Source organism: Periophthalmus magnuspinnatus, chromosome 8 (assembly GCF_009829125.3).
Source record: "Periophthalmus magnuspinnatus isolate fPerMag1 chromosome 8, fPerMag1.2.pri, whole genome shotgun sequence".
In the NCBI taxonomy this organism is placed as follows: Eukaryota; Metazoa; Chordata; class Actinopteri; order Gobiiformes; family Gobiidae; genus Periophthalmus; species Periophthalmus magnuspinnatus.
In genome coordinates, this window is record NC_047133.1 from 700973 (window position 1) to 989330 (window position 288358).

The following is a 288358-nucleotide window of genomic DNA, read 5'->3' on the forward strand; positions in this document are numbered from 1 at the left end:
GTCTTTCTGTGCAGAGGTTATTATCGTCCTCTGTGCTCCTTTAATCACCCCGAGCCAACGTGATCACAGGGTCTACGCCTCCGCCAGCGCCGCCTTTTGACCTCTACGGGCCAAATCAGAGGGATCAGTTCCAATAGACCACCTCAAATCCTCAAAAGGGTCTGGAAAAGGACAATAGAGCAGGAAAAACGTCCAACCGTGTCTCTGAAACGCAGATGTCTCCTTTCAGAAATTCTCGTATAATTCAGAACAATAACTTCTTTTACCTTAGATTAATAACAGTTTGGTGCATCGATTGTTGATTCTGTAGAAATCTGCGTTGTTTCTCAATCTCAACGTTGTTTTTTCCCCCTTTTTTCATCGTGAGCTGCCGTGTTTGTGACAGCGTGGAGTGCGACAAAAACATTGATTAAATTGTCTCTGTCGAACAAAATTCAGCACCAATATTTATCAAAATCACTACATTTGCAGCTTTATAAACCCTCAAAAACTACACAAAACACTTTCACTTGTTACTCTTCAAGTGCATTTTTAAACAGGTACTTCATTAGATTTATATGTGATACTTTTACTTGAGCATTTTTTTCTCCCTGGGATCTGTACTTTTACTTAAGTAACAAAACATGAGTACTTCTTCCAACACTGATCATGAAAAAGCTTTGTAATTTGCAAACTGTGACCGTTGAAAGTAAGATTTTTGTGTTATCGTGTTATATTATCAATATTCCAAAGGTGAGGGACATTGTGTGGGCCCTGTCCCAAAACAATATGGACAGGATAGTATAGTAGTAGTAGTAGTATAGTAGTACAGATAGTAGTAATGACAGTAAAGCTAACAACAACCAGCCATAAAAGCTTTCTAATCAGATCTACACAGCACGGAATGGACTTTTTTGGTTCAGATAAGAAACAAAATAAGAAAACTGGGGAAAAATCAGGTACAGGTCCTGTAAATCGTGCATCTAATCAAGTATCGGACGTTAAAAGTGCCCGATCCCGTCTGACCTCGGACCCCACAAACCAGGAAGCCATAAACAAAGTAACGTGTCTACTCCATTCAGTGAAGAGCGAGCGTTAAACTGGAGAAACTAAACAGACACTTCATAAGAGAATGAAACAACGCGAGAGAGAGAGCAGCTCAGGACACAGTCTGCTGTTCATCTGCATCTCAAAGACACAAAAAACACAAAAGAAGAAGAGAGTGAGGTTCAGATCTGAGTCAGAGAAAAGAAACGGTTTGAGAGGAGAGTCCAGCAGTAATCTGACAAATGAAGAAGCGTCTTGTCCGCTCGTCCAAGCCGCGGCTTGGACGAGCGGACAAACGTCTTCACTCCAACAACGATTCGTCCAGTAACAGATTTAACTTTGCTTTTTACTAACCAGATCCAGTCCTGGTTAGCATTTTGACGGGAGACCATGGGGAGTACAGGTCCCACAGTCGTCTGGTCTGACGGTGGCGTCTGAGTGACGGCGGGTGGAGGTTCATGATGCTTCCCCCGTCAATCTGCTGTCAGACAAAATGAGAAATAAATGACCTGACAAATGTGCGCGGAACCAAATTTCCTTCCCGGGACAATAAATAAAACTCTACCCATTTATTTACTTTTATTTATTATGAACGTTTATGACGACAGTGACGTAAAAACGAACCAACATCCACTTAAATCGTCGCGTTGAGCAGATTTATTTGTAAACGCAGTGAACGCTTAAACACACAAATGTTTAACTTTTGTTTTATGGGGGTCTGTTCTCGTTATTTACTGCATCCTCAATGTGGGAGACCTGTAATCATAAGAAAATAACAGGGATGTCAGGGCTTCATAAAAACACACATATTTCTTTTTCATAATGTCACATATTAGAGAGCCCGTGGCATCATGGGAAACACCTGCTTGAGCCCGTGCAGGTGGTTTTAGACGGGGGAGGACGCGGAGGGGGAGGGGGCAACGTGTAATTTGGAAGGTTTTAACAGCCAACCATGAACAGGAATGTGCACAAAAGAGTGTCATTATTATGTTTAGGGGATTCGCTTTGGAGTTACAAAACTGCAGACTTAACCATTACTGCAGTTATTTAAATTCTACGACTTCTGTACGGCGACGAAATCAAATATTCGACATGAACTACACGTTTAAAAAAGGCGATAGAAGTGAATTCAGCATCAGTCGCCAAGTAAGGAACTTAATGTGCAGTGGTCCCTCGTTTATCGCAGAGGTTTTGGTCTAAAAATATCCCACAACAGGTGAAATCTGTGAAGTATCATCTTTATTTTTTACTTTATTCTCTCTGTTTTTGTCTGTAAAACCCCTCACCACACACTTTATACACTTTTCTCACACAGGTGTTAACATTTTCTCACATTTCTCTCTCGTTTAAACTCTCTCAAAGTTCAAACCTTCGTAGGCGTCTTTGTCGGTGCAGAACGTTTCATCGACATTGTGGGTTTTGTCGGGGAGAAAACAAATTGCAAACGTACAGCACTTCAGAGTCACACTGAGATCCAACGTTTATGTAAATTTGTCTGAACACATTCTGTACTGGACAGGAGACACGGCACGGAGGAGACTGATGGACAATGGTCTACAGTCCAACAGCCAATCAGGACGCACGACACAATGGTCTACAGTCCAACAGCCAATCAGGACGCACGACACAATGGTCTACAGTCCAACAGCCAATCAGGACGCACGACACAATGGACGTTCAATTTCGCTGGAAAAATCTGCGACACAGTGAGACCGTGAAAGTTGAATAGAGTGAGAGACGACTGTGTTTATTTATTTAAAAAAGGACAAACAGATTAACCCAGATGCCCAAACATTTTTCACCGAGCTGCAAATCTGAACTTATTCAGAGGACGTTAGGACAGACACAAGTCACAGTCCAGTGTGATGGAGTTTAAAGTGGTAGAATTACTTACATTTGTGCAAAAAGTTCTGTTTATAATCAATTTATCAGCAAGAGGACCCACAACATTTGCTGTGAGGGCCACATTTAGCCCCTGGGCCACAGTTTGGACACTCCTGAGTTACACTGGTCTCACAGATAAAGATCCTGCGCATTTGTCCAAACGTTAACCGCTGTTGGGCGACATGATGATGTTGTTTTCTGGCCAAGACGACTTGAATTGGACTCAGACCTTTGTACATTTAAGCAGAAAGTGGCAGGGTCTGGTTTGCCAGGCTATGATTTTATTTGGTTTAATGGAGGAACCTGAAGAATCTGCAGGAAAAAATCATCTAAAACAGACAAACTGCAGATCAGAGACGATGGATTATCTCGACGATTTGTCTTTTTTATTCTTGTTACTTCGACTTCTCAATCACATTTGTTAATTTTGACTGGAATTATTCACTTTTGCCTGAGAAACGATAAGAAAGAGGTTCAAGTTTCAGATCTGAGAGTTTTTCCACATGTGCACAGACCAGGAGCAGAACCACAGGGACAAACCAGGCCAAAAGACAAACCAAAGACAAACGAGACGAGTAAAACACGACGTAGACACACTCAAAACTCCACAGTGTTGCTTTACTTTAGTTTAGCTCTTCTCGTCCTCGTCTCTGATTATAATATTCACCTACAGAGTTTTGGACGAGGGAGTGGAGAGAGAAACCAGAGCAGAGACACACGGACACGTTAACTGTTTGTCTTCCATCGCCAACGGGACAATAAAAGTCACGTTTAAGTGTTTTACCTGGAATTTGATGCATTTAAACGTAAATAAAATGAAATGAGTATAAAAAATGCTGCATATGAGCAGCTGAGAGGGTGAAAGGGAAAACAGGACGAGCAGGAGGGACTTTTCTCCAGTGTGTCGCCCCCTAGTGTTTTATTCAAGAAACAAACGCTTCATTTTTTAAGTTTTTTGAGCTGGAGTCGTTAAAACGTGCGGTTTTATGACTCTGAATATTCTTTAAAATGCTCGACATAAAGGCTCATGTTTTTATTCCATGAGTTAAAGGCTGAACTCCACAGATTTAAAATAAATAAAACCATAATAATAATAATAATAATAATAATAATAATAATAATAATAATAATAATAATAATAATAATAATAATAATAATTCCTCTTGTTAAACTTGGATAAATATTCACTCGTCCAGTCGCTCGCTGCAGCGGGTCAAGATCCTCTGAGGTTGAGCTCAATGGAAAAGAATGTGGCTCCCACAGACTCCGCCCCCTCAGCCCTCGCACACAATGATTATATTAGACTGCCACGAGGATGGAGGGAGGAGAAGAGAGGAGAGGAGGGGAGGAAGAGGGGAGAGGGGAGGGGAGGGAGGGAGGGAAGAGGGGAGGAGGAGAGGGAGGGAGGAGGGGAGGAAGAGGGGAGGAGGAGAGGAGATGGAGGGAGGGAAGAGGGGAGGAGGAGAGGGGAGGGAGGAGGGGAGGGGAGGGGAGGAGAGGGAAGAGGAGAGGGAGGGAGGGAAGAGGGGAGGAGGAGAGAGGAGGAGATGGAGGGAGGAGGAGAGGAGGAGAGGAGGGGAGAGGGAAGAGGGGAGAGGGAGGGAGGGAAGAGGGGAGGAGAGGGGAGGGAGAGAGAGGGGAGGAAGAGGGGAGGAGGAGAGAGGAGAGGGAGGGAAGAGGGGAGGAGGAGAGAGGAGAGGTGAGGGAAAAGGGAGGGAAGAGGGGAGGAGAGGGAGGGAGGAGGAGAGAGGAGGAGAGGGAGAGAGGAGCAGAGAGGAGATGGACAGAAGAGGGAGAGAGGAGGAGAGGGAGAGGAGGAGAAGGAGAGAGGAGGAGAGGGAGAGAGGAGCAGAGAGGAGATGGACAGAAGAGGGAGAGAGGAGGAGAGGGAGAGGAGGAGAAGGAGAGAGGAGGAGAGAGGGAGGGGAGGAGAGGGAGGGAGATTGAGATGAGAGAGAGAGAGGGAGGGACAGGGAGAGGAGGGGAGGAGGAGAGAGGAAGAGAGAGAGAGGAAGAGAGAGAAGGAGATGGAGAGAGAAAGGGAAAGGAGGAGAGGGAGAGAGGAAGAGGGGAGGGGGAGGGAGAGATGGGAGAGAGGGGAAGGAGGGGAAGAGGAAGAGAGGGAGAGTGGAGAGAGAGGGAGGAAGAGAAAGAGAGGAGGGGAGGGAGGGAGAGGGAGAGGAGGTGAGGGATCTCTCTCTCTGTCGTTTTAAAGAGTCTTCTTCATAATCTCCACATGTCACTGAGTTTGTGCCTCTGGTCAAAAGAAACAAAAAACTGAAAAGCACAGAAGGATTTTAGAAGAAAAAAAAACATTTTGAAAAAAATAAAGGCAATGCATTTTAATAGAACCAACTTTTAATTTATTTATTTATTTATTTTTTTCCTCAGGTCTTTAAAAAATTACAATTATTTATGAATCAGTGCAGCATTTACATTGATTTTCATATAAGAGGAGACGTATGAACATGTCTGTGCAATGTTCACTTTTTCTTCTCTTTTCTTTTCTCTTTTCTCTCTCTTTTCTTTCTGGTCTGAGGAGCTGAACACGTTTGTTTAAATTCTCTTTACTGGACTTGAGTTTGCTCTTTACCTTGTGGCTTTAAATCCTTAATTGAATCAATGGTTAAAAGTGGCACAGAGACGACTCCACGGAGGAGAAAATAGAGCCTCCTCCTCTTCCTCCTCCCCCTCCCCCTGCTCCTCCTCCTCCTCCTCCTCCTCCTCCTCCTCCTCCTCCTCCTCCTCTCGTCGGGTCCAGATCTGCTGCTGCGTCACTCTGCCACGTCTTCTGTCTTCTGTGTTCTGCTCCGTCTCTGACACAGACGTGGGGAGGTCACCAGAGGTAATGATCTGAGAGAAGAGCTCTGAGCCGCTCCGTGTGGCTCCGAGTGGCTCCGAGTGGCTCCGAGTGGCTCCGTGTGGCTCCGTGTGGCTCTGAGCGGCTCCGTCCTTCATCAGGAGCATAATGCAGACATGTTATCATTAAAACAACCACAGGAGCCCCACACTCACCTGTACCTGTCAGACGCTCTTAAGTGGCACCAGGACACATGAGTTATGGACGATGAAAGAGAAATGAAAGTAAAGTTTATGTCTCCAGGGCAGAGGGAAGACAGAAGACGACAAGTACAAACCGAGGAAGAACATTAAAGTTTAAACGCTCCTCTGATGTTTCTCTGCAGGTTCAATCCAAGACAAAAACACTGAAGACCACACTGTCCAGCTGCTCTCAAAACAAGGCATTTTTACATTTTGAGCTTCTGTTTTTCACTTACAAAAAATAAACAACAACAGTTTAATGCAACGGAAAAATGCAGCTAAAGTTTGTCATGAATGTCATGGTTTATCTCGGGTTTTAAAAATAACCCATAACAGGTGAAATCCGCGAAGTATCATCTTTATTTTTTACATTATTCTCTCTGTTTTTGTCTGTAAAACCCCTCACCACACACTTTATACACTTTTCTCACACAGGCGTTAACATTTTCTCACATTTCTCTCTCGTTTAAACTCTCTCAAAGTTCAAACCTTCGTAGGCGTCTTTGTCGGTGCAGAACGTTTCATCGACATTGTGGGTTTTGTCGGGGAGAAAACAAATTGCAAACGTACAGCACTTCAGAGTCACACTGAGATCCAACGTTTATGTAAATTTGTCTGAACACATTCTGTACTGGACAGGAGACACGGCACGGAGGAGACTGATGGACAATGGTCTACAGTCCAACAGCCAATCAGGACGCACAACACAATGGTCTACAGTCCAACAGCCAATCAGGACGCACGACACAATGGTCTACAGTCCAACAGCCAATCAGGACGCACGACACAATGGTCTACAGTCCAACAGCCAATCAGGACGCACGACACAATGGTCTACAGTCCAACAGCCAATCAGGACGCACGACACAATGCACGATCATACGCAGTAAAAAAACAACAGTGAAGCTGCAAAAGGTGTAAAAAATGTGAGCAGCTCTGACACTCGCTCAATGAGACGGATAAGAAGAGAATAATCGTCCATTTCATCCATTTTTCATCGTTTTGTGGATAATCTACAAACAAACAGACTCTACATGCATCAAGTATCATGTTCAACTGCAGCTGCACAGATCACACTCAAATTTACCCCCTAATAAGTACACAATAAACACAAAATAAATACAACGTAAACATATAGATATAATACAAAGTAATAATAATAATAATAATAGTAAATAATATTATAAATACTATAAAAAGTAAAATAATAAAAATAATCCTGTCCATATTTGAATTCCTTCCACACAATAATTGCAAATTTCCTCCATCAAAGACGTCAGCAGAAATGACATTAAACATATTTATTATTATTATTATTATTATTATTATTATTTTTATTATAAATGTGTGTGTGTCTCATCCATGTGCAGTTTGACAGAAGCATCCACAAAAAAAGAAAATGAAATAAATAAACAGATACATAACCTACACACTGCTCACGTTTGTCCAGTGGACGTTTGCATCAGCACAGGTCAAAGGTCACAGCTCTGGACATAAAGTGACAGGATGAATGAAAAGACCCTAAACACACAGAGCTGCTTTTATGGTGTGTATTTGTAACTTTCTGATGATGTGTCTCAAATTAAAGACTCTCCACGTTTCAGTGTCGCACTGAGGGTTTCTGGGTAATGGAGTTCTCCTGTTAAAGGCGACGCTCTCGGCCGTTTGCTCAGGCCTCAGGGGTCAGTGACCTCTGAGGCTCCAGTGACGAGTTTAACACATGGACAGACAACGATTTATACAATATCCTGAGAACTTCATTTAAAACACAAATTTGTGATTGTGCATTTTACATCATGTTATAAATGTGATTAAATTGAACCTTCTGTTTCTAAAGTGCGACTGTGTTCAGGGGGCACATTCTGAACACACCAGCAGTGTTAATATGTGACAGACTGAAATATGTTTTTGTTTGGACATTCACATCTAAAAAACTGCAGCCTTTGCAAATTGAAATGTTTTCAGTTTTTATTTGATTGAATATTGTGCAGACGCATTTTCCATTCACTTGAACTGAACTGACAATATTCAGCACAAGTCCCTTTTTCTATCGTAAAATAAAAGAAAAAAAGAGAAAAGCTCCTGAAAAAGTCTGTATCAGTGAGTCGTTTACAGGCTCCACCCGTGTCATAATTGTGGTGATAAAAACGACCTAAAAGAATAAAACAAGGAGCCTTGAGCAACTGGTAAAGTCTTTATGGAGTCTGAGGAACGGCCCCCACCGAGACTTTATAACCTTTGACCTTCGACCTCTGCTCCTGAGGATGAGCACCAGCCTCTGTGTGGGATTTATAATAAACAGATGAACTCAGAGTTTTTAATTCAGAGACATCAGCACATGAGTCCAAAGTGGAGTCTCAAAGACGCTGAAAATGGATCAACTGAAGGGATGAATAAATAAATAAATAAATAAATAAATAAATAAATAAATAAATAAATAAATAAATATCAGCTCTGACCTGAGCCCAGGTCTGACCTCAGTTGGACACTGCTCCATGAAACACAGAGGACTAAACATCACAGACATATCTCTGAAACAGCACAGACCTGTGGTATGGTTAGAAATAGTCCTCCAAATAAACTGTCCCATCATGCCTTTCACCTCCACATGGAGCAGGGGCCGATTTACAGCGTCCGAGCTGTGACCACAGAGACACATCTGAGAAGTAAAGTTTCACAAAACACAAACCTCCTGCTGTGGATTGAGATCAGAAGAAGCAAAAATATAAATATTCTGTAACATTTAATGTTTTCACAAAGAAGAGTGAGCTGTTACATCAGCAGCTCAGAGGAAACAGCTCAGAGGAAACAGCTCAGAGGAAACAGCTCAGAGGAAACAGCTCAGAGGAAACAGCTCAGAGGAAACAGCTCAGAGGAAACAGCTCAGAGGAAACAGCTCAGAGGAAACAGCTCAGAGGAAACAGCTCAGAGGAAACATCTCAGAGGTGACACGAGTGGAGAAAAGCTACGATAGCACTTAGCTAACAGCGCTAACAGAACGCTGCATTGAGCTAATGCTGCCGCCCCCATTCCATTCACACAAAACAGCCCAGAGTGAGAGAATCTGCACTGACCTGCAGCTCAGGACCCACATCTGCAGGAAGTCCCCATTTTCTCAACAATCAGCCACAAACTCAAACATCACCTCAGAAAACATGATGAGGTTTTGGCCGTGTGCAGTTTGTCTTGTGTCATGTCCAAGTCATTTCCTTCAAGGATCAATAGATCTGTCGTTTCAGTAATAAATGTGTCACTTTTTTACTTAATAAAATCCTCATTGGTGCAAAATCTTTTAGGGCTGAAAACATTTGGATTGACAAAGTTTCAACTGCAGCAACATTCCTGTTTGTTACGACTCGTTAACGATCTCTTTAAACAAACATGTTCTGAACTACAATAAACACAGAGGAGTTTCTTACCCTGGTGAGTTCGAGCCGGTGGTTTAGTCAAATCCAGTTTGAGCTTAATCGGCGTCTCCAGTCTCCACACAGCAGGCCGCCTGTTTTTAAAATGCAAATGGCGCCACAACCCACCGTGACATCAGGTGGGTCCGGCGCAGGTGGAGGCTGCAGGCACCGGGTTTACTGCTCAGGAAGTGCAGGACACACCGGCAGGTTATGACACACACTTAACACACACACACGGCCTCACAGCGTCTGAGGGACAGGGCCTCGTGTGCGTTTCCACCTACTGCATAAGTACAAGTTACTGTTAAACCTGAAATAAATGCAGTTCATGTGGACTTAAAACATCGTCTGCTCTTCAAGGACGTGTTTTTGGACTCGATGTCTGGACCCTCAGGAGATTCTTATGTTCACAAAATCACAATAGATTTACTGCTCTTTACAAACTGCCTCTTCAGTTGAAAAAATGTAGCATCTCCAGAGTTTTCTTGTTTAAATGTCGACGGAACATTTGAGTGTCATTAACACCCGTATGTTCTTCAGTGCATGTCTGCTGCGGGGAAGAGCATCATGGTCAAACGTTCTTATGGGAGACGATGGGACACATTTACTCCACTGGTTTTATTCCTAAAGAAGACGACTAGTATTAGAGTATAGTATAGACTAGTACTTTATGTCCATTCAATCATCTGTATCTGTTAACACCGTGTAACCTGAGCCCTGATAACGTCTTAGACTAAAACTCTTTGACTGCAGCAGTGCAGTCTTTCTGTGTGTTGATCATTTCTCTGGGAGCTGTCTGGCTCAGAGCACTGCTCATAGTTTCCGTCCTCAGCGTGTCTGCCTGAGTCCAGGCGGGGGATGGGCCTGATATTCTTCACATGTTGGAAACAGAGTAAGTCAAGAGAAATACACTGTGTTCATTCCCCTCTGAAGGCTCCAGAGTCAGGCCCAGTTTTTCTGAGCGTTTCCTCTCACAAACAGCAGAGACATCACAGTCATGGACAAACACAGATCATGTTCTTCTTCTTCTATAAAACACTTTCAAATACCCTGTGTACAAATTGTGCTGTACAAATAAACTTGTGTTGCCTTTGCATTATTCAGGGGTGAAAAAAATGGGAGTGGATAAAGGCAACAGTAAACAGAGTCTAACACGTCATTTAAACGCCACATTTGAATCGTCCATCGAGCAATTTAGTTGAAAAACAGCTCTGACGAGAAAGGACGTCCTTATTGTGAACTATTCTGAGGCGTCTTTGAGCAAACTGTTGGGCTGCGTGTTAAAGAGCGTGTGTTTGTATGTACTCGGTGAACTTTCACACATAAAACATAAACCCCGTGATTTTGCGGTGATTGTTTCTCGTGTTCTCTTGACTCGCTGATAAAGATTCTCGTCTCTGTGCAGTGTGTCATTTTCTCCAGACACCCACCTCTCGTCTGAGTTTATCTTGGCAAACACATCAAACCGGTGTCTGCTAAAGTCTGCCTCACGTCTAATTCCACTAAAGGAAGTCATGGCCCCGCTCAGGAGCTCCTAAAAACCCTCACGGATCGAGGCTAATGCTGCTAATGCTGCTAATGCTAGTGCTGCAGCTGGGTTCAGTCTGACCTCCCTGACAGAGAGAGAGAGAGCGAGAGCTGAGACTTAAGGAGCCGAGAGAAGAGCCGTGACTCACATGTGGACGTGGCCTCTCTCTCCGACATCTCCCAACGCTTCCCAAGTCAGAGCGAAGCCTTCAATTATGGTCCTTGGCAGCGAAAGAGGAGGAGGGACGCAGCTCTGTGTTCTAACCCAAAAATCATCTCGCTGCTGCAAGTTGGAAGTCACTTTCTCATATACAGACCCTAAGAAATCTGGAGTCTAAGCCACAGTGAAAATGTTTGGATGATGTTTGAAGCGGGACAGTAAGATCACGAGCTGAACGGAAATAAAACAGGTCTTTTCAACCACGTTTTAATCTCAACGTGGTTTATATCGCGTTATTTTAAGACACTGTGCAAAAAAGTTTGAAGAACTCGCAGTCGTGTGATAATCAACTCACCAAACATTTTATTTTGACTGATCCTCGCATCTTTTAGTCATTTTTGTCAAACCTACAAATGTCCATCCCCCTTTTCCGATACTTACTTTGTTCCTTATTAATCTGTTCAACAATTTCCTCACAGGATCTTCCTCAAGAAAGAAAGAAATCTTAAGGTTCTTCTTAAAATAAAGACCAAACAGAAACATTCTCTGGGGACGTAGAGCTTTATCGTGATGACGTTTATGGGCGTGAGCGTAAAGACAGAAATCCACTTTGCAGTTTTGAACAAAAAGTCAGATGGACCTGTTTATTCACGTTTCCTGTTTCTTCTACTTATTTTAGATCAATTTAAAAGGAAAACAAAAGTAAAACAATGATGTGTGTGCGTCGGGACAAAAGGATAATCGCATAATCCCGTCCGCTCATAAATCATCCAGTTGATTAATGTGTCGACACAAAGACACAAAGCAGCTCCATCTATCGTCTCTATTGTAAAAGACTTTACTTTAGGCCGTTTAAGGGGGATCCTGACACCTCCAGACTCTGCAGATACGCCATGTCGGGGTTTCTCTAAAAGTCTATTGAATCTAATTGTTGCCATGCTCATATATAAAATCTTCTAAGAGGCGGAACTGTTTTTATTGGCTCAGACGTTCTGCTTTCACCATCAGGACCTTGGCTGTAAATGATATTAATGAGGTGGCCCTTGACACAAACACACTTATACATCGACACACGTATAAAATAAAATAGACTTCTCCTCGTTTTTTGTGTTTTTGCCAGTAGCGTTAAGTTCAAACAAGCGAGCGTTTCCGTTCATAAAGGACTTGTTTTACGCACAGATCTCCACACACTGGCGCAGTAGCTCGGCCATTAGCGTCGGTCCCAGAGGTGGTAATGAGAAAGCAGCAGGTGACCGAGGCTTGTCATCCCCGCACACACTCGGGGCTCCTGGCTGCGCATGATGACACACAGCTGTGCATCTCGGGTTTTACAACACGGGAGGAAGTGCAAACGTGCCGGGACTGCGACTTCAAAGAGGCCGCTACTGTAGCTCCATCCTGCGTTCCTGGGAGGTTCCGACGGACTTTGGAGGAGGTTTGAACCGGGTCTTAACGTGTTTGCATCGAACACAGATCTGGAGTTGTGTTTTGTTTCATTCATCGGGGCTGAATCCTCCTCACGAGCTGAAACATCTACAGCACGTGCCCCAGACTTTAAACCCTGATGTTATTTCTCTGAACGAAAGGCACTCGTCGCTGAAGGTGATGACGAACAGAAAAAGACACACACAAGACGGAAACAGTGGGGTGACCGTTCATTTTCTGTGGCTGGTCCCAGACTTTGGAACTGTCTGCCCCTAGAGTTAGGCTCAGTCACTACTTTGTCTGTTTAAAGCCAAAGCTAAAGCCTCATTTGTCCACGTTTGCCTTCAGCTAATGACCGTTTTTACTGTTTGTTGTTTTGTATATCGGATTTTTGTTGTTGTTTTTACATTTTTATGCACTTGAAAATCACTTTGGTTCAGTTCCTGCTGTTGTAAAGTGCTGTACAAATAAAGTTTAATTGATTGATTGATACACATTCACCAAAAGGATCAGGTGGCGTTGGACTTTTAGTTAAAGAAACACGTCATTTAAAATCAGCGTGAGGGTTCGGTCAGTGGATGGTGTCGCAGTTTGAACATCGATACACAAACTAAAGTACAGGTTTGGGCTATTTTCCTGCTGTTTATCCCCAGAAGAAACGTAAACTCTTCTTCTGTTCAATGAAATTATCAACATGAACTTTGATGAACTGTAAAATTACAATTAGTGTTTTTGTGTTTCGGTTTAGACAAAAGAGACGATGTTCTACTGCAGTACATGTTCCATTCCTTCGCTTTTTTCGTGGCTTGCTGTATTTAATATAATTGCATTTGTGTCCATAGTTTGATGTTTTTGAAGTGCCCAGCTCTTCTCGCTGTAAACAGGTGGATGGAGCGACAGGCTGGCAGAAGGTCAGGCCTCGTGATGTGTAATGACGACTTCTATTTCAGAAAACGCACTGGTCTCAGCCAAAGTGCACGACACTTTGGTCTAGGCACGATTCTTTGTGTAAAATGTGTTTCTTTAATGTTATCAGTATCTCCAAGATGATTTAAAATGTGTGAGAAGACTGTAGTGTCCTGTGTGATTGACAGATGGATGAACCAATCAAAGAGCTGCAGGGTCATGTCTAAACAAACTCAGCAGCTTCTGAGTAAAAAAAGGAAAATAAAACAACACAGAGGACTGGAGCACATCTGTTCATATTCAACAGACGAAGCAGCGAGCTCGAGTTTATCTCAGGTAAAAGAAGTTATATCTCCATTCTCCATTTGAGAGATTTGACACAAACTTGATACTGTGTTTGGATGTGGTTGGGTTTTTCGTCTCGTTGGTAAACGCCGACCTAAACCCCGCGGTCTAAACGTGGCGGCCTCTTCAAGTGAATTAAAGCGAGGCCACGAATCAAACTCCAGACGACTCTAAGCAGCAAAACTCTCCAGTTATTTGAATAGATCCATGTGGCGTAGGGAGGAAGGGCTGAACACCTTAACAACGTCTCTCCTGATTGGTTCTTTGGTTGCCATGAAATGCACAATATTCCAAATGTAGAACTCGACTCCACATTAGCCACAATAACACAATAATAACACAATAATAACACAACAATAACACAATACCTGCAGGCGTCGCTGGGCTTCCGTTGGCTGCAGTTGAACTTCTTGGTCTCATACCAAATATAATCTAACACTACTTTCAGAAAATAACTTTTTGCTTTTGAGAGCAGATGTTTGAAACACGTTGACGAGCTGCAAATTTCACTGAAGATTTTCTTTTCAGATTTTGTAACTGTAGTGTCAAACACACTTTGGGAACACACAAAACACACCGGGTCAAACTGTTGAGACTTTGCACATGGAGTGTGTGAAGGTCTGAACACACAGGACACAAATGACACTTTTTAGTCACCAGGTTCATGTTTGTTTTTGATTCTGCTGAGGTGCAGTTCAGACGCAGCGTTTCAGTCGTGCTAAAATCCCATGTTTTGACTCTGTCTTTAAACTGTCGCCCTCCACAGTCTCAGTCCGATCTGCGCTCCACAGACCCGGCTCTTTCATTACCCTGAAGAACACGTTTGCACCAGAAAAAGACCAGAACGTTTCCTCTCAATCCAAAAGGACCCAGTGCCAAGAGAACTCATTTGAGGGCGTTCATTTTACTTAAAGATCTGCTAAAACTGTCCAGTCCTCAGTTTAGTCCAGTTTGATGATCATGTTTTATAAAAACCACAAAACTCCAGCACCAATGTCAGATTTGTGTCAACTGTTACGACAAAGACCCATAAACCCCGTCATGATCCCGGACAATGTGGCGTCATTTTGTCAAATAATTGCACAGGAAAAACAATTACACCACCGTCCGAGTTTCTAAACGGTGTCACAGGTTCTTCTGCTCTGTTTCGCTTATTTAGAAATGTTTTTTGATTAATAATGTCCCTCCACCTTCTCAACTTGTCCAGATCTTTGAACGACCTCCGTCTGCTACACCTGGATAATCCAAAAGCACGTTGTAGTTTAGGTGGATGTGAAATTTAATCATCACATGAAGCTTCTGTTGGACTCGCGCTGGACAAAACGTTGTAGGAGTGAAGACGTTTGTCCGCTCGTCCAAGCCGCGGCTTGGACGAGCGGACAAACGTCTTCACTCCTACAAGACGCTTCTTCAGTTCTGGTCAGATTCCTGCTGGACGCTGCCTCATATCTGTCTGAAGGGGGCGCTAACGACACTGAAACTGAAGCAGCTTTTAGTCTGAATGGCTCTACTTGTTCTCTTTATTTTCTTTGTTTGCTTTGGGTCTGAGGATGGAGTCATAGATGAACTTTACACTTGTCCTTCAGCGTCTCTTTAAACAAAAGGACTTGAGCTCCTCTGTTTTTACTGTTTTTACGCTCAACGTCTGTTCAAAGCAGAAAACGGGTCATTTGTCAGTTTTTTTTCCAGAAATAGCGAGAGGCTGTTATATATTTCAAAAACGTTAAGTACAACAACAGTATACTATATTATATTTGCATATTGTCTGTGAAGTTGTTGGTTGCACTGCATGAAGTTCAACGAGAGGGAGAAACGGCAGAAAGGGTAAAAAGGGCAGGAAGGTATTTGTAAATGTACATATTTTTAATTATGTCCACATTATATTGTCTTTCAATATGTTTAATTCTTATCTTTGAATGTTTTTGATATAAATGTTTTCTTAATTGTACGTTGCCTTGTTCCATCTGGTCCAGGGATAACTGATGAAAATTAGCTCTAGTCGGCTAACTCAGGCACATTTACAGTTTTTTTTTTTTGTAATGTTGATTAATGTGCACTGTCCCTTTTTTAAATAAATAAATAAAAAATAAATAAAGGGTAAAAAGGGCAGAAAGGGCCATTTTTTCTGCTTGTACTTATTTCGTGCAGCCTTGAGGTAGTATATTAGTACTTTGAGGTAGTATATTACAACTTTGAGGTAGTATATTAGTACTTTGAGGTAGTATATTAGTACTTTGAGGTAGTATATTAGTACTTTGAGGTAGTATATTACAACTTTGAGGTAGTATATTAGTACTTTGAGGTAGTATATTAGTACTTTGAGGTAGTATATTAGTACTTTGAGGTAGTATATTAGTACTTTGAGGTAGTATATTAGTACTTTGAGGTAGTATATTAGTACCTCGATGGAGTATATTGGAGTATAAAGCCATAGTATGTGACTTTTCCTTTGGTTATAAACGTCTTCAGTCTGAAACACTGAATAATTTGACCAAATCCTCGAATGAGACAGAACAGAGTCTCATGTGTCTCTGTCCAAAAGTGTTAAAGGAGAAGACAAATACTTTACATCCACATGTCCCTCCCTGCGGTCGGTTCATCTGGTCATTTTAACCTCCACCTGCCTCGCTCTGTCTCGTTGTAACCTCCACCTGCCTCACTCTGTCTCGTTGTAACCTCCACCTGCCTCGCTCTGTCTCGTTGTAACCTCCACCTGCCTCGCTCCGTCTCGTTGTAACCTCCACCTGCCTCGCTCCGTCTCGTTGTAACCTCCACCTGCCTCCACCCACCTCCTCTTCACACTAAACTCCAGTGTGTGCAGTTTATTATAATCACATGTTCTTAAAATGGTCAAATTCACTTGAGACTCTGTGGAAATGAAAAACGACACATTCACATTCTTCTGGTTTACATTTGGCTGTTTGGTCTGAAATCTACAGCACAGATATAAATAAATAAATGAGCTTCAACAGGCACAGATTTCATTTATTTTTGTCTCAAAAACGACATGTTTTACATTTAAACTTTTATATCATTTTTTTTCTAGCACAAACCTGTGTTTTTCCTGCGTCTCCTTTTCTTCACTTTGACGCATTTAAAGCCAAGAATCTGAAACATCTGTTTGTTGGACAGAAATTATATTTTATTTGTTTTACTAATCACAGCGTTTTTACGGCACGAGCTGTAATTATCCTGTAGTGATATAAGAACATGAAGCATGTGCCCGGGTCAAACGCTCCGGGTCAAACGCTCCGGGTCAAACGCTCCGGGTCAAACGCTCCGGGTCAAACGCTCCGGGTCAAACGCTCCAGGTCAAACGCTCCGGGTCAAACGCTCCGGGTCAAACGCTCCAGGTCAAACGCTCCGGGTCAAACGCTCCCATCTGAACAACTCATTTACTCAGAATAAACCTCCCAACACTAAATGAACCTGAGACAGGGGCAGGTTCACACAGAACAGATGCACTGAAAAGGAAAATTATGGATCAAATTAAAAAAACAGAGAAAACAGAGTAAAGAGTAAAAACAAGATTAAAATCTAAAATACAAGTCCAACAAAAAACATGATATAAAATAAATACAAGGGCAAAATTATCTAACTTAGGCCAATAAATAAGATAAAAATAGTTTAAATAAAGAAAAGTCCAAACATCAAAGACTCAGAGCAACACAACTGCACCTGACACACAACTGCACCTGACACACAACCGCACCTGACACACAACTGCACCTGACACACAACCGCACCTGACACACAACCGCACCTGACACACAACTGCACCTGACACACAACTGCACCTGACACACAACTGCACCTGACACACAACTGCACCTGACACACAACTGCACCTGACACACAACTGCACCTGACACACAACCGCACCTAACACACAACCGCACCTGACACACAACCGCACCTGACACACAACTGCACCTGACACACAACCGCACCTGACACACAACTGCAGTGTGTGTGTTGTCAGGTGCAGTTGTGTGTCAGGTGCGGTTGTGTGTCAGGTGCAGTTGTGTGTCAGGTGCAGTTGTGTTGCTCTGAGTCTTTGATGTTTGGACTTTTCTTTATTTAAATTATTTTTCACATGTCCCCACATGTCCTCACATGTGTTTGTCTCTCGTTCACCTTCTCCATCCTCGTACTGCCACGACCCCGGCCCACTCCTCCCGTTACCCCGGCCCACTCCTCCCGTTACTCCGGCCCACTCCTCCCGTTACCCCGGCCCACACCTCCTCTTCCTTCTCTCTCCTCCTCCCCAGTTCTTCCTCATATATTCCCGCCTCACACGTGTCCTGCTCCGGGGACGTGTTTGGAGCGAAGAGTCACATGATCAGAGCTGCTCATGACGAGGTTCAGTCAGATAAAAACACAATAAAACACAGGACATGATCTCCTGCTCCATGACATCCACCTCCAGTCCACAGCTTCACCTCCATCAGTCCTTTGGAGCGTCTGAACCTTGTCTGAGTTGAAATGAAGTGAATCAAAACCAAGTCCCTCTGTCCAAACATCTCCAGCTTCTACTTTAAAGTCGGTGCGTTTGTGGATGAAGTAGATCTAGATCCTTCATTAATCAGGTCCACAGAGGAGCCACGAAAAGGCAACAATTAGCGAATAAGACTGAGGTTGAAGAGCTGAAAACATCTCACCTCTGATCCAAGACGTGTACAGCTCCAAATCTTCAAAAACAGACTTAATTTTAAAGCAAAATGTGCAGCTGAGAGCGTCAACTGTGGCCTGACCTGTGAGTGAAGCTCAGTCTCAGGTGCTTGTGTCACTTTGTTGGTTTACATGGGTCACTGGGACATATGGGCTGTTCACAAACAATGGGCTAATTTCTGTTTAGCGTCTCCTGAAAATCTCATTTAGAGCAAATAAAGACGGACCTAGAGCAGAACGATTACTGTAAGAACGTGTGAGTGAGAAGAACGTGTGAGTGAGCCTGGGGTTGTGTGTTGAACAGTGCGACGATCCGAGGTGAGCGAGAGAGTGATGAGCTGGCGGTTCCCTCTCTCTTTCCCTCCGCTCTGTTCTCTTGTTCTCAGAGGCAGAGCATTCCGTGATGTGTGCTCGCTGGAAAAGGCTCATGGGTAATGTGGAGGTGTCTGCAGAGCGAGCGCAGAGAGAGGAGGAGATTAAAGGCCGCGCACTGCTACGTGTCTGCTCCTCTGGATCAGATGGCACAGGCTCGTCTCCCTCGGCTCATCTGCTTCTTTAATGTGCGCTTTGGCCTTAATTACAGCCCACCGGCAGTCGCCCCGGCGCGCTCACACCCTCCGAGGGGGGAGGCGGGGGACGGGCCGTAGAAAAACCTTTATTTGGACTGGGGGCTTTTATTATTGACTGCCAATAACAATCATAATGTCTGCAGACCCCATAATTGTGCAGGTATTTTCAACGGGGGCAAGTCGAGCTGCTCAGAGCCACTGGTGTAAAAATGCAACATCTGGTCCCTTCATAAGAAACAGGACAGTTAAGCTTTGGCAGAAACTTTAGCAGGTCGATTGTTCAACCCCGACCGCTGCAGTTCGCCGTGTTAAATGAAGGTTTTTGTGCTTTTAGTAAAACAATAATCCAATTTTCAGACAACGTAATCGTCAAACTACAACATCTGATCATCCCCTTGACATTCAGCTGAGATTATGTCTGTTATTAACGGTCAAAATTAGCAACATTAGCACCGATCAGTGATCTCGCTGAGGGATGTTTTCAAACGAATCATGTGACCTGATTTCGTCCAATGTTATTCCAGAAATGTGCCACATGCCATAATGACGGACTGGACACACACGATGTAAAAACGACTCATAATTGAAGTTTTGCTCCAGTTTTTGTTTTGTAATTAAGTTTATTCAATCAAATCACACGACACGTCCAATATGTGAGGATTATACAGAGAATGACAATAATGAAGCTTTTTCTGACAACAATATAGACAATATAGAACTGCCCTGTGTCATGTTCTTCAGACTGGAATCAATTACTGCACATCTAGGCCAAGTGCTGATGAGCAAAGTCAAATGTGGTGCACGAGAACAATGGAAGTTTCAGGTCAAACCGAATCAGCGTGAGACAAAGTCAAAGTAAGCTAAACACATCAAACAGCAGAGCCGTGTTCAGCACATGTTCACAGCTTGACAGCAGCGCCATAAAAGCCCCTCGGAAAGAACAACAGCCAAACAAAACGTGCAGGAAAACTGTAGACATTTATGGAGGAAAATCAGCAGAAAGTAGAAGGATTAAGACTAAACAGAACATAAAACAACAAGGAAGTGGAGGAAAAGTGTTGGAAGTCCTGGTTGATGCTGCGTGGATCGGGTTTCTTCTGACTCTGGCCTTACAGAAGGAGGGATTTGCTTCTTTTACCACTTCACTTCTTGTCTTTTTTTCTGCTTGGAAGAAGGAGGGGTCCATTCTTGTCTTCCCTAAACGTGAGCAGGCAGAGGGCTAATGAGGGTGCGTCGCGGTACCTCCCAGTCCTCCACGCTCCACATATAAAAGCCCCTGTGGACGCAGAGGGTAGGCAGTAGGGAGTTTTCTGCAGGGGTCAGGAACACCGGCGATCGGACAAGCGGACCCTGCCCCAGACCCCGGTGTATGAGTGGAGTGTAGGAGACGCAGAAGACCCCTCCAGCTCCCTCCTTTTGAACTTCCTTTCTTGCCCCAAAGAGTCTACATGTCTGGTGGCATCTAGACATGTTCAGCTTTGTGGATATGCGGCTGGCGCTGCTGCTCGGCGCGGCGGTGCTCCTGGTCAATGCCCAGGGAGAGGATGACCGTAAGTTTCACCCAGGAGGTTCTGACAGCAACTTGTGTTTTTGTTTTTGTTTTTTTTGTACCTGCTGCTTTCTTTGGATTTGCCATCGGGCTTGGGACGCTGCAGAGAACTAGAGGCAGAAGAGAGTGAGGAGAGCGGAGTCGGGCCTGATGATGCTCAACCTTGAAAATTGTAGCTTTAGTTGTGAAAAGGACACGGATAGATCCAACTGGGAACAGGGTGTTTTACAAGACCAGTCTCTTGAGTTTTCCTGGGTGTTCCTCACATTTTGGGAGTGTAGGGCGAGTTTTTGCAGGTTTTCCTCCAGGCGAGGCTTTTCTTTTAAACGCAAACACGCAGGCTTCAGATGGTCATAAATATCTTCAGTAGGTTTAAACACCTGAGGACAGATGCTACGTTAAATCCAAGTTCAAGATGTTTCCAGGCAAGGTTTGAAATTTGAGTTTGGGGAATTTTAAAGTGGTAGATTTAGGGCCTGACGTGAGGAGCTGAGTCTGACCACGAGTATCTCCAGTGTGACGTGATGTGGCAGGGAAACGCACAGCCTCAGGCCTGAGTGGAGCGGGGCAGGTGAGAGATCGAGGCGAGCAGGCTTAGTCTTGTCTGCACGAGCGGAGAATGCTTTTTTTCAACTTTTCTGCCTGCGCTGGATGACAGTGAGTGAAACCTGGGAAGACAAAAGAAGAAGGAGGCCCTGGAAAAAACCAAGAACAAACCCAAGTCACTTTTTCCAGATGTGGCTCTTGTGTCTGGAGGAGTTCAGCAGCTGTGGTTTTGGGGGGGCAGGCCTGCGCGAAGGGTACGGACTCACAGCGCCACCTACAGGGACTCAGGCTTACGGTCATCAACATCTGGTAGCCACGTCCCCCGCTCGCTCCCCCTCCCTCCTCTGTCTTTGGGGTTTTTTTTCTTCTGTTCCTAATGGCAAACACATGCGGAGGGTTTCCAGGCCCCGCTGCCAAACTGACTGCACTCTCTGAGCTCAGCGCGAAGGCACGTCGAGTTAGGATGTAGAAGGAGGCCCAGAGAAGCCCGGGTTTGAGTAATACTGCAGCTGATGTAGGAAAATCTGACAGAGCAGGTCTCTTAGGTGCTCGGCATAGAAGCGTCAATGGAAGTTTTAGAGAAGTCTCGAAACGATGTCCACTTTGGTGCTCATGAAAATGTCCAAACATGTTCCTTTGTGGAGGCGACTTCTGTCACTTTTGTCACCTAAAAGAGCAGAAATACAACAAAAACAGGTCATCAACAGTGTTATACTCAATTTATCAAGCAAACCATATGTATAATTGGTCAAAAACGCAAACGCTCAAAATCACAAATATTTCACCAAAGTTAAGTTAAGTTTAAGTTGGTTATTCCATGCACTTCCTCTCAAAACAAACCCTCTCCTTAGATCCACACGTTTCATGATGTTTTAGCTACACCAGCTCCAGCTCCTCTTATTTTCTGTATCTTCCTGTTTCCACTGGTCTAGGCCTCAGTTGTTTTATGGTCCCAGATGTCTGACCTCTGCCTCTCCCCTCTCTATGGCGCCCCCCTCAGGCACAAGCGGGAGCTGCACCATGGACGGCCAGGTGTTTGCCGACCGGGACGTATGGAAACCAGAGCCGTGCCAGATCTGTGTGTGTGACAGCGGGTCGGTGTTGTGCGATGCTGTGATTTGCGAGGACGTGGACTGCCCCAACCCCATCATCCCCCACGACGAGTGCTGCCCCATCTGCCCCGACGACGGTACGGCCGGACGCACGCGCACGGGTTTAACATTTACACGTGTGACGCCACATTTCAGCGATCATCTGTGAACATTTATCCAGCTGGTTTTCCTGCACTTTGAACTGTAGAGGAACAAACTGAGCATTTGAGAGCCGCATTTTAGAAGAAAAAAACTGCTCTTTTTATTTATCTTTCTTATTAAGTAACAAAGTACAAAAGTAAAAGTACTGTAGGCCAAGTTCAGTCATTTTTTGTCACTTTTAAGCTTTAAAAATGGCTGCTTTTCACCTTTAACTGACCACACTAGAGCAGGTTCTGTACGTTCTTCTCCGATGCCACATGGAGCTTTCATGGAGTTATTTTACCACGTTTAGGGCGACCTCCTGCCGGAAGGTTTTGAGTTCAAGTCCCAGCTTTGAGCAAACAAAAATATAAAACTATATAAAACCACAAACAATAATCAGGCCTGTCGCTTCTGACGACTCGAAATCAGAACAATCATCAAAACCACTCCCTTAAATCTCAAAACAGTGTTTTTTTAACTGGAAGCTTCATGAATGAAGGTTTTACTTTTACTCAAGTATTATTTATACTTTTGAGGCTGTATTTGTACTTTTATGAAATGGTTTTGCTCAAGTGTCCATGGGTTTAACTCTCAACTTTAATAACTTTGACATGTGTTATACATGTGTTATGCCTGTATAATACATGTATTATACGTGTATTGTACCTGTATTATAAGTGTATTATACACGTATCATAGACTTATAATACATGTATTACACATGTATTATACATGTATAACACATGTTTACTGCAGTGCAGTTTGTGTTTTGACTCAACACAACGTCAAAGGAATTAAAGTTCTTAAAGTTGAGAGTTAAACCCATGGACACTTGGTGTTGTGTCGTCTCCCAAAACAAATGTGTCATTTTAATGAGTTTATGATCCTGTTTAATTCCAGGTTTTGTGCTTTTTCATAAACTGTTTTTCTTGTAAATCCTCAAACTCAAACTCACAGTGTTGGTGTTTTCTCTGTGTTTTCTCTGTGTTTTCAGGCTTCGTAGACGCTCAGGTGGAGGTGAGTGTTCACTTTGTAACTTTCAGATAAACATAATATGTTTTATGTTTGTGGATGTTTTTTTTATATTAAGTTTACACACATTTACACTTATTTAGTCCCAGAGAGAAGCTCAAATAAAACTCTGATCTCAACATGAACAGTTTAATCGGCTCTTCACACAAACCACTCACATTATTTTGTACAAATAGTTTTGTTTTGAAGCAAATTGAATAAATGTGATTATTTCCATGTAGGGCCCCAGAGGAGAGCGTGGACCCAAGGGAGACAGGGTAAGACACATTTTAGAGACTTTCTCTGTGTTTTCTGTGTTTTATTTGGTTTCCAGTTTGTGGTTAAATGTAAAACGTTAAACTGTCGACATGAAACGTGATGTTGAAAAAAGGAAACGGACTGAAACTGTTTTAGCAAAACCACTTTATGACTGAAAAGTGTTTATTATAATGACGGGACGTTATTCTTGTATAAATCCTGCTTTGTCTCTGTGGACGAGTCTTTAAGTGTATTAAGTCTTATTTTGGTCTGGGAGAGTCTGATGAGTGAGAGCAGCTCCTGAGGTCAGACTCAGACTCAGACTCAGGTGGATTTACCTGGTTCAGTTTCATTTAAGGCTGAATGTGGAGCAGATGTGACTCTACAGCCTGAGCTCTGGGTTAAACCTGAGCCTCATTAAGAGTCTGAGGTTTGACACATTTACACTTAGTTAGGCTCATTAATGATCACATGACCCACACACTGTTTACTTCCTGTTGGGTCACATGATCTGCCACTTAAGGAAACTGACGTGTATTAAACATTAAGCAGGTGTAGCTGTTGTTGTTGTTGTTTTGTTGTTGTTGTTGTTGTTGTTGTTGTTCTGATTCTTTGTGTGATTCATATATCTGTATTATTTCCACAGGGTCCTGCTGGCCCCCCTGGCAGAGATGGTATCCCAGGACAGCCTGGCCTTCCTGGACCTCCCGGCCCTCCTGGACCTCCTGGCCTCGGTGGTGTAAGTTTTGGGATAAATTATTTTCCTCTTTTTTCCCAGTTTGTCCTTTTTTGTCTGAGTCTGAGGCGACGTTTGCTGCAGATAAAAGTTTAGTCCTGATTCAGTGTGAGGTTAAGAGTCTGAGAGTTTTCTCAGGCCTGGGATCATGTTTTGTTTGTTTTGAATAATATGACTGCACTTTCAGTCAGTCTGGGGTCAGGGAAAGGTCACGGGGTCAAACAGACACAGAGATGTTGTGGTTTACAGTGTCTGTGAGTGTAAGAGCGAAATGAATGAAAACAGCTCATTTTTAAACATATATCAGCTTATTCAAATAATAATTGTTGTGATTGAATTGTTTTTTTTGTTGTTTTTGTTTTTTTAATCTTTTTTTTCCTCCTCAGAACTTCTCCCCTCAAATGTCTGGTGGCTACGATGACAAATCCCCCGCCATGCCCGTGCCCGGACCTATGGTGTGTTTGATGAAACAGACACGACAAATCTCCCTTTAAAAACACAGAACTGACCTGTTTTTGTGTGATGTTTAGGGCCCTATGGGACCCCGAGGACCCCCCGGACCTCCAGGCTCCAGCGTGAGTAAAACCTGCAAAACAAAACACAAAACAAACAGCAAAGTTGATACAAGATTTAAAATGTAAACAATTTGAAACAAAAATGATTTGTATCTGTACAGTCGTGTTATTCAGAAACATGGACAGTGACATAAGAATAAACTAAACTCTGGTGTTGAACTCGTGTAAAACTCAGATTTTCTGTGGTTCATGTTTCTGTAGAGAAACACTGAACACAGAACATGCCTCATAAAACTGTTTAATCTCGTCTGATACTGTATGTGCTCAGTGTGTGATTTTGTCCTCCTTCTCTTCCCTCCTCTTCTCATTTCTTCATCCTGGACCTCAGTCATAATGCTCTTTGTCTCCCCCTACAGGGACCTCAAGGATTTACTGGCCCCCCTGGTGAGCCCGGTGAGGCTGGAGCTGCTGTGAGTATCAGAGATAAAAACATACTCCTGCTGCGCTCGTCTTGTCCCCTGACAGTCTCTATGTCCTCAGGGTCCCATGGGTCCTCGAGGCCCAGCTGGTCCTCCTGGAAAGAACGGAGAGGATGTAAGATCAGATCAGAAGTAAAGTTATGTCATCAGTTCTTTTTGCATGTGTGAAGTTCACTGTGTCTGTTTTTAGGGTGAGTCTGGTAAACCTGGCCGTGCTGGTGAGCGTGGACCTGCTGGACCTCAGGTAAAGTCCACCACTCACATGTGACGACACACACGTGACGACGCACACGTGACAACGCACACATGACAACGCACACGTGACAACGCACAAAACCACCACAGTGGACAAAGCTCACTTATGTCATGTGTTTAGGGAGCTCGTGGATTCCCTGGAACTCCTGGACTGCCCGGAATCAAAGGACACAGAGTGAGTGTCCCCTGTGTCAGGGACACATTTGTCTTCACTGTGGGACATGTGCTGATGGTTTTGTGTGTGTGTGTGTGTGTGTGTATAGGGCTTCAGTGGTGCAGATGGAGCTAAAGGAGACAGTGGCCCTGCTGGACCCAAGGTACGACTGATTTTTATGTCATGACCCACAGATTTGCAGAGCTCTGGAGTAAAACTACAGCCAAAATACAACAAGTACCACTCAGAAGTAAAAGAGACGTAATGTGTCTCCAAAAAGGCCCAAAGCTGCGAGAGCGTCACCCGACAGAGACTGAGTCTGACATGGATTATGAGCTGAATGTTTGTTGTTTTTGTGTAAGTTTACTGCAGCAGTTTTGCAAGTAACAAAAGTCCTAACTGTCACTTTTAAAGTGAAACACTGGATTTACTGCATTTAAAGACACAAGACACTTTGAAAGATGAAACTTTTATTCATAAATGTACCGTACTAATACTTTAATTTAAGTCAGAATAAAAAAACAAAAGGAAAATAAAATATTTCACATGAAGAGTAAAAACTTTTACACTTCAGCTTTACTTTATCACTTTATCATTTCCAGCATTAAACTAAACTCATGTGTCTCAGGGCGAGGCTGGATCTCCCGGTGAGAATGGAACCCCTGGCGCGATGGTAAGTGGGCGCAGTGTGACATGTGACACTCTCCTCCTCCTGGAGTCTGACTGTTTTTCTTCTGCAGGGACCTCGAGGTCTCCCTGGTGAGAGAGGACGCACTGGAGCCAATGGAGCCGCTGTGAGTCACACAGACGCACAACACACAAATAAACACACAACACACAGACACACAACACATGAACACACAACACACAGACGCACAACACACAGACACACACAACACACAAACAAATAAACACACAACGCACAAAGATACAAACACACAGAGGACGCACTGGAGCTGCTGTGAGTAAAACAGATACACACACAGAGATACACAAACACAAAGACACACAGATACACAAACACACAGACACACACTATACGAACTTAAAGATTTGCTCATCAGAATCACAGATACACAAACACACAAACACACAGATACACAAACACCCCGATACACAGATACACAAACACACAGATACACAAACACACACTGAACTGCAGCTCAGGACAAAGTTTAACAGCAACAAACAAAGAATAAAACATAAAATAAGAGATGTGCATGAAATAAGAAATATAATATTTATCATATGTATAACTCATCAGTATTTATGTATAATATATATCATATTTATATCATATTTATAATATATATAATATTTATCATATGTATCATCTCCTAACCTCTTCTTCTTCTTCTTCTTCTTCTTCTTCTTCTTCTTCTTCTTCTTCTTCTTCTTCTTCTTCTTCTTCTTCTTCTTCTTCTTCTTCTTCTTCTTCTTCTTCTTCTTCTTCTTCTTCTTCTTCTTCTTCTTCTTCTTCTTCTTCTTCTTCTTCTTTCCCTCCTCAGGGCGCTCGTGGTAACGATGGAGCTGCTGGAGCTGCTGGGCCTCCTGTGAGTCTCCACGACTTTTCACAAATGTGGAAACACAAAAATGATGTGATTTGTACTCACTGTTTGTGTGTCATGTTTTAGGGCCCCACTGGCCCCGCTGGACCCCCTGGATTCCCTGGTGGCCCTGGAAGCAAGGTACTTTTAGAGACAATGTGTCGCTCTCCATCCTGTTGTGTGTTTTCTTCATGGACAGTTGTGTGACTTTTGTCTGGATTTGTCCCAGTTTCTGTTTAAACTGATCACATGTTGTGCAGTTGTTTGTGATGCTCTGTGTGTTTGATGATCTTTGTTCTTTTCTTTCAGGGTGATGTTGGAGCTCAGGGAGCTCGTGGACCCGAGGGCCCCGCTGGTGCCCGTGGAGAGCCCGGTAACCCCGGACCCGCTGGCCCCGCCGGCCCCTCTGTAAGTGACAGGAGTCGTCAGTGTGTCGACAAAATATGAACATCAACAGGTCATAAAGACTCAGGTTTAAAAATGTTCTTCTTTTAGGGAAACCCTGGAGCTGATGGAGCCGCTGGACCTAAAGGAACAGCTGTAAGTGACTCACTGAAGAACAGACTCACTGAAGAACAGACTCACTGAAGAACAGACTCACTGAAGAACAGACTCACTGAAGAACAGACTCACTGAAGAACAGACTCACTGAAGAACAGACTCATAAATTCAAACAGTTTGACTGTGGACAGTTGCACTGAAACAGAATCAATGATGCACAAAGTTGAGATCATGTTGTTGTCTGCTGCCCTCTGCAGGGCGCCCCTGGAATTGCTGGAGCTCCTGGTTTCCCTGGACCTCGTGGGCCTCCTGGACCTCAGGGTGCTGTCGGTGCCCCCGGAGCCAAGGGTAACACTGTGAGTGATACTTTTACACTCTCTGTGGAACGTCTCTGCTGCACACTCGTGTCTGATGATGCTCTTTTATCCTCAGGGTGACGTCGGGGCCCCTGGAGCCAAGGGAGAGCCTGGTGCTAAAGGAGAGGCTGTAAGTGCAGCTCAACCTGCCCTGAGCTAACAGAATGTTCCATGTACAATCACATAGTGACATCACTCTGTGCACTTCCAGGGCGTCGCTGGAGTTCAGGGACCCCCAGGACCCCCTGGTGAGGAAGGCAAAAGAGGTGCCAGAGGTGAGCCTGGTGCCGCTGGAGCCCGTGGAGCCCCCGGAGAGAGAGTACGTGTCTGATATACTGTCATTTTATTTTAATTAGCCAGAGCCATCAGTCAAGTGGGACGGGCTCTTTAGCGCCGCCCTAGAGGAGTAAAGGAGAAATAAATGTACTTTTTTAATGAAGCGAGTCCTGGTCAAGACGATGGCACAGATCAGTCCAAACATCACGATCATCAAACATTTAGACACATTTAACAAGAATTTAACACTGAACCAGGGCTTTTAGTTTCCAGTCCCTTTGTAAATTATTCCAGGTTGTTCATATTTTTAGAAGAGAAATGATAAGAATAATTCAGTATGTCCACTTTGTGCTGACCCATGGCTGTGTGTCCGTTAGGGTGCCCCTGGTGGTCGTGGTTTCCCTGGTGCTGATGGCCCTGCTGGACCCAAGGTCAGTTACAGAACCTCCATTTACACAGAGTTATTATTTAATTCTTTCCTCCTTATTTATTTGCACATTGTCTTCACAGGGTGTCACTGGTGAGCGTGGGGCCCCTGGTCTGGTTGGACCCAAAGGTTCCACTGGTGAGCCCGGTCGCACTGGTGAGCCCGGTTTGCCCGGAGCTAAGGGTATGACCGGTAGCCCCGGAAGCCCAGGACCTGACGGCAAGACAGGACCTTCTGTGAGTTTATCTTCACAAACATCAGACCATCACACTGTGATTTATGTCAGACTGAAGTTAACACTGATGTTTGTCACAGGGAGCCCCTGGACAAGATGGCCGCCCTGGACCCCCAGGACCCGTTGGAGCCAGAGGCCAGCCTGGAGTTATGGGATTCCCCGGACCCAAGGGAGCTGCTGTGAGTAGGACATGTGACGCTGAAGTGATCAGAAATCTTGACTAAATCAAGCAGCATTAAATGAACTTCGTGTTGGTTCCAGGGTGAGGCCGGAAAGCCCGGTGAGAGAGGAGTGATGGGACCTACCGGACCTGCTGTAAGTTTCAGCATTTCTTCATTAGAATGAAGTCAGTTTAGTAAAAATGAAAGTATAACAGATCATTTATACTAAAATGTGCCTTTTCTCTGTAGGGTGCTGCTGGAAAAGACGGTGAAGTTGGTGCTCAGGGACCTTCTGGCCCTGCTGTAAGTGAATTAAACCATGGATCAAAACAAGCTATTAAAGCATGTGCAGTTACTGATGGTTCTTATTGTTTTACACTTAGGGCCCTGCTGGTGAGAGAGGAGAGCAGGGACCTGCTGGACCTCCTGGATTCCAGGGACTTCCAGGACCTCAGGGTGCTGTTGGTGAGAGTGGCAAGCCTGGAGAGCAGGTATTTACCTTTATTTTTATTCACTTAGCAAATATACAAATGAGAGTTTTTGAAAATCGTATCAATTCCCCTTTGCACCTTTGTAGGGTCTGCCCGGAGAAGCTGGTGCCCCAGGACCTGCTGGATCCAGAGTGAGTAGCATCTGTCTCAGCTTAATCTTTGGTTCAGTTTGGGAAACCACAGTTGCAATGGGAAAATGGCCTTTTCCTGAACTTTCTTAACAGTTTGATGTCTTCTCAGGGTGACAGAGGATTCCCAGGTGAGCGTGGTGCTCCTGGTCCTTCTGGACCCGCTGGTGCTCGTGGAGCTCCTGGAGCTGCTGGAAATGATGGTACTAAGGTAAGATTTCAGTTTATAGTTTGATTTTTCATTTTGATTTATTCAAATTGATGAGTAACATCCTTGTTTCTTTCTACTCTAGGGAGATGCTGGTGCCCCTGGTACTCCCGGAGCCCAAGGACCCCCTGGACTGCAGGGAATGCCTGGTGAGCGTGGTGCTGCTGGACTTCCAGGACTGAAGGGAGACAGAGTAAGGACCCAGTGTTTTCCTTCACAAACACCTCATTATATCAATGAAATTATCTGAATTAATTGATCAACACATGAAATTATTCCATTAGGGAGATCAAGGAGTCAAGGGCGCTGATGGTGCTCCTGGTAAGGATGGTCCTCGTGGTATGACCGGACCCATTGGACTTCCTGGACCTGCTGGTTCCACCGGAGACAAGGGAGAGCCTGGCCCTGCTGGACCTGTCGGACCCGCTGGAGCTCGTGGTGCCCCTGTATGTTCAGATCTGTTCAAAGTTTACACAAAGTTCACGCTGCAGGTTCTCTGATCCTTCTTTATTTGATTTAGGGTGAGCGTGGAGAGGCCGGACCACCTGGACCTGCTGGATTCGCTGGACCTCCTGTTAGTGAATTTTCATTAATATTCTTCCATTTTTACCTTGACTCAAGTCAAAATTTGGCTCACTTTGACTTTTCTTCTTTAGGGTGCTGATGGACAGCCTGGTGCCAAGGGAGAGTCTGGAGACAATGGTGCTAAGGGAGACTCTGGTCCTCCTGGACCCGCTGGACCCACTGGTGCTCCTGGACCTCAGGTTTGTGAGCTGCGACAGATCCACTACAAAGGCTCCCATACATATAACATTAGACTTAACATACAATTGCTCTTTTAGGGTCCTGTTGGAAGCACTGGCCCTAAAGGAGCTCGTGGACCTGCTGGACCTCCTGTAAGTCACTTATTTCAATTCTCCTATTAGAGTTTTAGTTGGATGTGTGTCTACTACATAGACTCTGTCATATTGTTTTATAAGTCATAAACATCTCTAATATTTTCCTTTAGGGAGCCACTGGTTTCCCTGGTGCTGCTGGTCGAGTTGGACCTCCTGGCCCCTCTGTAAGTTCTGCTGTTTAAATGTGGATTTGTTGAAGCTACTTACTTTTTGTGGCAGCATTTTAAACTGAATTGGTCAATTTTCCTGTTAAATAGGGCAACTCTGGACCTCCCGGACCCGCTGGACCTGCTGGCAAAGAAGGACCCAAAGGAAACCGTGGTGAGACTGGACCTGCTGGTCGCGCAGGTGAAGTCGGTCCCGCTGGACCTCCTGGAGCCCCAGGAGAGAAGGGTAGTCCTGGTGCTGAGGGTTCTCCTGTAAGTTATTTAAGAATATTTCAAATGGTCCTTTAATTATGTCGTGAAAATGGGCAGGTTTAGGTTCTTATGTCTCTCTCTCTTTCCTCCAGGGTAGTGCCGGTCTGCCTGGACCTCAGGGTATTGCTGGACAGCGTGGTATTGTTGGTCTTCCTGGACAGAGAGGAGAGAGAGGTTTCCCTGGAATGCCTGGACCCTCTGTAAGTTACTTGCACTATTGGATATTTAAGTCACCAAGAGGCGGAAGTATTCATCCTGGTATTTATCGTTCTCCATAGGGAGAGGTTGGAAAGCAAGGACCTGCTGGCCCCGGTGGTGAGCGTGGACCTCCTGGACCCATGGGACCCCCCGGACTTGCTGGTGCTCCCGGTGAGGCTGGACGTGAGGTATAAACACTTTTCCAAACTTTGAATATGTTTGTTTTATTTACTCTGCCTTTGACATTATTGTTAACCAGCCTCGTCTCTGTTTCTAGGGATCCCCAGGTAACGAGGGTGCAGCTGGACGTGATGGCGCTCCTGGACCCAAGGTAAGTCCAATATAGCGCACAGTGAGTGAGCAGAGAGTTTAAGATTGTTGATTTAAACATAATTGTTCTGGTCTCAGGGAGACCGTGGTGAGGGCGGCGCTGCTGGTGCCCCTGGTGCTCCTGGACCTCCTGGTGCCCCTGGACCCGTCGGACCCGCTGGAAAGTCCGGAGACCGTGGAGAGACTGTATGTGTCAAAGCAATTTATACCTTAATGTGTCTCTGAAGCTGATAACTAATATACATTTTTATGGTGACAGGGACCTGCTGGCCCTGCTGGAGCTGCTGGCCCTGCTGGACCTCGTGGCCCTGCTGTAAGAAACTTGACAAAAACATGTCCACTACTGAGGACCAAAAAACATGAAATCAAACTCTTTATAATCCAAATAGGGCCCTGCTGGAGCCCGTGGAGACAAGGGAGAGACCGGAGAGGCTGGTGAGAGGGGCATGAAGGGACACAGAGGATTCACTGGCATGCAGGGACCTCCTGGACCCTCTGTGAGTTATAAAGTCCAAATACAAACCACACACCACATTAAGCAATCTCTGAAATTCTCTTTGTATTAAGGGATCTAACGGAGAGCAAGGACCCGCTGGACCTGCTGGACCTGCCGGACCTAGAGTAAGTTTAGGAAATGAGCTAAAACTCATTCTCTTCTTATCCAGAAGCCCTGATAAGAGTGTTGTTTTTTGTTTTTTTACTGTCATCTTTAGGGCCCTTCTGGATCTGCTGGTGCTCCTGGTAAAGATGGTATGAGTGGTCTCCCTGGACCTACTGGACCTCCCGGACCTCGTGGTCGTTCTGGCGAGATGGGACCCGCTGTGAGTTAAAGTTGCAAAGACCAGTGCAGTCATTAAAAGACATTATAGTTTATACTTAATACTCTTCTTGTCTCCTTTCCCAGGGTCCTCCTGGACCTCCTGGACCCCCCGGAGCCCCAGGTGCTCCTGGTGGTGGATTCGACCTCGGTTTCATTGCCCAGCCACAGGAGAAGGCCCCTGATCCCTTCCGTATGTTCCGTGCTGATGATGCTAATGTTCTGCGTGACCGTGATCTGGAGGTGGACAGCACCCTCAAGAGTCTGAGCCAGCAAATCGAGCAGATCCGCAGCCCAGATGGAACCCGTAAGAACCCTGCCAGAACCTGCCGTGACCTGAAGATGTGCCATCCAGACTGGAAGAGCGGTGAGTATTTCAAATGTTTAAGATTTTGTCAGGATGTAGCGGACAGTATAGCCATTATTGACGTTTGCCATTATTTTAGATTTCTACTGGATCGACCCTGACCAGGGCTGCACTCAGGACGCCATCAAAGTTTACTGCAACATGGAGACAGGCGAGACATGTGTATCACCATCTCAGCCTGAGGTGGCCCAGAAGAACTGGTACCTGAGCAAGAACATCAAGGAGAAGAAGCACGTCTGGTTCGGCGAGACCATGAACGATGGCTCCCAGGTACTACTGCTTTTTATTATTTTCATCACAATCTTCTTTTTAAACTTTTAACTGACCAATGGCGTCACTGCGCTCGTGTCCACAGTTCGAGTACGGCAGCGAGGGCTCTCAGCCAGAGGATGTCAACATTCAGCTGACTTTCCTGCGTCTCATGTCCACTGAGGCATCTCAGAACATCACCTACCACTGCAAGAACAGCGTGGCCTACATGGACGCTGCTGCCGGAAACCTCAAGAAGGCCCTGCTCCTCCAGGGCTCCAACGAGATCGAGATCAGAGCCGAGGGCAACAGCCGCTTCACCTACAGTGTTCTGGAGGACGGATGCACGGTAAGCAGCAGCACGGGTCTCAATATGTGCTACAATGTGATGCCAGTAAAATGTGCAAAAGAATATATTTTTAAATGTATCAGTCAAACGCGCTCATCTCGTAAAAACATTTCCGCTGGATCAGATCAATATCACATTTTTTAGAGGCTCGATCAGTCACAATTCATGTAGTTAGTGTTTTATTTGCCATTAAGGAGTAATTCCATCTTCTGCTTTTGAAAGTTCATACTTAAATGTACCAGTCACTCAGGCATGACAGAGGCTGACCACCAGGGGGCGTAAACGTGTCTGTGTTTGAGGACAGAGCCACATTGAACAGGAAAGGACGATGTAATCAAAACTGCATTTACATTTTTATCACCACGTTGCTGTAGTTCAACCCAATTTAATCGTTTTAAGTGGGATTTACTTTTCACCGTCTAAAAAGAAAAGGCACTTCTGAACTCCACTATTAGATCGAACTATAAAATGGAAATATTATGTGGAAATGGAGATGTTAGATCACCTTATATCAACCTAATGTCTCTCTTTTTCTTTCAGTCACACACTGGAACATGGGGCAAGACAGTCATCGACTACAAGACAACGAAAACATCTCGCCTGCCCATCATTGATATCGCTCCTATGGACGTTGGTGCTCCAGACCAAGAGTTTGGCATTGAAGTGGGACCTGTCTGTTTCTTGTAAAAAGAGCAATCTGGACTTGAAATTGTTGATGTGTGTGTGTGCGTGAGTGAGTTTTGTTTTTTTCTAGCAGTCATCTCTCTACAAAAATACCCATCATAACATTAAGAAATTTGCAAGCCCTCCATCCTAAAAACCTGCACTTCAACAAAATGGCGCTGATGCAGAAATATTGGCATCATCGTATTTGGGACCACTACTTTCTTCTTGATTTTTGAGTTCGTTTTTTACAACACCACGGATCCTGTAAAGACGTTTTGTTTCACTGGCAACAAGAAAATAATATATGCTTCTGTAAAGTGTAAAAAAAAAAAGTGTACTTCCCCCTACATCCCACCAAGCCCCAATAGGCCTCTCTGGAGTTTACAAAGTGACTTATTTTTCTACACCACTGCAATGAGAGGAATGAAAGGACAGTCCCACCAGACAGAACCAAATGCTATGTACCACGTTCAGGTGTTGATGAATAAACGGTGAAACTGACAGCCATGTTTGTTTTTGCCCATCCTTTGACTTGGCATGGACGTATTCTTGTTGTTCCTTCCTGTCCTGTTTCATTAAAACCACCAGCAGAGAACACATGGGTCGAAACCTCTTTTTTAAAGTGCAAAATGTCTTACGGCTACCTCCGGCTTTCAAAAAGGGGCCCATATGTGAAGGGAAGTCTGTTGTGGCAGTCAGCGGGGTAGTCCAGATCGCTTTCAGCAGCAAAAATAGCTAAATCTAAAGGTGCTATTGTTTCTTAAGGGTCGACCGACGTCCAACATGGTGATATTGTTTCGTCGAGGTCATGTTGGAACGTCGGGACCTTTTTGGTGCTAAAAATCCATCTTGAAATTTTCTGATGTCTAGATTGAGACGGTCAAGCTTTTGTAAAGTGGATCCCGTTCCCCCAGAAACTCCTCCTCACTTCTGAATCTATCCCCAAATCTTTAATGTACAGAAAGAGAGCCAACAGTTTGTGAGCAGACAGACAACAGCACATGGATCTGTACCTATTTTGTATGTGTATAATAATTGAGATGTGTTTAATTATTTTTGAATGCTGAAATAAAGCATGTTAAGTGGTCTAAATGTTGAATGCCGCCTATTCCCTGACTGACTCACTGACCGCCCCCTGATGTCCACTTCTTCCTGTTTTTTAGTGTTTTTAAATCAGAAAAAAAACAATGTACTTGATTGAATTCCAAGCGTAGCCATCGTTCTTTAACTGTTCTTAGAAACACAGTGGCTAATTTGCTGCTATGCTAACATTAGCCATGATTAGCTGTTAGCACATCCGCTCCCGCAACCACTAAACAACAAACCGTGGCCTACCTTTTCACCTTTTCTCTTTGGACGTCACGGTGGACGCTGGTACCTCCAGACCTCAGGTGTTCTCTGCAAATGTAATCCACTGTCCAGATCCCATATTCCACCGTTCGTCCTGAAGCTAATCCGTGGAGGAATCTTGTGAATCCCAGTCTCGCGTCGGTCTCCATTCTCCATCATTTTCATCCACACTGAAGCGACGCTCTCGTCCCTCTGCCTCTCCACTCAATGTCTCACTGTGGGACACGCTGAGGCTGTGGGCATTGGCCCGGCTGCACAAAGACGCCGCTGTCCACCTTGAAGCGGATAGACTTTCACTCCCTGTGGGACCCGGGATTATTTCTTCAACTATTTGGGGCTGTATTTGAAGGTAGGGGTGAGGAATGCCGCCCTCTCTGGTTTCACACACAGAGGAGGCTCTGTGTGGAGCTCAGGGGCAAACACCGGGGCAAAGACACAAAGACTCACTGATCACACCCTTCAGAATGTGCTGAGTCTGTCTCTTTAATTAATGTTAGGGTCAGTAAATATGTTTATCTAGGGGCCTCACACTGTAGATTCAAATAAAACTCATTATGTCGACGTAAACATTGAGAGCGTCACCACAGACTCTGAAAAGTCCTGATCTTTACTGCTCCATTAAGTCAGTTCTTCTTTGAACTTCATCTGTGTTTCCAGGTTATTCTTTGTCGTAGCAGAAACTAAATGACCACGAGAGTAAAGGGCTGTTTTCCTCCACAGTCACATCACCTGGACCAGGGGTCACCTGTTTAACCTGAGAGTTACTTTATGTCACTGAGTCGTACGAGGGCGAGAGTTTGAGACGCTCGTCTGAAATAAAACATTTACTCAGTTTGCCTTTAGTTTTACATTATTAATAATGATAAATGATAATCATCTGTGTGACAATGATCACATTAATGATTTATCAAAATAATTAACAATGAGCGAGGAGGGAAACAGATCAGTATTTAGCACTTTAACTTTACTGATCTTAGTAATTGTTAAATGTCCAGATGACACATCACTACATCTCAGAGGAAAAGTCACATTTTCACTATGACAAACCTTTTTAACAAAACATAAATAATACACATTGCACCATGTTTCATAAAGTTATCAATTATGTAAAAATAATCTTACATATTTTTAAATAAATCTCAGTTGTGTTGTGTGACTTTTTCACTGGTGTCTTGAAAAAAGTCTGTTGTTTCCCCAAAGTCTTAAATCGTGGTCAAACTGATTCTCTTTATTAAAGTGATTCTCTTTATTAAAGTGATTCTCTTTATTAAAGTGATTCTCTTTATTAAAGTGATTCTCTTTATTAAAGTGATTCTCTTTATTAAAGTGATTCTCTTTATTTTCTTCCATGTTCTGGAGTCAAACTGCTTCATCCTCACAGAGGGGACACTGGTTTTGTCACGTGCACAATACTGACCTTTGAAGTGAGGTCAAAGTTCATCTTAACTTATCTAAACTTCACGTATAATGAACAAATGTTTAAGATAGTCATTTTTAAATTTATATAAACTCAAGGGTGATAAAAAAAAATAGCAACAGAATAAAATTACATTTTAGATGCAGCTCATTAGTGAGTTGTGCTGTTTTTAGGACCGTCTGGGGGCGACTCCTGTGGGGCCCGGGGGTGACATGGGGCCCACGGGCACAGGGTTGGGGGCCCCTGCTCTAGACTCTTTGTTGGGGGCCCCTGCTCTAGACTCTGGTGTTGGGGGCCCCTGCTCTAGACTCTTTGTTGGGGGCCCCTGCTCTAGACTCTGGTGTTGGGGGCCCCTGCTCTAGACTCTGGTGTTGGGGGCCCCTGCTCTAGACTCTTTGTTGGGGGCCCCTGCTCTAGACTCTGGTGTTGGGGGCCCCTGCTCTAGACTCTGGTGTTGGGGGCCCCTGCTCTAGACTCTGGTGTTGGGGGCCCCTGCTCTAGACTCTTTGTTGGGGGCCCCTGCTCTAGACTCTTCATTCTTCATTTATTCTTCTTTAGATCTGCACTGATCCAGAGTTTAAATCTTTTCAAACTCTTCCTCACACTGAGTGAAACATTAGCTCAAAAAATCTTGTTGTAACTGAAGTTTTGTTTGTGAAACATTTTTTTGCAGCCGGTGTAAAAACTTTGAAGTCAAAAATCCACATTTGATAGAAACAGTTAAAGACTCTGTGCCTGAAAAAACAGTTCATTTTAAGGGTTTTGTCCTGATGTCTGTTTGTTCCTGTCCTCCTGTGCTCTGCCCCTCCCCTACCTGTCTGTCTGGAGCTGGGCGGAGTTCCTGACTCCTCCCACACGCACCTGGAGCGCATCAGCGCCATCACCGTCACCTGCTGCTGAGTATTTGAGGGCTCGGCAGAAAACACTCGGAGCCAGACCGTCTGTGTGTAAACGTGATGCTCCAGCTCAGTTTTGTATCTTTGTTCCTCGTCTGCTCTTACTGGACTTTACCTCCTTCCAGATCCCTGTCCTCACTCGTTCCTGCTCCTGTCTCTGTGCTCCGGCTCCAGTACAGTCGTCCCTCTGTCCCGTCCACCTGTCCTGTCCTGTCCTGTCTTGGTCTCCGGCTGCTTCTCGCCTCCTGCCCTGGCTCCCGCTCTCTGGACTACGCCGGCCCTGCCTGTCCCGGTCTCGTCCCGTTCCTGTCTTCGCTCCAGTCCTGTCTTTCCCGTCCCCGTCCTGCCCTCCGCCCGCCTGTCTCCCGCTCCCTGGTTCCTCGTGTGTTTGAATGAACTGATAAAGACTGAAATTCACTGTTCTGTAAATAAACACTGTCAACTTGCCCTGAGTCTGCACCTGCACCTGCCCTGTTACGACAGGTTTTCAGGGTTGAGTTGATTTTCATTTGTGTCTTTTCACTCCAGAGTTTCACCACGTCTGCAATGCTAACAACAGCATGCTAATGTGCACTTCCTGATGATTGGACAGTAAAGTGTTTTTAATTGGAGCCGGTGCAGACTGACCCAGAGACGTCACAATCTGTGTGGACGAGACACATTTCAAATAAAGAGCAGGACATTTAATATTTTATGGCACAATTACACAATAAGACTGTCCTCTGTCCTCTGTCCTCTGTCCTCTGCCCTCTGTCCTCTGTCCTCTGTCCTTTACTTTTCAGTTTGTTTTATTAATTGTAGTAAATACCCACAGACGACAGGGGGCAGTGCTCTGGACACACAGGAGACAGACTGTTGGACACAGAGGACACAGACTGTTGGACACACAGGACACAGACTGTTGGACACACAGGAGACGGACTGTTGGACACAGAGGACACAGACTGTTGGACACACAGGACACAGACTGTTGGACACAGGACGATAATAAAAGCCTGAGTTGCCAGAGTCTGGAGCTTTAACAGAACATTTGGTGGAGGATTAGAGGATTATCTCTCTCTGCACTTTCTCTCCATCTTTACATCAGTCTGTCCATCACTGAAACGGACGACCAGAGTCAAACACGGACGACCAGAGTCAAACACGGACGACCAGAGTCAAACACGAACGACCTGAGTCTGTTTAACACGGAGGAAATGGAACTTTCTTCTACTAAACAGGTGAGTTTTTAAAGGGGGCGTGGCTTAATGACACAGTTTATGTCTGAGGTTCAATTTTAGTTAAAGTCAAACTGTGAAAGTAAAAGACAAAGTTTAAATCTGTCACTGGACAAATAGTCGAGACAAACGTCTTCACTCCAACCACAGATTTAAACTTTGTCTTTGTCTCTGGGTCAGACTTGGACCTGAGGGACACAAACGTCTTCTATAGATATGAAATGTATTTTTTATAAAAGCTGTGAACAAAGACTCGACATAAGATGAATTTGGTTTGATTTTACAGAGATTATGTTTAGTGTAAAAGTGTGTGATCCTGTCCAGCTGCTGCTAAAGACACATTACATAAAACAAGAGATTATGTCTTTGTCCACACGAGACTCCACTCTATTTATTTGTATTTATTTATCTATGTATTTATTTTAACCCTGTTCCTTTTTATCCTCGTGCTGTAAACACAAGTTCACATTGTTCAACTTTAAACTTTAAACATGTGCATTTTTCAGACGTGTGAATAAGAAAAGAAAAGTCGTCTCACCTCGTCCTCGACCTTCACATCCTCGACCTTCACGTCCTCGACCTTCACGTCCTCGACCTTCACGTCCTCGACCTTCACGTCTGCGTCTCCGTCCTCCAGATGAAAATGTCTCGTCTTTGTCTCGTCGTCCTCCTGACTCTTCGTTTCCCTTCGTCCCTCAGTTCTCGTGCGTGTCCTGTGAGTTGTGTGTGTTATGAACACGCCAACCTGGTGGACTGTCAGGACCAGGGCTTCGTGCAGGTTCCCAGGGGCCTCCCCCACGGGACCTGGCTCCTCAAACTGGGAGGAAACAACCTGACGGAGGTGAGGACCCGAGCCTTCACCGGCCTGTGGTCCCTGAGGGTACTCGACCTCGGGGTGAGCAGGATCCAAACCATACGGCCCAAGGTACGACACGAAACACACACAACACACACGACACACAACACACACGACACACAAAACACACAAAACACACACAACACACACGACACACAACACACACGACACACAAAACACACAAAACACACACAACACACACGACACACAACACACACGACACACAAAACACACAAAACACACACAACACACACGACACAAAACACACACGACACACAACACACACGACACAAAACACACGACACAAAACACACGACACACACGACACACGACCCAAGGTACGACACAAAACACACACAACACACAACACACACGACACACAACACACACAACACACACGACACAAAACACACACAACACACACGACACAAAACACACACGACACACAACACACACGACACACAACACACACGACACAAAACACACGACACAAAACACACGACACACACGACACACGACCCAAGGTACGACACAAAACACACACAACACACAACACACACGACACAAAACACACGACACACACGACACACGACCCAAGGTACGACACAAAACACATGACACAAAACACACAACACACACGACACAAAACACACACGACACAAAACACACGACACAAAACACACGGCCCAAGGTACGACACAAAACACACACAACACACACGACACACAACACACACGACACAAAACACACAACACACACAAAACACACAACACACAACACACGACACACGACACAAAACACACACAACATGACACAAAACACACGACACACAACAAACGGCCCGAGGTTGGACACTGAGGCGTCTGTGGGAAAGACGCTGGAGAAAATGTGACAATAAAACTGAATGTTTGACACAGACAGAACCTCCATTTTATCATAATTTTAGGCACAAAAGTGAGACTCACGAGGCTCTGGGGTCAAAACATCAAATATAAGATGAATCACTGCAGTAACTGCAGTACAGATGTACAAGTACAGAGTACACAGAGCAGACTGATATAAGATATATAAGTACAGAGTACACGGAGCAGACTGATATAAGATACAAGTACAGAGTACACGGAGCAGACTGATATAAGATATATAAGTACAGAGTACACGGAGCAGACTGATATAAGATATATAAGTACAGAGTACACGGAGCAGACTGATATAAGATATATAAGTACAGAGTACACGGAGCAGACTGATATAAGATATACAAGTACAGAGTACACGGCTCTGCCCTGTGTGAGCTGGAAAAAAAAACAACATCCTGGGGTCAGATGGGGGTTTGTGGTGATGTGGGGTCAGAGGCGTCAGTTTCATAAATACAGGATCAGAAGGATTAAAGTGGCATTAGCATTAGCATTAGCATTAGCATTAGCGTGCTGACTGTCAGGGTTTGGCGCTCGTCCAGGTCGTGACGTCGCTCGTTCTGTGCAGGCGTTTTTCTCTCTGTCCTTCCTGGAGAAGTTGGACCTGAGCTGGAACCTTCTGACCACAGTCCCAGAGGATTTCTCCTGGAGCATGAGCGGACTGAAGGAACTGAGGCTGGAACACAACAACCTGCGCAGGATCCCACAAAACAGGTACTGAACACACAACTGAACACACAACTACACACAACTACACACAACTGAACACACAACTGAACACACAACTACACACAACTGAACACACAACTGAACACACGACTGAACACACAACTGAACACACAACTACACACAACTGAACACACAACTACACACATGTGAGTGTTTGTGTTGATTTGTCCTGTGTGTAAACTCAGACCTGATCAGACGATTGTCGTTGTGTGAGTTTTATTTATTCGTCTTGTTTATTTATTCGTCTTGTTTATTTATTCGTCTTGTTTATTTATTCGTCTTGTCTCCTGTAGTTTTCAGAGTCTGGACAGTCTGGAGAAGCTGGACCTCAGTTATAATGAGCTGGAGGCCGTGGGCCCCGGGGTCCTCAGGGGCCTCTCCAGACTCAGACAGCTCTACCTCCAGAACAACAGACTGAGTGTGGTCCAGAGGGGCAGTATGGACATGCTGCCAGGACTGGAGGTGTGCAGTACTCACTACTGCAAAATACACGGAATATACACGGAATATACACCAAATATACACGGAATATACACGGAATATACACCAAATATACACGGAATATACACGGAATACACACGGAATATACACGGAATATACACGGAATATACACGGAATATACACGGAATATACACGGAATATACACCAAATATACACGGAATATACACCAAATATACACGGAATATACACGGAATACACACGGAATATACACGGAATACACACGGAATATACACGGAATATACACGGAATATACACGGAATACACACGGAATACACACGGAATACACACGGAATATACACGGAATATACACGGAATATACACGGAATATACACCAAATATACACGGAATATACACGGAATACACACGGAATATACACGGAATATACACGGAATATACACGGAATATACACCAAATATACACGGAATATACACCAAATATACACGGAATATACACGGAATACACACGGAATATACACCAAATATACACGGAATATACACCAAATATACACGGAATATACACGGAATACACACGGAATATACACGGAATACACACGGAATATACACGGAATATACACGGAATACACACGGAATATACACGGAATATACACGGAATATACACCAAATATACACGGAATATACACGGAATATACACCAAATATACACGGAATATACACGGAATATACACGGAATATACACGGAATATACACACTGTGTGCATGATATACATACATACACATACTGTACTGTGTACACAGTATCCTCTGTACTGTGTCCTCTGACCTCTGTACCCGTCTCTCTCTCTCGTTCCCGTCTCTCTGCAGGTTCTGGACCTCAGTAATAATAACGTGTCTCACATCGACACTGAGGCCCTGGCTCCTCTTTACAGTTTGGCCGTTTTAGCTTTGGACGGAAACAAACTCCACAATCTGAAGTTTAAGACGTTTATCAGCCTCCACACGACGGCCACACACATACAGCTCTCAGGTGTGTGTGTGTGTGTGTGTGTGTGACAGGTGTGTGTCAGGTGTGTGTCAGGGGTGTGAGGTGTGTGTCAGGAGTGTGACAGGTGTGTGTCGGGTGTGTGACGGGTGTGTGTCAGGAGTGTGTCAGGAGTGTGAGGTGTGTGTCAGGTGTGTGTCAGGTGTGTGACAGGTGTGTGACAGGTGTGTGTCAGGTGTGTGTCAGGTGTGTGACAGGTGTGTGTCAGGTGTGTGACAGGTGTGTGTCAGGTGTGTGTCAGGTGTGTGACGGGTGTCATGTGTTTAGACGGAATAATTCATTAAACCTGTAAATAATACACACTGTACATAAACACACTGTGTATCACACACACTGTCTCACACACACTGTCTCACACACTGTCTCACACACACTGTCTCACACACTGTCTCACACACACAGTGTGTCTCACACACACAGTGTGTCTCACACACACTGTGTATAACACACACACACTGTGTTTCTCCAGGTAACCCGTGGAGTTGTGACTGTGAGCTTCATCGTGACTTCAGTAAGATCTTGTTTGTGCGTTATCTTCACATCGACGATTATCGTAACGTGACGTGTCATGAGCCCCCCCTGCTGGCCGGGTACTCTTTGGCCTGGGTGGACAGTCGTCTGTGCGTGGCCGAGACGGCGACCGTCCTCGTCATTACGGTCACGGTGCTCGTGACGGTGGTGGGCGCCTTGGTGATGGCGGAGAGGAACAGGAAGAGGAAAGAGAGGAGTTCACCATCAAGCCACGCCCCCTGGTCCAAGGGTTAAATACAAACAAAATGAGGTCGTTCGTAAATGTGAGATTCCTCCTAAAGCGTCGCGTTCACTCGTCTGAATCTGAACACGTCAAAACTCCTCTGAAGTTTCAAACTGGGGCCAAACACTTAAACTCCTCCCACAGCCGGACTGGGGAGGAGTCAGAGGAGCGAGGGGAGTGAGACGTCTGTGCGCTTAAGGATTTTTACATTTTGCTGTAGCACGTGCAGAGTGAGTCCTCTTTTGTTGAAATTGGAAACTAGAAACCTGTGGGGTCCCCCAGGGGTCAGTCCTGGGACCCCTGTTGTTCAGTCTCTACATGCTGCTGTTAGGACAGTTAATACACAACAATAATGTGTCACACACAACTCTGCAGACGAGTCAGATCTATGTTAGACCAGTAGATTAGACGACTGTAACGTCCTGCTCACTGGCCTCTCCAAACGAGCCACAGAACAGAACATCCAGAACATCCAGAACATCCTGAACATCCAGAACATCCAGAACATCCAGAACATCCAGAACATCCAGAACACTGCTGCTCGGGTCAGGACTAGAACCAGGAAGTACTTCACACATGTGTCCTGTGGCTCCTGTGGCTCCTGTGGCTCAGAGACTTTAAAGCAGCTCAGTGTGAACAAGTCTCTCCATGGACCAGCACCAAAGAACATCTCCCACATGAGCCACATGAACATCTCACATGAGGACGACTTCAGGGAACCCGTCTCCAGGTTTAGTCCTGGTTTAGTCCTGGTTTAGTCCTGGTTTAGACCTGGTTTAGTCCTGGTTTAGTCCTGGTTTAGTCCTGGTTTAGTCCTGGTTTAGACCTGGTTTAGACCTGGTTTAGTCCTGGTCTAGTCCTGGTTTAGACCTGGTTTAGTCCTGGTTTAGTCCCGGTTTAGTCCTGCTTCTTCTCTTTTAATGTTACTTTTATTATGATAATTTAGTTTTGTTTGTCTTGTGATTTTAATGTGTCTTATTCTGTAAAGCTCTCACCAAATCATTTTGTGTATGAACTAAATATTGTGCTATACAAATAAACTTCTTTTGTGTCTAGATTTATTTTCTTTTTCACCTTGTGCAGCTTCATTTAAGAAACTGACCTGGATCTGCAGGTTTGATGTTTGAAGACACAGTGTTTCATTCACAAACTGATTTAAAAAAAACAAAGTTGTGCTCCTGGTGTCACTCCGCAGACTCACATCTTACTGTTTAAGAGGCTCATACCTGGAGCAGACCCTCAGTGACCCCCTGGTGACCCTGAACTTCAGAGCAGCCATCAGTCAAATGCAGGTGTACGTCTCCCTCTGGTGGCCGTTAGGGCGAAGTGCAAACACAGAAATAAACGTGACTCAGCGTCATTTTTATGGAAATAAAACACAAAGATATTTCGTTATTTTTACATTTCACAAAATATCCGAGGCAATATTAAAAATGACGGAGGCAAATATAAATTTTTAAGAAAAACAAAACAGACGAACCGCGTGACGTCATTTAAACGTCACGCTGGATTCAGGAAGTAGCGACGGAAGCCGCGCGGGACTCTGTGTTTATTTATTTTACGAGTTTAATTTGTGAGTTTGTGAAAATGGCGTTTAGTTCAGTGTGTTTTGTGTTTGGACAAAGAGAAAACGACACGAAAACCTCCAGACTCTCAGTCGTATCGCAGCTGTTTGTTTAGAGCTAACGCGTTAGCCTCAGGTGAGATAAACAGGTGAGAACACTGTGAACTTTTACCTGATTGAGCCTTTTTTAAGATTAATGTCATCTGCTTTTATCAGTGTTTGCAAGATTCGTTCTATAAAACTCTGAAAAGCTACAAACAGACGTGTCTTTATTAAACTACATTATGTAACAGCCACATGAATCCTGCTCTGGCTAAATGCATCATTCTGTTTACACTTTGATGATGAAAATAACCCACATTTCTCTGTGTCCCTGTACTTTATACTTTAGTGTGAACCATGGCAGAGGCAGGGGCACATCTGACCAGCCGTGCGGCCCAGGAGCAGCCCTCCATCTTTGAGGTTCTGGCCCAGGAGTCTCTGATGGAGGCAGTGAAACCTGCTCTGAGACATGCAGTCAAGGTCCAGCTCCTCTTATGGCTCTTATGGCTCTTCTACATTGGTGTTTATAGTGATTTAAATGTCTTATCTCCTGCTGCTCCTCAGGTCCTGGCAGAATCCAACCCCTCTCGATACGGCGTCCTGTGGCGGTGCTTCGATGAGCTCTACCTGCTCCTGGACATCCTGCTGCAGAAACACTTCCTGTCCCACTGCAGCGCTTCCTTCTCAGAGAACTTCTACGGCCTGAAGAGGGTGTGTGGAGGCCAGCGGGGGCGGCTCGCTTTAAGCAGCAGGTCGTACTGGCGCTCCCTCCTCTTGCTGTGCCTCGTGCCGTACCTCCGAGCCAAACTGGAGGCCCTGTTGGCCAAGCAGCGAGATGAGGAGGACTTCTCTATTCGCCTGAGCCAGAGCCGTTTTCAGAGGATGTACCGGGCCTTGGTGGCTGCGTATCCCTACGTCAGCTCGGCCTGGCAGGCTCTGGTCTTCTGTCAGCAGCTGCTCTTTGTGTTTGGGGTGGCCAAGACGCACAGTCCTCTGCTGTGGTTGGCCCGGGTCAGACTGGCCAGGCTCAGCACACAGGACATCAGGGACATGGAGCTGAGAGAGGAGAAACCGAGAGAACCGGCGGGAGGGAGGTAAGACTTTATGGAACCTGTGATAACTGTGAAATACAACGACAATGGGCCAAAAAGCTACGATTATAGGTTTGTCTGCAGGAAAAAGCAGCAGATATGAAAGAACATAGATTCTTTACTATGACATAAATGATTTTTCACACATATTTGTCTGTTTATGTCAAATATCGCTTGTGTTTATTGTCCTACTTGCTTTAAGATGAAACTCTGACCCTAACTGCTGTGACTGTCCTTCATGTGTCCTCAGTCCTCTGCACAGAACGTGGCACTTGCTCTCCCAGGCCACCAGGGGGCTCGCCGTGTCCCTGTCCACCACCCTGTCCCTCGGCGTCTTTTTCCTGCAGTTTCTCGAGTGGTGGTACTCCTCAGAGAACCAGAGCACGGTGAAGACGCTGACGACTCTGCCCGCGCCTCCTCCCCCGCTCCACCTACAGCCGGCCAATCAGAGCGCGGCAGAGTCTGACCGCTTCCTCCAAACGTGTCCACTGTGCCACCGACCACGCACCAACGCCACAGTCCTGTCCACGTCCGGCTTCGTGTTCTGTTACCCCTGTGTGTACGCCTACGTGAAGGCCCACCGCCGCTGTCCTGTGACGGGGTATCCCAGCGAACTGCAGCAGCTCGTCAAGATCTACTGCCCCGAGACCTAACGCCACAGGATTTATAATAAACTAGAATTATGAGCAATTCTTCACTCAGCGGATGCACTTCAGAACATTTAATTGTCTTTAAATTTGTATGACTGAAAATTACACATTTGGTGAACAAACTTATGTGCCAGATAGAATGTTTTTCCAATTTTCTACAGAAATAAACTTTAAAGCATCAGTTTATGCAGTTTGAATGGAGAGTTGTCATCCCTTTAATAATAAGACATTGTTTTTCCTATTTTTTTACTGAAATATACTAAAATATCAGTTTAATAAAGCTTTCTAATGCAGTTTAGGGGATTAGAGATTCCATCCACAGCTGTCCCCTCAATGAGACATTGTTTTTCCAATTTTTTTTTACAGAAATATACTTTAAAATATCAGTTTAGTAATACTTTTTAATGCAGTTTGAAGGGACAGCTGTGGATGGAATCTCTCATCCCTGTGATAAGACATTGTTTTTCAGAAATATACTTTAAAATATCAGTTTAGTAATACTTTTTAATGCAGTTTGAAGGGACAGCTGTGGAATCTCTCATCTTAAATCACTGTTTTTCCAAAATGTCTGTACAAAATGAGCGACTCGCGGGTCACGTCTCGTCAGTGAATTGCTTTATTGAGTTTTCAGACAAATTTAACAACAGGCCCACTTAAAAAAAGAAACTGATACTGAGGATCAACGTCACAACAATACAGTGAGTAATAAAAAGGGTTTCTTTAATGTCCACAAAACCCTGTAATGAGTGAACAATCAGCTTCCCTTTGACTCCTGACTTCAACAGAAAAGACAGAGAAAAGGGGCGGGGCTTCATTGCCAGTAATAGTCACAGTAATAAGATTGCTCTGATAGTGTATTGCACATGTGAACACAATGATGCACTTTCTATTTACATGTGAACTACACACATGTCGAATTGTTGCAACAGGAAAGCCTCCAGATTAAAAACAAGAAAAAAAAAGAAAGAAAACACGGCACGGACAGAAGAAATAGTCAGGAATGTGCTTGTGATTGGCGCCAGGTTTTAGCCACAAACTATAGACGACACAGAAAGGGCCCCCCTCAGAAACAAAAGGAGGAGGTATGTCCCACCCCCAAATACAGCCCCCGGATTAGAGCAGGACACTACAGTTACACCACAGTATCAAACATATCAAGAAATATACAGTATTTGCTCATGTAGCAAAAGAGCCCAAATGGTGAGAGAAAAGTAGTGTGCGCTTTGTCGTAGTGTGTGGCTGGAAGTGAATAAAACAGCAAGGCGTTAACTGAGGACGTCATTTTAAACACCTCAAATGTTTAGCAATAGACGATGATCAGACGTGTATAAAAACAGCATCGTTGAACTGGTTAAATCTGCAATTTTAGTGTTTGAGGTGATAAAAACCGAATTAAATTATTGATACGATAAACTTGCCATGTTATTTTTCTTAAGTAACTGTAATATTTGTTAAAGAAACTGTATGTAACCTGCACTTTTAGGTTCAAAACAGTTGGATTTGAGCTTTAAAACTGGCAAATGAGACCCACGTGAGGCTCATTCTGCGTTTTGATTGGATAATCGTCTGAGGAGCCAAAAGACTAAATTATAACATGCACAACTTTGCCATTATGTCAAAAGTTTTTATAATAAAATATAAATTAGCACTGCAATTGTTATCAGTAAAAGCAAATTTGATTTAAACATCAAATTAGCGTCGTATCTGGGGACACAGTGAGGTCTTGTTTATGTCATTTAAAATCAAAACAGTTCCTTTAACACTTGGAAAACCTACATTCTGTTTGATATTTTAAACTAAAGTCCTGGATAAACGTCTGTGGTCTATTGTTAAACATAAATACACATGAAAAACCTGAGCAGCCCCAGTTGACGCCTTGTATTTACCGACTACCAAAGGACAAATGGACTTAGTTTAACAATAGTACAAATACACCACTTAAGTTTCTGAAAATGAGGCTCAATTATTCACTGCGTAGTGACTTTCCACTCGTAAGACACAAATTACATCTGTTAGTCTCTTGAAGTTATAGCAGTCTTTCCAAAGTTACATTTCTGTAAATAGACAAAATAGTGAACTCGATAGCTCCGCGATGTCAACGGTCTGGAGATGAGAGACATAGTGGTGTAGCAAAGACATTCATGAACCAAATAATAAACAATTGAATAAGTCCCTATTTGAGTTGGACCATGGACAGTGTCTGTGCAGTCGATGGTTGGACACATTCCTCCTGAATTTTAAACCGGTTTTGTTCTGTAAAGTGGACATCCAGAACAGTCTTCCGCAGCCTTAAAGCTTTCTACAGTGAGCATCAACTTAACCTCTGCCCAGGAATGTTCTACGTGATATTTGTGGTGCTTAGAGCGGCAGATGCTCCGCCCCATTAGAGTATCAGGTCATTCACCACGTCACCCACATAAATGTGTTTATTAGACTCCCAAAACAAACATGTGCTCAGTGAAGGGTGGAAACAGAACCGTGTGCGTAAACCTCCAGACTGAAGCTTTTCTCATTGATCTCGTTTTAGTGGAAATGAACAAAACATAAATGACTGATTCCTCAAACACTTTGCTTAAGTTGCAGCTTAAGGCTCTTCTGGACTTTTGTAGTGGCCATATAAACTTTATTATCTGGATTAAATCCTTAAAAGCAACAAAGAAGTAACAAATATGGCTTTAGAAAAGTGCAAAAATATTGGATGGCTATAACGATGCAGTAAACTCTGTCATTTCGTCTCTTCTGTGGTGTTATTGCTGAAGCTGATGTGGAGTTAATCATAAGTGCATAAAGTTCACACGTTTAGTTCTTCTCTGTGGTGAACCTGACACTCAGACGGGGCGTCGCACCTGCTTTTAGAAAAGGACCATTTTGACACTTTTTGTTCAAACGGGGGGTTGCTGAAGCGATAACAGAAGCTCCACAGTCTGAGCGGACGAGCGGCTGATGGACGTGAGAAAAGCCTGTGTCCAATGAGTCACCAGAGGGCGGGGCCTGGCCCTGACCCTTGACCTTTACAGGAGCTCAGTATTTGGTACAGGGGGTTCTATGAGATATTTATCATCACTTAGGTAACAAACATGGCAGCTCAAAAATAAAGCAGGCACTTAACTGAACATGATGTAAATGTAGTGAGGATGAAGACTTTGTCTAACTGTGCTACGTACACACACTGTGTGTGTGTGTGTGTGAGAATCTGACACGACTTTACTTCAGAATGTTTTAAATCTGTACGTTCACATTGTCCAAGTGATGAGCAAAAATGTCATTTGTTTAAATGAGAACTCCATTTATAAATATATACATTTGGTGAAGTACAGACTGTCTCTTATTACATTTGTAAAGCACATTTATTGCTTGGTAATAGGTTTGCAGTGTTGTAAATCCTATTTCAATGAAGGTGGTATAAAGTTTCACACAAATGTATTTAAACACGTGTTTTTCCTCACAGAACCCCAGTAACAGCATACTGACCTGTCCCTTTAAGCTCATGTGTAGTTGCTGGTGTTGGTCTGTGGGGGGCAGCGTGCCAAAGGAGCTGGACCCCTGCTCCTCCATCAGCTCCTCCATCAGCTCCTCCATCAGCTCCTCCATCAGCTCCTCCATCAGCTCCTCCATCAGCTCCTCCATCAGCTCCTCCATCAGCTCCTCCATCAGCTCCAGCTGTAGTGGACACGTGTAAACAGACAGGCGGGTGGTGTGAGCCCTATGTGACGCCCTCCACACGTACCAGTCTGACCCACCGTCAGTCTGCCACAGTAAAGTCTGACCGGACGAGACGCAGTATTTACATCCAACAGGAATATTCGAGGAAAAGGAGTGTTCCCTGTCCAATGGAAAGAAGGGGGCGGGACTGTAGTCACATGATGAGCACTGGATCCTGAGGCACCTTCACCAGCAGAGACGCCATCGACGCTCCAGGAATATTAGAATTAGCAAATTAGCACTTAGCATTTATCAGGGCTGTGGTCGTCTGCAATAACCCCAGGATTTTAAAGAAATGTACAACAGGTGTGTGTCAGACGACTGTGGCACAACAGTCACACAACAGTCGCACAACAGTCGCACAACAGTCACACAACAGTCACACAACAGTCACACAACAGTCACACAACAGTCACACTGCTGCACGTGGATCTGTGGAAACTCATTCATATTTTGTCTGTATGAGCCACATTTCCACTGACCTGCCGCCCAAGGCCCCACATACAAAAGTTATAGTAAAACATTCATGCACTGATATGAGCTTTAACTACCAGCTGGAGAGTTTCCTATTTATTCTTATGATGTTACAGTTTTTTTTGTCCTTTCAGTTTCAAAATGTTTTGTTCTGTGTAACATTCACTGTGCAGACTCCAGGACCCAATGTTAATAAATATTTATACATATTTAAGACGACCTTTTCAAAGGTCCTGTGTAATTTGTAAATATTCTGGGCTATTACTATGTACATTTGTATTTACATAAAACAATATTCGGTGGAGATGTTCCATGGCGCTCTGTGGTGAGGTATGATGGCTTCACTGTTACTCAAATCTAAACAGCACATGACACCTCCCTCTTGTGGTCACTAAATGAACAACAACTTAAGGCATCGACATGGAGAAGATGAGGTGACACTGACGGTGGTGTGACTCAGGCCTATGTGGGCTGATTGTATCTTTGTTTTTGTTTTGTTGAGTTTTTTGCTGAGGTGTTCCGGTGGTGGTTTTATGTGGTTTTCAAATTCAACCGTTTATTTGTGTGGACAAAAAGGCACCTAGTTCCTCATCCCCCTCTGATCATATCAGAGTTTTTTTTCCTTTTTGTCTCAAAGCAACAGGTCAGTGGACAAGTCGTCCGCGCGCCGCCTGTGTAAAAGTCCTCTGTGGACAGGACAAAACGGGGACGAGGTCAAAGCTCAGTGCTGTAACGACTGTTCTCCCTCTGGTTGCCACGGAGATGCCAACAAGTCGTCCGCTCCTCCTCCAACCAGAACAAGATCGCCGCGAGTTTGTGCCGAAGGCGACACAAGCCCCGATCCTGCGCCTCAGAATAAAAGTCGTCCCTGTTGCAGGTGTGACGACGACACACCGGTGAAGGCAGGGGAAAGAACAGGACGCGCCACAAGGAGGCGACGTAGAGTTTACATGTGCTTCTCTGTGAGAGTCCTCCTACAAGACGGGCTCCTGCTCCATGGGCTCCTCTGTGGACCTGCGCACACACACACACACACACACACACACACATATATGAGTACACTGCAGTACACATTTTATATTTCATCATGTAGATCCAGTAGAAGTAATACTTTTGGACAACTGTCTTTAGCGTCAGGACATGGACAGAGTCTCATCACGAGACACTGGCAGCGTTTTACAAAGATTTAAAAGTGTGTTTGACAAAATGACATTTAACTTTTAACTTCAAATGAACTGTTCTTATAACTGTGTGTAGTGAGTGTGTGTGTGTGTGTGTGTGTGTGTGTGGGGGTGTGTGTGTGTGTGTGTGTGTAGTGAGTGTAGTGTGTTGTGTGTGTGGGGTGTGTGTGTGTGTGTGTAGTGAGTGTGTTGTGTGTGTGTAGTGAGTGTGTTGTGTGTGTAGTGAGTGTGTTGTGTGTGTGGGGTGTGTGTGTAGTGTGTGTGTGTGTAGTGTGTTGTGTGTGTAGTGTGTTGTGTGTAGTGTGTGTGTGTGTAGTGTGTTGTGTGTGTAGTGTGTGTGTGTGTAGTGTGTTGTGTGTAGTGTGTGTGTGTGTAGTGTGTTGTGTGTGTAGTGTGTGTGTTGTGTGTGGGGTGTGTGTGTAGTGTGTGTGTGTTGTGTGTAGTGTGTGTGTGTGTAGTGTGTTGTGTGTGTAGTGAGTGTGCGTCTCATCAGCCTGTCTAAGATTAAATAAAGTTAAACTGATATCGTCTCTGACCTGGTGGTGGCGCTGTCGGCCGCAGAGCTGGACTCCACGTCCACACTGAGAGAGGCCATGGCACTGACGGTCTCGGCCTCGTCCCTCTCTGACTGTCCCTGGGGACTGTCCAGCAGCATGTGTCCTGTGGACGGGGACAGGCTGTGCAGACAGGGCCAGTGTTTACCTGAGGGACAGAACAGTCAGAGCGTCTCACAGGACACAGGAGAAAAGTGATAAAGTGTGATAAAGTGTGATAAAAGTGCTCACTCTGGATGTCTATGACGGCCTCGAGTGAAGAACACGCCTTTGGACAGGGCTGCTCCTGAGGCCACTGGAACGACTCGCACTGACACGGGACCAAACACACGATCAACAAACAACAAACAACAAACTACATGCACTAAACACCAAGAGGACGGTCCTGCTCACGGCTCAAAGGTGAAGTTAAACACTGTCAGATAATACAGTTTTATAAATAATAAACAGTTTGTCTGATCCGTGTGTTGATTCCTGCAGTAAAGATAAAAACAGGAGTTTTCTGCCTCCACACACTGAGGCTGTTACATTTGTATTTATGTCCATGTGTTTTTAAGGGTCTGTTTGATTCTGTTGCAGAATAAAGTTCATTTCTACAGTACAAGTTCGTTCCGTGGCGTGTGTAAAGACGTCGGGCAGTGTCCGTGTCTCACCGGCTCTCCCAGCAGCGCCGACACACAGGCCTCCGAGGCGTCGCAGATGGCAGTGAGGTCATGACCACCCTCCAGCGCCATGACAACCCGCCCACCGGCCAGACCCATCAGGAGCTGCGTCAGCTGACCGAAACCTGCCACAAACAACACCCGCGTGAATGTGGCGCCACAGACGCGGACCGGGCGCCGTCGTGTCACAGATAAGAGCCCTACTCACATTTAGCCGAGACCTTGTACCCCCCCAGAGGAGACTGATGCCCCTCCACGGCGTCGAAGCCCGCGGACACGAGCACCACGTCAGGGCTGAACTGCTGAGCGATGGGCATCACCACACTCCTGAGACACACACAGAGACACACAGACACACAGTTAAACTCAACACTCTGATAAAAGCCTGCAACTGTGGGAGGGCATCCATGTTTCTCACACTCAAAACCTGTTCACAGCTGACACACTGTGTGACACACTGTGTGACTGTGTGTATGTGTATGTATGTGTGTATGTGTTTACCTGAAAGCAGTGAGATACTCCACATCCCCCATGGGAGGATCCACTCCTCCAGTCCACGCGATGTTCACATTAAAGCCCACGCCTGCACCAGACCCCACCTGCAGGAAGAACACTGTTACTACACGCTCGTGCGTGTGGCTACACGCTCGTGCGCGTTACTACACGCTCATATATGTGCTGCAGAGGGACGAGCAGTGACTGAAATAGAAGTACCTCCTCGGGGGCGCCGCTGCCAGGGAAGAAGTTCCCGTCGTCGTATCGGTGCAGGGAGATGTAGAGGACGTTGGGGTCGCTGTAGAAGGCCTGCTGGGTCCCGTTGCCATGGTGAATGTCCTGCAGTAAAGATGTGTCTTTAGACCTCGCCCGTGTTATCCATGTTATGAAACAGTTTTTCATGGTGAGTAAAGGTGAGAGTTTACCCAGTCGACTATGAGCACTTTGCCCACTCCCAGTTTCTGTCGCAGTAACTTGGCGGTGATGGCGACGGAGTTAAAGAAGCAGAAGCCCCTGTGGTCACATGATCATAACAGGTTCAGCACAGTTTAAATACTCCACACTGCAGTGATCTACAGGTGTGTACTCACATGGCAGTGGACTCCTCTGCGTGGTGCCCTGGAGGTCGCACAACTGCAAAGCCATTCTGATAAAACACAACACAACGACAGTTCAGAGTATGAAACGAATCATTTTTAACTAACATAATGAAATACTGATATAAATATAAGTATAATATCTCTGTGTATGTGCACTTATTAAAATACAATTGTTCAGTTTTACATTTTTCAACAGTTTGGTGCCTCCTGGACGAGGCCAGGCAGGTCCGGTACAAGACCCAGGGGTAGACCCAGGACACGCTGGAGGGACAATGTCTCTCGCCTGGGGACACCTCGGGGTCCTCCCGGAGGAGCTGGAGGAAGTGTCTGGGGTGAGGGAAAGTCTGGGAGTCCCTGCTTAGACTGATGCCCCCGCGACCCGCCCAGATAAGAGGAAGAACATGGATCAATGCAAAAATATGGTCCAAACCCCTGCAGCAGGTTAAAATCTGATCTTCAAATCAGGCCAGAAATCTAGAGGTAATAATGGACTCAGACTTGAACTTTAATAGTCACATCAAATAAAAAACATCTGCAGCTTTTTACATCTAAAAACATGTCAAAAATCAAAGGTAAACTGTCAAAACCAGACTCAGACTTATCCTGCATCTGTGAATTCCACTGGACCCAGATGAAAGTACGACACAGTTAAATCATCACTTAGTCCCAGTGCTTCTCGTCGCTTTAACATCTCCCTTAAACATCGTCTTGTAACAGGGAACATTCCAGTAATAGAGAAGTTTAATAAAACCTAAACAACATTTACATGTTTAAATGCAGAGAATGTGTAGATTTCCTGTTTCTGTTTCACATGAAGGTCTCCTGGCCTCGTCCTGGCCCTGTGCCTTTAGATTTATTATTAGAAGAGCACAAAACAGTGTGTGCTAGTGTGTGTTTGTGTGTGTTAGTGTGGGTTTGTGTGCGTTCATGTGTGCTAGTGTGCGTTTGTGTGTGCTAGTGTGTGCTAGTGTGCGTTTGTGTGTGCCTGTGTGTGCTAGTGTGTTTGTGTGTGTGTATTTGTGTGTATTGGGGTGCGTTTGTGTGTGCTTCTGTGTGTGCTTGTGTGTGTTTGTGTGTGCTAGTGTGCGTTCGTGCGTTCGTGTGTGCGTTACCTTGAGCTCCCCCGCTGCCACTCGAAAGGCCAGCTCAATGACAGAGCCCACCGCCATGCGCACGGCGGCTGAAGAGTGCATCTCATTCCACACTGTGTCACTGTCCACCTGCAGGGGGCAGCGCAGAGTCAGGACACGCTTCATTTTAACAGTACTTTATGTTTTCAAGAGTTTATGTGAATAAAATGCAGGTAATGAAAGACATGAGTTCATGTCTCTGTCACTCGTTTAACTCCAGTCTTTCTTTTCTTCTTTCTTTGTCCTTGTTCTGCTTGTTTCCATTTGTCCCGTGTTTAATTTCAGGACGTTGTTTGTTCGTCTTTTCACCTCAGTTCAACTCCAGCACTATTTATATAGACGCTGATTCAGACTTTCTTTCAGGCTGACTACGTGTACTCTGAACATCAGGTGTACTTGAGTACAACAGATGTTCAGAGTACACAATTATCCAAACATCTGTACTAAAAGTTCCTTTGGGTCATGCTGAGTAAAGTCAGTCTTTAAAAGTGACATATTATACAAAACAGAAACATTAAAGACCTTTTAATGATGTTATAATTGTTCTTTCTCATTTACTGACTCTGTTGTGTTTGGTGATTCATACAGGTTTGATTAATCTTTATTCTCCTGGAGTCGAGGCTCTCGCACACGCCCTGTACCTGATCACAGGAGTCGTGTTGCGTAGCCGTTTTGGCAAATCTAATGTTTGTTATGATGAGCTGTAGTTAAGAGGCGGGGCCTCTATGTTGTCATGTTTTTTTTCATGGAGATATACAATAAACAGGCAGAAATCAGCGCCATAATTTTCAACTGCAAATCAGTGCACTGGTTAATTTAATTTTTATTCTTTTTTAAATAATTTTAGATCAATATTGGAATTTAAAATGTCCAAAATATAAAATAATGGTCCAGCGGTGATTAAAACTGTAGAGTAGATAAAACATAATCATTTAAACACATTGTCCTGATGGTGGATTTCAGTATAAAAATGGTTTGAAATAAATCCTCAGTGCCCACTCTGTGGAGTGGCCACAGCTGCCCTGGAGCTGCCTGAGGGAAATGTGACTGCCAATCTGGAAGGACCACTCACACTAAATCCACAGGTATAAGGGCATCTTTCCAATAAATACTAAAGTGCAGGTCCCTTACCCCGATCCCACCGCAGGGCAGAACAGCGTACATCTTCTGGCTGATTGGACCTGGACATGAGGAGCACATGTTATGGATGTAAAGTGACGGCTCAGAGTCTGACCCACAGGGGGCGGTACCTAGCAGCTTCTTGTGGTCCAGTTTGTGGCGGTTGAGCGGGCTGGTGCCGTAGAGCAAAGTGTGGAACTCTGAATGGACCGTCTGGATCTCGTCCAGAGACGCTTTCCTCCCACGGATCCTCTGCTCACACACACACAATGATGAGTAAAGCTTTAGTGCTTTTCCATTCGCACAAGACAGAGGAAAGCAACAGGCTTTTTGGCATTTGACTAAAATATTACAGAGAAACAGTATTTTCAGACAGATGGGGCAGCATCATGCACTTATTATGTATTATTTAACTCTGCTGATACAGGACAGTGGCTTTTCAAAGATGGCTCCAAATAACAGTGATTTCAGTTATGATTTAATTTTTTTTGTTTTAGTTTTCATAATACAGTATTTCTATGTCAGCGCATTTAACTTCAAGAGGCTTTTGGTATGATTTTAGTGATAATATGGTTTTGTGAAAAAATCTGCCAAATAAATAATGGAGACAGCAGCTCTGGAGCTTTAACAGAAGCCAAACTGATGTAATAACATTGTTGTGGTGTGTACCTCACAGCGGCTCAGCAGGCCCGTCTCCTGCAGTCTGGACCAGATGCTCTGCACTCGTCCCGCGTGCTCCGGGTGGATGTGAGCGTTCCCACAGATGCACTGGTGCTTTAGCATCAGACTGTCGTAAACAAGTCCTGCACACAGCAACAACAGAGTCACATCTCACACGGCTCAACTTCACTGTGATTTAAACCTTCACTACTTCACCATTCAATAATAAAAACTTAATAACTCTAATCCACACATAAAGCACATATCAATAATCTCCTAATCCAGCACAGACCCGGATCACTCAGACTGGACCTGGGCAGATTCCACTGGATACGACGGCTCAAGGTAAAAAGGTGATTGTACAAATGTACGATTTCCTTTAGAAAGTCTAGGGGACATTTAAACCATTGAAGAATATCATGGCATCTTAATAAACCGTGAGCAGCAGTGACGCATGTGCTCAAGTAGGAAATGAGTGACAAACAATGAATGATTAAATAATGGGCTGTATTTCAGTCTGCTCGGTTCACTTGAGATGTTGGACAGCACACTGTTAGCTCTCTGTTGCTAGGCAACGATCCCTGTAGCGTATGTTAGCGGAGTTAAAGTGAAGGTGTCGTCCAATCACAGTCCAGCTGCACGGGCGGCGCACTGACCGGTGGTGAAGAGGTGCTTGATGGGATTGACAGTCGCTGTGGCGGGAGATGACTGTGTTCTGCCCAGAGTTCTGTGGGGCAGCGCTGACTGGAACACTCCGACCTGCTGCAAGGCCTGATGGGAAAAAAGAGAGAGTTATGAGTCATCACTGAAGCATTAATGAGAGCAAACTTCATTCATTGGATTCCTGTAGAACTGAGTGGGCAAAATCCTTTGACTCAGTAAAGTTTGCAGTCTATTTAATCCTCACTATAATATTTAGTAGAAGTGAGATGTCGACGTCATAAACACAATGTCATTAGAAATGTGAACCACAAGGTTTGAATGAAGACAAAAATATACTGTGATTTCAACTAAATCTGCCATAACCTTTCAACCATCTGCATTAAGAGTGTTCAAGTTTGTGCATGATTGATCATCAAAGTGCATTAAACAGGCTGAACCACTGTCTTAGGGGACACATCCTGTCCAAACGTATTGTCCCCTCAGCTCTGTCTTCACACATTAGACACTGTCCCTGCAGTCTGCACTTCTAATGACCATCATCTTTTAGCCACTTTGACTGACTCCTCCTACATCTCCACTTTTGTCTATATATAGCTGGCGTTGCTGTGGCCCTGCTGTGCTGGAGGTGACTCATCAGGAGTGGGTGGACAACTAAAAACGCACACAAACGCACACAAACACCGCTCCACAGCAGTGCGTCCAGGGGTTGAGTCACCGCTTGATGATGTCACTGCCGTGTGTCGGGCGTACAGCTGGACTGACATCCGACGGCGAGGCTTTCAAACTTTTTAAATGTGCACTAATGACAAAAATGCTGCAGCACACGTCTAGCATTTCTATTCAAATCCCACTTTTTACCCCCCCCTCTCTCTGCGAAATGTCAGCACTCACTGCCGATGACTCACCCTCCACTCAAGCCGCACAAAAAGTACAAATTGATGATGGATTTTGAAGTCAGACAAATTCCTCTGGAGTCTGGCATTAAAGCAGCGTCATCAGGGCCATCAATGTAAATAAAGGTCCGAGAGTAGTGCTCGAAGTGCAGGTGTGGATATAAACTCTCCGAAAGAGCAGGGACACATGGAGCATTCGACTGTCAGGACCAATCAGACGCTCTTTTAGACAAGAGTTTAAAAGCTCTTCTGAAGCAGTGATACCAGTGGCATCAGTGATAATAAAGATTCAACACAGCAGACTTGTTTTGGTGTTGTAAACAAACCATAAACGTCACATCTCCTTTACCAAAAAAAATCACCTGAACAACAAAGATATGAAAAAGCCACGTCAAAGTCATTTCACTGCATTCATGGGTTTACGTTTCCTGTTCTAAGCAACGTTTTGAGGAACATTCACCATATTTTGATTCAAATTGTCGCAATTTTCCAGAAAAATAGGGACAATTTAAATCAGTTTAAATCAAAATATCATTGGACAGAAGTTGCATATACTGTAAACTGATCTCATATAAATAGCGGCGTGTTCTTTTCCTCTTGTGGGAGCAGATGTTAACAAATTCCATGATAAAATAACCCATTTCACATGTAATTTATTTATGCCAAATGGACATCAGGTTCATCTATTTCCATTGGCTGCGCAACACGCCGGCTGTGTCAATCAAACGATGTCACGTATCATTAGTGCCTGTACTTTTCACAGTCCCCTCCGCGCTCTCCCCGTCAATGCTCTTCCTCAGAGATCTTGTCATTTAAATGTCAATTAGTCAGACTAGTAAATGCAACATGATGTGGCCGTCACTTTTCAATAGCCCTATTAAAACTCTGCCTCTTCAGCCTGCCTTCAGCTCGTCTGTCAATCAAACTGCGCCCACTCAACACCGATATATAAAGAATAGTTTGACTTTAAATTGGCTGCCATTTACGAATCGCTGCTATTAGCATTTTATATTATTCTGTTATGCACCGACTGATTTAACCGTGAGCTGCCGAAAAGTGAGCGGCGTGTTGTGTGTAAACAAGACCATTTTTGGCCTTAAGGAAATCAAACAATATATCTCGCATTATCCAAAGTAAAAGCCAAAACGTTGTAGGAGGGAAGACGTTTGGCTGCTCGTCCAAGCCGCGGCTTGGACGAGCAGCCAAACGTCTTCCCTCCTACAAGACGCTTCTTCATTTCTGGTCAGATTACTGCCGGACACCGCCTTATATCCGTCTGAAGCTTTTGTTTACAGTTTCTGTTTGTACGCTGGGTCTGTTGAGCTACACTAAGTGAGCACTGTGCCATAATTAGCATATTTATACAGCTCTTACACACCTATTAGCATCCTCGCTAGCTCTATTGTTCTCTTCCTGAAGATGTGAGACAATCCAGGCTTAAAACAGTTATTTTTATCTGCGCGTGTGACTGAAAGCTTTTTATTCTGCACTTTTCTCCTTTAATGTTAAATCTTATGCTGATTATTTGTGATTATTTATGTTTCGATTTGTTGTATTGTGATTTGAATGTATTTTTTATTCTGTAAAACACTTTGAATTACCTTGCGTATGAATTGTGCTGTACAAATAAACTTGCTTTGCCTCTTTTGTTCGTCTCAGGCACAGTGCTCACTTAGTGTAGCTCAACAGACCTACAAACAGAAACTGTAAACAAAAGGTGTTTTGAGCTCCTCCCTTCAGACAGATATAAGGCGTCATGTTTGCACTGTTGTTCTGATGCTGCTGTTGTATATATTTTCTACCTCTAAGTATTTTATTTCATCTTTAAGCACATCTTTTTTAACTTTGTGCATGTCCTTATTTGTATTTATTCAGTGTGTTTTTAGTAAGTAAGTTCCTAACTGTGAGCTGTGTCCACTGACAATGGCAATAAAAGTCTTGATTCTGATTCTGAACTGAAGAAGTGTCTTGGACGAGCAGCGAAACATCTTCACTCCTGTAACTTTTTGTCCAGTGAGATTTTATTTCTGGCTTTTACTTTGGATCAAACCTGGACGACTGAGGGACTCCACAGACATTATCCTTAGTGACACAAAGATTTAACTGCTTAATTTACAGCTCCCGTTCAGCTGTTTGTATCTGTAGTTTAGATAAGCATTCATTCATGGGAGTTGAAGCAAAGACTGGAATATAAAATGGTGAACAAACACAAACGTTAATGCTCCAGGAGTTGATTACGATGTGCACTCTCAACACAATTCTACTTTTTAAACACACGTCAAAATATCACATCACGATTATAATACCTCTGAGAAAATTTGCTATTTGATTTAGTTAAAAGTTTCAAAGTGCAATGGTTGAACTCATGAACCCAAACATGTGACATCAGTAAAATCCTCCAGCGTAAGTATTTCTGACCAAGCCGACCACAAGATCATGGAGAAACCAGAATATACTTTCTATTTTAACATGTCCAAACAGCGTCCTTTTGCCTCGTGTATACAAACAAGAATATTGCATTGCGTTTCTAAAAAAAAGTCAAATGTATTTATCACAATAACAGACAGTTGCAGGAGGTTTAGCATCACCTGAAGGAGCCGGTGGACGTGTTCTCAGATGAGTCACAGCACTAGCGCACTACTGCCTCTGCCATGGAGCTAAAGAGTGAGGCTCGGAGCGCAGAGGTGGGCTGCTCATGCACAAAGTGATTCATCCCCTGTGTTTGTGACGCGGTGTAAACACGAGCTTTGTTGTTTTAACAATGGACAAATGATGCCTCAATAAGCGCAACTTCAGCTGGGAATCAAATAAATCTAAACCGTATCAGCCACTGCCATCGTTTTATGACAAGGTTTATTGAGTGTAACTGCAGTCGTACACCTGGGCTGGACGCAATGACTCAAAATACAGATGAAATTAAAAAGCAAAGGTATTGCATTGACAGCAGGTGAAATAAATAGGACGGATTCAGATTCATTTGTTGTTTTTGTTTATTTGTGTGACGTGTGAAGCAAACTCCAGCTGCAAACAAATTCTATCTGCAGGTGTGAATAAACTTGCGTAAACCTGAAGCTAAACTTACGTCAAAGATCCTGTATCTGAAAATTTGTGTTGCCCTGGTACAGATCCAGATGAAACCAGAAATTTACATACATTATACAAAAAGACACAGGAGCCTTTTTTTCTCATTCTGACATGAATCAGACTAAACTTTTCCTGTTTTAGGTCAATTAAGATTACCAAAATTACTTCCATTTGCTAAATGCCACGATAATAATTGTATTTCTTCAGAGTCAGATATTTACATGCATTTCATTAGTATTTGGTCCCATTGCCTTTAAACTGTGGGACTTGGGTCAAGTGTTTTGGATATTTCCTTCCACAAACTTCTCACAATAGTTGGCAGGAGTTTTGTCCCATTGTTCCAGACAGAACTGGTGTCACTGAGCCCAGTTTGTGGCTGTCTTGCTCACACATGTTTTTCTGTTTATATATTTTCAATACGACTGAGGCTTTGTGATGGACACTCAAAAACATTGACTTTGTTATCCTTAAGCCTCTTTGTTATCCTTAAGCCTCTTTGTTATCCTTAAGCCTCTTTGTCACCAGTTTGGCCGTATGTTTCAGGTCATTGTTCATTTGAAGACCCATTTGTTCCGAGCTTTAACTTCCTGCTGATGTGTTGATGTTGCTTCAGTTTTTCCACATAATGTTCTTTCCTCCTGATGCATCTGTTTTGTGAAGTGCACCAGTCCCTCCTGCAGCAAAACAGCCCCACGACATGATGCAGCCACCCCCGTGTTTCACAGTCGGGATGGTGTTCTCAGGCTTCCCTGTTTTTCCTCCAAATGTAACGATGCTCATTATGACCAACTAAAACAGGACCAAACCAGGACCAAACCAGGACTAAACCAGGACCAAACCAGGACCAAACCAGGACGACACCAGGACGACACCAGGACGACACCAGGACGACACCAGGACGACACCAGGACTACACCAGGACTACACCAGGACTACACCAGGACTACACCAGGACCACACCAGGACCACACCAGGACCACACCAGGACCACACCAGGACCACACCAGGACCACACCAGGACAAAACAAGGACTAAACCAGAACTAAAACCTGAAACATTCTTCCTGAAGATGTGAGACAGGCCTCGACTTTGACTTTGTTTAAATCCAGACTCCACGCGGTTGTTTTTATCTGTGTATGTGACTGAAGGTTTTTATTCTTCCTCTTCTCTTTTAATGCTAATTTTATGATGATTATTTATGTTTTGATTTGTTGTATTGTGATTTTAAAGTCTTTTTTTCTCTGTAAAGCTCTTTGAATTACTTCGTGTATGACTTGTGCTGTATAAATAAACTTACCTTGTCTTGTGTTAGCATGCTAGTTGTTGTTGTTGTTAGCATTACTGTGACTCAGCCCTGGTCTCCTGAGAGTGTGAAAAGTGCTTATAAAGTGAATAGTTAGGATGCTCAGAAGGCGTAAGGTATGTGAGGAGTAACTTTGACCTATTGCAAACGTTTTTCACATTTGTAAGACGCTAAAAAACAAGGTCCTGCAGTTTTTATCTCGTTTGAAAGCTTCTGTTCATCTGATATGATTAAAGTGACATTATTTTGTGCTTATGGAGCTGCGTGTTTGGTCTGAAACACGTCGACCCGCTGCATTACGGCGAGCGTTCCACACACCTGATTGTAGCCTCTCTCATCTTCATCGCCCTCCCTCAGCTGGATGACGTCATCGTCCTCTTCCTCCTCGTCCAGCTCGCTCTCCGTGCTCTCTCCTTTCACGTGCACACTCCCTCGCTCCTCCTCGCCCTTCACGTGCACGCCCAGCCGCTCTGAGGAGGGTATGCTCTCGTCAGACCCGTCCTTCTGTAGCCTGAACACAACAGAGCAGCCAAAGCAAAATGAGTTTACAGTTTAAACAGAATCCTCTTTTAAAATAGTTCTACATAAATACAGAAATATAAAACTACACAATTTACTGTAATCTTTGTACCTATAATGCCTGGGCTCGGCGTCGTCCTCTTGCATGTCATTGGTCTCTGTTAGTTCCTCCTCCGTCTCTTCGGGATGTGTGGGTGGAGGCCTGGGAAGCTCCGTCCCCTTGGACAACATCTTTGAACACACAGTCATAGGTTAGAGTTCTACGGCGAGTCTTTTTGCAGTTTTTTTGGGGGTTATACCTTGTAGTGTTTCTCCAGGAAGTGCTGGTGTTGCTGTTGGACCACGAGCTGCTGCAGGGCCTGGGGGGACTGGGGCAGGGGCGCGCTCTGGGTGCGGGACAGGGGGCGGTGCCGGGGCAGTTTGTTGACAGGACGCATGCTGCTGGAAACACCTCGCTCAGCTGTAACCAACGGTGACTGGTTGTACATGGGGACTGTGGGCATAAAGACGCTTTTACTACACACAGCTCTGAGTGTGACAACACTGGGACGTGTGTAAAAGTGTGTATGTACCAGCGAGCATGGCGTTCTGCTGCCGGGCCTGTTCCAGCAGTAACACGTGTTGCAACAAAGAGGAATGGGTCGAATGGGAGCTTGGGGGCGGAGTCTCTACATCATGGCCAATACCTGAAAAGATAAATATGAAAAAAGATTGAAATGTAGGCGTTATTAAGTGTCATTAAGTCTTCACATGTGTTAATAAGAGTGCGCTCACACCAGCCCAGTCGTGTACAAGCACAGACTCTACAGCGCGTTTGTCCAGTGTCAGTTCAAACTGACTGGGACGTTGGGTGGAGGAGACGGGCTCATGCTCTGCACAGTGGCTCAGTTGGTAGAGTGATTTTCCACTGATCCAGTTGGCGGTTTGAATCCTGCTCTCGACATAAACATCACCGGTCGAGCGTTCAGATGATGTGTGTGTGGATGTGTGTGGATGTGTGTGTGTATGTGTGTGGGGGTGTGTGTGTGGATGTGTGTGTGGATGTGTGTGTGTATGTGTGTGGGGGTGTGTGTGGGGGTGTGTGTGGATGTGTGTGTGGATGTGTGTGTGGATGTGTGTGTGGATGTGTGTGTGGATGTGTGTGTGGATGTGTGTGTATGCTTTGAGTCTTGCAGGTAGAAAAGTTCTGTATAAACTCCACTGTTTTAATCCCTGAAGTGACAGGAGTGTGTATCACAGCAGGACTCATAACCGCCTCATTATTTCAGACATATTTCATGCCACTGGACGTATTTACATATAAACATACATATTATTTACATATAAACGGCTCTGTGTGATGACGTCAGGTCTGTGCAGGTGTGAGTCTGGGACATACAGCTCTACTCGATCGTGCTTAAGCACCGCACGGCTCAAAAGTCCTAGTGTGAGTTCACCCTGATGTTAGAATAATATTATATAAGTTTCAATACCTCCAGGTAGTGAGGACGTGGAAAGAAACTTCCCTGTGAGAGCCCCGCCCCCTCGTAGTGATTGGATGGCTTGACGCTCTGCTTCCTGTTGTGCCGTCAATTTTTGTGACGCCTGGAGAATGACGATAAAAGTTAATCACACTGGTAGTTTTCAGTCATGTGAGTTTCTATTTCACTACAGGCCGAACACTGACAGTTTATAAACCAGCTCTGCCCCAAGGACTTCACTGAATAATAAAGTCAACAGTGTTATATCACAATATTTATGATTTAAGGCGATGTGGGTACATTATAGAGTCTTGTATATCAAAGTATCTTTACAGGATCTACTGCTTTAGTATTTATTTAGTAGAAAGCAAACTGCCACTGTAATGTACATGAAAGTCTACGGCAGTAACTGTTCTTTTTTATTATGACATCCAATGTGTTTCATGAACTGAAATGGAAATAATAAGTGGTTTGTCTCCTAAGAGTTAACCCTTGAATCAGTTGCTTAACAATATAGTTGCATCACCAGAACAATCTGTGCCAAATGAAGACATCCAAAGCATATGGACGCCTGACAATGCATATGGCGGGCCATATTTGCAGACAGTTTGTGCATATTGAGCCTATAGAAGAGAGTGTGTGGGAGCATACGTGTGAAAGAGCCTCACCGTGATATGTGTGTTGGCAGGGAGTCCCAGGGAAATATTGGGCAACGAGGGGGATGTGTACAGACTCAAAGGACTCAATGTCCCATCAGCCCCCAGCGTCTGGTGCAGAGATCTCAGCTGTAGACACATTCATGTTGTTAATGTATATGTTTATTATATTACATGAACATTTATTGTCTTGGATGTGTTATAATATTTGTATTTTCTTTTGTTTTCACCCCAACAAACCCTCACACGTCTAATCTTTATAGTCCTCATTGAAGGAAAACATTTAGAAAAAGAAACTGCTGTGTGTGCTTATACATTTTCTCGTTGTAAAGTTGTTTTATTTGACATAAATGAGCATGTGTGTACCTCAGTCTGAATGTTTGGGACAGATCCCGTGTTGCCGTTGGCGATGGCTGAGTTGGAGCTGTTGGGACTGCTGGGACCTGAACCAGGAGCGCTGTTACACAGAGACGACACTGGAGGGAAACACAAAAATAACACATTTTTCAAATCCACAACACAACACTGGAAAATCTAATAAAGTGAGATCTGAGACTTGAACTCGGTGAGGTTAATGTGCCTTTAATGGTTTGGTAATAGGTTCCAATATCGTTCAGAAACCTGGCACTTCCAAACATTCAAGAGCAAGTGTAGTTCTGTTTGATATGAACCGAGAAATCAATGTTAACAAAAACATACCAGATATTTCTATGGCTCTTTTCTTGAATGTGCTGATGACTGTTCCATCTTTCCTGCGCAGTAGAGGAGAGCTCCGGCGTTCAGCGACTTTCTGCTTTAACCGGGAGCGCACTTTGAGGTTTGGCTCGGACACTGAACAGGAAACACACAAAATAAGATGAGTGAATTGTCATTGGTGTCACTTGTGTAATCCTATCAGGACTCATTCGTTGGCCAAGTTTTCCTCAAGTACTGTAAGTTGTTTTACTTCTGCCAGCATTAGGGCGGATACGATGTGTAACCGGCTTTGGCTGCCAGACCGTGTTGACAGATTGTTTACCAGATGAGCTGCTATAGTAACCTCGATTCAATGAGACTAAATCAGGTTTTTATCCATTTGTAGGTTGAGTTTATGAGGTCAGGCTAAAGGATGACCTTATTACCCAATACCTGTGGCTAGTTAAGCTAATGACAAAACAAGTAAAGTATTAAGAGCGCTAATAAAACTTTGCTAAAACATCTTGCGGATTCTAGCTCTTAAATAGTTCGTATGAGATTTTAAACTTAAAAATAAGAATTTAAGAAAGTAAAAACACAAACAATAATTTAGGTTTTGTACTCCTGAACATAAATCTGAACACTCTGAGCGGCTGGTACCTGTCTTGCGGAGTGGGAAGTCGTCTTTGCCCTCGTAGTTGCCGAGCAAAGGGGGAAGTTTGTAGGACGGGGGAGTTCCTGGGGTGTTGCTCTGTGGAGGTGAGCTCTGCTCCAGTGAAGGGTGCTGGCCTCCCCTGTGGACACATAAAAATGATTTTGACAAATATATTTATGTGCCAGTCTTAAACTTTACTATCACAGCGCTGACAATAATAACACACTGGCATGTACAGGCACAATGAGACAAAGCAGGTTAAACAAGTAGCTGGAACAATAGTAAAGCAGTGGTCTCTGGAGCTCAGTCTCTGCATCCTAAAGCCATTTCCTTCATTTCCTAGAATGCATTTAGTGTTATTTCCTGTTTCTATGAATGTGGACATTTTGTGTGCGTCTGTGTTTTATTGCGGCCCTGTATCGCTGCTGTGTGGGCACATGGTGTAAGAGCTCTGAAGGTCTGACACTGAATGGTGCCATTGTGTTTGATGTTTCAGATCAGTGACACACTTCCACTTTTTGTTTATGTGAGAAAGCTAAAATAAGCCTGCTCCAGTGGACCCATAGTATGCAGTACATTACTCACATTCTTTTAGTCACTGTACGAGCGATTACCATTGAAAATTCTTCTTTGGAAATCAGACAGTTTGCTCCAGTATATTATATTGAGAAGGAGATGACCCGTAGTACACCTTTAGTGTGTGTATGATCTCACTGTAGCCTGTTCTCTTTAATATCTGTAGAATGGATCCTCACCAGCATTTAGGGGAAAAGGAATGGTTGAGTCCACCAGGTCCAGGCTCTTTCTTATTGAGGAGGAACTCCTGCAGCTTCAGCTTGACCTCTGTGCTGGCAATAGCACCTAGAAGACCAGAGGAGAGACGTGTAGGCTGGGGTGGACGGTGTGACACAGGCCTGTATGAGCTAAAGGCAGGAGGAGGCCTACTCTCTTTGCCCTTCTCCTTGTTCCTGAGCAGGAGGAGCTGCTGCTCCAGCCTCTGTTTCTCCTGCTCCTCGTGCCTCTGCTGCTCCAGCTTCCTCTTCTGCTCCAGCTCCTGTTGACGTTTGGCTGCCAGCAGCTCCTGCTGTTGCTGAGACACAACAAAGACATGTGTTTATTATGGCAGTGACACATCAGTTCATTTAGATAACTGAAAAGATAAAGGAGCTAAAGCCATTTTGTAGCCAAACACAAACTAATTATTTCAGAAGGTTTGTGTAAGGTGTGTAATAGTTTGTGTGATGACACATGTGCCACATTCGACTGTATCGTGTCTATAATGAGACGGAGGACAGTGAGGCGGGGGCTGTACCTTGAGGTGCTCTTGTAGCTGCACTTCATGTTGTCTGGTCAGAACCTCGTGTTTCTTCTGAAACTCGGCGAACAGCAGCTGTTTCTGGAGCTCCTGCTGCTGTTTCAGGAGGACCAGTTCCTGCTGGAGCTGCTGTTCTCTCAGGGCTGTGTCCACAGCCGTGTTACTCCCTGACAGGGAGCTCGGCCTGGGCTCTGTGCGCAGGTCCACTGGGCCTCCTGCTCCTGCAGGCCCCTCTCCCTGACCCCCACCTGGAACAGAGACGACCCTCGTAACTCTTCTACACCTTTATTTGTGCTGTGCCTTAAGAGTTTCCTTAATCCACCTGTCACCTACAGTGTAGTGCTGTAAAAACTACAAAAATTCTATCTGAGGAAGCAGAACAAATGTTTCCCAGTGTCTATACGGCAAATAATAATTCATTCGATATATAGTTACAAAGTCAGCCTCCCAAGATTATAATAATCAGACTTTAATTACTACAGTGCAGTTTACAGCTGATCATTAGTTTGTGTTTGAGGCTATGGTACATATCTGCAGTTTATCATCTGAAGAACTGTCAGAGCACAGACGATCCAGAGTCATGCTCGTCTGAAAGAGAAAGTGGAGCTGTACCGTGTTCACATATAATTATGAACTGCACACAGAGCCATTCTCTGTGACCACATTAAGCCGCTCCTGTAGCACCCACTCACTCGCTCTTTTATTTCATTTTTTTGTTGCTATAAAAGTGACTGGAAGAAAATGACATGTAATGAAAGGTTTTTGTAAACAGCTCAAAATGTCCGGGACATCACAAAATGTGAAACACTTGACTTCAGCGCTCACTGAAATAATTTAGTTTTGTGCCGTTTATGGTGTAAAGCTTTAATCAAACAGCAACAAGTGAATCTTTTAAAAACACACACACACACGCACAAAAATCACTCCATCAAAGACAAATGTAAGTCTCACATTTGCCCTGAACAAAAAAAACAGATGCTGACACTTTGTGAATTAAAAACAGTTCTGTATATAAACGTAGAGGTTTGTGACATAGTGACAAAAATATCTGCAGTCCATCGGGAAAAAAAAGCAAAAATGTTCAGTAATATTTATGGCATAAAAGTGAAGTTAACCTGAAACTGTGAAGACAAAACAAAGGAATATGTTTGAGTAAAGAGGCGTGTAATTAGGCGCATAATGTTGATGTAATCCCTCAGTCGTCCAGGTCTGATCCATAAGAAAAGACAAAGTTTAAGTGCGTAAACTGGACAATTGTTGTAGGAGTGAAGACGTTTGGCTGCTCGTCCAAGCCGCGGCTTGGACGAGCAGCCAAACGTCTTCACTCCTACGACAAATTAAACGCAACACATTTAAACTTCGTCTTTTGCTAAGGCGCTATTATTACACCCGCACTCAAACATAGTCATTTCTGTATTCACGCACCACCTTTCCATTGTTCGCGGCGAGTGTCTGAAGAGACTAGTACTCACCAGTGTCTCCAGGCGCTCCTCTCTGCTCCCCGGCTGCTCCCACCAGACTGTGCATGCTGGACGGGAGGCCGCTCTTCACCTCCACTGTAACAGAGCAGAGAGAGTCGTGTGACATCACTTCATTCACACGAGCTCAAGTACACCAAGTCCTCACGCTCACTAAATATAGCACGTGTCTCTGCATTAGCACAATTAGAAATACTATAGTGCCCCTCGTGCAGTTTGAGACACATATGGATTTCACTCTTATAAATGGACTACACGAGCTAATGCTATATTTAAGAATAAACGTGAGGTGTTATGCTACGTTTGAACATCTGATATTGACATTTCCTCTACTATTTTAACCGTAATACACGTCTGGAATCATAGAGAGTCTGTCAACATGAACAATAAATTCAACGATAAATTATTTCATCGTTATTTTATAAACGGTTTAAACTACACGCAAAAAAAAGATGATTTAGCTTGTATATTACTGACTAAGATTATAGCACCGCCCGGTAACACACAGTCTGCCATCTTTAATAGACTTTTTTTTACATTTCTTAAGCAAATTATAAGATATTCAGTGGTCCCTCGTTTATCTCGGGGGGTCACGTTGTAAAAATAACCGTGAATCCGTGAAGTATCAGCTTTATTTTTTACATTATTCTCTCTTTTTGTCTGTAAAACCCCTCACCACACACTTTATACACTTTTCTCACACAGGCGTTAACATTTTCTCTCATTTCTCTCTCGTTTAAACTCTCTCAAAGTTCAAACCTTCGTCGGCGCCTTCGTCGGTGCAGAACGTTTCATCAACATTGTGGGTTTTGTCGGGGTTTTTTTACATTTCTTAAGCAAATTATAAGATGTTCAGTGGTGCTAATTTAACAGCACTGACGAGAAGAACGGATAAAAGTACTGGACATACTTTTGTTCAGATAATTATCACAACTTCATCATAAGCGGACGTTCAACAAGTGTGAATAAAATATGTACGTGTTCGTGTTCTAGCGTTCCAGCGTTCCAGCGAGTGCGACCGCCTGTGCCCGGTGACAAGCACAACGCGCCTCACGCTGATGTGGATCTGTGGCACCACTTGAGCTAATCACTACAAGAGATTAATATTGATCTGCTGCTCAAGCCCTGGAGAGCTGTGAGCTGACAGGGTGGAAACACATGGAGCAAATCAAACAACACTATTCCACACGTCTACTACTGCGGCTCCACGCTTCGGGAAAGGAGATTCTCGTTGTGGTTAGACTTGAGAGTTATGGTTAAAAATTAAGATTTGCATTTTCGATACATTTAAAAGTGTTTACAGAAATATAACTAACAGATAAACTAATGTGAGAATCGGGTCTTGCCTTTTATAATATATTTATCACCAGTTGTTTTGTTGTTTTGTAGTTTGTATTACCAAAATAACTGCAGTCTTTGGAGTTTGCTAATTGGAACTACACAAATCTTGCAGTCCTGTACTTTATTATAACATAAAGGCAGTTTGTAAAAGCAATTGATTGGTTTGTTGATTGATTGATCAGCACTAAACCCGGTGCCACAGCTGTTGTGTTATTGTAGAGTCTGTCATGATCGTCACTACATCTATACTACTATATTTGTTGGGGTTTATATTTACTGTATACAAAAAAAAGGTCTATGTAGAGGCAAAAAAATAAAATTAATAATAATAATAATACATTTTATTTATAATTCTCTCTTCATTCAACAGAATCCCAGAGCGCTACAACAAAAAAGAACTTTAAAATACTAACTGCTAAAAGCTAAAAACATCAACAATAAGCTTTTTTAAATAAAAAAGTAAAAACTCTGTAAAAAAGTAAACCAGTGCCATTCACAGACTGTAAACTGTTTTATATGTGCAGGAATGAACGTTGCTACTCAAGTAAATGTTTTAAAACCAGCTTGATATTATTTTTGTGGTGATTAACACTGGGCCTGTCCTTTGGCCGATAACATTGGGGAAGGACACGGGGAAATACTGACCAAATATTTCACCTGGATAAAAATAACCCACAACAGGAGAAATCTGCGACGTATCAGCTTTATTTTTAACATTATTCTCTCTGTTTTTGTCTGTAAAACCCCTCACCACACACTTTATACACTTTTCTCACACAGGCGTTAACATTTTCTCACATTTCTCTCTCGTTTAAACTCTCTCAAAGTTCAAACCTTCGTCGGCGTCTTTGTCGGTGCAGAACGTTTCATCGACATTGTGGGTTTTGTCGGGGAGAAAACAAATTGCAAACGTACAGCACTTCAGAGTCACACTGAGATCCAACGTTTATGTAAATTTGTCTGAACACATTCTGTACTGGACAGGAGACACGGCACGGAGGAGACTGATGGACAATGGTCTACAGTCCAACAGCCAATCAGGACGCACGACACAATGGTCTACAGTCCAACAGCCAATCAGGACGCACGACACAATGGTCTACAGTCCAACAGCCAATCAGGACGCACGACACAATGGTCTACAGTCCAACAGCCAATCAGGACGCACGACACAATGCACGATCATACATATGTAAAAAACTGCACTAAAAAAAAATCTGTACTTCGATCACGTGCATCTCCATTACATCCTGTTCTCCAGAAGGATTTTTCCTGCTTGTGTTATTTATGTTAAATATGTGTGTGTTTATATTTTAATGTGCTTACTTTGGGTATCTTCATGATGCAAAATGTTAATATGATAATGTCTGAATACTCATGAGCTCGTTAAACAGCACAAACTTAAACTCCTTAACTCTGTTGTGGCAGAAAAGCACTGCCACCTTTGCAAAGTTCTGCAAACAGCTGCCCCTAATGTAACTGGACAGTTATATAAGCTGGGCACCAGTGGTGTGTGTTCGTACACATTATCACACATTTGTGCATTTGGCCTCCTCCTCCTCATCGCCCTGACCACTTCTTTCATCTTATTCTGGACACTATCCCAGTGCTCCTGCAGGAACTCGTTTCAGCGTCGCTCAGATCGGAAGTTCTCAATCAGCTAAGCCTCTGCAATCAGCTTACAGTGGTCAGCGTGTATATGTATATGTACTGTAGTACTGTAGTACTGTAGTACTGTCCACGCTGACGTCAAGTGCATTATTTCCTCTAAGTGCAGGGGGGCAATGGGTCAGGAGGCAGCAGGCCGATTAGCACAGGCCAAGGAGAAGAACGGCCCCTTACTACAGCCTGACCGTGGCACTCTGGCTGAACCCACTGACCCACAATGAAGCGTCCAAACCCGCAGAGGACCTTTGACCTTTCTATACAAAGCCCGGCGCTGTTGTTTAAAGACAGAGAGCGAGTCCTCTGAAGACTTAAGTCAATCAAGTGCAGGCCGCCAAAGTAAGAACGATAAGCTAATTAGAGCTAATCAAAGACGCATGTGAAAAGAAGACAATGCATCCAGTTTGCAAAGGTTTAAATGTGCAGCCACGGCACAGAGCTGACTCGTGACCCTGACATGATTCAAGCTCACACTTAAATGAATTTAAGGCATGTTGCAGATCCATGCTTTTGAAACTCATTCTTATTTTTTAGACGATAAAGCGTGTGCGGTGACTTATGTGTAGGTAAGCAGACATTTAGTTGATAACAGTTTCATAACCTCACTTTTTAAACAAACTACATCACAAATGAGTATATTTATTTCTCCTGACAGTAAAAGCACATATACTGAGCCACTTGGAGTCAGGACTTATAGTTTATTCATATTTTGGACTGTATTTGACACCCTGTTTGTACAAATAAGGCGCTTGATGCTCCGTGGCCAGTAGGGTGTGCTAAAGAACACAGTGACTTCAGTGATTATTTTGATATATTTCGTAACTATTTAATTATACTGTATGTCTCTGCAATAAACGTCTTGCTCCTGACTAATTGCTGGAAAACTGCTTTACGAGAGACGGAAACATTACGGCTGCAGCTGATGAGAAGAGTGAAGCTCCACTAGCTCCACTTCTGTGTCCCAAACCCAAAACTAAACATCCGACTCGTAACTTTAAGCTTTAACGTTTCATGGAGCGTCTGCGGCAAAACTTCAGTGGGTTAAATTCAGCATCTTTCCTCTGATGCTGTTTGAGAAATACACGTCCATAACCTTTAAAGGAAATAACTTAAGGTTCAATCAATGAGTCTGTGATAAAAATACTTAACATAAATGCAAAATAACACAAGGCTGCGTGGGAAATGTGTTCTACTAGTCAGATAATTAAGATATATAAAACAAAAACACAACACACACAAAACTTACTATACTTTAGTTTAAACTGATAAAACTGCAAACACAAAAACTATTTTATTTTATTTCCACTGAATTAAATGATATGATATTGGTGCAAATGAAAGATGTTTAAATCATTGGATCAGCAACACGCCATGTGCAAAAAATTACATTTATTAACCTCCTGAGACCCAAGCTCTTGAGTGGCACAGGCTTTATTAATTTATCTTAGTTATTTGGACCTGATGAGTAAAAATAAAGAATGATCTTTTTACATTATGAGAAAAATTATGTCCACATATGAGGACATTTGTTCCACTTTTTAATGAAGTTGAACAAAATAAAATCACATTTGAATAATGATTTGCAAAAACTATTAAGTGCCTGAACAAAGCAACAGTTTTCCCGAGTAAAAACAAAATAAACAACTGTGCCTCTTGGAAGAATGTGGATCATGTGAAGAGCTGCAGACGGGATAAGACACGAGGCTTTAACAAAAACAAATGTCTTCAACACATTATAGTTTAGATTTAAGATGGACTTTGTTAAACTCTTATGTCACCTGACAGTTTAATGACCTCATCTGTGGACACCAGGACCTTGTAGAGAAAAAAACTTGCATTGTGACCTAGACAAACTGTATCTGGACACCAAGTCAATGCACTACTCCTCAAGGCTTCACGCTCACATTAAATCTCAACTCCTTAAAGTTCATCTCATCTTGCTCTGCCCTCTCCTCTATTCTTTTCACACCACGGTCAAGAACACTTCTGCGTTATGACCTCACTTCATACATCCAATGAAAGTTCGATTCCAGCTTTATGTTTCTCTGTTATACCTGGTTTACTGCAGTTGAAAAAGTCGTCTAAAAACCCTGAAAAAACTGCAGGGAGCTTGGAATAAACGGGCTAAGTGTGTGCGGCGGGCCCTCATATCCAAATGACCTAAACAAATATAGTGGCGTTTCAGTGTGACGCACGTGTCCTCCGCTCTACTACAACACACACACTGTCCCGGCCCTGGCGCGAGTGTGTGTGCGCGTTTGGCAAGTGCGCAGCATTCCTCAACAGCCAGCGTCTGACGTCAAAGCGGGGACATTTATAGTCTGGTAAACACACACACAGTTAGTTACAAGCAGGGCTAATGTTCTAAGTTGATCGTATAATGAGACTCCTAACGGACTCCTCGTTTGCAGTGAGGAGGTATCCGAGGAAAGGAAAAGAGATGTATTATGTTCAGATAGTTTCAGTTGGTTTAGTCAGTTCAAAACTCAATCATGACTTGGTGTTTTAGCTAGTTTATGGTGAGTTTTTTGCGTTTGTAAAATAGAGCCACTACTTTCAGATTGGCTTTTATTTTAGGCAAAGAGTTCTGGATTAATTTAGTGCTTAAAAACATCCCGTTGTATAGTCTATAATATGATTTAGCGCAGTGGTTTAGGTTAGCATTTGTGCGTATTTACTAGCATGATGGGGTCAATGAGACGGGCCATACGCATCTCATTAAACTCAATTTAATGGGTCTGGGAAACAACAAGGAAGTAACCCATTGTTTTGTTGGAGCTGGGAACCAACTTTACTTTTCCAACTGAAGTTATTTTTGGTGTCAACATGTTGCTTCATTACACTGGCAACGCTAAAGCTAAATCAGGGGTCAACGTCGCACTGGGAGACTGTATTTTCACTGCACATTGACTTTTGAAACCACGATTTACTTCATCTAGACTGGAATTTAGACTTAGAATATTTATACCGGTGTTTATCGATGCCTGGAAACGTTCAGAAAGTCGAGTGATGCTAACCAAACTAGCAAAGCCGCCCCATGGCAGCGACTTGGAATGTAAAGAACGTATTAAACATTCCTGGTGTTTACAAAGACAGGGAATGTTTAGCCCGTGATGACATCAGCCTGCGGGCTTATTGTCTCAGTGTCACTTGTTTACATTACACTATTCCTGAGGTCAGATGCTATTTTCTCATAAAGACGACCACCGGAACGCACTGCACGGAGCTTCAAACCACCAACTGGGAATTTCCAACATGTGTGTGTGTGTTTTAATGCAACGTGTGTCGAGTCGGATCAAACTCTGAGGTCTTTTGAGATGTCCAACTCCTCAGAACATCGTTTTAAACCTGCTGTATACTGCGTTTAAATGTTTACGGTGATAAAAAAATGAAAAAACAGCGATTTTTTTGTCAGATTGAGGCCTATGTCCTGTTTGCTCCCCTGTGTAGCTCAAAGAAATAGGCTCTATGACGTCAGTGCAGCAAAACACACAAAAAAAAGAAGCAGAAAGCAAGACACAGCAGCCGAGAAGAAAAGAGCGAAGTGCGAGAGGTAAAAATAGTATAATGGCCAAGTGTACTTCAGACAAATTAGAAGCTTAGAGAAGAACAAGGCGAGACGCATGTGTGGGGTTACCGTAGAGACGACCGCCATAGCTTGTGCGTGTTACGGGCTGGCGGTCTGTAAGTCGTAGTGGCGGTGGCTCTGTGTTCTGCTGCTGTCATGAGCTGTTCGTCTTTTAAACATCTGGGACGGTAATTTGTTCCGTAAGCTATTTACAGCTGTGTATAGGTCAAGGTGAACCAGAAAAACACAGCCCTTAAAGCTGCATCATCCGATATTCAAACGCACAAAAGTAAAGGAAAAGTACCGGTATGTTTACATCTAACTATTTCACTGCGTTTGCAAACTCTTTAGCGCATTGTTAATATTCACGTGCTGCATTTTTGGGGACATGCTTGGATTTAGAGCTGCTTTTTTCAGATGGTGAAGTGAAATAAGGGTCGAACGCTGACGCACATTTGAACCCGTCTTGAACGTCTTGCTCCCGTCTCTTACTTCCGGGTTTGTGGTCGATTAAATAATTTATTAGATGCTTTACTGTATGAACAAAGACACTAATGCTCCGTGGATGTGGCCAATTTGCAACTCAAAGTCACTCTGTACACACAAGGTTTAACTGTTTAATGTTTGTTTGTGATTAATCTGACAGATCTAATTTAAATACGCATTGTTGAATTGTTTGATATTTAAAAGATGATACAGACTGGACACTGAATCAGCATTTTAATTAAGACAGACTCTATATTAGTCATAAAACAGTTGAGTGGGAGTGAGTGGAATGAGTGGGTGTACTAAAGTTCACCAAAGATTTACATTTAGGTTCAATATTCACTATTTAATATTGTATCAGATCTACCTTTGGTGTGACGACATAAATACGCAAACGCTTTATCAATCCTAAGGAAATGACGCGTGTTTATAATGACAATGTTTGATATGTTCTGTTCAACGTACACTTTCCCCAACATGTCATTTCACTAAGCTCCTAAGTGCTGTTTGTGAGGCTTCAAAACATAAAAAAACACCTGTGCTGCATAATTAGGGTGCTCTGACGGCATCTATGGGTTTCAGGGCGTATTTTTAACTGTGCATTTCCATTCAGTGTATTACACCTGAGCTGACAGAGCCACTTCAGATCCCCGGGGAAGGTCCTGTAAAGCACAGCGTTACATCAAACTGCTGCTCTCCAGGTTCATCACAGAGCTATGTTAGGAAAGGCCCACTGTTTGGTGTTTAAGGCCAGTGCTGCTCAAAACAAGACGTAGTTTCAGCCTCAGGACACATATAAACAGACCAGGGACAAAATGATAACAACAGACCTAAAAATGAACACAAACACCTGCACTGTGACGTCAGGGGGACTTTAGTATCAATAATAACCTACAGACTCATGACAGACTGTAGGTCTGTGCACTCCACTGACCTGTATCTGTCAGTGAGCCAACAGAGTGAACGCAGCTCAACACAAGATTAGACTCAATTCACTTCCTGTGTGTCCCAGTAATAGACCAGAAGCCAAATCACAGTAACACGGGAGAAGGTGTAACTATAGTCACTCTGCTTTATGTTCACTAAACTGTGACAAACCACATGCCCCAGTCTGCACTGACCTGATTCATCAAAGTGTGGACAAACATTATAGAACTGCTCCTTTAATCACATGAAAACATAAATATCTGCAATAAATACACGGACTCTTAAATCCACAGCCTTGATTAAACTGACTTCTATTTCTACACCTGACATCATTCTGAACACAGTCTCAGATGGAGCACAGAGCCTTTCTGACGCTAACACCACTGCTGTAAACCCACTAAATCAAACTCGACTTTATAGGACACATCTCTGAGGACCAAGCACAAAACTGTCTTTAGTGTGTGCACTATAGAATGAACCGATGCTGGGGTTCCACTCAGAGCTGCAGCTCTCTGTGTGTTTCCCTATGAGCGCTCCTCTCCCTCCCTCTGCTCTCCCAGAGATGACTCACCGGCCGTGGGCACGGCAGCGTCGGAGCTCCTGCTGCTGTCTCTGAGGAGCTCCAGAGGCTGGTGGCTGTCCGCTCCCGACGTGGAAAAGCAAGACTCTGTCTCATAGATGGTCTGCAACATGGTGCACAGTCCTGACACGGGGGGATGCAACAGCATGCCAGGACCAGAGGCACGTCAGCCCTAAACACCAGTCAGTGTGTCGGCCCAGATGTCAGCATGGCTTTCTCTAGAGACGCTGCAAAATGTCACTGAATGCCTGACATTGAAAAACGCTCCGAGTGCCCCACTCTCAGAAAGTATCCGGACATAAGCAAACTTCAGACAGCTCTGCCCTGCTCTGGAGCTGCTCTGGAGCTGCTCTGGAGCTGCTCTGGAGCTGCTCTGGAGCTGCTCTGGAGCTGCTCTGGAGCTGCTCTGGTTCAGTGTGTGCTTTTAGGCTCCAGCTCGTGTTATGATGGTCAGCCTCGCAACAGTTCAGACTAAATCTGATGTTATACAGTCCTGTGGAGTGGTTCTAAGAAACGATGAGTCTAGAAGCAAAACACCCCGTCTTCTCAAGCAATGGCAATGTTGGTAATTTAAAAAAATGCTGGTTATTTGAAAAATATCAGTAACAAAAACACAGGCAGCTGTAGTATGAAGTTCCCACAAGCATCAGTTCTTAAACTCCTTCAGCCCTCTTCTGTGCAGACCAGAGCAAGTGGAGAAAGTGGAGAGGCTGCAGCTGAAACACAAACAGAAGGTGAATTCCCCTGCACACCGCATCAAAGCCTCCTCGTGCCCATCTCCTCCTGTCTGACGAGAACTGGCCCAGAAGACGCAGCGGAAGGGAGGCGAGGACTCAAATAGCTTTGGGAGAGAGCTCCCCGAGGTTCCATGCTTCCAAAATTAGAACCAAGCGCTGAGAGAATGACAGAAGAGTGAGAGAAGAGGGAAGAAAAAGCAGGAGAAAGGAGTTGGAATATAAATAAAAAAACAAAAACAAAAAGAAAATGAAAGCAGAGAGAGAAATAATTTGAAAAAAAACAGAGCTGGCGAAACAGCTGCCGGTCAGACTGCTAATATTGAGTGTCTGCGAGTGTGAATGAATAACAGCGGAGAGAAAAAGAGAGGGAGGACAGAGAGAGAGAGAGAGAGAGAGAGAGAGAGGGGAGGGAAAGTGGATCAGTGAGAGGAGAGGAAGTGGAGAGACAAGGGGAGTCCTTATACAAGCTTTGATCCTCGCTTCACAGTGCTGCTTTTACCGCTATAGAAAAAAGACATTTACTAACAGAGCGAGAGATGGAGGTGGTGGGGGGCACGGAGCTGAAAATAGCCTTGTGGGGAGGAGGAGTCGCTGGATAAAAATAGCGCAGAGTAGAGCAGTAAGCCTCCAGCCAGCGTTGTCGGTGGGGGGTTGTCGTGTCGCTATATGGCTTTTTCACCTGCCGATTGGAAGCGAGACGGGGCATTCGTGTGGTCGGGCAAAAAAAAACAACAGCACATGTCCATTTCCATGTGTCTGTAACAGCCCTCCTCCCCCAGGTGAGAGGAGGAGGGAGGAGGGAGGGAGGGAGGCGGCTGGTGTACTCTTTAACCCTCGTAGCTATGACGACCCGCGCCGTTACCTTGACCCGTCTGCTGGGGATCGGCAGCGACGTGGGACGGTGGCAGCCTAACGAGGCCTGTCGCCGGTTACGTAATCATCATAAAGATTGATTGGAAAGGATCGAAAATGATAGAGAACGCTCTCGGCTTTTATAAACGTGCTCGGAAAGTTTAAAAAAAATGTAAACAGCGACGCAAAGAAATGAGTGCAGCAAGATTAGACGGAACAGAGCTGTCAAAGTGTTAAAAGTCAATACCAAAACTAGTATTTAAGTATCAAAAGAGTCACATTCACAGAACAGAAATGAACCTTTACTGAACATGTTTATAACGATGTTGAGCTGTAAGACGCACACAGACCAGTAAACACATGATATAAAGCCACAAAATAAAAGAAAGTGCTATTATTTAATGTTAAAAATCATCTTCTATTGGCTAAATAAAGTGTTTTTATATTATCGTCATAGTATTGGAGTCAGTTTTGAGTATCCAGTGTTACATGTCGCTGCCTCTTTGCTCCATTATCTTACACGTATTTTATATTTTTGTTTGTTTTGGGACGTGGCCGGTTGCCGTATAAATAGCCCGTCTGTCCGCGGCGCTCTCCGACTGTCCCGTTTTCACCTTGTGTTTGATAAAGTTCGTTTGGGGATGGTTTTGGTTTTAGGTCAGTGACGTCGGCGCTGTACGAGGTCGGCCCGGGGTCGCGTTCTTTTGTTCCGTTTCTCTCGTCAGGTCCACTTTTCTGTTGTTGCTTTGTTTTTGGGTGAGAGGGGGTTTTGGGCGTTTTAAAGTAAATTAAAATGGACTTAAAATAAACGATTTAACTTTTCGTAACACGTTTGACTCCTGTGCCCTCATTAATATGTGAATATGAATTTATTGACTTTAGTTTTTTAGTTTTTATCCTGCACTCTTCTGTTTTTGATGATTATTCGTGATTATTTACATTTTGATTTGTGTGATTTTAATGTCTTTCTTATTCTTTTTCTTTCCTTTTTCTTATTTCTGTAAAGCACTTTGAAATACTCAAATAACAAAATTGTGTTATACGCCTTAAAATACAAATTAAATAATAAATAAACTGAATAACCAGGCAGCTTACACATTACTCTGGAAAACATGTGACTTAAGAATACAGAATTGCATACATTTTAATCAAATTTGGTTTAAAATCCAGTTTAATTGTCGTGTTAAATGACATTGATTAAAAGTCTGTCTTGTTTGTGTTCACAGAATTAACACTAAAAGCTATTTTCTTATAAAAATCCAACAATTGTGATCAGTCAAATTAACACGAAAAACAAATGTTGAATCTCAAATGTGTCTTTTTTGCCACATGACCCAGCCCTAAAGTCATTCTTGTATCACTTATATTTATATATTTTACGTTAATACTGTGACTTGTGTATATATTTAAAACAAACACGTTCTATTACCATGTGCAGCTACGTTAAACCTGCTCCACAAATAGCAACGCCAAATACTGCAGCCCGGCTCTTAAAATACAGCTAAAATAATATATAATGCATTAATATTTAAATCAATCTAAAACGGTCATCTTGTACTTGATCAGGTGGTGTAGCGCCGCTGGGGAACGTCCACGGAAAACCACGGAAAACCACGGAAAAGCCTATTTTAGAAGCCGAAGACGAGGCGGCGCTCACTTCAGTGTCAGTGTGCATATTATTAATTGAAAGTGCGGGCTGCTATTTATAGGCTTTGTTTGTTCCATTCACTTGAGTCCAAAGCAAAAAAGGATTTATAACGATGAGCCGACGAAGCAGATTCACCGCTTCAATGTCAAGAAGTGAGCGCTTTGGTAAAATGTATTTATATAAAGTGACACAGTGACAGTTAATGAGGAATGTCCCTTAGCACAAAATGTAATATTAAGGTTTTTGTGTGTATAAAGTCACACAGCGTCTGGGAAACTACCAGTAAGTTGTGAATTTATTATTATTGGAAAGTGGAGTGACCAGTATAGAGACCATAAAACATACTAAGAACTTTTATTATTTATTTATTTATTTTTTTATAATCCATTTGTCTGTTAGGCATGATTTTCTATATTTACTACTACTACTCCTATTACTATGATGATTATCTTTTTTTAACTTATTTATTTTATAATACTGTTGGGCATGATTATTACAATATATTTATTATTATATTATTTAAATCATTTCTCTTTTTTTAACTTATTTTTTATAATCCTTCTGTCTGTTAGGCATGACTTTGTATTAATAATAATAATAATAATAATAATAATAATAATAATAATAATAATAATAATAATAATAAATGTTTACTTATAATTTTTTGTACATTACTACTATTATTATCATTACTATTATTATTACATTGTACTATTACTATATGTACTTTTGTTTTTTTGTGTATTTATTTATCATTATTTTTTGTAAATCTCCATCAAAAGGGAAACTCGGGGGAAACAGGTGAGAGGCGTGGGGTTTAAAAAGAAGAAAAACTTAATCAAACTGTAACTTGTATAACTGCAGATGACATCAACACTTGAGAAAATAAAATTGATCACAAAAAAAATAAAAACATATTGAGAACACTGCTTTATAGATTATAAGTGATACCAGCGACACATGTTCAAAAGAATCAGTCACTACACAACATTATTGAATTTAGGGGCAAATTTATCCTAAATTAGACACGATGCTGTGATACAGAAACAGATATGACACCGGAGGAAGTGCGTCGAGCAGAAATGCGTCGAGCAGAAATGCGTCGAGCAGAAATGCGTCGAGCAGAAATGCGTCGAGCAGAAATGTGTCGAGCAGAAATGCGTCGAGCAGAAATGCGTCGAGCAGAAATGCGTCGAGCAGAAATGCTGCACAGATGGTGTCACCTGTAGATCGAGACGGCAATCAATATTACACAAGACAAAAATATTTTAAGAATATGACACTGAAAAACCTTTTTGCACCTCGTTATAACAGTGTTCTTTCATCAAAAACACGCCTGGAATGGTTTTATGTGCCATTCACTGCATATTTGAGTTAAGTTTCAGTGTCTGCCAGCTCAACAGTGTAATCCAGTACATAATCCATCCTCCTACACTGACATTTTTATAAATAAATATACAAAATAGTACACTACAGCTTCACAAACCTGATGCGACGTGCAGGAGAACAACTAAACCTTGTTAATATGTTGTTTTCAGCCAATACAGCATTTTTAAAACACTAAACAGTGACATGGTGATCTAAATATGTTATGTACTAATACTTAATACTTCATAGAACAGTAACAGCTCCTTTTTAATATAAATACACTCATTTATAAGAAACACCCAGGCCATTCTGAGACTGATGTTAGAATAGTGCATGAAAATAGCAAGTGAACTTTCTGACACTAGCCCAAATATTCTCCTGTTTGCTTTCCTATCACTCCCTGGTGCATTCATCCCACCTCCTCTTCATCACCTCCCTCCTCCTCTGCCTCAGCTCTGTGTAAACAGCTCAGTGTCCTCCAGCAGCTTCAGGGATGTCTCACTATGACTCACGAGAACACAACAGGCATCAAGACAAGTATACAACATCCATCCCGACACCGTGTCAAACTCTGCGTCCCGTTCGCTCTAATATTTCACTGACGATCGGTCGTGTGGTCTGCGGCGTCAGAGCGGACAGAGGCAGGTGAGTGACCAGGTGCCTGCAGGACCACACTAAACACATCTGTTAAAGGTGAGCACTGCAGCAGCCCGGCCGATGACTCATCTTTGCGTTTCTATTTGAGGCGCATCAACCCCAGGAGTCTGCGCCGCGGCTGTCTGTACTCCGCCTGTACGTACTATATTTGTATCCATGACGACCGAGTTACAGCCCGTCACTCGAGCCGTCACCCCGGGACCCAGCGGAACACGGCTGATGGGGACAGAGAGCCAAAAACACTCTACAGGTGATAAGAGAACACACTATAAACAAAGACCAACTCACGGTCTCATCTTTACACACAGAAAAAGCAGATTTTACACCTGATGGTCGACTCAAACTTTAATCCTTCAGCACATTTAAATACAAATACTGACCAAAGACTGGACTGACAATACTCGGGCAGTTCTCATTTGACTCTTTCAGGTTTGCAAACAATGATGCACTTATTAGACACGGTTTGATCCTGTCACAAACTGAAGCTTTTTTAATGAACTATATGGAGGAAAAATAAAAAGTGCTCGTTATCAAGAGCAAAGACGTGCACTCCACCTTTAATCAACAGGACATTACTCAACAAACATTTGGACAGTGGCAGTTAAAGCATTTCCTATTCACAATAAGTCACAAACCATGAGAACAAACATATGTTTACAACACAACAGCCTTTGAATAATGACTTTTGTTATGAACTAGAATAAGGCATTAAACTCTTATCACTGACATTTTTACTCCCTGCAAATCAACGATGTTCCCATGATGCCACAAAGATGAAATCTAACAGTTACAAACAGTCTCTGGACATAATCCAACAGACCGTGTTTATATTTTAGAATCAGAGAAAACAGAGAGAACAGAACTGTCTGTCAAAGCCAATAAACCAACAACATGTCATTAAACTGCACAGGCCTCTGCTCTGCTGCTGATTGGTCACCTTTAAAATCAGTCTCTCTTTTCAGCCAATCAGTGTCTCTAAAGCCCAAAACAAAAGAAGAAAACATTAAAGCTTCAGTGAGACGAGAGCGGAGTTTGATAAATCACTGACGCTGTGAGTCAGAGTAAAATACACAAACTGTTTCTTAGAAAGTAACAACAAAAGTGACAGAAAAGAATCATTAATTACATTTTCAAATAAGTCACTTGTAACTCTGTTATAGTTCAGCTGTAGAGCTGCTCATACATCACACAAATATCCACAATAATAACTGCAAACAAATAAAGAGCTAAATGTAAATATCACAACAACACAAAGTTCTGTCTATGACACAAACACTGAATCTGACAGTATAACAGTATTCAAAGGGAAAATGTTTAAAAGCACATTTTATTCATGAGTTTCCTCTTTTTTTCCCGTCCCCTTATAGTTTTGTGCATTATTTCACTCCAGACTTACTGGTGCTGAGCTAATGTTGTAGTCACAGCTGCCCTGAGGCGTACTGACAGAAACGAGGCTGTCAATCTGCACCAGTGGCATTTTCAACCACCAGCAACACTCACATACACTTTACATTTACACCAGGTGATGTGGAGGACGTGTCTTGCCAAAGAGCACAACAGTGTTTGCCAGAAAGCATATAAAAGTATAAATTATTGAACATTTTCCTACAGTGCAGCCCTTTTAAACAGCGTTACTCCCACAGTGTAGGAGCTTTACAGTTGTGCGAGCGTCACCGTGGCGGTCCTTACCCGAGGTGTGCGGTGAGCTCATGAGGCTGGCTGCTGCTCCTGCTCCTGCCTGGTCTCTTCCACAGTTAGCGTGAGTCCTCCATGATGGGCAGCGGAGGTGCAGAGAGACAGGTGAGTCACGCTCCTTCTCTGCAAACAAGACAAAACGCAGCAGCAGACGTCATTAATTACACATAAAGGCACACTGACATTTACTTTATGTGTGGGCAGGTGTGTGCGGCGCAAAAAAGGCCTGATCAATCTAACCTTGTGCAAAATGCTACTCCCAGAAAGCCTTATTCATTATGGAGGCCCCGCGTCGCATTAGCATTCACTATCTGCACTTCGGAGGAGAACATGTATTGAAAACCCAGGCTGTTTTTGGTGTGGGTTTTGCATTGACCGCTCCGAGATAAAACGGTCACACATGATTCTTTCTGTCCCTCCTGACCTCAAACCTCACGTCAAACAGTCGTCCTTTTCCCTTTGTGAGCTCGTCTTTTCAGCGCGGCTTTTAATGAAGTTACCGCTAATAACCTCTGAACAGAACAAAAGCCATTCTTCTAACGAGCGACACTACTTTGGGACTTAGAAAAACACACAAAAACACACTTAGGTAGAAGGAGGAGGGATCATTTATAACTATTTACTGCTCATAATTGGTCCAGAAAGTCTCATAATGTTTGAATTTTCATTTATAATCGGTTGTTCCACTGTTACTTGAGGGATAAATAACAGCTACATTACACATTTGGATTGGTTTAGTCTTATTTTATTTCTTTTTAAAGGAAAGAAACGCTTTTATCAGTCTCTTCGGGTATCGGCACATACTTAAAGCTGTAGTATTGAATCGGTATCAGATCTGAAAAAGGTGTATTTGTATTTATGAGGTGTATTTAATCCACCATAAGAGCAGGGAGAATGGAGCCGTGTCATTGTGGTTAAACACAAAAACAAGCTGAAGTAGAGGGCACAATGTCAGGGCAGATCACAAAAACAACTCGTACAATATATTATCTCACAATATACACCAGCCCATGCAAAGTCTATCAAAATAATCTTAATAAACATATTTACACAAACATTTAGAGGCAAAATAGAGGAAAATTTAGAGGAAATATTCAGTTAAACTCATAGTAGTCACATCAAACTGAACTACTATGATTGATTATGAATATTGTCACTCATATCCTTCACTAAACAGAGAAACTGTGAAAACTTCTGTGTATTTGAGTGACGGACTGAGCCCAAAACGGTGCTGTAAGTTTTTTTTTTAAATCGTACAACTCCAGCGCAAAAAACTATTCCAACTATTTCCAGACGCACCATCTTAAGCGTCTGAAGACTTTTCGGGCTCTTTCTGTGTCTCGTTTTTTTTACTGGGTCAAACGTTTCTGTGGCGTCATGTGGAAATCACCCAACAGGTCGCACCCCCCACACCTCCCCCCACAGCCCCCCCCCCACACCTCCCCCCACACCTCCCCCCACACCTCCGCCCATATGTGTCCATGATGAAACAGCCCACACCATATGCACTGCTGTGAAGAGCTGCTGTTTGGAACCAAGAGTAACTCCCCCAGTGAGTACGGCAGCCTCAGAGGGACAAGACTAAAATGTGCAGCTTTGAGAAAACTGTGGATGGATCAAAACTCTTCTCTTTTAAAGTCAACTGTTTTTTTATTATCTCTGTTGCTCAAATATGTCACATATGTTCTGTTCTCTGTGGGAAAACATGATTTTAGATTTACAATTTTATTATTATTTTTAAATATCAAAAAATATCAATAAACCAGGACTGAACCAGGACTGAACCAGGACTGAACCAGGACTAAACCAGGACTGAACCAGGACTAAACCAGGACTAAACCAGGACTGAACCGGGACTAAACCAGGACTAAACCAGGCCTAAACCAGGAGGAGTCAGTTTTGTGCAGATCTTCCTGATGGGACTCAGGTCTCTGTTCTGTGTAAATTCAGGCTCAGTTTAAACTTTTCTGTGGATGTGACTGAGGTTTTTATTCTAAACTCTTCTCTTTTAAACTCAACTGTTTTTTTTTCATTATCTGTGCTGCTCAAATCATTCATCCTCTTTGGGAAAACCTGACTTTAGATTTACAAATCATTTTTTTTACTCTTAAAAAGCTCATCTGAATGACTGTGCTCCTGTGTGAACGTTCTAAACTGTGTATAAAACCCCGTGTGTTTCACTGTGGACCAAACCTGAAGCTGCGTCTCTTTACTGAAGCTGCGTCTCTTTACTGAAGCTGCGTCTCTTTACTGAAGCTGCGTCTCTTTACTGAAGCTGCGTCTCATTACTGAAGCTGCGTCTCTTTACTGAAGCTGTATTCTGGCTCCACCGTGTGGTCCACTGAGTTTATGCTCAAATGTCGTTATGTTGGATGAGAAAAGTGCAGAGTGGAGCAAAAAAATGAAAGAACTGGAGCAAATGTGACTTTGACAATTCTATATAAGTTATAAAAGCTCCTCATTACAAAGATGCCGTCAGTTCAAGTCTCAAAAAGATGTTCTGTCTGTTCTGTTTTTATGTCTTGAGTTTAAAATATTTGTGTGTTTTTAAAGAATTGCAGCAGAAGTGTTTGGTGTCTCAGGGGTGCGTGGCGTCTTCATTAAAGGAGGATGAGGCACGAGCAAAGCCCGTCTTAGCCATAATGTGATTATAATGTGATTTACAGTAAACGACAGGATCAGACACAGACGCTCACAAACACGGGATGTTCTGGGCTCTACTCTGAATATTATGGGATGTATCTGACCTTATACTTGACCCCAGACTCAGGCCTTTAGTCTGGAGCAGAGACGAGACTTTGGAGGAAACTGGACTTTTCCTTTTAGTTAAATAGCAACGATTAAAAGTCACGTATTGTATTGTTTATGTACAGGAAAGAAAAATTGATTTATTTTTTTTATTTCAAGAAAAAATACATTTTAATAGTTGATTGACATTGTTCAATTTGAGTAAAAATGTGAAAGTGAAATGTTATGTCACTGCTCCCTCATCAAAAACCACCCATGCTCCCAAAAATACACAAAACATAACACAAAACCACACACGACACACCCTGATGTGCAGCAGGTTCATTAGAGGAACATGACTGTGTCCTGAGAGTGCTCTGAAGGGGGAGTGACTGAGCACAGAGAGAAACTCAAAGAATCAGTGAATATAGTGTTTCAAAATGATATAAAGCAACGTGGTGATCTAAATGTGTTAGAAACACTCCCCTTTAACACTCCCCTTTAATACTCCCCTTTAATACTCCCCTTTAATACTCCCCTTTAATACTCCCCTTTAATACTCCCCTTTAATACTCCCCTTTAATACTCCCCTTTAATACTCCCCTTTAAACTTCACACTGTCCTACATTTAACTTTACTGTTAGAGTCAGAAGAACCAGCTCACACTCTGAGGACCTCAGGGACAGGACCTCAGGGACAGGACCTCAGGGACAGGACCTCAGGGACAGGACCTCAGGGACAGGACCTCAGGGACAGGACCTCAGGGACAGGACCTCAGGGACAGGACCTCAGGGACAGGACCTCAGGGACAGGACCTCAGGGACAGGGCCTCAGGGACAGGGCCTCAGGGACAGGGCCTCAGGGACAGGGCCTCAGGGACAGGGCCTCAGGGACAGGGCCTCAGGGGCAGGACCTCAGGGACAGGGCCTCAGGGACAGGGCCTCAGGGACAGGGCCTCAGGGACAGGCCTCTGATGGGCCCAGAGACAGGATAGAGACAGGAGAGAGACGGGACCGAGACGGGACTAAACCAGAATTAAATCAGGATTAAAATGGAACTAAAACGGGACCAAACCAGGACTAAACAGCGTCTCAGTTTTGTGCAGTTGGATCTTCTTGATGTGACTCAGGCCTCTGCTCTTTCTGCTCTGACACAGTTTAAATTCAGGCTCAGTTTAAACTTTTCTGTGGATGTGACAGATTTTTATTCTCCTCTTTTAAAGTGAACTGTTTTCTGTTTTCTCTGTTTTGATTTGTTGTATTGTGATTTTAAAGTCTTTCTTTCTCTGTAAAGCTCTTTTGCGACGTATGAATAGAGTTTGGCTCTGTATATTCAAACTAAAGTGTTTTTTCCATTTCTGATCGATTTTTATGCATTAAATTCACTCCACTTTCCCAAAAACGTCATCTGTCATTTCCACAGTTTTGCAGAAACGACTGTTGAGGCATAAAAAATATCTGAATTCACCGTAGCAATGCAGCAATGTCCCAGATCCAAGCATTACATAAGCAAAGACACAAAACACTGACAACAAGACATCCCATTGTGAGCATAAAACTGCCACCAAATGTAAAGCGGTCCCGACGGGTCAACTCAGCGCCACATCTAAACGCCGTATTACATGTCACGATCACAGTGAAACGAACACGCCGCCCCGCACAGAAGCATCCGGCGCCGTGCAGAGGTGTTTGTGCACATCCACTCCTCATTAGCTCGGGGCAGGTCACACAAGCCAGTGTCACTCTCTGCTCTCGGTTAATGGGATAGAGACGTTAGCATCCGCCGTGTGTGTGTGTGTGTGTGTGTGTGCCAATCCTAACAGACTAACCTGCTGCTCGCCAACTGCTCCGCAAACCCACACGCTCAGCCCGCGGTCACATGACTTTAGTCCATCGAGAGAGAGAGAGAGAGTCGCTCACATGGCCACTGCTGTTTGCCGTTTAGAAATAGACCCGTATTTCTCTCTCAATTTGCCCGCGCCGCCTCCTCCACTTCACACCAGCATTTCCTAAAATACCTGGCCCCTCCTGACAAGAGGAGCGAGCAGGAAGTGCTGCCTGGCAACGGGCGAGCGAGGCTGCCGTGGAAACTGCTCACCTGAACACAGCGTCGCTAAACAAACAGGAGGTGTGACCAAGCAGGAGATGGAGAGAGGAGGAGAGAGGAGGAGAGAGGTGGAGAGAGGTGGAGAGAGGAGGAGAGAGGTGGAGAGAGGAGGAGAGAGGTGGAGAGAGGAGGAGAGAGGAGGAGAGAGGAGGTGGAGAGACGAGGTGGAGAGAGGAGGAGAGAGGAGGAGAGAGGAGGTGGAGAGACGAGGTGGAGAGAGGAGGAGAGAGGAGGTGGAGAGACGAGGTGGAGAGAGGAGGAGAGAGGAGGAGAGAGGAGGTTTGACCGGAGCAGGCAGCGGTGAAATCATTTTAGGATCTATTCTTAACTTCAGCGACTACTTCAAAATAAATTAAATGCAAAATAAGTCTAACACAAACTGGTCCAACTTAAGAGCGAGCCCTTCACTTCCACAGCAGAGTAATGTGTCAAATATAAGGTTAAAGGTTAAAGGTCAAGGCTAAATGTTTACAGACATAGCTAACTAGCATCGAGTATGGACTGAATGAAAAAGAAAACGACTGGACAACGACTGATTCTGATTCTGCCAGGAGTTTGTGCTTCATTTACAAAAAAAAAAAAAAAAGGAAATAACAATGGAAAAATGACACGCGCCGACACTGATGGACAGAGTTGTGCAAAAATATCAGAATATCGATATATATCCTATTGTTTCATTGCTGCATCGAAGAGTATTTTTTTGTATTTTTTACCAAATTATTCAGTCACGGCTCTACATTTGTGTCTCGTTTAGAGGAAAGAGAGTCGTTTCTGCAGAATATTTGACATTTGATTCACTGTTTTGTTGATTAAAACAGGTTTATTTCATATTAACTTTGGTTTAACACAGACTTTTATTCTCACAGTTGTTTTAGTCGATGTGTTTCGCTCCTTCAGAGTCGTCAAACTGCACATGTCTCTGTGTAAATGTAAATGTGGAGCTCGTATAAACTGTGGATGAATAAAACTGACACATGCAACAGTCTGATGTGTTTTTATCGTTGGTAAATTGCACAAAAAAATACACTTTTATTTTCATTAATTTTCAATAAACGGAAGATAAATTAAAAAACGTTTATATTTTGTGAAAATGGGGTTGACCCGTTGTCTCAAAAAAGCCTTTATTTTTCACTGAATCGTAGCCGTGGTCCTTGGGGGAGTGAAATGTTTACAGACGTAGGGAACATCACTGATTATGACGACTGAATGAAAAGAAAACTGTTAAATGCATCACTATTACGATAAAGTCTCTGCCACGAGTTTGCGCTTCATTTACAAAGAAATAATGATGTAAAAGCGACACGCGCTGATACTGACAGATCAGACCTGATGACCTTGGGGAGGTGCACGCCGTACGATGTCAATGCCGCCAAAGGGATCACTATGAAATCTGCTCCTTCAACACATTTTCTGTTCAATTGTTACAGCGCAGCAGCACAAACCATGACACAAAGCACTTTAGGAGTGAGTGTAGAGTTTTAAATAGAGTGTAACAGTGACTTCACCTGGACTCACAAACTGCAGCTCAACGTGACGGTCCTGACGCGGCCGCAGAGCGTCCTCGGCTCACGTAGAGCAGGCTGCATATTAAACATGGAGGAGAACACGGGGCCTGCAGCTGCACAGAGATTCATTCAGACGCCACATTAAACCTCGACTAACCCGCCTCTTATATTTACTACATACAGTACAATCCCGTCTGTGTTTACTCGCGCAGACGTCCCATGACTATTGTAAAGCTCTACTGCGTCACTTGATCAATGAGCGCTCACAGGAGAGAAACACTTAAAATACTACAGGAGTAATTCACTACAAACTCCAACAGGAAGAAGAATTATTCTACTGGAAAGTATAGTCACAGTTTGGCTTTTTTTTGTCAAGGAGGTAGAGTTGTACTATAAAAGTACTAAAGTACACAGTACACGTTTGATACTCGACACTAAATACTGCTGCTGTTTAAGATCCATTTAAACTGCCCAGGAAAGGTTTTGTCCTGTTTATGTGATCTTTATAATATCGATACTTGATACTGAGTATCTCAATCCGACATGAGCAAACTACGGCCCGGGGGCCACACACGGCCCTTTGGACTTATTAATCCGGCCCAAACATGACCAAATTATATTAAACTAGCTAAGGGTAAATATGGGTAATAAGGGTGATTATTTAACTGAAATTTGATCATTATTCATTTTATTAATGCATTTGGAAAACTATTTGTACAATGAGTCTTCATATTCAAACTCTAATGTAATATTTATATACATATCCAGGCCCCGCCCCCAAAGTTTGCCCCTGACCTAGACTCATTTTACTGTCATACTTTTTTTTTGGGGGGGGGGGGGGTTTCTCACCATTGGCTTCTATTACTACCATTACTACTATTACAACTACTCCTACTATTAGATAAAGTACTTACTCGTGGTAATGTGGAGGATACAAAATGACTTGGTCTATTCCTGATCATCTGTGAAGAGCCTGAGAGCAGCGTTTCCACATGTTTCATGTGGTAATTAAACTGTACAAATAACTGAAATTATAAAACTAAAAGGCTCCATTATTTACAGTAAAGTATAGTCATCTGAAAGTATCACAATAAACCTGTTAAACCTGTCGTTTAAACCTCTACAAACATGTACCCATGTCATTTTTGTGGTTTCACAGCAGTGCTACTAAACTGAAGCTCAATCATCATTATTAAAAAAAACAAATCAAATCACAAGTGCAATGCTTAGAACTTTAATTAAATTTGATAAATGATGCAACTCTATTCATCACGTTATTAGAAAGTGGATAAACGTAGAGTTGATGTTTTTATTTTATTATTAGTATGTGTTGTTTTTTTTATAAGAACAGTACAAGATTTGAATACGGCTGAATTTTCACTTTTTATGGAGGTTTTTAGAGGTAGGACTCCAACAAAACAGTAATTACATCTAAATCACACCGAAAATATGTCAAGTTTGGTTTTATTTAAGTGTACTCAATCAATATATCTTCAAGCAGCTAGCCCTAACAACTAATCAATACATTTAAATAATAATAATAATAATACTAATAAATTAAAAATAAAATAAAAAATAAAATAAAATAAAATACAAAAAAGTAAAAAATAAAATAAAACAAAGACAAAACAAAATAAAATAAAACAACCCCCTCCCCCAAAAAAAATAGCTACTAAATAACTAAAAACAAAACAAAACAATAGACAGATTAACTGATCCCTAAAATATTCCTTCATTGCAGCTCCAGCTTTATATTCGACGGAACATTGACCAAACACCACAAATCATGAATGACCTTTTACCGTCATTATTACAACCACCGTCACTGAAAGAGCTGACGCGCCGCTCGCCGTGTCCGTCCTATACTTAAACCTGTGACCGCGGTAAATAAGTGCATTGACGTGTCGTGTGGTCGGCGTGGTGACTACAGAGCGGGAGAGGGGGGCGAGCTGCTACCTGCGAGGAAGAGAAAGGAGAGAAGCTGCAGGTTTGGCTCGTTAAATGCCCACACCTCTTTACGTAAGCGGTAATTACACAGCCAATATCCAAAAGAGTTGAACGGGCTTATATTGGGCGATTACATAAGGTGTGACCCGGCTTCAGAATGCATCATTGCTCTAGTCTGTAATTATCAAACATGCCAAGCTGGATTGAGCGCATCCAATGACAGCACGTCCTGGTAGTAACCTGCAATCTAGGAGAAACAGAAACATCATAACGTCTCATATTCCTGGTCTAAAAACATGCCCTGCTGATCGATTCGTCGACTGTACAGAGGGATGTCTGCGTAATCCCTCAGTCGTCCAGGTCTGATCGGGAGAAAAAAAGCCAAAAGTAAAGCCTGTTTACCGGACAAAAAGTTGTAGGAGTGAAGTCGTTTGGCTGCTCGTAGAAACCGCTTCTTCAGTTCATATAAAAGGGGACGTTTCCCTAATCGTATCTGACCAAACCTGCACTCACAAGACAAGAACGGCACAGGAGTTCAAGCAAATGTAAAGTAAATGTGCTTTTATACAGTGTGTAAAACGCACGGACGCACCAATACCAATACTGCGCTGAATATCTGCGCTGATACTGAAAAATGTGTCGGTTAAATGATGTCGGTTAAGTCGATATCCTGGTTAATTAATTGGATGTAATACGACTATTTACAGGCTGATTTTGACCTAAAATGTCCAATAATGAAGTGGTTCAGTGGTGATTTTAAGGGTAAACAGTTGCATAACACATTTGGATTTCTTGTGTAATAAGTAAGCTGTATTTGAAGGAAGTAAGTGCCACTTTCTGTCCCTACACTGGAAATGATTGATATTAGGTAATGGCAGATACGCAAAAGTCAAAGTATTAGATATTTATACATATAGGAACAGAAAAAGTTGGATTGGAGCCTCCCAGTAAAAAGCGACACAAAACTCATGATTCACAACTAAATCTTCAGCTAAATCACTTCAAATCTTCTCCTTTCTACTGTCTACTGTTCCTACTCCTTATAATTTTGATAAAATAATAATTAGTCGACCAAATAAGACACCACTGATCGATTCATCAAATCAACAACAACGAGATCTACAGCTCTTCTGTGGGTGTTATTCACTATTTGAGTATCCACAAAACAGTATCTCCGAATGTGACAATGGATTTACAAATAAAAACTGAGTCGGAAAAATCGATGTCTCAACAACAAATAAAAGTGAAGGTAAATACAAAGAGGGAGAGGACGGATAGTGAGTGGTAAAAGCTGACGTGTTTGGGCACAACACACAGGGAGCTACGTCCAAGTCGCATTAGAGAGGAGAGTACAGAAAAGTAAAGAAATGAACTGCATTCTGAACAGTTTGTGGTTAAAAAACACACAATTCTGGTCTGTAATAATGTAATCAATAACACAACTTCTCAAACTATCGACTGTTTTAGAGCATGTGCTTAGAAACTTGTACAATCTCTTTAAAATGTGTAGTAACTTTGATTACCATTTTCATAACAGGATCATTGTACTTGCCAAACGCTCGTGTCTTTAATTCACAACATGTTTCGTATCTGCTTCCTAAACAGATCAATCAAATCGATCTTGTGTATCACTTCAGGAAATGCCTCTGATATTTTTTCCCCATAAAAACTCTTTTGGTTAATCTTTAACTAGAGGTGAAAGTTGACTTGGCAGTGTCCGTTTGGTTGGACACTCAGAGACAGAACAGAACCAGATCCCAGACTGAAATCATCTGTAGAAATGTGTAAAAGTACATTTCAGATAATCAAATGTGTCCACACCAGTTTAGTTCATTTGTAATGTTCTGTGTCAGTGTAAAAACTGCACATAATTGATGTTTTAAATTGGTTTGGTCTGTAGTAAACATACTGTATTGGACATTTATTGTATTTTACTGCTAGTGTCAATGTTGAACTGTTAGTCTTATAATATAATCAAAGTGAAATGTGTATTTTAATGTATGTTCACCTGCAGATGGAAAGTAGAAGTGGCTAAATCTGGTACAAATCACCTTCTTTTATCAGATTAATTAATTTGTACATGATCCCTGGCAAATAAAGAATAAAGAAAGAAAAAATAACCACTATCTCCACAGTAAAAGCTGAAGTTAAATCTGTCACTGGACAAAAAGTTGTAAGAATGAAGACGTTTCGCTGTGAAACTCTATGTGAAAGGAGGATAAATAGATATAAGGCAGTGTCCAGCAGTAATCTGACCACAACTGAAGAAGTGTCTTGAATGAGCAGCGGAAACATCTTCACTCACACAACTTTTAGTCCATTTGACAGATTTAACTTTTACAGTGGATCAGACCTGGACGACTGAGGGGGTCACACAGACATAAACACTACCTCCACAGCTTCATCAAGTCCTCCTGCTCCTCCTGCTCCTCCTGGTGATCTCCTGGAGCTGCAGTCCTGGAGCTGCAGTCCTGGAGCTGCAGTCCTGGAGCTGCAGTCCTGGAGCTGCAGTCCTGGAGCTGCAGTCCTGGAGCTGCTGGTTTGTGGCTAATATTCAGTCCTCAGCTGTCAGTTGTTCCTCGGTTATTAGCATTTTAAAACACCTGCGTTTCAATGTGCTGGTTATAAACTGCTCTTTGTTTTCAGATGAGGTTTTCCTGTTCAAAATGATCAGTTTCTGTGTTAGCCTTCATTCCTGCCAGGTGCACTTTGGTTAGCATTAGCAGCACAACTATTCCCAAGTTAGCTAACATGCTAGTAAGTTAGCTTCTACTCCCACTGACTAGCACACACTTAGCGCACGTATTTTAAAGCTTTATAGGGCAGTTTTACCCTCCTGTGTCGGTCTGTCTCGGTCTCTGTCTCGGTCTCTGTCTCCTCGTCTGTCTCTGTCTGTCCCTGGGTGTCCTCGGTTCTTCCCCGGGAGCGTGTCGTTCTTACCCGGGATGTGAGCGCCTCTTCCCGGGAGCGTGTCCGCGCGGAGGTCGCTGTGTTTCCGTCAAAGTGTCGGTGTTTTCTCCAGATTCGCCATAAATGATCCGAGTGAAGCGGCGCGTGTCTGAGACCAGAGAAAAGTCGATGAGCTGTTAGCGTTTGTCCGCCTCCATATTTACAGTGCGCCTCCCTCCCGCGCGCCCACCACCAACAACAACATTATTGACGTCCTGCACCACGTGACCAGTCTGCGCGAGCTAAAAATACACCACAGGGAGAGGGGCGGGGCTAGGGGAGAGGGGAGGAGAGACAGGCACAGGGAGGAGAGACAGGAGAGGAGGAGAGAGAGGAGAGAGCACAGAGGACAGACAGGACAGGAACAGAGACAGGCACTGAGCAGGAGAGGTAAAAATACACCACAGAGAGAGGGGCGGGGCTAGGGGAGAGGGGAGGAGAGACAGGCACAGGGAGGAGAGACAGGAGAGGAGGAGAGAGAGGAGAGAGCACAGAGGACAGACAGGACAGGAACAGAGACAGGCACTGAGCAGGAGAGGTAAAAATACACCACAGAGAGAGGGGCGGGGCTAGGGGAGGAGAGACAGGCACAGGGAGGAGAGACAGGAGAGAGCACAGAGGAGAGACAGGACAGGAACAGAGACAGGCACTGAGCAGGAGAGGTAAAAATACACCACAGAGAGAGGGGCGGGGCTAGGGGAGGAGAGACAGGCACAGGGAGGAGAGACAGGAGAGAGCAGAGACAGGAGAGAGCACAGAGGAGAGACAGGAGAGGAACAGAGACAGGCACTGAGCAGGAGAGGTAAAAATACACCACAGAGAGAGGGGCGGGGCTAGGGGAGGAGAGACAGGCACAGGGAGGAGAGACAGGAGAGAGGAGAGAGCACAGAGGACAGACAGGAGAGGAACAGAGACAGGAGAGAGCACAGAGGACAGACAGAAGAGGAACAGAGACAGGCACTGAGCAGGAGAGGTAAAAATACACCACAGAGAGAGGGGCGGGGCTAGGGGAGGAGAGACAGGCACAGGGAGGAGAGACAGGAGAGAGCACAGAGGAGAGACAGGAGAGAGCACAGAGACAGGCACTGAGCAGGAGAGGTAAAAATACACCACAGAGAGACAGCTAGGGGAGGAGAGACAGGTGAGAAGGGCAGACGGGAGAGCAGGGAGATGGACAGGTACCGGGCAGGCGACAAGGACAGACAGGCGTGTAGAGCAGGGAGACGAGTACCCAGGAAGACAGACAGACGAGGAGAGACAGACGAGGAGAACAGACGGGAGAGCAGGGAGATGGGTACCTGGGAGGACAGACAGGCACCAGACAGGCGAGTAGGGAGACAGGCACACAGGAGGACAGACAAGTGAGGAGGACAGACAGGCTGCTCTCCACGTGTGGTTATATTGTGTCTCACCTCCCTCGTCACACTGGAGGTTGTGTGTGTGTGTGTGTGTGTGTGTGTGTGTGTGTGGGTGTGTGTGTGTGTGTGTGTGTGTGTGTGTGTGTGTGCAGACTTCTACTTCTGCTTTGAAACATGTTTGTTTATCGAGTTTTCTGTGCAGATGAAAAGTCTGTGGTCAAAATGGCAGTTCTCCTAGCACTTTGAGATTAGTGCGTTATAAATAAAATGTATTATTATTATTATTATTATTATTATTATTATTATTATTATTATTATTATTATTATTATTATTATTATTATTATTATTATTATCCTTAACAGGTCACATCAGAACAGATTACATCATGACACCTGCTGATGGAGGAACAGACCACATGTTTTTACTAGAAAATGAGTTCAGAGGAGATTTGAACAAACTGTCCAAAGTGTGAGGTGGACAGACTCTGAGGCTTTAGGACGGAGAGAAAACAAGCAACAAGTAAGAAACTGCACACGTTATATTGAGTTAATGCTGCATTGTAATTATTCAAATGATTATACGCAGCAATTTGAAATAAAACTGTTATTGCATAATGAGAAATAATATTTAAAACAGAAATGTTGGTTTGTATTTTACGTGATAATTGGGAGGAAACACCATGGCAACTGGAGATAAAGAGTTAGATTCATGCGACTGCCCCAGGACAGGAGTGTGACAAATGTATAATGAACTAAAACGCTCAGGAAACTCAGTCTTTATGATAAATTTAAATCCTAAAAACAAGCGCACGGACAAAAACTGGCATTTGAAACGAAAGACGTCTGAGTGAAATGGATCATTATTAACAGGCACATCGGCTCCCAGTGTGAAGTGAGGAGAGAGAAGGACTCACATTTACTGCTAAAAATATCTCCCTCTCAACACAATGTGACCGCAAAAAAACAGGGAGATGAGTGGGAGGTGAAGGGGATGGAGAGAGAACGAGAGAGAGAGGAAGAGAGGAAGAGAGGAGGAGGAGGAGGAGGAGGAGGAGGAGGAGGAGGAGGAGGAGGAGGAGGAGGAGGAGGCAACGTGTGGCGCTGACATGACGCTCAGCAGAACATGAGGAAGACATGTGGCCCGAAAAACAACACACACAAAAAAAAAAAAAAACGTGTGGGTGGCGGAAGATTCTAGACTGAAGATGCAAATAAAACCAAAAACCAAAGAGAATGAGAAGGAGACACACGGAGCGAGCTATTCTGGATTGGATGCTGTTGCCATGGTAACGCCGGGCCTCTGTCATGTGTGTTTTTTTGTTTTTTTTACAGGTTCCTGGTGGGTTTAAACTGCTGCACTACGTCGAGGTTAAAGGATAAAAATACAGAAATAAGAATGTAGGACCTCACGGTGTAAACAAACAGACGATGTACTGCCCAATCGAACGTAAAACACTTTTGTCATTCAGAAATACGACGCTAGAATCTGATTTGTACAGACTAACGGCAGCGGGATGGACCCGCGCTCTCTCCTCCACAGTGTGTTTCTCCTCCTCAGTCTGTTTCTGAAGGTGCAGTGGGTGAGACCTGTTGATCGTGATGGACGTCAGCTGATAACGTCCTCCTCCTCTCCAGGACAGAGCCGGTCACCCTGACAACCGCATCCTCAGGAGAACGGCTCCTCAGGCACCGGTTCACGTTAGAATCGCTCGGAGCCGGGGTTTAAACTGCTCGTCTTCACTTTAGAGACACGTCCAGCCAAGAGTTTATGTCCATTCAGTGAAAATAACCGTTGTGTGATTGATGTGTCACTTCTGTGTGCGGTCACTGTGTTGGTTTTGTCTTGAATAAATAAAGAGAAAAAAAAGCTCTTGAGACTTTTATGCCTCTTCATGATCTGACTCCGCACGAGGGTCAATGTGAAAACAGCTGTTTATGCAGAAAAAAGTACAAGAAAAGAGGAATTTATGAACAAATGAAACTTAAACTGTGAAATTAATCTGCAGTTTTATCAAGAAATACTAAAAAATATCTGTGTAGAACTGATTAAACCCTTCAGACTTTGTTTCAGACTCTTTTTCCTCTTTGACTTTATGTTTCAGACTCTTCATGTTTCAGACTCTTTATGTTTCAGACTCTTCATGTTTCAGACTCTTCATGTTTCAGACTCTTGTTCCTGAAGCGGCGGCGTCTTCTCTCACAGTGACCTGCAGCTCAGACTCGGTGTGACCTGGTGCTCGGTTCATGTTTCTAAACGGTGGTCGGTGCGTCGGTCTGAGGTTAATGGCGTTAATGACGATCCTGCTGCTTCTTCATGTGTGACAGTTTGAGCTTCACTGAGTCTAAAGCTTCAGCTAAACTGAAGACTGGACTCATTAAAATGAGCGGGACAAAGAGACGTTATGTCTCACGGCGGACAAGGTCAGTCCATACAGGAGTGTGGAGTTTGTTTGTTTGTTTGTTTGTTTGTGGAGTTTGTGGAGTTTGTTTGTGGAGTTTGTTTGATTCACATCTGTTTGTTACTTTAATATAAATCGTGACATAATCTCGTCTAATTGTCTTAATTTGTCGGGAGCCGTGTGCAGATTCACTGATCTCACAGAATTAAAGTTGATTTGTTCCTGATTTTGCTGCTGCTGTTTTCCCTGAGCAGACACTGAACACATTAAACACACACTTTTCACCAATCCACCACATCTAGAGCAGTGTGTGTGTGTGTGTGTGTGTGTGTGTGTGTGTGTGTGTGTGTGTGACAGTGTGTGACAGTGTGTGACTTTGTGTGTGTAAAAGATAAAATGTTTTTTACGTCACTTTAATCCTCCAAATTCAGTAAATCCAGTAAAACTTTAGATCATCTCCAGTGAGAACATGGTTTTGTGTCAGATCCATAACTCGTCTCCCTGCTCTGGTCCACACTTCTGTTGTTTTTGTTTCTTACATTTGCTCTAAATTGTCATTTTCTGTGTCTCTGTGAAAGACGAGCTTAAAATAAAACAGAGGCAGCAGAAAAAAAACACAGGACGACCTGAGTCAGCACGAAGATCAGAAACATCAGGCCCAAAAAAAAGAGCCACAGTCAGCAACAGAGTGAGACAGACAAGGAGCCACCTCTGTGTCCCTCTGTGTCTCTCTGTGTCCCTCCCTCTGTGTCCCTCTGTGCTCTTACCTCTGTGTCCCTCTGTGTCCCTCCCTCTGTGTCTCTCTATGTCCCTGTGTCCCTCTGTGTCTCTCTGTGTCCCTCCCTCTGTGTCCCTCTGTGCTCTTACCTCTGTGTCCCTCTGTGTCCCTCCCTCTGTGCTCTTACCTCTGTGTCTCTCTGTGTCTCTCTGTGTCCCTCTGTGTCCTTCTGTGTCCCTCTGTGCTCTTACCTCTGTGTCCCTCTGTGTCCCTCTGTGTCCCTCCCTCTGTGCTCTTACCTCTGTGTCCCTCTGTGTCTCTCTGTGTCTCTCTGTGTCCCTCTGTGTCCTTCTGTGTCCCTCTGTGCTCTTACCTCTGTGTCCCTCTGTGTCCCTCCCTCTGTGCTCTTACCTCTGTGTCTCTCTGTGTCCCTCTGTGTCCCTCTGTGCTCTTACCTCTGTGTCCCTCTGTGTCTCTCTGTGTCCCTCCCTCTGTGCTCTTACCTCTGTGTCTCTCTGTGTCTCTCTGTGTCCCTCTGTGTCCCTCCCTCTGTGCTCTTTCCTCTGTGTCCCTCCCTCTGTGCTCTTACCTCTGTGTCCCTCTGTGTCCCTCCCTCTGTGCTCTTACCTCTGTGTCCCTCTGTGTCCCTCTGTGTCTCTCTGTGTCCCTCCCTCTGTGCTCTTACCTCTGTGTCTGTCATGATGTGTGTATTTCTGTTCCTGTTTTGTCTCTGTGTGCTCTTCCCCCTCCCTCACCTGTCTGTACCTGGAGCTGGGCGGAGCTCTTGGCTCCTCCCGCACACACCTGCTCTCCATCTGGCTAATCGCCACACCTGCCATGGATAAGAGGAGATGGGAGAAGACACTCGGTGCGAGATCGTTGTCGTGTTCATTTGATTCCTGTTGTCCCTTCATGTTGCTGTCCCTGTGTTCCTGTCATGCTCCGGCCCTGAATGTCTCCTGCCCGCTCTGCCCTACGCCTGTCTGTTCCTGTGTTCCTGTCGTGCTGGTGTTCCTATCGGTTCCTGTGTTCCTGTTCACCTGCTCACCTCCGGATCACCCTCTGTTCGTACTTTGTCCCATTTCTACAATAAATACAGAACATTCACTCTTAGTGGTTCCAAAAATGAGGAGGAAACTTGGAGGAGACCTTCTCTGTGGCTGGTCCCAAACTGTGGAACGTGTTGCCCCTGAACCTTAGACAGGCTGAGTCACTCTCTACTTTTAAATCAGTTCTTAAAACGCACTTTTTCTCTTTAGCTTTTCACTGATTTGTTGACTTTTATAGTGTACAGTTTGTAGTTATTTATTTGTATGTTTGTCATTTATCCATGTTTTTTAAAATGTCTGTTGTACTGCACTCTGGTCAACTCTGTTTTTAAAGTGCATTAGAAATATTGGATTGGAAATACTGTAAATCTGCCCCAAGTCTGCACTCTTTGGTCCGCTACACCCACCGTTACGACTGTGTCCCTCTGTGTCCCTCTGTGTCCCTCTGTGTCCCTCTGTGTCCCTCTGTGTCCCTCTGTGTCCCTCTGTGTCCCTCTGTGTCCCTCTGTGTCCCTCTGTCCAAACTTTGGACTGTGATATTTTTGCTGTAGTAAAATCTGCAGAGGAAGAAAACAGAGACACCAGAGTCCGCTGAGGTCACAGCGCCCTCCTGTGGCCGAAACATGAAACAGCAGAGAAGGAAAAACATGTCCGCGCTGTTTTCTCCTGATTTATGGACTGAACATGTTAAAAAACGAATATAAAAAGACACTGAGGAACTTTGGCTTTAAGATCTACAGTTTTTGCAGTTTTTATTTATTTTTTTATTTTTTTTAATCAAAACTTAACGACATAAACCTGCGCGCACGTGTCTGACAGAAACAAAACAGAACTGTCCACATTTGGTTCATGTTTTCATCTCATAAATAAACTCTGTGGAGCGTCGTGTCTCTGTGTGTCCATCTTTCACTGTCCTTTGTCCTCTTTTCCTCTTTAATGAGCGGTTTGTATTCGTCCTCACTCGTGTTTAATGACCCCAGCCACCCTCACCCCGCCCTCCTCCTCTCCTCTCCTCCACCCTCCTCCACCTCTCTCTCTCTCCATCTCCCCTGGCGTCGTCATGGCAACCCCACCTTTTACCCCTGGAGCTGTTAGTCATCAGTCCACCCCACCCAAACAGACCCTTTTCCACTGACGTTTTAGTGACGTTTCAGGTGGATCCGAGTCACTTTCTCTGCGCACGGTCCTCACTTCGTCTTTTACTCCAGAAGAGCCAGAGCCGGAGTCAGACAGGAGCCGGAATGTGTCTTTAAAACGCCTTTGTTTACTTTGGGTTTGTTTAATAACTCTGTCTCATGGGCTGGTCCGTATAAAAGAGGATCTACTGCGCACACACACACACTCTCTCTCTCACACACACAGACACACACACCCCTCACACACACACATAGACACACACACTCACACACACTCACACACACTCCCTCGCCCTCGGGAGGATCTGACTCTTTGGCTTCCTTCTCCTCGACTCTGCGGTGAGTAAATCCACAGAGTTACACGTTTAAACCTGCGCAAACCCGAGGGACAGGTGCAGCTCTGTGCGTAAAAGGCGCACGGGGCGTGAGCGCGTGGGGAGGGTTGTGTGTTGAGGTTTGATTCTCCGGGTGTGAGGCGCAGGTTTGAAGGTTTAATGTAAAAAAGAAGCAGGTTTGGATGTGACGCTGTGTCCTCAAAAACCCCAGAATACAGCTTTAAGTGGACAGGTTCCTCTGTTTTTCTCTGTTTTTCTCTGTTTTTCCTTTGCTTTTCTTTGTTTGTCTCTGTTTTCTCCTGACATGAGTTTATTCTGTCTCCTCAATTCTTTTTTATTTTATTTAACATATTTATTTTCAAACAGGAAGTGTAAACGTCAGAGTGAGTCTGTCAGTCTGCAGCTCCAGCTCTTCTGATGATGTGCACTTGACCACACTGATGTAGTCATCTGTGTGGTCAAGTGCTTTGCTTAAGGACACAAGGACAAGTTTTACCGCTGGCGCCCCCCTGTGGCACCAGGAGCTGTGGCGTCTTTAAACTCAGTCTCTTCTTCGTGATTATTTCTCGTGTCTTTGTTTAAACTTTCTTCATTTTTCATAAACTCTGATAAATATTTTCTGTTGTAAAAGTTTAATCCGTCGTAAACTCTGTCCTCAGGTGATGGATGAGTGTGCCCCGCCCTCTCGCCGCTCTCTGCTGCCCTGGCTGGTCGGAGCATCTCAGGTGTTGGGGCTGGGGGCGGTGGTGCTGACGGGGGTGTGGATGGGGCGGTACAGGGGCGGCTTCGCTTGGGACGGGTCAGAGCAGGAGTTCAACCTTCACCCCCTGTGCATGGTCCTGGGCCTGGTGTTTCTGCAGGGGGACGGTGAGTGGACATGTGTGGACACGTTTGGACATGTGAGTGGACACGTGTGGACACGTTTGGACACGTGTGGACACGTGTGGACCCATGAGTGGACACGTGTGGACACATTTGGACATGTGAGTGGACACGTGTGGACACGTTTGGACACGTGTGGACACGTGTGGACACATGAGTGGACACGTGTGGACACATGAGTGGACACGTGTGGACACATTTGGACACGTTTGGAATGTGGACGGAGAGATTTATGAATTTATGAATATTTAGTTTTATGTTTGTGTGTTTTTAGTAAATTTTCACGTCCAGATAAGAAAAAAAAAAGTGGATCATGTGATGATTCTGGTTTATGTTTGGAGGATAAAAGTGAATCCTGTGTTTGATTCGCCTTTTTACACAAAAACATAACGTCCTTGTACTTTTCTGCATAAATATTTGTTTTTGCATGTACACTCTGCAGTTGTGTGTCCTGTGAGTGCAGTTGTGTGTCCTGTGAGTGCAGTTGTGCGTCCTGTGAGTGCAGTTGTGCGTCCTGTGAGTGCAGTTGTGCAGTTGTGCGTTTGGGGCAGATACTTAAAAATTCGTTGTGGTTTTTCTGTCGCCTGCAGCTCTATTATCATTTGGGAATTCCACAATATGGCATTAGATTTATCTCCATGGGGACGATCAGGTGACGTTACTATAGGACAAGTTGCTGGACAGATCTATGGAGAGGCGAGCCCACTCAGAGAAAGAATGGATGATTTTTAATGTGGTTTTAGGGAAAAAAACAAGAAAACAAAATGCAAAATAGATAAAAAGTGACGTAAAGCAGCTTTAAAAGAATCATGTTTCAGCTAAATGTTTTATTACGTAAGTATCAAATGTGAGCTGTGCGGCTTTTTAGTCTGAAAATGTGATTACGGCTCAGATGTCTGGGTTTAAATGTGTCTCTGGACTCGCCGCGGGACACTGACTCGTTGCATTAAGTGAACACTGTCCAGCCACCGCCCTGTCGGCTCCAAACGTCGCACAAACGCCGCACAAACGCCGCACAAACGTCGCACAAACGTCGCACAAATGTCGCACAAATGTCGCACAAACGTCGCACAAACGCCGCACAAACGTCACACAAACGTCGCACAAACGTCGCACAAACGTCATTTTAACATTTGAGTCACTAGTTTTTACTGTAAATCTTTTTTTTTATCTTACAGGGGAGTTTTCAAGTGTCTTACCCATAAATCCAGTTGTTATATTATTTATCGTAAATTTGAAAATTACAGGCTAAACTTTGGCGTTTTAGACCCACCACAGCCCTGGTCCAAGTCCTATTTACAAAACACCGAGGACTTTGTTGAAATTGGAAAATGTGTCTCAGGTAAAATGTCCCTGACCTGTGGGGTCCCCCAGGGGTCAATCCTGGGACCCCTGTTGTTCAATGTCTACATGCTGCAGTTAGGACAGTTAATACACAGAGGTATACAGTAACCCTAACCAGGACTAAACCAGGACTAAAGCAGGACTAAACCAGGACTAAACCAGGACTAAACCAGGACTGAACCAGGACTGAACCAGGACTGAACCAGGACTAAAGCAGGACTAAAGCAGGACTAAACCAGGACTAAACCGGGACTAAACCGGGACTAAACCGGGACTAAAGCAGGACTGAAGTCTTTGAATTAACTTATGTATGAATTCTGCTGTACAAATAAACTTGCCCTGTCTATAGTACAGTATAGTAGTAGTAGTAGTCGTAGTAGTAGTAGTAGTAGTAGTAGTAGTAGTAGTAGTAGTAGTAGTAGTAGTAGTCCTGTGTTTCCTTTTGCAAAACCACCATTTTTTATTCCTGCTTTTAATATAGTTAAAGTTTAGTTTGTCTAATCATTGCAAGTTTGAAGTATCATCATTTATTCCACAAATAATATATAAATAAATATAAATACATAATATAATATAATAAATATAATATAATATAATATAATATAATATAATATAATATAATATAATATAATATAATATAATATAATATAATAAATATAATATAAATAAATATAAAATAGAACAAATCAATATCTGGTCTTATTCTAAATAGATATAAATTTGTATATTAATTTGTATTTTCATCTTTTTCCCAAATTGTTGGGATTTGATTCATTTTCAGTGGATTTTATTCATATTCAGTGATATTTAGTTTATTTTCAGTGATATTTAGTTTATTTTCAGTGATATTTAGTCCATATAAAGCTCAGATGTAAAGGAAACACTCTCGTCGTTCAGTCCTGACACCTGCTGGACTCGGCGCTTGTGCAAATAAAAGTAACTGAATTATCCCGACCGTTTGTTCTGCCGCAGCTGTCTTTTACAGGATTACATTGAATTACTCCAATAAAAGCTAAAGGTCATCTGGTGGTTTGAGGCAGACGGAGGCAGAAACCCCCTCGGGAGCCAACTCCGCCCACAAAAGCCAATAACATCAACCTCTGGCCCTGGAACCGCTCACACAAACACATTTATCAAATCTACCAGACAAATGTTATGGACAAAACCGCCCGTGGTCACTGGAACAGATTGAAACGGTGGTTTATTTGTGGATTTACCTGAATTTTAAACCAAAAATGTCCCGGTAAAAGCAGAAGTTTACAAACTGAACACTGAGATTCTGGTTTTAATGACGAGAAGAGGATGGAGAGGCTGAGGTTGATGTCTTTGCTGCTGCGGGGAGGAGGAGGAGGAGACTCTAACTCAGTGTCTTTTGTGTTTGTGTTTTTCCAGCGATCTTGGTGTACAGAGTTTTCCGCAATGAGGCCAAAAGAAGCGTGAAGCTGCTCCACGGAGTCGTTCACCTGCTGGCGCTCATCGTCACGATCGTGGGTAAGACGCAGCACGACGCCATTTAAAGAGATCGTCTGTGTGATTCTTTCAGTCGTCCAGGTCTGATCCACAGAAAAAAACAAAAGTAAAACCTGTCAATGGGATGAAAAGAAGTGAAGACGTGACGTTTAGCTTGTAGGAGCGAAGACGTTTAGCTTCTCGTCCAAGCCGCGGCTTGGACGAGCGGACAAACGTCTTCACTCCAACAACGATTCGTCCAGTAACAGATTTAACTTTTGTTTTTCCTCCATTTTTTCCCTCTTTCTTTGGTGAAATCCCTTCTTTTACTCGTCTTCTCTCTTGCAGGTGTAGTCGCCGTGTTCGACTTCCACAGAGCGTCCCACATCCCGTCCATGTACTCTCTCCACAGCTGGTGCGGCATGGCGACCGTCGTGCTGTTCTGCCTGCAGGTGAGCGGTTAGCACAGAGAGCAGAAGGAGGAGCTCTAATATCTAACCTTTATCGCTCTCCTGACCTCTCCTGACCTCTGTGACCTCTCCTGACCTCTGTGTGACCTCTCCTGACCTCTCTGTGACCTCTCCTGACCTCTCCTGACCTCTCTGTGACCTCTCCTGACCACTCCTGACCTCTCTGTGACCTCTCCTGACCTCTCTGTGACCTCTCCTGACCTCTCTGTGACCTCTGTGACCTCTCTGTGACCTCTCCTGACCTCTCCTGACCTCTCTGTGACCTCTCCTGACCTCTCTGTGACCCCAGTGGGTGCTCGGCCTGATGTTCTTCCTGTTTCCCGTGGCGTCGTCGTGGTTACGGGGCGTGTACCTCCCGCTGCACGTGTTCTGTGGCGTGCTGCTGCTGGTCATGTCCATAGGGAGCTGTCTGCTGGGGATCACAGAGCGACTCCTGTTCACCATCATGTACGTGCAGTGTGTTTGTTTTATAAATATTCACACAAACTTAAAGCCTAAATACTGTGGAACTTTTATTAAAGCTCTAATGTTACACAAAATTTACTCTTAAAGGCAGTTAGAATGTTTTTACCTCCTCAAACACACACTGGAGTTGTGTTTTGTTTCATTCACATGTTTGAGTCACACTTTATTATTAGTCTGTTTCATCTCCAAAGCTCAGAATGCGACGTTCCACCTTGTGATGTCATCAAGTGGTAGTTTTTTTTTCAAGTTAACGTCTCCTTTTACCTTTAGTTCAGTAGAAATTTGCAAATATAGGTCTGAAATGATCCAAATGATTCTATAAATGAAGGTGTGTGGAGTTTAAAAACACAGTGGAGCACTTCCTGTATCACCACATGATGACATCACAAGGTGGAACAGAGTGTTTTCAGTTTGAGAGAAGAACTCAGCCTAAATCTGCAGAAACAAAACACAGCTCCAGGTCTGTGTGTGATCATAAACTGGAGTAATCTGGGCCTTTAATGAGTCAAATTCATTATGTAAAGCACATGTGTCAAACTGAAGGCCCGTGGGCCAAATGTGGGCCGCCATGTCATTTTATGTGGCCCGTGACAAGTTAAATCAAAAGGTGTGTTAAAATATCAGTTTCTCAGGAGATACACAGTTACACAGACATTTTTCATATCTGTGCAAATCCATGTATTTGTAACTTTAATAAATAATAAAAATACAAATGGTAAATTAAGTAGTATTTGTAAACGTAGTTGTAGTGTAGTTTATTTTACATAACATTTGGTTGGATTTAGTTATATTTGGCCTTTTGAGAGCAAATATTTTGATGTGGCCCTCTGTGAAAATGAGTTTGACACAATATACATTTGTTACACTTTTATAAGTTTTATAAGTTTTATTCAATTAAAAATAATATAAAACTACATTTGCAACAACATATGCACTATGTAACTTTTATGGTAGAGGGTCCACCACCTGCTTGTCTCCATAGAGATGCTAATGCTTAATGATGACACCAGGCCAAGTTACAGGTCAGATCTGTGGAGAGGTGAACCCACTCACAATTAGAACACAAGTTTTTCAAAGTATTTTCAGTTTTATAACAATATTCTGTGACACATTTCGAGCAAAACAATAACACAAACACGGAGATGATACACAACAATCTCTCTCCTTTTGAATTTTGTTTGTTTTTCTCCTGACAGGGCGACATACTCCCACCTGCCTCCAGAGGGCGCACTCGCTAACGTCCTCGGGGTTACTCTGTTGTGCTTTGGGATCCTGGTCATTAGCATCATCACCAAAGAAGAGTTCAGACGCCCCCCCAACCCCGAGGAAGAGGCTCTGTCTGTGCACTTCAAGACGCTCACAGAGGGAGCGTGCTCGCCCACCCCCTGATCTGACACGTGAGCAACACCAGAGCACAGAGAGATCCTTGAACCTGCCAGAACATTCATCTACGAGTTATTGTGTTAAATTTACAGCTGATTCACAAATTACTCACTGGATTTTGAGAAAAGTTGGAAAGTTTAAGCCTCAAATCCAGGTTTTAAAAATGATAAAAGTGAATATTTCTGAATCAAAACAGAAACTGGATTTGCTAAACATTTCAGACCATTAATAATCTTGATAATTGTCTTATATATTTATATTTATCAGTGTTCTGTGCTGCTGCTTTAGCCTCCACCTGCCTTAGAGCTTCCATAAAGTGCACACTGTTTGTCGTGTTAAATATTAGTCTTTTGGTTCGTCTGATTTCATATTTTTATGTCATTTATTCCTGTTTTTGTTTTGTTTTTTCATGGTTGAAGTTGACACCTCAGTGCCTCCGTCCTGTGACTTCATCTCTTCTGACAGATCTGTGTAAAACCTGCACATGTTGTATTTTTTCTTGCGTTTAGACGAAGTGTTTCTGTGATGGTTTTTATGCTTCTGCGTCACGTTACAGTCCAGGATGTTGCAGAAAAAGTTAAATTGTGGTTATTATATTGTTCGCCGCTTGTATCTTAATCCAAATAAATCTGCATTATGTTAAAAATGTGTCTCAGGTTTGTGTTTCTGACAGAGACGGGGCTTGTTTGTTTTACCCGTGTGGCGTTTGTGCGTTTGTCCATCTGGGCGCGTTTCCTCCGTGACATCGAAAGAACGAGTCAAACGCAGTGAGTGTGAGGGAAATTCAAGAGATTAATAAAGAATCATTGCTCTGTGAATGGAACAAATGACACAGTTTACTCCATTTTAGCCAAAGATACAGAGTGAGACGTCAGGGCTGGTCCCAGATTTAAGGGGGCCCCTAAGCAGAATGTGTCTGGGGGCCCCTCACACTGGACGTACCTGCGCTCAGCTACCGGTGATTCACACTTGACGACGTCCTGACTCTGCTCTCATCACCTCGTCCTGTTGTGTTTCTATTTATACGAGCGAAACACTGAAACGTTTTAATCTAACTTGTAAAATGGCCGTTCAAAAGTCCCTCAGGGGCCTCAGTGCAGCTCAGGGGCCTCAGTGCAGCTCAGGGGCCTCAGTGCAGCTCAGGGGAGTGAACACAGAGATAAAACAGATGTAGGCAGCAGATATTTTGATACTTTATTTAAAAAAACAACAAATATCATCTTTACAGCAGCTAAATATCCCTCTATAAACACCCGAGCACTGTCTGTTTACATTTTGGACTAAAGAGCCGCGCCTGAACATGAGCCGCAGGTTTTCATATTGTAACATGAGATATTTACACAGAAAGACGGTGCACGGACACGCTTTTCTTTAAACTGTGCCTGAAAATTGGCACCGACACGACATCAACACAGGATGAACACACCTGCAGGTTTAGAAAATAAAGCTGCACCAACACGGACGTCTGCTTTTATTTCCTTTTGTCGTCTTTTTACATCGACCGAGTTGGATTCATTGACGCCGAGCTCACGTGCAGTGGCTCTATTTCCTTCTTTGTTGGTCAAACTTACGTGCAGTGGCTCTATTTCCTTCTTTATTGGTCAAACTTACGCGCAGTGGCTCTATTTCCTTCTTTATCTTAAAAACTGCATCATATCCATTTCTTCGTGTGTTTTCCATGATGAGCAAAATTACAGTTTAAAATCAAAACTAGTGCATGTTTTAGAGCATAATCTTTCCACACGTCTGTCTCACTTTTACGTTTACAGCTAGAGAGCGCCCCCCGGTGGCCGTTATCCAGTAAAACTCTATAAAAAAGCCGCACTGTTGTATCGGCCGCAGGGTTCAACGCGTGGGGGAAAAAGTCGTGGCTTATGGTCTGAAATTGACGGTATATTATTTTCAATATAAATGTATATGCTCTTGGGGGCCCCCTCCTGGCCTCGGGGCCCTAAGCAGCTGCTCAGTGTGATTATAGTCTGGACCGGCCCTGCAAGAAGCGTTAAAAGACTAAAAGACTCAAACACTGGCCTTTGTCAAATCCTTTAGGAGGCTGTAACTTTGTGTTTTCTCTTTACTCGTCTGTGGTTTTATTTAACGTGTTTATTGTTTGATCGTCTTCACCTGAGCTCAGACGCCGATGTGAAGGTGTGATCTCTGAGCGAAGACGGTCAAATGTCCAGCCAGACGGACCTGAATGTAAACTGTACTTGGAGAAAGGCGGCGTTTAAGTCTGGAGACCGTCGGTTTATCGGCGCAAACGTAATAAACCAACACAGTCAGTCTTCTTGTGTGTTTTGGTGTTATTTTATGTTTTATTATGTTATTTCACAGATAATTTACACGACACCAGCAGGGGGCAGCAGTCTGAGCAGAGACTCCCAGACTTCCCTCACCCCAGACACGTCCTCCAGCTCCTCCGGTGGGAAATAAAAAGCCCAGAGTCTGATCAGTTTAAGTCACTTTAATCTTTTCAACAAGTCTTTGAACATCCAACATGCTAATAATGTGTCAGCGACGGCCTTGGCGATAGTTAGACAAAAACAAAACCGGCCTCTACTTAACGCTAACAGCTTCAACCTCCAGGGGGCAGTGTGCGTCGGTACCGTGACAAAACTGACTGTAGCTTTAATGTCGTCTGAAAAAAAATGAACAGAAAACAGAGCAAAGCAGCATCTGTGTGAGGAACGTGAACGTCTTTAAGTCAATTTACACCATCTGCCGGTCAAACCTCCAGAGAATGAAGCGTGTTAGCGTGTTAGCGTGTTCTAGCACATGTAAAAGGCATGGTTTAGCTAGCTAGCTGTTGCATAAATTAGCACTGCAAAGTATAAAAAAGTTTTGGTAGAAAAGAACCCCTGAAGAAGAGCATTTCTGAAAGGCGTTTGGGCTGAAGCGGCGAGCGGATGATGTTTGAATATTGCCACGTTTAGGTAAGAATCACGGAAATAAAAATAGATATAAAAAAACACGTCAAAGAAATAAAAAATAATATACATTACATTATAAGAAATTGCATTGTACAGTCACATACATAACTTAAAAAGATAAATAACGCTTACTCTCGTTGTATATACAGTAAGTCAGTGCTTTACTCAATAACATCGTCCTCGTTATGGCTCGGGACGCGGCGACGGCTTCAACGCCACGCGACCTCATACCGTGTTTGTAAAGGTTGTGCTTTGTGATTCTGTGTGCTGTCTGAATTACACTGAACTTTTGTAAAAAACCCAATACAAAGTCCGGTTTTATTTTTAAACCATCAAATCCTGACTAATAATTATTGAACATCTGAAACAAAATGGCTGCACTTTGGCGTCCGCAGCCTCTTTTTTCTTTTCGCAGAGTCTTTACAAAACTCCACGTCCTGTCAATCCAAACTGGAATCCGGCTTTAAACGTAATTAAACACATTTTCTGCCTCGTTTCGTCGCACAGCTCTTATAAACGTCTGTACATTTATTGCATCGTTCCTCCAGCGCGCGGCGTTCGTTCAAACCGTTGCATGTTCTCGTTTCTTCAAGCATTGCCAGACTCTGCTCCTTCCATAGTTTTTCTACACATTGGACTCCACAAAGGGTCTTTTTGGTTTCACAGGAGAGGTAGGGCCCATTTTACGCTCGTTGGGCCGGTCCGAGCAGCTGTGTATCACGGGCATGGTGCGGGCGAGCCTCACGTCCACGTAAGACGGGTTCTGACTCGCTACGGGGGCGGAGTTTTCCACCTTCGCAGGCGTCACTTCGTAAAAGTCATTTTGGTTGTCGTAATAATGGCCATTGTGCGCATTGTTGTTGCTTCTGTTGTGATAAGCGATCGAAGAAGGAAACGGCTGAGTGGGCGGGGCTTTGCTTGGCGACGTGACCACGGTGTCCACGGACGAGACGGCCCAAGAGCGAGACGGACTCAGGCAAGACGATGACGTGGGCGTGGCTTGTGGCTGGTATTGCGGTTGTACCCTCGCAGTTTTATCGATAATGCCCATAAACGGAGTGTTCCTCGAGGAACGTCCCGCCTCCCCGGGATAAGTCCCGCCCCCGACCATTCCCGAGTCAGACTGAGGGTTCGAGCCTAAAAACAGATCGTCGTGGTAACTTCCCGTGAAAGGAGGAGGGTCTGGGGGTAAATCCACATGCTGGGCGGACGCTGAAGTTCGGAAAGTGGATAAATTAGGCGGAGGTAGCTGCCCCGCGAGGCTGCGCACGTTGACGCTTTGAGAGTGGATGAGCGGCCGGTTAGACGCCGCCGCAGAGCACGAGGTCGGGTGTGCGCTGAGCGGTCGCCGTAGTCCTCCTTGTGACTGGAACTGGTAATCATTGTACGACTCAGGTGGACCTATAGTAGACGTTTCAGTCACTTCCATCGGGTAATGCGCCGCTTTGGACTGGTTGCGACCAAACTGAGCGCCCTGGCTGTAGCGGTTCATGCCTCGGCCGTAAACCGCCGCAGGTCTGGGCTGCAGGTCCATGTCCTCCTGATACGACAGACCGGGCTGCAGCTGAAAACCTTCACCCAGTTCGGCCAGTTCTTTGGGTAAATGGGCAAACTGGGAATAGGCGGACCCTCCGAACACCACGTTGGAGTGGGCCGCGGCGGTGGGCTGGCTCGACCTCACGAGTTGCGCCTTGGCCGGCTGGAGCCACTGGCCTTGGACCGTGTTCTGTTTCTGGAAAGATCTCTGGTTCTGGAGATGCTGCTCGGGATGGTGCAGCGCTAACACGGACTGAGGCGGAGGTTCGGACATGGGGCTAACTCTCTGCTGGTGAACCGGGGAGGAGGCGGGGCTGAAATGGTGGGCGTGGCTCGGGGAGGAGGAGGAAGGTGAGTGGGTGGGGCTAGAGACGTGGTGGTACATGTGAGTCGGAGACAGAGAGTTTGGAGAAGGACCTCGGGGGCTGCCGTGGCTGTCCAGACTTTGGACGACAGTTTCGACGGGGCGGGCGTCGTCTTCGTCCTCGTCCCGGGACACGTTGTGCTGGTAAAGGTGAGGGGGCGGGGCAGCTGGGGCGTCCTGCTGTTGTGCGGCCTGTCGACACTCCTCTTTGACTCTGGACAGAAGTCTCTGGATCTCACGGTTGGACGGGCACAGACGGCTGGCCTCTAACAGGTCCTCGAGCGCGGCGTGGAACTGCCTGAGACGGGAGACAAATCATTCAGTTATTCAAATGTGGACGAGGAAAAGGAACTAAAACAAACACAAGTGAGTTTCTAAATGGATTGTACCAAAGGATAAATACCAGAATGAACACGGAGAACATATTTAGATCATAAACATAAGTCAAATAAAGAGAAAAAACATAAATCCAAATAGAATTAAACAGGATTTTTACACCAGTGGAAAGTTTGTTGCCGTTTTAAATTATTTCTTTTTTTATTTGTCACTAAATTTGTTGACGATCTCCGTTATAAAAATAAAACCGTGCTGCCGTAATCATCCAAACTGCTCAGTGTTTTCGTGTTTATTTCACAGGATGTTTACAGAGTCGCTGGTGTATTTTTTGCGCCTCGTGTTGTCATAGTTACCTGCGGCTGCGTTTGGCCCGGGCTCTGGCGTAAAAAGCTTCATACGATTTGGCTTTCAGCTCCAGGGCTCTGGTGGCGAACTCCTCAGCCAAACTGAAATCCTAAAGCAAACGAGTGACACAGAAACGTAAGACAGGAGCTGTACAGGAGTCGTGTAAAACAAAGAATATGTCGTCTTTGTCTCGTCCAAACTGTGATCTGAACTGTTACATCTGACATAAACTCTGGAATTCTGCTTTTTTTGACCAATGCATCAACCTCCGAGTCACTCAATAAGTTCTTTCAAGATACTGCAGCTCCATAATTCAGTTTCTGTCCATCTGCCTGGATAAAAACAGTTAAATGCATCGTCTTCTCCTTAAATCCAACCAAAAAAGTCTCAAAAAACAACCCGTACGTTCATTTTGCGGCGACATCGCGACAGGTTGAGCAGCACAGACACTCGCAGCTGTCGAAACGTCTTCATCTCATCACCGGGAAACTTCTGCAGCGCCGACTGGTAGGACACGGCCGCCTCGCGCACTTTCCCTTGCTGAACGTAGAGGTTTGTGTTACTGCGACGGTAAAATGAGCCGACACGTTCACGTTGGTGTGACGGAGGCGGCTTTACCTTGTACAGACGGTCTCCCTCTTGGATCAGTTTACTCAGCAGAACCATCAGGATGTCGGGCTTTGACGTGGCCATGGCCCAAGTGGCAGGTCCTACGTCGAAGAAAACACAAGACCACGGTGAATAAAATGAATCTGATCTGTGCATTTTGTGTTCAAAGTAGAGAGTTTTAAGGTTTTGCGTCATAATTTCTGATGACGACTGAGGCTGATGAACTATTTTTAACAATTTATGAAAGAAATATCCAAAAGTTTAATGTGAAAATGTTAAATCTCATCGTTATTTATCATGGATTCAAGTCCTTTCACCTGATTATTTTCGTTTCTATGTCAAGTTAACCGTATTTCTGACTCAATATTCTTCCCTCGTGTTGGTTTTTTTATACTTCTGTTTGAATTTAACGCCCTAATAATCTAAATCCGTGTCAGTTTTCGTCTGTACCTATCTGAGCTCCCTTCTTGAGCAAAGCGATCACAGCAGACGTGTTTCTGCAGCCGACGGCTCGGTCCAGAGGACGCATCCCGCTGCTGTCCACGTGCTCCACCGACGCCCCGTGATCCACCAAGAACTGCACCTGAAGAGAAGAGAAATGTCTCAGTGACGCAGTGTTTATGATTAAAAAAACACCAGATGACACTTTTTAATCTAATACAGGGTTTTAAAAAGTAATTACAACGGCAACGGATCAGACATATTTATTAGATTTATTCTGTTGTACTTTGCATTTCCAGACGGTTGGATTTGATGGACCTGACGTCACAAACTTCTCTCTGTGTTAAACATCGAGTATGGAACAAAGACACAGGACATCACTGAACTGAAGACACAGATGAGCCACTGAGACTCTGCTGCAGCCAAACAGGACGAGAAATCCAGCACCGTCCTGATCTGCTCCGACTGATGGAGCCGCACAGAGGTGGAGTAAATGAAACAGAACACGTCTGAGCATCTGATCAATGTGTAATATTTTTGTATTAGACTAAAATACTGATGTTTTTTTCATCTGTGCCATAAAAGTCTTAGATAAAATGGATGATATAATTGTCGTCACAAATGGCAGCACAACTGAAACTGTCTACGCTGAACGACGTTCTAGAAGAGTTTTAATATAGTTTAGCAAAAATGGCAAAACAAAAAAAAGCAAATAATGTTTTTGTAAATACCACTTCAGGGTCTCCACAGAAAGCCGCCAGGTCGAGCGGCGTGCGTCCGCTGCGGTCGGCGTGTGTGGTGTCAGCTCCTCTGTCCACGAGCTCTCTGACCAATGACAGCTGACCTTTAAGACACGCCCAGCTCAGGGCGGTCAGTCCCTCCCGGTCGCACAGGTCCAGAGACGCACCTGCAGCAGAACCATGTGTTTAGTTTAACACAGTCGTGTAGAATCGTTCAGATGTGACGACACGTGTGACATTATTATAGAACGTGTTTTTGTACCGTGGTCGAGCAGCAGTTGTGCCGTGGACATGTGACCTTCTGAGGCGGCCGTCATGAGGGCGGTGCGTCCCTGAACGTCCATCATATTCACCTCTGCTCCAGAGTTCAGCAGCAGCTGCACCACCTGCACCACCACAGAACAGAATAAACTCATAAACTACACCCTCCTGTGTCTGTGTCCTCACCTGCCAGTGTCCTCTCCTCACGCCGCTGAAGAGGGGCGTGGCCCCGCGGCGGTTGGTTTTCTCCACAGCGGCTCCTTGATCCAGCAGGAGTCTGCACACAGCCAGTCGGCCACTGCCCGCTGCAGCGGTCAGCGCTGAGCAAAACACACAGTAAACATTTAGTACAAAGAATCTCAAGTCTCAACAATCTGGGATTTTCTGTGTCTCTGTGTCCCTGTCTCCCTGTGTCTGTGTCCCTGTGTCCCTGTCTGTGTCTCTGTCTCTGTGTCCCTGTGTCCCACTGCCTACGTCCCCGTCTCTACTCTCTGCTCTGTAAATCTACATTTACGTTTCCATGTTTGTAAATAAACTGTTCAACTTTTTACCCCAAGTCTGAATCTTTTATTTCTCAAACGACTCATTTCTCCTCAGGACATTATTTTCATAAATATTCTGGAAAACACCGACTCTGATCCAACTAAAGTTTGATAAACCCTCCCTGTATAAAGTATAAAATATATATAATATATATAATATAAAGTATAAAATCATGTGATGCTTTCGTCCTGTACCTGTCTCTCCCCACAGACTGTCCCAGGTGTTGATCTCAGGCCTGTCGTCCTCGTCCTCAGGCAGGTCCAACAGGAAGGACACAGTCTGTGCAAAAACATGTCAGTCACACTGTCCCCTTCACACTGTCCCCTTCACACAGTCCCCTTCACACAGTGTGTGCCTGTACCTCTGTGTGACCCATGCTCGCTCCTGCGGTCAGCGCCTGCTGTAGGGCCTGGCCTCTGCTCGCCCCCCTCTGGCCACAGCAGGTAGTGCAGCTCCAGTCTGCACATTTGAGGAGGAAGCGCAGGACGTCCTGACGCCCGCGCTGAGCCGCGAGGACCAGAGCGCAACGACCTGAGCCGTCCACATGTCCCACCTGAGGACAACACAACAACAACACACTTTACACACAAATACAACAACACAACTCTGAGGGTGTGAGTGTGTAAGGAGATCGAACCAGGACTGAACCAGGACTGAACCAGGACTAAACCAGGACTGAACCAGGACTAAACCAGGACTAAACCAGGACTGAACCAGGACTAAACCAGGACTAAACTAGGTCTAAACCAGGACTGAACCAGGACTGAACCAGGACTAAACTAGGTCTAAACCAGGACTGAACCAGGACTAAACCAGGACTGAACCAGGACTAAACCAGGACTGAACCAGGACTGAACCAGGTCTAAACCAGGACTAAACCAGGTCTAAACCAGGACTAAACCAGGTCTAAACCAGGTCTAAACCAGGACTAAACCAGGTCTAAACCAGGTCTAAACCAGGTCTAAACCAGGTCTAAACCAGGACTAAACCAGGTCTAAACCAGGTCTAAACCAGGTCTAAACCAGGACTAAACCAGGTCTAAACGTGTCTATAGACCCGGCCCAGTCTGTGTCAGGTCTGATGTTGCAGATTCGTGTCTTTCCTTCTTCTCTAATGAAACGAGCAGAAAAGACGAGATGGAGGAAACTTGAGTCTGTGGTATTTTCCACGTGTTGTTTGGTTCATTATAATTATCTCTGCACCGACACGTCGAAACATCTGTGTGTGCGATTTATCTGCTGTGTTCAATATCATTTAATAATAATTAAAACACTTCTTTCCTGATTCTTTTCCTCTCGTTTTGTAAAGACGTGCAGTGAAATTTAAAGTGTCAAATCCGTCGTAAACTCAAATACCTCGGCTCTGTGCTGAATCAGCATCGTCACAATCTCCAAATGTCCAGCAGCAGCAGCAAAACACAGAGCAGTCAGGCCGTCGCTAGACTGAGCGTCCACCTGAGGACAAGAAGACGAGAAGATGAGGAGACAAGAGAGGAGACGAGAGAGGAGAGGAGAAGATGAGGAGATGAGAGAGAAGAGAAGAGGAGAGACAAGAGGAGAGAGGAGACGAGAGAGGAGACGAGAGAGAAGACGAGAGAGAAGACGAGAGGACAAGAGAGAAGAGGAGAGAGAAGACAAGAGAAAGGAGGAGAGAGAAGACGAGAGAGGAGACGAGAGAGTGAGAGTCGACTACTGTACAACGACAAACTGAATAATCCAATAAAAACAGAATAACAAACAGACACTGTGTTTAAATCCACATCTGTGCAAACTCACTGCATTAATACTGTGATGAATTAAAGCCACAGTGTGTAACTTTACAGACAAAAATGACAATGAAAGAACATGTTTTTTTTATTTTTGGTTGTGTCTGTTTCACATAAAATGAGTGAGTTTACATCTCCATAAATCTGACTCTTATTTTGTCTGATTTTTCACAGTTAAGTCGTAAAAATAATGTTTAAAATACAGTTTTAACTTTGTATTTCCATGAAGCACCTCCAGAAAGTTACATACTGCACCTTTAGTTTAGGCTAATGCTGTAATAAAAAGATGTATGGATCATATAAATATTTTAGACTTTGTTTATATAAATAGTTGTTCCACGGTTTGTTTAGTGCTGCTGTTATGTAAAAAAAAGCATAATAATAAAGAAAAAACATGTATAAGTTGCATTTTTGGGGGAAATGTATTTGACAAAATCCGAGACCATTTTATCTTTAAATCAAGTTGTAATAATAATAATAAAATGTGGAACAACAGGCTGAATATCAGTACATCACGCTAACGCTAATGCTAACGCTAACGTAACACATTTATATTTATTCAGCTGAAGCACAGACAGAACTGAACACGTGTCTGGTTTGTTAACGTAAGATATTAACAGATAATCAGATAAATAAAGAAGAAAAAACAAGAGAAACCATTTTGTTTTAGTGTCATTTTTGTTGAGTGTTTGTCTTTTAAATGAGTGTAATGTTGATATTTTAAATGTTCAGTGGTTCAGGAGGAGGAGATACTGGTCCAGCTCTAGAGCGCCCTCGTGTGGACGTCACTGTGACAAGCACCAACATGTGACTTTATATATTTGAATCATTTCACGTTTAAGTCACATCTGAGTATAAGTCACAGTCCAGAAAACACAGTAAACGTCCTTCTTTATTCACCTGCGCTCCGTGGTCCAGCAGCAGAGCGACGGCGTCCTTGTGCCCCAGATGCGCGTGCACACACAGCAGAGGGGCGTTGTTGAGGACGTCCGAGCGACAGTCCACGTCCGCTCCCGCCAAAACCAGCAGCCGGCTCACCTGCGCAGACACACGGCGCCGTCGTGAGCTCGCGTTCGTTCGCGAGGCTCGTCGTGCGGTTGGTCTTTAAACGTTACCTTGATGTTGGGCGTGTAGACGTTCCTCAGGCAGGACAGGGCCGGACTCAGAGCGCCCGTGCTGTAGGAGAGCCACAGCCCCTGGAGCACGGACGAGGAAACCCCCAGCTTCTTGCTTAGGCCCTGGGGAGGCGTAACGACACAGAGTTACGGCGTGTGTGTGTGTGTGTGAGGCGGAGCGGCTTTACGGCGGCGTGTGCGTGTGTGTGTGTGGGGTGTGTGTGTGTGTGTGTGTGTACCTTATAGATGTGAGCCTTCAGGATGTGATGTCCCAGCTCCAGAGTGTGCTGCCGGCTCAGTTTACCCTCCTGTCTGCAGAGCCAGAAGGCCAGAAGAGTGTGACCGCTCCTGGACACATCACACACACGTCACACACACGTCACACACACGTCACACACACACGTCACACACACGTCAGCGTTACACCGTGAGAGACGAGCAACAGCAAAGAAAACACAACTAGAACAGGATAAAATGGAGTACGGAGCCAAGACGCCTCTGAAATATGAAGTAAACTGTCACATCCGACGGCGAGTGATGGGATTTATTTATCGTCGACGCCTGAGCAGGAAAATGATGTAAAAAGGGCAAACTATGTGGCAGATGTGGAGTTTAAGTTGTGAATTTTGTGATTAAGCCTCACAAAATGTTTTAGCAGCGAGAAAAACACTATTACTACGACAAAACTCAAGAACTAAGACACTTTAAACACATGGAGGAACTTTACAAAAACAACAAGTGTTTCTGCTGAACTGGACGTGTGAGGAAAAACAAATGTCCATCTGTGTCACATGTTGTTGACTTCACCTCTGGCTCACACATTTCTCTGACCGTACCTGGGGTCACAGAGGAAGCGGTTGTCCTGCCCGTCCTCTCTCCAGACCAGCCACTCTCTGAAGGAGGCGTGTTTTAACATCCGGCTCCCGTCGCTCCGCCACATCAGGAACGGAGAGAGCTGCTCCACCCTCTGGACAAACTCCGCCCACGGCAGAGTTCCCCCGGTCACGGCGCTCGCGTTCACCGCCTCAAACAACTACGGCACAAAAGTCACATGATTTAAGAGAAAGAAGCACAGGGGGCGGGGCAGGGGGCGTGTGCAGAGGGCGGGGCACAGTGGTACCTGTTGGTCGCTGAGCGGGTGCAGTGAGGCCGTGGTCACGTTGAGCAGGGGCAGGACTCTCTGGAAGGACGACTGTGTGGGGAACCTGATGTTCATCTGCAGCAGATAAACCTCGGCCAGACTCACAGGAACCACCTGAGACACCAACAACAAACCTCAAGAACGAGACACTGCTCTGACGTCTTCAGTCGTATAAAAGACTCTGTCCTTGTCCCTGTGACTGTGGTTTGGTTGGACAGACATGGACAATGACACGAGAGGACGATTTCACAGTGAGAGTAAATCATTAATATTAAAATACTTCAGTATATATTTATATCCATGTGTTAAAGTCACACATGTCCTGCTCCTGTCAGATGTTCAGACGAGACACTTCGATCCAAGAGGCACAATTGTTGTTTCTCATTTTGTTTATATTTTATACGGAAAAATGTTTCTGTGTTCAGGTATTTAATCGTTTTTTTCAAATTATTCAAATGTGACTTTATTGTTTATATTTGTTTTGTCTTTGTCTTTGTTTTTACATCATCAGGTCCAATCAGCTCAAATAACAGAGACGTTAATAAAGAAATGAAAGAGCTCGAGTCTGAGGAGGTTAAGTAAAGTGTTTTTTGTTTCAGACTCTCACCTTGAAGCTGGAGCTCTTGAGGACCAGGTATCCCCCCTCGATCAGGTCCAGCGTGAGCTTCAGGTACAGGTAGGACCCTCGGCTCAGACTCTTCAGGTGCCCGATGAGTTTGGTCAGCGCCGTGTTGTCGAGGCGTCCGTTTCCCAGGGACACGTTGCTCTGTATCTCGGCGCTGCTGTGGATTCGCTGCGTGAGGTATCCCTGGAGAAAAACACACACGTCAGACGCAGACACGGAGGGTGAGAGTGTGACCGGGGCGCGGCCGTGTCACCTGCAGATCCTCCTCGATGGCGCCGTTCTCCTCCATCGAGTCCAACGAGACGCAGTGGAACGCCAAGGACTGTGTGATGTCCTGGAAGAGACGAGGACACAAATGAGGACAAAGTTTAGTGATTACAGAACTTTGAGAAGGATTTCGACACAAATTATTACACACGTGACAGTTTAAATCATTCACTTCCTTATTTGTGATCAGCTCCTCACGGCAGGATCAAGACTTTTACGTTTAACAGACTATTTTAGATGTGTTTTGAGGGGAAATATCACCGCTCACCGTCGACATTTATACAGAATCACCACTTTACGTTACAATTTCAGATGCTGTGACTCCATCTGCACAATCACAACAGTCACCGAGGGAATCGCCGAGGAAACCGCTCATGTCACGGAGAGTTTTAGATGATTTACACCAGATTTGAGTGGAAATGCGACATCATCATGAGTCTAATTATAGTTTCTGTCCTGAAGACTCAAGGCAAATTCTTAAAACCACTCGAGTTTGTTTGACTTTTGGCTTTTTCTAAGGATCAGACCTGGACGACTGAGGGACACACACACGTTTCTGTTCACTGCGCTGGTTGTGATAAATGTTCAGGACAAACTGGAATAACCTTTTAGTTACTTGACAATAAATAATTAAAATAATAAAACAATTTCATCCACAGCTGCGTCTGAAAGTCCGTCCTTGTTTTATTAAGGTTTTTATTCTGCACTTTTCTCTTTTGACGTTAATTTCATGATGATTATTTGTGTTTTGATGTGTTGAATTGTGATTTTAACGTCTTTTTTATAAATAAACCTCATGTCTGACCTCTCACTCTTCAGCAGAGCGTCCAGAGATTTGAATTCAGTTCTTTATATTTGGGTCATGTGACTGTGACGACAAAAACCAGGTTCAGATCAGCAGAAAAGACATGGACGACACACGGGCCGCTCGCAATCAGCTAAAGTCATAAAATGTATGTATTTATGTAATAATAAAATATTATTATTATTATTAAAGTCGATTTGACAAATTCAGATTTTAAAAGCATCACACTCGCTGCAGGAGGTCGGGTTATTTTCCTTATTTTCTTTTTTTTTTTTTCCCCTTATTTTCGGGTTATTTTCCTTATTTTCAGGTTATTTTCCATATTTTTTGAGTTATTTTCCTTATTTTCAGGTTATTTTCCTTTCCAGTCTTTGTAAAACACGTCCAGATCCTTTATTCCATCTCAACAAAGCATCAAAATATTAAAATAATCCACTCGTTTGACCAGGACTTTGTTATTTCCAGTGTTTTTGGAGACGTGTGTGTCACAGGTTAAACTGTGTATCCACCTGATCCTGGTGTTTACAGTCAGTCAAAACTCAGCAGCGTTTGTGAAAGAGAAGAAGAAATCTGCAGAAATCACTGCATAATATAAAGTAAGTCATGTATTAGGTCATATTTTAAGACCTTTCATGCCAGAATTAACACTTTTTAAGGCCTTAAATTCAACTTTTTTCAACTTTTAAGAACCTGATAAGTTTTAATATTGTTTTTTATTATTTATTTTATTTTTTTATTTGTTCATTTCACTCAAATCAAACATTATTCACTCGTATAAAGTTGTACATAACATTTCTGTCATGACTGAAAGGGTTTAGGCTCAAGTAAAAATGACTTATAACACCTGAACATATTTAATAATAACACAAGAATTCAGAGAAAAGCAGCTTCAGTTCAACAAAAGACTCGATATGTAACAAACGAAAAAACTACAAACTACAACAGTCACATGAATCAGTCCTGAGTCCTGTAATGTTCAAAAAGTCGCGTTTTATACCTGTTTTTAAATGTTTCTATTGTGTCGGAGATTTTTAATTTATCATCAAGTCACACTGACCCCACAAACACAAACACAATGACGCTTTTTACCTGTTTTTTACCTTTTTTTTTTAAATAAATATGTTTTTGTCTGAGATAATATTGAGTAACATCTGTAAACAACCTGCCTCATACATCATTACAGCTTAAATCAACAAGATCACACAATTTGACTAGTTTAACTTCACAAAAACAGGATTTGTTGGTGTGAAACAGTCGGTGAACTATTATGACGACCTTCTTTCGGAGTAGAAATACCGTGTACCTGTTGGGCCGTGCGGACGGTCGTGATGACCTTTAACCAGGGAGGGAATCTCTGAATGTTCCGACTGAGGAAGGAAGCCAGGGTGTCGCCGTAGTCCGGGCGGTGGAACTCTGCCTCGTTCAACCCGTCAATCAGCACAATGAGCCCCGTCCGCTCGGCGTGGATCTTCCTCTCTGCAGAAAACGCACACCAGAGTCACCACATCATCCTCTCGCCGCCTCGTAAACCCCGACGTACCTCTGTGGAGCAGGTCGAGCGGCTCCAGGATCCCCCTGAGCAGCGCGGCGTCGGGGTCTTGGATGCAGGAGCGCAGACTGAGCACGCTCTGCAGCTGGGGCGAGTGGTGGAGCAGGTCTCTGTACGACGACAGCTGAGGACTGGAGCTGAGCGTGGCGGCCATGTTGTGGACAAACTCCGGGATGAGACATGTGTGACAGTTGTCCGCCTGACAGAAGTGAAAGGACACGACCTGCGGAGAAAACGACGAGGAAATGAACCAGTCGTCCTCTGTGTTTTTGAGTCTGTAATTAACTAGAAAACAGGATGTTATCTCATTATTTTGACGTGTGTGTTGGCGTTATTGTCGCCTTTACCTTTTGTAAAACGTCGCTCTGTTCTGTGAGTCGTGAAAAGTCTTAAAGTCTTTATAAACTGATCGTGCTGCATAAATAAGACGCTCAAATTGTGTTTTTTACAGTAAAAATCAGATGCAGTGGGTTTAATTCCTGCTGCTTTTCTATTCAATTTCACTTCAGTGCATCTTTACTCCAGACTCTTTGTTTCGTCTCTGTCTTTGTCTGTTTTAAAAATGGACAAACAGTAACATTTACGTTTTAAAAAGTGTCTCCACGTTCGACTGAAGCGACTGAACTGAATCTTATGTTTGTGAGTCGCATTTTAAATAAATCAAAATAAAGAATAAATAAAACTGTTCATTAAAGTTCTTAGTGCAGCAAAGTGTTCATTCAACATCTCGGTCGCACTGGTCCAGACATGGGAAAACTACGGCCCAGGGGCGACACACGGCCCGCTGGACTGATTAATCCGGGCCGCTGAATGTGACCAAATTATATTAAAATAGAACCAAACTTTGTTCAATTTACCTTTTCACCAAGTGGTAGATTTTTTGGCACCGGCATGAACTGAATGTGAATAATTCTGCAAAAATGTCTAAAATGTCTGTCTCTCCGTCACTATGTGGCGCTGTGTGAACATTAAAGAGGAAAAAAGGAACTTTAATGATTTTAGGAAATATAAAAAATACTTTCCCACTGTAAATATATCCTGGCCCTTCCCCTCTGTCACATTTTAGAACCTATTGAGCACCCGTAAAGAGCACCTGTAAAGAGCACCCGTAAAGAGCACCCGTAAAGAGCACCCGTAAAGAGCACCCGTAAAGAGCACCCATAAAGAGCACCTGCAGCAAGCAACAAGCTACGTTTCTCAGCGTTTTGAAAGAGGTTTATGACATTTATCCTTTTATTTTATTGAATGAAGCTTTATCCTCGTCTTAGTCACGTCCAGTCTTCACTTACATCGCAACAAAACGACCTCTCGGACTAAACCGCGACTAAACCACGACTAAACCGCAACTAAACCGTGACTAAAACGCGACTAAAACATGACTAAACTGTGACTAAACCACGACTAAAACGCGACTAAAATGCGACTAAACTGTGACTAAACCACGACTAAACCACAACTAAACCGCGACTAAAACACGACTAAACCACGACTAAAACACGACTAAAACACGACTAAACCGCGACTAAAACATGACTAAACCGCGACTAAAACACGACTAAACCACGACTAAAACACGACTAAACCGCGACTAAAACACGACTAAACCGCGACTAAAACACGACTAAAACACGACTAAACCGCGACTAAAACATGACTAAACCGCGACTAAACCGCAACTAAAACACGACTAAACCACGACTAAAACGCGACTAAAACACGACTAAACCGCGACTAAAACGCGACTAAACCGCGACTAAAACACGACTAAACCGCGACTAAACCACGACTAAACCGTGACTAAAACGCGACTAAAACATGACTAAACTGTGACTAAACCACGACTAAAACGCGACTAAAATGCGACTAAACCGTGACTAAACCACGACTAAACCACAACTAAACCACAACTAAACCGCGACTAAACCGCAACTAAAACACGACTAAACCACGACTAAACTGCAACTAAACCGCGACTAAACCGTGACTAAAACGTGACTAAACCACGACTAAACCGTGACTAAAACGCGACTAAAACATGACTAAACTGTGACTAAACCACGACTAAAACGCGACTAAAATGCGACTAAACTGTGACTAAACCACAACTAAACCACAACTAAACCGCGACTAAAACACGACTAAACCACGACTAAAACACGACTAAAACACGACTAAACCGCGACTAAAACATGACTAAACCGCGACTAAAACACGACTAAACCACGACTAAAACACGACTAAACCGCGACTAAAACACGACTAAACCGCGACTAAAACACGACTAAAACACGACTAAACCGCGACTAAAACATGACTAAACCGCGACTAAACCGCAACTAAAACACGACTAAACCACGACTAAAACGCGACTAAAACACGACTAAACCGCGACTAAACCGCGACTAAACCGCGACTAAAACACGACTAAACCGCGACTAAACCACGACTAAACCGTGACTAAAACGCGACTAAAACATGACTAAACTGTGACTAAACCACGACTAAAACGCGACTAAAATGCGACTAAACCGTGACTAAACCACGACTAAACCACAACTAAACCACAACTAAACCGCGACTAAACCGCAACTAAAACACGACTAAACCACGACTAAACTGCAACTAAACCGCGACTAAACCGTGACTAAAACGTGACTAAACCACGACTAAACCGTGACTAAAACGCGACTAAAACATGACTAAACTGTGACTAAACCACGACTAAAACGCGACTAAAATGCGACTAAACTGTGACTAAACCACAACTAAACCACAACTAAACCGCGACTAAAACACGACTAAACCACGACTAAAACACGACTAAAACACGACTAAACCGCGACTAAAACATGACTAAACCGCAACTAAAACACGACTAAACCACAACTAAACCACAACTAAACCGCGACTAAAACACGACTAAACCACGACTAAACCACGACTAAAACACGACTAAAACACGACTAAACCGCGACTAAAACATGACTAAACCGCGACTAAAACACGACTAAACCACGACTAAAACACGACTAAAACACGACTAAACCGCGACTAAAACACGACTAAACCGCGACTAAAACACGACTAAAACACGACTAAACCGCGACTAAAACATGACTAAACCGCGACTAAACCGCAACTAAAACACGACTAAACCGCGACTAAAACGCGACTAAAACACGACTAAACCGCGACTAAAACGCGACTAAACCGCGACTAAAACGCGACTAAACCGCGACTAAACCGTGACTAAAACGCGACTAAAACATGACTAAACTGTGACTAAACCACGACTAAAACGCGACTAAAATGCGACTAAACCGTGACTAAACCACGACTAAACCACAACTAAACCACAACTAAACCGCGACTAAACCGCAACTAAAACACGACTAAACCACGACTAAACTGCAACTAAACCGCGACTAAACCGTGACTAAAACGTGACTAAACCACGACTAAACCGTGACTAAAACGCGACTAAAACATGACTAAACTGTGACTAAACCACAACTAAACCACAACTAAACCGCGACTAAAACACGACTAAACCACGACTAAAACACGACTAAAACACGACTAAACCGCGACTAAAACATGACTAAACCGCGACTAAACCGCGACTAAAACACGACTAAACCACGACTAAAACACGACTAAAACACGACTAAACCGCGACTAAAACACGACTAAACCGCGACTAAAACGCGACTAAAACACGACTAAACCGCGACTAAAACATGACTAAACCGCGACTAAACCGCAACTAAAACACGACTAAACCACGACTAAAACGCGACTAAAACGCGACTAAACCGCGACTAAAACACGACTAAACCGCGACTAAACCACGACTAAACCGTGACTAAAACGCGACTAAAACATGACTAAACTGTGACTAAACCACGACTAAAACGCGACTAAAATGCGACTAAACCGTGACTAAACCACGACTAAACCACAACTAAACCACAACTAAACCGCGACTAAACCGCAACTAAAACACGACTAAACCACGACTAAAACACGACTAAAACGCGACTAAAACACGACTAAACCGCGACTAAAACGCGACTAAAACGCAACTAAACCGCGACTAAACCGCAACTAAAACACGACTAAACCACGACTAAAACACGACTAAAACGCGACTAAAACACGACTAAACCGCGACTAAAACACGACTAAACCGCGACTAAAACGCGACTAAAACATGACTAAACCACGACTAAACCGCGAGTCTGAACACACCTCAGCCTGAAAAACACACTCCACTGTTTTATCCGAGCGTCTTAACCTGCTCCTCGTGAGTAAATGTGTAAAACTGAACGCGCTGGTGTTAACGGCGTTGACTTTGGAGCGTTTTATCGTACCTGTCCCGCCAGCCGCCTCAGCGCTTCCTCCTGTCTCCGTCTCATCTCTGGAGTCCCCGGGCAGCTCCCCTCTCGTCCTTCATCTACGTCTTCACCTCGTCCCACTGAATTATGGGAAAACTGTGCATTTTCAGCATCTAAAAACAGTTTATTAGAGAACGTCACAAAACACAGTGACCACGTTTATACAAAGTGCAGTCGTCGTTCGTACTTTTAGCGACGCTCGTGTTCGCAGCGCTCGGCCACATCCGGTTTCCGTGACAACTCAAAGCCACGAGTCGAGCGATGATGGCCGTTTTACCGAAGCCCATGTTACCGACGATCACCACGCCGCGATTTTGCGCTGGATCCGAGCTGCGCAGACAGGCATCGACTTCCTGGAAAAGCCACTCCCTTCCCGTGAACAACCAATCAGCAGCGAGCCCGGGAATCTCGAAGTGGAAGGGCTTGAGGTTGAGCGATGGAGTAAAACGGACTAAAAAAACGACCCGTTATTAGTAAAATCATTGTGTAAATCATGGTTTGAATCATTTCCAAACAGGTTTCCGTGGTTACCTATGTGCTCCTGTTGACTACGACTCCCAGAATTCTGTCTGGGCATTCTGAGCGACGTCCTGGACGGGATGTGTCGCTGCTGCTCATCAAGATACGCCAGATCTTCAAGGTGGGCAGTGCTCGTAGCTGAAAAATACAATATTTATTAGCATTTTCCTCCAAAAAAATCCAGCATAAAGCGTTTTTTTCCAGCAGATACGAACCAAAACCGCCACATAAGTCACTGAAACTTCAACATGGCTGGAGGTTTTTTTAAAGGGAGAGTAAAACTGAGTCACACCTGAGCAGTTTTATTAGCTCTGACCTTGCAGCACGTAAACAAAAAGCCAAAAAAACAAGCCTTGCTCTGGTTGAACGCTTCACAAATTTAACAAGTTGTGAGGACAAAGTCACAGCTGTTGTAGGACTCACTGAGACGTCCTCACAGCTGAGCACAAAACAATAATAAGAAAACACTGAAGAACAGAAGAAGCCACAAACATCTTCACTCCAACGTTTTGTCCAGTTACAGATTTAACTTTTGGATTTGACTCTGGATCAGACCTGGACGACTCGACGGAGGGACAAAAGATTAGAAGATGTTAAATCGCTTGTGTAGAAATGTCCTTTTTAAAGCACAACCAACAACAAATCGATGCAAAATTGAACAATAACGGCAGAAAACAAAAGTGAAAATAGTGGCAATAATGATGCGTAAATCGTTGAATTGTAGGTTCGATTTATTTTCCCCCAGACATGAGACGATATTGAAACGTTGCGTGAAAAAAATACACTGCAAGGCCAAAAAAAATGTCTAACTAAGCAAATATATATGAGCGTTCTGTTGGATAATTACTGCACGAGCGATTACCGTGTTTTTCAGGCTAAACGTGCGCAGCATTACAAAGCGGTGTGTTGTTTTTGGAGAAAATTAAAGGATTTTAAGTGCACCTTATAGCCTGAAAAATACAGTATCTTTCAGCTGCAACAGGTTAATTAACCCCGACTGGAGCAATGAGCTGCATCTCGATTCTTAAACATGTGGAAAGACACGTCCCGGGGTCGAGGAAAAGATGTGAGTTTGTTTGAGAAAAGTCAAATCATCGGCGTCAAGCAGAGAAAACGTCTGAGGAGACTGAAGAAATGACTCAAATTGTGTTAAGAACTGTCCAACAATTATTAAAAACGGGAAGAATAAAGGAGACCCATCGTTTTCAAGGAAGAAATGTGGCGTTTGGTGAAATCAAATCGAAGAAAAACAACAGTAGAAAGTCGTGAAAGTCAGAGCCACGAAATATTAGTGTGTGACCTTTTTTTTTTTTTTTTTGAGGGTGTGTAAATGTGTAATTGCGATTATGTCACGATAATGATTCAAGTTGTTATGGATGAGCAGGGCCGTCCACTGATGTTTGGAGGCCCAGGGGTAATAAGCCTCACATGGGCCCCCTGGAATACAAATTAATAGGAAAAAAAGGGCCGATTCTGGGCCCCCTAAGACCCTGGGGCCCTGGACAACAGACCCTTTTGTCCCCCCTGTCAACTCTCCTGTGGATAAGTCATTTTTTTTCTGCACATTCTGGTGAAATAACAGCGATTATCTCTGTTATCTTATATAAAATGTCCCACAAAATGATTATTGTTGACCCTTTTTATCACAATAAACTATATTATTGTTTAGGTTGGTTGGTTATTCTTTCCAAAATATAATCTACTTTCACTTTGTAGCTCAATTAATTGACAATTACAACAAATATGTCACATTTTCTACCAAAGAAATGACATTATAAACACTGAAAACACAGCCTGTTCTCACCAACATCAGCAATTATAGTTTTGACTTTAGGACAAAAGACAAACATCAAACTGCAGAGACTTTCACTTGTTTCACGCCGTCGTCACTTCACACTGAAACAATCACTGTGTCCGTAACTTTTAGCATAAAAACTTATTCTAAGACGACACTGAGCTCGTTAAAGTTAAAATTAAACGGTTTATTTTGTCCAAACTCACCACTGAACACATCCAAACTCCATTATGTCCACTTTATGTCCACTTTATGTCCACTTTATGTCCACTTTATGTCCACTTTATGTCCACTTTATGTCCACTTTATCCACTCGTGCTGAGAAAGTCCCAGCCGTTTGTATCCTGTCTGTGCGTCTGTGTGTATATGTGTGTATGTGTGTGTGTGTCGGGGTGTGTAGGGGTGTATGTGTGTGTGTATGTGTGTGTGTGTGTCGGTGTGGGTGTGTGTATGTGTGTGTGTGTGTATGTGTGTGTGTATGTGTGTGTATACGTGTGTGAGTTACGTCATACGTGTCACTTCCTTCCTCCAAAGAGCTCACGTTTTTTTACGTTTTATAAAGTCCAACAAAAGAGGGAAAAGACGACGAGATTAGACCCAGAGAGAAGTTTGTGACACAAAGAAACGACTTCAGAGGAAGAGGAGGATTAGAAAAGAGGAGGAAGACTTGATTTTTAGAAAAGGACGAGATCATGGAGAGAAATTTATCATTTAATTTATACTTTTTCTACTTTAGGACGACTGGTTTATTACTGACAGTCAGACGGATAAATAATAGACAGACAGAGAGATAGACAGATAAACAGACAGATGGATAAATGGAGAGATAGACAGATAAACAGATGGACGGACAGACTGACAGATAGAGAAATAAACAGACAGACATATAGAGGTAATAATCCTGGATAATGGATTAATCGATAATAATCCAGTGTGTTTGTTGCAGTTCTGAAGTTTGAGTCGACTCCATCAGGACGAACAACAAACACAACGAGTCTCACAAAACAAAACACAACCAGAGGCATTTTTCAACTGAAAACATCTGTCCTGACTTCATCCTACCTTTATTTCTCCTAAAAAGAGCAGAGTTTATCTCGTCTGTTAAACAACATGAGAACTGTGTGAACTACAAATGATTTGTCCTCATCACTTTTTGCCAGTTTAAGGAGCAGATTAAGTTCAGTATTTCAGTTGTTTTTAGTCGCGTTGTATCGGCTGTTTAACTTTAGGAGTGATATTAAATGTGGGATATTGTGAGATAAAGGCACATGCAGCTCAAGTTTCTCTGTTTTAAAACGAGGAGGATGGACGTCACTTCTGATCACGACATCGAGCTTAAACACAGAACAGACACGAGGAGAAAACACAAAACTCTAAACCTTAAACCTGCTGAAGTTCAGAGGATAAACGTCTCTCCTTTTCTCCTCGTTTCATTTGACCAAAGTTAAACTACAGCACAAATATGAGTCAGACTTTAATCAATCAGCAGAGATTTACTCAGTGCGACGTCCACAGCTCAGACATAAACCCACACGGAGCGACAGAAAACCGAACGCACAACACGACAAACACACACACACACACACACACATCTCACCTGCCACGGAGTTGGGGCGGGGCATGAGGTAGAGAGGGATGGAGTGGGTGGAGCCTGAGGAGCCGTCTGGGTGGAGCTTGTTGAGGCTGTAGGTGGAGGCGGACATGTTGTCTTCGTTTCTGTACAGGAAGCCGTTCGTCCCGCCCCTCGGCGCCGCCACGCTGGATGAGGACGTAGAGGCGACCACGTGCCGCTCGCCGCCCTGGGGCCACAGGTTGAGGCTGCTGCCGTGGTAACCGTTGCCGTGGTACTTGCCGTTGTTGTTTTCTCGCTCCACGGCCGACTCGGCGGAGTAACTCGTCAGTGTGGCTACGGGAGGAGAGAAGTGTGAGGTTTAGTTTTCTGATCTAATGTCGTCTTGTTTTTTGAGTTCAAAGAAAGAAATAAACACAAATACAGATAAACATTTGATAATCCTGCATTTTACAAACTTCTACAAATTTATACTCCAGAAAATACGGTGCATAAATGTTGGATCGCAGTGACTCTAAAGTTTTCTCCCCGACAAAACCCACAGAGTCGATGAAACGTTCTGCACCGACAGTGTTTCTAAAAGCATCATTTTTATTCACACTTCAGGGAAACGTTTAGATTTTTATTCCTCAAATAAACGTTAGAGCCTGAAAACAGACTGATAAAATGAAACATGCATTTCAGCTCATCAAATCTCTTCAACTCATCAAATCTCTTCTTTAAGACGCTCTGGCCCTGGGTTTATCTGATCACACAACGACTTTTCATGTTGTGCATCTCGGCTGCGTCTCATGGAGTCGTGCCTTGTCTGAGGGCAGCTCTTCCTTCACAATCAGTTTCATTCTATAATTCTGTACTTATTTTTTTAAATCTATGAAGGTTTGAACTTTGAGAGAGTTTAAACAAAAGAGAAATGTGAGAAAATGTTAACGCCTGTGTGAGAAAAGTGTATAAAGTGTGTGGTGAGGGGTTTGACACACAAAAACAGAGAATAATTAAAATAAAGCTGATAATTCATGTTTATTTTTAGAACGTGACCCCCACGATAAACCAGGACGACTGTAACATTTAAGATTATAACACGACTGCAGCAAAATATAAAAACCTTTAGGACAGATTTAAACTGTTAGTTGTGTGTTTGTGGTTGTGTGTTTGTGGTTGTGTGTTGTAGTTGTGTGTTGTAGTTGTGTGTTGTAGTTGTGTGTTGTACTTGTGTGTTTGTACTTGTGTGTTTGTAGTTGTGTGTTTGTGGTTGTGTGTTGTAGTTGTGTGTTGTAGTTGTGTGTTGTAGTTGTGTGTTTGTACTTGTGTGTTTGTAGTTGTGTGTTTGTGGTTGTGTGTTGTAGTTGTGTGTTGTAGTTGTGTGTTGTAGTTGTGTGTTGTAGTTGTGTGTTGTAGTTGTGTGTTGTAGTTGTGTGTTTGTGTGTTTGTGGTTGTGTGTTGTAGTTGTGTGTTGTAGTTGTGTGTTTGTAGTTGTGTGTTGTAGTTGTGTGTTTGTGTGTTTGTCGTACCTATGATGCCGCTGTCCCTGCTGTCCAGGGTGGAGGAGGGGGAGGTGATGTAGTTGGACGGGGCGTGCTTGTTGTTGTTGTTACTCTCTCCTCCAGCAGGGGGCAGCAGAGTGGAGCAGGGGGAGGTGCTGCCGCTGGCCAGACTGGAGGACGGAGAGATCCTCTGGGGACGCAGACAGAACGAGGGACAAATCAATACAGAATAACGACGAGGGACGAGGGACGAGGAGGACAGGACAGACTGAGCTGGACAAATATGGATTTAAGAAGAAATGTATAAATCTACAAAGATTCATCAACTAAACACGAGTCGACTGAAAAGAATCAGTAAAATAATCACAGTCATATTTTTGGACATTATGATCTGGACTAAAGACTAAAACACACGAAAAGACATTTAATAACAAAAACAGAGGCGTTATTATTATTATTATTATTATTATTTTCATTATTATTATTATTATTTTTATTATTATTAGCCTCAGTACTTTTATTATTACAAATATTCTTATTGCTATTATTATTATTATTATCATTATTATTGTTATTATTAAAAAGAATAAACGTCTGACTTCAGTCCATTCCTCCGTCATCACATTTCTGTCTTTATGTGTTTAATGTTTTTAAAAATAAATATACGATGATTAATTAAGTCGATTAATCAAAACATTTGTCTCTTTCGGGTCGACGGATAAAATAAAGTGATAAAGTAAAGTGTGTTTAATCAAACTAAAGGGTCGTGTTGTGAGTCGGGGGCGTGGCGTCGTACCGCTCCATCCTCCTGCGCGTGGGAAAAGGGGGCGGAGTCTCGCGTCACCGTCTTATCCCCCAGTAAAAAGTCCAGACGAGTCATTAACGCGTCAGCGGCTTCATCGACCGAGGGCGGAGGCCCCAGCTCCTCCTCCTCACCTGGAAACACAGAATATATGTGACGAGGTTTAAACGAGCAGGTCAAAGGTCACGTACTCTCAATCTAAAAAGTACTTTTGAGAAATATTTATCATGATGAAGGTACAGAGTGTAGTACAGGGTGTAGTACAGAGTGTAGTACAGAGTGTAGTACAGGGTGTAGTACAGAGTGTAGTACAGGGTGTAGTACAGGGTGTAGTACAGGGTGTAGTACAGAGTGTAGTACAGGGTGTAGTACAGGGTGTAGTACAGAGTGTAGTACAGGGTGTAGTACAGAGTGTAGTACAGTTTGAAGTACAGTGTGTATTTCGTCACGTTCTTCGTGGACATAGATTTAATGTCGTACTGTGGAATATTACAGCCAAAGGAAGTTTCCATGGAAACAGGAGTGAGTTTTTCAGAGCAATAAACAAAAGAAAAATGAAAAATCGTTTCTTTGTGGTGATTTTTTGGAGTAAAAAGTGTCTGTGTTTTATTGTTTTATTGTTTTATTGTTTTCCTTCCTCAGTGGGTGTGACCCGTCGTCTTCAGGCGTGTCAAGTTTTTCGTGGATTGTGAAAATTGTTACAAAACATTTAATAATAAAAATATTCAGTAACATTATATTTAATAAAGACGATCGAACAATAGAATTAGATTTCATTTGTGACGTCATAAAAACCGTTCCTAAAGTCGTCCTGGATGTGTCGGGACGAGAAGACGCTTTGAACAAAAAAACTTTGAAGTATTTTCGTCAGACTCCGCCCCTCTACGCCGTTGCCATGGTAACACAAAGCCCTACCTTTTTCTATCGCGGGAGAGAAGCCGCGCCAGTGAAATCAGTTTAATCCGACGCAGAGAGAACAGAGAGCGGGAAAAAACTCACAAAACACACAACACGGAGTAACGAGCGCCCGGCGGAGCGGACGATTGATCTCAGCGTTAATATATTCACTATCATGACCTAAATACGCCAAGTACAGACACGCCAGGCGCTCAGATGAACGCACAAATACACACAAATACGCACAAAGCCACAGCCGCAGCATGAAAGCTCATACTCTCTGTAATTACGCCTCTGAACTGCTGACGGCTCGACTCCAGGAGCAGGAGCCGGAGCTTCGCCGAGAAAAACCAAAGGAACAAAAAGAAGGGCCCAAACACGCAGCCCTGCGGTCGCACAATGACGGGGTGCAGGACATTTTTAGTCAGACCAAAATCAAGCGGAAAGGATCAGAGACGCACAGCAGACACGTCCGTTTGGAGAGTTTTAACCGTTTTAGAGTCGACGTTAAACCGCGGCGCAGTTTTATTCGTAAACTTTCATTTTTGAGCCTGACGTTTTTTCAGAAATGTTGATGTTTCTCTCGATTGTGCTGCCAGTGGATGGATCTACTGCAGATTTTGACAGATTCTTACAAACTAAACCAAACGCCACGTAAAATAATCATCCAAGTGTCTAAAGTACGTGTGTCAAACGCAAGGTGCATGGGCTAAATGTGGCCCGCCGTGTCATTTTATGCGGCCCACAGCAAGGTAAATGAAAAGGTCTGAGTGTCTGAAATGTCACTTTTTCAGGAGATACAGTTACACAGACATGTTTTTTACATCTATGGAAATACATGTGCGATATTTATAAACTGAATAAATAGTAGTTACATTTATTTTTTACTTTGAGACCATTTTCCTGATGTGGCTCTGGTCTAAAGTGAATCCAAACAGAAGTGTGAGACTGTAGGTTTGCTCTTTCTGTTACTGTGCCACTTGAAATGATCGTTTATTATCAACTTCATCTAAATGAACCAGGACAAATTGTGAAGTTTTGGGTCCACTGTAGATTTACGGTTTGATTTATTTAGAAAAAAAACTCGCCCTGGCAGAAAATAAGCATCACGTCTCTATATTTCTCTGATCGTTGTGTACATTTTTGTCTATTATTCTCCTCTCACATGTATTTTACCTTTAAACTCAGCGAAACCGTCTGTGGTTCACAAACTAAACAGTCGATTGTGTGACCTTATCCCACTACAATCATCCTCTCATCAGCACAACACAAGGGAAAAAAGTATTTTAAAAGGAAAATTTAGGAAATTAAAATGTACCAGCTTTAGTGTCTGCTATAGAGGTCCACAAATATGGAATGAATTAAGCATTGACATTAAACAGTCTCCCTCATTACATATATTTAAAAGAAATCTGAAATGCAAACTACTGGGAAGCTATAGTGCCTGACTGAGTGCGGCTCAAGTTCTGCATTGGATCTTCTCTCTGCTCATAACGGGTGTGTGTATGTAAACGTATGTGGATATGTGTGTGTGTATTATACATATATTATACATATATTTATATATGTGTGCAGCTGCATGTATATATGTATGCTATGCATGTGTCATATATAGATATTATATGTTGTATAGGTCATATATAATGTATAGGTTGTGTTGGTGTGTGCTATATGTATGTATATGTATGTGTGTATATATGTGGATAGATATGTAGATATATGGATATATTGTGTATGTATGTGTGTATGTATGTATGTATATGTGTATATGTATATATATATATATATATATATATATATATATATATATATATATATATTTATATTTATATATATTTATGTGTGTGTAGGGCAAAGTAAAGAAAAGGAATACTTGCCAAGCCATCATTGGGTGTTGCGCACAGGGTGATGGACCCCATTACATAAGCTTTACAGCTTCTTGGGGGTTCCATGTTTTTCACAGGGTCAATTGGGAATAGGTGAACGATAGACACTTCCATATGTAGCATATAAACGCAGAATTGTAGATAGTATGTTGCTACGTGTGTGTATGTGTGTATGTGCCTTACTAAACTTTGACCATTGTGAAAAATAAAAATTGAATTGAATTGAATTGAATTGAAACACGACGTCCTCTTGTTTCTCAGGAGCCTCATTTGGAAGGGCATCCTTTACAATTATGTTATTATCAAAACATAAGCAATAAACTAACCATTGTGTGAAGGAAATCTACATCTTTCATGGTCTTGGGTTTTGCTTTTTTTTTTTTTTTTCAGTTTTACATGTGTTTTTACAGTGTATGAACGTGCATTGTGTCGTGCGTCCTGATTGGCTGTTGGACTGTAGACCATTGTGTCGTGCGTCCTGATTGGCTGTTGGACTGTAGACCATTGTGTCGTGCGTCCTGATTGGCTGTTGGACTGTAGACCATTGTGTCGTGCGTCCTGATTGGCTGTTGGACTGTAGACCATTGTGTCGTGCGTCCTGATTGGCTGTTGGACTGTAGACCATTGTGTCGTGCGTCCTGATTGGCTGTTGGACTGTAGACCATTGTGTTGTGCGTCCTGATTGGCTGTTGGACTGTAGACCATTGTGTCGTGCGTCCTGATTGGCTGTTGGACTGTAGACCATTGTGTCGTGCGTCCTGATTGGCTGTTGGACTGTAGACCATTGTGTCGTGCGTCCTGATTGGCTGTTGGACTGTAGACCATTGTCCATCAGTCTCCTCCGTGCCGTGTCTCCTGTCCAGTACAGAATGTGTTCAGACAAATTTACATAAACGTTGGATCTCAGTGTGACTCTGAAGTGCTGTACGTTTGCGATTTGTTTTCTCCCCGACAAAACCCACAATGTCGATGAAACGTTCTGCACCGACAAAGACGCCTACGAAGGTTTGAACTTTGAGAGAGTTTAAACGAGAGAGAAATGTGAGAAAATGTTAACGCCTGTGTGAGAAAAGTGTATAAAGTGTGTGGTGAGGGGTTTGACAGACAAAAACAGAGAATAATGTAAAAATAAAGCTGATACTTCATGGATTATTTTTTAACGTGACCCCGACATAAACGAGGGACCAGCGCAAACTTAGTCATAAAAATGTGTCTCATAAAACAGTTGTGTCAGATGCAGCTGGAATTTTGACGTTTACCTCGACCAACACACTCACAGGAACATGAGAGAACGTCTGCACTGCCCTCGTGTGACTGGAGTTGGTATTACAAGTTTTCAAAATTCTCCTTTAAGCTGCTCCCGTTTCACTTTGTAAACGAGGTCGTCGGGGGCTTTGACTCGTCTCACACCTGTAACAATCATTTACATCATTCCCACCTTCCTGCTCCGTCCTTCCTTGTCGTCCTCTCGCCGTCACATTCCCGCCGCACTCCAGCCAATCCCGGCGCAGATCCGGACTCTCGTCGTGCGACAGACAGCAGCACACGTAGAACAGGAGACACTGCAGGAGCGAACAAACATGGCCGACCACGTGCGCCGCCATCACGTCGCCGCAGCATCCGCAGTCGTCCTCCCGTCTCCGCTGGCGACGCGTGGAACAATCCGGGCGGCGCAGTTTGATTCTAGAGCGAGCGCAAGCCTTTAAAATCGTCGCCGTGCAGTCCATTTTGGCTAGCTAGCAGCCAAGAAGTGAAGTTTTTTTGGGGGGGAGTAGTAGGCGGAGTTAAAGAGAACTCATTGTATGCAGTTTTTGGTAAGTTTTGGTATTTTGGTCGATAAATACAAGTCCAACCGATGTTTTCCAGTTTTCTTCTTCTGGTCCAAAGCTCCTCCTTTTTTTTTTGAAAGGTACAAAGGATCAGGGGAGTAGATTAGGGAGCCAGGAATGTGATAAGGCAAGAAAAATCCTCCAAAAAAAGGGGAAAAAAATAAGATAAGATGCAGTGGGAGCTACAGCAAAGCAGCTTTACAAAGAAACAGCCCGAAACTGTCCAGGACTCGCAGGAAAAAAACTGAAAAACTGACCACAACTCACAGCAGACAGATGATGTAGCTCCTCTCAGCCACAAATCCTCCGTCACTCACAGAGAAGTTTAAAACAAACAACCGTGCATGTTCTAAAAGTGTCGTTTTTCTCCAAAGATCCTGCGCAATCGAGTCCAAAGAGCGAGAAGAAAAAGTCCAGAGGATTCAGAAAGTTTTTGTCTCAACAGCAGGACCACCATATCTGGGCTGAAAGGCGACCTCCCTCGTCTGACTGCACCGCAAATCAAAAGTCCCCTCCTCCAACCCCACGGCCCTACACACACACACACACACACATGCAGCGAGAGGAGGAGGAGCTACGACGTGTGATCTGCTCCAGGAGGCACTCGAGGAAAAGTTTACCTAGAAACTGAGGACTGGAGGAGGTCAGCAGAGCAAGAATCTGGAACAAATACTTGGAGGAACAGTAAAGTTTATCTGCAGAAACTCAAATGAAGTTTTTGTTGGTTTGACTGAGCCGCTCGTGACTTTATTTGAATCGTAAATGCACTGTTTTTTGTTTTTCAGAGCAGAGACACTCGAGAAGCTTCGGATCGTCGGGTCAGTTCTGCATCGTTTGACACAGTGTGAAGGAAAAAAAAAAAAGTTATTTAGTCCTCAACACTTTGGAGAACTCGCCGCGCTTTCACCAGACGTTACTAAATAATCTGCTTGTCTTAATCTTTAATCTTTGCTCATCGATGAAGCAGAACAGAAACACGAGTTTGTTTTTCATAATCAGAGTTAAAGCTGCGACGTGTCAGGAGAACGACCCGGGCCCCACGTTACGACGAGTGTTTTGACAGAGGAAGCGACAGGGGAGACCCAGGGAGAGACGGCACATGTTAATGTTTAGGAGAAGTGTGTCAGCTCAGCCCCGGGGAGGAGGAAGAGGAGGAGGAGGAGGAAGAGGAGGAGGAAGAGGAGGAGCTGTGGAGTTACCAGAGGCTTAGGTTACATTTGTGCATCTCTCTGTTTAAGTGCCACACAACAGATCAAACGAGTGCGACCGAGAAAACAGGACGACTCTGTGGAGAGTTTTGATTTAGAAAAAAACAAAACAATTTAATAAACTCTGAAATTTCTTAAACTATTTTTACATTAATGAGTAAATGTACGGATGCACTTATAAGTTCACCTTTCACAGATTTTTTTGTGCAATTTTACATGTTTTTTTTACAGCGTCTGAACGTGCATTGTGTCATGCGTCCTGATTGGCTGTTGGACTGTAGACCATTGTGTCGTGCGTCCTGATTGGCTGTTGGACTGTAGACCATTGTGTCGTGCGTCCTGATTGGCTGTTGGACTGTAGACCATTGTGTCGTGCGTCCTGATTGGCTGTTGGACTGTAGACCATTGTGTCGTGCGTCCTGATTGGCTGTTGGACTGTAGACCATTGTGTCGTGCGTCCTGATTGGCTGTTGGACTGTAGACAAAACCCACAATGTCGATGAAACGTTCTGCACCGACAAAGACGCCTACGAAGGTTTGAACTTTGAGAGAGTTTAAACGAGAGAGAAATGTGAGAAAATGTTAACGCCTGTGTGAGAAAAGTGTATAAAGTGTGTGGTGAGGGGTTTTACAGACAAAAACAGAGAATAATTAAAATAAAGCTGATACTTTGTGGATTTCGTCTGTTGCTGTTGTATTTTTAGAACGTGACCCTCACGATAAACCGATATGCTCTAAGAAATTTGGATAAATGATGTGGGCAAAAGGTCAGAATTCTTAATCCAAACACGTTCAGTTCAACCTTGAGACGCTTCTGATGCGTCCGATTTTTCGCTGCATCGTCGCATCGTCGCTCCCTGTGCTCCTCTCACCTGGTCTCTTGGTCAGTCGAAGATTGAGCAGAGGAGACGACGGCAGTGACCGAGTGAATCCCTCGATTATTCTGGCGTCCGATCCGTCAGAATCGATGCTGCTGCCGCCTGAGAATCACAAAAAAAAGACTGAGCAGATGTTTAAAATGTGACGATGACGTGACGTTCAATACAAAGTGCTCATGTCAAAGACGTATCATAAAATATTAAGCTAATAACACATTTAATAAACAAATGTACTTGACTGAACTGCACCAACTCACCGCTGGTCGTGCTCTTGCGCCCTCTGCCTCCCAGGAGCATCTTCAGACTGTTTCGGAACATGGCTGGACACTTCTGAAAACAAAAACAAAACAAAAAAACACCATAAGTTTTTCAAAATCTGCTTCATTTCCTTTTAAGAATGAGCTGTTCCGTTAGAACTTCTGCTTTTACTGAACCCCAAACCTCAGGCGCTGTGGGTCAGAACACGACGACCTCAGGATTAAGAAACGACGCAAAAACATGAGGACGCCTGAAGGTTTGGACAAATCCACGCGGGGGGATTCGCTTCATCTGCGCTGGACAGGAATGCGGCGAGTAAACGAACAGCGAGGGGTCAGTGGAGCTCGACGTGCGGTCACAGACGAGCGTAAAGTCAGGAGTTTTATTAATCAAAAGACGCTCGGCAGTGGATTAAACTGATTTTTACTCACACCCTGCAAAGTTTATTATTTCAAGAGGTTAAATTTGTGGCTCTTATGAAACGCACAAGTCCGGGTCACGAAGCAGCGACGACACCGGTCAAACCAAATCACACGTGAGCGGAAAGTTTAAAAAGTCGTGCGTTTATCTGTCATCACCTCAAAGAAGCAGCAGCTCAACCAAAAGTCACATGATCTGATGAAAAACATGAACTGTGATAAATACAAAACGTTTAACCCAGCGTCACAAACTTTGAGTCTGATCTGATGCTCGTTTTGATCACATGATGACACTGTACGAGGTCACGGGGTTATTTTCTCACTGTTACTGTTCTTGACCTGGCGCGGGGTCAGATTCCTCGTTTTCCAGCACAGGCGGCCGATTGTTCCTGATCATTCTTATCGTGGACTCGTCACAGCGCCGTATAAAAGCAACAAAGAGTACAAAGTGTAAGACGTTTTCCCCTCAAGTGCCGCTGGCGTTTTACGAGCAGAAGGACTAATCCGTGTCTCGTTTGTCTGAGCGTTTCACAGTCGTCTTCGGCAGCTTCAGGCTAAAGTCACTGTTGGGCCTCGTAAAGAAGCTACAAGTGGAACATTTGAACGAGAGCTGTAATTAAAGGGTGAAGGCGGTGAAACGCAAAACCATTCTGGAAAATATGGTGTTTGTTCGATTGGATTCTAGAAAATGTGACAAAAAGACGCAGTATATTTATCCAGCTGGTTTATTTTGTCAATAAAACGGACTAATGTTCACGATTAACATGAGATCAGAGTGAAATCTGTGAGAGTTTGGGTTCGACTCGTGTCAGAGCTGTCACTGTGGTCTGTGGTTGAGTCTCAGCAGTTGTTTCCAAACCTGGAGGTCTGGAGTCCCACGGGGCTGGAGACAGTTTCAGGGAGGCCTCAGATCATTTGGAGTGTGTTCAATAAAACTTTAACGTGGCGTCTGATGAGAAATGTGACAAAAAATTGAAAGAACGACGCATCACGATCTAAACTTTGGTTGATCTGGATGAAACACTTTTTAATAAGAGTGTGTGGGGCTGAAGTGGAGTCTCTTTTCTTTAGGTAAAAGCTCTGACTCAGGACCACAGCCCGTCTCTTTATGTCTCAGTGTCCAGACGTCCTGCTGTGTCCAGACGTCCTGCTGTGTCCAGGGCTGCACAGCGTTTTTCACTTAAATCCTGCATCAGGCAAATTCTACCTGAGTCCTGAGGTTCACCGTCAGAGACAATATCCACTTCTACTCTCCTCTGCCGTTTCACGAGAACCACTGTCACAAAACACAAACACAACACAAAACGCAAAAAAAAACAGAGATGCTCGTACAATCAGGATGTGGAAAGAGGATACTCAGGGGTAAAAACAGTAAAGAAGGATCTCAGCTTGTTTCAAACGACAAAAAGAATCATCCAGGTCAATGAAAGACTTTGTTCAATAAAGGAAAGAGTCACAGTCACATAAAGAAACAGCAGAACAAACAGCAGAGCAGACTGTGGGTCACACTTAGTTATTGTTCTGGGCTCTGAGAAAAAAGAAGTTCATGTGGTCGAGTTCATGTGGACGCACCAGAGCAGCAGCTTCAGTCACAGACGTCCAGGAAAAGGTCTGTGGAAACGTGTCTAAAGGAGCTAAACACACCAGGTAAAAGTGGAGCTCACCAGGCACCGAGGCCTCGAACCAACGGCTCTACACAACTTCTCCCTCTGTGTCTGATGTTGGACAGTTAAGACAGAATTAGGAGTGAAAATTTAGCTTCTACTGTCCATAAACAAATGAATAAGATGAATAAACGTGGTCTTAGTCTGGACATGGTCTCGGCCTTTTGAGCTGATAATGAAACTGGAAACTATGGGAAAAATAACTCTTTAAGTTAATAACAGCTCCAGAGTTAAACCACATTGTGCGTAACAGTTAAACATGAAGGACACACACTGATCTAGAGACAAAGGGACTAAATATTCAGCCATGTTTCCTCAACAGTGAAAAGAAACGAGGAATCCACGGTGTGTTTGCTTTTGTGGAAGACGATTATTTGTGTGTGAGCGTGTGACCCTCTGGAGGACGACTTCATAAACGTTGAATCAGGAGGTGTTTTTTTGTCCCTGTTGTGTCCAAAGTCTCAGGTGAATGTGTCTTTGATGAAGTTGTGGAGCAGAGTTTGATTCTGTGTCAGATTCTTTTAGTGGGACGGAGACGATGACCCTGCGACTAAAGATCCCGTCCCAGGAAGCAACAAAAATAAAGTCTGAGTCAGCGTTGGTCAGTTTTAACTAGGGCTGGGCATCATTAAGGTACGATACGATACGATACTCTCAATCTCGATGTAATGCACTTTCTATTCCACACAATACATTTCAAATTGATTCAATATGATTCAGTGAAAAATAGACTTTCGGGAGCTCAGTCTCATGTTGCATTTATCTTCTGTTTATTGAAGATGAATAAACAGAACAAAGTGCATTTTGTTTTGTGATTTTACCAGCGATAAAAACACATCAGACTGTTCCATGTGACAGTTTATACGAGCTCCACATTTACACAGAGACATGTGCAGTTTAACGACTCTGAAGGAGCGAAACACATCGACTAAAACAACTGAGAGTAAAAGTCTGTTAAAACACGACATACGCAAGAAATACTTCTGTTTTAATCAAAACAGTGAATCAAATGTCAAATGTTTTGCATAAACGAGTCTCTTTCCTCTAAACGAGTCACAGTAGAGCTGAGACTGAATCATTTGGTGAAATACACAAAATACGCTCTTGGCCATATATTTACACAGTAGTGCAGGTATTTATGTATATATTTGTGTATTTATACTGTGTCAAGTATTTACACAATATCATATTTTGATATTTCAGTATTTTTGTCCTGATCTGGATGATGGAGGAAAACATCACCACAGTCTGAAGGTCACAGCTCAAAATGACCACAACATCAGTCCTCTGACCTGGACAAAGTGTCTCTGACCTGGACAAAGTGTCTCTGACCTGGACAAAGTGTCTCTGACCTGGACAAAGTGTCTCTGTCCTGACGTCTGTCCTGGACAAAACCAGTGTGATCAAAACTGTTGGAGTTAAGTCTGAAAACACAAGACCAACAGCAGCTTGTGTCAGTAAATATATTATTATTATTATTATATATTTGTTGAATTATATTTAACCTTAAATTATATTTAACTTTTCTAATCAGTGACAAGTTTCTAACAAATGTCTCCTTTGTCCCTTTGTCTGTGCAGAATGTCTCTGTGTTTCTGTAGTTTATGATCAGACGTTCCTTCCTCAGAGTTTACAGACATAAAGTTTGTCTCATTTTGTGCAGCTTCACTTTTTTAATGTGTCCAAACTGTGACATCTACTGTCCTGGAAATGTGTCCATGTCCAAAGTTAAATCAGTTTATTAGTTTCATATGTTGGTGTTGGTCCATATCACGGGCGTCACATTTTCACTCAGGGCCACATCAGCAAAATGTCTGTCCTCAAAGGGCCAGATGTAAAATAAATTTAATTACTTTTTTTTACTTTTAATTAACTGTTTCTGCATTTATTACTTATTGAAGTTATAAATATTGTTATTCATTTGCATAGATGTAAAAATGTGGCTGTGTAACAGAATGACATTTTAAGACCATCATACCTTTAATTTACTCTGTTCAGGGCCACATTAAATGATTTGGAGGGCCACATTTTGCCCACGGGCCTTGAGTTTGACACATGGTCTAAATGGACATGAGTTTGTATAATTGATGTTTTTTTCAGACCCTGGTTTCCACAAACACTGAGCAATAAAAACACAGACGTTTAAAATAATGTCCCTCATTATTCCTGAGTCCAACTTAAAGGTGTTTTATACAAGAAGCATTTCAGACTCCACAGGCCGAGTCTCTGCAGGAGCAGGAGGAGCAGCAGGAGGAGCAGGAGGAGCAGGAGGAGGAGCAGTGAGCGGCTCTCGGAGCCTCAGCTGGAGTCCCGTCCAGCTCAGTGTCTGTGGCGTGTGAAGCGTCTGACGCCGCGGTCGCTCGACGCTCCACACGTTTATGAGCCTGTCCCCCCAGCCTGTCCCCTCAGCCTGTCCCCCCAGCCTGTCCCCCCAGCCTGTCCCCTCAGCCTGTCCCCTCAGCCTGTCCCCTCAGCCTGTCCCCTCAGCCTGTCCTCTTTGTAGGTCGCTCGACGCTCCACACGTTTATGAGCTGACTCTGCAGAATGTCTCATTTGTGTGTGTGTCTCTTCTCTCAGAGCACCATCCCCCTCTCCTCCACCCGCGACTACACCGTGACTTCAGAGCACACCCGGCGCCGATGCCATTGCTAAGCAACCGGCTGCTGTTGCTTAGCAATCCATTAATGAGCATCGAGAGTCAGGTGACCACGTCCATCTGCAGCGGCGCCACGGGGTCGACTGTGGAACGTGTTAAATATAAACAACAATTCACAAAAAGGACTTTTCTACACAGTCCAGCTGGAAAATACAAGAAAGAAAGAACAAACTGCTCCACCCTGCTCTTAAAAACACCATCAGACTGAAATGAAAATGAACCGAGCCCCAAAAACATCATGGACCAAAGGGCGAGTGCGGCTTTAGTTTGAGTAAAATGTTTATGAGCCTTAAATAAAATATAAATAAATATATAATAAATAAACTGCCCCCGCGACCCGGCCCCGGATAAGCGGAAGAAAATGGATGGCTAAACTAAATCACCTATAAAACCAAATTATGTCACAACAGAAGCTAAAAGAGCGAGACATCGTCCACAGAGCGAGACATCGTCCACAGAGCGAGACATCGTCCAAGGAGCGAGACATCGTCCAAAGAGTGTCCCACAGAGATTGTCCTACAGAGATATACGTCAAACTACAGTCTTGTCTCAGACTTATTAACTGAGTGAAGTTTGTCCCAGGGCCTAAATCAGAGGACATCCACATGAGTCTTTTTCACAAACTACATGAGACAAATCCTGAGTCTTTGTCCAAAACGTTTGTCACGTGTCAAAAAAAACTATAAATAATGATGTAAATGTGAAACCTGGAGATTTATGAAAGACAAAAAGGTCCATGGTTTGATCCAGCAGATACAGACTGTCCTGAGTGTCCCCTGAGCCTGTCCCCTGAGCCTGTCCCCTGAGCCTGTCCCCTCAGCCTGTCCCCTGAGCCTGTCCCCTGAGCCTGTCCCCTGAGCCTGTCCCCTGAGTTTCGTCTTTGAAACGCCGCCGAGGTGAAAAGCGTCAAACATGAATCTAAAATGTCACTGCGTCGTGAAGTGAACTGAAGCTTTTTATTATATTTATATATATATTTATTTTTTTTAATTTATTTATATTATTTTGAGAGAATCGTGGAATATAGAGTTTATGGTGTGTGTTTGTAAAGTGTGTTTGTAAAGTGTGTGTTTGTAAAGTGTGTGTTGTAAAGTGTGTGTTGTAAAGTGTGTGTTGTAAAGTGTGTTTGTAAAGTGTGTGTGTTGTAAAGTGTGTGTTTGTAAAGTGTGTGTGTTGTAAAGTGTGTGTTTGTAAAGTGTGTGTTTGTAAAGTGTGTGTTTGTAAAGTGTGTGTTTGTAAAGTGTGTGTTTGTAAAGTGTGTGTTGTAAAGTGTGTGGTTGTAAAGTGTGTGTTGTAAAGTGTGTGTTGTAAAGTGTGTTTGTAAAGTGTGTGTTTGTAAAGTGTGTGTTTGTAAAGTGTGTGTTTGTAAAGTGTGTGTTTGTAAAGTGTGTGTTGTAAAGTGTGTGTTGTAAAGTGTGTGGTTGTAAAGTGTGTGTTGTAAAGTGTGTGTTGTAAAGTGTGTTTGTAAAGTGTGTGTGTTGTAAAGTGTGTGTTTGTAAAGTGTGTGTTTGTAAAGTGTGTGTTTGTAAAGTGTGTTTGTAAAGTGTGTGTTTGTAAAGTGTGTGTTTGTAAAGTGTGTGTTGTAAAGTGTGTGTTTGTAAAGTGTGTGTTTGTAAAGTGTGTGTTTGTAAAGTGTGTGTTGTGAAACTGGTGTGTGTCATTTTCTGTCCAGTTCATCAATGAATCGTTTTGTTCCTCAATGTGATTTTGTTAAATATGAATCTTTTACTTTTCCTTTTACTCTTTCAGACTTGTTTTGGTGGGACTGAGGTAAATATTTGTCTCAGTTTTACATCAATTAAGTTTCAGTTTATGAAGAAAAGAAGAAAACAAAAAGATGGAGACCAGAGGAAATAGAGGTGAGTTTTTAAATCTCCAAAAAACACAGGACGAGTTTCACCAAAGAAACACAAAACATTTAACTAAATAAATATCCTGTGATCATTTTTATGTATCAAATCATAATTATCATTTGGCTGTTGTTAATATTAAAGCTGCTGTGACCTTTGTCCAACAGGAAGTGACATCACAAACTTCATCAAAAATCTAAAGTAGAAAAAAGAAGCAGGATTTTTCATCTGTAAAATGAGTCGTCCAGTCGCCGTGAAGTTTAAACATTAAACCACAGAACAGAATTTAACATTTATCCAACTGAAACATGAGATTCACTGAAATGAACAAAACTAAAGTGTCAGTCCAGACGTCACACACACGTGTGGACTGAGACTCAGTCCAGACGTCACACACACGTGTGGACTGAGACTCAGGCTGATCTGAAACTTTAATATAAAAAAGATCTGAGTCTGATCCATTTACACAAAAACATCAGATGAGCAGGATCAGGAACTTTAATTAAAATGAAAAATGTAAAATGTCTGAATGTCTGTCCCACGAGTCTAAAGTGTGTGTGAAATGTGTGTGTGTGTGTGTGTGTATATATATGTGCGGGGGTGCATGTGTGTGTGTGCAGGGGTGTGTGTATATATGTGTGTGTGTGTGTATGTATATGTGTGTGTGTATATATATATATGTGCGTGTGTGCATGTGTGTGTGTGTGCAGGGGTGTGTGTGTATAGGTGTGTGTGTGTGTGCACAATACTCCAGTGAGCAGATGGCAGATTAAATGGTGCCGTCTGCCTCTTCCTTCTCATTTGCACATTTTAATGTCAATACACACACACACACACCCCCCCGCACGCACTATGACACACACACACACACACACACACACACACACGCACACATCCACACACATGCTGACACGCACACGCACACCCCCTCTGACACACACACACACACACACACACTCTCTATCATGACGTCAGGTTCATTCTGATTCAGACTCGATTCTTAAATTAAACTCATTCACAAACAGAAAAAAGAGCAGAGTTTAAATCATTTCAGAACCAGCTCTTTAAATGTGAACAAACTAAACACTTTATGTGGAGTAAAAGACACAAGACTGAGGTTAAAAATAAAACTGTTAAATGTTTTAAATGAGTCAAAAACAAAAACATCAGTTTAAATGAGATTTTAAACATTTAGACTTTTCTTCACTTTCTCGTGTTTGAGACTCGTCTGGTCTCGCTCTGATCCTCTGCACCTTTAACTCAACTACCCCTGTGCAGCAGGAAATCACCACAGACTCTGATGCACAGACTCACCCCCCAAAACTGAACACCACAAACCACACCCCCCAACGCCACAAACCACACCCCCCAAACTGAACGTCACAAATTGTCTGTGTCTGTGTCAGAGACGTGGAGTCATTGAACATTTTGGGAGGACTGTGGAGCCTCTGTCCCCTCTGTCCCCTCTGTCCTCTGACCGACAGATTAGTCACAAATGACATTTCCACACAGAGACAGAGACGTTTGACTCACGTTTAAACAGATGCTCTGGACATTTATGACACAAACCTTTAAGAAAATGATCCAGTGTTTGAGGTTTGTCCCACATGAAAGTCTCAGACATGAGGACAGAGGACAGAGGACAGTACAGTGGACAGAGGACAGTGGACAGTGTCCACAGTCAGTCGTCTCGTGTCTTCTCTCACATTTCCACATCCTGATCTTTTCTCAGACACAGCGCTGCCTCTGGTGAACTTCATGTATTTGTGTATCTGGACTGAGTACTTCAGTATTGTATGTATAAGTGTGTACTTTTACTCGAGTACATTTGAGAGCAGTATCTGTACTTTCTACTCCACTACATTTTTTAACTGGACTGAAAAACAAAAGTATTTTTACTGTTTTGATTCATTTGTCAAAATCACCACATTTAAGAATACTTTTACTCTGAAAGTACCACTTTAAAAAGTACTTAAATACTTTGACTTAAGTACAGTTTTCATGTGATACTTTTACTCTGATGTTTGTTCCACTAAACTTTGTTTAAATGTGTTAAATGTTTTAAAACATAAACTGTTTCCATGTTTAAAATGTGACTCGTCTTTAAATTCAACACTTCCTGTTTTTGTCACTTGTGTTTTGTTTATTATGTGTGAGGATTAAAACACACAACAACAACACACAACAACACACAAGAACACACAACAACAACACACAACAACAACAACACACAACAACACACAAGAACACACAACAACAACAACACACAACAACACACAAGAACACACAACAACACACAACAACACACAAGAACAACACACAAGAACACACAGCTACACACAAATGAAACACAATCAAACTGAAGCTGCTTCACGTCACAGACACAACACAGGACGCCCCAGTGAAGCCCCGCCCCCTGCCCCAGTGAAGCCCCGCCCCCTGCCCCAGTGAAGCCCCGCCCCCTGCCCCAGTGAAGCCCCGCCCCCTGCCCCAGTGAAGCCCCGCCCCCTGCCCCCGTGAAGCCCCGCCCCCTGCCCCCGTGAAGCCCCGCCCCCTGCCCCCGTGAAGCCCCGCCCCCTGCTCCACTCTGGGACACGGGTCAGTTTAAAAACACAGACGTGTCTCAACAGGACAGACAGTGAGACACAAATGTCCATAATGAAAAAAAACGCTTTAATCTGAGTCATTTTTTTGTTTTAAATAGTTTTTTAGTTTTAAATAAAGAGACATCCAGCCTCAGAGTCGTGTTTGTGTCGTTTTATATTAAACAAAGTGTAAAGACATTTCAGGACAATTATCCAAACTGTCATTTTTTTAATCCTCGCCCAAAGTTTATTCTGATGTAAATTGAGCCTAATCCTCGTGTGTGAAAGCGTCGCACACATTTCTTGTGTTGACCTCAGGATGTGTGTCACTGTGTTAATCCTCACGACAAATGAGCAGAAATGATCGGATTGAGTCTGAAGATTGAAGCTGCGTCGAGTTCGTCTGAAAACACTCGACTGACGCTTCAGTGACAGTGAAACACGAAACAAGAAACACAAAAACAACAACACAACGACACAACAACACAACAACACGCCTCAGAGTAAAACACTGGACTGAAGCTTTGTGTCCTGAACGAGAAACAGGAAGAAAATAAAGTCTCTTTGGATAAAACCAGAGCATTTGGAGAAACAGGCTCATGTTTCAGTTTCATTCATGTCCACAGATTTACGCCTGTGTGTGTTTTTGTGTGGGTGTGTGTGTGTGTGTGTGTGTGTGTGTGTGTGTGTGTTTTTGACTCTTGTGTCAAACAAAAATTAAACAAAAATTAAACTTCATTCACACAGATTTTCGCTGCAGAAATCGTGAACTTTTGTGTCACAACATAAAATCTGTTTATTTTATGTGACTGTTGTGTCCAGTTTTGTCCTTTGTGTCTCAGTCTTTGGTCAGAGTCTGCAGTATTTGAGTATTTAAGTATTTAAGTATTTAAGTATTTAAATATTTAAGTATTTAAGTATTTAAATATTTAAGAATATAACACGAGTCCTGGTGTTTTAGGGTTTGCAAAAAATGTTTTACAGTTTTAATGTGAGAGTTAAGGCTTGAAAATGGATCAGATTTGTTCTCTGAAAGATGAAATTTAGATTTTAATGTCAAAGCGACTGGAAAAAAGCTCTTTTTTTTTTTTAGATAATAATGTAATTTTCAACTGAAAATCACAGTATTTGTTTATTATACCGTGTAGTTTTATCCACGTTTTGATCAAATTCAATATAAAAGTGTTCAAGAAAGATCATGTTTTATCCAGTTTAGTGATACATTTTTTAATTTATCTAGTTTCAATACAAGTTTCAGCATCGATTATTATCAGATTTTTGATACTTTTGATCAGATTTGCCGACATGAAACTGAAAAAAAGCTGTTTTTTTAGATAATAATGTAATTTTCAACTCAAAATCACAGTATTTGTTTATTATACCGTGTAGTTTTATCCACATTTTGATTAAATTAAATATAAAAGTGTTCTATAAAGATCAAGTTCTATCCAATTTAGTTGATTATTATCTGATTTTTGACACTTTTGACGATCCTAGGTGCGTTTAATAAGAGAAAAGTCAGACTCAAAAACTGTGGAGATGAAACATTCACATTATTTATGAGCTCGATTCAATAAAAACACAAAACTGCTGCTTAAACTGATGATCAAACTCTTTGGAATCAGGTCACAGCTGAAAAACACTGGACATTCTCCCCTGACCAAAGAATGAACAAATCAGGAAGAATGAAAGAAAAGTGTGAGTCAGACGAGCCACGCAGACAGTAAATGTGACTCAGCAGCACAGACTGAGCCGCACACACACACACACACCCCCCCCACACACACACACACACACACACACACACACACACACACACACACACACCATCTGCTTTCAGTTACGCTCCATCTGACCCCACAAACTCTTTATTATATAATATACAACGAAAACAACGACCGCAGGAGACGAGCCGCCGTGATGCAGCTGTGGCTCCGCTAACACGAGGCATGACGTGTCTAAACTTACAACGACGGGATGGTGACGTTTACAAAAAATGAAAGTCTGTGTCATCGCTCCGTCGTCCGGGTCTGGTCCAGAGTCAAATGTACAAAGTTATTTTATTTAGATTCAAATATCGCCTGAAAACGAAGGAGGTAAAGTGAGACTGAACACGTTGACTCCGCCCACCGCCGCATTTCAAACTGAAAACTGGGTCGTACCTGCAGGATTTGAGGAAAGGGGCGGGGTCTGACTGTATGAGGAACACTGTGATTGGTCAAACAGGTGTCCACACTTTAAGCCCCGCCCCCCCGCAGCCAGAAACACCCACAGAGACGACTGAAGGCGGCACAAACTTTACACATTCACACGTTTTTAATCAGAAAGCTGCAAATTTATCTAAAAAACACTGACTAGAATCAGAATCTAACGCGATTTAAACTCCACGCACACAGTTTAGGAGCAAAGAAGTGGATTTCGTGTTTAGTTTCACTTAACAACGCATCAAGAACGTGTTGAAAGTCATTTATAAGTGTCGCACAAAACCACTAAATGAAACACAACGGGACAGAAATGTGACTTTAGGCCTCGTTTGGGAGAAACATAAACAGATTCTGCTCATTTTATGTTTAAGCAGCTCTTTTTTCTGTTTTAGTCGTTGCCTTTACAGATTAAACTCGATCATTTCTTCAGTTGTGGTCAGATTCCTGCTGGACACTGCCTCGTATCTGTCTGAAGGGGGCGCTAACAACACTGAAACTTAAACTCACACGGCTCTTACTGCGAGTTTCTGAAGAGTGAACACATTTTATGAATCTACAGATGAAACAGTTTTTGTTTTTGCGATGATGAGTCTGTGACGTACACGAGCTGATTCACGACGAGCCTGTGAACTGTTACTCATGTTTTACCGTCTCGTCGTCCTCGCAGGTCACGGCTCTGTCTGCTGTTCTCTTGCTAATGCTACGCTACGAGCTAATTCTGCCTCTTCTATCCCTGAAACTGACCCGAACTTTAACCCTAACGTCTCCACAGGTTTGATATTTAACAGCATCGCTCAAAGTCTAATCCAGTGGTTGCTCCAGATTTGAGCGCTGTAAAGTCAGAATCAGCGTCTCTTAGCGTGTTTGAACGTGTGTGTGTTTACTATAACCGCGTGTGTTTGTGATCCTCGTCCTCTCGTCTCGTATAAAGACACGTCTCTCTGGTTTTGAGGCTCTAAAGTGCAAATTATATGTTAGAAAAGAGAAAGAAACACATGTAAATCCAGTCAAATGAGCTGCTCCACATGTGCCGTGTTCATCAGAGCCGCTTCCTGTGCACGACTCAAAGCATGATGGGATACGCCCGCCGCACGGGTTTGTTTCCTTCCATTAACGCTTAACTGGAAGTTCCTCTTTTGTTCCCGCACAAAAACTTGATGGGAGCAATAAAACAGAAACTCCCCGAGGTTTGAAACAGAATCAAAACAACAAAAGAGACGTGCAGATGTGACGCTACAGGGGCGTTAGCATGTGCACACGTTAGCATGTGCACACGTTAGCATGTGCACACGTTAGCATGTGCACACGTTAGCATGTGCACAGGGCTGTTTGTAGAACTGTGAACTTTGTTATTAGCATTAGCGATGTGCAGATATTAGTGTGTGCAGATGTTAGCCACGTGCAGATGTTAGCCACGTGCAGATGTTAGCCACGTGCAGATGTTAGCCACGTGCAGATGTTAGCCACGTGCAGATGTTAGCCACGTGCAGATGTTAGCCGTGTGCAGATGTTAGCCGTGTGCAGATGTTAGCCACGTGTAGATGTTAGCAGTGTGCAGAGGCTAGCCTTGTGCAGATATTAGCCGTGTTTGTAGACCTGAGCTGGAGTGTTGTTATTAGCATTAGCATTAGCATACGGAGCATTTTCCGTGTGCAGAGGCTCTGCCTGTAGCTCAGACTCTTATCTCACTTCCCCAGAGAAGCTGATCCTCACTTCCTGCAGCGGCTCGGGACACGGCTCACGTTTAGGAACCGAGCGCCACCAGAGAAACTTCCCGTAGAGAAACAAACAAAGGGATAATGATGAAGTCATGTTTTACCCAGGACCTACTGTAACCTACTGTGACCTACTGTAACCTACTGTAACCTACTGTAACCTACTGTAACCTACTGTCCACTTTTGACTCTTTACACTTGAGCCTCAGGAGAAGAGACAGACCATACACAGTTGATATATCGGGCCGATATTTGGACTGTTTAGCGTATCAGAGATCGGCCTTACAGCTCCATTGGGCCGATATTCAGTTTTGATCGATTCGATGCATAAAACGTCACACAAAGCTTCATTTTAACACTTTAATACAAAGACACAACTGCACTAAATGTGACACACTGCTCTTTTAAAGGTTTGTGGTCAAAAGGGCGTGGGTCAGTTTGTAGTAAATTAAATTAGCTCTACATATCTGCCATCGTTTGCTCTGGATTCTATGGGTTCAACATCAGCCGTGAAAAAACACACATCCATCGAGTTCTGTCCAGGACGAAACATTGAAACATTAAATAATAGAAAATGAATCTAAATCATTTCGACGTAACTTGGATTTGTCGGTGAAAATGTCGTTTTTCTTACGTTTAATTTCTCTGACAGTCACTGATTATGGAGAGAATAAATGACGTGTTTTAGTCGTTCAGATCGTGTCACATTTTGTTTCTGTGTCACCGTCTGCTGAGTTTACACAGATTTAGTGTCACAGATGTGCACAGAAAACTGAAACACACAAAGATTCTACAATAACACAAAAAAACAACAACTCCTGGACAGAACTGAACGACGTGGCTCTTCACTGATAAATGCTCCTTCACTGATGTAAAAAGGCAAACGTCACTCTACTCGTTTAATCCAAAGTCACAGTTTTCTGAGTCCAGAGTCGAGTTTCACAGGTGGGACACAATCTGTTTATTCAGTCTGTGGGATTATGTTATTAAACGTCTGAATTTAACTTTTAAGCAGCAAATTAAAGATAATGTGTGTTATTTATGCACATTCAAAAACAGAGGGACCCCTGGTTAACCCTGGGCTGCAGGGGGCGCTGTCCAGAGCTGCTGGCAGAGCTGTCCTGATGGATTTAGTGTGTGGTTTTATTGAAAAAAATAAAAATAATAGTAATAATGTGGTCGCCTCTTCACAGACCTGACCTTTAACTAGTGCTACTGTCAGGGGGTGGACAAACTACGGCCCGGGGGCCACACATGGCCCGTTGGACTTATAAATCCGGCCCGCCGAACGTGACCAAATTATATTAAAATAGGTGAGGGTCAACATGGTTCAATTTACTTTTCCTTTATCTTTTTCCAAAAACACTGGCTCACTTCAGTTACATGAGCCTTTTCACGTCTTACTCTTTTTCTCTTCTGCAAAAATGAGTTTATCAAAGAAAAGAAAAGTGGACAGTGAGCGCCGAGTGTTTAAGACAGAGCGGACCAAAGAATATTTATTCACTGAAGTCTGATCAAAGGCTGTGCCTGATATGACAAGAAACTCACGGTTTTCAAAGAGACAATATCAGCTTTGCTACGAAACACAACAGCTACGCTAACAAGAAGCTAACACAGGAACGAGCTACGGCTCAGAGGCGACGATTTACAGAGTCCACTGCATTTTTTTCTCCGGCAACAGCGATTCAAGAGTCAAGAACCAAGGAACGTTTTTTCAAATTAGCAAAAGCGAGTGAACCTTTTTAAAAAAATGTATTTGGAAAACAATTTGTACAATACACATCCTGGCCCCGCCCCTCTGTCACATACATGTGTTTATTTGCTGGGATAAATAAATGCCACACTGTGGAGCATTTTTGGAAAAGCAATAACAGTCCTGACACGTTACAAAGTGCATCAAAGTTATTCAGCCAGAACCAAACGCTCTGACAAAACTGTAAAAGACGAGTGGAATCCCACCCCTCCAGAGCGCGTGATTGACAGGAGGATTAACCAATCAGAGACTCAACAATCAGGAATCAACAATCCAAACACTAAACCGTCTTTTATCTCACAGAAAACAAGTTACATTTTGTCCCGAATCATACGAGAACTTTCAAGGGGAGACGACTTCCACATCTGACAAACATGTGACACAAACCGGCGGCCGCGATTGGACCGTCCCACCTGAGGACGGAGGTTTTCAGGAGGCGCCGGCGGGAAACGCAGCGACTCACTGAGCCCGTGTGTTTGGTATTGTCTTAATTAGCACGACTGGCTCATTGAATGATCTAATTAAACTAATGACGGACGTAGCAGGAGGTCCGTAAATCGCTGGAGTGATAAACCCAGAACGCACGAGCAGATTAACACGGGATTACACCCATCTGGACCACAAACGTCCAGCAAAATTCAGAGAAGGAAAACCCGAAGAATAAAGCACCGATGAGTGAAATATCGTCTCTTTAAACACGTCTGGAGTCCTGTCGGTGTCGTTGGGCTGTTCTTTGAGCTCGGACCTGCTCATTCGCCGCACTCCAGGTGTGTCAACATCACAAAGACGACCTCCTGAGACCGACTCACCTGCAAATCACCTGAAACAAAACCACACGCCTCTTCCCATCGATGAGACTGAGCAGCTCGTCTGTAGATTAATGACACAAATTCCTCATGGACAGATAATCCTCTCAATTCCACACAAAGGATTTCTGTTTCCTGCCAAAAACAACTGTGCCTCACCCGCCGGTCCAGGGAGAAGAGGCACAACCAGCACTTTGAATCAAACGTGTGAAAATGTGAGAGGAAAAAAACAGCAAGAGGAGGGCGGGAAAATGCAATCGCTCTTCCTCACGGTGTTTAGTGAGGATGAGGATGAAGGAGCCGAGAAGCATCAGAGGAGTCAGACCTGAGCACGAGATGAGAACGTTTACAGTGAAACCTCCAGGATCATACACGCCCAGGGTCACTGAGATGTTCTCCCTCATGAAACAGAGAGAACCTGGATCCTGTGTCTGTTTTTAAAGACATTTATCTGCAAAAACCTCAGAAATGTGTTTATCTTTATCACAGAGACATGGCCCTCGCTCCAGAGACACGGTCCTGCAGCTGGACGGACCGCGGCGCGCACAGACACATCCACAGACACATCCACAGACACATCCACGGAGCATCATGAGGACCACAGTGAACGCAGATGATCACCCTCACCCCACGCGCGCGCATAGAGGCGTGTCTCACATCCACACGTGCACGCGCTTTACTACGGCGCGCTCGGGACCAGGACAGAATCAAACACACGCACCTGGAGTCTGCGGCAGAGGGGCGTCTGGAGGCGGACGAGGACAGAGGGTCACGGTGATGTCGACCTCAGTGTGGCCCTTCAGTGTGGCCCTTCAGTGTGGCCCCTCAGTGTGGCCCTTCAGTGTGGCCCTTCTCAGAGGAAAACCACGAGCAGCAGATGTCCGGAGTCCCGCTCGTCCCTCGGTCCATTCATCACAGAAAATGCTCGTCCCCCGGTTAAAGACAAACGCTGAAATGTCCCGTGCGCATTTCCTCCACTTCCCGGTGACAACAGCTCAGACTGACGCGGAGGAGACACGAGCTGCTCCCTCTGCCTCCACACGAGCTGTTCAATTATTCATGAGCGGGGCGTGGCCAGTGCGCGTCCTGTGCGTAATGTGCGCGTCCTGTGCGTAATGTGCGCGTCCTGTGCGCGCTCTGTGGCTGTTGGAGGGGGAGGTGTGCGCGGTCACAGAGTAAACCGCAGTGATACAGCGACACCTGGTGGTCACGTCTCACACTGTGACTGTGGCTAAAGGAGCAGAAGCTTCAGTTTGACACAGATCTGCAGATTCACTCATATAAACAAGAGAAGTGTTGGTTTAGTGAGTTAATTATGATAAATAACATTTAAAAAATCTAAATATTTATTGTTTCTCAGATTAATTAATTTCATTACGAACATTATGTCCAATAATTTACAACAACAACAGTTAAAACAGACAATAGCTCAGTCCAGAGCAGACTGAGGTCCAGAGTCACAAAGGCCAACACCACTTATGTTTATTTAATATCATCAATTAATAATTCATTTAAATAGAATAAATAAATAAATGAATTCATATTTAATGAGCCTCAAATGAGGCCTGGCTCTATCCTGCAATGTGCCCACAGTAAATCTCATTTTGTTGTATTTGTGTTAAATTGTAAAACAAACCCAGTTTTCTGTGAGGACGAGACATGAACCAGGATTAAAACGAGACTTTAACCAGGAATATATAAACTCAAAATATTTTAGACAAATATGAAACTTTATAAACGTCTCTGTTTCCAGTGAGACGTTTGGACGTTTGGACGTTTGGACGTTGGAGATTCTCCTCTGTCAGCAGTGAAAATGAACAACGGAAAAATAAACTAACGACGTCCTCGTCTCCTGTGAATCACAGTTTGAGTAAAAAGAGTCGTGATGTTTATGGGATTAAAAAGACGTAGCAGAGTCTAGTTTATATAATAATATAAACTAGACTAATGAGACTAAATGAACAAATGGAGCATTTTTGAGAAGATGATTTTGGATTAATGGAATAAAGTTTGAACTCCAGGAGTGTGTTTAATGAGAGGACAATTATACACTTAAAAGGTCAAAAATGTCCATACTATGTCCTTTAAAAACATTCCCCACACATATGTCCCATGTCCTCAGTGTCTGGTGGACCTGTGTTTCTTCTCTGTGCTTTGTCACAATATATATATTTTTTTCCAATTTTAATTATTTACTGAATAACTGCAGCCTTTTTGCTGTTTCTGAACCAGTGCAGCAGTGACTGAGGTTTTTGGAGTCGGACGAGACGTTAAAAGTGACGTCACAGTCGCTCAGTGTTGATCTTATTTATCTGTCGTCCATATTTGATTCTCTAAACTGTTTGGCAGATGTAGAACTTTCTGATTTGGTTGCATCATGTTTGACAAACAGCTTTTTTCTCTGTCTATTTGTAAATAACACATTTCTGAAGCTTTAGTGTGTGGAGTCCCTCATGGGTCAGTCCTCGGCCCAGTTTTGTTTCTGTTACAGCCTCTTTTATGATTGTTTGTTTATGCTGCTCATTTGCACTTGTACATTTCCTTATTTATTAAGCGCTTGGATTGTTTTTTTCTCTATCAAAGTTTGACTTTCTGAAAACTGCAGCTCAGCCCAGGGACAGTTTGTCTCTGATCATTGACCTCGTCACAAAATCACTGTTATTTTTATCTCGGCTCTTTCTCACTGACCATCACAAATCTTATCAGGTTTGATTTGATTGGACAGAGACTTTACACCAGGAGCAAGAGAGAACCCCCTGAAGGACACTCACCAGGGCCAGTCCCTCCAGAGGGCCCCCAGAGGGCCCCCAGAGGGCCCCCAAGAGCCCACACATTTATATTGACTAAATGTGACTCTGGTGTTTATACGATTCCACATGTCCCTCATGTGATGTGTTTTATTTCCCGTAGTTAAATTTGTGCTGCTTCATGTTTTACTCAGTGGACAGTGGTGTGGACAGAGACGTTTACTCCTGTGCGAAGGACCCGTCCCTCCAGGTGCATTCTGGGACACTGAGGCACAGGGACATTTCAGTGTTTTACAAACTAAAAGACTAAAAGTTAGTGAAGTTCAGTTCATCTAAAGTTCAGGACAAAGTTTGAAGAGTCCAGAGACTTGAAATATGTCCCACTGTACACCAGAAGGGACACCTCAGAGGGACAGAGGACACGCCTCAGAGGGACAGAGGACACGCCTCAGAGGGACAGAGGACACCTCAGAGGGACAGAGGACACGCCTCAGAGGGACAGAGGACACACCTCAGAGGACAGAGGACACCTCAGAGGGACAGAGGACACGCCTCAGAGGGACAGAGGACACCTCAGAGGGACAGAGGACACCTCAGAGGGACAGAGGACACGCCTCAGAGGGACAGAGGACACAGGTGAGTGTGTGTATGTCTCTGTCTGTGGTTAAAGTGTCTCTGTGTCACATTGATGTTGACACAAACCTCTTTTCTTCTGCTGAAACATCGACCTGTGACCGAGTCCGATACCGATAAAAACACAGTTTCCAGACGTTATTTTTCCTGGTGTTTGATAAAAGTAAATCTAATTCTGTGATTTTTATTAAACAGACACTTTTCATCATTTCTTCTCTGGATTCACTGCAGTTTGGTGTAATTCAAATAGAATTAATTTAGATAAACACCTGGATTTAATATTTATCATGTCCTCTGCAGACTGTGCTCCGAGCTAACTGCTAATGAGCTAACTGCTAATGAGCTAACTGCTAACGGGCTAACTGCTAACGAGCTAACTGCTAATGAGCTAACTGCTAACAGCACAGTGAGTGTTGTGTCACTTTCACACTTTTGTTCCTGCTGTTCGTCTTTTTAAATCTCTGTTCAGTCTAAATGTTTTTGTTGTAAGTTTCACTGCAGCAAAAACAAATAATCACAGAAGCACTTAGCATCGTTAGCATCGTTAGCATCGTTAGCATCGTTAGCATGCTACTATTGTAAACACGAGCCCTGAGCTGATGTGAAATATAAAAACAAACTGTAAAGAAACAATAAAACTTCAATGAATCACAATTATATTTAAATGAGTTAAACGACAAAAGACTAGATTCATATTTAGATTCTGTGTGTGCAGGGGACTGTGTGTGTGTGCAGTGGACTGTGTGTGTGCAGGGGACTGTGTGTGTGTGCAGTGGACTGTGTGTGTGCAGGGGACTGTGTGTGCAGGGGACTGTGTGTGTGCAGGGGACTGTGTGTGCAGTGGACTGTGTGTGTGTGCAGGGGACTGTGTGTGTGTGCAGTGGACTGTGTGTGTGCAGGGGACTGTGTGTGTGCAGGGGACTGTGTGTGTGCAGTGGACTGTGTGTGTGCAGGTGGACTGTGTGTGTGCAGTGGACTGTGTGTGTGCAGGGGGTTGTGTGTGTGCAGGGGTCAGAGCAGCTCATTACACCACAGACCCACAACTGTTTCACTTTGATCAGACTAATGTGCAAAATGAACAAAAACACAATGGTATAACTTTATAAATGTCACTAAAGTGTGTGTTAGTTGCGTTACAGTTTATTTCACCCTCAGTTTGAAGTGTGTGTCTGGATTTGCTCCGTTTGTTTGTTTATTTATTTATTTATATATTTATTTGACAGGGACAATCTGACACAGTTACAACATGAACATTGCAGCTGATGTGATGCAGATAAAGTTTATTTCTCAACTCCGTCCCTGGTTGAGCTTCTCCACATTTCACCAAAATGCAAAATATATTAAAACACCTGCCCCTTAAAATAGACACATCAGCCACAAAAATACATTTAACACTCACACTTTCTCTCACTCACCAACTCTCATACGACTTATTTACACGTGGAGACAGTTTTGACTCATTTTCGTCCAGTTCTTAGCCCTAGAGCTGAACATTTTCAACTCAGAAATGTTTTTTATTTCAGTGGACAGTGAGTTCCACAGTTTGCAGCTCTGATATGAAAAGGCGGACTGTCCAAAAGAGGTTCTGGATTGTACAGATTTCTTGTTTATGGTGCCTCTTGTCGCTCTGGTGCTGTTTAGTCTTTGTATAAATGTACTGAGTGACACTTAAAACATAATTTAAGAAAACATAAACTAGTAAAACTTTCAAAACTTAAGATTATATTTTTTAAGGATGTGACGATGATGAAAACGGATTGGCTTTCGATCCATAATTTTGTTTGCTTGGTTGTACAAAGAACCAATGCGCTTTGTGTCTGATGGAGCTGCCTGGGCCCATGTGTCATGCAGTAGGACATATGAGCGACGTACAGCCCTTCACTTCACCCCCGGCCCACACTGCAAAAGAGAATTGGGACCCCCCTCGTGAATGTGCAGAGTGAAGGGAAAGAGCCGACGCAAAGGGACCACAAACGATTCTGAAAGTCTATTTGTCCATGAAAGAACAAACACACCGACAAACCAGATTTAATATTGTGTAATGTTTAATTTTAAATGATAACAGGTTGTTCGTTGCACCTCGCAATCCAAATAAAAGTTACCTTGCAAGTGGAAGATAATATTCTAAACAAACACAGAAATGTTTGTCAGATAAAACCGATAGAAAAAGTCGATATTTACACATGTACATTTAGGAAAATAATACTTCAGTCACTATTTGTTTATCCCCTCGTCCCGTGTCCATTTGTATGTACATTATTTTACACGTAGGTACTTTGCATACAATACATTTAAAGTTTTACTCACATTTATTTTTATGCATTTACAAAGAGTCTGACCACATCTGGGGCCCGTACAACAAAAAGGAATCATAAAATACTGTTTTTCATTTCATATAGTCACTTTTATGCTCAGTTTAGTGTGGATTTTATGTTTTACAAATCTAGACATGGCTAATTTCAAATAAAAAAAGATGTTTGCTAGTTTTTTATTAACTTAACACTGCTGTGGCATGTTTTTATGATGAGCAGGAGACAATAAATACTTCAAAAACTGCTGTCTTTTCAATTGTGTAATGACATTTCAATTGATGATTATAATTAAGGTGAATAATTTCTCCTCGTTCTTTGAGAGAATGTGTTAATATAAACGTCTTGTACTGGTTTATTTCCATTAACTCTAAATACTGAGTGTAATAAACGGCTCAAACTATGGGAACATTTGATCGTTTGCCTGGGACTTAACAGCGTATTGTGAATCTTTCAGGTACAAGATTAATGTAGTGAGTTTGTAGAACGAATTGTTGAACGAAAACAATGAGGTTGGACGTTTGTGGATTTACTTGAGGACTATAAAGTGGTTTGGTTTGGAGCGAGCGGTGGAAGGATGAACCGTCTCTTTACCTTCATTAAGCATCATGACTTTTAGAGCAACTTCCTGCAGTTCCTTTTTTTTTAAACGAGTCTAATTCTCATGAGAAAACGACTGTGGTTTAAACGACATTTTCTCTATTTGAAAACTGCAAGATGGTAAAATGAAACAACAAACGTGAGCATAAAAGTGGCTACGTCTGCATATATTTAGTCTTTTTTTTTTAAAGTTCTGTTGTCCGGCAGTGACAGCGATCTTCTGCTCTCTGTTGTTCTTTCTGCAGCAGTGGAGGCGTGGTCTGAGGTCAGGTGTGGTTTTGTGGAAACGTCGGTACCGGGCCGGTGCGGTGGCGTCGGTACCGGGCCCGTGCGGTGGTGGTGGCTGGTCTTCATGTGCTGGTCTTCATGTGGAGGGTGAAGCCGAGGGTGAAGCTGAGGGTGAAGCTGAGGGTGAAGCTGAGGGTGATCCCGGTGAAGAGCAGGGGCTGGTGGAGGAGGACGAGGGTGAGGTGCTGGCTGTGCTGAGGGTGTTTTTGTCTCCTCTGGACGCTCTGCTCTTCCCTCCTGAGCTGTGCCCCTTCTGCCCGTCGCCCTCTGAGTTCTCCAGCATTTCTTGGATGAGCGGAGGCATGGAGCCCGGGATCTCCATCTTCAGAGTGATCACACGCTCAGCTCCTGAAAACACAAGAAGAACATCAACAAAGTGCAGGACGTGACTCTGGGGTCAGTGTCAGACTCAGAAGAGCATCAGGAAAACCACAGGGATGAGCCGTCCTCAGGAAAATGAACATCTGGAGGTTTGATTTGCATTTGCTAAAAACAATGTTCAGACCAAGTCAGTCCAACAAAAGTGTGTCGAAGTCTCAAAACGTTGGCCTCAATCCCAAGTCAAGTCAAGTCAAGTCTCAAAAAGAAGAAAATCCAAGTCAAGTCTCAAACTAAAGACGGAAAATCTGAGTCAAGTTTCAAGTAAAAGACGAGAAAATCCAAGTCATGTCCAGATTCAGTGACCCAGGAGTCCAAGTCAAATCAAGTCAAGTCCTTTAACCTTCAAGTCCTTTCAAGTCATTCAGTCATTTCAGTTTATACGATTCTTGCAAATGTTGTTCTAAAAATAAGTCCTGGTCACAAATACAGAGGGGAATGTTGCTCTTTGTTCCCATAAAGTTAAAAACTGAAAGTGAAAAATCTACGTAAAGAAAAAAAAACATACAATTTGGCAAAAGCCTCAAGTCTCAGTTCTCCAAGTCAAGTCTCAAATCTCTGTCCTTTAAGTCCAGGGTGAGTCTGAACATTATCAAAATAAATGTCATAATTTGGAGGAAGAAGAGGAGGAAGAAGAAGAAGAAGAAGAAGAAGAAGAAGAAGAAGAAGAAGAAGAAGAAGAAGAAGAAGAAGAAGAAGAAGAAGAAGAAGAAGAAGAAGAAGAAGAAGAAGAAGAAGAAGAAGAAGAAGAAGAAGAAGAAGATGATTACATGATGATTACATATATATTGTTTATTGTATATGTTGAGTCTCCGTGTTTATCGTGTGTATTTTTGTGTAATAGTGGAGTTTTTTGCTGTTTGAGCTGCAGAGGCAAAATAAATAACTTATATCATTATTGGTTCATTCTGCTCTGCTTCTTTTTAATGAAACAGTATCTTAAAAAAATGTAAAATCTGTATCAGTGGCATAAATCAGGTTCAATATTATCGTTTATTATCACGTTATGTCTCTGGAGCAACATATTATTCTTCAAAATGTGTGATCATGACAGGCCTTTTGACACATGAGTTTACTTCTTCTCTTTTTCGAGCTTAAATAAGAGAAAATATGTGAGATGTGCATTAAGTGACCTGGATATGTGTGCGCAAAATAAATAAATACATGAAAATAAACATGGAGAACATGGAAACGAGGGTCTGGACGAAGTGTAAACAAAAGTCTGAAGTGTGAGACGGTGAGTCTGACCTTTCACACTGATGCTCCTGAGGTCTGTGATCTTCATGAGAATCTTGGGAAACATACAGGGTTTTTCAGGCCTCCTTCGCCTCACGTAAATCTACAAACAAAAAAAAAAAAAACGATAAAGAGGAGCACACACACACACACGTCATATTACCTAAAAATGTAAAATATTAGGGAAAATACGTCTTTGGTTTTAGAGCGATGGAAAAAAGCTTCAACAGAACAATATCATATCTTTTGAATGATCTAAAGAATAAATAAATAATCAAATCGGTGCGTTATTCTACCTTTAAGGCCTCTAACAACGGCTCCTGAAGAACATCCACCTTCTCCGCCTCCTCCAGGTCCTGTCGATCTGAAACAAACACAAACCTTCAAACAGGGAACCCCCAAAACGAGTGTGGAGTCGTTTCTAAAGCGCGCAGTACCTCCACACAGCAGACAGATGGCGCTGAGCAGACCCGTCTCTGCGTCGTCCATCTCCAGAGGCAGGAGCTGACTGGCGAAGGCGAACACCAGGTCTGTGAGCGGACCGAAGCCGGCGTTGTGCATCTGCGTGCGGTTTAACGTCAGACCGTCCGAGAACGTCATGGTGTCCTGGTCTGGAGTGTAACGAGTGCAGATCCTCAGAATCTGCCCCAGAGAAGGACAGAGTGTAAGGAGGAAGAGACAGGACATTTTTATTATAGTTTAACTTTGGAAACGCTGGATGTCGTGCATAAGGTCACTTTTTTCCGTTAAAAAAAAAAGTGACAGTTAGACGAGCTCAGGTCCAGAGGCGTCAAACTCAAACTCAGAGGCCAAAATTAAAAACTGGGACTAAATCTCAGGCCAAACTAAATATTTATTTATTGAAAAATTAAAACATCTGCCTGTTTTTCAGAAGAGGTGGATTAAATCTGAGTGATGCAACAGGAGCAGATGCTGATGAGACTCAACAGAAGTGGTGGGGGGCGGTGCCAACACATTTGCAAAGCATTCTGGGATTCGTAGTATCAGAGGTGAACGCTCTGTACTGGAGCGGCGGGACAGATCTAATATGTGTTTTGGAAGTTCCGAAAACTAAATCCAAACACTGGGGTGGTCTTCTCTGTTGCTGGGCCCAAACTCTGGAACAAACGTCCTCCTGATGTGCACCATTACTGACTTTGGTCTTTTTAAATCCAGGCTTAAAAAATATTTATTCAGACTGGCCTTCAACACCTAGTAATGTTGTGACACATTATCATTATTTATATTTTGTTGTATTAATGTATTTTATTCCATTTTATTCTCCTATTTTACTGTTTTAGTCTGATTTTAACTTATTTTAATTTGATTTTACTGGAAAGCACTTTGGTCACCTTGAGTGTTGTAAAGTGCTCTATAAATAAACGTTGATTGATTTTACAGCAGATGAACAGACTGTGACAAAGGACATTTAAGACAGAAATAATTAAAACGAGTCTAGAAATGATTTATGGAGTAGAGACTTTTACCTGTGACATAACAATCCTCAGATTCAAAATTGTGTGTGGAAGGAACAGAATTTATCAAACAAGTGTGAATGAAGCAACACACAACATACAACACACAACATACAACACACAACATACAACACACAACATACAACACACAACACACAATATACAACACACAACATACAACATACAACACACAACATACAACATACAACATACAACACACAACACACAACATACAACACACAACACACAACATACAACACACAACATACAACACACAACATACAACACACAACATACAACACACAACACACAACACACAACATACAACGCACAACACACAACACACAACATACAACACACAACTCACAACATACAACACACAATATACAACACACAACATACAACATACAACACACAACATACAACACACAACATACAACACACAACACACAACATACAACATACAACACACAACATACAACACACAACATACAACACACAACACACAATATACAACACACAACATACAACATACAACACACAACATACAACGCACAACACACAACACACAACATACAACACACAACACACAACACACAACATACAACACACAACATACAACACACAACATACAACACACAACACACAATATACAACACACAACATACAACATACAACACACAACATACAACACACAACATACAATATACAACACACAACATACAACATACAACACACAACACACAACATACAACACACAACATACAACACACAACATACAACATACAACACACAACATACAACACACAACATACAATATACAACACACAACATACAACATACAACACACAACATACAACATACAACATACAACATACAACACACAACTCCAGACACGTGATGAGAGCAGAATGTTGTAACATGGATTAAAGCTCAAAAAGATGGATCCGGCTCCTGTTTTGTTTTTTGTTTTTTAAATCAGACTGACCAGTGTGTCGAGGCAGGTGTGTTTATCAGACTGACCAGTGTGTCGAGGCAGGTGTGTTTATCAGACTGACCAGTGTGTCGAGGCAGGTGTGTTTATCAAACTGACCAGTGTGTCGAGGCAGGTGTGTTTAATAAACTGACCAGTGTGTCGAGGCAGGTGTGTTTATCAGACTGACCAGTATGTCGAGGCAGGCGGCTTTGAGCAGTGTGATCTGGTCGGCGATGGACAGTGTGGTGAATCCTGGGAGCTGCTTTGCAAACTCTACTGTTTTTATGATGCATTTTGTGGACAACTCGCTGAATTTGTCCCACAGGTTGACGTCCAGAGCCACACGATGCTCCGAGCTGTTATTCTGAGACGAGAGGAAACAGGAAGCGACGATTATGCAGCGAAAACACAAATATTAATGAAAACATGAGTTCAGCCTCTTCTGTGTCAGTTTAAATCGACCACAACAGTTTCAACAAACTCCTCACCAAAACACCAAATGATGAGGTGATACATAAACAAAACATATTTTAGAAGTAGGTTTTGATTTAAATATATAAGTGTGTGTAAAGTGTGTGTCCCTCAGTCGTCCACGTCTGATCTAAAATAAAAGACAAAGTCAAATCTGTCACTGGACAAAGAGCGAAACCTCCAACAATGAAACCTCTCCGACGAGTTTCTGTTCAGGACTAAACCAGGTCTGAACCAGGACTAAACCAGGACTAAAGCAGGACTGAACCGGGACTAAACCAGGACTAAACCAGGACTAAACCAGGACTAAACCGGGACTAAACCGGGACTAAACCGGGACTAAACTGGGACTAAACTGGGACTAAACCAGGACTAAACCGGGACTAAAGCGGGACTAAACCAGGACTGAACCAGGACTAAACCGGGACTAAAGTAGGACTAAACCGGAACTAAACCAGGACTAAACCGGGACTAAAGCAGGACTAAACCGGAACTAAACAGGGACTAAACCGGGACTAAACCAGGACTAAAGCGGGACTAAAGCAGGACTAAACCAGGACTAAACCAGGACTAAACCGGGACTAAAGTAGGACTAAACCGGAACTAAACAGGGACTAAACCGGGACTAAACCAGGACTAAAGCGGGACTAAACCAGGACTAAACCAGGACTAAACCGGGACTAAAGCAGGACTAAACCGGGACTAAACCGGGACTAAACCGGGACTGAACCGGGACTAAACCGGGACTAAACCGGGACTAAAGCGGGACTAAAGCAGGACTAAACCGGGACTAAACCGGGACTAAACCAGGACTAAACCAGGACTAAACATGTTGAGTCAGTGTTTGAGTTTTGTGCAGTTTAAAGTTGTGTGATTTTGTGTGCAGTTGTGTGCCTTGTCTTTACTTTTGTCTTTGTGTTCTGTTTTTGATTCCACTGACACGTGTGTTATATATTTATTATTCTCACTTCATTCACTTCATTATTGTGTGACAAAGTTGAGTGTGCGTCGTACCGTTGTGTATTTTCCAAGCTGACACAACGATGGAAAAGTGTCCTGATGCGCTCGGCGAACTCTCTCGATCATCTCCTCTGTGTCTGCGGACAGAACGTACACCTCAGCTTCAGACTGCTTCTTCTCCTCCTTCTTCTTCTTTGTTCTGTCGTTTCTCACCACTGATGGACACAAATATTACACAAATATTATCACACACAAGGATGTTTAAATGTTTAATTTATCATTGATTTATAGAACGCTGGGTAATGTTTTATGGGAGATATTTCATTCATTTTTCTCTTAACCAAAATAATGTTTTTGTAGAGTGACACTGCAGTAATAAAATGTTTAAAACTTCCCCCTTTTGTGAAATAACATGACAGTAAATGACTGGCAAAAAAAGAACTAAAACCAAAATAAAATAAAATAAATAAACTAAAAACTAAAATAAATGAACTAAACTAAAATCAAATAAATAAGCAAAAAACTAAAATAAAGTAAAATAAATAAACAAAAAAAATAAAATAAAACTTATAAACCTAAAATAAATAAACAAAAATAAAATAAAATAAATGAACTAAAAACTAAAATAAAGTAAAATAAACAAAAAATAATAATAAATGAACAAAAAACTAAAATAAATGAACTAAACTAAACTAAAATAAATAAGCAAAAAACTAAAATAAGGTAAAATAAATAAACAAATAAATAAAATAAATAAACTAAAAACTCAAATTAAAAAACCTAAAATAAATAAACAAAAAAATAAAATAAATGAACTAAAAACTAAAATACAGTAAAATAAACAAAAAAATAATAATAAATGAACAAAAAACTAAAATAAATAAACTAAACTAAAATAAAGTTCAATTAAAATTAAACTGAAGTCAATTTAATTAAAAACAAAAAACACACGAATAAAATATTTTCAGATAAAAGTGTGGTTTGTATAGTATCAAACACACCACCAGGGGGCGACACATATCTAGGTTAACATGGCACTGATGTAAAGTGACAGTGGACCTTAGAAAGAGCCACTGGACCATGGAGGTTATTTTTGTTGATTTCTGTTTAAAGTGACGCAGCACAGTTTTTTTTCAGTGTTTTCATTTGTTTTACAGGTTTTGTTACAGTTTTTTTTTTTTTTGCTAACATCATATTCTCCAAACACGAGGAGCAGAGCTGCACTCACGCTCTTTGGACATCCCCACGTCCAGGCATTTCTGAAGCCGACAGGACTGACAGCGGTTCCTCGTCACTTTATTAATGACACACACTTTGTCCCGGTGACACGTGTACACCATGTTCTTCTGGATACTCCTCCGAAAAAAACCCTGAGGACGAAAAACAGCCCGTCAGAGAAACTGTCTAAGGTTCATTTGGAGCTAAATGACATAATCATCAAAAAAACTACAAAGGAAACACAGAAAAATATGGTTATGTGGCCCTGGTTTGAGTTATTCAGGAGTTAAATGACGACGTTCCTCTGGTTGATTTGTAAAGTGTAAAAAAGCTTAAAATCACAAATAAAAGCTCATCTAAACAGTCATTTGACCATCACGCCCCTCTGCTGTGAGGACGAGCGCGTTAAGCGTGTGTTAAGAGCGTGCTAACAGCGTGCTAAGTGCTAATCCTCCGTTTGATCAAAGAGGGGATGATTTGGTTTGTTGATGGGCCACTGTCACGGCATCATCGTGAAAACACAGCCTCACAGTGGGAGGTGCGGCCGCAGGCTCCGCTCTTTGTGCGCAGGATTAGATCAGCCAAAGAGGCTTACAGATCTGGCAGGAGGTGTAAAGGTCACGACCTCTGCACCGTCACATTATGCAAATGTGGAGCCGCTTCTTTCACACTGCAACCAAGAGCGAGGGACGTGTGTGGAGTGTGGGATAAAACAGGGATAAAACCGGGGTAAAACGAGGCTAAAATGGGGCTAAAACGGGGCTGAACAAGGACTAAAGCAGGACTAAACTAGGGCTAAACTAGAACTAAACCAGGGCCTAAACTAGGGCTAAATCAGGACTAAACCAGGACTGAATCAGGACTACACTAGGACTAAACCAGGATTAAATTGAGACCAAGCCAGGACTAAACCGGGGCTGAACCAGGTCTAAACCAGGACTAACACAGGACTAATCCGGTGCACAGTGGATCCTGTTCGTATGTTCGTACCTTGCATCCTTCACACGCGCTCACGCCGTAGTGATATCCAGACGATTTGTCCTGACACACGAAACAGGGTTTGTAGACCCGGGGCGGCGGGGGAGGGGACGGGGGGCTGGGCACTAGGAGGTCTTCCCCTGAACTCGTGCTCTCGGTCTCTATGGCTGCAGAAAAACACAAAAAGCAGGAAGAGTGAGTGTGTGGAAGGTCTCGTAAACAGAGGATCAGAAAGTTCCTTTTAGTTCATTCTGTGAAATAATGTTATTGAGGAAATGCTCCAAATGTCAACAGCAGCACAAAAGACACAACAAAAATACAACTAAAAAGTATATGAGTGTAGACAAATGATGCACAGAGGATTCACTGCATCAACAGATCAGTGTGTGGAGGAAAAACAACTTTCTCCAGATAAAAGACAAGACTCAAGTCACAGAAACACAGAGAAAGTGTCAGTGTCACCTCCAGTCTCTCTCTCTAAAACCTTCAACTCAGGACAGAAATCTAGAGGTAATAATGGACTCAGACTTGAACTTTAACAGACACATCAAATCAGTAACATCTGCAGCTTTTTACATCTAAAAACAAAAATCAAAGGTAAACTGTCAATGCCAGACTTAAAGAGACTTATCCTGCATTTGTGTCCAGTAGATTAGACGACTGTAACGTCCTGATCACTGGACTCTCCAAACGAGCCACAGAACAGAACATCCAGAACATCCAGAACATCCAGAACATCCAGAACATCCAGAACATCCAGAACATCCAGAACATCCAGAACATCCAGAACATACAGAACATCCAGAACATCAGAACATCCAGAACATCCAGAACACTGCTGCTCGGGTCTGACTAGAACCAGGAAGTACGAGCACATGTGTCTTAAACCAGGACTAAACCAGGACTGCGTTTGTGCTGACAGCTTTTACAAATGCAGTTAGATTTGTAATTTATTCACTAAAATTAAGATTAAGTTCACACATTTGATTCTACTCCATGAATCTGAAGTACTTCACTGACGCAAAACTCAAATGATTTTCTGAACATTTACAGGTTTAAACAACATTAACATTTAAAAAAACACTGTTACTGCAACTAGAAACGAAACAAATCCATAATATACAAACAAAATGAGAATATGCAACATCACATGAGGTGGTCCTGGTTTATCTCGGGGGTGATGCTTTAAAAATGACCCAGAAAAGGTCAAATCCACGAAGTATCATCTTTATTTTTTACATTATTCTCTCTGTTTTTGTCTGTCAAACCCCTCACCACACACTTTATACACTTTTCTCACACAGGCGTTAACATTTTCTCACATTTCTCTCTCAAAGTTCAAACCTTCGTAAAATTGCGCTAAAAAAATGGGCGAAAGGTGAACCGTGATGTGTAAACATAAATGAGGCGCTTTAGTGATGAGAGCCGCTGTTAATCTTTAAATCATGTTTCTTCAGTGATAAAAAAAAACAGCTGAATGTGTTTTTATGTTAATTATTAAAAGGAAAAGTCCAGAAAAAAAACACCTGGACGATACGTTTGTGCTGCACCGACAGAGAGAGACAAACACACAACGCTCAGGAAATTATTAGAAAATATAAGTTTACACATCACATTCTGTTATTTTACATTTTTAAATTCTATTATTATTTTATTTAAGTTCATTCCTCAAAGTGGAGCCTGTGGCCAGAACAATCCCTGCAGAAAAATAAAAGTAAATCACTTTTCTTGTGGGAAAAATCTGAAGTATTCACATGTTTAAGGTCAAACTGCTGCACTTTGTAGTAAAAAGAATAAAAGTGCACATTTGATTTTACTGAGTGTTTTAATCAGAGTAAACAGATCTACAGTTACATAAAATGTGTCTCTTCCATCAGCCCAAAGACTAAAGGACTAAAGGACATTTTAAAGACACTGGGGCCGTAAAAAGAATCTGTCTCTTTAGAACATTCAGCCTGGAGTTTTATTATCGTCTCTTATTTTGTGACGACTGCTCAAATTAGTGATCAAGGGACGTTTTCAGGCCATGAGCTGCTCTGTTTTCTCTCGTGTTCACAGGTCGATCTGTGGAGTCGGTTTGGATCATTTGTCACAATAATTAAAGTTACAGAAAAAGTTCAGTGTCGCCCGAACAAACGGACGAAATGATAAAACTGCACCTGTGTCCACACGAGACTGAATGAAACAGAGTCTGAGGACAGGACCAGGAGACAGGAGGACAGGACCAGGAGACAGGAGGACAGGACCAGGAGACAGAGTCTCTGAGGACAGGACCAGGAGACAGGAGGACAGGACCAGGAGACAGGAGGACAGGACCAGGAGACAGGAGGACAGGACCAGGAGACAGGAGGACAGGACCAGGAGACAGGAGGACAGGACCAGGAGACAGGAGGACAGGACCAGGAGACAAGAGGACAGGACCAGGAGACAGGAGGACAGGACCAGGAGACAGGAGGACAGGACCAGGAGACAGAGTCTCTGAGGACAGGACCAGGAGACAGGAGGACAGGACCAGGAGACAGGAGGACAGGACCAGGAGACAGGAGGACAGGACCAGGAGACAGAGTCTCTGAGGACAGGACCAGGAGACAGGAGGACAGGACCAGGAGACAGGAGGACAGGACCAGGAGACAGGAGGACAGGACCAGGAGACAGGAGGACAGGACCAGGAGACAGGAGGACAGGACCAGGAGACAGAGTCTCTGAGGACAGGACCAGGAGACAGGAGGACAGGACCAGGAGACAGGAGGACAGGACCAGGAGACAGGAGGACAGGACCAGGAGACAGAGTCTCTGAGGACAGGACCAGGAGACAGGAGGACAGGACCAGGAGACAGGAGGACAGGACCAGGAGACAGGAGGACAGGACCAGGAGACAGGAGGACAGGACCAGGAGACAGGAGGACAGGACCAGGAGACAGGAGGACAGGACCAGGAGACAAGAGGACAGGACCAGGAGACAGGAGGACAGGACCAGGAGACAGGAGGACAGGACCAGGAGACAGAGTCTCTGAGGACAGGACCAGGAGACAGGAGGACAGGACCAGGAGACAGGAGGACAGGACCAGGAGACAGGAGGACAGGACCAGGAGACAGAGTCTCTGAGGACAGGACCAGGAGACAGGAGGACAGGACCAGGAGACAGGAGGACAGGACCAGGAGACAGGAGGGCAGGACCAGGAGACAGGAGGACAGGACCAGGAGACAGAGTCTCTGAGGACAGGACTGGGGGTACACAACATTAACAGCAGATGGCGCTGTGAGTAAATCCCAGGTCCTGCTCAGTCTGAGGATATTTTAACTGTAAATAATAAAATGTGGACTGGACTTTTACTCGTATCATTTTTAAGACTCTGTTGGTGCAGAAACTGAAACTGCTCGCCCTCCACAGACGCGGCGTCCAACGTGTCACATTTACACACAGGTACGATAAATATATAATATATATTTAACACGTAGGATAAATATATAATATATATTTAACACGTAGGATAAATATATAATATATATTTAACAGGTGCGCTTCATAAATGTTTACACCGATGATACAAAACGATACGATACTGGACTCACGATACGATTCATATTCTGAGACTTGGAGCCTGATATGAAACGTCCTGATGCATCAATGTCTTTTAAAAAACTAGATTTATGTTTGATCACAGAATATCAAAATGCCTTTAAGAAGAGGCGGAGCCAAGTCAAGTCCCAGGTCAGAGACGAACAGGTCGACTTGAGGCCCGAGTCAGTGGCCCACGGGTCGACTCGAGGATGAGCTCAGTTCAAATGATTTTAAAGTCATTTTTTCTACTTTAAAAACAGAGACGTCCCCAGATCCAAACGACTGGAGCAAACAGAATTATACATCTACTTTTTACTTTTAAATGTCTCAACAAAACACGAATCACTGTCAAAATGTAAATCATTAAGATGAAACGTGTTTCATGACACTTATTTCATGTTTCTGCTCTGAATCAGAGACACGGTCCAGGTCCATGTGGTTCAACAAAACAAAACATTTAAGTGACGAGGCCGAACACAGGTTTAATCGACCTGATCTGAAACAACAGCAGAGTTTCAGTCACATCAGAGTTTCAGTGTTTCAGAGTTTCAGTGTTTCAGTGTTTCAGTGTTTCAGTGTTTGTGTTTCAGTCACATCAGTGTTTCAGTGTTTGTGTTTCAGTGTTTCAGTGTTTGTGTTTCAGTCACGTCTCCAAACAGATAAAGGGGGAGGAGCAGGTTCCTGTTTGTTCCGTGTTTTTGGAGGATGAGTCACATCGAGTCATTGGCCTCAGGTCCAAGTCGAGTCTTCGTTTCAGCAGAAACTGAAACTGTGACTGAATCTCAGTCCCAGCTCTTTATCATGAGAGCAGACGTGTTTTATGAAGACGTCACTTTTCAGCCCAGAGCCTTAAAGCAGCAGATTAATAATGTAAAACTCTGTCATTTATAATAAATGTATTTAAAAGTATCACGATACACACATCACACGTACTGCAGTACTGCATCATCGCAGTATTTTACCGTATGAATATTCTGAGCACAGCCCTACATTTTTAAATGAGTTTTAGCTCGTCGTGTGTAAAATATCTCACATCAGTCGACGTCTCGCTCTAATTCCACTCGACACATTTCCAAACTGTCCTCTGGTTTAAAGATTCTGTCTGGTGTTTTATTTTATTTCTCTTATTTTTAAACGTCCAAACCTTTAAGATTAAGCTCAAGCGTCCGCTGGTCGCTCTTCAGCCTCCTAACCTCTAACCCGACGGCCACAGGACCCCTCCCCCGGCCGGCGCAGCCATACCAGACATTCCACCAGCGCGAGCCGCCCTCCCCTCCACAGCTCCGCTCTGTTTACACAGAAGAGGAGAGGGGGATGGACACAAACGAGGAGAAGCTCCTCGCCCATCACTTTTTTCACTGAGCAGTTTGTCTTCCTCCTGTGACTCACATTTCCACACGTCCCCCGCTCTCGACAAACTGTGACACAAACTATTGATCAGGTTTGTCCTGAGCCGATAACGAACGATATCGAAACGAGTCAGATCCAGGAGACTTTATCGCCATCGTCAGGAAAAAAAACTCACAAACCAGCAACTTTTTTAAGGGTAAGCGCAACAAAAAACACTGAGGAATAATAATATAAAAGTTTAAAAAAGATGTGCTTAGAAATAAAATAGTCTAGAGGTGAATAAATACAACAACAACAACAACAGAACAACAACAACAACAACAGAACAACAACAACAACAAGAACAGAAGAACAAGAACAACAACAAGAACAACAACAACAGAAGAAGAAGAACAACAACAGAACAACAAGAACAGCACAACAACAACAGAACAACAACAACAACAACAACAGAAGAAGAAGAACAACAACAGAACAACAAGAACAGCACAACAACAACAGAACAACAACAACAACAACAACAGAAGAAGAAGAAGAACAACAACAACAACAGAAGAACAGAGCAAACATGACCGGGATTATAAAGTGTCCAGTTTAGTGCAGAAATTCTAAAGTGTTAATGGTACAGATTTTTTTTTTTTTTTAAGTCTCCACCTGGATTTAACTCAGCAAACAGCTCTGAGCCTGTAGGTACGAGTCAGGTCTAGGTTCAACAACAGTCTGTGCTCAAAAAACGAGGTCAGCTGAATCTACTGAATGACCAGGTTATTGGATCGTCCACCGCAGAGTCCAGACCTTAACCCTGAGAATCTTTGAGAAGCTTTGACCATCATCAATGAAACAGGAGAAACATTAATGCAACACTGGATGGAAATAAATCGAAACAACGCCACAGCTTTTTGCCTCGATATTTAGGAGACACACAGATGTAGTCTAAGTGTGGACAGGTCTCTGTGTCCTTCTGGTCTGGACAAACGTTGTAGGAGTGAAGTTGTTTTGCTGCTCGTCCAAACCGTTTCCTGGATGAACATCGAAACATCTTCACTCCTGCAACTTTTTATCCAGTTGACAGATTTTCCTTTTGCGTTTTTACTAAGTATGGAGAGCACATTTGGTGGAGGAACGTGAAAAAAAAACATCAAAAAGAACCATTCGTCCTCTTAACGTCTTTGTATTTCTGCCGTACGAGCGAAAGCCGAGACAATTGGACCGTTCTGGAAGAGAAATGTGTAAAAAGTGCAGGTTTTACTGATGAAATCCTGTTTGAAATTCGCCGCTGAACGTTCAGAAGTTGCATCTAGAACGCGGTGGAAGGAAACGCGCCGTAAGCAGGTTCAGTAGGTCAGCGTCTGGGCTTAAAATAATAAAGTATCATCCATTTAACAGGCTCATGAGTAAAGCCTCGGGTCGCTCCTAATCAGGGGTTTACGGGGATAACGTCGCTCGGTGCGTCTACGCGAGGACGTCCACGAGTCTGCGGAAACCACGTCGACGTTAAAGCGCGTTTAAACCCGAGACTAATGGCCCAGAAAGAATCCACGACTTGATAGATGTTTGTGGCCTGACACGTTGGAGAGAAATGTCATTTAAACCTGAAGCACCTGGTCCATGTTTACGCACACGTCAATGGCACGCTTTATTTCCCTCCGGCTTTAAACGAGACTTTCACGAGACGCCATCAGCAGCAGACGGGACATTTACGGCACGTTTTCTGCATTTGGACTAAAATGTTTGAGCCAAAGATGTGAGTTTTGTGTCAGGAATAAAAGAGGCAATAACAAACTTAGGTAGGATATCACCATGAGCTCGGGATGGTTTTGTTTTTTTATTTTTTTATTATTATTATTATATTATTATTTTTTATTTTTGTATTATTATTATTATTATTATTTTTTTTTTTTTTTTATTTTTTTTGGGGGGGGTATTGTGTTTTTGTTGTTATTATGTAAACAATAAAAATTTGATCACAAAAAAAAAAAGAGGCAATAACAAACTTAGGTAGGATATCACCATGAGCTCAGGATGGTTTTTTTTATTATTATTATTATATTATTATTTTTAATTTTTGTGTTATTATTATTATTATTATTATTATTATTATTATTATTATTATTATTAATTTTTATTTTTAAATTATTATTATTATTATTATATTATTAATTTTTATTTTTATGTTATTATTATTAATATTTTTTTATTATTATTATTTTATTTTATTTTATTTTATTTTTTTGGGGGGGGGTATTGTGTTTTTGTTGTTATTATGTAAACAATAAAAATTTGATCACAAAAAAAAAAGAGGCAATAACAAAACTTGAGCCTCGTAACTGGTTTGTCAGAACAGTGTGTGTGTTTGTGCTTCATAGAGTAAAACATTGACCTTTATTGTCTTTACATAAGTGTTGCATAAGTCCAGACGCACAGACGGTTATTTTCTGTAAACCAGTAACTAACGGCGCAATAATGAAGCTGCACGTGAAGACGAGCTGGAAGAACTAAACCGAACCCGCGTTAAGGCGAAAAAACAAGACCGAAAAAACAGGAAATGTGAACGTAACTTTAACTTTATCTACACTTTATCATTATTTCACAGAAGCTGACACAGACACAGACGCTCGCACAGGTTTAGGGTAAATGTTTTTGGTCGACAGCAAAAGGAAAAAAGTTCAGAAAAAACTCAGCCGAAAAGAAATAATCACAGTCCGATGTGTTTGGGTCAGGGGTTGAACTGGTCCAGCTGATCAGAATTAATCAGTATATTTATATTTTTACAGCAAATTTGACTAATCCTGCCGATATAACGTAAATAACATCACATTTCATCGTCAAACAGACCTAATTTTATATTTTAATCCTCATTTAAACTTTGTTAAATGCGTCGTCTGTTTTGACTCTGGTCTGTGGCTCCGTGCGTCCAATACTTTTCTAGACGTGGCTCTCGGTGAAAAGAGTTTGGGCGTCACAGTGATACAGTTACGTCACTGTCAGATCGATATTAAACAGTAAAAGCCGTTTCGACAGTTTACTGTGTCAAACTCAAGGCTCCCGGGCTAAATGTGGCCCTCCACGTCATTTTATGTGGCCCACGACAAGATAAATTAAAAGGTTTGACTGTCTTAAAATGTCGGTTTATCAGGAGATACAGTTACAGACATATTTTTAAATCTACGGAAATGTACATTCAGTATTTGTAACTTGAATAAGAAATAAATACAGAGAGAGTAAATGAACGAGTTAAAAAAGTAGTTTGTAAAATGTGTTTGACGTCCCTGGACCTTCTTCACTCTCTGCTTTTATAAATAGTCAAGTCAAAATATCGCAGTATTTCCGTCGTCTTTCACAGCAAAGTCGGCGATTTATGCGACTGATTGATCGATGTGCGTCATTACAGCTCGAATCCTAAATCTGACACTTTCACGGCGCCGTTTGGAGGATAAAACTCGACCACCACAGCCCTCGAGCGCGGGACGGACCGGACGAGTCGACCACGGAGCCGCGGACACGACCAGAGTCACTTTGAGTCGCCTTTGGTCCGACACTTTGTTTGTTTGTGTCTTATTTATTCTACATTCGATATCGCACAGTACAGTCGTCCCTCGATATCACGGTTCACTTTTTTCGTCTGAACGTGGATTCTGTTCCAGATTTACATAAACGTTGGATCTCAGTGTGACTCTGAAGTGCTGTACGTTTGCAATTTGTTTTCTCCCCGACAAAACCCACAATGTCGATGAAACGTTCTGCACCGACAAAGACGCCTACGAAGGTTTGAACTTTGAGAGAGTTTAAACGAGAGAGAAATGTGAGAAAATGTTAACGCCTGTGTGAGAAAAGTGTATAAAGTGTGTGGTGAGGGGTTTTACAGACAAAAACAGAGAGAAGAATTCAAATAAAGCTGATACTTCACAGATTAAACTCACTCCAAAAACTCCAGACTTCTCTTTTCTGCTGGTCAGTACAAATCCGTGTCGTCCTCATTATTTAATTAGAGGCAGATTTATGGTCGACTAATTTCATAAAAATGCAGAACACTGAGCCGAGAACAAATAAAAACACAACAAACTTGTGTCGTAATTGTTCACACAAGTGTGATATTTGTGTAAAGTCCAGCCCTCTCACATCTGTCTCTCAGATCTCAAACATTTAAAGATTTTCTGGAGCCAAAACATGTTTCTGTCATTATCAGAATAAAAAAACAAAACAAGAAAAATGTGGAGAAATTCATTTGTGTGAACAAGATCCATCCTGTGTGTCTGATTCTCAAATAAAAGTGTTTAAATAAAATACTGGATTATTTTAAGATCCAAAGATGCACAGAGTCACATGACGTAGAGTCACAGAGTCACATGACGTAGAGTCACAGAGTCACATGACGTAGAGTCACAGAGTCACATGACGTAGAGTCACAGAGTCACATGACGTAGAGTCACAGAGTCACATGACGTAGAGTCACAGAGTCACATGACGTAGAGTCAGAGTCACATGACGTAGAGTCACAGAGTCACATGACGTAGAGTCACAGAGTCACATGACGTAGAGTCACAGAGTCACATGACGTAGAGTCACAGTCACATGACGTACATCAGTGACGCTGTTTGTTTTTATTTTACCTACAGTTTGACTCGTCTGTGATTTTAATTATAAAACATCATGAGACAAACGGCTTCATTCTGTCCTCACTCACTCAGGTCAGACATGTCTTTCTGTCCTCTCTCTCTCTCTGTCCTCTCTCTGTCTCTCTGTCCTCTCTCTCTCTCTCTGTCCTCTCTGTCTCTCTCTCTCTGTCTCTCACACTCTGGTCAGACTTCTCTCTCTCTCTCTCTGTCTCTCTCTCTCTGTCCTCTCTCTCTCTGTCCTCTCTCTCTCCGTCCTCTCTGTCTCTGTCTCTCTATCCTCTCTGTCTCTCTGTCCTCTCTCTCTGTCTCTGTCTCTCACACTCAGGTCAGACTCTGCTGTCTCACATTCCCAGACAAACTGTGAGAGTGTCCAGAGAGAGAGAGAGAGAGAGAGAGAGAGAGAGAGAGAGAGGTCATTCAGTGCGGAGGGAAAAGTGATGACCGGGCAGCTGCCACGGGAAAGAAAGAGAAGAGAAGAAGGAAGGAAGAAAGAGGGAAGAAAGAAGAAAGAGAAGGACAGAAAGAAGGAAGAAAGAAAGAAGAAAGAAGGAAGAAAGAAAGAAGAAAGACAGAACAAAGAAAGAAGAAAGAAAGAAAGAAGACAGACTGCGGTGGAGATGTAGGCCACTTCAATTGTCAGTTGAGTCATTGCTCTGGATCACACCCAAAACGCCGTCGCTGTTTAGAGTCGACGTATTGGGGCAATTGCTCAATGTGTGTGTGTGTGTGTGCGTGTGTGTGTGTGTGGGTGTGTGGGTGTGTGTGTGCGCGCCCGTGTCCGTGTAGGCCCTTTGACCTTTGACCCCGCTCCGCTCTTTTCATTTTCCTCGCGCACACACCTCCCCGTCTTTACGGCTGTAATTTACAATCTCAAACGCTCCTTCTTCCACACATCACCCTCTTCTGTTTCTCTGACTCTTCGGCCTCGTTCCTCGTGACCGGGCGCCGACTCGTCCAAAGTCCGAGTCGCGGCGACATCAGCGCGCGGCGGACTCGAGGTTTTGTGTCGTGTCGGGCGTGTCAGTCGGAGCAGAGTTTATCTTATCGGCTCGTTCGATTGGACGGGGCTAAGGCGGTCGGACCTTTTGGTTAAAGCACTTTCAGGATTAAGACGCGAGCCAAAAGAGAAGACGGCTCATTTAGAACAAAGTCACTTACAGGTGATTAATTACACGGCTCAGCTCATTTTTAACCACGCAGAAGCAAAGTACGGCCTATAAATGACCATTGTCACGTGAATCCTCTATGTTTAGGCAACACGGAGCAGAAACGAGCGGCGAAACTGTGAAACCCTCAAGCGTTTGTGGGTCGTTATCAAACTTTACACCGACTGCCACAAGATTCAGTCGGTTTAAAAACGGAAAAACGGGTTTATAAGTGTCCAGTCGTTCCACAAACATACAAAACAAAGAGTTAATCTGTAAAAGCTTTTATTTTACCTTTGCTTTCACTATTTAAAGGCAAAATAATTCAAACTTAACTTAAATTATGTTATTGTAAGTTCATTGAAGACCAGGGTGTCCAAACTTTTTCAAACGGCGCATTTAACGTGTTTGACCGAGCGTTTGCGCCGTTAAACAAACGTGGGGCACTATTTTTAGGTCTGTTTCACGATACAATGTGACTTTATTCAGATTATAGAGGTAAAATCTCTTCAATTTGATGTAAAAAATGCTTCCTGATCAATTGGGTCAGTTTAGGAGGAAGTGTGGAGACCAAAAGAAATTGGTCTGAGGGCCACGTTTGGCCCTTGAGCCGTAGTTTGGACAGTCCTGATTTAAGAGCTTTAAATGAATGATAAAGTTTTATAATTTAATGGTCAAAAGTTTGTATGTTTATGTGTAGAGAGATATTTGGCCTAATCTCACAGAACAACACACCAGACACTTAAACATCCTGAAAAAGAATCTTTAAAAATCTTCAAATCAGAACAGAAGTGATTCATGAAAACCTCCCTCAGCTCCACAGTTTAAGTTTTTAATGCAGCTGCAGCAGGTAAAATGTTTCTCTGCAGTTTATAAAATAACAATCAGAATATTCCACAACTTAACAAAACTACAAAACAAATAATTCATCTGTAAAAGCTTTTATTTGACCTTTGTCCTCACTATTTAACGACTATTAACAACACAACACAGAACTTAAATGATCAGAATCAGAATCACTTTTATTGATCCCCGAAGGGAAATTCTCTAAATGATGTTATTATACGTTAATTAAGAGATTTAAATTAACGCTAAAGTCTTATATTTTAATGGTTAATTATGTTCATTTGTACAGTGTTTGTGTGTCGAGATATTTGGGCTCCATAATCTGACAGAACAGACACAAACATCCTGAAACATGAAAGTCTAAAGATCAGAACATGATTCAGCCGCAGGTCAAATATAAGAATCAGAAGAAAAAGAACAGACTGACGTGACGAGGAACATGTGAACATGTTGTTCAGAGTGTTCAGAGCGTGTTCAGTGTTTAGAGTGTGTTTAGAGTGTGTTTAGAGCGTGTTCAGTGTTTAGAGTGTGTTTAGAGCGTGTTCAGAGCATGTTTAGAGCGTGTTTAGAGCGTGTTTAGAGCGTGTTTAGAGCATGTTGAGAGCGTGTTTAGAGCGTGTTTAGAGCGTGTTTAGAGCATGTTTAGAGCATGTTTAGAGCGTGTTTAGAGCATGTTGAGAGCGTGTTTAGAGCGTGTTTAGAGCGTGTTTAGAGCATGTTTAGAGCATGTTTAGAGCGTGTTTAGAGCATGTTTAGAGCATGTTCAGAGCGTGTTTAGAGCGTGTTCGGCGCTTTAGGAGCTGACTGGAGTGTTGAGTTTGTGTAATGTTCTTACATGATGTGAGGTTATTTATTTGTCCGTTTTGCCGCGGTCAGCGCGCTGTAATAAAGCCTTTGGATAATGGGCTTAGCGATGCCACAGAAGAATCCTAAATCCTTCTGTAATTGCCGATTCTGTTGTAAATGTTCCGCATGAAAATATCAGGCGAATATCTGAAGATGAAGTGATGATGTTTGTTTGTTGAGTGTGTTATTGAGGTGTTTGTTGGTCTGTTTGTTTTATGTGGGTTTGAAAAGATGAGAAATCAGGTTTGTTGCCGTAGTGATTAATTTAAAACAAAACATTGCATCTTTAGAATAAGAAAAAGTCCACGAAATGTTGCAGGAGGAACATGAAACTTATGAATCACTCACAGGGATTTGTCCTGATCACAGCTCGAATTATCTCAGTTCTATCATTTTAAATCACGTGTTGGGCAGTTTCACAAAATACTCAGTAAAATGATCAAAATACTCAGTAAAAAATGATGAAAATACTCAGTAAAATGATGAAAATGATGAAAATACTCAGTAAAATGATGAAAATACTCAGTAAAATGATCAAAATACTCAGTAAAATAATATAAATACTCAGTAAAATGATAAAAATACTCAGTAAAATGATCAAATACTCAGTAAAACGATCAAAATACTCAGTAAAATTATCAAAAACATTGGAAAATGATCAAAATATTCAGTAAAATGATGGAAATACTAAAATGATCACAGGTGAGATGTTATGTGAGACTTGAGTGTAAACTCACAGTGGCTGGATCCGCTCCAGTGTCGACCGCTGACCAGAGACCCCCCGAACGGCCTCTGAAGACCTCCGACCCCGGACAGGAGGCCCTTCTCCGGCCCCAGCCCCGACCCCAGCCCCGGCCCCAGACCCGGGGGGCGGTGGTAATAGTCCACGCTCAAGAAGGAGCCGGGACTCGGGCTGCTCGGGGTGGGACTCAAACCCACCACATCCACGCTCTCCCCGTACATCCCCGAGGAGGAGGCGCAAAAGGAGGAGAGAGGAGGAGAGGAGGAGGTACAAGAGGAGGTGCAAGAGGACTGGAGAGGAGATGTGAGGAGAGGAGGCGCAAAAGGAGGAGAGGAGGAGGTGCAAGAGGAAAGGAGGAACCAGAGGAGGTGTGAGAGGAGGAGAAGAGGTGTCAGAGGAGGAGAGGAGGCGCAGGGAGAGGAGGCGAGATGAGAGGAGCGTTTGAAGTCCTGGGACCAAAAAAAAAAAAAAAAGAAAGTGTGAAAAAGATGAAAGCGGAGCGCGCGGCGAGGAGAGAGCGGAAGAGGAGGAAGAGGAGGAAGAGTTCACATCTTCATCACAAAACTCCCTCTGAGGAGGAGGAGGAGGAGGGGCGGCCGCGCGCTGCTCCTTTGACCTTTAGCCCTTTTGGAGAAACACCGGGAAGAGACACAAACTTCAGCCCCGAGAGAAAAAAGCAAAGAAACACGCGCGGAGTCTGGACACGCCGCGTGAAATGAGACAGAGACAGGACCGTGGGACCGTGGGGCTGCGGGACCGTGGGGCTGTAGGACCGTGGGGCCGTTACGCGCTGACCCTGCTCTGTGGCGTTAGCATTTCTTTAGCCTGGACCGGTCAAACAGCGCGTAATCCTGTGTCTGGTTTGTCTTTGCGTGGACAGTCACTCGTGTCCTTTACACCAGCGCCGCGGGGAAAGCAGAACGGATCCACAGCGGCTCCTTGGCGGCTCCACAGCGGCTCCACAGCGGCTCCACAGCGGCTCCACGGCGGCTCCACGGCGGCTCGGTCACAGCATAAAGCTCCAGTTAATCACAAAAACACGTCCCGGGGCTGCTCCGGCTCGCGCAGCTCAGAGTCCAGCCAAAAAAAGACACGGTCCACGGACAAAAGCGCGGTCGTTGGTTCGTGTAAAGTTGCCAAACAGCGGCGGATCCACGCGTGGCTCTTCCCCGGGTTCAGTCTGAGGTTTGTCCCGCGCGTAAAAGGAGCTGCGCCCGCGGTCAGGTCCCCGGTCTGGACGCGCACTCCGCTCGAGCAGCAGTGTGTCCTGTGGTAACCTCCAGTGTGCACCCGGCGGCCTCTCTCTCCCCTGAACACACACACACAGAGACACACACACACACACACACACACACACACACACACACACACACACACAAACACACACACTGAGCCTTGTGTGACAGCTCCACCTGCCTGCGCTCGGCTGAACTGCAGCTCAAACAGGACAGAGACACGAATGAGTCTCTGTCCTGAGTCATGTGACCTGCGTGAAAAGTGTCCCCCGAGTCATGTGACCTGCGCGTCTCGTCCTCCTCGTGTCTCGTGTGTTTTATGAGGTAAATGCCGCGAAATAAACTCAAATAAACTCATCTGTCTCATGTGAGACTGACCCGCAGACACAGAATCAGATTGAACCTGTTTGTGTTGAACGAATGTCCCTCTGTCCTAATTTAACCCTTAAAATGTCCTAACAGTGGACATTTACACACGTGTGTCCCCACAGTGGACATTTACACACGTGTGTCCTCACAGTGGACATTTACACACGTGTGTCCTCACAGTGGACATTTACACACGTGTGTCCTCACAGTGGACATTTACACACGTGTGTCCTAACAGTGGACATTTACACACGTGTGTCCTCACAGTGGACATTTACACACGTGTGTCCTAACAGTGGACATTTACACACGTGTGTCCTAACAGTGGACATTTACACACGTGTGTCCTCACAGTGGACATTTACACACGTGTGTCCTCACAGTGGACATTTACACACGTGTGTCCTCACAGTGGACATTTACACACGTGTGTCCTAACAGTGGACATTTACACACGTGTGTCCTCACAGTGGACATTTTTACTGTTTTCTGCTCTAGAGTCAGTTTCAGAATGAGACGTCTGCTCTACTGCACTGAGGAAACAAATACAGACATACTTTGACTAAATGTCCTCATAATGTCCCACAGTCCTGTCCTCATATTGTCCCACAGTCCTGTCCTCATGTCCCACAGTCTTGTCCTCATAATGTCCCACAGTCCTGTCCTCATATTGTCCCACAGTCCTGTCCTCATGTCCCACAGTCTTGTCCTCATAATGTCCCACAGTCCTGTCCTCATATTGTCCCACAGTCCTGTCCTCATGTCCCACAGTCTTGTCCTCATAATGTCCCACAGTCCTGTCCTCATATTGTCCCACAGTCCTGTCCTCATGTCCCACAGTCTTGTCCTCATAATGTCCCACAGTCCTGTCCTCATATTGTCCCACAGTCCTGTCCTCGTGGTCCACAGTCCTGTCCTCATGTCCTCAGTGTGTTCCAGTGTGTTTCCGTGTGTTTGTGTGTTTCAGTGTGTTTCAGTTTGACATGTTTAAAAGTGCATGTGTGTTTGCATGAACGTGTTTGCTCTGGTGAATCTAAACGGCTCATTGACGTGTCCTCGTTCATAAACACGCATGTAGCGTTTCCCCCTGCTTCAGCTTCAGCTTCAGCTTCAGCTTCAGCTTCAGCTTCAGCCGTGGCTTCAGTCCTCGTCCTTGTCTCGAGGCTGCTCTTTATTGATTAGCTGCTACTTAAATATGATCCGAGGAAACACACATCACTTTCATCGCTGCCTCTTAATGGAAACGGGACATTAAATCTACGACATGTGACAGGACGAGGCGAGGACAGGGGGCGGGGCTTCAGGAGCAGGTGCAGAAAATCAGGACGAAGGTTTAAGTCACAGGAAGAAAACAGAAACTGAAGAAAACAGAAACGGAAGAAAACAGAAACGGAAGAAAACAGAAACGGGAAATAAAAGTACAGCAAATAAAACCACATTTTTATATTTGATGTCACAGAGTGAAAGTCCAACAGTAGAACGAGACGTAAGACGCGCAGTGTGTCTGAGACAGGTCCATGATGAGACATGTCTCTAATGAGACATGTCCACGATGAGTCTGGGATGAGACGTGTCCCTGATGAGACAGGTCCCTGATGAGACGTGTCCCTGATGAGACGTGTCCCTGATGAGACGTGTCCCTGATGAGACGTGTCCCTGATGAGACGTCTGGACAGTGATAGTTAATAAAAGACACATGGAGTGAGACGATAAATCGTGTGAATTTAATCCTGATATTTAAAAACAGATGATACATTTTCAAATTAAAATGATCGTTTAATTAAAGTTTTAAAGTGCAGTCTCGCCTCGCCGTGAGAAGGTTTTGGGTTCGACTCCCAGGCCTCTCTGTGCAGAGGTGTCTCTCAGGGAACTGTTCTTTCCCCCATCAACTCCACACACACAACAGGTTTATTCAAACGTCTCAAACTCTGGAGCTGTGTCCAGGGCCTGGCTCTGTGTCCACTGCGGCGTCCACTGCAGTGGACACTGCAGCGTCCACTGCAGTGTCCACTGCTCCGACACGTTTCAATCATAATAATCTGCTCTACACAGATTCTATGTAGATGATTTAGATGTTTCTCAGTGCAGATGTTTTTAAGCGTTGTTCCTTTTGTTTCAGTCGGGTCCAGTGCAGCTTTAAACCTCGACACTTATGATCGATCGAAAAATAATCAGATAATTGTGAGTTAAAGTCGAGGCTGGAGCACGGGTTTTATCTCCTGACCTGAGATCAACATCTGTGAAATTTGACTGATCCTCCAAAACTCGACAAATAATAAAATCAAATCCCACGACAAAGACCCAAACACACACAGACCTTTTTACTTTTAGACGCCGTGGCCTGGTTCCTTCTTCATTGAAAAGTGCAGTTTTAGACCGACCAGTGCAGCAGATGATAAAATAAAATCTGTCTTTTACCTCCTGAGACCCGAGCTCTTGCAAGACTTTATCTGCAAAAACTACATTTTTTCACATACATTTTGTGTAAAAAACAAAATGAGAAACAAATGTGCCTCTTGGAACAATGTGTCTCATTTGTGTGACATATGCCTTTAAATAAAAAATAAAATAATAATAATAATAAATTAATTAAAATACAATAAAATAAATACAAAATAAATACAAAATTAAATTAAAAGATTAAATAAAAAAAAATAAAAAAATAAAAAAATAATAATTTAATTAAAATATAATAAAAAAAATAAAAATAATAAATAACTAAATAAAAATATAAATTAAATTAAAAAATAAAATATAAATAAATAAATATAAAAAATAAGTAAATATTCTAAACTCTTATTCAAAATTGAACATGTTCTTGTTGCTGTTCTTCTAAAAATGTGTTGTCCACAGATGAGGACAGACTCAGGAGGTTAAAACGTGCGGCGCTGGTGTTTTTTGTTTGGTGATTAAAGATGAACCTTAGACGCCGCAGTCGAGTGTCAGAGTCTGAACTCGAGGCAAATAGCGACACATGAACAGAGTCAAGAGTTTTACATCCAGCTCAATAAACTCAGATCCATCTAAGAATGTGAGAAGGAGGTGGGAAATCTGACCAGGCGTGAAGTGAGAGCGAGATTCCTCAGTCGCACACAGATGTAAGAGCGCCGACTCGGTCAAGTTTACTGTTCATTTTGTGCAGCCAAATCCATCAAAGGACCCGCTTCATTCTGCTCGGCTAAACATCCAACGTTAAAACGATAAATCATGAAGCTGTAAAAATCTTTGATCAGGAGGTTCAGGTAAAAGGTAAATGTGTGTGAGGCGCTTTTCATTTTCAGATGACGACGACTTTACAGGGTGAGAATGGACTGGTGTGAAGTGAGGAAGAGTGTGAAAAAACGGACAAAAAGCTACGTTTCTCTGAGCTGGAAGGTCGTTTTATACAGAGGCCCAGCCCGGAGAACGTCAGAGAACCCAGAGTGTTCCACAAACAGGAGAACCTCACTGTGTCAGCTTTATGTTCCACGTGTGAAACATTTCAGGATGAAGAACCTCAGAGTTTCTTCATTTTGCCTGAAGTCGTGTAGAGTTTCTGTCTCCATCCATCCACGTTCTTCCTCTTATTCGTCCTGACGTCTGGGACACGTGTTGAAGGACAGAGGTGACGTCAAATAAGATCAGATCTGCCTTTATTAGTCCCACGGTGGGGAAATTCCAGTGTTGCACCGCACAGTTAAAGAACAGAAGGAAAATGGAACATGAATAAAACAAGATAATAGATAAAGAGCTTAAAATAAAAAAAAATAGACTTAAAAATAAACTAAAAATAGAGTCTAATGTAACATCTCCGTAAAGTGACTTGAGTACAGCCAAATACAACAGAAGAAAAACTTAAACTTTCTGAAAATACACACAAAAAGTGACAAACAAACAAAGAGGGTAAAGAGTAAAAAGAGTAGGAAAAAATCGGAAAATAAAGGAGCTGGATGCAAACCAGCTGCTGCTCTCGCCAGCGCCGGAAGTAAAAGTGGAATTTTTTGAGCTTTTATCCACGTTTCATTGTCCACTCGTCAAATACACACCCAGAGTTGTGTTTTGCTTCATTTCTGCTTGTTTCTTTGATCCATTAATCCAAAACTGTCGTCTTTGAGCTCTCAAAATTACACATTTTGCCCAGATTATTGCGTCACGGGTAAAAATCCAGACCTCTCCTGCTCAAACGCGATTCTTCATGGAAACAGAGGTGTAGTTTATAAAGTCTGTTGTTCCACGGTGAAAAAAAAACATGTTTAAAATGGAACTGAAGCCACAAAAATGTATAATACTGTATGTCCGCTTCAAGTTTATGCAATTAACCAGAGGAGAAAAGATGGAAACGTATAATTCTCCTCAAACGTGACGTCAAAGCTTAATCAGACATGGACATGGACATGGACATGGACATGGGGTCTGTTTTGTGTCGTGAAAAGGCTAAATGTGTGAGTTTTACGGAGGTTCACGTCCACAAACGAGACGCACTGTCCGTGTTTTTACAGTATATTGATGGTTACATTTGATCACAGAGAAACGGGATTAGAGGGAAGTATATTTTCTCTGGAAAAGTGGGATGAGGATCAAGCAGAGGGCAGAGAAAGTTGAGGCAGAAGACGGTGAAAGAAGATCAAAGGTGGCCCCCGCTGGTAGAGATGCTGATAGTAAGTGTCTCTTTTCCATTATTCATCAGACAGCTGTGTATGTAGGTTACAGACTGAGAGAGCTCCACGAGAAACAGAGGAACACGGCACATCTCAAACTGCAGAGGAAACCGAACTGGAAGCGATGAAAACGTGTGATCTGCCGTCGGTCAGTCTCAAAGAGCGACAAAAGGACAAATAAAGAAGAAGAACGGGAGCGAAACGTACAAGAAATAAAGGAATTAGACGTGGCTTTGCGTAGTTTGTTCTAAAAAAAAGGAAGAAATATAAGAGTTATTTCTGTGGCGACGTGATTCTCGACGTCGGAAACCACAGAACTGTCAAACCACAGTCACAGTTTTCAGCCGCTCTGTGTAAAACCCTTTAAATTTGACATGAAACAGTTAAAAAGTGAGTTTTCGTCTGTCCAAAGTGATGAGTTTTATTCATCTTTCTGGAGGTCTTACTGTATCGAGAGACCATTTTATACAGAAGCTTTAAGTGACTTGAAACGCTGGTTTAAAAAGGTTCTTATTAATACTTTTCTGAGCGCGTTTATCTACAAGAAACGAGCGCTCGTGTCAGGAGAGACGAGCAGAGATGTGTGTGCAGCTGACATCTCACATACTTCACTGTGCACAAATGATCACGCCACGCCGGGCTCAGAGCGTTCAACCTCATATCTAAATCTCCTATCACATGTGGCGAGCTGCGTGCCATGTGAGAGTGTGACTGTGTGTGTGTGACTGTGTGTGTGTGTGTGTGCGGTGGTTTGTTCCATTCGTGTCCGATCACTGTCTCCCGAGCTCTTTTAATAGTGGAACTTGATGTACTGGAGATAGGTACAGAATGTCACAGCGACGTAGCAGCGGAGGCTTTATATACACACAGTACGATGGCACTCGAACGGCAAACTGTCCACGCCAATAACACACGCCAAGAGTCTACAAAGTGCACACATGAAACACTAAACCGATTATTTCTTTCCTGCACAGTGGATCTGTTCATTCGGAGGTTCTGTACTTTCACAGTTGGTTATAGTTCGTTTTTCGTGACAATTTGCCGAGCGGCGTCGACAAAATTAAAGCAAAACTGGCGTCTAATCATGAAGAGCAAAGGCTGGACGGGGTCTCGTTGGGGACAAATATTGAAATAAAAGAAACGTTTAAGACGGAGCTTTATGTTGGAGCGAATTTGAGCAGGAAGTGAAGATCGTTGAGGCTCAGCGGCGGCAGATCCTTCCTCTCGACGCAGAAACTCAGAGTTTTTCTCCAGCTCCTGAAGAAGAAACTCTCTGTGGTTTATGTGAGCTGGAGAACGGGAAAGGGAAGCTCAGTTTTTGTTGTTTTGTCCATTTTATGATGAATTTATAAGTCCTTTATTTGGCCTATGTCTGAGGCAGAAAGAAGGACAATACACAGAGAAGTTTAAAATGTTTTATTGATGATCGTGTTGTGTATCAGCAAATTGATTATAAGTGAATTGTTGGACATTTCAACTTAATTATGTTGGTGTTTCGGCTAAATGAGTCCCCAGGGAAGCAGCTTAAGAACGTTCTGGGGCAGAAAACTGAGCTGACAACTGTTTATCTAACTGAAACTGATAAAGTGAAAGGCTCTGTGTGGACAGGAGATACTGACATGCTGATTCTTTTAAAATGGTCCTTGTTTTTGTAAATATTTGTGGTGTTAATAAATGTAAATGCTCTACCTTACATTCACCCAGGGCTCTGAGATGTTCGTTCTGAGATGAGATGTTTGTTTCAGTCTGATGTTTATAAGTTGGATTCATTTCTTTGTAAAACCTGGAGCTGCAGATGAGTTTGTTTAAATGTGCCTGTTGTATTTCATTAATCGTGTCTTATAAACCCATTAAAGAACTCGGCATTTTTTGTTTGCAAGACACAATAATAAAAAAGAATCGATCGTGAGTAAAAAATACAGCCAACTGAAGTGATTTTGTCGTACTGCAGGTGGATTGGACCGAGAGATGCAGGACTTGGGGAAAGGTTTACAGTGTTTATTTGCAACAAGTGATAAACGGAACAATAAAGAAGGTAGATGTGGCGATGCACAGGGGGCGAGGTGCAGGCCAGGGTCCAGGGGGCGGAGCGTGGAGCGCAGGGACGGAGACAAGGTGAGCAGAGCCAGAGCGAGGAGCAGGGTCCAGTGACGTGGAGCGCAGAGGCAAGACAAGACAGACTGTACCGGGGCGGGGAAGCAAGGACGGAGCAGAGCCGGGAGCGAGGGAGCTGGGACGGTCCGAGCGTCTGGTCCTGGCTCCTCTTATCCCGGCAGGTGGAGGAGCCAGGAACTCCGCCCAGCTCAGGTTCAGGCAGGTGAGGGAGGGAAGGAGCAAGACAGGAGGCAAAACATGGAGCAGGAAAAACATGGATCGTGACGGATTTGTGTTTATTGCGTCGCACGTGTCATTTCTGCAGTGAAGTCCTGTCTTATTTACTTATTTACTCCGGGTGATAGTTGTTTCCCTGTAAATGTGGGTCTCTCGTCTCGTGTCTATAAATAACTGGTCATTACAGTCGCGCTCTGCTTTTCCCGGCTGGTGGAAATCCCTTTGTTGTCTTTATTAATGGGTCAAAGGAAGGCAAATCCGACAAGCAAGAAAAAAAAAAGCACTGCACAGCAAGAGTTCACGGTAGAGTCGTGTATTAATCATTCAAGAAAGAACAGCTCTGTCACGACACAAACGCCAGCGACGAATGAGCTCTTTTTGAATTTAAATACAGATAAACGCCGCTGTGTTTAACTTTAACTAAATGAACAATAATGCTGCTTTTCTGGGAACTAACCAGGAGCAAACGTTCTCTTTTCCTAGTTCCGTTTGTGACCTCGTTTACATCTTGCACAAACGAACGAGTTAGTAAATATTTGATTGGTGCAAGTCATATTGTCCTCGAACCTGATTGGTCCAGAGAAATTCATTCAAAAGTCAAACCAGACGGTAAAAACGAGGATTTTATTAAACAATACAGTTCAAAACATGAGATTATGCCAGGTCTTTCTTCTCCTCGCATAAACAGAGCAACATATTAAGCTGTTTGAGGTAATTTAACGTGACAAATACGATCCCTCCAGACCCGGAGCGCCATGTTCTGCATGAGCGATGTGGGTGTTTGCAAGACCAGCTCAACGGGGGGTCTGCACTGCTCAGGCTGCTCGATAAAACGGGGCTCGTCTGCTCACAGTCAAGAAGAAAAACACACAGAACATGCAGTAGTATCGTGCAGCAGAGCGTCGTATTTATCGCGGTCGTTTATAGCGAGCCAAAGACGGTAAATTTCAGTGTTTAAAGTCTTTAAAAAGTCGTGTGCATGACTAGACCAAACAGCAAAACACCTTAAAGTTTATGGTAAGCTATTAATCCAACGTGCTATTAACCTTTGTGCTGTGTTAAATTATTATGACGAGTAAAGAGTCGACCTGGGTGCGTAAAAAGAAACGTGTTAGCGCTAAAATGTTACGCTCTCGTCCAATTGTTGTAGAGATTTCTGTTGATTGCGTTGATGAATTTGTCCTGAGCTACAAGAGGAAACAGGTCTGACATAACGCAAAGGTTCCAGGATGTTTTATAACGGCGCGTTTGGTCTGTAGACGTCGTTGTCTGTGTGGGAGAGCGCAGAGCCGGGGCCGCGGGGCACACAGCTCGGCTCTGTGTGCCTGTGTGTGACCTCATTCCCAGTGGCACTAATGTGGGTGAAAACATCCATGAGCGCGTGTGCGGGGCCTGTGGAAACATTCGGGTCTGTTGTGTAAGTGCACACGGCTCCGCACTGCGCAACCCGTTACACAATGAGCTGGCAGCGGCCATCGCTCTGTGCCGTGCGGTCATATATAGATATAGAGATTATATGGCTCTGATAGGTCAATTTAAACGTGTGGATCAGAGGCGTCAAAGTCAAATTATCTGGGGGCCGTATCAAGTATTCCACAAAAAAAGCTTTATTAAAATCTCAAACATCATCGCTGTTTTCGACGTACATGAACAAATACGCCAGTTCTTGTGGATTTTATGGATCTACGTCGTTATTTGTTGAATCTTTTGCGACGGGAGGACACAGCGCGAGCGACGTGTGTGTTTGGGGTTTACTGATTTGGTGGAACCTTCTACACACAACATGGTAACTCCGCACTAACATTAAACCTTCATATTGGGCCACAAAATATCATCTCGCGGGCCGCAATTGTTCCCCGGGCCGCAGGTTTGAGACTCCAACTCAAATTCACACTGAGCCAAAATTAAAAACTGAGACAAATTAAAATATTTATTGAAGAATTGGCTGCAGCTGATGTGTAAAGTTTAACGTTTTTATGTGTAAATGGATTTATAACTTTAGTTTTGCTTAAACACAAACTCTGGAACAACTCGAGCTTGATATTATAAACTGAGAGAAATTAAATTGAAATAAAATATAAAAAAAATACAAGATAAGTACAATAAATTATGTCTCTCTCTGTAGTAATTAGTTTGACCAACGAGAGGTTTGGTCACTAATGAGAAAAACGTCGACAGAAAAGGAGGGGCACTTGACGCTGGCACTGAAGCAAAGCATTCTGGGATTTGTAGTATTAGTGGTGTCAGCTCTAATGCACATTTGATCTGATCTCACGGGCCTCATTTCAGTTTGACATGTGTGATCTACATAATTGAGTGTTACATATTTTAAAAAGCGAATTGTGTTTTCTTGATTTGCAGAGTCAATAAGAGTCGCAAGGAAACGCGAACCCAAACCCGGATAAACTGGTGTCACTGCATCAGCAAATGCAAAAAAACGATCCACGTATAGTGTGAAAATAGTTATAAATGCTTTAAATAAATGTGGTTCAAAATGGATTTAGATTTGGGAATAACGTCCCTGATATTTTCCTCGTTAATTGTAAATGAAAACAAATAACAGCCCCGCAGCATTTTCTATTGTGATTTGATTAGTGACAAAAACAATAAAAGCCGCAGGGGGACGTCCTTAAGGTGAAGACGCTCCCGTCCCAGCTGGTCTCTCTGTCTCACATGAATGTAGGGGAATCCCGTCCGAACAGTTTCCCCATTGTTTATGTGTGATCTGCTCCAGGCTGTGCGCTTCCCCTTTCCACTCTCCTCCACCAAACAATCCATGCCCGCACCATTTCCTCTTTGGACGCTCTCACTTCCTACCTGCTGCTGTCTTCAAAGGACACTCGCACGTCTATGACTCAAGTTCCCTTATTAAGCGACTTATTTTAAACTGTTGTTAGACGAGTATTGACTGGATGTGATCTCTTGTGGTTTCTGTGTAACCTCTGAGTCGTCCAGGTCTGATTCAGAGGAAAAGAGTTTAAATCTGTCAACTGGACCAAACGTCGTAGGAGTGAAGACGTAGGAGACAAAACCTCCTACACTGTTTGTCCAGTTGACAGATTTAAACTTTGTCTTTTGTTATCTTTTAATGTTGAGGAACTTTTAGGAACTTTGTCCAGTTTGACCATAAATCATTTCAGTTGGTGTCTCTGCCAAACTTCAGTTATTTTGTCTATTTTGTGATTTAAAAGCACAAATCAGCCATGTCGTTTTCAGATTTGCATCACTTAAGATGATTCTGGACAACTTTGATTCATTTTGGCTGAAAAAAAAAGAGGACAGACAAAGAGAAACCCGGCGTTCAAACAAGCGCAACTGAGAGGGGCGACTTCGAAGACTGATGATATCGAACATGTCGTAACGTCTGACAGGAGGGACCAAAAAGACAGAACTCGGGGTTTAACGGTGTTTATTTACAGAAGTGCAAGTGCAAAAGTGACGGTAGATCAGTCGGTGAGTCGGGAGCGAGGCGTTTGGTCCAGGGACAGAGAGTGAGTAGCGGAGATGGAGACGGGGCGGACTGTACCTGTAGAGAAGAGCAGGGGCGGAGGCGGCAGAGCTGAGCGGGTCCAGGGATCGGGATCTGTGAGGAGCAAAAGTATAAAGTTTAGCAACATCAAAAAGCAAAAAAACAAGAACAGAGCCAAGCAGGGAGCACCACAGAGATACACGGACGATCTGGCGCTGAGTGTCAGGTCCTGGCTCCTCTTGACCTCCCCAGGTGCAGCTGATTGTGGATTAGCTCCAGGTGTGTGTGGGAGGAGCAAAGATCTCCGCCCCAGCTCCAGGCTCAGACGCAGAAGGGAAAAGACCAAAGAAAAGGCAGGACAGACAGAGATCGTGACAGAACAACAACTGACTCCTGAGGTAGACGGACCACAGATCTCACTGGAGAAAACTCTGAAAGAAGAGCTTAAAAACCTGATTTTGATTTGGAAATTGTCTCTCTTAAAGTCAGAATGAAACAGCTGGAGTAAAAGATAAAGACGCACCACAGTCGCCCTTTAAATACGTCTGCTCCGGAGGTTTATGTGGAGGTTGATGAGTTTGTTTAAATGAGAGGATTGGTGTTGCACGCAAGACAAAGTAATAAAATCAATCAAAATCAATTACCCAGAGGGACCATACGTACAGGGTGACATATAGACTAACCTACATTATGTCTGTGACCTACAAAACGTCCAATAAATACGCAGGCTGCATCTTGATGTGACGTCTCTGTCTGCGTTAGAACAGCCTCTCTCGCCTCCAGCACTGATGCGCGGCGTACATTATTTACTTTCCATATGCATTGGTCTTAATTATGGCTGAAATGTTACAGCTGAGTTCTCTCTCTGCCAGGAGCACTCATTAATGTAAACATCGACACAATAACAACCGGAAAATAACTCCATGTGCACGCTTCATTTGTATATAACGTTTTGCTAATCCTAACGTTGTCCTAAGTCCATCCTCGCCTCCTAACAAGCGCTTTGATTTTTACGCTAGGACACCGCAGTCATTTCAATTATCCATCTCACAGAGGCATAATGCAGTTCTTCCGTTAAAGAAGATATTGGAACATTAAATCAGAGTTTTTGACACTCCGGTGATGACGGTGAGAATGCTAAAAGCTCCAAGAGGCGATTATCTCGGACGGGGCTCCCCGGGGAGACATAAACTGCTCGGCCTGACGCGGGGCCGGCGGGCGGGCTGTCGTCTCTTCTCCTCGTGGTCACGTCTGCCCTCCTCACAACAGTCATCGCCCATCAGGACCTACGACCAAATCCTGCTAATTAATAATTGACAGTAGAGACTCATGGCCTTGTGCTTCTTTTATTCTCAGCCTGACCTACATAGTCAAGCACCTGATCCGTTCTCCAAAACAAAACCTATTGACATGCGTTTTCTTCCGGCTTGTGCTCGCTAAGGCACTCATTCATGGGCTATTTTGGTCTTGTTTTTTTAAGTCAGCCTGCCTCAGAGTACATTGGAAATTAGCCTGCGTATCAGAGAAGTGCACGCGCTAATGTACTTTCATGTGAGCCGTGTGAGCCAATGGGCGTCTGGGCCCCAAAGTATTTGGAGAGAGAATGGAACGTTGGGTCAAAGGGTTACCCTCATTTTCCTCTGGCCTTCATTTTGGATCGCTTTCTCTGGCTTTCTCTTCGCTCTTTGTCTTTATACATTTACAGCAGCTTCTATTAATCACTGAGATTGCAGGATGCAGCTTCAATTAGATCATACTCCTGCTTTTAAGACGAGGATCACTTTTGGACGGCTGTGCCAAGTAAAGACAAAAGAAACTGTTGCAGAATATCATAAACGGCTGACATTTATAAATATTAAAACAGGTGTGTGGTGTGGATTATAGAGTCGTATCAGTGGCCGTTCACGTCGCGTCATATTTTCGGTTCGACTCCGTTCGTTTGGACCTGAAAGAAAAGACGTAGAGCTGGAACTGTGCAACTGCAAAAGATAAAAACGCAAGAAAAGCCACGTAGCCTCTGAGGTCGTGTGGGTAGACCCCGAGTCCCCGTGCATGGACCCCACCTCCTCTCCACCTCCTCTCCACCTCTGCCCTCTTCTCACTAAATCTCTGCGTTTCTTCATTTCCGTGTTTCTGTGCCCGTCCTAATGGGTCTTTGTGAGGGACAGTAGTCTTTAAGCACTGAAAGGACTTAATGGCTCTGCTGATGGCTGCTGCTGCTAATGTCTTCAAGCTAATGGCGCCGTCCACCGTCGATGATAACTATGAACTAATAGCATGAATGACAGATTGCCAACTGCTTTCAAGACCCCTGCTCTGTGTAGAGACAAAATAAATAATCTCAAGGGAACATCTACGAGGTGCTGTCCCCTGAGCCGTCTTTATTGTGGGCGGGACGGAACATAAAAGTTACTCAGCGTCTTAAAATAGAACTTTTATAGGGCTCCTGTCACCTGAATCCAGTCGATGCTTCAGTGTCTGTTTTGCGTAGGGCGGTTGAAGGCCCTGTACCCAACATCTTGCATTCTCAAACTGTGGTGTTAAACCTTTCCTCTCTGTCTCAAAGCTTTAACAAACATCCTCACGGAGTCATTTCTATAACCACTTTCAGACTGCAGAGAGTGCCCTTTCTTCTTGGCACAATTTTGACTAAAGAGATAAGACCAAACCGCAGCACACAGGCTCCAGATTCATGAGCAATAAAAATGAAGCAGCAGACACTTTTTTTTTTTTTTTTTTACATATTACCAGCATCAACGCCGCACAGAACATGACAGACCTGCTTTGCATAAGAACAAACGCAGATGTATACGCCTATACTTCCAGCCCGTATGGCATCTGTGTGAGCGGCGCCGAGGAGGAATGGCCCTCTAAATGGGAGGCACCTGGGTCGTTACGGCAAATGGCTCCCAAGTCACGTCAGAGTGGCTCTCAGGTTCTTTCTTGACGAAGATGAGACATTTTAAAAGCCTTACATCTGTCCTTGCATGTGGTAGATAAAAGTAATATTAAGATGGCAGTAAAGCAGAAGATGAAGCTTCGTGGAAGGTAAGTGTGAAGTGTGGAACCTCCCATGCAGCTGCCTTTTTAGCTAAGCTCCATTTGGAAGGTCATCGAGCGGCGTGATGAAGAAGAGGAGGCTGGAGGAGCAATGAAGAGCTAAGTGTCCCACAGAGGCACCGCCACTTGATAGAGACACACCATTACAGTGACATAGCGTCATTAGCTGGCTCAGCTCTTTGCGACTGGTCTAATATGTGCCGTAGCAGTTAGCATTCAGCTCGCGTTAATAGGGTAATTCCCATTCAGCAGGGATAGCGGCCTTATGAGCGATGTGTCACATCTATAGTCGGCAAGTGTAGCAGCCATGCAATAATTCCTACACTCACACCCGCATTAAATGACAGTCAATCTTTGCCAAGAACGAAGCCCGTCTCCTCCCCCTGTGCCCTGGCGTTAAATCACCGCTCGCTGTCTCTATTACATACCTGCAGTGCTCTCTAAATCACTCTCCTCTTTACATGTCCTTCCTCTTTCACTTCACTGCTTCTCTCTTGTGGATTATAAACTCTTTGCTAACTTTTCTCTTTATGGCAGGTTAAAACAGCTCTGCATTTCACAGGGACAAGTGCGCTGAGGTGCTAACTGCGGTTCTTTTCGTTTAGTTTTTATTGCCCAATATCAAAACAACAGTCAATGAAACGGCGTGAGTGAGAATCGAGTTTACAGACAGTCACAGGAGACAAGTACAGCGGTCCCACGATATATCGCGGTCTCCATGTTTCGCAGATTTTTCCAGCTCAGTTTTACACGTTTTTTTAGAGTATGAACGTGCGTCGTGTTCTGCGTCGCGACCAGCCAAGGCTCTGCAGACCACGGTCCATCAGTCTCCTCCGTGTCGCGTCTCCTGCACAGCACAGAATGTGTCCAGACAAATTTACATAAATGTTCAATCGACACCAGGACGAAGAGACGCCAGGACGAAGAGACGCCAGGACGAAGAGACGCGGTCAGAGGAACTGTGAAATACACCTGAGTCACTATTAACGAATTAAACAAGAGAGAAATGTGACAAAACGTTAACGCCTGTGTGAGAAAAGTGTATAAAGTGTGTGGTGAGGGGTTTTACAGACAAAAACATAGAGAATAATGTAAAAAATAAAGCTGATACTTCACGGATTTGACTTATTGTGGTAAACGAGGAACCACTGTGTTGACACTAGGTACTCATTTGAGAAAGTAGTTACACAAAAAAATCATATTAAAGGACAAAATTTGATCTTTTCTGAATAGTTTTATAATTATCTTTACAGTTTTATCAGAGCTGGTATAAGGCCACATGGAAACACTAATGACACCGCGAGTTTTTGTGTTGAAACGTACTTTATACTGTATTTTTAAATGATAGGGAGGGTAGAATAATAATGAGGGTAGAACTAAAAAAACATATTCTTCGGTTTTTGCATTCCTCATGGCACGCCGAGCTTTTTTATTCAGGTGGAAGGACGCTAACCCTCCTTCACACAAGGGTGTCATGTGTCAGGTTTTACAAAACATATAGAAGAAATGTAAAAAATAAAGCTGATACTTCACGGGTTATTTTTGGAATGAAGGGACCAGTGTATCTGCAGCTTTACTCTCAGGGCGTGAGGACTGGGACAGACTCCTCGAGGAGAACCACGGGGAGATCCGCACTCAGGAGGACGGACCGGCTGTAGATGCGTCCGGGCCCGACGTCGATCCATTTGTAGATAGAGTTCGTTCTGTAGATCTGTGGTGGAGAGTCGTCCGTGAAGAGCGAGGTCCACAGGGTGAGATCTGCCACTGAAGGATCAGCTCTGAAGACTTTAGAACTTCCAGCAGAAGCCAACACCCGTTTAGAAATGGACACGTGCTGCGAGGTTTATGCACCTGCCTCCCCAGTGATGACCTCACCAGTTTCACAAACATAAAGCAGATCGTCCTCATTCTCACTGTCCACATGACGCACGGACGCTGTTCTTACTCCACACGGATTTCCGCAGAACGCATCATTCTCCGGTGTACTTTTTTGTATATTTTTGCTGAAAGTTTGATCATCGTTCTCTAAATATAAAACATCTCTTCACATTTTGGGTTTTCAGCCTCTATATGGACAGACAGCCCATTTAGACCCAGTGTGTATAAAACGCTCCTTCTGCGTCCATTTCAGGAGGCGAGGTGCGTCAGAGCGTGAACACTGCCTGTCAGCTCGGATTATGTCCAGTTGCTGGGCACTTACACCGGCTGCCTGTGTGTATTAACATGTGTGTGTAGGAGAGATTAGCTAACGTGAAACCAAACCAATCAAAAAAACAAATTGGTCCAAAACGCCAAAATCGCACGTCGCATGTTGCATTTGTACTGTCATAATTTCAGCTGCAGGCGGTCGCGCACTTCACTGCCACCCTTCTTCCTGTTTTTCACTTCTGCTGCTCACACATGACCTCCGCTAACCTCGGGCCTCCTCCTCCTCCTCCTCCTCCTCCTCCTCCTCCCATGTGGCTGCGCTCTGTGGGGAAATGCCCTGTTTTTGCAGACGATTAGTGGGGGGAAAAGAAACCAAAGAAACTAAGAAAAAGAAGTTTGCGAGTGAAACGGCGCTCCGTATCAGTGCGTGCGTGTCGAGCTGCGGCGGATCAGATGTCGGTCAGTGAGCATTTTGCACCTCGACACGTGCGGCGCATCTGCAGCTCGTGTAAAATGGACATCTCGAGGTCATGACATCACAAAACGCAACATTAGATCAAATACAAGACTGACGCAGTGAAATCCACGACTCGTTTTCATGCGTTGCTCATCGTTTCTTGATTTGGCGGCGTAGAGTCTGTGGTGAACGTTTATTGTAGTTCTGCATCCGTCTTGTGTGAAGTTGTTAGACTAAAAAAGCGGTAGTGGTGGTGAGTTTATACCGCGTCATCAACACCAAAAATCTAAAATGTAGTGACGATGCGTCGGGTCGGGATGAGTTTTTCTGACACTTTAACCTCCTGAGACCAGCACGTTTTGGAATGTCGAGGCCACAACGCAAAATATTTAAAGAAAAAGAACAGAAACAATGCAAAAATGTTCAGTTTAGAATATTTTAAAGTATTTTTTTATTAATTTTTGTTGCGTAAAGTCACATGTCTGCTCCTGTCTGCAGCTTTTCAAATGAAACACACTGATCTAAGGCGCAATCGTTGTTTCTCATTTTGTTTTGACTCAACTGTTGCTGTGTTTTGCTTTTAATAAACTGTTTTTGCAAATCATTATTCAAACGTTTCGCCAAAATGAGCGAAATAACAAAGAGAAATGAACAAAACCGTTAAAGAGCTCGGGTTTTAGGAGGTTAAATCTTCACATCATAAAATAAAACTGTTCCTTTTTATCAGTTTAGCCCGTGTTCATTTGGAATCACCTTTACTTCTCTGCGTTCAACCTTGACGCAAAATACAAAGTCAAACAAAAGCGGCTCTTGCTCTTCGGTTGGATCAGTTTGGACAGAAAGGATGTGATGTCTTCTGTGAGTCGTAGCAGAGCTGGTTCCTCCTCGCGCCCGTCGCAGCGGTGGGGCCGACAGGGGTGGGGCCTCTGAGCCGTTTGCCAGAGCGGCGCAGGGTGAGCTCAGGCACTGACCACAGCGGGGTGACGGGGTTAGTTACTTCCTCATCCTTGTCACGCTATGAGCTTTGAGCCGCTCCAACTCAGCAGCGACGTGAAACTACAGCCCTGAACGAAAGACAAAACAGACGGAGAGGAGTTTGAGAACATCACACGACTTTTAAGAGGGTTTTAAGTTGATTTATTTGTGCCTCAGTGTGATATTTACACTTAAACAGAACAAAAACATGGGGCGATACTGAAATTTTGTGTCAGCATTATCAAAATAATTGCGATTAATGATTATGTTGTGATGATTATTAAAGTTGCTGATAGTTTAAAACGTTATGGATCTGAATAAAGTGGCCCCTCGTTTATCTCAGGGGCTACATTCTAAAAATAACCCGCAGTAGCTTTATTTTTTACAGTTATTCTCCATGTTTTTTTGCTGTAAAACCCCTCACCACACACTTTACACACTTTTCTCACATTTCTCTCATTTAAACACTCTCAAAGGTCAAAGTTCAAGCATTCGTAGGTCCCTTAGCCAATCAGGACGCACGACACAACGGTCTACAGTCCAACAGCCAATCAGGACGCACGACACAATGGTCTACAGTCCAACAGCCAATCAGGACGCACAACACAATGGTCTACACTCCAACAGCCAATCAGGACACACGACACAATGGTCTACAGTCCAACAGCCAATCAGGACGCACGACACAATGGTCTACAGTCCAACAGCCAATCAGGACGCACGACACACTGCACGTTCATACTCTGTAAAAACACATGTAAAATTAAACTAAAAATGAATAAGTTCCATGTTTAATGTTATCGTCTTGTACTTTGTCGTCAGTGAAAACGACGACGATCTGGAGGAAAATACTGTAAATGATCAGGGCCGTCGGCTGAAATTTGGGGGCCAGGGGCAATAAGTCTCACATGGGCCCCCCCTAAAACAAATTAATAGGAAGAGAGTTCAATTCTGTCAAAAAAAACAAACAAAACAAAAACAAAACACTCGGGACAACAGGCGTCTTTATCGACTCCTCTGTGGATAAGTTTTTTTTCCGCACTTTCTGCTGATCTAAGGTGATTATGTGTGTATTTGTTGGCGATTATCACGACTGGATTTTGGGAGAAATATCGAGCGTCTACGACATGTGGCGATCCAGAGTCGTGAGAAGATGAGAAAACGACAGAAAAGTACGTTAAAAATGACAGTGAGTCTAAACGTGACAAAACCTTCATGTCGTTTGTGTTTATGGCTCAGCTCCTTCAGAAATGTAAATAAAATATGTTGAGCTTTATCATTTTGTCGTTCCCAATAACAAATTAACTTTAAATTATAAATCAAATATTCAGTCGAGTTTCCCCTAATACTTTTACTCTTTTTACTCTTACTCGAGTAATTTCTTGGACCACTATGTGAACCACTACTTTGTACTTTTACTTGATAAATATTACTTCAAAGTGATTTTTACACGACTTATACTTTTTATTTTTTTTTACTGTTGCACACAAATGTTTAGTTTCTGCAAAGTGACAAATAAAAGGACTGAGCCGGTTTGTGTAAAGTATTTACACAAAATAAATACTTCCTCTCTACTTTGAGCCTCTTAAGGTAAAATTTGGTAAATGTGGACATCTAGAGGCAGAGGTGTGTAACTGCATCACAAGAGAGAGTGTGTGGGTGTGTGTGTGTGTGTGTATATCTGTGGGGGTGTGTGTGTATAAGTGTGTGTATATGTGTATAGGGGTGGGTGGGGGTGTGTGTGTGTATATGTTTATAGATGTGTGTGTTTTATTAAAGTGACAGCAGATATTTCATATTTGAATTTCCTTTTTTGTGAAACATTGACGACAAATGAATAAAACTTTAATTATACTAAATCAATTAAAACAAAATGAAACAATAAACCTGTGAAGGTCAGACCTTTGTGTTTGGTTGTGTGTGTGTGTGTGTGTGTGTGTGTGTGTGTGTGTTTGGTTCTGGTTCTATTATCATTTTGCAGGTCCAGAGTAAAGTTTGTTACATCAGCTGTCACTTCCTTAACTGTCTGTGTTGACATTTCCTGAGACAAAAACATTGAGACACAAAGTGTAAAATGTGAAGTAAGTGTGAATCATGTCAAACCAAAAATAAGACCAGGAAGTGGATGAACGTTAATGTCCCTGCGATGGAGCGACGACGCCGGACGGGCCGCAGCTGGACGGGCTGCCGCTTTACGGGCCGCTGTCCCATCACAGGTAAAACTTAAGGACAAATATTGTGTTGTTTTGTGGTTTTGACACAGAGTTGTGTGGTTTTTGCAGTGGTTCTCTTCTTGACTCTTCCTACGTTGGCGCTGACAGGTTGGTTTTGAATGAGCTGCAAAGTCAGTCAATTATAATATTATTTATTACATCATTAAATTCTCTTTATGGAATAAGGGACGTCAAACTGAGTCACTGAGGCCACGTCAACAAAATGGTCGCTCTCAAAATGCGACTTTAAGACAGTAACTAAGTACAACCAAAAATAATGTAAAATAAGTGTAACTTTTTGATCTTGTTAATTAACCGTTTCTATATTTATATCTATATTTCTATATTTATATCTATATTTCTATATTTATATCTATATTTATTACTTATTCAAGCTACAAATATCACACATGGATTTACACAGATGTGAAAAAATGGCTGTAAAAATGTAACTCCTGATAAACTGATATTTTAACACAATTATACCTTTTGATTTACGTTGTCACGGGCCACATTAAATGACATAGCGGGCCACATTTGGCCCATGGGCCTTGAGTTTGACAAATGTAGAATATGGTGTTAGCTCGATTAGCACAAACCTGGAAAACCTCTGCCTGTTTCATTTCATAATTTACTTTTATAATTATTTTTCATTCTAATTTGGTGGTGAAGGGCTAAGAGTCAAACAATTTAAAAATCTGAAAAATTAAGATTTGCCTGGATATATTTAGATAATATTTAACATTTTGATACAGTTTTATTACAGAGGAGTTAATGTTGATCATGTTTAAAGTTTGACAAACACTGTGTCGTCAGACGGCGTCAGATTAGTCGATTTTGGAAAATGCGCTGGAAGAGTCGAACTGTCCAACGGCACCAGAGTGTGTGGAGACGGGTGGAGTCTGCAGGAGGGCGGTGTCGTGTGTAGGGCTCTCTCCTGTGACAAAGCTTTGGCAGTGGGGCCTTTTGGCTCCGGCTCCAGGGCCATTTTCCTGAAGGACGTGACGTGTAGTGGAAATGAAAAGAGTCTGACCCAGTGCAAGAACTCAGGGTTTGGACCAAAGACCTGCCAAAGTGAAGCAGGAGTAGTGTGTTCAGGTGAGGCTGTCTAATGTAGGCCTACGCACACAGCCTACACACACAGCCTACGCACACAGCCTACACACACAGCCTACGCACACAGCCTACGCACACAGCCTATGCACACAACCCACTCACACACAGCCTACGCACACAGCCTACACACACTACCTACGCACACAACCCACTCACACTACCTACGCACACAACCTACACACACAGCCTACGCACACATCCCACTCACACACAACCCACTCACACACACTCTACTCACACACAGCCTACACACACAGCCTATGCACACAGCCCACATACACAGCCTACGCACACAGCCTACAGTATTTGAATACATTTGTGTGCGTTCCTAATCTTAACCCACTTTTCTCAGGAGGCTTTGCTAATCCGTCCGTCTCCGCTCGTCCCGCTGACGTCCACTGGGGCGGCAGCACAAGTGTCACATGTTCCATTTCAAAACAAATCCATCAGGTGACCAAAGGACGATTCAACCTGATCAAGAACGAGGTTCAAGAAGCGACGGGGGACAGTGAATCTGAGACTTTTAAAGTGTCGGACGTGAAGTTTGAAGACAAACATGAGTGCTGCTATCAAGCGAAAGGAAACATCTTCTGCAGCAAAGTCACCTTGAATTTGACTGGTGAGGAGAATTATGATTTTTACAGGCACTAAAAAACTGTAAGGAGGCTGATATTTTAGATTTTTGTTCCTTGTAAATGACGATATTAATCTAGAGCAGCTTAACAAAAGAGACGCTGTAACTGACTCCCTGTTGAAACCTGCAGAACTTATCCATCCAGAACTTTCAGACGAAGTTATTTAACCAAAGTTTGTGTGATCCCTCAGTTGTCCAGGTCTGATCCACGGAAAAAGATGAAGTTTAAGTCTGTCAGCTGGAGAAAAAAAGTTGACAACGACAGATTTAAACTTCCTTTTTTTGTTGCTCTGACATTTTAATGGTTTTCGTCACCGTTTTTTACCAAAATGTCCGACGAAACCTGTGGACTCAGAGGGACAGATCATAACAACACAGTTCACGATTAAAGATGACGTAACACACTTTTCTTTTATGACCCCCAGTCGATTTGCGGTTGGCTCCGAACATCTCAGCCTCGTTTCTTGACCAGCAGCAGTGGTCCACGTCCAGCATCCAGGTCACTACGGGCTACGGTTTTGTCATAAACTGCTCCACTTCGACCGCTTACCCCGAAGGCCTGTTCCTCCTGCGGTTCTCCGGCTCCAACAGCTCCTTCAGCGCGTCTTCAGTCGACCGCACGGCTTTGTTCTACTTCAACGTGTCCCGGAGCGAACACCAGGGACAATACAGCTGCGAGTATCACGTCACCGGGGCGGGACGCACGTACACCTCCCCGAAATCTGACCTCTTCGTGGTGACCGTTAACCGTAAGCACGTCCACGGCAGCACGAGCGACACGCGCACGGGCAGGTTCTTCACGAAGTGGTGTGGACGTGAACGAGCTGAGGAGCTGTGTCTTTTTATTTAAAATGTTAATACTTCAGTAAACTGTTGTGCAAAAAGAAAAGTGCAGATGTAAAAAAAAACAAAAAAACAATGTGATTTCCACTTGAAGTACAATCGGGTCAGAGCAGAAACAGTAAATCCTGACGGAGCAGGAAGTGGACGAGACACCGAGAAAACTTCAGTCACTACAGACTTTTCAAAAAGGTCAAATTTTAAGAGTTCAAGGGCTTTGCAGAGGCTAAACAGCTACATGCTAATAACCCAGAGGCTAACCAGCTACATGCTAATAACCCAGAGGCTAACCAGCTACGTGCTAATAACCCAGAGGCTAACCAGCTACATGCTAATAACCCAGAGGCTAACCAGCTACATGCTAATAACCCAGAGGCTAACCAGCTACATGCTAACTAATAACGCAGAGGCTAGCCAGCTACATGCTAATAACCCAGAGGCTAACCAGCTACATGCTAACTAATAACGCAGAGGCTAGCCAGCTACATGCTAACTAATAACGCAGAGGCTAACCAGCTACATGCTAATAACCCAGAGGCTAACCAGCTACATGCTAATAACCCAGAGGCTAACCAGCTACATGCTAATAACCCAGAGGCTAACCAGCTACGTGCTAATAACCCAGAGGCTAACCAGCTACATGCTAATAACCCAGAGGCTAACCAGCTACATGCTAATAACCCAGAGGCTAACCAGCTACGTGCTAATAACCCAAAGGCTAACCAGCTACATGCTAACTAATAACGCAGAGGCTAACCAGCTACATGCTAATAACCCAGAGGCTAACCAGCTACATGCTAATAACCCAGAGGCTAACCAGCTACATGCTAATAACCCAGAGGCTAACCAGCTACATGCTAATAACCCAGAGGCTAACCAGCTACATGCTAATAACCCAGAGGCTAACCAGCTACATGCTAACTAATAACGCAGAGGCTAGCCAGCTACATGCTAATAACCCAGAGGCTAACCAGCTACATGCTAACTAATAACGCAGAGGCTAGCCAGCTACATGCTAACTAATAACGCAGAGGCTAACCAGCTACATGCTAATAACCCAGAGGCTAACCAGCTACATGCTAATAACCCAGAGGCTAACCAGCTACGTGCTAATAACCCAGAGGCTAACCAGCTACATGCTAACTAATAACGCAGAGGCTAACCAGCTACATGCTAATAACCCAGAGGCTAACCAGCTACATGCTAACTAATAACGCAGAGGCTAACCAGCTACATGCTAACTAATAACGCAGAGGCTTACCAGCTACGTGCTAACAACCCAGAGGCTAACCAGCTATGTGCTAACTAACAACCCAGAGGCTAACCAGCTACGTGCTAATAACGCAGAGGCTAACCAGCTACATGCTAATAACCCAGAGGCTAACCAGCTACATGCTAATAACCCAGAGGCTAACCAGCTACATGCTAATAACCCAGAGGCTAACCAGCTACATGCTAATAACCCAGAGGCTAACCAGCTACATGCTAATAACGCAGAGGCTAACCAGCTACATGCTAACTAATAACGCAGAGGCTAACCAGCTACGTGCTAATAACGCAGAGGCTAACCAGCTACATGCTAATTACCCAGAGGCTAACCAGCTACGTGCTAATAACCCAGAGGCTAACCAGCTACGTGCTAATAACCTAGAGGCTAACCAGCTACGTGCTAATAACCCAGAGGCTAACCAGCTACGTGCTAATAACCCAGAGGCTAACCAGCTACGTGCTAATAACCCAGAGGCTAACCAGCTACGTGCTAATAACCCAGAGGCTAACCAGCTACGTGCTAATAACCCAGAGGCTAACCAGCTACGTGCTAATAACCCAGAGGCTAACCAGCTACGTGCTAATAACCCAGAGGCTAACCAGCTACGTGCTAATAACCCAGAGGCTAACCAGCTACGTGCTAACTAATAACGACGCTGTTTTAGATTCTGTAAAATGTTTAATAACTTTGTGGTTTATAAAGTTCCAGAGACTGACTTTAAATAAACTGTAAGTCTCTAAACTCTCGCTCTGACCGAACAGCAGCTGCTGTCGACCTGCAGCTTTAAATTCAACATAAATTAAATCAATCAAATATAACTTTAAACATAAATTAAATCAAATATAACTTTAGATTAAACAGATTAAATCATATATAACTTTAGATTAAACAGATTAAATCATATATAACTTTAGATTACTCCAAACCTTCTGTCTCTAATGTTTATGGTCTGGTTTTACCTTGAAAAGATGTTGGTGATGAAGATGAAAAGTTGGTCGCAGTTATTGAGACTAAATTCACATTAATCTCATTTTTATTTAGATAAATTCAACTTATTTAGGTCCACGTTTTTTCATGACAAAATTTATTTTTTTTTTTTTCACACTGAAACCAAAATAACCAAATGCAGTTAAAAGAAGTGTGTGGAAGATTTAGATTTTAAATGTCATAAACGTGACGTGTCCCCATGAGGTGAACGTGCTCGGGTCAAATGCAGCTTTTACTGAGTTTTAATATTGATATTGTTCCATTATGTTTGTTATAATGCACATTCTTCAGAGCTAGTGAAGCCTCTCCAGCTCTGGAGGTTTTGAGGCTGAGGAAACGTGCACGTGTCCTCCTCACTGACATGTTCAGGCGCTGGTGACGCAGGTTGAGATTGTTCTTTTTTTTAAATAGTTAAAGCGCAGACTCCACACAGCTCCTTTAATCCAACACCACAATCACACGGTTAAACTTTAGACAAAAACAGTGGAGCTCCATCGTTTCAAAGACTAGAAGCTCTAGAAGAAGCTCCATGTCATTTTTCTGGTTGACGGTCGTCTGCTTGTGTCCATGGAGATGGTGTTGTGCCTGAAATGTTCCACAGGGGGGCAGTGTATTTACACGACACACAGTTAAATGTTTTTGAAAAGTACCTTGAAAAGATGCATTATTACCCTGAGCAGTGCTGCCTCTCCGCTGAGCTAACCCGTAACTTGTCCAGGTGTCACATGTTTGTCTCCGTGAAGATAGATATTAATGCTGCACTGTGGAACATTTCTGACTAAACTAAACATTTCCATGGAGACAAGCAGGTGGGCGGACCTTGCTCCAGAAAAGTTTCATTAAATGCCTAATTGATTTTTATTTTTTATTTTTTTAGCACCTCTGCTTCTCATTATCCTTCCTGTGGGGGCAGTGAGTCTGCTGGTTCTTGTCCTGATTGGATTCTACTTCTTATACAGAAGAAGAAGAAAAAGAAGAGGAAGTGCACACGTCACCGACCTCACAACCTCAACCCCAGCTCCAAGTATGTTCTCATCTAAACACAGTGGACCTGGTTTATCGCGGGGGTTATGTTCTAAAAATAACCCGCAATAAATGAAATCTGTGAAGTATCAGCTTTATTTTTCACATTATTCTCTCTGTTTTTGTCTGTAAAACCCCTCACCACACACTTTATACACTTTTCTCACACAGGCGTTAACATTTTCTCACATTTCTCTCTCGTTTAAACTCTCTCAAAGTTCAAACCTTCGTAGATTTAAAAAAAAAAAACGAGCTAAGTATTAAAGAACAAAACCAAATCCTACACTGTACCGTAAATAAAAATGACAGCAAATTTAATTTTACTGAACAAACTGCGAGGTTGGACACAGAAGAAATGATTAATAGTGACATATTTCACAGTTCCTCTGACACCGCCTCTTCCTCTGACTCCGCCTCTTCGTCCTAGCACCGCTCCGATGAAATGTCCCGTAATGTTTTTTTTCCTGCATCACTGATCCTCAAAGCTAAAGCCGACTCCATCCGCACGATCGTCTTGTTGCAGTCCATCCATCCATTTTCTTCCTCTTATCCGGGGCCGGGTCGCGGGGGCAGCAGTCTAAGCAGGGACTCCCAGACTTCCTTCACCCTGGACACATCCTCCAGCTCCTCCGGTGGGACCCCAAGGCGTTCCCAGGCCAGAGAGACATAGTCCTTCCAGCGTGTCCTGGGTCTTCCCCGGGGCCTCCTCCCGGTGGGACATGCCCAGAACACCTCCCTAGGGAGGCGTCCAGGAGGCATCCTGAGCAGATGCCTGAGCCTCAAGCTGGTTCCTCTCAACGTGTAGGAGCAGCGGCTCTACTCCGAGCTCCTCCCGTGTGACCGAGCTCCTCACCCTATCCCTAAGGGTGCGCCCGGCCACTCTGCGGAGGAAGCCCATTTCAGCCGCTTGTATCCGCGATCTTGTCCTTTCGGTCATTACCCAAAGCTCATGACCATAGGTGAGGGTAGGAACGTAGATTGACCGGTAAATCGAGAGCTTCGCCTTCCGGCTCAGCTCCTTCTTTACCACAACGGACCGATACAGCGACCGCATCACTGCAGACGCTGCACCGATCCGCCTGTCAATCTCACGCTCCATCCTTCCCTCACTCGTGAACAAGACCCCGAGATACTTGAACTCCTCCACTTGAGGCAGAGACTCACCACCCACCCGGAGAGAGCAAACCACCTTTTTCCGGTGGAGAACCATGGCCTCGGATTTGGAGGAGCTGATTCTCATCCCAGACACTTCACACTCGGCTGCAAACCGCCCCAGTGCTGCAGGTCCTGGCTCGATGAAGCATCAGGACAACATCATCTGCAAACAGCAGAGATGAAATCCTGTGGTTCCCAAACCAGGCCCCCTCCGGCCCCTGGCTGCGCCTAGAAATTCTGTCCATAAATATAATGAACAGAACCGGTGACAAAGGGCAGCCCTGGCGGAGTCCAACATGCACCGGGAACAGGTCTGACTTACTGCAGAGACACAGCTCCTGCTCCGGTCATACAGGGACCAGACAGCCCTTAGCAAAGGGCCCCGGACCCCATACTCCCATGAGCCCTCGAGGACCCAATGAAGAGTATAGAGCTGGTCCAGTGTTCCGCGACCAGGGTGAAAACCACACTGCTCCTCCTGAATCCGAGGTTCGACTATCGGTCAGATTCTCCTCTCCAGCACCCTGGAATAGACCTTACCGGGAAGGCTGAGGAGTGTGATTCCCCTGTAATTGGAACACACCCTCTGGTCCCCCTTCTTATACAGAGGGACCACCACCCCAGTCTGCCATTCCACAGGTACTGTCCCCGACCGCCACGCGATGTTGCAGAGACGTGTCAGCCAAGACAGCCCCACAACATCCAGAGACTTGAGGTACTCAGGACGGATCTCGTCCACCCCCGGAGCCTTGCCACCGAGGAGCTTGCCAACCACCTCAGTGACTTCAGCCAGGGTGATGGACGAGTCCGCCTCCGGGTCCCCAGTCTCTGCTTCCTCCTCGGAAGACGTGACAGTGGGATTGAGGAGATCCTCAAAGTATTCCTTCCACCGCCCGACAACATCCCCAGTCGAGGTCAGCAGCTCTCCACCCGCACTGTAAACAGTGTTGGTGAAGCAGTGCTTCCCCCTCCTGAGGCGTCGGAGGGTTTGCCAGAATCTCTTTGAGGCCGTCCGATAGTCCTCCTCCATGGCCTCCCCGAACTCCTCCCAACCCCGAGTTTTTGCCTCTGTGACTGCCCGAGCCGCGGCACGCTTGGCCCGCCGGTACTCATCAGCTGCCTCAGGAGTCCCACGAGCCAACAAGGCTCAATAGGACTCCTTCTTCAGCTTGACGGCATCCCTTACTTCCGGTGTCCACCACTGGGCTCGGGGATTGCCGCTGCGACAAGCACCACAGACCTTACGACCACAACTACGAGCAGCCGCATCGACAATAGAGGTGGAGAACATGGCCCACTCAGAGTCCATGTCTCCAACCTCCCCCGGAATCAGGGAGAAGCTCTCCCGGAGGTGGCAGTTGAAGACCCCCCTGACAGAGGGCTCTGCCAGACGTTCCCAGCAGACCCTCACAATGCGCTTGGGCCTGCCAGGTCTGTCCGGCTTCCTCCTCCGCCAGCGGATCCAACTCACCACCAGGTGGTGATCAGTTGACAGCTCAGCCCCTCTCTTCACCCGAGTGTCCAAGACACGCGGTCGGAGGTCAGATGACACGACAACAAAGTCGATCATCGACCTCCGACCTAGAGTGTCCTGGTGCCATGTGCACCGATGGACACCCTTGTGCTCGAACATGGTGTTTGTTATGGACAAGCTGTGACTAGCACAGAAGTCCAATAACAAAACACCGCTCGGGTTCAGATCGGGGAGGCCGTTCCTCCCAATCACGCCCCTCCAAGTGTCACTGTCGTTACCCACATGGGCGTTGATGTCCCCCAGGAGAACAACGGAGTCCCCGGTTGGTGCACTGTCTAGTACCCCTCCCAGGGACTCCAAGAAGGCCGGGTACTCTGCACTGCTGTTTGGCCCGTAGGCCGACACAACAGTGAGAGACCTGTCCCCGACCCGAAGGCGCAGGGACGCGACCCTCTCGTTCACCGGAGTGAACCCCAACACGCAGCGGCTGAGCTGTGGGGCAATGAGCAAGCCCACACCAGCTCGCCGCCGCTCCCCGCGGGCAACGCCAGAGAAATGGAGAGTCCAGCCCCTCTCAAGAAGTTGGGTTCTCGACCGCAAGCTGTGTGTGGAGGTGAGGCCGACTATATCTAGCCGGTAACGCTCAATCTCCCGCACAAGCTCAGGCTCCTTCCCCCCCAGCGAGGTGACATTCCATGTCCCCAGAGCTAGTCTCCATGTCCGGAGATCCGGTCGTCGAGGTCCCCGCCTTCGACTGCCGCCCGGATCTCTCCGCACCCGCCCCTCATGGCTCCTCCCACAGGTGGTGGGTCCACGGGAGGACGGCCCCACGTCGTTTCTTCGGGCTGGGCCCGACCGGGCCCCGTGGGGAAAGGCCCGGCCACCAGGCGCTCGCTGCTGAGCACCCACCCCAGGCCTGGCTCCAGGGTGGGGCCCCGGTAACGCCAGTCCGGGCGACGTAAACGGCCTTGTTGTGTTTTTCCTTCATGAAAGGCTTCTGAACCGCTCTTAGTCAGACCCGTCTCCGAGGACCTGTTTGCCATGGGTGACCCTACCAGGGGCATGAAGCCCCCGACAACATAGCTCCCAGGATCATTCGGGTGCTCAAACCCCTCCACCACGTTAAGGTGGCGGTTCGGGGAGGGGGTCTTGTTGCAGTTTCAACCCTTTTTTCTCCTTGTTCAAACTTATTGCTGCTGTCGTCCTTGTGTAATTTCCTCCTTTACGTGAAAAACCGAAGATTCATTTATTCCGTAATGGCGCCCCCTACAGCCGCGGAACTTCTACCTTCCCTCGGCGTGTCCAGAAGTCCAACTTTTTCTGCGACAGATAGCATCTTCCTCGGCCTTTTGGTGCCTTTGTCGGTGCAGAACGTTTCATCAACATTTTGTCTACTGTCCAACAGCCAATCAGGACACAGAACACAACGGTCTACAGTCCAACAGCCAATCAGGACACAGAACACAACGGTCTACAGTCCAACAGCCAATCAGGACGCACGACACAATGGTCTACAGTCCAACAGCCAATCAGGACGCACGACACAATGGTCTACAGTCCAACAGCCAATCAGGACGCACGACACAATGGTCTACAGTCCAACAGCCAATCAGGACGCACGACACAATGGTCTACAGTCCAACAGCCAATCAGGACGCACGACACAATGGTCTACAGTCCAACAGCCAATCAGGACGCACGACACAATGGTCTACAGTCCAACAGCCAATCAGGACGCACGACACAATGGTCTACAGTCCAACAGCCAATCAGGACGCACGACACAATGGTCTACAGTCCCTTAGCCAATCAGGACGCACGACACAATGGTCTACAGTCCAACAGCCAATCAGGACGCACAACACAATGCACGTTCATACATAAAAAAAACATAAAATTGTCCAAAAAAATAAAAAACTTTGCGAAACAGCGAGACAAAGGGTGAACCGTGATATAGTGAAGGTCAAACTTTCAAATACTACTTCCTGAGAGGTTTTTTAAATATTTTTTTTTAAAGCTGTACTAGTTCTCTACTCACTTCTCTGTTCTAATAATGACCTCATGTTTCAGTGAGCACCATGAACCGATATGAAGACTCAGACGATGAAGAGGAGGCCGACTACGTGAACGCTCCAGACGGAGGACAAGACGAGGACAGCGACGAGCCGGATTATATGAACGTGACAGTGGTCAATGATAACGACATCGTGGACATTTATGGAGGCGATGATGAGAATATTTATCAGAACTGTTAATTTAAGTCTCCTGCGCCGCTTCAGCAAAAAGGAGTTTGTGTTTTGTTTTAAGAAGTGGCACTTTTTGAGCTGTGAAAAATGTTCGGTTAAGTGTGATTCTTTTATTTAGTTAAAAAAATAAATTAAAATATTGATACTGCCAGTTTATTTCTCCACATGTGACAAAAGTATAGCTCAGGTTTTCTGGCTGACGAGGGCACGTGCATCTGCATGAGAAAAGATGAACATAAGGGAAGTGGTGACTGTGGTTTTTGAAACAGACTGAAGTAGAGAGCTTAGTTAGAGAATCTAGTTTGATCGTTGCATTTCGAACCTACACTATGACTTTACAAAAACCTCAAACCACTTCACGTTTTTCTTCTGACATTTGGAAGAACCATTTTCATTCAGGCGTGTTTAATAAAATGCACTTTCTGAAATATACAGTTTCAGCGTCCACAGCTGCAGGTTTGTTTGACCTTTGTCTCTGAGGAACCCTACTCATGTAATGGTCATACAGAACATGTTACAACAGGTCTATTTTCAGTCAAATAAAAAAAAAAAAGAAACTAAAAGAAAATGTTGTGGGAATCATCAAAAATCTCCCCCACGCCACAACTATAATAGTACAATTTAACAAAACAAAAAACAAGAAAGCAATAGAGATCAACTTACAGAAAAAAATACTTTAATAAGATTGTTTGGGTTTTTTTTGTAAAATGTAAAACGCATAAATTTCCCTGAAATTTATATTTATATTTATATATATATATATATATATATATATATATATATATATATATATATATATATATATATATATATATATATATATATATTATCCTTATTTGAACTATACACATTTTTGAACAACTGATTAAACCATTTGATACTGAAAAAATAAAATAAAATGTAATTAAATCAAATAAAAAGATATAATTAAATAAACATCAAATGAATAAATTAAAATTAAATAAATATCAAAATAATACATTAAAATTAAATAAATATCACATTAAAACAAAATAAAATCAATAAATAATAAATTAATTGATCAGCAACATTAACAAGACAAAAAGAATAAAACAATTTGTCCATTTTTTTTTTCCCTTTATCAAAATGAAGCAGTCTGAGGGGTTTGAGCACCTGATACTGGGAGAAACAGTGGGGCAAAAAAGTATTTAATCAGCCACCGACTGTGCAAGTTCTCTCACTTAAAAAGATGAGAGGCCTGTAATTTTCATCATTCACGATTCATTGATCGTTCACTTCAACTATGAGACCGAATGAAAAAAAAAAAATCACATTGTCTGATTTTTTAAGAATTTATTTGCAAATTATGGTAAGTAGAAAATAAGTTCTTGGTCAAGAACAAAAGTTAATCTCAATGCTTTGTTATATTCACTTTGTTGGTAGTGACAGAGGCAAAACATTTTCTCCTCCAGGTTTTCACTGTTGCTGTAGTTTGGTCCATTCCTCCTGCAGATCTCCTCTAGAGCAGTGATTTTTTGGGGCTGTCGCTGGGCAACACTTTTTGTTTGGGATCATTGTCACACTGAAAGACTCAGCCACGTTTCATCTTCAGTTCCCTCGCTGATGGAAGGAGGTCTTCACTCAAAATCTCACGATACATGGCTCCATTCATACTTTCCTTTACACGGATCAGTCGTCCTGGTCCCTTTGCAGAAAAAAAAAAAGAGCCCCAAAGCATGATGTTTCCACCCTCATGATTCACAGTAGGTATGATGTTCTTTGGATGAAGCTCAAAGTTGACTTTTTGCCAAAAAGTTGTATTTTGGTTTGATCTGACCCTATGACATTCTCCCAATCCTCTTCTGGATCATCCAAATGCTTCTGTCAAACTTCAGACGGGTCTGGACATGTCCTGTCTTAAGCAGGGGACACGTCTGGCACTGCAGGATTTGAGTCCCTGGTGGTGTAGTGTGTTACTGATGGTCCCTTTGTTACTTTGGTCCCAGCTCTCTGCAGGTCATTCACTCGGTCGCCCCGTGTGGTTCTGGGGTTTTTGCTCATCGTTCTTGTGTCATTTTGACCCCACGGGGTGAGATCTTGCGTGGAGCTCCAGATCGAGGGAGATTATGGGTGTCTTGTCTTCCATTTTCTAATAATTGCTCCACAGTTGATTTCCTTCTTACCTGTTGCAGATTGAGTGTTCGGGGCCTGGTGTCTACAGTTTTGTTTGTGGTTCCTTTGCTCTTTGGTCTTGTCCATAGTGGAGTTTGGAGTCTGACTGTTTGAGGTTGTGTCTTTTATACTGAGGACGAGTTCAAACAGGGACCATTAATACTGAGAACGAGTGGAGGACAGAGGAGCCTCTTAAAGAAGAAGTTACAGGTCTGTGAGAGACACAAATCTTGTTTCTTTGTAGGAGACCAAATACTTATTTTACTGAGGAATTTACCAATTAATTCATTAAAAATCCAACAATGTGATTTCCTGGATTTTTGTTCTCATTCTGTCTCATAGTTGAAGTGAAACTATGATGAAAATTACAGGCCTCACATTTTTTTAAGTGGGAGAATTTGTACAATCGGAGGCTGAATAAATACATTTTTCCTCACTGTTGTTGGATGGGACTGTACCCTTTGAGGGATCCTTCTGGAATATATTTCATTTATTGTGTGTATGTGTGTACACCGAAATACGTGAATGTGTTTATATACTCGAGTTGGGCGCCATAGTTGATCCGGGACTGGGTGTGTGTTTGAGTGGGTCTGTGGGTTTGGCTGTGTGTGTGTGACATGTGACATGAAAGAGGGACTTCTAATTTCTCATAAATGCAGCAGAAGTTTACCAAGTGCTTTTGAGTTTCATCTGGAGGTCATGGCTGTCGGACGAGGCAGAAATGTTCTCTGTCTGCACATGGGTAAGATACAGTTATATTTGCTCATTATGGAAGCTACATTTTCATGTCCTTGTGTCTGAAACCTGTGCATGTTTTTCCACAGTGATGCTGCTGTTTGTACCCCCTTTGCTAACAGGTTTGCTCTGTTATTATAATGTTTGAGGAGTTTAGTTTAGCTTATTCAACAAAATCAACAAAATCAGCATCAATATTGAAAATAAAAATGTACCTTAAAAGTTATATTTGATTCATAAAACAAATATTTTAATACGTTTGTAGTCCCACCACCATTTTGATACAGATATATTCATTTAATATGGTTTAATTGTTTGATGTGCAATATATATTTTCTTGGCAATATCTGAGCAGGAGATCAGATCAGACTGGTTGGTTCTGGTTCTTCTCGATGTTCTGGAAGAGTGGAGATCTACCACAGCAGAACATGGGGAACAGTTTGTAATGATGGCTGGGACATGTCCGATGCCAAAGTCGTGTGCAGACAGATGGACTGTGGAGTAGCTATAAGTGCGACACAAAACGCCCATTTTGGTGAAGGCTCTGGTCAGATCTGGCTCGATGAAGTGAGCTGTTCTGGGAGTGAAAGCTCTTTAACTCAGTGTGGACACGGAGGATTTGGTTCCCATAACTGTGAACACAGTGAAGATGCTGGTGTGATCTGTTCAGGTAAAATGTGTTTGTTTATATTTGAAATGAGAACATTTATGATCATTGTCAGAGTTTGCAGGTTGAAAAGGTTTTTCTCTGGAAGCTTGTCATTACTAAATGCTGTTAGCCCTACAGAAGTTCTCCGTGCAAAATGTTCTGTCTATTTATTTGACTGGGATGGTTTTAGAGCATTTATGTTAGAAAGGAAAAAATAAATAAATTATCTTCCTCACTAAAGAACAAGTGCTTATATGCTCTGTAAAATTAACTTTACAGATGAGATCAGACTGGTTGGTCCTGGTTCTTCTCGATGTTCTGGAAGAGTGGAGATCTACCACAACAGAACATGGGGAACAGTGTGTGATGATGACTGGGACATGTCCGATGCCAAAGTCGTGTGCAGACAGATAGACTGTGGAGGAGCTTTAAGCGCACCAAAAGGTCCTACGTTTGGTCCAGGCTCTGGTCAGATCTGGCTCGATGATGTGAGCTGTTCTGGGAGTGAAAGCTCTTTAACTCAGTGTGGACACGGAGGATTTGGTTCCCATAACTGTGGACACAGTGAAGATGCTGGTGTGATCTGTTCAGGTAAAATGTGTTTGTTTACATTTGACTTGAGAACTTTTTTAATAGTTTTGTCAGACATTTTATGTTGAAAAGGTTTCTTACTTGGAGCTTGTCATTGCTAGAATTTATCTGAGTCATTGTAGAACAAGTGCTTATCTGCTCTGTACAATTAACTTTACAGATGAGATCAGACTGGTTGGTCCTGGTTCTTCTCTGTGTTCTGGAAGAGTGGAGATCTACCACAGCAGTACATGGGGAACAGTGTGTGATGATGACTGGGACATGTCCGATGCCAAAGTCGTGTGCAGACAGATGGGCTGTGGAGTAGCTATAAATGCAACAAAAGAAGCCCACTTTGGTCCAGGCTCTGGTCAGATCTGGCTCGATGAAGTGAGCTGTTCTGGGAGTGAAAGCTCTTTAACTCAGTGTGGACACAGAGAATTTGGTTCACATAACTGTAGACACAGTGAAGATGCTGGTGTGATCTGTTCAGGTAAAATGTGTTTGTTTACATTTGACATGAGAACTTTTATAACAGTTTTGTCAGACTTTGCATGTTGAAATGTTTTTCTTTTGAAGCTTGTCATTGCTAGAATCCATCTTTATGTTAGAAAGAGAAAAAAAAATTAATTTCTCTCCCTCATTGTAGAACAAGTGCTTATCTGCTCTGTACAATTAACTTTACAGATGAGATCAGACTGGTTGGTCCTGGTTCTTCTCAATGTTCTGGAAGAGTGGAGATCTACCACAGCGGAACATGGGGAACAGTGTGTGATGATGACTGGGACATGTCCGATGCCAAAGTCGTGTGCAGACAGATGGACTGTGGAGAAGCGTTAAGCGCACCAAAAGGTCCTACGTTTGGTCAAGGCTCTGGTCAGATCTGGCTCGATGATGTGAGCTGTTCTGGGAGTGAAAGCTTTTTAGCTCAGTGTGGACACAGACCATTTGGTTCACATGACTGTGGACATGGCAAAGATGCTGGTGTGATCTGTTCAGGTAGTAACTTTGTTTTGCATTATTTATAATTTAATTGTGGTTTGACTCCAAACTCTGAAGTTCTGTTTGTATTTTTTCAGAGGGATTCCCAACACCTACTGTTTCTCTGTCTCCTCTTGAGCTCATGTGGGGTCAAAGTGCCAGTGTCACCTGTTCTATTAATGGACTTTCAGGTGGAACATTCATTCTGAGACACTTAAATCAGGAAGTTCAGACTTTAGGCTCCAACCCCGCCACCTTTAACTTACCCCACGTGACTGCTGACAATAAGGGGCCTTACCACTGTTTGTATCGGATGGTGCACTTAGGTCAGACCTTGGATTCACCCCAAAGTGACTCACTTCTCATCACTGGTGAGTTCATCATTATGAGATTCTGAGTTTACTACTGATTTGGTAAGTGGAACGTGCAAACTGGCATTAGTTGGTTTGAGTCACAGCCATCAACACAATAATTTGTGCACGTTGTTTTGTGAGTTGCATTTATCATACATGAAACTAGAATGTCATGTGAGGTTTTGTTTCAGTCCTCTGCGAAGGCAACTGCACATGTTTCATTTTAAAAGTAACATTTGTCAAGGCAATGTTCTGAAAGTAGGAACATATCTTTTTTCCCAGTGGACCTTCTCGTGCCCAGCCTGTGTGTGTCTTCTCCTGCTGGGGGACACTGCTCCTCCGACACTGTCAACATCACCAGGGGAGACAGTTTTGTCCTCAGCTGCTCTGTCCCCTCAGATGTCCCAGAAGGCCTGTTCCTCCTGTGGTTCTCTGGCTCTAACAGCTCTGTCAGTGAGCCTTCAGTCAACCACTCAGCCTCCTTCTACTTCCCTGTGTCCCAGAGCCAACACCAGGGACAATACAGCTGTGTGTATCAGGTCACTGGGGCAGGACGCACATACACCTCAGAGACAGTCCCCATCCAAATCTACATTAAATGTAAGTGCTGTAAAATAAGCTTGAATGTAAAAACACTGACATACAATAACTACTAACACAATATACAAGCAGTTAAACAGTATACCAAGAGGAACTAAATATACTTCTAAAACATGTTGAAAAGTTTATTTTAAACAGTTTGCAGCATTCCAAAGTTAACCCTCACCTTCCCAACACATCCTAATTATTCACTGCTAGCTTCAGTTAACAGCAATCTCCATCTTCATTAAAAACTAACATGCTAACAGCACACTTCTTCAATCTCTGCTTCAAAATTACAGCCACTTTAACCACTGTTACACAATTGTTCTCTCAACTTTTATTATTTCATATGTAAATAACATATTTTAATCCAAAAAATAGATGAGTACAATTTTAAGCAGACACAATCATGTTGATCCTCCCGTGGACCCACCACCTGTGGTAGGAGCCATGAGGGGCGGGTGCAAAGAGATCTGGGCCACTTTGTGTTGGAGTTCACCCCAGTGAACGAGAGGGTCGTGGGACAGGTATCTCTCTGTTGTGTCGGCCTACGGGCCAAACAGCAGTGCAGAGTACCCAGCCTTCTTGGAGTCCCTAGGAGGGGCGCAGACAGCGACCGGGGACTCTGTTGTTTTACTGGGGGACTTCAACGCCCATGTGGGCAACAACAGTGACACCTGGAGGGGAGTGATGGCCTCCCTGATCTGCACCCGAGCGGTGTTCTGTTATTGGACTTCTGTGCTAGTCACAGTTTGTCCATAACAAACACCATGTTCCAGCACAAGGGTGTCCATCGGTGCACGTGGCACCAGGACACTCTAGGTCAGAGGTCGACTGATCGACTTTGTTGTCGTGTCATTTGATCTCCGACCGCGCATCTTAGACACTCAGGTGAAGAAAGGGACTGAGCGAGAAGATCTCCCAGAGATGTGAGTTGAAGATCCCTCTGACAGAGGGCTCCACCAGTCGTTCCCAGCAGACCCTCACAATATGCTTGGGCCTGCCAGGTCTGGACCAGCTCTATACTCTCCATCAGGTCCTCGAGGGTTCACGGGAGTTTGCTCAACCAGTCCACATGTGTTTTGTGGATCTGGAGAAGGCATTCGACCGTGTCCCTTGTGGTGTCCTTTGGGGGGGTCCGGGGCTCTTTGCTAAGGGCTGTCCGGTTCCTGTATGACCGGAGCAGGAGCTGTGTTCATTGCTGGCAGTAAGTCAGACCTGTTCCCGGTGCATGTTGGACTCCGCCAGGGCTGCCCTTTGTCACCGGTTCTGTTCATTATATTTATGGACAGAATTTCTAGGCGCAGCCAGGGGCCAGAGGGGGCCTGGTTTGGAAACCACAGGATCTCATCTCTGCTGTTTGCAGATGATGTTGTCCTGATGGCTTCATTGAGCCAGGACCTGCAGCACTGGGGCGGTTTGCAGCCGAGTGTGAAGCAGCTGGGATGAAAATCAGTTCCTCCAAATCTGACAGGAAAAAGGTGGCTTGCCCTCTCTGGGTTGGAGAGTCCTTGCCTCAAGTGGAGGAGTTCAAGTATCTTGGGGTCTTGTTCACGAGTGAGGGAAGGAGCGTGAGATTGACAGGCGGATTGATGCAGCGTCTGCAGTGATGCGGTCACTGTATTGGTCCGTTGTGGTGAGGAAGGAGCTGAGCCTGCAGGCAAAGCTCTCGATTTACCGGTCAATCTACGTTCCTACCCTCATCTATGGTCATGAGCTCTGGGTAATGACCGAAAGGACAAGGTTGTGGATACAAGCGGCCCCCTAGGGAGGTGTTCTGGGCATGTCCCACTGGGAGGAGGTCCCAGGGAAGACCCAGGACACACTGGAGGGACTATGCGTTTCGGCACACCTGGGAACGCCTTGGAGTCCTACTGGAGGAGCTGGAGGACGTGTCCGGGGTGAGGGGAGGCTGGGAGTCCCTGCTTAGACTACTGCTCCCGCGACCTGGCCCTAGATAGGTGGAAGAAAATGGATGAATGGACAATCATGCTAATGTTTGATTGATGCTTCTTTATTTCCTCCACTAGTGCCACTGGTGCTGTTTGTCGCCCCCTCTGTGGTTGGAGTCGTCCTGATTCTTGGTTTGGTTTCACTGCTGCTTTTCCTGGTCCTTAAGAAAAGATCTCGAAGTCAACATTCAGAAATCACCGTCCAAGCACAGAGTCTGTTCTCACACATCCATTTAAATACTAGTCTTTACAAAATGTGTTCTTTGCATTTGAAAATGATTCTTGTTTCAGTCGATGAAGCTGAAAACAAGCATCTCGAAGATAATGAGGATGAGAACGTTTATGTCAATGTTGATGCACCAAACCTGTCTCCGACCTCCCGGTGAGAAGTTTCAATGTTGCAGGAGAAGATTCGACCAATCAAGAAGATGAAGATGATGATGACGATGGTCATTATGAAAATGTAACTAACACTGAGGAGCAGGACAACATTTATCAAAACTTCGAAAAATTCTGAGCAGCAAAGACTGGATATGTTTTATAATTGTAAGACATTGAGGAATGTGGACACTGGGCAGCAGTAGCTCTTCAGGTGCATCACTTCCTCCAGTAATAGAAATTCATTAAACCAGCAACACACCAGCATTGAAATTTGAATGACAAAATCAGTATAAAAGATGCTAGTGCAACCCCAGTACTTTATCTCCTAAAACCCTTATTTCCTACGCCCCTTGAACACATCAGTCCTTTCTTGTGCACATGCAGCCTGCACATAGCTAGAAACAGCAGTAGGACACAGACAGCAATTTAACAAGATACACAAGACTTTAGAGCGTCTCACTTCAAATCTAACAGAGCGGAGTGCATTTTTCTTGGAAACTCCAAGCCAGACCCAGAGAACTCTTAAAAAATCCCGCAGCAGTGTGGCCAGCTGCTCAGGTTTTTGGAAAAGACAAGGGTCAGATAGAATCAAACTCCAGTGTATTACTTGTGTGATGCCATGATTCTCTTTGCTTTGGCTACTGTCAATGTGTTGATGTTTTAATGTTGATATTTTAACTTTGAATAAACACATTTTAAGGCTCAGTCATTTTCTTTCATTTGGGGAAAAGGGTTTGATGAAAATAAGCAGAACATTGCAAGGAGCAACATGAAGCTGTAATTGTAACTGTGATTAATTATTCATTTTACACAGAGACACTAGACTCTAGAAACTTTGTTTCTTCACTACAACAAAAATATTTTCCAGTCAGTCACAAATGAATCAGACATTTCTGTTGCCTTCAAGAAAAGATAAATTCTTCTTGAGACCAGATAATTCCATTACTTTCAGTTCTGTTTCCTTTACTCATAAAGACAGTGTTCAAATCTCAAAAGATCTTGACGATGTGTCAGTTCTGTTTCATGTCTCAACGTTGAGACGGTGGAGGCTCCGATTCACAGACCCCTGTCCTGACTGAACACAGATTGATTAGGGCCTGATACAACTCTGAACCTCATCAAGGTTTCCTACAACACCAAACTGGTGTGGAAAAATAATACCAAAAAACAACAAAAGACAAAGTTTAAATCTGTAAACTGGACAAACTGTTGTAGTAGTGAAGACGTTTGGCTGCTCATCCAAGCCACGTCTTCAGTTCTTTTCAAATTGCTGCTGGACACTGCCTTATATCTGTCTGAAGAGAGGAGCTAACTACACTGAAACTGCCCTATGGAACCCTAACCGACCCTGCTATTGTTCTCTTTGTTTTGGTCTGAGGATGTAGTTATAGATGGGGATAGATGATGTCTAATGCCCCATTCCTGTTCAAGGAAGGATTGTCTTTCCTAACAAAAATATCTTTAACTCTCCTCTCAAACCATTTCTTTTCTCTGGCTCAGATCTGAACCTCACTCTGTTCAAAGGAGTGGTCAGTGTCTTTGAGATGGAGATTCTCTTATGGAGTGTTTAGTTTTTCCAGTTTAACGCTCACTGCACTCTTCACTACACTGAATGAAGTAAAGAGTACGTCTCCACTCCTATGATTTGTCAAGATTTAAACTTTGTCTTTCGACCTGGACAACTGACACAGACGCCAAAAAACATAGACTGTCAGTGTGCATTTTATTACATTTGTAGCCGGTTCAGTCTTATGACTAGCAGACAGATTAATGCTTAATCTGTTTGTCTTTGCCTTTAGAAATTTGTCTGGCTGATCATTCGGCTTTTTTTCTACCTCGGGGGTATTAGCATGTGTGTATAAGTTAGACTAAACAAAGAGTCGACATGTGAAATCAAACACACGTGCATGAAAAATATAAAGATACCTGGCATTCACGTGATATTAACAGAACAGAACAGAACAGTAGAACATCGAAACATTTGTTTTACTGCATCTTGTAACAACAAATGTAAACCCAATACATATTACAAACATTTGTATCACACCAGACAGTCTATGGGCAGTGCTCGTGTGAAAACACAGTGGTCAGTATTTTTTCTGGTAACCTGTTAACGGTCCGACGACCCGGGCTTACTTTACAACTTCACAACAATCTACATATACTTTTGCATCACCCACACAAACAATTTACACATCAAATGAAAGCTACAGCGCTCGTCTTTCTGAGTAGGCAAATCATTTTCACTGGTAGTCACCACAATTCTGACAGGAAAGAAGTTTTTACAGAAAAGCCAAAAATGTGGATTTGGACTCCACTTAGCTTTGAGGGTTCGGGTTCTGTCAAACATCCACATATTCCCAGAGAGTTGCTCTCAATCATTCCACACAGGTCCAGAGAATATAATCCAGTGAAGAAATTATGTCCACAAACTAAATTAGATCCTCCATGTCCAATCTGCTGCAGGAAAGTATTCCAAACGTGAAATCTGCTTCGTTACTTTTTTGCATTTCTTTTGTCGATTTCAGGCAAAATAAACTTCAGACAGCGCCAACTTTGTTTCCAAGTGCTAAACAAACATGCTACCTTATGACTGGCACCAATGTTGGCCAGTAAGGTGGGGGTTTTGGGTTACTGGAGCCCCAGACAGCGAACCAGTGCTACAGATGACTGAAACTTTATGCCCCACTCTCCCCCTTGTAGAATCAACCAATGACATTAGACACATTTAGTGATGTTTTCCCCTTACAGCCAATGAGCAGCAGAACACGACGATGTATCGCCATAGTTTTCTATGAACAGATGGAGCTTGACGAGTGCGTAAAGTGAGTGAATCAAGAGCTCTTCATTCGTAATTTGTATGTATTTTACACACTGTAGTTTTGCAACAGTTTTATGTTCTAAACATGACAAAACAGACAAAACAAAGGACGCACGTGATCGAGGACACTGTGGATGTTTGTATAAGTTATACTGGAGGCATCTCTAAACCGGAGCGGTTTGTGGCAAAGAGTGAAGATGGTGTGTGTGAATAATTTGGTATGGAAGTGTGTGTGTGTGAGTTGAATGTTTTTAGAAATGTCATATTTGAATGAGAGATGTGTTGTATTTGATATATGTATCATAGATTTACAGGTTTCTCATCCATCTACACCAGACTTATTTTTATTAAACATCAGCCTGTCCAGGGACTACAGGTGGAAATTAGTATTTATGCTATAACCTGGCACCAGACATCTTTCCTGTTTTTAAGGTCAATGTAATGTCGTGCACTGTCCCTGTTTCAAATAAAAGCAGACCATACCATACCATACCATTTCGACTCAGGAGTAGAAGGCCTTATTTTTTGATGGATTGGATGCTCTTCTCGATTGGTAAGCGTGGTTTATTCTGCTATTGAGATAATTGTAGGTAAAATATATCGTGTAAGATCATTAGAATTGCTTTGTTGCACATTCGAACCATGATCTCTGGCACATTTGTGTTTAGCTGTATGAGTTAGACTTAATTTATCTTTTGAAAGGTGTTTTATTCTGCAGTTATTGTAGGTAAAAATATAAGATGTGCACACATACAGGGGTGAGAAATACTATCCATCCATTTTTGTCCACTTATCCAGGGCTGCAATCTAAGCAGGGACTTCCAGTCTTCCCTCACCCCAGACACATCCTTCAGCTCCTCTGATGGGACCCCAAGGCGTTCCCAGGCCAGCCGAGACATAGTCCCTTCAGCGTGTCCTGGGTCTATCCCGGGTGCCTCCTCCCAGTGGGACATGCCAGGAACACCTCCCCCAGGAAGCATTCTGAACAGATTCCACCTCAGCCGGCTCCTCTCGACATGGAGGAACAGTGACTATACTTCAAGCTCCCCCCGTGTGACTAAGCGGGACACGGTCGAATGCCTTCTCTAGATCCACAAAACACTTGTGGAGTGGTTGGTTAAACTCCCATGAACCCTCGAGGACCTGATGGAGAGTATAGATTTGGTCCTGTGTTCCACGACTGGGACGAAAACCACACTGCTCCTTCTGAATCTGAGGTTTGAATCTGATTCACCCCCAAAGCCTTGCCACCGAGGAGCTTACTAACCACCTCAGTGACTTGAGCCAGGGTGATGGACAAGTCTGCCTCCGGGTCCCCAGTCTTTACTTCTTCCTTGGAAGATGTTGTGATTGAGGAGATCCTCAAAATATTCCTTCCACCATCCTACAACCTCCCCAGTTGAGGTCAGCACCGTGGAAGTACTGCCTCCCCCTCACAAGGCATCAAATGGTTTGCCAAAATCTGTTTGAGGACGTCCAATAGTCCTCGTCCATGGTCTCCCGAACTCCTCCCAATCTCAAGTTTTTGCCTCATCAACCGCGCAAGCTGCGACACGCTTGGCCTGCTGGTACTCGTCAGCCGTCTCAGGAGTCCCACAAGCCAACTAGGCTCGACAGGACTCCTTCTTCAGCCTAACGGAATCCCTTACTGCTGGTGTCCACCATCAGGTTCGCGCTGCGACAAGCACCACAGCCCTGCGGATCAACAATAGAGGTGGAGAACATGGCACACTCGGAATTCATGTCCTCAACCTCCCTTGGGATTTGGGAGAACTTCTCCTGAAGGTGTGAGTTGAAGACCCGACAGTATGCTTGGGTCTGCCAGGTCTGTCCAGCTTCCTCCTCCACCAGTGGATCCAACTCATTACCAGGTGGTGATCGGTTGACAGCCCTGCCGCTCTGTTCACCCGAGTGTCCAAGACACACAGCCATAGGTCAGATAAAATGACAACAAAGTCGATCATCCACCTCTGGCCTAGGGTGTCCTGGTGCCACATGCAATGACACTCGAATATGGTGTTCTCCTGTATATGTCCTGTCTGCTCCTGTCTCCTCCCGTCTGCTCCCATCTCCTCCTGTCTGCTCCTGTCTCCTCCTGTCTTCTCCTGTCTGCTCCTGCCTGTATTCATGTTGTTTGTGATTTTAATGTGATTCTTGTCTGGGGTCTGAATGTTTGAGATCTGTTGTTGTGTTAAGTGTGATTATTAGTGTTACCATTCTTTAAAGATGCATTCCATATTTCACTGATATTAGCTTTTTTGGCACAAAAAAAAAGAAAAAGAAAAATGATCAAGCCGTACTGTGGAACATTTCAGGCAAAGCAACAACATTTCTTCTTGGCAACAAGTAACAAGTAGGTGATGGACAACTCTAGCAGAAAAGTTTTACTCTACACTTTTCAACAGAGATAAAAAAGCAGAGCAGGATATATGCATTTAGCTGGTCGATGTGTGTGTCACTGTGGCTGAAGATGCTAATATGAACTGTGACATGAAAGGGGGACTTCTAATTTCAAACCAAATGCAGCAGAAGTCGACCAAGTGCTTTTGAGTGTCATCTGGAGGTCATGGCTGTCGGACGAGACAGAAATGTTCTCTGTCTGCACATGGGTAAGATACAGTTATATTTGCTCATTATGGAAGCTACATTTTCATGTCCTTGTGTCTGAAACCTGTGCATGTTTTTCCACAGTGATGCTGCTGTTTGTATCCCCTTTGCTAACAGGTTTGCTCTGTTATTATAATGTTTGGGGAGTTTAAAAATGTATCATAAAATTTATACATGTACTTTGGGAATTTATAAAACAAATGGTTTAATACGTTTGTAGTCCCACCACCATTTTGATACAGATATGTTCATTGTTTGATGCATCTTATAATAATTGCAATATATATTTTCTTGTCAATATCTGAGCAGGAGATGAGATCAGACTGGTTGGTCCTGGTTCTTCTCCATGTTCTGGAAGAGTGGAGCTCTTCCATTACAGTGCATGGGGAACAGTGTGTGATGATGACTGGGACATGTCCGATGCCAAAGTCGTGTGCAGACAGATGGACTGTGGAGAAGCAATACGTGCAACAAAACAAGCCCACTTTGGTCAAGGCTCTGGTCTGATCTGGCTCGATAATGTGAGCTGTTCTGGGAGTGAAAGCTCTTTAACTCAGTGTGGACACGGAGGATTTGGTTTACATAACTGTAAACACAGTGAAGATGCTGGTGTGATCTGTTCAGGTAAAATGTTTGTTTACATTTGACATGAGAACTTTTATAATAGTTTAGTCAGAAAAGGTTTTTCTCTTGAAGCTTGTCATTGCTAAATGCTGTTAGTCCTACAGAAGTTTTCAGTGCAAACACATTTCTGTAGAAAATGTTTTTTCTGTTTAACCCCTTAACATTCCAGGTCATTTTGGTGAAACTGCCTTTGTTCTGACGTCTCCAAATTAAAATAATCACCATTATTGAACCCTCAGTAGTAAATGCACAAGTTTGGGGTCTTTGTAAAGGTCACACCCTATAGTTTTACCCACAGAATCACTGTAAGTTTGTCTGCTGAGCATTTATACACTTTGGAACACACAAATATTTTTCTCATCCTCGCCTACATTTTTTTTGTTAAAATGAAGGTGTAGAAAGCTGCAGTAAGAGCTGGGGACAGAAATACACTATATCTCAACTGACAACATTGTTGACCACTTACATTTCAAATTTGAGGTCAATATCAATAAAAATGAGAGTTTTATACTCATTTTATCATTAGTAAGTCCAGTGTCCTTGGTCGCGTACTTCCTTTGTTTTGTCCGTTTTGTCATGTTTAAAATACAAAACTGCTGCATAAAATTACGCAATTACACGCCTATCTTTGCATCCAGTCTCCTCCTTTTATGTGCGCAGAAAACTCCATCTGTTTATGGTAAACCACTGCATGTCACGCATCGTCGTGTTCCGCTGCTCATTGGCTTTAAGGGGAAAAATCAAAAAATGTAATGTAACAGCTTGATTCTACAAGGGGGCGAGTGGGGAGTACTTTTTCAGTCATCTGTAGCTGTCATGATCCACGTGTTCCTGCTCCCTGTTTTGCCTCCTGTATGCTCCTTCCCCTCCCCTCCACCTGCCTGAGTCTAGAGCTGGGTGGAGTTTCTGACTCCTCCTGCGCGCACCTGAATCCCATCAGCGCAATCAATGCCACCTGCCGTGGATAAGAAGAGCCAGGACCAGACACTCCGTGCCAGATGGTCCGCGTGTCAAACGTGACTATTCTAACTCTGCTTAGTAGATATTTGTTACTTGCTTTTTGATGCTTATTGGATTTTTGCTACTCCCAGATTCCTGCTCCCTAGACCGTCCCAGCTCCTTCGTCTCTGGTTCCGTTCCTGACCCTACCTCCCCACTCTAGTATTAACTGCTCTTTGTCTTCACCTCTACATCACGCCCTGGACCCTGGCTTGCACCTCACTCCCTGCTCCCTGGACTGTCCCTGCTCCTTTGTCTCTGGCTCTATTCCTGACCCTGCCTCCCCGCTCCGGTAGTGGCCACACCCTGTCCTCATCCCTGCACTCCACGTCACGTCCCTGGCTCGCACCCTGCTCCCTGCTTCTTGTCTGTTCTACCATCATTTGCCTGTTGGAACAGCATCCAGTCCATCAAAACATAAGGTCTCTCTGCTCCTGAGTCCACCAAGAGATCGTCCCTCTGTTCCACGAACCGCTCCAGGTCCGAGATGCCTCTAGCTTAACTTGTACAAACATCCACAGTGTCCTTGGTTGCGTACTTTTTGTCCGTTTCCTCATGTTTAAAGCACAAAACTGCTGCTAAACAGTCATGTAAAATTATGCAATTACATGCACGTAATTTTGCGCGCGGATCTTTGCATCAAGTCTCCTCCTTTTACGCGCGCAGCAAACTCCGTCTGTTTACGGGAAACCACTGCATGTCACGCATCGTCGTGTTCCGCTGCTTATTGGCTGTAAGAGGAAAATATCACTAAACGTGTGTAATGTAACAGCTTGATTCTACAAGGGGGAGAGTGGGGTGGGACTCCTTCAGTCATCTGTAGCACTCATTCACTGTCCGGGGCTCCAGTAACTCAAAACCCCCACCTTATTGGCCAACTTTGGTATCAGTCACAAGCTAACATGAGTGTTGGGCACTGAGGAACAAAGTTGGCACTGTCAGAAGTTTATTATGCTTGAAATCGACAAAAGAAATGCAAAAAAGTGACGGAGCAGATTTCACTTTCTTGCAGCAGATTGGACATGGAGGATCTAACTTATTTTGTGGACATTATTTCTTTACTGGATTATATTCTCTGGACATGTACGGAACAAATGAGACCAACTTTGTGTGAATATGTGGATGTTTGACAGAACCAGAGCCTTCAAAGTTAAGGCAAGTCCAAATCCACATTTCTGACTTCTCTGTAAAAACAGCTTTCCTGTCAGCACTGTGGTAATTACAGGTGTAAATGGTTTACATATTCAGAAAGATGAATGCCGTAGCTTTCATTTGATGTGTAGATTGTTTGTGTGGGTGACGTAGAAATATACGTACATTGCTGTAAAGTTTTAACGAGGGCGCCTGACGGCGGGCCGTCGGAACGGGGTTAAGGGGTTAACTGATTCGAATGGTTTGAGTATTTATAATAGAAGGGAAAATATATAATTTATCTCCCTCATTAAAAAAAAACAACAAAAAACTAGTGCTGATTTGCTCTATACAATTAACTTTACAGATCATATCAGACTGGTTGGTCCTGGTTCTTCTCGATGTTCTGGAAGAGTGGAGATCTACCACAGCAGAACATGGGGAACAGTGTGTGATGATGACTGGGACATGTCCGATGCCAAAGTCGTGTGCAGACAGATGGACTGTGGAGTAGCAATAAATGCGACAAAAGAAGCCCACTTTGGTCCAGGCTCTGGTCAGATCTGGCTCGATGATGTGAGCTGTTCTGGGAGTGAAAGCTCTTTAATCAAATCAAATCAAATCAAATCAAATCAAACTTTATTTATAAAGCACTTTTCATACAAAAAAAAGTAACACAAAGTGCTTTACAAAGCATTAAAATCAGTCCCACCCACCAAACCCACCCAGCCACCCGACAGCCCAACAACCCAACCCCAACACATCAATAAACACAACCAAACAACCCCCCACCCCAACACACACTCCCACCCCCCACCTCAACACATGTTAAAATACCTCAGTTTCATTTAAAATATGTTTAAGTGGAACAGGCTGGATAAAGATGAACCAGATGAGAGAGCGCCACCAGAGGAACCATCTGCACCAGGAACAGGGTCACCCACAGCCACAGGACACCAGGGCCCAGAGAAGAGATGAGGTCAAGACCAAACCTCCAGGGCCCACGAGCCAGGGCCCAGCAGCCACAGCCAACCACAGCTCCCGGTGCAGAGGGCTCCTCAGAGGAAACACTGGCAAATCTAAAATGATTAAAAATAATAAAATAAGTCAAAACTAATAAATAAGTCAATAAATAATAAAATAAATAATCAATAAATAATAAAATAATCAATAAATAATAAAATAAGTCAAAACTAAACAAGTAAATAAAACATAAGTAAAACATGAACACACTAGCCAGCCTAAATAAGACTAAATAAACAGAGAAGTAAACTTAAAATGATAAATACTAATCAAAAGCTATGCTAAAAAGATGGGTCTTGAGCCTGCTTTTAAAAACCTGAATGTTCTCTGCGGCCCTGAGGTCCTCCGGCAGGCTGTTCCATAGACGGGGGCCATAAAACTGGAAAGAGGCCTCTCCATGCGTGTGTGTCCTGACTTTGGGAATGACTAGGAGCCTGCTGCCGGAGGAGCGCAGGGGCCGCGAGGGTTCATAGGATAAAAGCAGTTCTGTAAGATAAGAAGGCCCAAGACCATTAAGACATTTAAAAACCAGTAAAAGAACTTTAAAATCGATCCTGAAACACACAGGGAGCCAATGCAGGGATTCTAATACCGGTGTAATGTGGCCCCGCCCCCTGGTCTTAGTCAGGACACGTGCTGCTGAATTTTGTAATAATTGTAGACCTGAAATCGCCTTTTTGGGAAGACCAGAGAGCAGGGCATTACAGTAGTCTATACGACTGGTGATAAAAGCATCAGCGTCTCTGTGTTGGCCCGAGAGAGAATGGGACGGACTCTGGCTATGTTTTTCAAATGGTAAAAAACAATTTTTGTGATGTTTTTAATGTGTGGAATAAAAGTCAGCTCAGAGTCAAAAATAACGCCCAGGTTTCTTACTTGTGATGATGGATTAAAAGACTGTGACTGTAATTTGGGTAAAAGTTTCTCTCTCTGGGCCTCAGGACCAATGATTAAAACCTCAGTTTTGTCCTGGTTAAGCTGGAGGAAGTTTTCTGCCATCCAGGATTTGATGTCTAAAATACAGTTAAAAAGAGCATCCACTGGGCTGGTGTCATCAGGAGACATGGAGATGTAAAGCTGTGTATCATCTGCATAGCTGTGGAAGCTGATTCCATGTGTCCTGATGACATCACCAAGAGGGAGCATGTACAGGTTAAAAAGTATAGGACCTAAAATGGAACCCTGGGGCACACCACATGTGATTTTATGAACCTGAGAGGAGCAGGTGTCTAAGCTTACCATAAATGTTCTGTCTGTGAGGTAGGAAGTAAGCCATTTGTGTACAGTACCAGAGACTCAATGTGGACATGGAGGATTTGGTTCACAAGACTGTAAACATAATGAAGATGCTGGTGTGATCTGTTCAGGTAGAACTTGTTGTTATATGTTCTGTAATATAGTTTGGAAGTACTTCTATATTTTACACCCAGGTTACAATGTCTTTTTGTTATATTGTATGATGAGATTGCAAAAATTTACATGTCTGCCATTTGGCAACTAATTTTTTCCATCTAGGAAGACTCGCAAAGCCAAATATTTCTGTGACCAGCCAAACAGTGATGTGGGGTCAGAGTGTCAAACTCACCTGTTCCATAAATACAGACCATTCAGGAGGAACATTCTTTCTGAAGCGTTCAACTCAAAATGTCCAGAGATCTACCTCCAATCCTGCCACCTTCAGCTTTTCTCGAGTGACTTTTGACAATGAAGGATCTTACTACTGTCTGTATCAGAAAGTGCTCTCAGGTCGATCTTTCAGCTCTCCACAAAGTGACTCAGTGTCTCTTCATGTCACTGGTGAGTTCTTTTGGGGCTTTAACTTATTTAGTGACTGACTCAAGACTGATGCTACTTAACTTTCTGTTTTCCTCCCAGTGGACCTTCCCGTGCCCAGCCTGTGTGTGTCTTCTCCTGCTGGGGGACACTGCTCCTCCGACACCGTCCACATCACCAGGGGAGACAGTTTTGTCCTCAGCTGCTCTGTCCCCTCAGATGTCCCAGAAGGCCTGTTCCTCCTGTGGTTCTCTGGCTCCAACAGCTCTGTCAGTGAGCCTTCAGTCAACCACTCAGCCTCCTTCTACTTCCCTGTGTCCCAGAGCCAACACCAGGGACAATACAGCTGTGTGTATCAGGTCACTGGGGCAGGACGCACATACACCTCAGAGACAGTCCCCATCCAAATCTACATTAAATGTAAGTGCTGTAAAATAATCTTGGTGCCAACTGTGCAATAAGTAGTAAGAAAATATATAAGTATTTACACAATAAAACAAAGAGGAACTAAATATACTTCTAAAACGTGTTGAAAAGTTTATTTTAAACAGTTTGCAGCATTCCAAAGTTAACCCTCACTTTCCCAACACATCCTAATTATTCACTGCAACGAATTTACAGGCACTTTTCCCAACTTTACCTACCTAACCCTGCTTCAGTTAACAGCAAACTCCATCTTCTCTAAAAACTAACATGCTAACAGAACACTTCCTCAATATCTGCTTTAAATTTACAGCCACTTTAACCACTGTTACACAATTGTTCTCTCAACACCTTTATTATTTCATATGTAAATAACATATTTTAATCCAGAAGAGAGACATTTTTATGCAGACACAATCATGTTGATGTTTTCATGAATATTGGACTGTTTGATATTTATTTCCTCCACTAGTGCCACTGGTGCTGTTTGTCGCCCCCTCTGTGGTTGGAGTCGTCCTGATTCTTGGTTTGGTTTCACTGCTGCTGTTCCTGGTCCTTAAGAAAAGATCTCAAAGTCAACATTCAGAAAGCACCGTCCAAGCACAGAGTCTGTTCTCACACATCCATTTAAATACTAGTCTTTACACAATGTGTTCTTTGCATTTGAAAATGATTCTTGTTTCAGTGGATGAAGCTGAAAACAATCATCTCGAAGACAATAATGAGGATGAGAAGGTTTATGTCAATGTTGATGCACCAAAATGCACCAAACCTGTCTCCGACCCCCCGGTGAGAAGTTTCAAAGTTGCTAGAGAAGATTTGACCAATCAAGAAGATGATGATGATGATTATGAAAACTGAGATTAACACTGAGGAGCAGGAAAACTTCTAAAATTCTGAGCGACAAAGACTGGATATGTTTTATAATGGTAAGACATTGGGGAATGTGGACACTGGGCAGCAGTAGCTCTTCAGGTGGATCACTTCCTCCAGAAATAGAGGTTTGATAAACCAGCAACACACCAGCATTGATATTAGTAGTAACAGTATAGTACTTTTAGTATAGTAACAAAAGCAGTATAAATGATGCTAATGAAATATTTTATCTCCTAAAACCCTTATTTCCTACGCCCCTTGAACACATCAGTCCTTTCTTGTGCACATGCAGCCTGCACATAGCTAGAAACAGCAGTAGGACACAGACAGCAATTTAACAAGATACACAAGCCTTTAGAGCGTCTCACTTCAAATCTAACAGAGCGGAGTGTGTTTTCTTGGAAACTCCAAGCCAGACCCAGAGAGAACTCTTAAAAAATCCTGGAGCAGTGTGGCCAGCTGCTCAGGTTTTTGGAAAAGATCTTTAGACCTGAATAAACCACTTCAAATCAGAGTATGCCAGATCAGAACACACTTTGTGCCAAATGGAAAACATTCAGTCCTGCACATCAGAATAAAGAACTGAGACATTTAAACACCTTAAACTACCTTTTATTTTTAGCTTGGCACTGTTCTCTTTCACATTGGTTTATGCATTGTTCAATTGTAATAACTCTGTTCAACTTTAAATTCTCTTTCATTTAGACGACTGCTCCAGAAACTAGACAACAGCTCTAGCCTCCAGTGTATTACTTGTGTGATGCCATGATTCTCTTTGCTTTGGCTACTGTCAATATGTTGATGTTTTAATGTTGAATTTTAACTTTGAATAAAAACATTTTAAGGCTCAGTCATTTACTTTCATTTGGGGAAAAGGGTTTGATGAAAATAAGCAGAAAATAGCAAGGAGCAACATGAAGCTGTAATTGTAACTGTGATTAATTATTCATTTTACACAGACACTAGACTCTACAAACCTTGTTTCTTCACTACAACAAAAACATTTTCCAGTCAGTCACAAATAAATCAGACCTCTCTGTTGCCTTCAAGAGAACATAACAAATTCTTCTTGAGACCAGATAATTCCATTCCTTTCAGTTCTGTTTCCTTTACTCACAAACACAGTGTTCAAATCTCAAAAGATCTCGACAATGTGTCAGTTCTGTTTCATGTCTCAACTTTGAGACGGTGGAGGCTCCGATTCAGACCCCTGTCCTGACTGAACACAGATTGATTAGGGCCTGATACAACTCTTAACACTTAAATACTGTCCCCAGATCTCCCAAAGCACAATTTGCCTTTAGAACTGTGTCTGGATTGATCATTTGGCTTTTTCTACCTCAGAGGGGTATTAGCATGTGTACAGGTTAGACTAATCAAAGAGTCGACATGTGAAATCAAACATGTGTATGAAAAATATAAAAATACTTGGCCTTCCCATGATATTAAAAGATTAGAAAAAGGAACTGAGAACATAAAGAGTTTGCTTGATAGGAGCTCCTGTGTTGGGGCTGTTTTCTTAGACTTTAAGAAAACCTTCGACTCCATAAACCATCAGATCTTGCTCCAGGTTGACTCAGTTTAACATCTCCAGTCAGGCTCTTCAATGGTTCACATCATATCTGTCTCACAGGAAACAGCATGTGGTAGTTCATGGTGTAAAATCTTCATGTTTAGACTGTGATGTTGGAGTCCCACAGGGGTCAATCCTTGGGCCGGTCTTATTCTCCCTCTTTATCAATCACTTAACCAAATACTTATCCAAATGTATGCGGATGATGAAATTATCTACACTCGAGCCAAAAACGTTCTGCAAGCGGCTGATGACCTCACAGCTGCTGATGACCTCACAGCTGCTGATGAGTTATCGTCTGTGCATAACTGGCTTAAGGACTCATGCCTTTTGTTAAACACAACAAAAACAGTCTGGGATAAAAAAAATAAATAAATAAATTTGAAAAAAGCCCTTTCCCACCACTGTCACGTTGGTTATGGTCAAACCAAACATGCATCATCTGTAGTGACAATGTGACTTTAACTTTTCTATAGAGATATATTTGCATGAATGGGAAAAAAATGAAGGGGACGGGTATAAAATGTAACTGTCTTGAATGGGCCAAACAGACTGAAATAATGAGGACTGTGCAATGAGTGTAATGTGCAATGAGCGTAGTGTCCAGTTTTTATTTTGACTCTTTTATGGCCCCAGACCTTGGGACAAAAGATGTAAATTAGCCTTTGGCTATAATCTGGTGTGTTTACATTCATGTTGTATCATGTCTGTTCATCAGCATGCATTGTCCTAATCAAATAAATAACCAGCTTCAGCAGCATCTTCACAAGGTCTTGTGCTTTTGTTCTTGTGTTGATCTGCACATTTCAGACCAAAGCTCGTTCATCTCTTGTTGTGTCTGAGCGGTGTGATGCTGGACATTCCCATGGTCTTTATACTTGTGTATAATTGAACAGATGAACGTGGCTCCTTCAAGTATCAAGGATGAACCAGACTTGTCCACAGTTCTCTTCCTGATGTTTTGGCTGATTTCTTTTGACTTTCCCATGATGTTACACAAAAGAAGCAGAGTGTTTCAGGTGTGTCTTCAAACACATCCACAGGTGTGTTTCTAAACTCAGATGTTGTCAATAAACCAACCAGAAGCTTCCAAAGACATGACATCATCTGGGTTTCCCCAGTTGTTTAAAGTCATATTAATGTTACTGTATATAACATTCTGACTCTGAAGAAACTCATGAAAAATCCTCCTGTCATTACTCTGGCACTGAGCAAATAGAAATAATTTTGGTAATCCTCATTGACCTAAAACTAGAAAAGTTTAGTCTGATTTCATGTCAGACAGTGACAATCATTTTCTTTCCACATTTTGTCATGTCTAATGGATCACAATAAGTTTGTTGATGGTGTCTCTAAACTTTATTAAATGGAACAATTTACCACACACACTGATGTCAAATAAAATGTGAAAAACTGGGGGATGACCTGCTGCATTAGTCCCAGCTGCAGTCGGAGGTCTAGTGCTCCCCCTGGTGTTCATTTTGGTCTGTCTGCTTCATCACAGGAGAACAGCAGAGTCAAGTGATTCTCCCAGTCAGTTCTCAGTCATTCTGTTCATCATGTCTCTGCCTTTATATAAACATACTTACACGCTTTATTTATGTCATAGTGTCGGTTCCTGTTTCGAGTGAGAGGTGTAAAGTATGAGGCACTGCAGAAGGACGACTGATGGTGAATGAAGAGCACAGCTGAGAGAACGTCTTTTTAATAAATTATTTGTGATTGAACTAAAACTAAAGTTGGTCATGTTGGTGCATTTTGTAGAACTACACTGTACTATTATCATCACGGTCAGAAGGTGGAAACTAAATAGATTAAGAGATTTAAATTTAAAAAAGAAATTACCCTGTTGCTTGATAGTAGCTGACAGTTCCTCTGTGAATAAAAAGCATAAATTAACATATTTTTTTCCCAGAAGTTGAGATAAATTGAGCAAATTAAAGAACCAAGTTTGTCATAGTGTTGCTGCTCCTAAAGTGGTTGCACTTTCTATTTCATTTGCAGTCCATTTATTATTTTATCATTATCATTTATTATTGTAATACAAATCTTAAAAATATTTATATATATTTACATAAGAAAAGTTGGAACTACAATATTTTAATTTATTATAGTTTGATGTTTGCCATGTCAAACACATTTTCGTGTGTTGTTTTGTATATTCACAATTTTAGGCAAAGTAGCACTTTATAAACTTTATAAAGAAAAATAACATGATGCAATTTGACAACTCTTAAAACTTTATGATGGAAATTAACGATCTGTTTGACCACTCCTGTCTGTGGGTTGTGAATTGCTCCTGTCTGTATTCTTGTGTGTGATTTTAATGTGATTCTTGTTGTCTGTGGTGTGAATGTTTTTAAATCTGTTGTGTTTTTATGTTAAGTGTGACACAATTGAGTTTTATAAAAGTTTTTGGTCCCAATTAAGTCCTCTGTTTATTCCTTTGTTCCATGACTCCATCACTCGCCTGATCAATGGACACAGCAATTATATCTCTCATCCACAAAGAGGATAAATGCTCATCCTACATCTCATCCTTAAAAAAATTATTGCAGGAAGTTTACAAAATTACATTCAACAGCTTATTAGCTCTGATCAATCAGGTTTCACTAAAGCCAGATATACATTAGTCACTATCAGGAAACTCTTGATCATTATTGACCAATAGAACGTATCAAAACAACAAGCATTTATTCTACCTTTAGATACAGAAAAAGCAGATGGCGTCGAGTGATTCAACCTTTCACAAGTGCTAAAAAAATGTAACCCTAGGAAAACTGCATTCGACGGATCAAATCATTATACATCAAGCCAAAAGCTCAAATCTATAAATGTAGTGTTTTGGTCTGACTCGAGGATGCTGCCAAGGATGCCTCTTGTCTCCTGTTTTGTTTAAACTGGCAACTGAACCCTTCGCTGTGACCATACGACGTAACAATGAGATCCCTGGAATCACAGTTAGAAAGGTGGAAAATAAGATTCCATTATATACAGACAACATCATTTACTTTACGCCACAGAACCTCAAAAATATATTCCACTAATAATAGAAATTATTGAGAAATTTAGAACTGTATCAGGCTACAGGGTTAACAGTAAAAACACATGCTTTACTTCTTAATACAAAACCTAACTAGTCAAAGAATTGTCCCATATGTTTGAACTAGTTATCAGTATAAAAGACGCCTGTCCACAACCTCAAACAGTCAGACTCCAAACTCCACTATGGCCAAGACCAAAGAGCTGTCAAAGGACAATTATTAGAAAATGGAAGACAACACCACTGATAATCTCCCTCGATCTGGGGCTCCATGCAAGATCTCCCCCCCGGGGTCAAAATGACACAAGAACAGTGAGCAAAAATCCCAGAACCACACGGGGCGACCGAGTGAATGACCTGCAGAGAGCTGGGACCAAAGTGACAAAGGGACCATCAGTAACACACTACACCACCAGGGACTCAAATCCTGCAGTGCCAGACGTGTCCTCTGCTTAAGACAGGACATGTCCAGGCCCGTCTGAAGTTTGATAGAAGCATTTGGATGATCCAAAAGAGGATTGGGAGAATCTCATGGTCAAATCAAACCAAAATACAACTTTTTGGTAAAAACTCAACTTTGAGTTGCATCCAAAGAACACCAGACCTACTGTGAATCACTACTTATATACTTATTTCCTGCCATGAATTTGCAAATAAATTCTTTAAAAACTAGACATGATTTCCTGGATATTTTTTCTCATTCTGTCTCTCATAGTTGAAGTGAAACTATGATGAAAATTACAGGCCTTTTTAAGTGGGAAAACTTGCACAATTGGTGGCTGAATAAATACTTCGTTGGCCATGTGGGTGCATGTGCATATATTTATGTATACACATGTATGTGCATCTTTGTCTATGTGTATATGTGTTTATATATTTTACTTTGAAACTGTGGCTGATCTGGGAGTGTGTGGGTGTATGTGTGTGTGAATGTGTGACATGAAAGAGGAACTTCAACTTTTTACCAAATGCAGCAGAAGTCGACCAAGTGCTTTTGAGTTTCATCTGGACGTCATGGCTGTCGGACGAGGCAGAAATGTTCTCTGTCTGCACATGGGTAAGATACAGTTCTATTTGCTCATTATGGAAGCTACATTTTCATGTCCTTGTGTCTGAAACCTGTGCATGTTTTTCCACAGTGATGCTGCTGTTTGTACCACCTTTGCTAACAGGTTTGCTCTGTTATTATAATGTTTGGGGAGTTTAGTTTAGCTTATTTCAACATCAAATTGGAAATAAAAATGTATCATAAAAGTTATATTTTTATTTCAGGAATTTATAAAAGAAATGGTTTAATACATTTAGTCCCACCACCATTTTAAATACAGATATGTTCAATTAATTTGGTTTGATGCATATTGTAATAATTGCAATATATATTTTCTTGGCAATATTCAAGCAGGAGATCAGATCAGACTGGTTGGTCCTGGTTCTTCTCGATGTTCTGGAAGAGTGGAGATCTACCACAGCGGAACATGGGGAACAGTGTGTGATGATGACTGGGACATGTCCGATTCCAAAGTCGTGTGCAGACAGATGGACTGTGGAGAAGCTATAAGTGCGAAAAAACAAGCCCACTTTGGTCAAGGCTCTGGTCAGATCTGGCTCGATGATGTGAGCTGTTCTGGGAGTGAAAGCTCTTTAACTCAGTGTGGACACAGAGGATTTGGTTCCCATAACTGTGGACATGGTGAAGATGCTGGTGTGATCTGTTCAGGTAAAATGTGTTTGTTTATATTTGACATGAAATCTTTTATGATAGTTTTCTCAGACATTGCATGTTGAAAAGGTTTTTGTCTTGGAGCTTGTCATTGCTAGAATTTCTCTCCCTCATTGAAGAACAAGTGCTTATCTGCTCTGTACAATTAACTTTACAGATCAGATCAGACTGGTTGGTTCTGGTTCTTCTCGATGTTCTGGAAGAGTGGAGATCTACCACAGCAGTACATGGGGAACAGTGTGTGATGATGACTGGGACATGTCCGATGCCAAAGTCGTGTGCAGACAGATGAACTGTGGAGTAGCAATAAGTGCGACACAAAATGCCCACTTTGGTCAAGGCTCTGGTCAGATCTGGCTCGATGATGTGAGCTGTTCTGGGAGTGAAAGCTCTTTAACTCAGTGTGGACACGGAGGATTTGGTTCAAATAACTGTAAACACAGTGAAGATGCTGGTGTGATCTGTTCAGGTAGTAACTTTGTTTTGCATTATTTATAATTTAATTGTGGTTTGACTCCGAACTCTGAAGTTCTGTTTGTATTTTTTCAGAGGGATTCCCAACACCTACTGTTTCTCTGTCTCCTCTTGAGCTCATGTGGGGTCAAAGTGCCAGTGTCACCTGTTCTATTAATGGACTTTCAGGTGGAACATTCATTCTGAGACACTTAAATCAGGAAGTTCAGACTTTAGGCTCCAACCCTGCCACCTTTAACTTACCCCAAGTGACTGCTGACAATAAGGGGCCTTACCACTGTTTGTATCGGATGGTGCTCTCAGGTCAGACCTTGGATTCACCCCAAAGTGACTCACTTCTCATCACTGGTGAGTTCATCATTATGAGATTCTGAGTTTACTACTGATTTGGTAAGTGGAACGTGCAAACTGGCATTAGTTGGCTTGAGCCACAGCCATCAACACAATAGTTGTTTTGTGAGTTGCATTTATCATACATGGAACTAGAATGTCATGTATGCAAACAAGCAGGTGATCTCTTCTGTTTCAGTGAAATTTCCAAAGCCCAGTATTTCTGTGTCCCCCTCTCGTGATGTCATGTGGGGTCAGCATGGAGTCAGTGTGACCTGTACCATCTCAACTCAGATTTCAGGAGGAGTGTTCAAACTTATGCACCGACATCGAGACATTCAGACTTCAAGCAGCCCAACGTTCTACTTACCACGAGTGACCTTTGACAGTGAAGGGTCCTACCACTGTCAGTATCAGAGAGACACCTCAGGTCCAGTCCTCACGTCTCCACAAAGTGACTCTCTTACTCTTCAAGTCTCAGGTGTGGTATTAGACAGCTAAAAGAAATTATACACTGCCTGGCCAAAAAAAAAATTCACCACCAAAAAAAAAACTGCCTTTAGCTTTGATCACACATTCGCTGTGTCATTATTTTTTATTTCGCTTCTGCAGTGTCAGATTTATTTCCATCCAGTTGTTGCTTTAATGTTTCTCCTGTTGCATTGATGATGGTCGAGTCTGACGCTGCTCAAAGCTTCTCCAGCACATCCCAAAGTTTCTCACTGGGGTTAAGGTCTGGACTCTGTGGTGGACAATCCATGTGTGAAAATGACGTCTCTGCTCCTGATCCACTCTGTCACAATTTGAGCCTGATGAATCGTGGCATTGTCGTCTTGTAATATGCCCAAAAATCCACTGATGGAATAACCTGGTCATTCAGGATATTCAGGTGTCAGCTGACCTCATTCTGCTGAACCTAGACCGGACCAACTGCAGGAGGAGACAACCTGTTTGCTTAGTTAAATCCAGGTGGCAACTTTTTTTTTTTTTTTTTTTTTTGGCAGTGTATTTGAGCAACTGACAAAACGTTCGGGGTCAGAACTGTGTTTAGGGGCACTTTAGGAAAAAGGTTTTACAGTGCTAGACGACCTATGGTCAACCTTATTTGCAGAACAAAAATGTTTAAGAAATCTTGTTTGGTGAGGTTTTGTTTCAGTCCTCTGCGCAGGCAATTTCACATGTTTCATTTTAAAAGTACCATTTGTCAAAGCAATGTTCTGAAAGTAGGAACATATCTTTTTTTTCATTTTACATTTTTCCCAGTGGACCTTCCCGTGCCCAGCCTGTGTGTGTCTTCTCCTGCTGGGGGACACTGCTCCTCCGACACTGTCCACATCACCAGGGGAGACAGTTTTGTCCTCAGCTGCTCTGTCCCCTCAGATGTCCCAGAAGGCCTGTTCCTCCTGTGGTTCTCCGGCTCCAACAGCTCTGTCAGTGAGCCTTCAGTCAACCACTCAGCCTCCTTCTACTTCAATGTGTCCCAGAGCCAACACCAGGGACAATACAGCTGTGTGTATCAGGTCACTGGGGCAGGACGCACATACACCTCAGAGACAGTCCCCGTCCAAATCTACACTAAATGTAAGTGCTGTAAAATAAGCTTGAATGTAAAAACTGACATGGAATAATAAATTCCACTAGTGACGCAATATACTTCTAAAATATGAAGTTTATTTTAAGGTTTGCAGCTTTCCAAAGTTATTCTTCCCTTTACCAACATATCCTAATTATTCACTGTAATGAGTTTATAGGCACTTTTCCCAACTTTACCGACTTAACCTAGCTTCAGTGAACAACAAACTCCACCTACAATAAAAGCTAACGTGCTAAAGGAACACTTCATGATTCTCTGCTTTAAAATTACAGCCACTTTAACCACTGTTACACAATTGTTCTCTCAACCTCTATTATTTCAAATGTAAAGAAAAGAGATGAGTACACTTTTATGCAGACAAATTCATGTTGATGTTAGATTGATGCTTCTTTATTTCCTCCACTAGTGCCACTGGTGCTGTTTGTCGCCCCCTCTGTGGTTGGAGTCGTCCTGATTCTTGGTTTGGTTTCACTGCTGCTGTTCCTGGTCCTTAAGAAAAGACCTCAAAGTCAACATTCAGAAAGCACCGTCCAAGCACAGAGTCTGTTCTCACACATCCATTTAAATACTAGTCTTTACACAATGTGTTCTTTGCATTTGAAAATGATTCTTGTTTCAGTGAATGCAGTTGGAAACCAGTATCTCGAAGACAGTGATGAGGATGAGGCCGATTATGTGAATGTTGATGCACCACAATGCACCAAACCTGTCTCTGACGCCCCGATGAGGAGTAATCAATACCAATCCTGCACAAGATTCAATGCTGTTAGAGAAGATTCGACCAATCAAGAAGATGAAGATGATGATGATTATGAAAATGTAACTAACACTGAGGAGCAGGACGACATTTATCAAAACTTCTAAAATTCTGAGCGACAAAGACTGGATATGTTTTATAATGGTAAGACATTGGGGAATGTGGACACTGGGCAGCAGTAGCTCTTCAGGTGGATCACTTCCTCCAATAGAAGTTTGATAAACCAGCAACACACCAGCATTGAAATTTGAATGACAATATCAGTATAAACGATGCTAGTGAAACCCCAATACTTTATCTCCTAAAACCCTTATTTCCTACGCCCCTTGAACACATCAGTCCTTTCTTGTGCACATGCAGCCTGCACATAGCTAGAAACAGCAGTAGGACACAGACAGCAATTTAACAAGATACACAAGCCTTTAGAGCGTCTCACTTCCAATCTAACAGAGCGGAGTGTGTTTGTTTTCTTGGAAACTCCAAGCCAGACCCAGAGAGAACTCTTAAAAAACCCTGGAGCAGTGTGGCCAGCTGCTCAGGTTTTTGGAAAAGACAAGGGTCAGATAGAATCAAACTCCAGTGTATTACTTGTGTGATGCCATGATTCTCTTTGCTTTGGCTACTGTCAATATGTTGATGTTTTAATGTTGAATTTTAACTTTGAATAAAAACATTTTAAGGCTCAGTCATTTTCTTTCATTTGGGGAAAAGGGTTTGATGAAAATAAGCAGAACATTGCAAGGAGCAACATGAAGCTGTAATTGTAACTTTTATTAATTATTCATTTTACACAGAGACACTAGACTCTACAAACCTTGTTTCTTCACTACAACAAAAACATTTTCCAGTCAGTCACAAATAAATCAGACATTTCTGTTGCCTTCAAGAGAACATAACAAATTCTTCTTGAGACCAGATAATTCCATTACTTTCAGTTCTGTTTCCTTTACTCACAAAGACAGTGTTCAAATCTCAAAAGATCTCGACGATGTGTCAGTTCTGTTTCATGTCTCAACTTTGAGACGGTGGAGGCTCCGATTCAGACCCCTGTCCTGACTGAACACAGATCGATTAGGGCCTGATACAACTCTGAACCTCATCAAGATATCCTATAATCCCAAAAAGTTGTGGAAATTATCTGAAAAACAATAACAAAAAGCATAACAAAAGACAAACTTTAAATCTGTCAACTGGACAAACTGTTGTAGTAGTGAAGACGTTTGGCTGCTCATCCAAGCCACGTCTTCAGTTCTTTTCAAATTGCTGCTGGACACTGCCTTATATCTGTCTGAAGAGAGGAGCTAACTACACTGAAACTGCCCTATGGAACCTTAACCGACCCTGCTATTGCTCTCTTTGTTTGGGTCTGAGGATGGAGTTATAGATGGGGATAGATGATGTCTAATGCCCCATTCCTGTTTAAGGAAGGATTGTCTTTCCTAGCAAAAATATCTTCTTTAACTCTCCTCTCAAACCATTTCTTTTCTCTGGCTCAGATCTGAACCTCACTCTGTTCAAAGGAGTGGTCAGTGTCTTTGAGATGGAGATTCTCTTATGGATTGTTTAGTTTCTCCAGTGTAACGCTCACTGCACTCTTCACTACACTGAATGAAGTAAAGAGTATGTCTTCACTCCTATGATTTGTCCAGTTAAGATTTAAACTTTGTCTTTCGACCTGGACAACTGACACAGACACCAAAAAACATAGACTGTCAGTGTGCATTTTATTACATTTGTAGCCGGTTCAGTCTTATGACTAGCAGACAGATTAACGCTTAATCTGTTTGTCTTTGCCTTTAGAAATTTGTCTGGCTGATCATTCGGCTTTTTTTCTACCTCGGGGGTATTAGCATGTGTGTACAAGTTAGACTAAACAAAGAGTCGACATGTGAAATCAAACACACGTGCATGAAAAATATAAAGATACCTGGCATTCACGTGATATTAACAGAACAGAACAGTAGAACATTGAAAACATTTGTTATACTGCATCTTGTAACAACAAATGTAAACCCAATACATATTACAAACATTTGTATCACACCAGACAGTCTATGGGCAGTGCTCGTGTGAAAACACAGTGGTCAGTATTTTTTCTGGTAACCTGTTAACGGTCCGACGACCCGGGCTTACTTTACAACTTCACAACAATCTACATATACTTTTACATCACCCACACAAACAATTTACACATCAAATGAAAGCTACAGCGCTCGTCTTTCTGAGTAGGCAAATCATTTTCACTGGTAGTCACCACAGTTCTGACAGGAAAGACCTTTTTACAGAAAAGCCAAAAATGTGGATTTGGATTCCACTTAGCTTAGAGGGTTCGGGTTCTGTCAAACATCCACATATTCCCAGAGAGTTGCTCTCAATCATTCCGCACAGGTCCAGAGAATATAATCCAGTGAAGAAATTATGTCCACAAACTAAATTAGATCCTCCATGTCCAATCTGCTGCAGGAAAGTATTCCAAACGTGAAATCTGCTCCGTTACTTTTTTGCATTTCTTTTGTCGATTTCAGGCAAAATAAACTTCAGACAGCGCCAACTTTGTTTCCAAGTGCTAAACAAACATGCTACCTTATGACTGGCACCAATGTTGGCCAGTAAGGTGGGGGTTTTGGGTTACTGGAGCCCCAGACAGCGAACCAGTGCTACAGATGACTGAAACTTTATGCCCCACTCTCCCCCTTGTAGAATCAACCAATTACATTAGACACATTTAGTGATGTTTTCCCCTTACAGCCAATGAGCAGCAGAACACGACGATGTATCGCATGCCAGTTTTCTATGAACAGATGGAGCTTGACGAGTTTGTAAAGTGAGTGAATCAAGAGCTCTTCATTCGTAATTTGTATGTATTTTACACACTGTAGTTTTGCAACAGTTTTATGTTCTAAACATGACAAAACAGACAAAACAAAGGACGCACGTGATCGAGGACACTGTGGATGTTTGTATAAGTTATACTGGAGGCATCTCTAAACCGGAGCGGTTTGTGGCAAAGAGTGAAGATGGTGTGTGTGAATAATTTGGTATGGAAGTGTGTGTGTGTGAGTTGAATGTTTTTAGAAATGTCATATTTGAATGAGAGATGTGTTGTATTTGATATATGTATCATAGATTTACAGGTTTCTCATCCATCTACACCAGACCTATTTTTATTAAACATCAGCCTGTCCAGGGACTACAGGTGGAAATTAGTATTTATGTTATAACCTGGCACCAGACATCTTTCCTGTTTTTAAGGTCAATGTAATGTCGTGCACTGTCCCTGTTTCAAATAAAAGCAGACCATACCATACCATACCATTTCGACTCAGGAGTAGAAGGCCTTATTTTTTGATGGATTGGATGCTCTTCTCGATCGGTAAGCGTGGTTTATTCTACTATTGAGATAATTGTAGGTAAAATATATCGTGTAAGATCATTAGAATTGCTTTGTTGCACATTCGAACCATGATCTCTGGCACATTTGTGTTTAGCTGTATGAGTTAGACTTAATTTATCTTTTGAAAGGTGTTTTATTCTGCAGTTATTGTAGGTAAAAATATAAGATGTGCACACATACAGGGGTGAGAAATACTATCCATCCATTTTTGTCCACTTATCCAGGGCTGCAATCTAAGCAGGGACTTCCAGTCTTCCCTCACCCCAGACACATCCTTCAGCTCCTCTGATGGGACCCCAAGGCGTTCCCAGGCCAGCCGAGACATAGTCCCTTCAGCGTGTCCTGGGTCTATCCCGGGTGCCTCCTCCCAGTGGGACATGCCAGGAACACCTCCCCCAGGAAGCATTCTGAACAGATTCCACCTCAGCCGGCTCCTCTCGACATGGAGGAACAGTGACTATACTTCAAGCTCCCCCCATGTGACTAAGCGGGACACGGTCGAATGCCTTCTCTAGATCCACAAAACACTTGTGGAGTGGTTGGTTAAACTCCCATGAACCCTCGAGGACCTGATGGAGAGTATAGATTTGGTCCTGTGTTCCACGACTGGGACGAAAACCACACTGCTCCTTCTGAATCTGAGGTTTGAATCTGATTCACCCCCAAAGCCTTGCCACCGAGGAGCTTACTAACCACCTCAGTGACTTGAGCCAGGGTGATGGACAAGTCTGCCTCCGGGTCCCCAGTCTTTACTTCTTCCTTGGAAGATGTTGTGATTGAGGAGATCCTCAAAATATTCCTTCCACCATCCTACAACCTCCCCAGTTGAGGTCAGCACCGTGGAAGTACTGCCTCCCCCTCACAAGGCATCAAATGGTTTGCCAAAATCTGTTTGAGGACGTCCAATAGTCCTCGTCCATGTTCTCCCGAACTCCTCCCAATCTCAAGTTTTTGCCTCATCAACCGTGCAAGCTGCGACACGCTTGGCCTGCTGGTACTCGTCAGCCGTCTCAGGAGTCCCACAAGCCAACTAGGCTCGACAGGACTCCTTCTTCAGCCTAACGGAATCCCTTACTGCTTGTGTCCACCATCAGGTTCGCGCTGCAACAAGCACCACAGCCCTGCAGATCAACAATAGAGGTGGAGAACATGGCACACTCGGAATTCATGTCCTCAACCTCCCTTGGGATTTGGGAGAACTTCTCCTGAAGGTGTGAGTTGAAGACCCGACAGTATGCTTGGGTCTGCCAGGTCTGTCCAGCTTCCTCCTCCACCAGTGGATCCAACTCATCACCAGGTGGTGATCGGTTGACAGCCCTGCCGCTCTGTTCACCCGAGTGTCCAAGACACACGGCCATAGGTCAGATAAAATGACAACAAAGTCGATCATCCACCTCTGGCCTAGGGTGTCCTGGTGCCACATGCAATGACACTTGAATATGGTGTTCTCCTGTATATGTCCTGTCTCCTCCTGTCTCCTCCTGTCTGCTCCCATCTCCTCCTGTCTCCTCCTGTCTTCTCCTGTCTGCTCCTGCCTGTATTCATGTTGTTTGTGATTTTAATGTGATTCTTGTCTGTGGTCTGAATGTTTGAGATCTGTTGTTGTGTTAAGTGTGATTATTAGTGTTACCATTCTTTAAAGATGCATTCCATATTTCACTGATATTAGCTTTTTTGGCACAAAAAAAAAAAAAAAGAAAAATGATCAAGCCGTACTGTGGAACATTTCAGGCAAAGCAACAACATTTCTTCTTGGCAACAAGTAACAAGTAGGTGATGGACAACTCTAGCAGAAAAGTTTTACTCTACACTTTTCAACAGAGACAAAAAAGCAGAGCAGGATATATGCATTTAGCTGGTCGATGTGTGTGTCACTGTGGCTGAAGATGCTAATATGAACTGTGACATGAAAGGGGGACTTCTAATTTCAAACCAAATGCAGCAGAAGTCGACCAAGTGCTTTTGAGTGTCATCTGGAGGTCATGGCTGTCGGACAAGACAGAAATGTTCTCTGTCTGCACATGGGTAAGATACAGTTATATTTGCTCATTATGGAAGCTACATTTTCATGTCCTTGTGTCTGAAACCTGTGCATGTTTTTCCACAGTGATGCTGCTGTTTGTACCCCCTTTGCTAACAGGTTTTCTCTGTTATTGTAATGTTTGGGGAGTTTAAAAATGTATCATAAAATTTATACATGTACTTTGGGAATTTATAAAACAAATGGTTTAATACGTTTGTAGTCCCACCACCATTTTGATACAGATATATTCATTTAATTTGGTTTCATTGTTTGATGCATCTTATAATAATTGCAATATATATTTTCTTGTCAATATCTGAGCAGGAGATGAGATCAGACTGGTTGGTCCTGGTTCTTCTCCATGTTCTGGAAGAGTGGAGCTCTTCCATTACAGTGCATGGGGAACAGTGTGTGATGATGACTGGGACATGTCCGATGCCAAAGTCGTGTGCAGACAGATGGACTGTGGAGAAGCAATACGTGCAACAAAAGAAGCCCACTTTGGTCAAGGCTCTGGTCTGATCTGGCTCGATAATGTGAGCTGTTCTGGGAGTGAAAGCTCTTTAACTCAGTGTGGACACGGAGGATTTGGTTCACATAACTGTAAACACAGTGAAGATGCTGGTGTGATCTGTTCAGGTAAAATGTTTGTTTACATTTGACATGAGAACTTTTATAATAGTTTAGTCAGAAAAGGTTTTTCTCTTGAAGCTTGTCGTTGCTAAATGCTGTTAGTCCTACAGAAGTTTTCAGTGCAAACACATTTCTGTAGAAAATGTTTTGTCTGTTTAACCCCTTAACATTCCAGGTCATTTTGGTGAAACTGCCTTTGTTCTGACGTCTCCAAATTAAAATAATCACCATTATTGAACCCTCAGTAGTAAATGCACAAGTTTGGGGTCTTTGTAAAGGTCACACCCTATAGTTTTACCCACAGAATCACTGTAAGTTTGTCTGCTGAGCATTTATACACTTTGGAACACACAAATATTTTTCTCATCCTCGCCTACATTTTTTGTGTGAAAATGAAGGTGTAGAAAGCTGCAGTAAGAGCTGGGGACAAAAATACACTATATCTCAACTGACAACATTGTTGACCACTTACATTTCAAATTTGAGGTCAATATCAATAAAAAATGAGAGTTTTATACTCATTTTATCATTAGTAAGTCCAGTGTCCTCGGTCGCGTACTTCCTTTGTTTTGTCCGTTTTGTCATGTTTAAAATACAAAACTGCTGCATAAAATTACGCAATTACACGCCTATCTTTGCATCCAGTCTCCTCCTTTTATGTGCGCAGAAAACTCCATCTGTTTATGGTAAACCACTGCATGTCACGCATCGTCGTGTTCCGCTGCTCATTGGCTTTAAGGGGAAAAATCAAAAAATGTAATGTAACAGCTTGATTCTACAAGGGGGCGAGTGGGGAGTACTTTTTCAGTCATCTGTAGCTGTCATGATCCACGTGTTCCTGCTCCCTGTTTTGCCTCCTGTGTGCTCCTTCCCCTCCCTCACCTGCCTGAGTCTAGAGCTGGGTGGAGTTTCTGACTCCTCCTGCGCGCACCTGAATCCCATCAGCGCAATCAATGCCACCTGCCGTGGATAAGAAGAGCCAGGACCAGACACTCCGTGCCAGATGGTCCGCGTGTCAAACGTGACTACTCTAGCTCTGCTTAGTAGATATTTGTTACTTGCTTTTTGATGCTTATTGGATTTTTGCTACTCCCAGATTCCTGCTCCCTAGACCGTCCCAGCTCCTTCGTCTCTGGTTCCGTTCCTGACCCTACCTCCCCACTCTAGTATTAACTGCTCTTTGTCTTCACCTCTACATCACGCCCTGGACCCTGGCTTGCACCTCACTCCCTGCTCCCTGGACTGTCCCTGCTCCTTTGTCTCTGGCTCTATTCCTGACCCTGCCTCCCCGCTCCGGTAGTGGCCACACCCTGTCCTCATCCCTGCACTCCACGTCACGTCCCTGGCTCGCACCCTGCTCCCTGCTTCTTGTCTGTTCTACCATCATTTGCCTGTTGGAACAGCATCCAGTCCATCAAAACATAAGGTCCCTCTGCTCCTGAGTCCACCAAGAAATCATCCCTCTGTTCCACGAACCGCTCCAGGTCCGAGATGCCTCTAGCTTAACTTGTACAAACATCCACACTGTCCTTGGTTGCGTACTTTTTGTCCGTTTCCTCATGTTTAAAGCACAAAACTGCTGCTAAACAGTCATGTAAAATTACGCAATTACATGCACGTAATTTTGCGCGCGGATCTTTGCATCAAGTCTCCTCCTTTTACGCGCGCAGCAAACTCCGTCTGTTTACGGGAAACCACTGCATGTCACGCATCGTCGTGTTCCGCTGCTTATTGGCTGTAAGAGGAAAATATCACTAAACGTGTGTAATGTAACAGCTTGATTCTACAAGGGGGAGAGTGGGGTGGGACTCCTTCAGTCATCTGTAGCACTCATTCACTGTCCGGGGCTCCAGTAACTCAAAACCCCCACCTTATTGGCCAACTTTGGTATCAGTCACAAGCTAACATGAGTGTTGGGCACTGAGGAACAAAGTTGGCACTGTCAGAAGTTTATTATGCTTGAAATCGACAAAAGAAATGCAAAAAAGTGATGGAGCAGATTTCACTTTCTTGCAGCAGATTGGACATGGAGGATCTAACTTATTTTGTGGACATTATTTCTTTACTGGATTATATTCTCTGGACATGTACGGAACAAATGAGACCAACTTTGTGTGAATATGTGGATGTTTGACAAAACCAGAGCCTTCAAAGTTAAGGCAAGTCCAAATCCACATTTCTGACTTCTCTGTAAAAACAGCTTTCCTGTCAGCACTGTGGTAATTACAGGTGTAAATGGTTTACATATTCAGAAAGATGAATGCCGTAGCTTTCATTTGATGTGTAGATTGTTTGTGTGGGTGACGTAGAAATATACGTACATTGCTGTAAAGTTTTAACGAGGGCGCCTGACGGCGGGCCGTCGGAACGGGGTTAAGGGGTTAACTGATTCGAATGGTGTGAGTATTTATAATAGAAGGGAAAATATATAATTTATCTCCCTCATTAAAAAAAAAACAACAAAAAACTAGTGCTGATTTGCTCTATACAATTAACTTTACAGATCACATCAGACTGGTTGGTTCTGGTTCTTCTCGATGTTCTGGAAGAGTGGAGATCTACCACAGCAGAACATGGGGAACAGTGTGTGATGATGACTGGGACATGTCCGATGCCAAAGTCGTGTGCAGACAGATGGACTGTGGAGTAGCAATAAATGCGACAAAAGAAGCCCACTTTGGTCCAGGCTCTGGTCAGATCTGGCTCGATGATGTGAGCTGTTCTGGGAGTGAAAGCTCTTTAATCAAATCAAATCAAATCAAATCAAACTTTATTTATAAAGCACTTTTCATACAAAAAAAAGTAACACAAAGTGCTTTACAAAGCATTAAAATCAGTCCCACCCACCAAACCCACCCAGCCACCCGACAGCCCAACAACCCAACCCCAACACATCAATAATCATAACCAAACAACCCCCCACCCCAACACACACTCCCACCCCCCACCTCAACACATGTTAAAATACCTCAGTTTCATTTAAAATATGTTTAAGTGGAACAGGCTGGATAAAGATGAACCAGATGAGAGAGAGCACCACCAGAGGAACCATCTGCACCAGGAACAGGGTCACCCACAGCCACAGGACACCAGGGCCCAGAGAAGAGATGAGGTCAAGACCAAACCTCCAGGGCCCACGAGCCACAGCCAACCACAGCTCCCGGTGCAGAGGGCTCCTCAGAGGAAACACTGGCAAATCTAAAATGATTAAAAATAATAAAATAAGTCAAAACTAATAAATAAGTCAATAAATAATAAAATAAATAATCAATAAATAATAAAATAAGTCAAAACTAAACAAGTAAATAAAACATAAGTAAAACATAAACACACTATCCAGCCTAAATAAGACTAAATAAACAGAGAAGTAAACTTAAAATGATAAATACTAATCAAAAGCTATGCTAAAAAGATGGGTCTTGAGCCTGCTTTTAAAAACCTGAATGTTCTCTGCGGCCCTGAGGTCCTCCGGCAGGCTGTTCCATAGACGGGGGCCATAAAACTGGAAAGAGGCCTCTCCATGCGTGTGTGTCCTGACTTTGGGAATGACTAGGAGCCTGCTGCCGGAGGAGCGCAGGGGCCGCGAGGGTTCATAGGATAAAAGCAGTTCTGTAAGATAAGAAGGCCCAAGACCATTAAGACATTTAAAAACCAGTAAAAGAACTTTAAAATCGATCCTGAAACACACAGGGAGCCAATGCAGGGATTCTAATACCGGTGTAATGTGGCCCCGCCCCCTGGTCTTAGTCAGGACACGTGCTGCTGAATTTTGTAATAATTGTAGACCTGAAATCGCCTTTTTGGGAAGACCAGAGAGCAGGGCATTACAGTAGTCTATACGACTGGTGATAAAAGCATCAGCGTCTCTGTGTTGGCCCGAGAGAGAATGGGACGGACTCTGGCTATGTTTTTCAAATGGTAAAAAACAATTTTTGTGATGTTTTTAATGTGTGGAATAAAAGTCAGCTCAGAGTCAAAAATAACGCCCAGGTTTCTTACTTGTGATGATGGATTAAAAGACTGTGACTGTAATTTGGGTAAAAGTTTCTCTCTCTGGGCCTCAGGACCAATGATTAAAACCTCAGTTTTGTCCTGGTTAAGCTGGAGGAAGTTTTCTGCCATCCAGGATTTGATGTCTAAAATACAGTTAAAAAGAGCATCCACTGGGCTGGTGTCATCAGGAGACATGGAGATGTAAAGCTGTGTATCATCTGCATAGCTGTGGAAGCTGATTCCATGTGTCCTGATGACATCACCAAGAGGGAGCATGTACAGGTTAAAAAGTATAGGACCTAAAATGGAACCCTGGGGCACACCACATGTGATTTTATGAACCTGAGAGGAGCAGGTGTCTAAGCTTACCATAAATGTTCTGTCTGTGAGGTAGGAAGTAAGCCATTTGTGTACAGTACCAGAGACTCAATGTGGACATGGAGGATTTGGTTCACAAGACTGTAAACATAATGAAGATGCTGGTGTGATCTGTTCAGGTAGAACTTGTTGTTATATGTTCTGTAATATAGTTTGGAAGTACTTCTATATTTTACACCCAGGTTACAATGTCTTTTTGTTATATTGTATGATGAGATTGCAAAAATTTACATGTCTGCCATTTGGCAACTAATTTTTTCCATCTAGGAAGACTCGCAAAGCCAAATATTTCTGTGACCAGCCAAACAGTGATGTGGGGTCAGAGTGTCAAACTCACCTGTTCCATAAATACAGACCATTCAGGAGGAACATTCTTTCTGAAGCGTTCAACTCAAAATGTCCAGAGATCTACCTCCAATCCTGCCACCTTCAGCTTTTCTCGAGTGACTTTTGACAATGAAGGATCTTACTACTGTCTGTATCAGAAAGTGCTCTCAGGTCGATCTTTCAGCTCTCCACAAAGTGACTCAGTGTCTCTTCATGTCACTGGTGAGTTCTTTTGGGGCTTTAACTTATTTAGTGACTGACTCAAGACTGATGCTACTTAACTTTCTGTTTTCCTCCCAGTGGACCTTCCCGTGCCCAGCCTGTGTGTGTCTTCTCCTGCTGGGGGACACTGCTCCTCCGACACCGTCCACATCACCAGGGGAGACAGTTTTGTCCTCAGCTGCTCTGTCCCCTCAGATGTCCCAGAAGGCCTGTTCCTCCTGTGGTTCTCTGGCTCCAACAGCTCTGTCAGTGAGCCTTCAGTCAACCACTCAGCCTCCTTCTACTTCCCTGTGTCCCAGAGCCAACACCAGGGACAATACAGCTGTGTGTATCAGGTCACTGGGGCAGGACGCACATACACCTCAGAGACAGTCCCCATCCAAATCTACATTAAATGTAAGTGCTGTAAAATAATCTTGGTGCCAACTGTGCAATAAGTAGTAAGAAAATATATAAGTATTTACACAATAAAACAAAGAGGAACTAAATATACTTCTAAAACGTGTTGAAAAGTTTATTTTAAACAGTTTGCAGCATTCCAAAGTTAACCCTCACTTTCCCAACACATCCTAATTATTCACTGCAACGAATTTACAGGCACTTTTCCCAACTTTACCTACCTAACCCTGCTTCAGTTAACAGCAAACTCCATCTTCTCTAAAAACTAACATGCTAACAGAACACTTCCTCAATATCTGCTTTAAATTTACAGCCACTTTAACCACTGTTACACAATTGTTCTCTCAACACCTTTATTATTTCATATGTAAATAACATATTTTAATCCAGAAGAGAGACATTTTTATGCAGACACAATCATGTTGATGTTTTCATGAATATTGGACTGTTTGATATTTATTTCCTCCACTAGTGCCACTGGTGCTGTTTGTCGCCCCCTCTGTGGTTGGAGTCGTCCTGATTCTTGGTTTGGTTTCACTGCTGCTGTTCCTGGTCCTTAAGAAAAGATCTCAAAGTCAACATTCAGAAAGCACCGTCCAAGCACAGAGTCTGTTCTCACACATCCATTTAAATACTAGTCTTTACACAATGTGTTCTTTGCATTTGAAAATGATTCTTGTTTCAGTGGATGAAGCTGAAAACAATCATCTCGAAGACAATAATGAGGATGAGAAGGTTTATGTCAATGTTGATGCACCAAAATGCACCAAACCTGTCTCCGACCCCCCGGTGAGAAGTTTCAAAGTTGCTAGAGAAGATTTGACCAATCAAGAAGATGATGATGATGATTATGAAAACTGAGATTAACACTGAGGAGCAGGAAAACTTCTAAAATTCTGAGCGACAAAGACTGGATATGTTTTATAATGGTAAGACATTGGGGAATGTGGACACTGGGCAGCAGTAGCTCTTCAGGTGGATCACTTCCTCCAGAAATAGAGGTTTGATAAACCAGCAACACACCAGCATTGATATTAGTAGTAACAGTATAGTACTTTTAGTATAGTAACAAAAGCAGTATAAATGATGCTAATGAAATATTTTATCTCCTAAAACCCTTATTTCCTACGCCCCTTGAACACATCAGTCCTTTCTTGTGCACATGCAGCCTGCACATAGCTAGAAACAGCAGTAGGACACAGACAGCAATTTAACAAGATACACAAGCCTTTAGAGCGTCTCACTTCAAATCTAACAGAGCGGAGTGTGTTTTCTTGGAAACTCCAAGCCAGACCCAGAGAGAACTCTTAAAAAATCCTGGAGCAGTGTGGCCAGCTGCTCAGGTTTTTGGAAAAGATCTTTAGACCTGAATAAACCACTTCAAATCAGAGTATGCCAGATCAGAACACACTTTGTGCCAAATGGAAAACATTCAGTCCTGCACATCAGAATAAAGAACTGAGACATTTAAACACCTTAAACTACCTTTTATTTTTAGCTTGGCACTGTTCTCTTTCACATTGGTTTATGCATTGTTCAATTGTAATAACTCTGTTCAACTTTAAATTCTCTTTCATTTAGACGACTGCTCCAGAAACTAGACAACAGCTCTAGCCTCCAGTGTATTACTTGTGTGATGCCATGATTCTCTTTGCTTTGGCTACTGTCAATATGTTGATGTTTTAATGTTGAATTTTAACTTTGAATAAAAACATTTTAAGGCTCAGTCATTTACTTTCATTTGGGGAAAAGGGTTTGATGAAAATAAGCAGAAAATAGCAAGGAGCAACATGAAGCTGTAATTGTAACTGTGATTAATTATTCATTTTACACAGACACTAGACTCTACAAACCTTGTTTCTTCACTACAACAAAAACATTTTCCAGTCAGTCACAAATAAATCAGACCTCTCTGTTGCCTTCAAGAGAACATAACAAATTCTTCTTGAGACCAGATAATTCCATTCCTTTCAGTTCTGTTTCCTTTACTCACAAACACAGTGTTCAAATCTCAAAAGATCTCGACAATGTGTCAGTTCTGTTTCATGTCTCAACTTTGAGACGGTGGAGGCTCCGATTCAGACCCCTGTCCTGACTGAACACAGATTGATTAGGGCCTGATACAACTCTTAACACTTAAATACTGTCCCCAGATCTCCCAAAGCACAATTTGCCTTTAGAACTGTGTCTGGATTGATCATTTGGCTTTTTCTACCTCAGAGGGGTATTAGCATGTGTACAGGTTAGACTAATCAAAGAGTCGACATGTGAAATCAAACATGTGTATGAAAAATATAAAAATACTTGGCCTTCCCATGATATTAAAAGATTAGAAAAAGGAACTGAGAACATAAAGAGTTTGCTTGATAGGAGCTCCTGTGTTGGGGCTGTTTTCTTAGACTTTAAGAAAACCTTCGACTCCATAAACCATCAGATCTTGCTCCAGGTTGACTCAGTTTAACATCTCCAGTCAGGCTCTTCAATGGTTCACATCATATCTGTCTCACAGGAAACAGCATGTGGTAGTTCATGGTGTAAAATCTTCATGTTTAGACTGTGATGTTGGAGTCCCACAGGGGTCAATCCTTGGGCCGGTCTTATTCTCCCTCTTTATCAATCACTTAACCAAATACTTATCCAAATGTATGCGGATGATGAAATTATCTACACTCGAGCCAAAAACGTTCTGCAAGCGGCTGATGACCTCACAGCTGCTGATGACCTCACAGCTGCTGATGAGTTATCGTCTGTGCATAACTGGCTTAAGGACTCATGCCTTTTGTTAAACACAACAAAAACAGTCTGGGATAAAAAAAATAAATAAATAAATTTGAAAAAAGCCCTTTCCCACCACTGTCACGTTGGTTATGGTCAAACCAAACATGCATCATCTGTAGTGACAATGTGACTTTAACTTTTCTATAGAGATATATTTGCATGAATGGGAAAAAAATGAAGGGGACGGGTATAAAATGTAACTGTCTTGAATGGGCCAAACAGACTGAAATAATGAGGACTGTGCAATGAGTGTAATGTGCAATGAGCGTAGTGTCCAGTTTTTATTTTGACTCTTTTATGGCCCCAGACCTTGGGACAAAAGATGTAAATTAGCCTTTGGCTATAATCTGGTGTGTTTACATTCATGTTGTATCATGTCTGTTCATCAGCATGCATTGTCCTAATCAAATAAATAACCAGCTTCAGCAGCATCTTCACAAGGTCTTGTGCTTTTGTTCTTGTGTTGATCTGCACATTTCAGACCAAAGCTCGTTCATCTCTTGTTGTGTCTGAGCGGTGTGATGCTGGACATTCCCATGGTCTTTATACTTGTGTATAATTGAACAGATGAACGTGGCTCCTTCAAGTATCAAGGATGAACCAGACTTGTCCACAGTTCTCTTCCTGATGTTTTGGCTGATTTCTTTTGACTTTCCCATGGTGTTACACAAAAGAAGCAGAGTGTTTCAGGTGTGTCTTCAAACACATCCACAGGTGTGTTTCTAAACTCAGATGTTGTCAATAAACCAACCAGAAGCTTCCAAAGACATGACATCATCTGGGTTTCCCCAGTTGTTTAAAGTCATATTAATGTTACTGTATATAACATTCTGACTCTGAAGAAACTCATGAAAAATCCTCCTGTCATTACTCTGGCACTGAGCAAATAGAAATAATTTTGGTAATCCTCATTGACCTAAAACTAGAAAGGTTTAGTCTGATTTCATGTCAGACAGTGACAATCATTTTCTTTCCACATTTTGTCATGTCTAATGGATCACAATAAGTTTGTTGATGGTGTCTCTAAACTTTACTAAATGGAACAATTTACCACACACACTGATGTCAAATAAAATGTGAAAAACTGGGGGATGACCTGCTGCATTAGTCCCAGCTGCAGTCGGAGGTCTAGTGCTCCCCCTGGTGTTCATTTTGGTCTGTCTGCTTCATCACAGGAGAACAGCAGTGTCAAGTGATTCTCCCAGTCAGTTCTCAGTCATTCTGTTCATCATGTCTCTGCCTTTATATAAACATACTTACACGCTTTATTTATGTCATAGTGTCGGTTCCTGTTTCGAGTGAGAGGTGTAAAGTATGAGGCACTGCAGAAGGACGACTGATGGTGAATGAAGAGCACAGCTGAGAGAACGTCTTTTTGATAAATTATTTGTGATTGAACTAAAACTAAAGTTGGTCATGTTGGTGCATTTTGTAGAACTACACTGTACTATTATCATCAGGGTCAGAAGGTGGAAACTAAATAGATTAAGAGATTTAAATTTAAAAAAGAAATTACCCAGTTGCTTGATAGTAGCTGACAGTTCCTCTGTGAATAAAAAGCATAAATTAACATATTTTTTTCCCAGAAGTTGAGATAAATTGAGCAAATTAGAGAACCAAGTTTGTCACAGTGTTGCTGCTCCTAAAGTGGTTGCACTTTTCTATTTCATTTGCAGTCCATTTATTATTTTATCATTATCATTTATTATTGTAATACAAATCTTAAAAATACTTATATATATTTACATAAGAAAAGTTGGAACTACAATATTTTAATTTATTATAGTTTGATGTTTGCCATGTCAAACACATTTTCGTGTGTTGTTTTGTATATTCACAATTTTAGGCAAAGTAGCACTTTATAAACTTTATAAAGAAAAATAACATGATGCAATTTGACAACTCTTAAAACTTTATGATGGAAATTAACGATCTGTTTGACCACTCCTGTCTGTGGGTTGTGAATTGCTCCTGTCTGTATTCTTGTGTGTGATTTTAATGTGATTCTTGTTGTCTGTGGTCTGAATGTTTTTAAATCTGTTGTGTTTTTATGTTAAGTGTGACACAATTGAGTTTTATAAAAGTTTTTGGTCCCAATTAAGTCCTCTGTTTATTCCTTTGTTCCATGACTCCATCACTCGCCTGATCAATGGACACAGCAATTATATCTCTCATCCACAAAGAGGATAAATGCTCATCCTACATCTCATCCTTAAAAAAATTATTGCAGGAAGTTTACAAAATTACATTCAACAGCTTATTAGCTCTGATCAATCAGGTTTCACTAAAGCCAGATATACATTAGTCACTATCAGGAAACTCTTGATCATTATTGACCAATAGAACGTATCAAAACAACAAGCATTTATTCTACCTTTAGATACAGAAAAAGCAGATGGCGTCGAGTGATTCAACCTTTCACAAGTGCTAAAAAAATGTAACCCTAGGAAAACTGCATTCGACGGATCAAATCATTATACATCAAGCCAAAAGCTCAAATCTATAAATGTAGTGTTTTGGTCTGACTCGAGGATGCTGCCAAGGATGCCCCTTGTCTCCTGTTTTGTTTAAACTGGCAACTGAACCCTTCACTGTGACCATACGACGTAACAATGAGATCCCTGGAATCACAGTTAGAAAGGTGGAAAATAAGATTCCATTATATACAGACAACATCATTTACTTTACGCCACAGAACCTCAAAAATATATTCCACTAATAATAGAAATTATTGAGAAATTTAGAACTGTATCAGGCTACAGGGTTAACAGTAAAAACACATGCTTTACTTCTTAATACAAAACCTAACTAGTCAAAGAATTGTCCCATATGTTTGAACTAGTTATCAGTATAAAAGACGCCTGTCCACAACCTCAAACAGTCAGACTCCAAACTCCACTATGGCCAAGACCAAAGAGCTGTCAAAGGACAATTATTAGAAAATGGAAGACAGCACCACTGATAATCTCCCTCGATCTGGGGCTCCATGCAAGATCTCCCCCCCGGGGTCAAAATGACACAAGAACAGTGAGCAAAAATCCCAGAACCACACGGGGCGACCGAGTGAATGACCTGCAGAGAGCTGGGACCAAAGTGACAAAGGGACCATCAGTAACACACTACACCGCCAGGGACTCAAATCCTGCAGTGCCAGACGTGTCCTCTGCTTAAGACAGGACATGTCCAGGCCCGTCTGAAGTTTGATAGAAGCATTTGGATGATCCAAAAGAGGATTGGGAGAATCTCATGGTCAAATCAAACCAAAATACAACTTTTTGGTAAAAACTCAACTTTGAGTTGCATCCAAAGAACACCAGACCTACTGTGAATCATGAGGGTGGAAACATCATACTTTGGGGCTGTTTTTCTGCAAAGGGACCAGGACGACTGATCCATGTAAAGGAAAGAATGAATGGGGCCATGTATTGTGAAATTTTAAGCTAAAACTTACTTCCATCAGCAAGGGCTTGAAGATGAAATGTGGATGGGTCTTTCAGCGTGACAATGATCCCAAACACACCGCCCGGGTCCTGGAGTGGCCTAGCCAGTCTCCAGATCTCAACCCCACAGAAAAATCTGGAGGGAGTTCAAAGTCTGTGTTGCCCAGCGACAGCCCCAAAACATCAATGCTCTAGATCTGCAGGAGGAATGGGCCAAACTACAACAACAGTGAAAACCTCTGGAGACTTAAAGAACACGCTTGACCTCTGTCACTGCCAACAAAGGGTAAACAACAAAGTAATGAAATTAACTTTTGTTATTGACCAAATACTTATTTCCTGCCATGAATTTGCAAATAAATTCTTTAAAAACTAGACATGATTTCCTGGATATTTTTTCTCATTCTGTCTCTCATAGTTGAAGTGAAACTATGATGAAAATTACAGGCCTTTTTAAGTGGGAAAACTTGCACAATTGGTGGCTGAATAAATACTTCGTTGGCCATGTGGGTGCATGTGCATATATTTATGTATACACATGTATGTGCATCTTTGTCTATGTGTATATGTGTTTATATATTTTACTTTGAAACTGTGGCTGATCTGGGAGTGTGTGGGTGTATGTGTGTGTGAATGTGTGACATGAAAGAGGAACTTCAACTTTTTACCAAATGCAGCAGAAGTCGACCAAGTGCTTTTGAGTTTCATCTGGACGTCATGGCTGTCGGACGAGGCAGAAATGTTCTCTGTCTGCACATGGGTAAGATACAGTTATATTTGCTCATTATGGAAGCTACATTTTCATGTCCTTGTGTCTGAAACCTGTGCATGTTTTTCCACAGTGATGCTGCTGTTTGTACCACCTTTGCTAACAGGTTTGCTCTGTTATTATAATGTTTGGGGAGTTTAGTTTAGCTTATTTCAACATCAAATTGGAAATAAAAATGTATCATAAAAGTTATATTTTTATTTCAGGAATTTATAAAAGAAATGGTTTAATACATTTAGTCCCACCACCATTTTAAATACAGATATGTTCAATTAATTTGGTTTGATGCATATTGTAATAATTGCAATATATATTTTCTTGGCAATATTCAAGCAGGAGATCAGATCAGACTGGTTGGTTCTGGTTCTTCTCGATGTTCTGGAAGAGTGGAGATCTACCACAGCAGTACATGGGGAACAGTGTGTGATGATGACTGGGACATGTCCGATGCCAAAGTCGTGTGCAGACAGATGGGCTGTGGAGAAGCTATAAGTGCGAAAAAACAAGCCCACTTTGGTCAAGGCTCTGGTCAGATCTGGCTCGATGATGTGACCTGTTCTGGGAGTGAAAGCTCTTTAACTCAGTGTGGACATGGAGGATTTGGTTCACATAACTGTGGACATGGTGAAGATGCTGGTGTGATCTGTTCAGGTAAAATGTGTTTGTTTATATTTGACATGAAATCTTTTATGATAGTTTTCTCAGACATTGCATGTTGAAAAGGTTTTTGTCTTGGAGCTTGTCATTGCTAGAATTTATCTGAGTCATTGAAGAACAAGTGCTTATCTGCTCTGTACAATTAACTTTACAGATCAGATCAGACTGGTTGGTTCTGGTTCTTCTCGATGTTCTGGAAGAGTGGAGATCTACCACAGCAGAACATGGGGAACAGTGTGTGATGATGACTGGGACATGTCCGATGCCAAAGTCGTGTGCAGACAGGTGAACTGTGGAGTAGCAATAAGTGCGACACAAAATGCCCACTTTGGTCCAGGCTCTGGTCAGATCTGGCTCGATGATGTGAGCTGTTCTGGGAGTGAAAGCTCTTTAACTCAGTGTGGACACGGAGGATTTGGTTCAAATAACTGTAAACACAGTGAAGATGCTGGTGTGATCTGTTCAGGTAGTAACTTTGTTTTGCATTATTTATAATTTAATTGTGGTTTGACTCCGAACTCTGAAGTTCTGTTTGTATTTTTTCAGAGGGATTCCCAACACCTACTGTTTCTCTGTCTCCTCTTGAGCTCATGTGGGGTCAAAGTGCCAGTGTCACCTGTTCTATTAATGGACTTTCAGGTGGAACATTCATTCTGAGACACTTAAATCAGGAAGTTCAGACTTTAGGCTCCAACCCTGCCACCTTTAACTTACCCCAAGTGACTGCTGACAATAAGGGGCCTTACCACTGTTTGTATCGGATGGTGCTCTCAGGTCAGACCTTGGATTCACCCCAAAGTGACTCACTTCTCATCACTGGTGAGTTCATCATTATGAGATTCTGAGTTTACTACTGATTTGGTAAGTGGAACGTGCAAACTGGCATTAGTTGGCTTGAGCCACAGCCATCAACACAATAGTTGTTTTGTGAGTTGCATTTATCATACATGGAACTAGAATGTCATGTATGCAAACAAGCAGGTGATCTCTTCTGTTTCAGTGAAATTTCCAAAGCCCAGTATTTCTGTGTCCCCCTCTCGTGACGTCATGTGGGGTCAGCATGGAGTCAGTGTGACCTGTACCATCTCAACTCAGATTTCAGGAGGAGTGTTCAAACTTATGCACCGACATCGAGACATTCAGACTTCAAGCAGCCCAACGTTCTACTTACCACGAGTGACCTTTGACAGTGAAGGGTCCTACCACTGTCAGTATCAGAGAGACACCTCAGGTCCAGTCCTCACGTCTCCACAAAGTGACTCTCTTACTCTTCAAGTCTCAGGTGTGGTATTAGACAGCTAAAAGAAATTATACACTGCCTGGCCAAAAAAAAAATTCACCACCAAAAAAAAAACTGCCTTTAGCTTTGATCACACATTCGCTGTGTCATTATTTTTTATTTCGCTTCTGCAGTGTCAGATTTATTTCCATCCAGTTGTTGCTTTAATGTTTCTCCTGTTGCATTGATGATGGTCGAGTCTGACGCTGCTCAAAGCTTCTCCAGCACATCCCAAAGTTTCTCACTGGGGTTAAGGTCTGGACTCTGTGGTGGACAATCCATGTGTGAAAATGACGTCTCTGCTCCTGATCCACTCTGTCACAATTTGAGCCTGATGAATCGTGGCATTGTCGTCTTGTAATATGCCCAAAAATCCACTGATGGAATAACCTGGTCATTCAGGATATTCAGGTGTCAGCTGACCTCATTCTGCTGAACCTAGACCGGACCAACTGCAGGAGGAGACAACCTGTTTGCTTAGTTAAATCCAGGTGGCAACTTTTTTTTTTTTTTTTTTTTTGGCAGTGTATTTGAGCAACTGACAAAACGTTCGGGGTCAGAACTGTGTTTAGGGGCACTTTAGGAAAAAGGTTTTACAGTGCTAGACGACCTATGGTCAACCTTATTTGCAGAACAAAAATGTTTAAGAAATCTTGTTTGGTGAGGTTTTGTTTCAGTCCTCTGCGCAGGCAATTTCACATGTTTCATTTTAAAAGTACCATTTGTCAAAGCAATGTTCTGAAAGTAGGAACATATCTTTTTTTTCATTTTACATTTTTCCCAGTGGACCTTCCCGTGCCCAGCCTGTGTGTGTCTTCTCCTGCTGGGGGACACTGCTCCTCCGACACTGTCCACATCACCAGGGGAGACAGTTTTGTCCTCAGCTGCTCTGTCCCCTCAGATGTCCCAGAAGGCCTGTTCCTCCTGTGGTTCTCCGGCTCCAACAGCTCTGTCAGTGAGCCTTCAGTCAACCACTCAGCCTCCTTCTACTTCAATGTGTCCCAGAGCCAACACCAGGGACAATACAGCTGTGTGTATCAGGTCACTGGGGCAGGACGCACATACACCTCAGAGACAGTCCCCGTCCAAATCTACACTAAATGTAAGTGCTGTAAAATAAGCTTGAATGTAAAAACTGACATGGAATAATAAATTCCACTAGTGACGCAATATACTTCTAAAATATGAAGTTTATTTTAAGGTTTGCAGCTTTCCAAAGTTATTCTTCCCTTTACCAACACATCCTAAATATTCACTGCAATGAGTTTATAGGCACTTTTCCCAACTTTACCGACTTAACCTAGCTTCAGTGAACAACAAACTCCACCTGCAATAAAAGCTAACGTGCTAAAGGAACACTTCATGATTCTCTGCTTTAAAATTACAGCCACTTTAACCACTGTTACACAATTGTTCTCTCAACCTCTATTATTTCAAATGTAAAGAAAAGAGATGAGTACACTTTTATGCAGACAAATTCATGTTGATGTTAGATTGATGCTTCTTTATTTCCTCCACTAGTGCCACTGGTGCTCTTGGTCGCCCCCTCTGTGGTTGGAGTCGTCCTGATTCTTGGTTTGGTTTCACTGCTGCTGTTCCTGGTCCTTAAGAAAAGATCTCAAAGTCAACATTCAGAAAGCACCGTCCAAGCACAGAGTCTGTTCTCACACATCCATTTATATACTAGTCTTTACACAATGTGTTCTTTGCATTTGAAAATGATTCTTGTTTCAGTGAATGCAGTTGGAAACCAGTATCTCGAAGACAGTGATGAGGATGAGGCCGATTATGTGAATGTTGATGCACCACAATGCACCAAACCTGTCTCTGACGCCCCGATGAGGAGTAATCAATACCAATACTGCACAAGATTCAATGCTGTTAGAGAAGAGTCGACCAATCAAGAAGATGAAGATGATGACGATGATGATGATTATGAAAATGTAACTAACACTGAGGAGCAGGACGACATTTATCAAAACTTCTAAAATTCTGAGCAGCAAAGACTGGATATGTTTTATAATGGTAAGACATTGGGGAATGTGGACACTGGGCAGCAGTAGCTCTTCAGGTGGATCACTTCCTCCAGAAATAGAAGTTTGATAAACCAACAACACACCAGCATTGAAATTTGAATGACAATATCAGTATAAACGATGCTAGTGAAACCCCAATACTTTATCTCCTAACACCCTTATTTCCTACGCCCCTTGAACACATCAGTCCTTTCTTGTGCACATGCAGCCTGCACATAGCTAGAAACAGCAGTAGGACACAGACAGCAATTTAACAAGATACACAAGCCTTTAGAGCGTCTCACTTCAAATCTAACAGAGCGGAGTGTGTTTGTTTTCTTGGAAACTCCAAGCCAGACCCAGAGAACTCTTAAAAAATCCTGGAGCAGTGTGGCCAGCTGCTCAGGTTTTTGGAAAAGATCTTTAGACCTGAATAAACCACTTCAAATCAGAGTATGCCAGATCAGAACACACTTTGTGCCAAATGGAAAACATTCAGTCCTGCACATCAGAATAAAGAACTGAGACATTTAAACACCTTAAACTACCTTTTATTTTTATTTTTAGCTTGGCACTGTTCTCTTTCACATTGGTTTATGCATTGTTCAACTGTAATAACTCTGTTCAACTTTAAATTCTCTTTCATTTAGACGACTGCTCCAGAAACTAGACAACAGCTCTAGCCTTAAGATACTAAGCAGATGTTTCACTGGTTATTGTTTGAGATCTTCAATAATGATTAAGTTCTGTACGTAGCATATTTGACTACTTCTTAGATATTTGAAAACTGAAAGTTTATTAAGTGTGTACTAAAGAGCAGAACTTAATCTTTTGTAAAAACAACTTGTAGCAACATGAAGCTAACAGAGAAGGGTCAGATAGAATCAAACTCCAGTCTATTATTTGTGTGATGCCATGATTCTCTTTGCTTTGGCTACTGTCAATATGTTGATATTTTAATGTTGATATTTTAACTTTGAATAAACACATTTTAAGGCTCAGTCATTTTCTTTCATTTGGGGAAAAGGGTTTGATGAAAATAAGCAGAACATTGCAAGGAGCAACATGAAGCTGTAATTGTAACTGTGATTAATTATTCATTTTACACAGACACTAGACTCTACAAACCTTGTTTCTTCACTACAACAAAAACATTTTCCAGTCAGCCACAAATAAATCAGACCTCTCTGTTGCCTTCAAGAGAACATAACAAATTCTTCTTGAGACCAGATCATTCCATTACTTTCAGTTCTGTTTCCTTTACTCATAAAGACAGTGTTCAAATCTCAAAAGATCTCGACGATGTGTCAGTTCTGTTTCATGTCTCAACTTTGAGAGGGTGGAGGCTCCGATTCACAGACCCCTGTCCTGACTGAACACAGATTGATTAGGGCCTGATACAACTCTGAATCTCATCAAGGTTTCCTACAACACCAAACTGGTGTGGAAATTATCTGAAAAATAATACCAAAAACATACAGACTGTGTGCGTTTTATTACGTTTGTAGCCGTTCAGTCTTATGACTAACAGACAGATTAACACTTAAATACTGTCCCCAGATCTCCCAAAGGATAATTTGCCTTTAGAACTTTGGCTGTTTTCTACCTCAGGGAGTTATTACCTTGCATGTACAGGTTAGCCTTATCAAAGAGTTGACATGTAAAATCAAACACACGTGCATGAAAAATATGAAGATACCTGGCCTTAACGTGATATTAACAGAATAGAAAAAGGAGTAGTTTGGATTTAAAGTAGAACATTGAAAACATCTGTTATTCTGCATCTCGTAAGAACACATGTAAACCCAATACATATTACAAACATTTGTATCACACCAGACCGTCTATGGGCAGTGCCTGTGTGAAAACACAGGGAGGTGGTCAGTATTTTTTCTGTTAAGTTCCTCAGAAGTTTCCTGTAAGCCACACACAACAATGTCAAAGACACAGGAGCGACCTCTTTGGTATTTGACCATAGGTAAGATTTTAAAATATAACATGAAGAATAACATGATAGAATCTGCTATAAAACATGTGTCTGTTGTCTAGTTCACATCCTGCTTTCTTCAGCTCCACGTAATGCAGGTTAGTATTTCAACTCTGTTTATGAGCAGTTATTATGTAATGCGTTAATGTTTCTGTCTCATCTAAATCATCTTTCAATGTCCAAAGACCCATGGAACTTTATAATTACTATCCATACTTCTAAAATCAGACCAAAAATATAAATACAAAGTATTAAATCCCTCCGAGTGGAGGTCTGTGTGCTGGATACTGTCAACTGAATTTAGATTTTCATTTTTATATAAAATCTTTTGATGGACTCTTGCACCTCATTCTTCTTTTTGCATTCAAAATGTGATCAAACCTTAATTATTTGTTCTTTAGTCTAGGCAGTAATCAAGACCATACAACTGTGGCTTTATTTCACAGGGGCTTCAATCAGACTGGTTGGTCCTGGTTCTTCTCGATGTTCTGGAAGAGTGGAGATCTACCACAGCAGAACATGGGGAACAGTGTGTGATGATGGCTGGGACATGTCCGATGCCAAAGTCGTGTGCAGACAGATGGACTGTGGAGTAGCTATAAGTGCAACAAAAGAAGCCCACTTTGGTGAAGGCTCTGGTCAGATCTGGCTCGATGATGTGAGCTGTTCTGGGAGTGAAAGCTCTTTAACTCAGTGTGGACACGGAGGATTTGGTTCACATAACTGTGGACACGGTGAAGATGCTGGTGTGATCTGTTCAGGTAGAACTTATTTGTACTGCAATATAGTTAGTTTTCGATGTAGTTCTATATTGTATCTATAGTTTTATTGAAACTTTTAACAGCCAGGTTGTCTTTTTATTTGTTATATTGCATGTCTGCCATTTGGCCACTAATTTTTTCCCTCTAGGGAGGCTCACAAAGCCAAAGATTTCTGTGACCAGTCAATCGGTGATGTGGGGTCAGAGTGTCAAACTCACCTGTTACATAAATACAGACCATTCAGGAGGAACATTCTTTCTGAAGCGTTCAACTCAAAATGTCCAGAGATCTACCTCCAACCCTGCCACCTTCAGCTTATCTCCAGTGACCTTTGACAATGAAGGATCTTACTACTGTCTGTATCAGAAAGTGCTCTCAGGTCAAACACTCAGCTCTCCACAAAGTGACTCAGTGCAGCTTCATGTCAGTTGTAAGTCTATATGGTCTAATTCTATAACTTTGCGAACAAGCCTTTAGGATGTTTTTGCCCTTATCCTTGGAGCCAAACTTAAACTGTAAAAATTGATCCTTTGGTCTCATTTCAGTGAGTCTTCCTATGCCCAGCATTTCACTGAATCCTCAAGAGGTCACGTGGGGTCAAAGTGCCAGTGTCATCTGTTCCATCAGGACTGAGCATTCAGGAGGAACATTCTTTCTCAAGCGTTCAACTCAAAATGTCCAGAGATCTACCTCCAACCCTGCCACCTTCAGCTTATCTCGAATGACCTTTGACAATGAAGGACCTTACCACTGTCTGTATCAGAAAGTGCTCTCGGGTCGAACTTTCAGCTCTCCACAAAGTGACTCTGTGACGTTTGATGTATCAGGTAAGGCATTTTCAAAGATACATTTATGTTAACCCCATAATCCTTTTCACTGGGCTTTTATTATAATTATACTATGTCACATGTCTGCTTTGTCCTAGTCGTTTTCCCAAAGGCCAGAATTTTGGTGACTCCATCGCTCAAAGTCATGTGGGGTCAAAGCGTCAGATTAACTTGTTCCATAAATACGGAGCATTCAGGAGGAACATTCTTTCTAGAGCACTCAACTCGAGATGTTCAGACATCAACCTCCAATCCTGCCACCTTCAGCTTATCTCCAGTGACCTTTGACAATGAAGGATCTTACTTCTGTCTGTATCAGAAAGTGCTCTCAGGTCGATCTTTCAGCTCTCCACAAAGTGACTCAGTGTCTCTTCACGTCACTGGTGAGTTCTTTTGGGGCTTTAACTGATTTACTGACTGACTCAAGACTGGTGCTACTTAACTTTCTGTTTTCCTCCCAGTGGACCTTCCCGTGCCCAGCCTGTGTGTGTCTTCTCCTGCTGGGGGACACTGCTCCTCCGACACTGTCCACATCACCAGGGGAGACAGTTTTATCCTCAGCTGCTCTGTCCCCTCAGATGTCCCAGAAGGCCTGTTCCTCCTGTGGTTCTCCGGCTCCAACAGCTCTGTCAGTGAGCCTTCAGTCAACCACTCAGCCTCCTTCTACTTCAATGTGTCCCAGAGCCAACACCAGGGACAATACAGCTGTGTGTATCAGGTCACTGGGGCAGGACGCACATACACCTCAGAGACAACAGTGGATCTTATTATTAAGAGTAAGCACACCAAATATGCACACTCCTCAGCCTTCCCAGTAAGGTCTTTTTCGGGGTACTGGAGAGGAGAATCCGACCAAACCTCAGATTCAGGAGGAGCAGTGTGGTTTTCGTCCTGGTCGTGAAACACTGGACCAGCTCTATACTCTCCATCGGGTCCTCGAGGGCTCATGGGAGTTTGCCCAACCAGTCCACATGTGTTTTGCGGATCTGGAGAAGGCATTAAACCGTGTCCCTCGTGGTGTCCTTTGGGGGGTGCTCTGGGAGTATGGGGTCCGGGGCTCTTTGCTAAGGGCTGTCCGGTCCCTGTATGACCGGAGCAGGAGCTGTGTTCACATTGCCGGCAGTAAGTCAGACCTGTTCCCGGTGCATGTTGTACTCTGCCAGGGCTGCCTTTCTAGGCGGCGCCACGGGCTGGAGGGGGTCCGGTTCGGGGACCACAGGATTTCATCTCTGCTGTTTGCAGATGATGTTGTCCTGGTGCTTCATCGATCCAGGACCTACAGCACTGGGGCGGTTTGCAGCCGAGTGTGAAGCGGCTGGGATGAGAATCAGCTCCTCCAAATCTGAGGCCATGGTTCTCAACCGGAAAAAGGTGGTTTGCCCTCTCCGGGTGGAGGGTCCTTTCTTTAAGTGGAGGGTCAAGTATCTCGGGGTCTTGTTCACGAGTGAGTGAAGGATGGAGCGTGAGATTGACAGTTGGATCGGTGCAGCGTCTGCAGTGATGCGGTCGCTGCATCAGACTGTTGTGGTGAAGAAGGAGCTGAGTCAAAAGGCAAAGCTCTCGATTTATTTGTCAGTCTACATTCCTGCCCTCACCTATGGTCATGAGCTCTGGATAATGACTGAAAGGACAAGTTTGCGGATATAAGCGGTCGAAAGGGGGTGTGGTTTGTGCACTCCCTTAGAGATAGGGTGAGGAGCTCGGTGACATGGGAGGAGCTCGGAGTAGAGGAGCAGCTGAGGTGGCTCGGGCATCTGCTCACGATGACTTCTGGACTCCTCCCCTGGAGAGGTGTTCAGGGCATGTCCCACTGGGAAGAGACCCTGGGGAAAACCCAGGACACGCTGGAGGGACTGTGTCTCTCGGCTGGACTGGGAACGCCTTGGGGTCTCACCGGAGGAGCTTGAGGATGTGTCTGGGGTGAGGAAAGTCTAGGGAGTTCATGCTTAAACTGCTGCCCCCTGAACCTGCCCCTGGGTAAGAGGAAGAAAATGGATGGATGGACAAATGTCACTTTCCTTATTGAGGGTCTGATACTTGCTCGTCTCTGGTCAGATCTGTGGTGAGGCATCTTTGGACACAGTAAGAATGCATGTTTTTCTAGGTGTTGCATGTGAGATAAATATGTTTAATGAAGATGAAAGAAGCAAACTCTTCACTTGAAGCGTTAGATATTGCACCTGTAATAGTCACCTCATAGCCTACGACGCTGAGCAGAGGCTTTACAAAGATCCACATATGAAATGTTTATTCTGGTGATACCGTGATGAGAATGCACCAAAACCAAATGACATTATCTGATCAAACTTAATATTAAAGCAATGCATTGTCTTCTAGTGCCTTTGGTGCTGGTCCCGGGAATTATGGGAGTTTTGCTGCTGCTCCTCTTGATGTTTGCCGTCGTCTGTGTGATACTTAAAAAATCATCTAAAACTGTACAAGCCGGAAACACTCCAACAGAAAGTATGTTCTCAAATGCGTTGTGTATTTTTCTGCACCTGTGTAACGTGTGTGCGTGTTGTTTCAGTGACTGTTCCTGCCGACAGTCGTCTTGAAGATGACGAGGAGGAGGGGACCTATGCTAATGTGCACGCACTGCAGCCCGTTTACACCGACAGACTCCACAGAACAAATACTTACATAACACCTGACAGTCTCACACAGCCAGATAAGAACCAAGTAGTCTACAGCGATAGTGATCACGAGGATGATAATGAGGATGAAAATATATACTCAAATCCTTCCAATATAATGTGTGAAGATGACGAGAACATTTATCAAAATTATTAGAACATACATCTACTCAGAAATCCTCACTGAACCAGAAAAAGCTCCTCATATAATGTTAAGGTACAGCTCATAAAAATGTGTAAATATACTCTTCTTTTTGTATCAATTTAGACTATTAATACATTTTTGATTCATATACTTTTCTCTATAAAAACATTGAGTTGATCACTTGTTTATTATAGCTGCTTGAAAATGGAAAAAACAGAAAAAACATTTTGCTCAATTAATTTCTGATTACAGCAAACGCTCCATGCCGATCCCACAGCCACTTTCAGTATGTGTTAATATGTTAAAAGTGTGTGAATAATAACCAAAAAGAAATGTGCAAAAGTAAAAAGTGGTGTGCAAACTTTGACCGAGGGACACATACAGAAATATCTTTGTAGTGGAAGGCCTCAAACTCAGATAGATGCAGTTTAGTTTTAACAAATTCACTATTGTAAAAGCCAAAGTTAAATCTGTAACTGGACAAAAAGTTGTAGGAGTGAAGACGTTTGGCTGCTCCAAACATCTTCACTTAAGTCTACAAGTCTCTTCTTCAGTTGTGGTCAGATTCCTGCTGGACACTGCCTTATATCTGTCAGAAGGAGGAGCTAACGACACTGAAACTGAAAACAGCTTTTGTTTACAGTTAGATGGGAGATACATGAGGCCATTTGTGTTCAAGGAAGGATTGTCTTTCCTAACAAAAACAAAAAAGAGAACAATAGAGCGAGTCAGGATGCTAATATGTGAGTAAGCACGCATCAAGAGCTGAGCAGAAACTAAAAACAAAAGCTGTTTTTAGTTTTAGTGTAGTTATCTCCTCCTTCTGACAGATATAAGGCAGTGTCCAGCAGGAATCTGACCAGAACTGATGAAGCAGCTTAGATGAGCAGCCAAACGTCTTTATTTTACAACTTTTTGTCCAGTGACAGATTTAACTTTGGCTTTTACCATCTCACTTTTACTGTCAGGGATTACACAGAAATCCACCATACCTTTAAAAAGACTTGGAACATTTTAGGCCAATATAACAACACAATGATGTGATATAATGTACAGTTATAGTTGTAGAAAGTCTGAGGACCAACAGAAGTCAGTCTGAGGGCCGCAGTTGGCCCTCTGACCACAGTTTGGACCCTCCTGCTATAGAGTCAGGTCTAATGTAACGTTTCTGAATCACTAACATCAAATACAAATGTTTTAATCAAATGTGCCAGGACCACCACAGCATTTTAAAACACCAATTTGATTATACAATCTACATGAGACAGAATTTTAAATTAATGGTGTGTTTATGTTGGTTAAATTAGCCAGTTAATCATTATGTTCTTGGATGTTATGCTCAGAAAATAAGTGTAAATTACGTATTACTTGCTTATTTTTTCTGTTTTATTGACTCTGAAACCTGACAGCAAGATAAAGAAATAAATAACTGTAGAAAAACAAACAGCGTATTGCACTGTTTATGTGATGTTTGTGATCACAGTGCTTACTTTTGCAAAAATCACAAATAGACTATGGACAGATGCGTGAGCTCATTGATTCAAAAATACCCTCTTCACCGGCGTGTGATCTCACTCGGACGCAAATAACTGAGTATGTACAGCAGAGGCGGCCATCTTGTATCCCCCCCGTTCTATTTTGATCTCTGGCATCCCCCGACACTTTCATGACACACTTTTTATTTTTTGCAGCTGCCTCCTTCATTGAAACCTGACGCCATTTTGCATTGGCACTTGGCAAAAGCTCCGTATTATACAAGGCTCCATCAACATAATATAAACACCGAGACTGGTTTTAGCTGGTGACTTTGCAGAGTCATTTATGAACAGACATATTTGTTCTCTGAGGTTTAAGGAGCTGTAAAAGACAGTGACGCACACTCCTTGTTTGGCATGCATTCCGACTTACACCAAACACCTATTTCAACCCGAATCTCGACTTAAAACCAAGTTGCTGATCTGATAATAAAGATTTTACATCATGGGGACCTCATTTTAGTCCCTGAAGTGAGTGTACACAGATTTTTGCTCCTGCCACGTGAAATACAAACCACACTGACATTAATTTCCTTGAGATCGATCATAATCTTACCCATAACCGCTACTTATGAGCCCTAACCAAAAAGCAAAATATCTGAGTAAAGACTATTGACTATTTGTACAGATTTCAGTCCCCACAGTTTGATGACGTAATGTCCAAGAAATGAAGACACAACATGAAACTAGGGCAGTAATATGATATTTTTAGCTACTGTCTAACATTGTAGTAACATATTAGTCTCTGAAGATTAAAGGTTTTGCAGCAGACTCCATCAAAAAAGTTTATAAACTCTGACATTTTTTGATTTGATTGATTTTATTAGTGCGTCCTGCATATGAAAAATGTCGAGCCCTTTAATGAGTTTATAAGACACTGTTAACAAAATACAACAGACCAGTTTCCAGACGTGTGTCACAACCAACAAAGACTCAATTAAACAAACTCATCTGTCGCTTCTTTCAGGTTTTACACAGAACTTAAGCCAATTTATAAACATTAGACTGAAACATCTCATCTTGTCGTCATTACACCAGAACATCTCAGTGCACTGGGTGAACGTTTCATCAAATATTTTATAAATTCATCATAAAATGGACAAAACAACAAAAAATGAGCTTCACTTTCCACTTCTCCAACTCACAGAAACCACAGTCTTTCTTCTTCAGGGGTTGGAGAAAAACTCATTTTCTAAGGCCAAAGGAAGGATCTCTGTCACAGCTGCGCCTCAACGATCTTTAATTCCTGCTCAAATTTGCTCTGATATAAAGCTTGGTCTTTAATGTATATATTATTTGAATATATGTTCACAACAAGATCCCATTCAGCCTCTGCTCTTCATAATTAGACTCCAGTTTTGCTTTTATTCTGTTGACGCTGCTCGGCAAATTGTTAGGGAATACAAACTGAAGTTGTGCTTCAGCAAAGACCTTTTTAGATACTCTCAGTTTAATAATCTAATTCCAGAATCTAACCATATCACACTTTTTTTGGATTAAGCCAAAGACCCAGCCCATATCACCCAAAACTGGGACAAACATGTGATATATGCCACTAAGGTCATTTTTTTAATCATCCCCACAGTTGTGTAAATGGGTTTATGTTTATAGTCTGGTTCCTCACTTTCCCATTTACAATAACATTAGTATTGGGCAAACTTGAATTCACACGGGCCAGATTGAGAAAATGCAGATTTATGTCGTACCACAGTGAGTTCTTGGGTCTAGTCACTAATAGAAATGATCAGGTTTGACGTTTGTGAATTTAACCTTTTGAAAATTTCATGACAAAATACAATATAATCAACAGGGAAAACTTGGAGCATGACATCATCACATTCTTGAATCTGAAAACCACCAATCGGAAGCATTGGACTGGGCTGCCCTGCTGGTGTATTGTCAACAACATGCCATGAGAGTGTGTGAAGTGGTCACCAGGCAGAGCACAGACATTCGCTCTGTAAATACATCCGCCGTCCTCGCAAACTACAGCTGTTAGTTTTGCCACGTTTAAAGCCGAGTGTGAACTATGCGGCACACACAAACACACAGGGTCTGAACATTAGTCTGTCTTTAGCCCTCTGATGAATCCAGGGGCATTCCTGACCGCATTGCTGTGCTAACGCTAACAGCACTGAGCTCACCGGGAGAAAATAGCACAGGGGGCGTGGACGAGGAGGACAGCTGGAGTTATATAGAGCGGAGAGAGATCCCCCCGTGTCAAACAGAAGAACTCAAACTCACACCCAAAAGGACAACTCCAGACTTCAACATGATGTCCCAGCAGAGCACCCTGAGCAGCCTCTTTGCAGATGATCCTTTCTTCAGCCAGGACACACTGTTGTGGCCCCTTCGCACCGGGGCCCTGTCCTCCATCCAGCAGGACTTCTTCAACAGGAGGGCCAAACTCGCCGACAGTCTCTTCACGGAGCTCCACGATGGGCCCCACCTGCCTCTCATGTCCTCAGCTTTTCCGAGGTGGGTTCAGACTTTCACAGCAGCACTCGTGGACTTTGTATCCAAACTATTTTGACTTTAGAGGTTCAGACGGATGAAATGTATTTTAAGACAAAAGACAGATGTTACAGCTTCTTAAGATTTGGCTTGAAACGTAAACATTTAGTTCGTAGTCTCTAAGTGTGGTAGAAAAGTACAACAGTCAAAAAGTCGTCTACATTTTGATTTAACAAATGATTGTTTCTTTGTACAGACCGAGCAACGGAGACCAACATCAAGACGTGTCCTGCCCTGATCTGCACAAAGAGGTCCAGCCGGCCTCGCAGAACAACGGAGACCTCCTGGTGACCCTGGACGCTCGAGGATACGCCCCCAGTGACATCACAGTGAAGCTGGAGGGGCGGAGCTTGGCGGTGTCGGCTCTGAAGCAGGCCGGTGCAGAGGAAGCCCAGTCCTGTTCATCCGCTACGTCACACGCTGCCTTAAAGTCCTCGGCCGCTGCCAGGATGGGCTTCATGCAGAGGATCGAGCTGCCCCCGCACTTGGACCTGGGCGGCCTGTCCTGCTCCCTCATGGGCAACGGGCAGCTGCGCATCCACGCCCCCGCCGCCAAACTGCCAATCACAGACGAGAAGGAGAAGGAGAAAGAGGAGAAGGAGGAGGAAGAGGTCCCGGTTCGGTTCAGAAGCTCACTGGAGTTCCCCATCAGAAAGGACAAAACCGAGGACCAAACCAACTAAAGTTATAATCTAAACTTAAGACGCTTCCACAGACTGTCACAAGTTTACAGCCACTCAACTCTCTTAGCTATTTATTTTCTATGTTTGTAAATGTGTGAAATAGTATTGATAATAAAAAAGTGTTTTTATTATGCACAGTGTTTTAATTAGAAATGTCATCAGACTTAAAAACTAAAAACACCAGGCAATGTTAAAAAAGGTCACAGTGCGTTTATTTGATACAAACTAAATCTAAACCGGGAGGAGTTATTCTGAAATATTCATCATCCTCAGAAACATTCTCACCTCGAGCACTAGATTTACATCAATAAACCAACAAATTCACACTTATATTGAAATATTTAAACATCAGTTCAGACAAATACTCAAAGTGGATGAGGTGTCTTGCCAAATGACACAGCATTAGTCATTTCCCTACACCATTTTGCAGCTGTACCTCAGATACATGCTGCGTCCACAAGATGGTGCAAACATCTCATCCTCCTGGGCCTGGCACAGTCCTGGGTGACACTGAGCCCCTGATAGACTCTGACATAACGGCTCTGAGCCGCTGGGCTTCCTGGGGTCAGCTCATTTGTTGGAGGCAGAGAGCTGCTGTTTCATGTTTTATGAGCGACGTCCTGAGGGACACATGAAACGCAAGACAAATAAGGACAAACATGTTTTATAACCGGACCATTCTTGACTCTCAGCAGGTAATGTTGTTATGGATCTACAGAGACTTCAAAACTGAAGAAACATCAACATGAAGGCAACACTTCTAATATTTTCATCATTATGTCTCCGGTCAAATCAAATAGAGCTTTTACTGACAACAGTTTTATTGGTGACAAAAACACTGGACGTGACGACCAGGCGGCTGAAGTTACATGTTTGTGTTTTGGTTCTCAGGTCGATTATCCAATCAAAAAGCAGAGTCTTATTTACATGATCAGTTTGTTTAAACCTAAAATGCCTCTCTCTGATCTGAAGCATTACTAAACCCAAAACCTGCAGCACTGTCATGAGTCAGTGCTAGTGCAGCCTCTGGTGTCCATAGTGAGAATGTGGGCTCTGTGGTGGAGTAAGGCTCAGCCCAGGAGAGATTATAGAGTGAGGGCCACAGAGCGTGGAGTCTGTGCACTGGGCAGAGGAGGAGCGAGGGACAAGATCTGACCTCAGACTGAATATGGGGAATATTTAAATATAAAGAGTTAAAGTTTCATCAGCCGACGTTGAATACAGCCAATTATTTACCACAAACCTAATTCATTCATGTTTTTCTTGTCTGCAACATGACTAATAATTAGAGCTCTATTTCTTTGTCAGAACCAGGGCCCGGTCTAGTTTTCAGGGGCCCCTAAGCTGAACTTGACTGTGGGTCCAATGAAGGCCCCTGGCTCCGCTACTGGTGATTCTCATTTGACATAATGACTCTACTCTCATCACCTCGACCAGTCGTTTGTCTATTTATGTGACCAACATCAGACTGAAAACATCCAGAATGTCACAACTACAACAGCCACAAGAACAAGGACGTCTGGGGGCCCTCCCCCAGAAGAGGTTTGAAATTCCAGACATTGTTTCCTGGTTGAATTTTTCCGGTCACTACAGTGGGCTCACATTTATATTATTAAATGCAGAGTTGGGTCAGACAAAAGCCAAAAGTCGTACTCAAGTAATATCTGTGTAATCCGTCAGTCGTCCAGGTCTGATCCAGAGCAAAAGACAAAGTTTAAATCTGTCACTGGACAAACTGTTGTAGGAGTGAAGACGTTTGGCTGCTCGTCCAAGACACTTCTTCAGTTCAGGTCAAAATGATTTTCATTTTCATTTTGAACTGAAACTTTTCTGTTAAAGTGTCCCCCACCTTCTGGTCTTATCAAAATAATACTGTATATATCAGTTGTTTTATTGCCATTAAAATACTTGGCGTCACCTGCTTGAGAAAAGGTTTCAGACCCTCCACCTTTATAGTCACACTTCCCTTCCCATTAAAGTGTTTTAACAGCAGCTGCACGACAAAAGACAGAGGCAATTTACAATGAACTGTGGACCTGAGTCTTAGTTCGACTTGAAATAGTTGTGACGTCCATGGGCAGGGATGAAATGTCCTCACAGCCTCTGCAGGGATGAGCTGATGTGGGCGTTTATCATAGTGACTCCTCATGTTTGGTGTGAGCGAGTGCGTAAGTTCAAGCACTTTTACCGTCGGAAGAGATTAAAGTGAGTGAGTCGAGTTTGAATGAGCGAAATCGAAGATGCAGAAACGGCACCAAGATTTTAACAGAGAAACGGCACTGGGGTAAAAACGTATTTGGATAATAGGTTAAAAAGGGATAAAAGTCATGATGTTATACACACACAAAAAAACAGGGGCAAGAGACAATTTTGATGTTATGAGAAATATCTAGAAAAATTCACAAATGTTGAATCTGAATCGACTGTTCCCTTGCACCACTTTCTGAAAGTCTTGTGATTTTTGTGATATTAAGGGTAAATTAAACAGAAGGGGTCTAAAAAATACTGAAACAGACGGTATCTTGCAAAAGGCTTAAACAAAAACAACAGGTAAAGTTAATTAAAAGACAAATTTTACTGTAATATAACAAAATCTTGAGGAAAAAAGAAGATTCAGGGACACACACAAGAGACATAATGCACAAATACAAACAGCTAATGTAACTTAAGGTCTTACGGTCTTGTTTTATGTAGATAGACCCAGTAACTTTAACCATAAATTCACCATAAGTCCACAAATCGTCGCGTTAGACACTATATTAACAGTGCTATCCACATGAAATAAAACGACATGACTCTTGATAACACCTCCATTTGAAATTATCATCAAACTCTAAAACATAAACACCACCTTTACATGTTCTTTTTCCATCGGCGCTCGTTCTGTACCGCTTCAGACTCCATGACAGTTTCAACGGAGGAACAACATTAAGTTTTGTCTCTGGGCGGTTAACGTCGCAGTGGCTTTCTCTGCCCACAGCGCCGCGTTCTGACTAATGAGACCGAGTTTACCCGCACAGAACAGCTCACCTCGACGCTGGGAGCTGCAAATCTGTGCTCCTCTCTGCAGGTGAACGCTAATCTGTCTGCTGCGAGGCCCGGCTGACAAAACCACGATTGATGCCTTAAATAAAAGAGAATCAACGCTCTCTCACACCAGGACATGTCTCCTTCTGCTTAGGAGTAATGTGGACGTATCGTGATCTGTCAGGATGGTTAAATTCTGCAGTTTTAAACCTGTTTAAACCTGTTCTTTGCGGTGAGTCCATCCTGCACGCTGTTAAAAGTAGACGGACCGTTGTCTATTGTGAGTCATTTGGCGCAAGAAGGCCTCAAATGGCATTAGAGTTCTGACTGGGTGACGCTGACTCATAAACATTTGCTGCGTTTACCAGTAGATATTATTTCAGTGGACGGGTTTTATCTATACAGTGATGGATAAAGTACTTAATTATGTTACTGGAAAGGTCGTATATTACTCAAAACTGATGCTTTTGAGCTTTAAATCATGTTTTAATGGCGTTTCCTTCTCAAAAACAGACCTCGAGTTGTGTTTTGTTTCATTCACACATGTTTGAGTAACACTTTATGCTCCGTTCCACCTTGTGATGTCATGTAGTCAGTCGTGGAACATAAAAAGTACAAGTACAAGTAGTAAAGTACTGCACTTAAGTAAGACGTCTGTGTAATCCTTCATTCGTCCAGGTCTGATCCAGAGTAAAAGCAAAAAGTGAAAAGTTTGGCTGCTCGTCCAAGCCGCTTCTTCAGGTCTCCAGTTGACACATTTTACTTTTGTCTTTTACTATGTACTTAAGTAAAAAATGAGGTATCTGTACTTTACTTGAGTACATTTTTAAAGAGCCCCATGCCTCTGCTTTGAGACGACGTTTGAAGTTAGATGAAGCACAAATGGTTGCAGTTACAGTAATGGAAAATCTACAACACTATGCAGCACTATACGGTTAAGTGTGTAATTTTTACTTTTACCTCAGTACTTTTGAGAGCAGTATCTGTACTTTCTACTGCACTACTTTTTTTAACTGGCCTAAAATGTAAAAGTCTTTATTATTGTCTGAGATCTGATGAAAAGGCTGAAGGTTTATGTTTAAATCAAGTTCAGTTTCAGCCAAAAACTGGAAAAACTGGGGGGAAAAAAACAATCGATTCAGTTTTTTTCTGTTTATGAACTAAATTCAGCTCAAATCTTTATCAAAATCACTGAATCTGGAGCTTTATTAGACCTGGAAATCTGTGTGAAATACTTCTGCCTTTTACTCTTAAAGCACATTTTTAAACAGATACATTACACTTTTACTTTAGTAGATTTTTTTCATGTGATATTTTTACATTTCGAGTATTTTTTGCTTCTTTTACTTGATTTGAATTAAGGTGTGTGGAGTTTTTTTTTTTTCTTACACTTTTTTATAAGTAGCAATTTTAATAGTATTTATATATTTTGTATTTAATAGTCTTAAGGCAAATGCAAATTAAATCTATTAAAAAAAATTGCAAAAATAATTAGAAAACTGAAATAAAACTACTGCTGCCAACAAATTAATTAAATTAGACTTATGAACATTTGTATTTTTACTGTTGTAGCCGTTTCTGGAGTCGACTTCCTGGTTTTTGAGGTGTTTTAGTTTTTGATGTTGTTAAATCGATGCAACTGTTTTTTGAGTTGACTTCCTGGTTGCCGTTAAATCGATGCCGAAAATGAGTTTTATTGATTTCCGCTTCCCCACGGCTCTTGTGCAGTTCTTTAACCTGCTGCCCTCCCTTTGATTTGATATTTCTTGGTCTAAGGAATTGTTTTGGTGCCACAGTGACGTCGGATCTTCTGTCCAGAGAAGTCTGTCAAAACGAGGTCGGCACGTGTATAAATGAAAGGCACATTGTGGATATTAAAACTGCACAATTCAATTTAACGACGGCACCACTTTAATTAACAATAACTGCTAATTCAATTTTGCGAGGGATTATTATTTTGTCGGGTTTAATGTAATTAGCAAACTGTTGGCAAGAAGGATTTTACTTTTAGCAAACACGCATTAGCCTTCCAAAACTATTTTCTGTTTATAGATTTATCAGAACACACTGTATTTAAAGGAGCACTAAAGGTTTTGGGGTAGAGAGTCTGTCCCATCCTCGTCTCATGAAAAAATTATTGCTTTTCTTGGAATATTTGACTGTTTAAACTGATCTTTTGTGTATTCAGTCTTGTTTAATTGCTAAAAAATACTTCGTTTGGGGGAATTCGCCTGTTTGTCTCCACTGAGGTTGACCTTTTTAAAGCTTCTGTGGGTAAATTCAGACAAAAGAACAACATATACACGGAGATCTCGGGTGGGGTGTGGAACAAAACGGGAGTGTGGAGACGTGGTTACAAAAATAATATTGCAAAAATGTACAAATCAAACCAGATAATACACAAATAAACTACAAAATAAGTAAAAATGGCTGCAGCAGAGGATCAGGCTTTTATCCTCCAGGTGCTCGCTGCAGACCGGGTGCGGCTCATCAGCTGGTGGGTGGATGTGCGTGGAGGCAGGGCCAAACACAAAAAAGGACTGGCCCGTAACAGTCTTTTTTGCTGGATTAACTTTTAGAGTCGGCTATCGGGCGCTCACGTCAGTAACAGCTGATTCCTGGCGTCACAATAGCAGCAAAAAGGCAAAAAAAAAAAACACAAAAAGAAGCTAATAAAGGTGATAATTGTAAAAGACAATTCAAAGTTTGGTAAATCATCTGTCCAGTGGTGGTGTTGGTTTGTTTAATTTAGTGTTATATTTAATTCGATGTCCACTCACAATATCCAAGCAGTATCAGAGCATGCTGTTAATAAACGTAATATAGTAATAAATCGTCCTTCTATCCATTTTCTTCCTCTTATCTGGGGGAAAGTCGCGGGGGCATCAGTCTGAGCAGGGACTCCCAGACTTCCCTCACCCCAGACACGTCCTCCAGCTCCTCCAGCGGGTTCCCAAGACGTTTATTCAGCATAAACACATTGGCTGAAGTGTCTTGTTTTATTGAGTGTCTTTTGTTTTTAGTGAGTGTTTTGGGGGTCACTGTCCAGCGCGTGGTCAGCTGTGGTTGTTTTTAAACGACCGCAGACGTCAATGTTTACAGTTTATTTACATTTACATTTCTCTACGCCATTAAGACGCATTTGTGAGTAATGTTTATCTGACCGTGAGTGCGTCCTGTCAGATCCAGATAGAGCGGGTGAGCGGTGTCCTCCTGACAGGCGATGCGTCTTATCTGTCTCCAGTGTAATTATCAGCTCGTGTTTAGATACATTTGCTGATGTTTCCGATGGCTGTTGTTTTATCAGCGCTGCCTAAATGTTTCCTGCCACTCTCCCCAGACGCTTCCCTCCAGCTAACCTTTACACAAATACGTCCATACGATTCGACACACGCACATCAAGCTACTTTTAAGATTTACGGCAAAATGTAAGAATCCCCCTGACACGCACAGGTTCATGATGTGAATACTGTGCTATAACTACATTTTGATACCGATTCTCCTGTTTTATTTTTATTTAAAACAAATCTTGCAGCTGATGTGATGCATGTAGAGTTTATATCAAATGCTAATCTTTAAGTCCGGTCCCAAGACGTGCTTTTACGCAGCTTAAACACCGACTGTGGAGGCTGATACACCAACAATGACAAGATCTTACAACTAAAAGAGAATAAAACAAGCTAGCGAAAATGTACAGTGCAAATTTTCTAATGAGCCCCGTCTCCTGCTGGTCTCCGAGATGTCAAAGCTTTGTCTGGAATGTTTCTCACAGCATTAAACGTATCTGTGTCCATTGAGATGTTAAATACAGGAGGTCGAGAGGAGGCTGCCCCACTCACCTGGAGAGTACACGTTTTTTAAGACATTTGTGAGCATAAAAACACCTGTAATCTAAGTGCTGGATGAGTTAAATGCTCTTCTGAGGAACATTCTAGGTCAGGGGT

At 43.1% G+C, this 288358-nt stretch overlaps 11 protein-coding genes across 17 annotated transcripts; 8 read left to right on the forward strand and 3 right to left on the reverse strand.

Annotated features, from left to right (window-relative positions):
- Positions 1-20237: 20237 nt before the first annotated feature.
- On the forward strand, positions 20238-34827 carry col1a1a (collagen, type I, alpha 1a). Its single transcript, XM_033971516.2, has 48 exons — positions 20238-20512; positions 22058-22246; positions 23287-23309; positions 23546-23581; positions 24208-24300; positions 24684-24752; positions 24828-24872; positions 25229-25282; positions 25353-25406; positions 25482-25535; positions 25668-25721; positions 25810-25863; positions 26329-26373; positions 26441-26494; positions 27209-27253; positions 27335-27388; positions 27557-27655; positions 27743-27787; positions 28006-28104; positions 28181-28234; positions 28316-28423; positions 28758-28811; positions 28891-29043; positions 29123-29221; positions 29304-29357; positions 29453-29506; positions 29587-29694; positions 29781-29825; positions 29935-30033; positions 30116-30223; positions 30315-30476; positions 30551-30604; positions 30687-30794; positions 30873-30926; positions 31040-31093; positions 31187-31348; positions 31441-31548; positions 31627-31734; positions 31824-31877; positions 31955-32062; positions 32136-32189; positions 32266-32373; positions 32444-32497; positions 32590-32697; positions 32781-33060; positions 33140-33330; positions 33416-33658; positions 34199-34827. The coding sequence occupies exons 1-48, from the start codon at positions 20431-20433 to the stop codon at positions 34343-34345; spliced, it is 4341 nt and encodes a 1446-aa protein (XP_033827407.1). The 5' UTR covers positions 20238-20430; the 3' UTR covers positions 34346-34827.
- A 5020-nt stretch (positions 34828-39847) lies between these two features.
- Positions 39848-43970, forward strand: si:ch211-237i5.4 (slit homolog 3 protein). Its single transcript, XM_033970793.1, has 5 exons — positions 39848-40129; positions 41546-41691; positions 42000-42168; positions 43028-43190; positions 43675-43970. The coding sequence occupies exons 1-5, from the start codon at positions 39848-39850 to the stop codon at positions 43968-43970; spliced, it is 1056 nt and encodes a 351-aa protein (XP_033826684.1).
- Positions 43971-45479: 1509 nt separating this feature from the next.
- On the forward strand, positions 45480-47500 carry pex12 (peroxisomal biogenesis factor 12). Of its 4 annotated transcripts, none has more exons than XM_033971552.2 (4): positions 45480-45672; positions 45915-46045; positions 46130-46659; positions 46907-47500. In XM_033971552.2, exons 2-4 carry the CDS (start codon positions 45923-45925, stop codon positions 47307-47309), a joined length of 1056 nt encoding a protein of 351 aa, XP_033827443.1. In that variant the 5' UTR covers positions 45480-45672; positions 45915-45922; the 3' UTR covers positions 47310-47500. The 4 variants fall into 4 exon arrangements, with proteins under 4 accessions (XP_033827443.1, XP_055079467.1, XP_055079465.1 ...); XM_055223492.1 differs by having other exon boundaries at positions 45480-45659; XM_055223490.1 differs by having other exon boundaries at positions 45518-45672; positions 45915-46659; positions 46907-47353.
- A 404-nt stretch (positions 47501-47904) lies between these two features.
- On the reverse strand, positions 47905-97563 carry hdac5 (histone deacetylase 5). Of its 4 annotated transcripts, XM_055223468.1 has the most exons (29): positions 97333-97563; positions 86102-86230; positions 70578-70661; positions 69103-69353; positions 68736-68880; positions 68546-68651; positions 67796-67929; positions 67160-67291; positions 66827-66936; positions 66473-66589; positions 65817-65928; positions 64917-65030; positions 64644-64837; positions 64457-64575; positions 64144-64336; positions 58539-58653; positions 57892-58025; positions 57354-57474; positions 57235-57284; positions 56086-56193; positions 54965-55020; positions 54800-54887; positions 54594-54713; positions 54381-54478; positions 54088-54206; positions 53871-54004; positions 53449-53527; positions 53200-53365; positions 47905-52496 (listed from the first exon to the last, which is right to left on the reverse strand). In XM_055223468.1, the coding sequence occupies exons 2-29, from the start codon at positions 86121-86123 to the stop codon at positions 52457-52459; spliced, it is 3261 nt and encodes a 1086-aa protein (XP_055079443.1). In that variant the 5' UTR covers positions 86124-86230; positions 97333-97563; the 3' UTR covers positions 47905-52456. The 4 variants fall into 4 exon arrangements, with proteins under 4 accessions (XP_055079443.1, XP_055079442.1, XP_033827413.1 ...); XM_055223467.1 differs by having other exon boundaries at positions 68546-68880; XM_033971522.2 differs by lacking the exons at positions 86102-86230; positions 97333-97563 and adding an exon at positions 79142-79468.
- A 6446-nt stretch (positions 97564-104009) lies between these two features.
- LOC117375266 (transmembrane ascorbate-dependent reductase CYB561) lies at positions 104010-110970 on the forward strand. The gene is made up of 6 exons (XM_033971558.2): positions 104010-104340; positions 104996-105203; positions 107955-108053; positions 108360-108463; positions 108771-108928; positions 110143-110970. Exons 2-6 carry the CDS (start codon positions 104999-105001, stop codon positions 110333-110335), a joined length of 759 nt encoding a protein of 252 aa, XP_033827449.1. The 5' UTR covers positions 104010-104340; positions 104996-104998; the 3' UTR covers positions 110336-110970.
- A 1809-nt stretch (positions 110971-112779) lies between these two features.
- On the reverse strand, positions 112780-159914 carry tanc2a (tetratricopeptide repeat, ankyrin repeat and coiled-coil containing 2a). The gene is made up of 29 exons (XM_055223463.1): positions 159598-159914; positions 143224-143296; positions 142961-143068; positions 136263-136402; positions 135494-135656; positions 134010-134318; positions 130630-130755; positions 130286-130549; positions 130075-130211; positions 125693-125924; positions 125456-125628; positions 123334-123414; positions 123063-123263; positions 122435-122569; positions 122151-122347; positions 121554-121662; positions 121315-121437; positions 121100-121237; positions 119790-119888; positions 118796-118987; positions 118629-118713; positions 118078-118211; positions 117893-118016; positions 117622-117797; positions 116900-117032; positions 116459-116550; positions 116246-116380; positions 115849-115949; positions 112780-115457 (listed from the first exon to the last, which is right to left on the reverse strand). The coding sequence occupies exons 2-29, from the start codon at positions 143282-143284 to the stop codon at positions 113885-113887; spliced, it is 5541 nt and encodes a 1846-aa protein (XP_055079438.1). The 5' UTR covers positions 143285-143296; positions 159598-159914; the 3' UTR covers positions 112780-113884.
- Positions 159915-165331: 5417 nt separating this feature from the next.
- Positions 165332-187459, reverse strand: LOC117375252 (retinoic acid receptor alpha-B-like). The gene is made up of 9 exons (XM_033971533.2): positions 186248-187459; positions 173158-173312; positions 172178-172319; positions 171004-171164; positions 169706-169882; positions 167505-167709; positions 167364-167431; positions 167080-167170; positions 165332-165801 (listed from the first exon to the last, which is right to left on the reverse strand). Exons 1-9 carry the CDS (start codon positions 186471-186473, stop codon positions 165530-165532), a joined length of 1497 nt encoding a protein of 498 aa, XP_033827424.1. The 5' UTR covers positions 186474-187459; the 3' UTR covers positions 165332-165529.
- Positions 187460-207079: 19620 nt separating this feature from the next.
- LOC129456463 (uncharacterized) lies at positions 207080-218083 on the forward strand. The gene is made up of 7 exons (XM_055223758.1): positions 207080-207149; positions 207216-207254; positions 207963-208244; positions 208615-208881; positions 209322-209645; positions 212871-213017; positions 217716-218083. The coding sequence occupies exons 1-7, from the start codon at positions 207080-207082 to the stop codon at positions 217898-217900; spliced, it is 1314 nt and encodes a 437-aa protein (XP_055079733.1). The 3' UTR covers positions 217901-218083.
- Positions 218084-220723: 2640 nt separating this feature from the next.
- LOC117374619 (deleted in malignant brain tumors 1 protein-like) lies at positions 220724-273909 on the forward strand. The gene is given in 35 exon segments (XM_055223759.1): positions 220724-220766; positions 220849-220881; positions 221115-221429; positions 221688-222043; positions 222087-222480; positions 222666-222977; positions 223058-223330; positions 223595-223912; positions 225925-226059; positions 226138-226228; positions 231575-231657; positions 231740-231772; positions 231965-232279; positions 234777-235001; positions 237308-237625; positions 238314-238424; positions 244523-244915; positions 244998-245309; positions 245390-245662; positions 245844-246125; positions 246908-247225; positions 247645-247779; positions 247858-248057; positions 252484-252602; positions 253332-253414; positions 253497-253529; positions 253737-254051; positions 256549-256773; positions 259044-259361; positions 260050-260160; positions 266688-267065; positions 267163-267474; positions 272736-273050; positions 273199-273480; positions 273596-273909. Coding segments are annotated over 35 exon segments (8073 nt in total).
- LOC129456431 (uncharacterized) lies at positions 267582-271185 on the forward strand. Its single transcript, XM_055223488.1, has 5 exons — positions 267582-267827; positions 268009-268290; positions 269072-269389; positions 269809-269943; positions 270022-271185. The coding sequence occupies exons 1-5, from the start codon at positions 267599-267601 to the stop codon at positions 270273-270275; spliced, it is 1218 nt and encodes a 405-aa protein (XP_055079463.1). The 5' UTR covers positions 267582-267598; the 3' UTR covers positions 270276-271185.
- Positions 273910-280406: 6497 nt separating the features above from the next.
- Positions 280407-281500, forward strand: hspb9 (heat shock protein, alpha-crystallin-related, 9). Its single transcript, XM_033971577.2, has 2 exons — positions 280407-280668; positions 280901-281500. Exons 1-2 carry the CDS (start codon positions 280463-280465, stop codon positions 281385-281387), a joined length of 693 nt encoding a protein of 230 aa, XP_033827468.1. The 5' UTR covers positions 280407-280462; the 3' UTR covers positions 281388-281500.
- The last annotated feature ends 6858 nt before the right edge of the window (positions 281501-288358 follow it).

Bases quoted from the DNA above. Each gene is read 5' to 3' on its own strand.
- LOC117375266 (XM_033971558.2), top strand. From the start codon at position 104,999: ATGGATGAGTGTGCCCCGCCCTCTCGCCGCTCTCTGCTGCCCTGGCTG. The intron at 108,054-108,359 runs GTAAGACGCAGC...TCTCTCTTGCAG, and splicing joins GCTCATCGTCACGATCGTGG to GTGTAGTCGCCGTGTTCGAC. The intron at 108,929-110,142 runs GTACGTGCAGTG...TTCTCCTGACAG, and splicing joins CGACTCCTGTTCACCATCAT to GGCGACATACTCCCACCTGC.
- LOC117375252 (XM_033971533.2), bottom strand. From the start codon at position 186,473: ATGTACGGGGAGAGCGTGGATGTGGTGGGTTTGAGTCCCACCCCGAGC. The intron at 167,710-169,705 runs GTCAGTCTGATA...TCTCTGGGGCAG, and splicing joins CCGCCTGCCTCGACATACTG to ATTCTGAGGATCTGCACTCG. The intron at 165,802-167,079 runs GTCAGACTCACC...TTGTGTTTTCAG, and splicing joins CAGGAGCATCAGTGTGAAAG to GAGCTGAGCGTGTGATCACT.
- tanc2a (XM_055223463.1), bottom strand. From the start codon at position 143,284: ATGTTCCGAAACAGTCTGAAGATGCTCCTGGGAGGCAGAGGGCGCAAG. The intron at 134,319-135,493 runs GTACGACAAACA...CTCCTCCCGTAG, and splicing joins CAGGGACAGCGGCATCATAG to CCACACTGACGAGTTACTCC. The intron at 119,889-121,099 runs GTGAATAAAGAA...TCTTGTCCTCAG, and splicing joins TGCTGGACCACGGAGCGCAG to GTGGACGCTCAGTCTAGCGA.
- col1a1a (XM_033971516.2), top strand. From the start codon at position 20,431: ATGTTCAGCTTTGTGGATATGCGGCTGGCGCTGCTGCTCGGCGCGGCG. The intron at 31,094-31,186 runs GTAAGTTCTGCT...CCTGTTAAATAG, and splicing joins TTGGACCTCCTGGCCCCTCT to GGCAACTCTGGACCTCCCGG. The intron at 33,659-34,198 runs GTAAGCAGCAGC...TTTTTCTTTCAG, and splicing joins TTCTGGAGGACGGATGCACG to TCACACACTGGAACATGGGG.
- hdac5 (XM_033971520.2), bottom strand. From the start codon at position 79,298: ATGCTGTTGCATCCCCCCGTGTCAGGACTGTGCACCATGTTGCAGACC. The intron at 67,292-67,795 runs GTACCAGCCGCT...TTTCCTGTTCAG, and splicing joins CTTCCCACTCCGCAAGACAG to TGTCCGAGCCAAACCTCAAA. The intron at 53,366-53,448 runs GTGAGCACTTTT...TCTGTCCCTCAG, and splicing joins GGCCGTCATAGACATCCAGA to GTAAACACTGGCCCTGTCTG.
- hspb9 (XM_033971577.2), top strand. From the start codon at position 280,463: ATGATGTCCCAGCAGAGCACCCTGAGCAGCCTCTTTGCAGATGATCCT. The intron at 280,669-280,900 runs GTGGGTTCAGAC...TTCTTTGTACAG, and splicing joins ATGTCCTCAGCTTTTCCGAG to ACCGAGCAACGGAGACCAAC.
- pex12 (XM_055223490.1), top strand. From the start codon at position 45,923: ATGGCAGAGGCAGGGGCACATCTGACCAGCCGTGCGGCCCAGGAGCAG. The intron at 46,660-46,906 runs GTAAGACTTTAT...ATGTGTCCTCAG, and splicing joins AGAGAACCGGCGGGAGGGAG to TCCTCTGCACAGAACGTGGC.
- LOC129456463 (XM_055223758.1), top strand. From the start codon at position 207,080: ATGGAGCGACGACGCCGGACGGGCCGCAGCTGGACGGGCTGCCGCTTT. The intron at 208,245-208,614 runs GTGAGGCTGTCT...CACTTTTCTCAG, and splicing joins AGCAGGAGTAGTGTGTTCAG to GAGGCTTTGCTAATCCGTCC. The intron at 209,646-212,870 runs GTAAGCACGTCC...TTATTTTTTTAG, and splicing joins CTTCGTGGTGACCGTTAACC to CACCTCTGCTTCTCATTATC.
- si:ch211-237i5.4 (XM_033970793.1), top strand. From the start codon at position 39,848: ATGTCTCGTCTTTGTCTCGTCGTCCTCCTGACTCTTCGTTTCCCTTCG. The intron at 40,130-41,545 runs GTACGACACGAA...CGTTCTGTGCAG, and splicing joins TCCAAACCATACGGCCCAAG to GCGTTTTTCTCTCTGTCCTT. The intron at 41,692-41,999 runs GTACTGAACACA...TGTCTCCTGTAG, and splicing joins CGCAGGATCCCACAAAACAG to TTTTCAGAGTCTGGACAGTC.
- LOC129456431 (XM_055223488.1), top strand. From the start codon at position 267,599: ATGTGGGGTCAAAGTGCCAGTGTCACCTGTTCTATTAATGGACTTTCA. The intron at 268,291-269,071 runs GTGTGGTATTAG...CATTTTTCCCAG, and splicing joins TCTTACTCTTCAAGTCTCAG to TGGACCTTCCCGTGCCCAGC. The intron at 269,944-270,021 runs GTCTGTTCTCAC...TTCTTGTTTCAG, and splicing joins AAGCACCGTCCAAGCACAGA to TGAATGCAGTTGGAAACCAG.